At 45.9% G+C, this 286,009-nt stretch overlaps 3 protein-coding genes, 2 long non-coding RNA genes, 1 other non-coding gene and 1 pseudogene across 11 annotated transcripts; 4 read left to right on the top strand and 3 right to left on the bottom strand.

The window, feature by feature from the left end:
• Window positions 1–93,466: 93,466 nt before the first annotated feature.
• Rnf144a (ring finger protein 144A) lies at window positions 93,467–190,475 on the bottom strand. Of its 3 annotated transcripts, XM_063254423.1 has the most exons (10): window positions 190,331–190,475; window positions 173,359–173,554; window positions 127,354–127,429; window positions 124,110–124,255; window positions 115,845–115,949; window positions 115,684–115,744; window positions 109,837–110,044; window positions 107,211–107,358; window positions 100,543–100,632; window positions 93,467–97,724 (listed from the first exon to the last, which is right to left on the bottom strand). In XM_063254423.1, the coding sequence occupies exons 4-10, from the start codon at window positions 124,242–124,244 to the stop codon at window positions 97,593–97,595; spliced, it is 879 nt and encodes a 292-aa protein (XP_063110493.1). In that variant the 5' UTR covers window positions 124,245–124,255; window positions 127,354–127,429; window positions 173,359–173,554; window positions 190,331–190,475; the 3' UTR covers window positions 93,467–97,592. The 3 variants fall into 3 exon arrangements, with proteins under 3 accessions (XP_063110493.1, XP_003464993.1, XP_063110492.1); XM_003464945.5 differs by lacking the exon at window positions 127,354–127,429; XM_063254422.1 differs by lacking the exons at window positions 127,354–127,429; window positions 190,331–190,475 and adding an exon at window positions 176,743–177,165.
• On the top strand, window positions 107,634–107,763 carry LOC111755488 (small nucleolar RNA SNORA71). The gene has a single exon (XR_002790035.1). It is a non-coding gene; the product is annotated as a small nucleolar RNA SNORA71 (small nucleolar RNA).
• LOC111755476 (small ribosomal subunit protein eS8-like) lies at window positions 122,117–123,832 on the top strand (annotated as a pseudogene).
• A 2,365-nt stretch (window positions 190,476–192,840) lies between the features above and the next one.
• Rsad2 (radical S-adenosyl methionine domain containing 2) lies at window positions 192,841–205,523 on the bottom strand. The gene is made up of 6 exons (XM_003464946.5): window positions 205,131–205,523; window positions 203,314–203,475; window positions 200,772–201,001; window positions 199,651–199,800; window positions 196,664–196,696; window positions 192,841–194,955 (listed from the first exon to the last, which is right to left on the bottom strand). The coding sequence occupies exons 1-6, from the start codon at window positions 205,465–205,467 to the stop codon at window positions 194,791–194,793; spliced, it is 1,077 nt and encodes a 358-aa protein (XP_003464994.1). The 5' UTR covers window positions 205,468–205,523; the 3' UTR covers window positions 192,841–194,790.
• An 8,457-nt stretch (window positions 205,524–213,980) lies between these two features.
• Cmpk2 (cytidine/uridine monophosphate kinase 2) lies at window positions 213,981–229,261 on the top strand. Its single transcript, XM_005008665.4, has 5 exons — window positions 213,981–215,029; window positions 217,447–217,561; window positions 219,344–219,545; window positions 225,781–226,014; window positions 227,798–229,261. Exons 1-5 carry the CDS (start codon window positions 214,355–214,357, stop codon window positions 227,913–227,915), a joined length of 1,344 nt encoding a protein of 447 aa, XP_005008722.3. The 5' UTR covers window positions 213,981–214,354; the 3' UTR covers window positions 227,916–229,261.
• A 3,667-nt stretch (window positions 229,262–232,928) lies between these two features.
• Window positions 232,929–263,176, top strand: LOC134477239 (uncharacterized). 4 transcript variants are annotated; one of them, XR_010049150.1, is made up of 4 exons: window positions 232,929–233,074; window positions 253,512–253,665; window positions 254,527–254,600; window positions 259,717–263,176. It is a non-coding gene; the product is annotated as an uncharacterized LOC134477239 (long non-coding RNA). The 4 variants fall into 4 exon arrangements; XR_010049149.1 differs by lacking the exon at window positions 259,717–263,176 and adding an exon at window positions 256,321–256,339; XR_010049147.1 differs by lacking the exon at window positions 259,717–263,176 and having other exon boundaries at window positions 254,527–254,998.
• On the bottom strand, window positions 242,525–253,575 carry LOC134477240 (uncharacterized). Its single transcript, XR_010049151.1, has 3 exons — window positions 253,379–253,575; window positions 246,145–246,277; window positions 242,525–243,511 (listed from the first exon to the last, which is right to left on the bottom strand). It is a non-coding gene; the product is annotated as an uncharacterized LOC134477240 (long non-coding RNA).
• Window positions 263,177–286,009: the final 22,833 nt, after the last annotated feature.

The following is a 286,009-nucleotide window of genomic DNA, read 5'->3' as shown; positions in this document are numbered from 1 at the left end:
TACAGTTCGTCCTGCAGAACAAAGAAGGAAGAAGTCACAAATGTAAGCAATGACATTTTCTGCACAGAGTACACGATTTCAATATTTATTCATTGAGAAATAGCTCATTTTACTCTTCCTCTGTGTGTGTGGGGGGGGCTAGAATAATCAAATGTCATTAAATAAAAACTAATTGGCAAATATTTCTAAAGACATGACAGCCACCAAACGGGTGTCCCACCCCCTGATAGAAAAACAGTGCTTGTAGGATTTTAATCTTTTGATGCTATCCTAACTTTGGGGGGAAGGTTAAATTATTCTGAGAGTGATGAACCATCTACATATTTATTCTTTTTAAAGGTTCTGTGGTGTGTTAGCATCTGTATTGCCAGAAAACAAAATTTTCTTCAGTTATTCTTGGGCAGGCCTGGGACTCAACCCATATGTCTCGCAGTTAGTTTCAACTCAAGGTTTTAATTTACAGAACTTGTTCCAAACGCGTGGAGACTGCAATTTGCTTCGGTGAATTGGTGGCGCCACCTACTGGTCAACCTTCAGAAGTGCACTTTCTTTTATCAAGATAAAATCAAGTATTTCGTTACAATGATGGCTTTTCAGAGTCTTCAAGATTTCAGAATAGATGGGAGAAAAAATAATAAAATATTCTTTGTGTCGATTTGTCTTCTCTATAATAACTGAAGAGGCACATTTTCCCACTTCCCATATACTGGCTGAATCAGTAATAACAAACAAAGAAGTGTTATCTCATCTTCTCTGATCATCTCTTAAAATATTTCCCTTAGCTATCCTGTCTGAGCCAGCCCTGAGGGAGATCAAATTCGCGCCTGTGCAGGAAACTCTTTCAAAAGAACAACATGTCAGCCCAGGAAAAGCTAGTAGCCTTTGACAAAGCAGCAGGCTTTGCTGTTTCCTTTCATCATTTTGCAGAGGTAGATGGCAGGTAAAAGATAAAACTTCCTCGTGTACAGAAGCTGGGGAGAGTTTCACAGTGTGTGATCCTCAGGCAATAAATATCTCTCAAGAAGAGTTTGCCTGCTACTATGGCCTGAGAACTCTGGTGTCTCCCGGAGCCAGCATGGCCATGGGTCAGACACACTCAACCACAGTGAGCATTGAGAAACCTCAAGACATGGAGGGATTGGAGGTTTGTCCATTCATGACTAGAAGAAGGAAATGAAGCAAACAAAACTGCTACTCTCACTGGCATTAAATATCCCGGTCTGCATATTCCTGTGTGTTTTTACAACAGACATCACCGGTGTGGGCATCGCTCTAAACTCCCCAAAATTCATGCACTACATGTATATAGTAGTGCATGTATATATTGATGTATATAACTGTACCTCAATAAAGCTTTTTTTAATCGAGGTTTATGTGGGAGAAAAAATTACATTTAATATCTCTGTTAATCCATCTGCCTATAAGATGATTTTTCCCCTTTTTTTAATCTTCCACATAACAAAGAGCCATTGGACAGTGTTGATGGTAAAACTCAGCAGTCAAATACTTTGTACATTAGAAGCCATAGTTGTAAAAAAAAAAATGGGTTTGTATATCACCACGAGTGGAGAGTGTGACTGCCTTGTAAATTTAATTAAACAGCAGGTGCAAAAATCAGGTCATATGGTTTTGATGTGCCCCCAGTGAGGGTGACAAGAAGACAAGGATTCTAATATGAGGAAATTTGCATACATTTGCATTGGATCGCAGAGAGCACCAGAGCTCTCACCCACTTTCCTATTTTATTTCTAGGAAGTCAAAGAAGATTTGAATGAGCGGTTTCTATTTCAACGCTGCGGGAAAAATCCAAGCAATGCTGCAGCACTAAGGCAGGAGACCGTGTGGACTGAAGCTAGCCTGAAAGGCAGCCACCGGTCCTGGCAAACAGAGAATCCTTCCAAATAGAAAGAAGCTGAGAGGAGGAGGAAGGGGAGGCCGAAAAAGAGATGCCCTGTTTCTGGTTCTCAGATCTTTCAGAGGAGGTGTAACACCACGAGCTTCCTTTGGGGGACCTCACCCAGGGCCGTCCACCGTCACTCTGTCAGCTCTAAAATATGAACACGGAAAGAAGACTTTTCAGATACAGCAGTTAGCATCTTCAGAGTTGCTTTTGCTTGTTCTTTTTTTTTTTTTTTAATGTGTTTTCCTGCCTCACTGAGTAGACCCTTTCTCTGATAAGAGCAAAGCAGATGTTTAGGACAAACAGCTCTTCTCACTGCCAGTGAGCTCTTGCTCAGGTGTTAGTTCCTAGGAGGTAAACACTCACCCAGGACAACCAGCATTTGCCCAAGGCGCTGCTGGTGGAGCCCGGACACCTGGAGTCTGAGCAGGGAGATTTGAGGGCAGTCACCTGGTGACAGGATTCTTCAGTCCCTTCCATGCCACGCACATTTCTTGGTGGATTTGCAGCTCCTCAGCACAAACCCCACTCTTCGCCTCCACCCTGCAGCTGCCAAGGGCCCAGGACTTAGGGCTGTAAGCCTGCATGAGCCCGAGCCCCATTCCATGGCCCCTTCAGACAGTGCTGCTGTTTCCCAGTGTACAGAGCTGCTGTGGAGCTGATGAGGAATCCCGCCGGTTTCCCCGGATGCTGTGAAAGACAGCTCGGTGAAGGCAGGTGGGGGCTGAGAGCTCAGCAAAGTCTGAGTATTAGTTATTGAATCCAAACCTCATCATTATGCAAAGCAGCTATCTCATGAATTGTGACAGTGTATAACTTACTGTCTGTTCTAGTTAACTTGCTAAAAGTTAGTACACGTGGCAAAATCTCTAATACAGTACACGGAGAAAGGAGGAAAACAGAGTGGGGCATGGAGGCACGTGCCTGTTACCCCAGCACTCTGGGAGGCTGAGGCAGGAGGGCTGCGAGAGAAGGGGAAGCATGGGTAACTTGGAGAATTAGTGAGACCCTGTTTCCAGATTTAAAATCAATCAACTAATTACAAAGGCTGGGGATACAGCTTGGTGCAATGGCCCTGAATTCAATCCCTGATACCATCAATCAATCAATTAATCAATCAATGCAAGAAAACTTCTTTAACCTTAAAGTGCATTTTTTTTTCAAATACTCAACTTGCTTAATGAGCCGCGTCTTCTCCACTGGGCTGAGAATGCCATGAGGGTAAGAATGACTTCATTTTGTCACCTAACTTGTCACCCTTTAGTGCAGTCTCTGGTGGATGGTAGGGGTGGACAGATATACTACACTGATAAAAATAATTTTAAAAATTCAGACTTTTATGGTTGGCTCCTCACCTGGGAAAAAAGACATCTACATGAGGTTCTAACAACACGGCAGAAAGTAAGAAATCCAGTTCTGGAGCTTGGGAACTTGAGAGTTCAGCGGGACCTGGGGCACACACAGACAGCAGGAGGGGAGAAACGGAGCTTTGTAGCCGAGAGGGAAAGGGTGGACCCTTAAGGCCCAAGGTGTGAGTCTGTGCTAATCACCAGTGCGGCTTGGGGGGGTTGAGTGTTCCCCTTGTGGCAGGGTGTGGGGGGCGCTCACTTCCAGGTTCATATTGTCAACCATGATCCCAGCACTGCAAAAAGGCCCGACTGTGGTCCAGCCATCTCACACCGCGAAGCCCCGCCCATTTGGGCTTGGTGACCCCCTCCTTCCCTCCTCGACAGTGACAAGGCTGACACCATCTAGGGCTACCCTGAGCTGCAGAGGCCTCACTGCCCACCTCCACTGTGAAGCTGTGGGTCCTGGAGCATCGCTTCTGTCTTTTCCTTGCTAGAATGCTAGCACAGAATGCATGCATCACTCTTGCTGAATGAATACTTAGACTCTTGATAGGAACATAACCTGAAATTGAAGATTTCTGTAGACGCCTAAGCAGAAAATGTGCCCCACGTCTTCCGATACGACCTCCTCTTCTGGGTTCCGGATTGCACCACACACATCTCCACTATTGGGTCATTGCCATCAGCGTCTTTCTGTGCCTGGGTCACCTATTGAACCACAATAGCCTTAAAAAGCAGGTCTGGCTGTTACCTGTCTTTGTGACCTTGCAAGAAATACTTGCAAGATGCTTTATGAATAGTGGTTGAGTTGACCAAACAAACTCAGTGTGAATGACTTAGCAAGTGCATGTGTCTTGTTGCTGTGTTTGACACTCTCAGGAATTCCCACCATGTGCTCGCCATGGCTCAGATGGATTGAAGTTGGATCAGGACACTCAAATACCGGGGCCCATGACGGGCCAAAGAGCCTCATTTGGAGAGGACTCCAGTGTGTGTGTTCTGCCAAGCAAATTCCTGTTCCCCCAGCAGGAGGCACACTCATTTCATTGTCTGTGTCCACCACAGTGGTGGGTCAGGTGGAAAAGCCCTTGAGCTCCTCCCAAGGCCACCAGCAGCAGAGAAATGATGGGCACTCGGTGCTATTCCTTCCCAGGTGACAACGCTCTCTGGGTGGCAGATTCCACAGTATGCAAAGCAGTTGGTTCCTAGGGACTCCAGCCTCTCCTAGGTGCCCAAGGGCCCTCTCCAATCAGGGAGCGGCTACCTAGAAAAACAGAGCCATCTTCAACAAAGGGAGAAGAAGAAGCATCACAAAACTTAAAAGATCTCTTATTTTTTATTTTGTTCTTTAATGTACTTAGACTTTGGATTCCTTATATAAGAGAAACCATGTAGTACTGAAGCTTGTGTATCTTATTTATTTCACCTAACACTAAGATCTCCAGGTGCATCCATTTTCCTAGAAATAACTCCAGTATATCCCTCTTTATGGCAGAGTAGCACTCCACTGTGTGTAAATATCATTTTTTATGCATTCGCTTGTTGATGGACATACACACTGCTTTCAAGACTTAGCTGCTATCAAAAATAGAAAACAGAGAAATAGATCGTTTCTCAAAGGACAGGGGACCAAAAGATGGAGGTAGGAAGGACAGAAGGAAAGAGAAGGGAATGGAAAAGATTTAAGAGGTGTTATGTGCATACTCTAACCTCCCAAGACGAACTCAATGATGAATGCACTACAAACACGAACTGATGAAAACAAACATTTTGAAAAGATTAAATTGAAGAAAATCTTGATCTACTAAGTAGTAGCTTAAGAACCTCAGTTTGATTCTTGAATTTAAAGCAGATGCTGTGCTGTGTATACTAAACTTCTCACTCAACCATGTATTTCTGAAGCATCCACACTGTACTGTAATGGTCTACTATTACTCCTGGTAAGAAACATTGACTTCCTTACCAGTTGAAAACCATTTAATTGAGAAAAAGTCAAATAACACCTTTCTTCTATGAATATCCTGAGTCCTGAGAATTCACAAAAATTTGGCAATTGGGATGCACTGGAACATCAATCTCTTCCAATCTCAAACACGAAGTTGTCAGGAATAAAAGGATACATAAGAATATTGTGGGGAAATACCCAGGCATATGCATGACTTAGCCTTTTGAAAAAATATCCACAGGCAGCATAGTGCCTGTACACAGGTGGTTCAGTGAATGAATGATGGATGGATGGATGGATGGATGGATGGATGGATGATGCATGAATGAGGTTGAATGAGCTTCTACTCTCTGATCCCAGGGTGTGTCCTGACTTCCCACTGGTAACTTAGTTCTTTTTATCTTCCTTTTAGATGGTGGGCCTTGGTGCCATTTGGGTCTCCATCAACCCCTGTTACAGTGCACCTTCAGGGCCAGCCTTCTCAGTCACGGGAGGCCACATGATGGTCCTGAGGCTCTTGGGAGAGGTGACATCTGGAAAGCCCTTGAAGTATTCCATCTGGGTCCTCTTCCTGGTGACAGAAGAGCAGCTATGTATTGTGAGTCTCACACATTGACAACAGATACAGAATTTCTCCGTGGAGGCTCAGGCAATTATGAGTGTCTTTAGGGGGACAGATCCTAGTGATCTGAGAAGCTGCTGGATGTCGAGGGTAGGTGGAGACAGATTTGGAAGACAGAGCCTGATACACTAAGGAATTCTGCACCATTGTTCTCTCAGGCTCTCCTTGTAGTCACTTCGCTTGACAGCTGCGTCACCACGACAAGCCTTACAGAACAGCCGAGCTGGTGCTCAGGGAGCCTTCCTGTCCACTGTGTTTAACACCTCATATGGAAACACATTGCCCACAACCTCATTTCATTGCAGGTGACCGCTAGCCTTCACAGCGTCCTTTGCTCTGGGAACCACACTTTCCGCTTCCTCCTGTGACAATGTCTGACATCGCTCCTCCAGGTGAGCACCTAAACCGTGTTGCCATCCCCTGTCCCTCTGAAATGGCTGGCTCCACTCTCCAAAGTCCACTTGCTGCTTTGAGACCTTTCCAGTGAAATTTGTCCTGTGCAGTCTTTTGTCATATCTTTGTTCAGAAATTCGAGTTCAACAGTGACACATGTGGAAGCCAACTTCTATTCTTTACTTTAACCACTATTTCAATTTATAATTGGTGTTCATTCTCAACATGGATGAGTCGGGTGCAAAGACACCATGGATTAGGAAGACAGATGTGCGTGGAGACAGGAAGACAGGTGTTCAAGAGCTCGATTATTATGAGCAAAACGTCAGAAAGTTAGAGAACAGCCAACGAGGGAAATTACAGCCCATGTGTCTTTCTTCCAATCCCTGTCTCCTCCCTTATTCCTAACACTAGCTTTGCAAAGTTCAAGATGGATTTCTTCTTCATTAGGCCTCTGCCATCCATCATGACTGTTAACAAATTGTAGATTCATTGTCAGCCTAAATGGGGAATTCACATTACTAATTATAAGGGGCCCCAGCTCATAAGAACATGCTGGCAAAAAAGAAAAGGGGGCCCTTGTGTGGTATCGTTGGGGATGTAAATTAATACCGTCATTATGGAAAATAGTGTGGAGTCTCCTCAAAAATTAAAAATAAAATAAGTGTACATCCAGTAATCCCACAGCTGGGTAAAAATCTAAGGGAAGTGAAACTAACATGTCAGAGACATCTGCTCTGCACCATTATAGCAGCCCAGAAGCAGAATCGACCTAAGTTTCCATCAAGGGAAGATGATAAATTAATCAACAAGAATGAGTATCAGAGAGACAAATTGTACAGTGAAACCATAAAGCTAAATGCTCTGGACATTCGAGAAAATGCTGAGGATGCTGTGAAATCCACCCAGCCCAGAGTAAACCAACCTGAAGATTCTACTCTACCTAGAAACATGGTTCTCTATGCAAAGCGGGGTGCACCTGGGCTTCCCAGCAGGGCTGCTCTTGGAGGCACTGTGAAGGGTCTGTACTGCTTCACTTCTTTAGCTGAATCTCTTATCATAGGCAGAGGTACAGAAAGAATCCACCCACGGGGCAGAGAGACACTAAGCTTGGAGGGATGGCAGCTGTGTACACAGTAGTTTCTTGCACAGAAAAGTAGAGCACATTAACCAAGGAGAAGGGAGAAGTATGTGTTCAACTAACCACAGGACCCCAGTAAGCTTAACTCTCCACTCAGGGTCACAACACCAGCCATAATAGGAGATGAGCCCAGTTTAGAGATAAGAGGGCCCCAGGGGAGGTCAGTTGCCGGCTCTTGTGGTCACTGTGCATGTAAGGACACACAGAGGCTGGGCACTGGACAGAGATGTTTTAATCCTGCAGAGCGATGCAGAAAATACAAGAAAGGACGAAGGAAGGAAGACACATGTCCTCTAATAGAGCAGCAGCTTAAAGCGGATAGGGTGTGATGGTGCACACTGCCCTCTGGGAAGATGAGGCAGGAGGGTCACGGGTTCACACCCAGTTTAGGCAACTTCATAACTTAGACAGACCTTGTCTCAAAATTAAAAAGGGATGGAGCTATAGCTCAGGGTAAAGGCTCTGCGTCCAATCTCCAGTACCACAAGAAAAGCAGCACTTTATAAACAAGTGCATTTCTACCTACACATTGAATATTGGAGTAATTTGATCTTGACAGAAAAGAAGTCTTATGAAGATGTAGGAAACACTGGGTGACATTGACGTCACAAAATGATAAGGAATAGAGATGACTTACATTGTACTTCTTAGCAAGGGTGGGACAGTTTGTGCTAAACGTAGCATTACACTTTGTATCTAGATGTCCCCCAAAGCCTCATGTGCTCATAAGTAAGGCTTTGGAGAGGTACTGGATCATGATGTGTGATACTAGATTCATCTACTGATGAGTTTATAGCTGGTGTGATGTTGGGAGATATAGCCTGTGGGCATGACCTGGAAGAGTGTACATCCCTCTGCCTCCCTTGACCTCTCTCTCTCTGATTCCATGTCATGAGCTGTCCCTCCTCTGTAATGCCCCTCCACCATGCTGTCCTGCTTGGAACTAGTAGACTAGGTAATGAAACCTCTGCAAACTTTGAGCTGCAGTAAACTCCTCCTCTTTACAATTGTGGGTGATAGTTCTGAGTTTCAGTGATGAGAAATTAACTAAGTCAGACAGTTTGAAGCCATATTGACCCCTCACCATCTCTCAAGCATGAGATTATGGCATTGTGTACAAGGCACATATACAAAAAATAAAATAGTTTCTGATACAGATAGATAAGCAGTGAATTTAGGAGCATCAAATTTCATTCCTCCTCTAAACTATCAAGGCTCCCATGCATTGCAAACTTCAGCATTCAGTTCATCTGGACTGTGTCTTGCAACCTTAAGTGACAAATGCTTTCATATACAAGCCTCCTTCGATACGACTCTTTTCAACACGGATAGTGAAAGTGTAATCCATATCAAGACCAAACAGAAACAAGTTGCAACACTGAAGTTCATACTCATCCTCACCGAAACTGGCTACAAGGGCCCCTGTGATTAATATGACAGTGGGAACCCTAAACTGGATGTCTAGTCACAGCGGAGTGCCTGGAACAAACCTCGTATGAAATCATAGCACTTCATTTTACACAGACTCACACAGGGAGGCCTTTTGCATTTGGCAAAAGCTGGGAGGAAGCTGGTCCAAGCTCTCCCACCAACAGGGATGAGCCCCTCTCTGGGAGAGATAAAGTGAGTTATGTCATCAGCTCAGTCTTGCTGGGCCATCTTGCATGTCATTTCCCTGATCTTTAACACAGACTCATAAAATGACATTTGTTCCAAGTTCCAGGCAAGGAGGCTGATATTGGAGAAGCCACAGGGCAGAGAGAAATTCAGATCCAGGTCAAAGTTACCCTTAAAATATGTGCATTTTCATGTCACTAAATATGGCATTTACATAACACTATATTATGGTTTAACCTAAAATATGCCCTGAAAGGCTGGTGTTCAGAGGTAGAGCCTGGTTAGACAGGGCAGGTCACTGGGGCATGAGCTGGAAGGGTATGTTCTTTCTTAGCTCCTCCCTTCTCTGTCTGCTTCCTGGCTGCAGTGTGATAGATGTTTTATTCTACTGCAGCTTTCTGCCATGATGCTCCTGCCTTGGCGCTGGCTGACTATGGACTGAGTCCTTTGAAACCACTGCGAAAATGAAGCCTTTTTCTTTTAATGGCAGGTGCCTAGCATTGTGTATGAGTGATGGGAAGGCAGCTAATACACACTGTGTTGGCTCACAAATGCTTTTAGCTACCATCTTGCTTTTTATTTATTTTCAAGGAAAAGAAATCCCAAAACATAAGGCAGCCATGTGCATTGAAAAGAGGACAATTTGAGATGCAGATAATTGTAATACCATCTCCAATATCGTGACCTTTGGCAAGTCACCTAAAGTTTCTATACTTGTTTCTTGATCTGTCCAATAACAAGGAAAGGGAAATCTCTTCCAGCTTCATGGTAAGTTTTCCTACTTAAGTCTACATCAAGGAATGTAAAGTAGTATTAACCCTCCTTGAAATGATATGAACACATGTTTTTCTGTGCAAACAAGAAGCCAAAAATGATCCCAAGACTTGAGTTTCTATAGTCTATTCAAAATCATGCACAGCCCAAATGTTTTCTGATACTCATCTACTTTAAGACTCTGTCTTACATCCAGGGTCAACCCAGTCTCTTTTCAGAGGCCAACCTGATGTCAGCTTTGGTACCAAGTGCTCTTCTCATTCGACTCTCTTGAAGTCTAAAAGAAGACAGCTGAGTTCTTTCTCATATCAAAGCAGCCTCCTGTCACTAAAGTAATTTAGCACTTCAATTTAGCATGTAATTAATCATCAATGCAATATCTCACTGAGAAGCTGAGACCCTCTGGCCTCATGATTTAGACTGCCTGGCCTCAATTCTCCAGCTTCAGAGCTTTTGAAGAAAATCATTCAAATCCTGTCCTGTGTTTTCTGTGAATTCTTAAGCACATGGTGCTCCAGATCACATCTGCCTCCAACCTTTGCTTCTGAAGGGTGACTCCCCTTCTTACCTCACACAGACCAGAAAATACCTGAGCTGATCAATCTGAAAACACTTCTGTGCACACACACACACACACACACACACACACACACACACACACACAGACTCTGGCTGAATTGTGCTCACTGGATTTTGCACGGTATATAGGACCACAGACAGAAATAGAGAGCTGCACGTTCTTCCCCTCCTAGGATCGGTCTGGGCCCCACCCTCTTTCACATCCTTCTCCCCTCTTTTTCTTAGTGTTCCACTCACCCCTTTCCCCACAGCGAGCAACTCCATTCTGTTGTTCTTGTTGCTGTTATTGTTGTTGCAGTCCTGAGGGTTTATCCCAGAGCCTTCACCGTGAGCTACATCCCCAGCCATCTTTAGTTTTGATTTTGAAGCAGTGTCTTGCTAAGTCCCTAAACTGCTCAGGCTGAGCACAAACTTGCAGTCCTCCTGCCTCAGCCTCTCAGAGTGCAGGCACTTGTATGCAGTCCTATGGCTGGTTGCCACTGTACTTTCTTAACCACCATCCCATCTTTCACAGCTCGGACTTGTGGGTGGCTCCTTTCCACTCCTCTAATGGCCCTTCTGCCTGTCCCAGAAGCCTCATCAGGGTCCTCCCTGAAAACTCGTCATCCTCTCACAGGGTCTTGTTGGAAGAGATTTCAGTACAGTGACTCTGGCAGCTTGGGGTGAGCTTCTTAGAAACCCACAAGAGCTGTGCAAGAGCTCATAACTAGCAACAGCGAGAGTTGCTCTAAACCTGAAAGGAATTTGGGAGGATTCTACACCCTGAAAGGTGGCTTGAAAGTAGATGTGGCACTCAGGAGGGTGATATGACCCCCGCCCTCCCAGCTCCCTAGGCATAAACATGAATACCGCTGGTTCCATCTCAGCTCCAGAAGAACCACGCACTAGCAACGCCAGGTTGGCAGGCAGCATCTGAAGCCACCCACCTGAAGGCTCATTGAGTGCTCAATTTTATAGATTTAAGTACGTTGTTAGTGATGTTGCTGTTTTATATATAAATGAGGACCATCAGGTGCACACACACACGTGCACACACTCCCCAAGGTGCGTAAATTCCCTGCAAGTAACATGGCTGTTCAGGGTCAGATCTGGAAACCAAAACCAAACCTGAGTTTCTCCCAGCCATGATTCACATCTCCTCCTGTTTCTCCACACCCTGACACCTGCCTCCCTGCCTGGCCTCGCACATCCTTCAGCACCGCTCTCAGCCTCAGAGATCCTGAAAACCTGATACCCTGCTCCGCCTGCAGACCCACTTGGAGACCTCAACTGTACTTACAGGGCTCTCCACTCTACTTTCTTCCCCAAACTCTGCATCATAGGTTTAGGTGTTAGCTATTAGCTCACTTTCTATGGATAGCAGAATTTTCCTGCGGGATTTGATGGGATTTCTGTCCTTAAGCAAAGCAGAAAAAACTGGGAATGGGGTATAAGAGTATTAATTGTACCAAGTGAATCACTTTCAAAATGTTTGCTTCATCTCTTTAATAAATGGTGTTGGAAAAACTGGTTCTCCTTTTGCCGAAAACTAAAACTAGACCCATGCCTATCACCATGTACTAAATTAAAATCTAAATGGATCAAAAATCTGAATATTAAAACGGAACCACTAAATCTATTGGAAGACAAATTGGGTAGAAACCTAGAAGACATAGGGGTAGGTAGAGAATTCATGAACAGGACTCAAACCGCACGGGAAATACTTCCCAGAATCAATAACTGGGACCACTTCTTATTAAAAAGTTTCTGCATGTCAAAAGAAATCTCCAGCATAGTGAAAAGAAAACCCACAAACTGGGAAAAGATCTTAGTGAACTCCCCCTCAGACAAGGGACTTTCGTCTAAAACATATAAAGAATTTTTTTTTATTTAAAGAAAGGAAACAAAAAAATACATGGAGATTTTAAAAAAGGGTAGAAATAATACAAAATTACAGAAAAACAAACGGTAAGAAATTGCTGGTTGATAAGTTACACATTGTCGTCTTAGAAATAGCTGTTCATGTTATAGAATTAAAGTATTTAGAATGACATTCAAAAAGTGACACTACAAACCGTTCTGCTCTATGATCGAACAAAAGCTCAGTAATATGGTTATCAGTCCTACACATTTGAAAAACATATAAAGAATTAAAAAAAACTCAGACCCCCAAAATTCAAAGATCCAATCCAAAAATGGTCATCTGAGATGAATACACACTTCTCAGATGAAGAAATACAAATGGCAAATAAATACATGAAAAACTGTTCATCATCATGGGTCATTAGAGAAATGCAAATTAAAACCACACTGAGATTGCATCTCACTCCTGAAAGAATGGCCAGGATCAAGAAAACCACCAAGAACAAATGCTGGAGAGGCTGTGGGGAAAAAGGAACTCTCCTACACTGTTGGTGGGAGTGTAGACTGGTACAACCTATCTGGAGGTCAGTCTGGAGATTTCTCAAAAAGCTGGGATTGGAGGTCCCATTTGTTCCAGCTATTCCACTTCTAGGCATATTCCCAGAAGAACTGAAAGCATCATACCACAGTGATATACGTGCACCTATGTGTATAGCAGCACAATTTGTAATTGCCAGATCTTGGAAACAACCCAAGTGTCCATCAACTGAGGAATGGATAACAAAGTTGTGGTATTTCTATACAATGGAATACTACTCAACTATAAAGAAGGATCACATTGAGATATTTATCAATAAATGGGCGCAGCTTGAGACCATACTCATAAGTGAAATAAATCAATCTCGCATGTGTGAATACCGAATAGTTTCCCTATGTAAGAAATGATTCAAATATATAAAAGTATGTGGTAATCATGATTCCCCATTATGTGGCCTTGAAGTCTTATAAAGTTTTCACTTATTAATTGGAATGGCTTTATTCTGGGCTGCTTGATATTGCCTGTGATGAAATGATCAGCTATTTTGAAGAAAACAAGTCATCATAATAGCTAGTGCTGATTTACTATCATCTTGTTTTGAAGCCCCACCAAACTATGGCTCTTCTGTCTCCATTGGTTTTATCATGTTGTATCTTGCTGGATTATATTATATGTGATAGTATAAACAAAAAGTGTTATAGGCAAAGAGATAATATAGAAACCATTGTTCGTTTTCTGTTAACTGGTTCTAAATACCCTACAATGCTTTCATCCACTTGAATGGTTTTACACTGTCTTGATATGTTTGATGCTATAGTATATGAAGTTATATTCAAATATTTCAAGGAAAAAGACACTATGGTAACTACTATTAAGTTGGGTTATTTGGTGGTGAAGCACTAGGTTGCTGAAGTTTCATGCAGGTCGTGCTTTGACCTGCATTGTTATGTTGTTATGTCCTCTTTTATCTCAATCTCTCCCTTATTCATTAAAAAATTATTTAGTTATTTTTTATGATTTTTAATTAAGGGGAAAAAATAAAAAAAATTAGCAGGATATATTATGGTAACTTTTTTGATTCCCTATTACCTTGATTTGAAGTCCTATAATACTCCCACTATCTTGTTTTGACTGAATAGACTCTGTTCCATTCTGTATGATAATATCAAGTTTGAGGGTATAGGCAACTACTTTGAAGGCAATAAGATTCACTATGATGCCCATTCTGGTTTGACTATTATCTTCTTTTGAAGTCCTGTAATGTTTACAATGTTTAGGTTTTATTGGTCTTGTTCTCTACTGTTTTGTTCAATTTTATAATACCTACTGAGATAGACAATTCTTTTTAAGGAAGCAAGAGGCATTATGGTAACCATTGTTGATAACCTTGTACTCTGTTTTTACATCGTGTGCTATGTCTATCCTTGGTTTTGACTGACAGCTTTGTTTTGTCATATTTGACTTTATTCTCTTCCAAAAAAAAGTAATAAGAACTATGGGAGTAATAAAACCCAAAATGTATAAATTTTGTTATAAAAAAGAGAGGAAAAAAAAGTTTTCCAAAGGATACAACTGCAAGTGTGTTTAGGGGTGTTAAATAGATGACCATATTAATGTTTTTGGTTGGATCATTGAACACAACTGTTTGCAGTCTCACTGATGAATGTCCACTGTGTATGCTTTGATCCTGTGACTTGTGCAACTATCTCTAAAATGACGTGTAATCTATTAACTGGTGATTTCTTACTGGTTTTTTTTTTTTTTTTTTTTTTTGCAATTCTGTATTACTTGCACCCTTACACTATTTTGTTTTGTTTTTTCTCTTTTTCCTTAAAAAAAAAAATTTGCTTCATATCCACTAAATAGTTTTCATTCAAGGGAAAGAGCATTCCAGTGGAGATGCGAGGTGTCAGCAGTGGCTTGAATTTGTCCACTCCAAAGTGCAGGTGTTGCCAATGGAGACAGGATTAAGATGTGGGTCCCTAAGAGGGGACTTAGTTACAGAGGTTCCTCTGCCACGAGTGGGACTCGGCCATGATCAGCTTTCTTGCTGTCCACCTTTCTCAGCGAGAACAGCATGTTCCCCACCAGACCTTCAGGCCTCCGTGCCTACTGGTGCCTGGATCTGGGACTTCCTGGCCTCCAGAACTGTAAGGAAATACATTTCTGTTCTTTGTAACTTACCCAGTCTGTGTTATAACAACACAAGTGGACTAAGATGGAAAGTTCATCCAACTGAAAACTGAGATAGCCACAGGCCCTTGCGGGTTGGGCTGATGTGCATAGAGTTCGTGCTGTTGGTTTGGGTATCTGTACTTAGAACTCAGGAGAGGGCAGTTTGCTACTGAATAGTGGTAGGGGGAGGAGGAAATCACTGAAGATAGAGATAAGCCAGGGCTTCAGCTCTACCCTGCAAGTAATGCGCTCCTGTAGAGTGAGTGAGCACAACTTCTGTGTCCAGAACCTCCTGGGATTTGATTTACCCAACAGAAAGCCATGCATAAAGTGTGGTGTGCATGCAGAGAGAGAGAGCATAGAGAAAGTCAGAGCAGAAAGTCCTGAGTGTGGCCATGACCTGAAAACCTAGAATATAACCAAGAATACTGGCCTCTGCTGGATATGGTGGTGCACACCTGTAATCCCCACATTCAGGGGGCTGAGGCAGGAGGATCACAATGTGGAGCAACCTGGGTAACTTAGCAACTAAAGTTGACCCTGTCTCGAAATAAAAGTGATATAAAAGAAAGTCTGGGGAAGTGAGTGGGCTCTATTCTAGGTGTTGATCTCAGCCTGGGCAACCATATGATCTTTAAAGATCCTGTTTTTCCCTTTTCTCCCTTTCAAGTCTGTGTATTTAATGAACTGGAGGCAGGGAAAGGGTAAGATCAAAGGGCCGTGGAAGTCTGAAGGGGGTTATGGAGGTAGAAGCAGCCAGAGGATCATTACAAAAATGGTCTTATCTGCCCATCCCACTACCTAGCAGTGAAAATTAAAATACAGTAAAACACCTCTACCACTGTAATTTTAAAGGAAATGGAATCAGATGTTTGGGTAGATTCTTTTATCCCAATTTAAAAAGACAGTTTGAAATCTTTTTTCTTCAAATTTGTGATGCATCCTAGAATCCTAAGCTCATTTTTGTCTGTTTTTTTAACCTGTGCTGAGAAACTCAGTACTAAAATCTTCCATTTCTAAACAGCTCCAGAAAGAAAGAAAAGGAAAAGAGACTGATGCCAACTGAGAGCTAACATGTGACAGCTATGGTATTTAATCCTTTGTTTTAAGATCTTTTTATTCTCAGGTTTTAGAAGAAAATATTCAGAATTCTTCAGGTGCATGTACAAAAATACATGCAATCAGTAAATTGAGGAGAAAATGCCCAACTCCGTGTGAATAGAATATTTCAGGTAATTTTATTTTGTCTTCTGATCCTAAGTTCAGAATGATTCTGTGGACCATAAAAAAATGTTCCAGTGAAAGTATTCAGCATGACCTACGTCAATCCAACTGAAGCAATTTTGCATATTCATTTCTGTGTCTAAAACCCCTATTCATTTCCATTTAAGGTCACAGCAAGTAGGTTAGGCCCAGAGAAAGACACCAACTACAAAGAATAACGTTTTATATTCTGTAATGGTCAGATCCAAGTAGTACCTAATGAGAGCTATGACATGTTACCTTTATGATGTGAGTACTTTAAAACCCACACAATATTGGATTTCATGTATTGGAAAAAAAATTAAAAAATAAAAAAAAACCCCACACAATGAAGCATAGAGAAAGGGCTGCTGTATTTTGCTCAGTATTAGCAAGAATGAAAAGTAATCATTACATTCCTCAGATAGATGCTGAGAGACAAAGTAAAGTATGTTCTTTGGTAGCATGACCTGATTCAATTCCTGCGCTGTATTCTTGAATGAATTAAACCATCTCTCTGAATATCTGTCTTAATCTGTAAAATGAGTGTGGTAAAACCAAACTCAAGTAAAAATGGTGAAAATGGAACTGGTATTATAATATACATTGATATGTTCACATTTTTATGTGCAATGTTGAGTACATTTGATTGATATTATCAATACCTAGTATTTAGCATGTTGAGATACTTTCGTTCATTTACTTTATTTGCCTTATTTGAAGTTTTGGGGGAAAGAGTTAGCTTCCATTTCCTCTTGTCTTACATACTTTTCTATTATTCCAAGGAAAAAGTGTGAAGCCTCATTTTCAAGACTCTCTTGCAACTAGGTTGCTGGCTATGAGTGGATTCCTGCTGATCACTGACCCCACAGTAGGGCGTGGCAGTTGGAGGAGCTGTGCATACTCCAGCCAGCTGCTGCTCCAATGGTCACTAGCTGTAATGCACACGGAGCCTTGTCAATTTTCCATGGGACTGTTTCAGCATCCAGTCATAAGCTCCAAAGCCTTGAACAGTTACTATGGGGGAGGTGGTTCCAATTGTGTTGCGTTGTGGTCACTGCACTGGAACCCCGGCTTTTAATTCAGCATTTCCAGAAGCAGCCAGCCTCAGGGAATGTTATAAAAGCTTATAGATGACTCACTGACCACAAGAGCTGAGGGTACTGGTATGCTTTGAATGAAGAATCAACACATGCTACTATACTTCCAATTCCGGAGTACATGGCTCTGGAAACTTGGGTGTTGGGAGAGGAATATTTTAGTAATTTAAGGAATGATTCATTCACTCATCACTCTTGGCTGTTCTCCCATGACACTGAGCTGCCATTACCCCGTATGTGTGAGTTCTCATGGAGATCCTCTTGAGGAGGAAGTCACCTATGATGTGAGACCAGAGTGCCAAAAGGGGAGGGTTGCTGTGTAGACTGAGGTGATTGGTACTGATTTACAAGACAGCATCACTGGTACTACAGACTGTCAGCAAGGAAGGAAACCTTTGAAACCCAGAAGATGCTCTAAGATTCCTCCAGGGACCCATATCTAGCTATTGAAGTTCATGGACGATCCCAGGAGCCTGTGGTAAGCAGGACTACCAGGGGTTCAATATTTAATAAAAAGCATAGTGTGTCTCAACTCAACAGGTGAATCGCCCTGTAGAATCAGTAGTGAAAGTTCCATGTGGTGGCAATTTACAACTGTAGTCCCAGCATTCTGGGAGGCTGAGCCAAGAGGATTACAAGTTTAAACCTATTTGGGCAACTTAGTGTCTTGGTGAGACCCAAAATAAAACATTACAAAGACCTGGAACATAGCTCAGTGTGAAGACCATGAATTTAATGCCCAGTGCTGGTAAAATGAAAAAAAAAAAATAGAGGAGAAAGAATATTGTAACTAACAAACATATCCTCATGATCAGGCCTCTCACTTGCACTGCTGAACTCTCCAGGGCCCAGTCACAAGCTTCCTGGGACACAGCCAGGTGTCGGCAGTGATCTTCTAGCTTCTGAGAGGCCTCCTTGAAGCCTAGGGGCCTGGGGGCCCTATATATTCCTCGTTATGATTATGACTACATCCTGGGGGACCTTTTCAGCTGAGGACTGTTGGTTCCGATTTCCCCAGTGTTGAACTGTGTTTTTTACAGCTCCTTCTGACAAAATCCATTCTGTCCTGAGAAGCTGGTGTGATCTTGTTCTCATTGCTTGGCTCTGAGTTCCTTTGGTGGTCTATTAATGAAGGAAGCAGGTGAAAGTTTCCCACGTGCAAGAGTAATATCGCTGGCATTATTAAAACCCGTGGTGCATGGTGACCATCAAAATCAGATTACTTCTCTTTAGTTCCATGAGTATTAGTTTTAGAGTTTCTGCAGACCATACAACCTTGGCCTGCTCAGATGGTCCATTCTCATCACTCTCTCAGTTATAACTCAGACTCTCAAAACCCAAACATTTAATCGCATCAGTTAATTACCAGAGCAGATCCCCAAATCATCTAATCACACTTGGATCTTGTGGGTGCTCCAACTTCCTACAGCCTTAGAGAAATGGATTATCTCTTTTTTGAAATGTTTGGTTAAAAAAAACACAGAAACTGAGAAGAACTGACAGAAAAGAGATGCCAGAGATTGTACGACGAGCCAGGATGAGGGATAATACCCACGTTGGAGGGTTACACCAACAGTTAGGTAGTGCCCAACTGGATAAATGTATCTTCACTGGAATATTAACTCCTTGAAGTCAGGAAGTTTGTTGGGTACATGTTCCATTCCTAGAGAGTAAGAATAACCTAGTGCATGTACAGTAAATATTGAATTTTGTTGATAAAATCTTTCACTGTAAAATAAGAGGTCTCTGCCCTGCCCACATCTGCTATTCAGCTGGAAAAAGCAGGCTTCATGGGAGTTAACACAGCACATTGTAACTCATCTGCCTGGTTGTTCTGTTCTTTTCCTTATTGAGATAACTCAAGGACACTATGTACTGATAATAGAATAATTCAAATAGACATTCACTGAATCTACTCATTAGAATTTAGCAAGTAAGAAAGAACAACAATTGTGAAGTTTGTTCTCCTGCACCAGTCTCAGCGTACCTGAGGTTAAGTTCCTGATCAGCATTGAAAAGTGCTATCAATGAGTCCAAGTTAAAAGCAGGTGCGGCTGAAACATTCCAAGGTAGGAACACAGTGGGACTGGAATCGGGCCTCCGCGTCCTGCCACCTAAACTCTCAAAGTCACTTCAGTGTCAGACAAAGAGCTCCTGGCTTCATGAGTATCTCAGCACAGCTCATGCCCTTCGCAGAAAAGAAGCACTGGGCTCCAGTCTGCATCACCCGTAGCCTATGTATTTATTCCAAAAAGACAAACAATGAGAAAAAGAGACAGGGTGGTTCTCAGGCCCGGAGCAGAGCTAAACATTGAGGCAGTGTCCTGTGGTGTGGAGGGAGTGTCCATTCCTCAGCTGTGACTTTTTTTCCAGCTAGACTTTATAGCACGGAAAAAGCACAAGGTCCAATCTGATAACGAGCTTTTTCTTCCATGCTAGACAAGCTGAAAAGAGATGAAGAGAAAGAGGAAAATAGCAAAACACAATGTATCTGAAAATTGGCCAAAGCCACCTGGGCATTTATTTTAGAAATACACAATATAGGGCATGTACCTGCTGAGTGTTGATCTTGGTACTGAGGACACAGTAAAGAAATAGATGAAAATCCTCACCTTAGTAAGCTTATGTTCTTGAATAAGGAGGCAGAGAAAAAAGCAAATAGGGAAAATGAATTGTATACATGTGAATGATACTCGTCACAGAATAAATACAATGAGGGCAATGGCCCAGTGTGAGAGTGGAGAGATGAGTTCAGTAGCGTAAGGAAGCAGGGTTTGTGGCAAAGTTCGTATTTACAGAAAAGCCTAAACAAAGTATGGAAGCGAGGCATTCAAAGGTCCTGTGGTTAGCATGAACTGTGTAGACTACAAGAAGAAAAAGACAAAAAACAAAACGAACAGTAAAAATACAAATAAATGGTCCTACAAAGATCGAGAGAAGCAGCAAGGTGGTGCCTTCAAGATTTCTGGCTAGAGGAACAAGAATACAATTAGGATTAGATATAAAATGAAGCCTGTCCAGAGAACAGCGTTAGGGGTGAGACAAGGTTGGTTTGGGACGTGGGATCAGGTTCCCAGGAATGTGTAACAAAGTGCTATATGCAGCGTGGTTTGGAGTTGGAGATAACGTTTCACCTCCACTTTTGGAAGCTGGGAGTCAGAAAATAAGATGCCAGCATCATCTTTGAAGGCTCTAGGGAGAAAACCCTTCGCGGCCTCTTCTAGATCCTGGTGGTTGCTGGCGCTCTTGGCCTTAGATCCATCACTGCAGGCTGTGCCTGTATGTTTGTTTTCTTCTTCCTGTGTCTCTGTTTCTCTGCCTTTTCTTCTGAGGCTGCCAATCAAACCGGGGTAAGGCCCTCCCCCCACTCCAGTATGGCCTCATCTTAACTGGCTACAAAGACCTGGTTTCCAAATAAGGGCACATTCACAGAATTTCACCGGATCTTTTTGGACAACATAGTTCATTTGACATTTGAATATGCAAATGTGGAGATTAGAGAGAAATGCAATTAGGAGATATGACTGTGGAGGTCATTGCTAAACAGTGACCACATGAGATCGTGAGGGCAGAGGAAGAGGGCAGAGGAGGTAGCTAAGGAGAGGAAAGGTCCGAGGGTTAAATACGAGCAGTGTAGTGTGTGGAGGTCAGGAAGCTGTGGACAAGCAAGCAAAGCGGATGGTGCAGAGGCATCGGACAGGGAGTCTGAGCCGGGCATGCTGGGGCACACCGGGAACCTCAGCACTCACGGAGGCTGAGGCAAAAGGCTGGCAAGGTCAAGTGCCACCTAAAAAGCTAAGACAGACTCTGATTCAAACTAATCTGCTTACTTAAAAAGTGGGGATATAGGTAAGGGCAAAGACTTTGGGTTCAATTCCCAGCAGTCTCTAGAATCACAGTGAGAGACAGAGACGGAGATGGAGACAGAGACAGAGAAACAGTGGGCCATGGTGTGCTGGAAGCTAAGTGAAGAAAGTGCTTAGAGGACTAAGGAGGAAAGAAACAACATTCAGAACAGAGCGAGATGCGGTAAGGAAGAAACAAGGAGCGGGAGGCATTTCACGCCTTCTAGATAGTTCATTCTAGACAGGAGCAGAGGAGACTGCGGCTCTGAGGGGCGCAGCCCAGCAGTCCGCACCAGAGGCCCTTGCAAAGCGCGCTGCGCATATCATAGTGCGCCAGGGTTCCCCGCCTCCACGCTCCTCCCTGCCATGCTCCTGCCTCCTGCACCTCGGGACGAGCTTGGGTCAGCCGTGCAAGGGTGAATCTAAAACAACCAGCTAGAGAGGAAAAGGCAAAATGTGGGCTCTGAGAGACATTATTCCCAGAAGAAGGGCACGACAAGGCCACCAGTCCACACCATCCCACAGTGGAACAGCTCCTCATAAGCTCCCTGGTGGGAGAAACTTGAAGTCACCACACAGCAATGGAGACCACGTCTGGAGACGGAGCACGCAGAAGGCTTCGGGGGCCTCGCTGGAGATGCACCAGGGTGTGTTGGGAGTCAGAAGAAAGGAGACCTTTGCCGATTTGGTGCATTCTGGTAATAGATTCATGCCAGCAGCAAACAAAGAAAAAGCCTAAGAATTTCCATTTAAACCAGTTGTTTTTAACTAGTCACAGAGTAAAACAAACAAACAAAAAAACAAGATGGACAGTTTCTTTCCCTTTCACTGTATTTTTCATAAGTTTTTAGAGAAAGAAACTGTTCAAAGAAAAATTGTATTGTTTGGTTAATTCTGCATGCCTGTATCTGGTAACCTGAGCTACTGTTTTGAAGAGAACACTATACAATGTAACAACCATTGTTAAATTCCTATCATCCAATTTTGAAATCCTATATCACTACTGTTTTTGTTGATATTGTTAATGTTACTTGGCTTTTGTTGTTCCTTTGTTTGTTTTGTGTGTTTGCTTCATTGTCTTTTGATTTTTCTGTGCTCTTTTGCCCTTTAAAACTAAAAAAAGTGGGGGGTATTTTCCATTTCTTCCAGTGTTTGTCTGTTTCAGGATAGAACTGGAAACCGTTAAATATTAAATCAAAGCAATGATACATTAGCAAATTAAACATAAGTAGCTCATGATACAAAATTAATCTTTTTATCAGTCAGAGTAATTCTGTAGTATATACCTTTTTTTTTTTTTTTAAAAAGGTAATATACTTAAATACTGTGCTTGTGGGAGGCCCTTATTTTTTGTAAAGTATATGAAAATGAGATTCGATCTCTGCAAGCCTCCTTGCACAGTTTTATAATCCTGGTAAACATCCCAGCGCTCAGATGCCTGTGTCAAATAAAACTCTAGGTAAAGAACCGTCAAAGGTCTGATGACAGCACTTACCTTCAGTAGCTTGGGAGCATGCCCAAGATTCTTATAATTCAAGTTTCCCAGACAGCATTTCTCTGCAGGGGACCTGCTGTGCTACACATGGAAGGTCTCCCCTGTATCGCATGGACATGGAGGACACTGGAATGAGCTCCCAGCTACAGTGACGTAGGAGGTGGAGCCTGGATGGAGGTGGTCCCCAAGGGGAGGGGGTCACTTGGAAAGCTTTATCTGCTTTTCCAGCTCCTCCCCTCTCTTCCTCTGTTTCCTGGCCACCCTGATGGAGCAACTTTCCTCCGCCTGCCCCTCCTGCCATGCCTCTCTGCATGGGAGCCAGTCGACCACGGACTGAAGCAGAAAATCAAAGTGCATCTATCCTTGGTTAAATTATGTTGGGTATTTTCCCAGTGCAGAAATGTGACTATGACGTCAATGCACAGACTTTCTACCCTCCACATGGAACTTAGAGGTTTTATTTGTGAAGAACAGATCTAGGTACCTTGCAACAATTGAACACATCCCCTTTTCCTGTGTATACAGAACTCCTAGGAAGGCAGGAAGGGGTAAACGGGTGTCTTCAACCCACCCATGAGGATCAGTAAGCCAGAGCCCCACCTCATGCTGTGTGTGTCAGGAGGAGCCCCAGCCACTGGGACAGCCACATCTGGAGGACGAGGGAGAAGTCCCGGCAGCTTGCAGCGGGGGACCTTAGTGCTATCTGCTCTCACCCTTGCTCCGTGATGCCAGACTGCTGCCTCAGACACGTTTCCATTTCAGGCACAGCAAACATGTGTAAATACTTTATTAGAAAAATTTTAAAGCCCAACACATGAAGTGAAAGCTGTTCCCCCTCTGATTGATTTTTCAAAAGCTCCCTAGGCTGCTTCTGTACAGATGTTTGCAGAATCATTGGATGCAAAGTGGGCTTAACTCATAAAAGCAATAAAACGTTGCTTATTGACTGCACAGATGAACTAGCTGAGGGGGGATAATTTGGAGTGTTCTTATTGGAAATGCTTTGAAGAAACGTAATGATAGGGAAGAGACAGAGCCTTATTAGCTGTGGTAAATATATTTTCCAACAGAATACTTAGGAGGTTTTGAAATAACTAGAAAATAACTCTCAGATTTTTGGTTATGCTGACTCTAATGCTAAACATGTGTAACTTTCTGTCTTGTGCATTCATGTCCAAGGAGTGATCAAAAATTACCGTGAAAGTTCAAATTTTATAATTTTATTACAGTAAAAGGCGGGTTGCTGTGAATTCCCTTCAAAATACTTCCTCTTGACTCAGACATGCATTGTTTTTGCCACTTTCTGAAGTAGTTCTGTAGTTCTCTTTTCTGAACATTTTTGTGAGGTCTGATCAGAAATGTGGTGAATACTGCTGCCAAGTGCTTTGCACTAGAAATGTGGGCTCCTAAAAACATGTCACTGTGTCCTCATCCACCTTATCCACTGGAGCTGGCACTGTGCAATGTCTGGCTCTTCCCCAAAGCCAACTTGACCACGAAAGGGAACATTTTTAATCCTTTCAGAACACAGAAGCAGCCAGAACACTGCAACTAAAGATCCTCCGGAAAGAGGACTCTGGAGCTGCTGTTGAAAGTGGCAATGACGATGGGACATGTGTGTTGGGAGGAAGTTCACAGAATGCATCTTTTACTGCAATACATGTTTCAGCATGTGTTGCAAAAAAATTTGCATACCAATTTTTTTAGCCACACCTTGTATTTCCTGATAGGAAAAATTTTAAATCTGCAAAATGCATTTCTGGTTTAAAGTGAAAGGTCTGGAGCTAGAAATAACCCATCCAGGTGCTGTTGTGTCTCTTTCCTGGTGAGGCAGGGCAACAATTGGTTCAAAGCCGAATTTGCACCATGTTTTCAATTGCAGACCTCAGATGCTGGTGTCGGAACTGAGATGCTCCGAAGACTCTAGTTTTCCCAAAAGTGGGGCATGGGGAAGCCTGGAGAGGAGGGTGGGATCTCTCCCTTGTGCTACAGGAATCGGTTCAGCTTCTTCTAGGCCCAAGGCTACAGAGCGAAACTTGGCTGAAAGAATATGATGCCTTAAACACGTCCGAGGTAATATCTTTTCCTATAAGCAAAGCCTGTTTTACCCCGCATGCTGCCCAATCTTGAGAAATTCATGCTAGATCTGCAGTTCTTTGGGTTATTATTTGAGGTATGAAGAAGCAGATGTGGGCTGAACCCCACAGCCCTTCGCTCTGTTTTGTGGTCTTGGATTCTGTCAATAGCGGCTGATTATTTTGACTCTGGTTTTACACACATGAATTAGCACAAAGTTATGCAGTGGATTTTGCTCAGCAAAGAAAATAATAGATATTGGTAACATGGAATCTACTCCAGAAAAATCCATAGCCTCTTTTCGGCTCCAACTCCCTCTCTGGTTCATTTCCACATCCCCAATCCTCCCTCCGGCCTGCAGTCAGATGGAAAAGTAACAGCAGGAGATCTGACAGGTTCTGTTTTGCTCTGTGCAATACAAAACCTGACTATTTCCCAATGAAAGATTAGAAAGCACAAAGAAAGTAGAAAGAAACAGTCTCTAATATGTAGGCCTATTTCTCCTGAACAAAGAAAGTAAAAACAGGTGGATTTAGGGACAGGCTGTTCAGAGCCATTACTTTAATGATGGAACTGACCTTCGTGCTCACCTATTACTCTATTTGGTTTTCTTATTTTTCATTTTCTCATAACTATGGCCAGTGCAGGGTCATGATTATAAAGCAGCATCTCAAAATTCCAGTCCTAGCGCTGTCACTCTTGAGGAGAATGACTTCAAGTAAATGACATAAATTCTTCATGGCCCTATTTCCTATATTAAAAAGGAAGATAAGATTCCCTAGCTATGAGAAGTTAAGATAAGCTAAAGAATTCTTGCTTCCATAGATCATATCATACAAATGTTAGCTATTATCATTGTAAACAGCTTCCCAATAAGATGAAAGCATTTCACACCTTTTAATGTGTAAAAACACATTTTTACATAGAGTTGGCAAAAATCACCACACCTGAACTTAAAATGGAAAAAAAGCATGTGTTGATTAAACTGCTCAAGGTCCTGGGCATGAGAAGCAATATATAGAGGTGCCTTCCTTTCTCTGCTGGCTTTGGAGACTATAACTAAAGAAAGACACTCTGCAATTAAGTCTGTCTTCTATATAGGCAAGGGCAAAAGTTGATTCAGGTAACAGGATACCAGTTGGTAAACAAAGAAAAATTTTTTCCTATTAAGCCTATAAATGTGACATATAGAAGTGAGATCCTGAAAAACCAAGACAAAAAAAATAGTGAAATTAGACAGAATGCCAAGGTAGATGGACAGAAGAAAAATATGATTAGGTTAGAAGAGGAAATTAAGAAAAATATGCCATATATATATATATGGAATTGAACTCAGGACCTTGTGCTAACCAGGTAGGCACTGTACCATTGAGCTACATTCCCTTTTATTTCTTTGGAATTGTTACAGTGAACTCTCTGGGGTTGGTCCTGAAGTGTCTTTCTCAAAATAGCAATGCACCTTGATGCATCTGGCAAGCAGCAAGGCGACTATGTCCCATGAGGTAAACCAGTCACTCATATCTGATCTTTCTTGTGGATTTCACTGCAGGCTCTCTGCCAGGACAAAGAAGCAGAGCCCTGGTGCAAAGGAGTTTGCAAGGAGCTCATCCTAGCAAATGCAGATCTATTGTGTTTGCAGATTCCTTCTTAAAAGAAAAGAAAAATTTTCACACGTGCCATTTCCCTCCAACAAAGCAGCGAGAATAAAGCACCTTGTGATCCTGTTACCTGTAATAAGACCATTCATCAGAGAGGAGAGTGGAAACACTATGGGGCCGAAGTGGAAAGATTCTAATTCTCTCTCTGCTTCCAGCCAGTCATACAATGCAGAAATGGGGTAACACAGCAGTCAGGGGGGCTGGGCTGTGACATCCTTAAGTTGTCCCCTAGCATCTCTTTCAAGAAGAATCCAACAGTCCAAATCACACTGGCTCCCCTCTGAGCTGGATGCAGCTCTCTCTCTCAAAGATCTTGTATTTATCGATTGAGAGGAGCCAAGAGTACCCTGATTAGTGTCTGGAAAGATGTCCCCAACTCCTTTGAAGCTGAACAAAGGCAGAAGGGTGCCACAGCTCTGAAACTGGGTGTTAGTCACAGCCTGGAAGCATGTGACAGCCCTTCTTCCTCCTGCTCCTCCTCAGTTTTAGAAACGGGAGTTGGTGGTGTTTTTGTGTCTTTTGAAAGTGTTATGCTGCAATTCAGATTGTTCAGAGGTCTCCCTCAGGTCAAGCACCCTTCTGTTAAATTTCACATGGTTATGCTTGTTAAACTATGAATATTCATCTGATTAATATTTCTAGACCCGCAATTTTTAAAAAGCATCTATTCAAACACAATAGACTGTGAGACCGGAGGTAGCATGAGACCCCAGTGGCCTACCCATGGGGCTCTTCTCCTATCTGCTCTCTTGTAAGAGGCTAGAAAGAAAGCAAATTATAGAATCAGAGGTCAGCCTTTCAAAATGCAGCTCCTGGGGCTGCAGTGCCCGCAGCCAGCAGCAGAACAAAGCAGAAAGAATAAAGCAGCTTCTTTGAATAAAGGTGTACGGTGGTGATTTGCGAATACCCTTGTCTCTGAAAGAGAAAATTATTTTCAGAAATGCAGAATCAGACAACTTATGTCAGGTCTAACCACGGGGCTTTAAATTTATATAACTTTTGTAAGTCTTGTTATAAAAATAACCATAGAAAGAGAGAAAGTCTTAAAGGGTTTTATAGATAAGAATTGAGGGATAGGATGAAGAATCAAAGTCAATTCACCTTTCTGAGAAGTATTTTTAAGATTATGTTTATATTAATGTATGTTTATAAATTAATATCTGTAGAGACTGCATAAATTGTGTATATATAAAATATTATAATGCTAGATGATGGGAGTGTGTGTGTATAACTGATTATCCTAAAAGGACAGAAAAATTTAAGTTGAAATTATGAAATTTCTGGGAGTTCAGTGTGGACTGTCTTAAGAATTAAAATCTTTCGGGACACCCAGACAGCTAGGAGGGGTTCAATGAAATTTACCCCTGGGACTCCATGACGTTGTCAGAGGAAGAATGATCTGAGAAAAAATCCTGGGAAAGGGAAAATACTTTTTTCAGCAGTGAGTGGGAGAATTACTAGATGTTGGACTCAGGGCCTTTACCCTAATTCTGCATCACCAGCACCTTTTCTTTCTTAATTTTGAGACAGGGTCCTATTAAGTTGCCTAGGCTGGGCTTGATCTTCCTGCTTCAGCCTCCCAGATTGTTGGGATGACAGGTGTGCACCACCACAATCAGCTATAAAAGACTATTTTTAAATATACCCAGATTGTTCTTCTTCCCTTAACAAAGGGCTGCCCCCAAAAACAAACGTACACCAGAGCCCAGCCTCGAGTATTATATAGCTAGCTGACCTGGGAGACAGGAGAATACCCAAGTCCAGGGGCCTCTGTGTTTCCGTCCTGTGGAAGGGGCAGAGGCTGCGGGCTTGAGAAGCCCCAGTGGAGGGCACAGTGCAGAGGCATGGACTCCTTGAAACATGGAGAGCAGATCAGAATCAAACAGGGTCCTTCTCCTTCCCTCCGATTTCACCCCCACATCGGGCAGTGATCAGTAAATGACAGAACCTGCACTGCATCTCTAGACCCTACTTATGAAGTCTCTATGGAAAGTCAGAAAACTGGGGAGCAAGGAAATTACAGAACATTCCAGCTCCAGAAGCCAGGAGCCACACCAGACCAGAGCCACACCTGCCTGGTGGACAGACAAGCAGGAAGCCTCAGCTGATGGCTCAATTCTCAGTGCCTTGAACTCAGGACATGTTGAATTTTCAATCCCAGGTACTGAGGCATGTTCACAGGCTGAACACACCAAAGCACGCATCACAATGAGATCCAGATGTGGCAAAGCTTTAGAACAGAAAATCACACTGATTAATAGGCCAAAGGTCCTAATGGAAAAACACAGACAACACATAAGAACAGACACGGGTACGTGAACTAATAGATGGAAATGCTGAGAATGAATCAGAAGTAAACATTCAAAACCAGAAACAGAGCCATGGCAAAGAATGCTATCAATGGGCTTATGAGTAAACTGGGTTTGTTCAGAGAAAGAATCGGAAACCTCGAAAATATGACCAGTAAAACTGACTTCCAAAGGTGAAGGAAAAGGAAAGACTTCTTCAGACACACAAAGGAACAAGAGCTTAAGGAACTTGTTAGCTGTAGACCTGGCTTAAAATAAATGTTCAAAGAATGTCTTCAGAGAGAAGGAAAATGATGTAGCTTGGACACTCGGATCACCATGGAAAAGAGAAGAACATTGGATAAATAATATCACTTCATTTTCTCACTTTCTACGAATTCAAATAACAGTTTGCTCAAAATAATAGTAAGGATGTGTTCTGAGGTCACAGTTTATGGACAAATAAAGCAAATGAGGACCGGAGTAAATGAGAGAATGGAGAAAAACTGAGGGTAGTCTGTTCTCAGGCACCAACACCATCCACGAAGCAAGGTATGGAGGCATGTTAAAAGTGTATATTCAAACCCCAGGGCAAACACAAACATTTAAAAGCAAGTGAGTCTGAAAGTAAACAATTTCCTCTCTCTTGGCACTTGGGGTAACAGATACAGGAATCTGTGCCTTGTCCAAAGCCTACAGTCTTGCGCAAGTCACAGTAAACTTTAATGTATGTAATCTAAAAAATAAACATTAAAGCAGATGTCAAAGGGTCTGCATATGGGGTGCTCGATGCCACGTGTACCAAGCCATGCAACAAGCAGGAGACATCACCTCCTGAAGGCAGGAGGAGGAGCTGACCCAGGCTAACGTGGAAAAGTCACCTTGTTTGTTTTGACTAAAGACAAAAGAACTTACCTTGTTGCAATTTTGCTTCTCCTGGTGATAATTCTTAAAATGTTGTTCACAGATAGTGACAATGAATAAAGAAGAAGTGTGGGAAGGTGCTTGATATCAAGTCTTCTTGTTGGAAGGGAAAGTTACAGGTAAGCAAGAGGAGAGGTTGAAATGAGAAGTGCTTGACAAGCCATGCTGGATCTGGGAGGAGGACAACAAAAAGCCAATTCGACCTTCCTGTGAGCTGCAAAACCGTGAGGGGCTCACGAGGAGAAAAGCCAGTTCACCCTTTCTGTGAGCCAACTGACGTGTGAGCTGAGAAGCAAAAAGACTCGGCACACACAGCAACTGGCTGGTTCAGAGGACAGGCTGAGTTGATAGCAACTCAGGCACAAAAACAACTAAATGCTTTGATTGACTTTGTAAGCCTCAGGCTGCTACGTAGTCTGAGCATCTATTTAGAGTATAACAATATGCAGTGTAGCAAATGTGGGGGATTTCCTTCTGTCTTGTTTTGAAATACAATATTGTTCTCACTGTTTTCTTTTGTTCTGATTTATTCTTTTGTTTTGTTTATTGTTTTATTCTATTTTGTTTTATTTCACTATGCCTGATGGTAGGGACAACAATTGTGAAAATAACAAGATATATTGTGGCAGTCATTATTGATTTCTTATTATCCTGTTTTGAAGTTCTGTACCACTTTCACTGTTTTGTTTTGATTGGCTTTATTCTTTTTTATTTTGTTAGGTTTTATTCCCTTTAAAATAAAAAAATTAAAAAATGATATGTGCTTAAGGCTGGATTAGAGTCAAGGCCATTACTATGAACTTTGTGTGTGTGTGTGTGTGTGTGTGTGTGTGTGTACTTGTAAACACTAGCTAGTACACCTGTATGTGTTATTCAACTTTACACACAAAGAACCTGCAGACCTGTATACCAATGAACACAATCAACATCTAGATTTTGATTTCTAAATATTTATCACTTATAAAAGGAACCAGGATTACATGAAGAAACTTTTGACTCTAGGACAGAATTGGAATTTTTCATATAAGAGAAACCATGGGGCATTAAATTTTCATGTCTGATTTATGTCACTTAACATTATGGTTTCAACACGCATCAATTTTCCTACAAGATTTGTCCCTCTTTATGTCAAAGTAGTCCTCCATTGTGTCTAAATACCACATTTGCTTTTCCATTCATCGGTTGGTGGGATTCTCTGAGATTTAGTGGTGCAGCTAGCTGTAAGCATGAGTTTGCATGGATCACTGGAAGACATGCCTTTAACTCTTTTGGGAAGGTGAAGGGGAATGGCTAAGTCAAATGAAATTTCTAGTTTCATTCTCCACAAGAAAAGTAAACACTATGTATTACAAACATAAACTAATCAAAAAAATTTTTAAACTAATAAAGTTCGATGTCAGCAGGTGTCTGAAACACCTGTGAAAAGCACATAGAAGCACTTACAGAATTTTAAAATTCATTTTTGCTCTTCTTCTCAACTTTGCACTTCAGATAAAGCCTGGTAAACATGTGATGGGGTGAAGTGTGTCTTGTTTCTTAGCTGCAGTACAATTTCACAGAATGTGAAAATGAGCAGCAGAAACGAATGGTTAAATCCTCACGTCTGCCCCCCTACTGCCAGCACAAGATTGCTCCCCACAGTCCCTTTTCTGTTGCTTTGTCAATTTTGAAATGGCTCAGGCGAGCCGGTTTCCATCTCCTCCCTCAGGAGACTTTTCGATGGTTTAATGGCCTTCGTTGCTGAAATGACTTTAATGATCCTTTGCTTCATTTTCTTCTGTTTTTCCCAGTTCCACCTCCTTGGTAGTGCAGCTCAGACTCCCCAATACTTAGAGGGAATTATCATCTGCTCCTCATGGAAGGCTGTATTTGAGTTCATTCCGTCTCTCCCTGAGACCCCACACTCATTCCTCCTCCCTGACTTTCTTTACAGATGATTTGCAATCAGTTAGACCAGAGCGATGTCAGGAAAGCATAACTTAATTACCAGAGTAGCTTTGATGCCCAGACTTTACACCTTACATTTGGTATATTCTTGAATTTAAAAACTCGTTTATAATCATTTTAGCAGCAATTTAGCTCTCACAATGTGCTAAACATTGCTCAAAGTACAACTGAAGTCTGCTTTTCCCTGAATTGAGAGCCAAAATTTAAAACATCCCAGGATAACAGACAAGAATAGGGAACCACAACCAGACAACAGATTGGTTTGATTTCAGATCAATCCATTGTTCAATCATGCAGGTACGTCTATGTTTTTCTATGATTATAACGCAAGAGTCCGAGACTTACTATAAACAAACCTTGTGCAGGTCAGGGTTAGAAATTTAAAGCTCATGTACTGATCCTTAAAGTTTACCTTTTGATATTAGAAACTTAAGTAGGATATATATATTCTTTGTACCAGGGAAACTAGGGTCTTTCCCCTTAGCCCTTTGGAAATGAGTGTAAGATCACAGGATTCTATGGAAGAGCATTTACCCTGGGAAGCTTAAGTCCGTGAGTTCCTCAGTTTCATGTCCTGCTCTGCTGAAGGTGATTGGCAATGTTCTCAGGTTTGCAGACCACAACTGGCAAAGGAATGGGGTTTCTCTACAAGCATGTCTTGTCAGTTACCAAAGACCAGCTCAGAAAAACTCAGGGCCTACCTCTCTATTCTACACGTTTACTGTCCTCACTAGTTACAATTTTGTGCTTTTTTTCCTCATGGAAGATTACAAAAAGCTTTGGGTCTTTCACTCTGAATCCGTATTTCCTGAGCTGATCACAAAGTTTCCCCAAAGCATAGTGCCAGCTTTGTTTTTTTTTTTTTTTTTTTTTTGTCTTTTTCATTTTTATCGGTACCGGGGATCGAACTCACGACCGCCTGCTTGCAAGGCAGGTGCTTATGCCGCTGAGCTAAATCCCCAGCCCCTACATAGTGCCAGCTTTGGAGGAAGATGGAGGTTCCAGTTGTCAACTGTAGATGAAAAGAGGTGACCCGCTCTACTCTAGTGCCTCTGCTAAGTGGCTAAATGCAGAATCCCCAAAAATGTACCAAGGAAAGCAACACATGTTCTCTATTCATTCTGGGCTGAATAGTCCTTTTATTCCCTAAATTGTTATAAATTCTGATGTTATGCTATTTTAATTTTAAAAAATCAAAGCCTAAGTGATCTTCCTGGATCAATACTTCCTGAGCCGCACATCCACTTTTTGTTATTGACACACAGGACTCACCATTCATGGGTGGAATTCGGATTCTATGGAACAAACACTGGGAAATATTTTACCATCACATACCAAGTAAACCCAGCCGAGTACACTTTGCTCAGTAGAATTTAAAGCACGTGTTTAATTTTTGATTATTGGTCCTATAAAGAGGTTAAATACCTGATAAATATGTGCATGAAGCTTCTATATGCACGAGTCTCTTTTCTTTGTTTACTAAGCCGCACACCAATGACAGAGACAAAGGGAGGCAGGATTAAGGTCTGTGTCCTTCCAGAACGATTCCATGGGTTTACCCTCAGGCTCAGCCTGGCCTGGAATCTCCTGTCCTTGAGTTGTACTTTCCTACCCAGTATGCACTGGTCAGTCATTCTGCACCCCACCAGGCAATCAATCATGCAACATTACCATCTGCCTTGGGCCTTACCAGAAGTTTCTTGCAGCGCCATCTGGGCTGATGTTACTTCTCCAGATGTGCTTCTTAAGTCTTGCATCAGCAACAGGTTTTCGTGTGAGGACAGCATGCAATCCCTAGGCAACTCCACATGCCACGGAACCACTCACGATTGAGGGAAGGCTTGGATACAAAAACCTTCTCCGGACCCTCTCCTTCCAGAAATGCTCTTTGCTAAAGACCAGTGAGAAAAGAAATAAGCTGTCCTGGAGCATAATGGGACCACAAGGTGTGGGCTAAAGCCAGTGGATCCAAATACTGTCTGCGTGACTTCTTCCAACAGTTCAGGGATACGGGAAGACAGACACATTTTTACTTAGTGCTTGTCTACTTCTCTCAATTTTTTGGAAAAATAGAATTGAAATATCTGACCATAATCATTCGTTAGCCTTTGCCTTGCAATTTCTTCCACTTCTCTACATGTTTTTGAATCATTCTCATTGTAGGAAGGTCAATGACTTTTAAGATTTTTATGCTCTGTTGGGACTTAGGCGGCTGCACAAGAAGGCAATTTGCTCGCCCTCTTGGTAAGCGCCCCTGGTGCTGGGTGGGAGGAGAACCAGTGAGCCGTTCCTGAGAGCCTACCTCAAACATCTCCCCAACACACACACCTGTCAGCAACTGGGGACAGAGTTCTGAGCATCTCTTGGGAAGATGACCAATATAGCAAATAAGGGGGATTTCCTTCTATGTTCTGTTTGAAGGCAAAGGTTATTTTCACTGTTATGTTTTGTAATGATTGTTTTGTTTTATTCAATATTCTCCTTCAATTGGTTTTACAATGTTCTGTTATTGGCTTGATTTCGCTATACCTAATTGACTGGACAACTATTGTGAAGATAACGAGATATATTATAGTACCTATTACTACTATCCCAGTATCCTGCTTTGAAGTTCTGTACCAATGTCACTGCATTGTCTCGACTGGCTTTGTTCTGTCTTGTTCTGTTGTATTTTTACTACATTCTAAATAAAATTTTTTTAAAAAAAGATTGTTATGCTCTCTTGATGGATGAACCTTTATTGTTATGGAACTATCTTCTTTACCCTTCATAATATGTATTCTGTTCTGAAATAGAATTTGAGGGACCACAGACACATTCAAGTTTTCTTTTACAGCTGCTCCTGACCTTGTCATTTGGCTCTGTCCTTGTTTTCCAAGTACACTATGATGATCTAATCTGAGAGTCCCTGCCTGTTAACTGACTGTGTATACCATTTAAACTTAATAGAACCTTTGCTACATTTGTGTTAAAGCATAATGTTGGTATTTATCTTTTCTATTTGTGCCCTCTTTGGTCTTTCTTTTAAATTAGTTGCATTTTTTATTACTTCCTTCAATCTGTGGTTTTTTTCCCAACAGTGGCTAAACCCGTGGTCACCTTCTACATTTTTTTTTGTTTGCTTGTTTTTGTTTTTAAACTTTTGTGAGACAGGATCTCGCTATGCAGTTTAGGCTAGACTTCAGTTCACTTTGTAACCCAGGCTGGTCTCAAACTCACCACGATCATCCTGCTTCAGCTTCCCAAGTGCTGGGATTACAGGTGTGCACCACAACCCCCGGCTATGATCTGCGTTTTAGACTGTAACTTTTAGTATAGTTATTTAAAGACTTTAAATTTATATCTTTTACATATCAGAATCTACCTTTAAGTAATTTATATCACTTCAAGTATACAATGCAAACCATACAAATATATGTCTATTCCTTCTGAACCAGTTTTGATTGTTGAACGTATGATATTCATGTGTTTCATAAACCTTGAATTTATTACAGTCAAAAGTCTTCCAAATATATTTTCAAAAGTAAAAAAATATCATTTTATTTTCCCCAATGTGATTACAATTTCTAGTGTTCTTCCCTCCTATGGATAGTTCTGTATTTCTCCGAGCAGTATTCTCTCTGCCTAGAGAAGAAAGAGAAAATATTTTTACCTTATCTAAAATGCCACGGTGGCAGGTTTTTCTGGCATCTTCACAATGCAATTTTACTCTTTTCCTGTATTTGTTCTGATAAAAGAAATTCTGGTGGCATCCCTGTCTTGTGCTTCTCTGTCCCTCCACTCCATTCTGTTTCTAACATTTTCTCTGTCTCTAGTTCTGGGAAGTTTAATTACATCGTACTTTGGTGTGGCTTTCTTTTTGTATCTTATATTAGTCCTTCACTAAACTTCTTGTATATAATGACTTAGGCTTACATCACAGAACCATTGAAAATAAGTCAAGCTTTAGTATTTGAAATACTCTCCCATGTCACTTCTACCTGTGAAAAACTTAATTCTGCATGTTAGGTCCCTTGAAGTTGTCCTTCAGCCACTGACACTTCATTTTTGCATCTTTTAAATGGAAAGATGCATCTTTGAGACCGTAATGTTAAGTGAAAGAAATCAGACATGAAAGCTCTGATATTGCATCATTTCTCTTCTCTGAGAAACTCAAAGTATATATAAATGAAAGAGAAAATAAAAGATAATAGGAGACTGAGAAGTAGACCTTTTGAAAAAGGGGAGGGGATGAAAAGATGTAAGGAATAAGAGAGGGAAGGGAAAAATAAAAAAAGAATTAAGTCATTACACACATGTACAAACTCCTCATGAGGAATGTAATCATGATATACTGTGAACATGCACTAACAAAAAACTGATTAAAACAATTTTTCTTTGTTTTATTTCCTTTCCTCTGTTTCCATGTTATCAAGATCACTAATCTTTCCCCCTGCTAAACAATCCTGTGTCTTTTTCATCCTACACATCGTAGCTTTCATTTAAAGTCAGATTTCAGATTTTTTCACGTATTTTATGCCATTACAAAAGCACATCCTGGATGTTATAACTATGAAGTATCTTCCTTTTCCCATTCTAACAGCTGAGTTAATTCTGATTGGTTCTGAGTTATTGATTTATCTTATAAATTGCAGTTTCCTGCTCCTTTGCCTGCCTGGTAATTTTCAGTTTGATGCTAAACATCATCACTTGAATTCTTCAGTTATTAGATACATTTCACTTCCTATATGTTTGAGGGAGTTTTGCGGGGGGGGGGGGGGCTGTTTTTCTTTTTCAAGGAGGAAAGGTTTGTTTTGGTTCACAGTTTGGAGAGGTTTCAGTCCATAGTCAGCAGGCAGCAAGGCAGGGCCATTGGAGAGCTGTGTGGCAGAGGCCGCCTGCTCATACCATGGCTGTGGGAAGCAGCCAGGCTTGCTCCTTCTTTCCCTTTTTACTTATTATTTATTTTTTGTACATGTGCACTTTTTACTACTAATCCCTGTTCATCAAAAAGAACAGTTGGTGTTTTCATTGTCTGATTGTTTGATCATATTTTTCATGCCTCAATCTTGTAAAAAAAAAATTTCTGGGCTGCACAGAAGTTATTTGGAAACAGCTAAACATTTTGGAGTCTTTGTTTTAGCATTTGCTAAGAGTAAAAAGAGTAGTATGTAGTCTTGAGATCATTTCTCCCAATGCAGAGACAAAACCGTACTGAGTGCTACACCCGGCAGCCCCGACTTATGGAGCTTCCCCATAGCCAGCGTGGGAACAGCCCGCCGACTACGAGGCTCAAGTTCCACTTGGTCTCTTGTAGCACTGGTATTGCATGCAGTGTACTACAGTAGTGCAGCTCAGCACACGACACGGAGCAGTGTTGACGACTTACTGTGTACAGAAGCTCAGTCTCCAATCCAGGGACCTGCTCTCTGCTCATGCGCAGTTTGGGGGAGGCTTCTCACACAAAAGCTGCGGGCCTTGGTGAAGGAGCCCACGTTCCCTCCTCACCTTCTCCCATCTCTGTATTTCACATCAGTAGTTCCACAGCTTCGCAGCCAACCCTTCCTTGTTGATTGCCAGTGGCACTCTTGGTGAGTCCCTGTGGAGTGACTGTGGGGAAATTAAATGTTTTCATGCTGAGCACAATCTTTCAAAGAAAGTTGTTGCCTGAGAAAAATTTTCTCCAAAGGTTGTACTTAGTAATTTGTTTCCTGTTAATAACTCCACACACATGGATCTCACAGCAGCTGGTGATTATTTGGCACGAAACCCTCTAGATTTATTTTCAATCTAGAAAAAAAGTGCACTGGTATCTGCTTCCTGCTTAGGTATTTCTTTGGGAGGCCACGAATAGCTCCACGAAAATGACCGACGTTCTCAACAGCAAAGCCTCCAGCTTCACTTCCAGGAGAAAAAAAATTTTTTTCTATTCAACTGAATTTCTTCAAGTAGTTCAATACTAAACCATTTATGGCCTCAGTTCAGCTCAGTGAGGCATACACAGCTACCATAGGCATTTGCTTTCAGGAAAAGCTTTTTTTTTTACCTTCACACCACCCTCAGAAAAGGAATCACAGCTCTGTTAAAGCAGGGCTCAGTGGGTTAACGTGGCAACTTCAACTTTAGCAGCCAGAGCCCTGGGTGTACAGGAGACAGATGCCCAAACATTATTTGTTGTGATTTATTAAGCAAACCAAAACATATTTTAAATAAACATTATTATCTCTTGTCAAATATCAAACGTGGACTCAGACTGCTCTAGATATGACATAATTACTTCTTCTCTGAATACAGCTCCATTATTGGTACAATCTATGGAGGACAGTCTGAGTTTGTCATGTGTTCTATCACATTTGAATACACCCAGATCTCCTGCCTGCATATCTTCCTCTAAGGCACCTTTAACAATTTATTCCATCTACCATACCTTCAAATTGGGATTTCCTAGGATAGCTCAGTCCTCCCTTTATTTTCTTGATCTAAAGCCATTAGCATTCTTGGGTTGTTGTTGTATTTTTTTTTTCAGGGTACATCAAATTACTAACAAATACTCAGAGATTGTTCCCAGACAAAAACTTTAATCCCAAATGCAGTATGTTCACTCTTCCCACTATTTGTAGAATGGTTTCCACTTTTGCTTCATTTATCAAAGTTTTGTGTTCTTTCCAGGACCATCTCAAATCCTATATTCTCTGTGAATCATTCACCAACCAGTATAGCAAAAGCAAACACTGCTACTAGGGATGTCATTTGCATTATGTACTTTGGCCAAAGGCGTAATAAGTTGGAGGGAAGTGCTCAGCACTTGGGATGGGAAGACTTAAGTTAGATTCCTAAATATGGCTACTGAACAGTCATGTAGCCCCTCAGAAAAGCCCCCTAAAACATCTTTATATTGCCTCCATCATCAGTCCCAAGGTGACAGTCACACTGTTTGATCCATGTCCCTCATGAGACTCTTAACGAGCCAATAATCGTGGTTTGCAAAGGGCTGTACAACACTTTCATTTCTTATATGCCCAATCCAAGGACTATTTATATTTAGAAGTATCTATTTGCCAATGCAAGTGTTCCTGGAATTTGACAATAATGAGGATCTTTGTATCCTCCGCAGCACTGAATCCTACAAGGATTCTTTGATTCAAAGTTGAACAAAATTGGTGAGCACTGAATGATGAACTTGTTGAGCCAGGGCTCCTGTCCACGATGTGTGGGGTTGTCCCACCTTGATAGCCAGGGCATGGAAGCAGCAGACAAAAATCCACATGGGCATCTGTGCATTGGTGACAGGGACTGGGCACTTTCCAGAGCAAGTAACCTCAACTTCTGTTCTCAAGAGTGAGTGTAGCCTTCAACTTGACAAAACAGACAACAAAGAAGGGCGCATTAGGAATCGAGCTAGAAATCATATGTGGGAAGCCTGAGGATGCCCTGGGCTGATGTCAAGGACTTGCTGAGATGTTCGTCCTGGCCCGAGAGGGTCTTTATTACACAAAGCTCATGAAGGACTGACCAGCAGGGAAGCCCAGGAAGCAAGATCTTGGGACCAGCTTAGGTGTCCTAATATCTTATCTTCCCTTCCTGGACCATTAGCTTGGGCTGCCACCAGTAGATAAGTCCAACTTCCCAGTCAACACTGGATTTCCCACCCTTGCCCTTGATGTGACCTTCAGATTCCTGCCGCTTGAGCTCTTTACCATCTCCTTTCTGCTATGATTGTACATTTCATGTCTTCTTTTCTTAGTAAACCTCATATATTCACACGTCATAAAACCCTACCCAGACCCATGATGACTAGAAAGAGGCACATTCTGGGAGCCTGTGAAGTCTCAGTTTGAAGTTGGCCATTCTCTTCTGGAAGGGTCCAGACACCCAATATTTTAGCCTTTGCAAACCACATGTGGTTTTTGCCGTGTATTCTTCTTCCTTGTTTGACCCCATTTGTTTTTTAACAACTACTTCAAAAATACTTGGCCACTCCTACTACAAGGGCCATAGGCTACATTTTTCCCCCTGACACAGGTGGGGATTTCTGGTTTCCTTAAGACAAAGATACAAACACCTTTCCATGGAGCAGTTGGCACAATTTGAAGAATAACATCAGGTGATCAAATTTGACAATGCTTAATGTGAGTTGTCTTATAATACCGGCAGGAGGTAGAGTTTTCCTGTAGATACATGGAAATAATGTTCCAGGAGGTAGTGGCTGTGACACAGAATGTGACACTGTGAAAGATGGATGGTGAGGAAGCAAAAAGAGTAGAAGAATGAGCCTGAAGACGAGCAGAAGGCTGAGAAGTTCCAAGGACCGAGTCTTAAGACGCTGCCTAATTGCATACCAACATACAGCTCAACATGGCTCAACACACAGCTAAGACTGGGAGCAGCCTATGCACCCATCAGCAAATGAATGGATACAGAAAATGAGATATATACACACCGAAAAATACTACACAACCATCCAGAGATATGAATTTGAGTCATTTATAGGAGAATGGATTGAGATTGTAATGCTAAGGGAAATGAATCAAACACAGAGGGTAAAATATGGCATGGTTTCTCTGATATGAAGAAACTAAAATATAAATAATTTAAAGAGTAAAATAAAGCTAGATGATAGGAAACAAGGGGATAGACCATGGAGAGATGGAAGTGGGATGTGGGGAGTGTGGGATGCAGGAGGTAAGGCATAGGGAGTAAACAGGATCAAGAGTCATCGTCTACATGGACCAGTTTCCCACCATGAACATAGTTATGATGTATCATTTACTAGTTAAAGAGAGAATGTTGTAGCCAGTGTTTGCAAGGGAATAGATTTAATACAATACACATAATGTATAGGTTTACTTTATGATATCCACACAAAAAGTCAAATACAGAAGAGTACAAGCACTCTGTCCATGCACTACAGACTCAAGAACCCAGCTGAGAGCCTGGATCCCACGGCAGCATCCTTCACAAGTCCAGTTGGAGACCTAGAGCCCACGACAAGTCTCTACCAAGGACCTGCACAGGAAAGGTCCAAAGGTCAGTAGTAGAAGCTAGAAAATCTGCACCATCAGGATGAAGGATCTGTGCCAGCAGGCTGAGGGATCTGCACTGGAGCCAGGAAGTGATGCTCAAAGTAAGGACCAGGGCTCCCCCGAAAAGGACCAGAGCCATCCTCAGCAACAGCAAGGACCTAAGCTCCTCTGATGATGAGAACAGCAGAGTTCCTATCAGGAAAGCCAATGAGACAAGCTTCTCCAGGAGAATCAAAAACACATCTTACCTCCAGTTCTCTTTGTGTGCTGCTGGCAACCATCCTCGGGGGACCCTCCACACCCAGCACCTGACTCAGGGTGTAGTTAATCCACCACAGAGAAGAAACTGCACAATTTAGTGGATGGATGGAGGATGAGATGCTTACAGTGAAAAAGAGAAACAGTGGGCAGGGGCTGGAGAAGATCAGGCAGGTTGTATAACAAAAGCCAAAGATTCCTTTTATGTGGTAATTTCTTCTGAAACTGTGATTCAACCTGGATAGCAGCCTTCTGAAAGTTCTGGCTGGAGAGTCTTCCAAATCTTTCTCTTTATTTGATTTTATTTATTTATTTTCTCTTTTTTGAGACAAGGTCTTGCTGTGTAGTTCAGGCCAGTCCTGAGTTTACTATGTAGCCCAAGTTGGCCTCATACTCATAGCTATCCTCCTGCCTCAGCCTCCCAAGTGCTGAAATCACAGGCATGCACCACCATACCCAGCCGAGTCTTTCTTGTACCTGCCTATGTTACAGTTTGAGAAGACAATTCAGTGCATCTTTATTAACCCCAGCGCATATGCTTGTACTCTTTGGTTAAAATGATGCACATGTTTTTTGTTTTTTTGTTTTTTTTGTTTTTTTTTTTTTTTTTTGGTTAAGCAACTTCTCCTCAAAATCAGCTAGAACATTTTGAAGGTCAAATATCACCCAGCTGCTTGTTGTTCCTGTGCAAAATGTGTCAGTCTCTCCTAGGTTCAAATTGTACATGTGCTTTTCTAATATATTTACCAGTATTTTTGTCTCTCTTTTATCTGTTTGGTGCTGGGGATTGAACTCATGACCTCACGCTTTCCAGGCAGGCACTTATGCCCCTGAGCTAAATCCTCAGGCCTATTTGTTTTCTTTTATTGGGTTTTTGCTGTTGCCATAGAGCTGGTAAAATTGCACAGTGTTGTGTACAAGTAAGCTTCTTTCTTTTTAGTGATGCATAATCACAGCATTTGATAGCTTATTAATGAGGCAGGAAGGGGTACAGTTTTGAATTAATGCAACATTGTGATGCAACACTAGCGCATGTAACGTACTTTACATGACAATGCAAAGTCCAGATCCTATTTGCACATGGCTCAGGTTGTCTGTGGAAAGGCAGTTCCTACTTTTTCCTCTTCAAGGTAACTGACAGCTCTGGCTTTTCACATCAGTGTAAGACACAACTTCATTTCATCAACTGTTATTTGAGCCAGAAAGTCTCAACTGCTGCATCCATCAACACAACAGGAAAACATTTGCGATTTCCAAACCTGGTAAAAGATGTAAATTCACAGAGTCACTCAGACAGGGAAAATGCAAGGCAAACGACGGTTAATAAAACTGTGCACACTTTGTCAAATGGTCTGAAAGCCAAATGCAAAAAGAACTTAAAAACACAATGGAAAACATGACCTGATCATTCAAGGGAGCACCCATAAGATTATTCCGGCAGCTGGAAACCAAGAGATGATAGAATTACATCTTGACCATGCAGAGAAATTTAAAGACCCTTAAAATATTATCCTATCCCCGAAAAAGATAAGCTCCAGCAAACAATAGCAAAGTAAAAATCAGAAATAAAGTCACTCAGATAAACATGCTGAGAAAATTTGTTGTCCATCCAGTAATATTGCAAAATTTAACAAAGGGAATTCTCTCAGATCAAGGAAAAGGATTCAGAGATGTAGCCCGAAACTACAGAAAGCGAGGGTGAGCTACCAGAAAAGAAGACTTGAGGTTCGCTGTCTGGTATTCCTTTATAGTTTTGTCTCATTCATTTTTTCTAATACAAATTCATGACTTTAGGTAAATCATTATGGGTGAGAAGATGTCTTTTAAAACCAGAAAACAATAGTAGTTTCAATGCTTTAATGGCAAATAATTACCCAGGAAACATAGTTCAAATTAGTGTGGGCCTAAGTTCCATGACTGTGTCACTGAGAAGCGCAGGACAAGAGCAGGAGTAATGACCACACCTAGCCACCCCTACGCCAGCCACGGCCACCGAGCCCCTGCATGGTTTATTACCGAATTTGTCATATCAAGTCTGTGCCCTGCGCTTGTACATTTTGTTTGAGAATTAGGCTGTGCTTGGTTTCCATGCAATTTTCAAAATTAAGAAATGGTCAACCCAGTGAGCTCCTCCACCTCGGCCCCTGACATTGAAGTAAGCAAGGTGAGGCTTTTGTTTTGGAAGCGGAGAGAGCTGTGGGCAGTGGAAGCTCCGCTGTATTCCACAAAGCAGGTTTCCTAAAGGACTGGGCTATGGGACTCGCTGAGATCTGTAAGGAATCTTTGCATATGACAGTGTGTATGGACAGAATAGGATGGTACAGCAGGAGAACGCTGCCAGCAGGCGCACCTGAGAGGTGGGCAGAAGACAGAGGTGTTTGTTTGCCTTATTATCTCCCTGCGAAAACAATCTCAAGATTCATTTTGTTTTCAAGTGGTATGATGTTGTGTGAGGATATTGAATTTTCCTCTAAACAAACAAACAAAACAAAAGGAACAGAAGGTAAATGCCATAAATATAGTCTGATAAATATAAGCTGGCGAAGCCTGAAGTAAGCAGCCGGTCCTGTTGCCGGGGTCACCCTGCCTCCCTCAGCCTGGGGCTGCTACAGAGGCTACCTGGGGGCCTTTTGATATCCTGGGGCACAACCCTGCTGCAGGCACCATCTCATAAGCAGGGAGGGCTGGACCTGGGGATGAGTGTTTCCCCAGACCCCACGTCCCATCGGGGTGGATCAAATGCTGCTGTGCTATCTTGTGACCCAAGAAGACTTGTCTGTATAACTGGTGCTGGCTCTCTCTCTCTCTCTCTCTCTCTCTCTCTCTCTCTCTCTCTCTCTCTCTTCCTTCCTTCCCTCCCTCCTTTCCTCCATGCCCAGAGTTTTGGGGTACCAGCACTTTGTCCTGCTGCTGGGATCTTCTTAACCTCTAGACTCCATCATCATCTACTTCCTTCTGTCCCAAACTGACTACAACTTGTCCTTTTGTTCCAAATCAGTGAGAGTTTGTGTTTGACACCTTTACGGCAAATGCCAGTTCTCCTTCCCCACCTTTTGGATCAGGTCCCCCCTGGATACAGACCGCAGGGTCAAGCGGGTGTCTCTACTCTCAGCTCAGTCCAGTTTTCATGTCATCTACTAGGTATTGTCATGTTGCCCTGAGCCAGCAGCCAGGTCTGATCATACCACTGTCACACCTGTGTCCCCACTCTGAACCCAGGTATGTAGGACCTCCTTGCCACAAAACCTGGAAGTTTCTAGATGATTCAAAGTGTTGAATGCGTGGCTATGAAGGACAATAGAGTTTGTGACAAAGATGAGAATAGCGACTCCTTCTCTGGAGATAACATTTTGAGTGGGGATTGGAGCAGGAGAAAGTGGAAGATAAACAATCAAAGTGATATAACATGGCCAGGGGTACTGGAGGTCATATCCGATAAAGCAGGGTGGAGAGGAAAGACTTCCAGGGCATGGTGAGGGCAGACCAGAGCAGCAGAATGTGCAAAATATGTCTCTGCACCTAGTGGAGTTGAAGCGGAGGTCAGAGGAGAGCCCTGGGCCTGTCTGGTGACTGAACAACCTCCCTGAAAAGAGGAGGAAGAACTAGAAAGGACAAGAGGGAGGTGAGGAGGACAGCTGGGGAGTTGGCAGGGAATTGGGTCCCAGACTGTGTGTGACAGGGAGCCGCCAGGAGGACAGCAGCACAGGGCTCCCTTTGCAGCCCAGATCAGGGTGGACCGTGAGACCCTGGCCAGAAGAGGCTCTCAGACACAGGGAGGCCGCCCTGAGGACCCACGGAGAGGCTGCCAGCGTCTGGGTTTATCTTGAAGCTGGATCTGATAGCACTTTTCATGAGACAGGTGAGAAAGAGAAATCCCAGGCACAGGGGAAAGGACAGCGATGTATGGCCTGTGGAGGGGTTGGTTTGGACCCAAAGAGTGCTGATTCTTGTTTTATGTCCCAGGAGAGCCTGGGAGCAGATAGACCAACAAGTCTAGAGGTCAGGGTTGGGACACAGAAAGATGTTATTTAAAGAGCGAAGAGGGATGGAAGGGACTGGGTTCGGCACCAGACAGGTGCATCAGAGAGAGAACTGCTTTGCAGTCCAGTGCCTTGGAAGGAGTAAGGTTGGGGAGTGGGTGCTTGTGGATGAACCCCACACTCTGTTGGAAGCCATGTGATAAAGCAGTTCTATGTAGAATAGACCCCAATGCTGGGTTCAATTGCATCTACCCTTCGAATGCTTTACGAGCTTAGACAGCATAGTCAGTCTCTCAGTACCTTGATTTTTCCATCTACAAATTGGAGATAATTACACCACCTTCCCAGCTTGTGGGTCAAGATTAAATGGATTAACTATCTCAGCATGGAATCAGGCTTTAAGTGTTGGACACCATATCGATCTTGTACCTCGAGGTTATAAAAAGGATGCCCTTAGTACAAAGAAGATGACTAGTAAAAGAAGATTATTCATGGAAAAGTGTGCTGTCATTTACAAGAAAAGAAAAAATATTCAATTTGTGTAAATATGCATGAACCTTTGGAGGTAAAAGAGAGGATCTTAATATTAAAACAAAAGGAAACACAAATTGTTAAGGGATTTAATTGTCTCATCCGCAGAATGTTACTATTTGCTTTTTTGCAAGTGGGGAAAATGTAAATTGTTTGTAAATGTATGCAGCACAAGACTGTCCCACTGGCAAAACTCACGGTTAAGTTTCTTTCAGGATAAACCCTAATAAGCATGTAAATGAGCCCAGTCAGAAAACGCTGCTTCTAACTCAGAAAGGCTTTTGTGCAGTAGGACCTACATGCTTGTTACTGCCCTGTTCCTTTTCTGTTGAACAAGGGACGTTTCCACAGTCAAGCTCCATGTGAGTAGAGGCCACTTCTTCCCCTAGGATCAGGGAGCAGGGTGGGGACCTCAGAGCAAACTCACAGCAAAGCAGGCTTTGCTCTCAGTCACAAGCAGAGCAAAACACCAGGTCCAGCCTCTTACATCGGGCTGCTTTAGCTGCTTGACACCGCCACCCCTGCCTGCACCTGTATTCTTCCCTGTTCTGGTCCCCTGTTCACAAAAAAATGCTCCATAGCTGGGAATGGTGCTCATACCTGTGATCCCCGCACTCTGGGAGGCTGAGCCAGGTGGATTGCAAGTGCAAGCCCGGGCTGAGCAATTTAGCGAGACTCAGTAGGAAAATCAAAGTTTAAAAGGCTGGGCATGTAGCTTGGTGTGCAAGCCCTGGGTTCCATGATCCAGTAAAGACACAATGCCAAGTGTGAGAGGCGGGGCAGTAACTCAAGCTCTGTCCCTGGCAGGGGGGTGCACACCAAGAGGCCAACACTGAATACGTCTCCAGCTCAACACTGTCCTTGGTAAAAGCCAATCCAAATTGGGGCTGGCACACAGGCCAATAGGAATAACTCCACTTCCCCCATCAGCAAGTTTGCTTGCCACCAAATCCTTGCTGTTTTTAAGAACAATTGCCTCAACAGCTGTGAAGATAGTGAGATTCATTATGACGCCCATTCTCGTTGACTTTTATCTACTTTTGAAGACCTATAATGTCTCCAATGTTTTGGTTTTGTCAGTTTTGTTCTTTACTGTTTTGTTTAATTTTATTATAACTGATGATATAGGCAATTCTATTAGAGATAGCGGGAGGCATTATGGTAACCATTATTGATCACCTTGTATTATGCTTTTACATTATCTATTATGTCCACCCTTTTGATTTGATTGACTCTGTTCTGTTAGGTCACATTTGGTTCTACTCCCTTCCAAAAAAGTAATAAGAACTGGGAGCAACAAAACCCAAAATGTGTAATTGTCATTGTACAAAAGAGAGGAAAAGAAAGTGCTCTAAACGATATAACTGCATGTATATTTAAGTGTATAAGATAGAAAATGATATCACAGAGTTTTATTGGATCATTGAACAGAACTGTTTGCAGTATCATTGTTGGAATGTCCACTTTACAAGCTTTAATTTTGTGACTTGAACAATTATTTCTAAGATGACAATATGTAATCCATTAACTAGTGATTTCCTACTGTTTATTTTTTTTCTGTAAATCTGTATAACTTGTACCCTTTCTCTGCTTTTTTTTTCTCCTTAAATAAAATTAAAAAAAAAAAAAAGAACAATTGCCTCTGTCTTTGGACCCGTCTCCTGGGAAGATGGGATTGTTCCCAGTCATCATCACGAGTGCAAAGCAGGAATCAAGGGCAGAATCGGCCCCTGTGCCGTTTGGCCTTCTCCAATAATATTTAATGTCATTTCTTATTTTCTTAAGAAAAATCATCCTTTCTATGCCCAGGCATGCCATATGTTTTAATTCACTCAACTCTCTAAGATGGAAAACATTGTTCCCCATTTTCCTGCTCAGCTCAAGTCACCCACTAGCCTGGAATTAGAAATCAAGCCAGAATGACTTAAATTCAGCCATTGGTCCTTTCCAGCACATATCTGCTTCTGAACTCAAGCACGTACTCCTTCTCCTTGGATTCCCTTTATTAAACTTTCTCATTTTCATGTGGAAACTAAGGAAGCCTGAAAATCTCCTGAAAGCACATCTTACTTGATTGAGGTTGGAGGCAGAACCACCTGCAGAATCTCTATGCTATGTAAGAAAATTCAGGTAGAAATTTATATTTGGACAACCTTTGCATCTCAACTTCCTAACAAGCAAATTGTGCTATGTTGGCGGGTGAAACAGCTAATTTTTAAATTGGGGAGGCAAATGCCCACCTGGAAGGGCCCTGTCAAGTACACGGGTACCATGATAAACTTCAAAGCAGAACTCACCAAAGTAGCACATTTGCACAAAACTGCAGAAGCTTGATTTAGTCAGTGAGAATTTCTTTTTCACGCAGATTTTTGTCATCTTGCTCAGCTCCAGGGGCCTTTGTGACAAGTTAGCAAGGTGCTACTGTATTGAAGCTAGGAGACATTTTAACACATTGGCATTCAGCATTGTGACCTGCCTCGCTCCAGACTGCTAATTAATATTTGCACTGGCTACAGAATTAGCTTGTTTTCGAGACTACTTCACATTTGAAGACAGTGTCTCCAAGTAAAGCAGATTTTTATCTGAAAGGCAACTTTCACTTCGTTTTATTAATATGCATGAGGGCTATTACTAAAATATCTAGTTTGCTAGACTAACAGGCCTCTTGCATGTTTTTTATAACCTCAGCTGCCACCATGGACCAAGATATATAATTTCACCTCTGTTTTTCGGTTTAGGAGACTAAGGTTTCAAAGCAGAAGTTGTTTGTCCAACACCCTGTGGGCTGTGATTGAGATTCACATCTTTCATCACAACCCAAGCTGATCTTGAACTGACCTGACCATCCAAGCTAGAGATGGTCCACAAGAAATGGATGCAAAAATCATGTCTAAAGTGCAAGTGAGGGGTTGCTGTTACGCGCTAGGGGTTTGCGTCTCCCACAGATTCACCGATACAAGCCTATATCAGCACTTCTGTGGCAGATAAAGCAGGGCCTTTGGCAGGTAACCAGGTCACAAGAGTGGAACCCAATGAATGGCATTAGGGATCCTATAAGGAAAGACAAAAAAAGATCTCTGTCTGTCTGTCTGTCTGTCTGTCTGTCTCAGTAACTGTGACCTAAAACAAACCTCTCATCCTTTAAGTTAATCTCAGCATTGAAAAGCTGAGAAAAGGAGGAACAATCAAGCCAAACTCTCAGTGGTTTAGCACAAGTGGCGTTGATTTTGCCCCCCATCGTGCGCACAGACGTGCCTTGTTGGGGAGTCTCCTGCACAGCTCTTCCTTGAGACTGTCTCCATGGGGAGCGTCTGGCATCTTCTAAGCATCTTCTGGGCCTCAGGGTTCCCCAGTGGATTCACTGCATCCATTCGGCAGCGAGGGAACAGACACTATGGAAGAAGGGTGTGGGAAGCTGTAAGGTCCCGTCATGTCTCCCCACATTGCACTGTCTAAAATAAGTCATGAGACACGGACTTATCTCATAGGTCTGAAAGGTGTAAGCACCCAGTCTCTGATGCCAGAGCATACGCGGGTTCCGCTGAGGGTGCTGCCAGCAGTCAGAGCATACCCTCTGCTCATGGCAGGAGGCTACTGGATGTTTCCCATTGGGTGAGATGGAGATTTCCACAAGCACTCAACGGAAATAAAAGATTGCTAGTGAGGATATGTGTCTATGAAACAGCTATGTTAAGGAACAGCACAGACAGAAGCCTGTCATACTTAGAGTTGAAACATGGTTTCATACATTGAACCAGGACTGGAATAGGACCCGAAGATCGCTCTGTGGGAACCACCCCCAGACATCAGGTACCTGACCTCCATGGTGACTGGAAGGGACCAAGAACCAAACCTAGGAGCCCCTAGCTCCCTGGAGTTGCCCTCAAGAAGAGCAGTTTTTTTGTGTGTGTGCTTTAATTTTAAGCCTCAGACTTCTTCTCTTCTGTATTTCTTTTCTAAGCAGAGTTTTACTTCCCCAGTGATCTAGGTCAGTACTTGAACAGATGGCAGCTGGCATTTCCAAACTGTAGCCTGGAAAGAATTGGGGAAAATGATTCTAAAGGTCCTAAACTGAGAAGCCTTAAATTTATAAAGAAATAACTTCTAAAATAAAGGTCAATCAAATAACTGTTGATTTTCTGTTTGAAGGAAAATATGTTCAAATTCAGTCTGAAAACTTACGCTTTTTTCAACTACTGATACATATTTTTTTTTTGAAAAATAGGAAACAGAGAGGGGATGAAAGAGAATTATCTTTAATTTTTTCAGAGATAAAGAGAAATTAACAGACACTTGCTTTGACTTACACCAGCACAACAGGGAAGGGTTTTATTTGCTTATAACGTTTGACATTGGCGTCTTTCTATTCCCTGTAGATCTCCAAAGTTCACATGTATATTAGATAAGGAAACCTACCACACACATGATCTATAGTTACCAGGTTTTCATATTAGTCAATGAAGGATCCATTATTTTTTCAGTGGCTGGGTCCTTTCATATCAGGAACTTATTACTATTGTTTGCTACATGGTCTTCTAATATCAAGTTTACATTTGAGTAATTGTGATTGTTATTATTTCTCTCTCTCTCTCTCTCTCTCTCTCTCTCTCTCTCTCTCTCTGTGTGTGTGTGTGTGTGTGTGTGTGTGTGTGTGTGTGTGTGTGTGTGTGTTGTGTTTGAGACAGGGTCTCCATGCAGTCCAGGCTGGCCTTAAGTTCACTTTGTAGGATAGGCTGGTCTCGAACTCACAACGATCCTCCTGCCTCACCTCCTGAATACTGGGATTACAGGCGTGAGCCCGGCTTGGTTGTTATTGTTTCAAAAAACAGTTTGATGACAGTCTTTCATACCCATGTTCTACAGTTGGTTAATGCCCTGAGGATAAATGCTAGAAGCAGGTCCAAATAATGAACGTTTGCAATGCCTTCGATGCATCCTGGAGCTAAGTGAACCATGCTGCTCTTCACACATCGCTGAAAGGGAAGACTTCATGCTGCTGCCTGATTTAGACTCCTCACGTATGCTACACTCCACGTACACAAAGCCCAGCACAGAGCTTTATGACACTTATATTTCATAGTACTTAAACATTTTTCTTTGACAAGTTGTCCAGAATTTGTGTCCGTCTTTCCCCTCCGAATGCCTGGTGTCTCTATTGCAGCTCAAACAGAGCAAGCCTCCTGGCTAGTTCTGCCTCTAAAGTGCAGGCAATGCATGGTTTTCCAGAGTACTAGGCTCTGACGAATGCTGGTATGCTTGATACACTTTGTCAACTTGAGAAGTTTACAAGTTTAAATAATACACTGAATGGGAGTCAGGATCCTTACTTTGTAACCATCTTCATCCCGTGCAAGAGGAGGGCAGGCAGATTTTGTGAGTTCTATGACTATCCTGGAGGGAAGGTGGCCTATGTACAATATAAGGAAGGCAAAGAGGCTTGGTTTTCCCCCGTTTTGCTCTGGCTTCTTTTGCTGGCTGCTGCCTAGAAGTATTGCCCCAGTGGCATGCCACCCTGCCTTGGAGCCAGCTGATTATGGACTGAAACCTCCACAAACTGTAAGCTAAGTAAACCTTTCCTTCCTTCATTTTAGGTGTTGGGTATTTTTTCCCAGTAACTAGAGAAAAATAACCAAGACAAACCCCTCAGAAAGGCAACTCAGGTTCTCCAAACTGAGTAGTCCTCCATTAAGAGCAAGGGTAGTAACTGCCAGCCCTCTGATAGTCCTTTGGCATTGTATGGAACAATTTCCTGCATTTATTTTGATAGTGATTACCCATTTAAAGTTTATCATTGGTGGCCCTGAAAACACTCATTTTTCATAGATAAGATTTGGGGACTGAAGCAGAGAGATGTTTTTTACTTACAATGGGCAGAGTTCCTCCTGGGGAGGATATCCTTGCACAAGGTAGTGTCCTGTGCTCTCTGGAGGATCCCCCCAGTAGGTCCCACAAGACAAGGAGCCAGCCACAGCCTCTGCTGGGACCTTTCTGGGACCTACAAACTGGCAAGATGCCAAGGCATGTGATGCAGGATTTGGGGTGTCCACAGCACATTTCTCCAGTCTGATTCAAGTACACAGAACAAGGAATAGCCAAACCATTCATGCCAAAGTCGGCTACACACAGATATACAAGGGTGAAATACGGAAGCCCTGAAATGCTCAACCGAGGAAGACATACAGTACCCAAGATGATGGGATGGAGACAGTTCTCTTGCCATTTCAGACCCAAATCTGCTCTCTACTTGCCCAACTCTGCTCACCCAAGTCAGCTGAACTGAACAAAGCCACCGGAAGAGAGGAAAGCTGCAGAACACGTCACTGAAAAATGAGGTCTTTTCAGTGATATTTTAGCAATTATAAATCAGATTTCCTAAAAACCACTAAAGGAAAATAATAAGGTAAAATATTCACATGGGACCAGAGTAGGAGCTGATTGGCAGAAATCAGCTCAGAGAGCAAGAAAAATTAAAAGAGGCAGATGCTTAGCTACACTTGGCATAGAAATTAATGCCAGAACCCCCACCAGGCAGGTGGGACTTGTTCTTGAACATGCATACGCTGAATTAAATGTGTGGGTTCACTTCTCTTATTCAGCATGTGGGTTTGACCCTTTTCAAACGATTCTCTCACCATTTTTAGGAGAGCATTGCATCAAAGAAGCTCTTGAATTTGGGCCTAGTTGTGCACACTTGTAATTGCATCATTCTGGGAGGCTGAGCAGGCAGATTGAGAGTTTGAACCCAGTCTTAGTGAGACACTAGCTCAAAATAAAAAACACAAAAAGGGTTGAGGATGTGGATCAGTGTGGAGATGCCGAGTTCAGTCCTAAGTACAGATTAAAAACACAGAAGCCCCTATATTGTTAGACATATACCTATTTGATCTGCTAGAAACTGAATTTGCAGCCACCATGAGATAGCCCGGATCAACCACAGTGGGACAAAAGATGGAGACAAGATGCCCTGGACTCACCACACTGTCACCATTTGTAATATGGCAAGTGGCCTCTCTACCCTGTGCTTCACAACAAACTAGTCACGAAATCCTCTTAAAACAAAAGCAGAATTTTCATACAAAATGAGAAAACTGTTGCCAAGAGAAAGCCTAAGTAAGCTCGCTATTAGTAGACTTAACTATCACTAATCTTGGCGGTCACACAGCCCAGTAACACATTACTGGTTTTCCCCTCACTTTGCTGTAGATACCATCCAGTTACGTAGGTGAGTTTTCAGGGACCTGAGTCCAAATTTGCTGAGAATCCCGCCTCTCCCCTCCAGCCTGTAGATGTGATGGGTGTCTGGATTGGGATGAAGGTCTTCACACTGTCTGTCCCTTTTGCTGCCATAACCTTTGGGTCAGAATCTCCTCCACTCTGCATGCAGATAAACGGATTGCCCATTGGAGCTGAAATGTGTTTTCTCTTTCTTTCTCGTTTCTCTTTTTCTTACTCTCACTTTTGTGCTTTCTCAGCAGCCAATATCACAAGCCATAGACCAACAAGCCTGGGATGTTCTACATGAGATGCTGGTTCCAGCTACAGGGAAATTTAGCAGTCCCTAGAACAAATTGATTGTGACCACTGGTGGCCCAAATCTCCCCTAGAAGAAACATCTGGAGTTCCCATGCTCCTGGTCAGTGCAAACTTCCTGGAATTGAGCCCACCCCACAAGGCAATAAAAATGTGCTGTTCCATTTATTCCCTAACGGGTATGATTGCCCTTTTTGGATCAGCACTAGTTTCCTTCATCTGAAACCCCCTAACAAAGCCTTACCTGTGTATGTGTCTGTCTGTAGTACTTAGCTGGGTCACATTTCTAACATCTCCAGGTCAAAAAATCTCCCCTGATAACAAGTACAATGAAAAGAGAAGACATCAAATATGCAGCCCATATGAAGATTTCTTCCTATTTGAGACGTGGAGCCCTGGTGTTAACTGATTCAGATTATGAATAGTTGTGTTAGGAATGCTTGGTTAGGAATTTTGGGGTTAGTGACTGGTTGAGTTATGAATGATTGGATATTGTTGGTTATGAATGACTGATTTATAAATGACTGGGTTACAGATGGACATACAATGAATGGCTGGGTTATGAATGGTTCAGTTATGAATGGTTGGGTTATGTTGCCATGCTGACTTCAATGCATTTACTCACTAGCCAGGCCCACTGGGCTGTTACATCCTATGATGATTCACCCCATTGAACAACAAGAAGCCTGATGGTCTCCAAAGTAAGTCTGTCCTTCTGTTTGCTTTGGACTAAACGGGCAGTGCTGATTAAACAAGATCATGGTCATTTCTGCCTCTTTTTCTTCTGTCTTTAGTGTTTATCTTATGCTATGCCCCCTGTAAAACATGGTTGTTTAGCCCAAAGAAAGGCTCACGCTGGTCCTGGACCCAAGCCCACACTGCTGTGGGTCAAGGTCAAGGGACACATAGACCAAAGCAGCCGTTCCCCCAGCATCAGGGTGAGTTTCATGGAACCTGTCCAACCACAGTTTCCTTGTGTTCGTTTGGTCTATACACATAGACCAAAGCAGCCGTTCCCCCAGTGTCAGGGTGAGTTTCATGGAACCTGTCCAACCACAGTTTCCTTGTGTTCGTTTGCTGGATGCAGAAAGTTTCCTTGTGTTCGTTTGTTGTGGTCTGTCATGGGAATAAACACCAGAGAGTTACAGAATTTCCAGGCAAGAATTAAGGAACTAAATCTGTGATCCTCCCTTGAAGACTCACAAATCCATTGAAAAATTAGACCAGTGCCACTTTCTTGTGTCTGGCCCTGTGTGACTGCTGAAGAAGTGGTCATCCAGAACTCCCTGGGGCACAGTCACAGGGGGACAGAGAAACTATGAAGTGGACCAGGCATGGAACCAGCATGGCACCAAGGAGGCTCTCACACCCCCTGTCCTCCAGAAGCAAGCCAGTGGCACTAAGTTAGAAGTGACAAGCCTGTGACCCTGTGATCGCACATCTTCCTGTGCTTTTCACAAGCACTGATAATTGAGACCAAAATTCTTTCTGACATAAGTGCAATTGTATTTCAAGATGCCACCCAAAACAACCCTCCAGATAACGCAAAATCTTTCAGTGCCCTGGAAAACGAGACACCCTCATTGGGAGGAACACAACCCAGGCATTTAACAAGCATTAGCCACGAAGTTCTGTGCACCTGGAAGTAGAACCAAGTAATGATTTACATATTTTTCATTGTTACTTACTTGACAGGTGTTCAGCACTGGCTCTCTGTAAAGATGTGTATTCCTTTTTTCCCTGATCCCCTGTACCAGCCCCATTGGGCAGAGGGTGTGGTAAATTCTCTTTCACTGCATGGAAGTTGAGAATTGGAAAGATCACATGACCAACATCAGGAGACACAGCTACCCAGGGCCATGCTGAGTGGTGAAACCCAACCTGTGTGAGTCTAGAGTCTGGGATTCTCACACAAAATTACCACCATCTCCTAGGCAAAATATGTATCTCCTTCCCTCAGAAATCCCACTGGGAATGTTTAGTTAACAGATAGCCTGACTTCTCCTCCCTCGGTAAAAGCGGGCCCAATGTTCTGGGTGTTGTCTGGATGCATTCTGGGGAAGTATGACCTGGGTGCCAACAGGAAGCTATCCGCCAAAGAGCAGATCTCCACCCTCCCCTCAGTACTGGCCTTGCTGAGGACTGAGACACTGCCCAGGAAGAAGACAAAGCATGCCATGTGCCTGTGGGATGCCCATCCTTGGTCTCTCCTGATCTTTCTTTCTTTCTTTCTTTTTTTCTTTCTTTCTTTCTTTCTTTCTTTCTTTCTTTCTTTCTTTCTTTCTTTTATTTCTTCCACTTGTGAAACACACATAGCAAGGTATTTAAATCCTCCAGGTGTGTTAAGATGTACGTCAGCATTTCACAGTGCTGTGCTTAGAGAGGCAGTTTTTCCATCTTCCTAAAGGAATTGCGCACTCTGATTCCTTGTTTATATTTCACAACCTTTGAGCTTTAACCTGATGTCCACATATACAAAGAGCAAAGCCCATTTGAGCATGGAGGCACAGTGGTGAATGTGTAACCATCATCACGCTCTCCAGTGATCCTGGTGGGGAATGCTGGATCACAATGCTGGGCGGAGTCACTGACTGCCTTGCAGTCCAATCTGCAGCTGACAGGTAGCAGAAGGAATTCTGGGGTCTGGCAACAAACAGCATTTAGTTCCCCTCTCCATCAACCCCAGCCTGAGAGTCCCTAGGCAAGTCAGGTAACTGAGAGCTCCATAGCACCTGCTTTTGGCTGGAACTGTATTCAAGAAATCCAGGAGACTCGAGGGTACTTGATCCTGGCCCCTTGCATCACCCCTGGGCATGGACAGCAGGCTGGGCCTGGGGACCAGGACCTGACCAGCACATGTGAGGCTGGCCTTAGCAGTTAAAACTGGTACCGTCCCTCTGCCTCTTCCAGAGCGAAAGGGCTCAGAGCCTGGGGATCCGCTGCGTTTAAAGACCTGCTGTTAATTCACAGTCTTTTATGAGGTTTCACTTTCATTTTGGAATTTCTTCTGCCAAGTTTTTGTCTCACATTGAGCCTTTTCTCCTTGGGGTAAAAATATCTCCTAGCTGGTGAGGCCTTGGAGTCCCCTTCAGCAAGAGTGACACCTGCTGTTGACAATGAAGCTGGCGAATTCTTGGAGGAAATTCTCCGTGGGCTGAGATTGCTTTCCTCACTCCATTCAACACCGTGTATTGGTCCTGCAGGGAGAAAGGACTGCTGCATAGAACAAGCAAAATCAAATGGGATGGAAGAGAGATGGAAAAAAGAAAAGGATGTGTTTGTTTGCTGGCTCATAATCAAAGATTCCCCTGCCAAGAGAGGCTGAACCCGAGGCGACACTTTCCAGCTACAGTGATGGGTAGCCACCTGGGAAACACACAGATCTTAAGAGCCACGGCCACTGAGGGTGACCCTGGTGCGGTAGAATCTGTCCTGGCAGAGGGACTGACCCAGCTACAAGGGGATGTGAAGTCACTTTGTCATGATAGCAGGATGATGGGAAAGGCTCCTTCTTCCTTCCCCATCCTGACACCAAGCACTGCTGGTCACAGGTTCCTCAGAGCTTATGCATGCTGGCAAGAAATTCAAACATACAGTTCCCAGGCTGCTTTAAAACCCTAGCAATTAGGACAGGGACCGTGGACATCAATTGCTGTGTCCCACTGCTTCCTATTCAAGAAATCTATTATTCCTGTTTCAATGCACTTTAAACTTTTAATTAAGGCAGGATTTGAAGTATCTATAACTTATTTGATGCTTCCCTTATAGATTAAAAGCTGACACACTTTTAAACAACGTCCTTTCCAGGTCATAATGTAAATATTTTTGAATGATGATTTTCACAATCCAAAAATATTTGCTCATTTATATGGATGTGCAATTCAGCTTTTATTTTGATTTTCACAGAGAATTATTATTACTGTTGTCACTAATAATTAAGAGGGGGAATTCTTACCTGGAATGCTGTGAAATGCTCCTATAATCCCAGCAGTCTGGGAGCCTGAGGCAGAAAGATTGCATGTTTGACCCCAGCCTGGGCAAGTTAGCAACTTACCAATACCCTGTCTCCAAATAAATTTTTTAAAATGTAAAGGGTTGAGGTTGTAGCTCAGTGTGGAGGCCTCGGTTTCACTCCCTAGAACAGAGAGAGAGAAAGAATCTTAAAGTTAGGAGTGAATAGTAACCAGCATCTGAATGTCCCCAGGGATCTCCTGGATGTCTATATGCATCAAATGAAGAAATCAGTTTTACTTCAAGAGTCTTCAAACTTGAAATCTGTTGAAATATTTTACATATACAGAAATTCTACAGAGAGGTCTAGCTTTAAAACTGGAAAAGGAAAGACCCTACACATTTTCCTCCAACACAGTGACCAAAAGAGATAGGCTGCCCGAGGCCTCCACAGGTCACTTGTGAAGATCTGGCTCTGGGGCATGCTCTCCTCCTGCAAGCTCCAGCACCCCCATGTCTAGATGACTCCACCTGCAGGGAGTCCCCCTCAGAGGTCGCTGTCTCCTGAACACGGCAGCTTCAAGCACAGCACTTCCACATTGGTCTGCCATCATTGTCACACAGAGTTGTAGCTTTGCCCCTGGTTGGGAAGCCAATAATCTGCAGATGCCAGCCTACTGCACAGACCCAAAGCTCTGCCTGCTGCAGTAGATGCATCGAAAAGGCAGGCATTCCCGGGAAGGAGCAGGTGTACCTCGTGATGGGCTGCCCCCCCCAGGGGGGGTCTCCTCCAGGTGTTTCTGGTGTGTTCTGCAGGGCATCTTGACCCAGACATGGGTACTGAGTCAGAATGTGCTAGAACCTCCCAGCAGTGCTCAGAGGATGAGACTGAGAGCCTGCCCCGTGTGTCTCCTGGTTCCTGTTGTCTCACTGACTTCCTTCCTACCCCTTAATACATTTCCCTCATTATCTGCATCTGGCCTGAAGGCTGTGACGCAGGCACTGAAAGACCAAATAAGATTTAGAGAGAGAAAAAAAGAGCAAAACATTCCCATTTCAGATGGAGGAGCAGATGGGACGCTTGGCACTTCACCGGCTTGAAATTGACCCTCTGCACCGAGCTGGGGAAGACAGACTGTCACAGCGAGGAGAAGCCACCAAAGAGACTGGCTTCCCTTCGAATTTACTGTGACATTCTGGACTTCTTTTCTCTGTGCAGTCACTGACAAAAGAAGCCATGAGATTTTTTTTTTGCAACTCTCTTGAGACCTGGAAACACGGGTGTAGGACCCACAGAGCCTGGGTACTTACTGGCTGCTGCCTCTTCCCGTCCAAATTTCTTCCAGTTCTGTACCAGCCCTGTCTATCTCACATTCCCCATTTACCCTGTGAAGACAGGAGTGACACGACCCGTCCCTTGTCACTACTGATACAAGATGAACACATGGAAAGCACTTCAGTGCCATGCACTTAATAAGTGTTCAATAAATTTGGTTCCTCCACCTTTTTTTCACGCTCTCTGCCAAAGATGTGGGTATTTAGAAGCACTGTCTTTACAACTTTCTGTTTCACAGTTGGTAAGGAGAAGGACCAGGTGGACAGCTCTGACCACCCTGTGGGTGACATTTACAAGAGAAGCTCTGTCTATACAGAGGATGTGATCAGCCCTGGAGCCAGAAGGGCCTTATTGTAAACAAGTTCTGAGCTGGATGCAGAACTTAAAAATACGGGAATCTTGGGTAACCTTTAGTCAAATCTGGCAGCTCTTTTCCTGTTTGGTGATTAGATATGCTCCAAATTTCCCCAGTTATCCATCTTCAGTGACCCCAAGCCCTAACTTCTTTTGATTAGTGTGAGTTGTTCATTTTAATAATTTAGGGGAAAAGAAAGACTCTGCTCCAAACATATGAAAATCTTTGTGCTGGGTACTAAACAAAAAATAAATAAATACTTAAAACAGGAATCAGTGGACTGCAGGTGCATTAGGTATTTGTTAAAATGCTGTGAAATCAAAGAAACTATGTCCACTGGGAATTCATGGAGGAGAGAGTTTGCTATCGGGAAGATTGTGACAGGAAAGTGAGAAGCAGAGGTGCAGAGAGGAAAGTGACATCCATGCAGAAGACAGAAGAGTTCGCCATCGCTCTGCTAGATGCTCTTTCTTCCTCTCACGGGCACTTCATTGGCCACAGAAGTGAACCAGCCTCCGGGGGCAGAATGTACCGTTTCCCCGGAAGTGAGACACGACCGGAAGACACTCAGTCCTGCAAACCAGGGCCAGAAGGTGCTTGCCTGTCTTTGCCTTCCCTGCCAAGCAGAGCAGTGAGGCACAACCGTCTGCATGACACTGGTCACCGCCATGGAGGCGGCCAGCTAGGGATTATTTTCCACTTGGGTCTTACTGGGGGAAAACACGGTAGGTATTTTTGTTACCAGAAAGCTGGGTGACACACCTCAATTCTCTGTGTACTTGGGGAAAGATTTCCAGCAAGACATGTAGTTCAGTATGGAGAGTATAGATGGAGTTTATTGCAAAATGGTAGATTTTTCAGCAGAAGAGCAATGGAAGGAGGGGAAGAGGAAGAGAGAGGAGAGAAGAGGAGAGGGGAGGGGAGGGGAGGGGACAGGAAGGGAGGGAAGAGGAGGTGGGGAAGAGAAGGGAAAATGCCTTCAGACCACAATGGTGGCTGCACTGAGTGACATCTCAGGTTACAGTTCCAGGAACTGGGACTGTCCAGGAATATCTTTTCCTTCTGAGGTCATGGTTCTTTTACAGAAAATTTAAAAATCAAAAGGAACTGTGCTGACCTACATCAGAGAGGAGTAGGCCCCTCTTTACTCCAGGTGGATGCCTCTGTTTCATTTGTTTTGAGAATTTGGGGGTTTTCCAATCTCTTGTCTAGGGTTTTGATTCTGTATAGGCCCTGGAGGTCATTACTGGTAGGCTCAAGGGGAGCTACATTGTCTTGTGCTAAAGTTTGAACCAAAACCCTGTGTGAATTTTATTTATAGATAATAATTAAGGAACCGAGAGGCCAGGGATTTAGCTCAGTGGCACAAACACCTGCCTGGCAAGCACAAGGTCGTTGAGTTTGATTCCGGTACCAAAAAAAAAAAAAACCAATAATAATAATAATGATTAAGGAACCTGAGGAGAAAAAAGAATCACATCTTGTCTGCTTACTTTTTTTAAGTCTCTGAAGATGGGAATGAGCAAAAGATCTCAGGATGAGATTATTCCCAGTTATTCAGTTTGATTATTACATGCAGTCATTTGCATATTTGTGTAAGGAGATGGCAATGTGACCAAAGTGACAAAGATCAAAATGCTGTAACTGCAAGCCAAAGGACACCTGGCAGCCCCTGCCCTGGAGCAGAGGGAAGGCCCCAGAGGCCCCAGAGCCTCCTGCCCCAGCTGTCCACACCTTTAATTCAGCACAGCGAGAATGATTGCAGGCCAAGTCCCCTTGAGATCTGCAAGAGACTCAGTTTCTTTGGTTATAGGCCTCCCAGTTTGTGGTGATAGTTTAGAGACACAGAAACCCAAGAAAATGAACTGCTCAGTAAATGAAGAAAAAGAAAGAGAGAGGAGAGAAGAGGAAGCATGCCAGGGTGTCTTCAGGAAATGAGACATAAAGATCACAGACCCAATCTTCCAGAGAAGAAACGATGCCCACAAAGATCAGGACTTGGGTCAGAAATGGATTTATCAAGCATGATAATGTTTTCTCTGCAATACGAAGCAGCAGTATCTGCAAAATGAAAGAGATTTCCAACCGACAATCCAATATCCAACCATGGCAGAACATCAAGCCATGCAATGTCTTGGTAGATTTATCTCCTATTTCTCCAGAAGCCACTGAAGCACAATCTCTAGCAACTGAAGGACAAACAACAGTCGGATTCAGGGCAATGGGGAGGCAGGAGATGTGCAGGGTGAAATGTGTTTCCAGGACACTGGTGGAGGAGGCTCCAGGCTGGAGCTGAACCCAGATGCAGGAGGAGCCAGGTGTCAGCAGGCTGTTGGCAGAAGCCCTGTCTTCTGCTGGGACTTGGGAGGGAGTGGGACCATCAACTTCTCAGAAGAATTTTTTCTAGGTACATTTTAAATCCATTTTTAAGTGAGATGTGTGTATAAGCAATGCCTGATATAACCTCTAAATTCTCACTTTCTACAGAAGCCAACAGAAAATGTCTTCATTTAAAAAAAATAAAAGCATAAACCTATTCCTTAGAAATCAATTTTGTACCAAAATAAAAGATCTTGAAGCCATTCACTTGGCCTGGGAAAGGTCTGATAAGGCTCTATTGTTTTCTTCCTAAATCTTCATTACTCTTTGATTTATTTCTCTTAGCTTCTCAGATCAGACATGATCAGGCACATTCAGAGTGGTATGGCCTGGACTATGAGTTATTTCTAACCATGTGTCTTTGATACTATTGGTTTTTACAAAGCAAGAGGACCTCTCTCTCCATGATTGCTTCTCCATGAGTCTAGATGTAGTCTCTGCATTCTAGTAATTGGGTCAAGTGTTTTCAAATGCATATCAATAATATTGTACCAAAGTATTAAAATATAATTCAAAATACCAATTAAAAGAAAGTTTTGAAAAATCAAACCTGTCATTGTGGCACACACCTGCAATCCCAGCACTTAGGAGCCTGAGACAGGAGGATTGCTGAAAGTTCAAGTCCAACCTGGGCTATAAAGAGAGTTCAAGGCCAGCCTGAACCATACAATGAAACACTGCCCCAAGAAAAGACCAAAAGGAAAAAAAAAAAAGAAAAATCAGACCATATAGTAGCACCCTTTTATCTGCATGGGATACATACATATCTCTAATGAGATACCAGAAACCATGGGTAGCAGAACACTTGGGTTTTATATGCTTTGATTTTCCACCTATATGTAATATATGCTATGTATATGTATCACAAAGTTTAATTCGTAAATTTGACAGAGTAGGAAACTAATAACAGGGAACAATAATAAAAATATACTAATCAAATGTCCATGTGCTTTGGAGTCATTATTAAGTAAACTAGAAATCGCTGAAGTGACCTCTGGGACACCTAGATGCTCCCTCTGACAACAGAGATGGCTGCCAAGTGACTAATGGGCTGGAAATGTTAACAGGGTCAGTGTACTAGTCAGAGGGCTGACTGCTGGCCTGGAAGGGGCAGAGCATCATGGTAGCGTGAGTTTCCACCCAGCCTCCCTGAACAGCGCATGATTTAAAGTGCATGAGTTGCTGATTTCTGGAGTTTTCCATTCAGTAGTTACAGTCTGCAGTTTACTGGATTACTGAAACCAGGAGAATTGAAACCAGAGATGGGGGAACTATGCTGATCCATGATGGACATGCTAGTTAATCTCCATTGTCCACTTGAGTGGATTAGGAGATTCCTGAAGGGGCTGTAGGGTGATAAGTGGGGGCTTCATTCTTCAGTGGATTAACCCACACATGTTTGTTAAAGCATATGCTGTTAGGAGATGGGGCTCAGTTAGAGGTAGGTCACTGGGGATATTCCTGTGGGGGAGCATATATCTCACTGGTGCTTGTCCCTGTGTTCCTCTTCCTGGCCATCATGAGATGAGCAGTTTTCCTCCACTAAGGCCTTCTTCCATGATGTTTCTGCCTTGGAGCCAGAACCATGGACTGAACCCTCTGAAACCACGTTACAAGTGAACCTCTCTTTGTTTATGTTGTGATCTTTAGACACTGCATGTAGCAATGAAAGAGCTGATCATTATGTAGTAGAATAAGAAAGTCCCTGAACCATGACTTTTCTAATGTGGTAGTGCATTGTACTGGTTTAGATTGGATTATACATGTTATTTATCAGTCTACATTTCCTCATCTTCTGCTCCATTTAGCCAAGACAGTCCTTGTTTTTTCTGGATCAGCTCTAACCTTCCCTACACAACAGTAAGATAAGGACCTTTGCAAATATTACCTGTATAGGACTGTTAGCATCCTGTGGGGCTCAGCCCTCCTTCTGTCTTTACAATGGTGTTTTCATCAGCTTTCTTGTTGCTGGAACAGAAATATCTGATATTTGCTACTTAAGGGAGGAGAGGTTTGTTTTGGCTAGTGATTTCAAACATGCAGTCCATGGCCATAAGGCAGCAGTGCCACAGCAGGAAGGTCTGCCTGCTCAACTTACACGGCAGGCAGAAGCAGACAAGAGGCAGAAAGAGCCAGACAGAAAACCTTCAAATAAGACAGTCGGTGACCCAGACCTCCCACTGGGCCCCAGCTCCGAAACAACACATTCCGATATAGACTCATCCAGGGATGAATCCACTGATGAGCACAGCACCCCATGACCCCATCACCTTCCAAAAGCCCCAATCTCAGAACCCATGAAACTTTCTGGGGATATTTGTGATCTAAATAACAACAGATAGGTTCTGAGCTTACCAGGCCAAGCAGAGGTCAAAAGTACCAGATCTTAGCAGGAACTCGAGAAAGCGAATATCTGCCTGGTTGTTTATTCAGGAAAAGAATAAACATGTGTCCATATGTACCCTGCCAGGTGAAGAAAGCAGGGAAGCCAGGCGTGCTATATCCAGCCTCTGCCTTCAGGACCTCTAAGGAATTTCTGCTAAGCATCCCTTACAAAGTACTAAATAGGTAGTTTAGGGTGGAAGTGTCAGAGCTCCAAGGAGAGAAAAAGTCACCTTTGGCTGGTCCTGGAGGGGAGGCTTCCTGGGGAGAGGAGAATTTAATCTGAGCCATCTTGAGTTGGCAGCTCCAGTCCCACCCCTCCATTCTCTCTGTGACATCCTCAGTCACTTTCCAACTCTCTTCCCTGCTGGTCAGTCTGGTCACATCCTCCTTTGCACCCCACAGAGCATCCTCAGACATTAATGCTATTGCCCAAATCATTTCTGCACGTAGCTCTGATTATTGCACTGGGCTTTGATGACTTTCATTTGTGGCTTTATCTAAACCAAAGACTCCAGAGCACTTGGCAATGTTATCATTCACAAAGATTGGGAGGGAGCTGTGGGGCACCTCAGCCAGCTCCTACCAGGGTCTCTGTGTGGTAAAGTGGGCACAAGAGCGACCCTGGGGCTGGATTTCACGGAGGTGGTGCAGCTGGCGGTGAGGGCCCTGCTGTGCGTAGGCCTGAGGGAGCCCAGCTGGACGCTGGATGGACACTTTCGCCATCTGTCACCTCAAGAAATGCTTCTCAAATGAAAACCGACTGTCAGTGGAAACAGAGATGCTGTTTCTCTTTGTACAAAACCAACCCTTTCTCCAGGGACTCCCAGCTCTCCAGAACACCAAGAACTTGAATTGCAGTCTCAGGTTGATGCATTACAGAGACCCAGTCAGGGCCACAGAAAAGAAGCATGGAAGCCCCCGGCCCCAGGCCCTCAACTGCAGCTCCAAGCAGAAGAGCCGTGGTGCATTCCGGCCTATTTGTCTTTGGGAGCGTTTCTCCTGATGTTGGGAAAGAGAAGAGTTTGTTTTTCCACTCCTCCTCACACCAGCTGCCACGAAGCGGCAATAAAGGCTCCAGGCGCAGAGCTCTGGCCGTAGATCACGGAGCGGCCCAGATGCAGATGGGCGCAGCAGCTGGTCCAGAGAGGTGCTGCGGCCGCCCCCCTCCTCCTCCGCCAGGCTCGGGATGCAGGGAGCAACTCAGACTCCCTGGCCTCCCTCCCCAGATTTATGAAGCAGGAAACAGCCGGCCAAAAATGCAAATCAAAAAGGGCCCAACTGCTCCTCTGTTTTTTCTTAAAGTCAACTCACATCTAGCAGTTCACGAGCTATGAGACCAGGGCAAGGATGGGCCTGCACCTCTCTGCAGGTGGGCCCCCAAAGGCTGTGACGCGGTCATTCCCAGGAGGCTCAGGGCCACTGTGCCGCAGTGATCTATGGAAAAGGAGCCGGAAGGCATCACTAAGACGCCAAGATCGTGGCAGTCACACTGTGAGTCAGCTCCAAATGGTCTCTGAGCCCCACGTCACGGGAGCTGGGTATCTGCTCAGAGTGATGCAGCCTGCAGCCTCATCATGAGGGGACAGGGCAGCTGCTGGGAACTGTGACCTTCAGACCTTCCTTTCCAGCCTTCTGGATCTGTCATGTGGCTATTGATGGTTTCTGTCCTTGTTCTCCGAGCCTAGGATGGACTTCCTTTGTGAGCCTAACGCTTTGTGATCTTACACCGTGGCCTGTGTAGAGCTCACAGTCACCCCGAAGGTCTGGCATTGACCCCCTGACTCTTCTGTACACCTGAGAAACTAAATCCCTGGAAGTCCAGACAGCATGGGCCACGTGCACGGTGGCTTTGAAGATGAACAGAGAGCAGAACTCAGCTTTCCTGTGAGAATCCTTACTCTGCATGTAAACATTTCTCCTGAAGTAGACTTGGCTGCCACCCCCAGAAACAGAAGGAGGAGGAGATCAAATGTGCAGCTAAGACCCTCAGATTCACTGCTGCAGTGCTTAGGGCCAAAGGCCGCAGGTTAAAGACCTCCCTCAGCTAACTGTTCACTGCAATGAGTCAGCGAGGCTAATCACCCAGCCCCTAACTGTTAAGTGTAAAGGAATATCACAGAACAAGACTGAGGCTTTAAATGTATTGTGTAAATATCTGGGTGAGCTGGAATAAGGAATAGAAGTTAGGAAGAAGCAAGAAGTATTGGAACACACTCAACCCTGCGTATCTGTGGAATTCTAGCAACCTCGGATGAGAAATATTCAAAAAAAGATATCGAATATGTACTAAACATGTAAAAGATCCTTTTGCTCCTCATTATTCGTTAAAGCACACATGGTAATGATTTCCACAGTGTTTACACTGCATCGGGAATCACAAGGAATCTGATTTAAGAAAATAAGAGGGTGTTGCAGAGATTCGAGGCAGGGCCTGCAATGTGATCTGTAAGGACCTGGGCATCCTTCGATGTTGGCTCCCTCAGGGGATCCTGGAAACGATTTCCTCCAGGTTCTGAGTTTATCAGGAGGAGCAAGGGTCTGATTTCTGTCCAGCACCATTTCCAGAGGTCGGCATTGCATCCATGAGGCGGGAGGCTTCCACTTAGGCCGTCCTACCTGTCCCAAGACTGGTCCCCTTTTAGGGTTGATCTTAATTTAGTGTTTTACAGCCATCTTTTTTCATTTTCAGATCAGCAGGAGGGCGGAGCAGAATGTGGGCAGACAGGAGAAACATCTCCTCCTAATAACTGGTAGACCAGTGCTTCCTAATCACAAGATAAATTGGTGCTGGTATCTGTCACAGGGATGTAGATCATTTTTGAGGTACTGGGGACTGAATCCAGGACCTTCGCTTTGAGCTACGTCCTCAGCCTTTTATCATTTTCTTTTTTTTGAGACAAAATCTTGCTGTATCACTCAAGTTGCTCACGTTACAATCATCCTGCTTCAGCCTCCTGCCATAGACTTTTCTATGAATGCAAAAGTTCTAGCATTAAGGTGTATGAAGGTCTGAATGCAATGGGTTGGAACACACCCGAGAGGCAGTTACAAAGCTGGCCACCCAGTACAAAAAGCAGGGCTGTCAGGGGCTGCTCAGGGTCCTAGACTGGCAGTCCCGGAGGCCAGGGCTCACTGTGCACTGGACAGGCTCTGAGGGACAGTGCTGTTGATGCAGCCAATACCAGAGCCCAGTTCCCTTCATCCCGTGGACTGGCGCCACCCGGTTTCCCAGCTCGCTGGGGTCGGCTCCCTCCCGCTTGCCTGTCTCCGCATCCAGCACCGTGATTCCTAGCACAGAGCCGGGCTTTGCCAGTGGCGTGTGAATAAATGATCGAAGAATAAATATTTAAAGTTGCACATGTGCTATACCAAGTTCAAGGAGCTTTTCTGGCTTGATGCTGAAGATCGAAAGATAATGTTCTGCAGCCAAACCAACCCATTGAAAAATAAATGACTCAGCTGCTTCACAAGGGGGTAAGTTGCTTTCTCTGATGTCACACACCTGTTGTTTCCCCAAACTCCAAACTCTGATCTTTGTGGGGATCATCAGGAGCCAAAAAGAAAACACTGCTGCCCGCACCTGCTCCCCAAAGTTTGTCGTTCATTCTCTGGCTTGCACTCTGGGCTGTGTGAGCCTGAAGGTCAGGAAGTTCTGAGGTCTCAGAGATGAAGAACCACTGAACAGGATGTCTACGTGGCCCTGATTTAAAGACTGGGGTGGGCCAGGCATGTGGACACAGGCCTGTTACCCCAGCACTGTGGGAGGCTGAGGCAGGAGGACTACAAATTTGAGTTCAGCCTGAACAACTTAATGATTTAGCAAAGTCCTGCAATGATTTAGCACACCTGCAATCCCAGGACTCCACTGGGTCCTGCATCCATGTATCCTAGGAACATGGAGAGCATCAAATGGAATTTTCTGCCTCTGATATCAGAGGGAAAAGACCAGGACCACTAAAGTATGAAGTAAAAATCTTAGCAGGAGTTCAGAACCATTTGCAACCCTGAGTGTCCCATTGAGTCTGACTTCACCGGAGTGGTCATAGACACAGCTTGGCAATTATTTATAGGATTGAAACTCAGCAGCAGAGAACCATGAAGTTGGCTGTTGCAATTTCGGCTGTTTCTGGCAGGGGATGGAACTCTGGGCCAGGCCCATGGCAGGGACATGTCCTCCCGCGAGCTCTACCCCCAGCCCGGGACTTCTGAAACTGTGGATCTAGCTTCACATGAAACCCCACAGAAGCACTGTGGCCAGTGCCCAAGCATCCCCAGAGCAATCTCTCTGACACTGCATTGCTCATGGAAACACGGCGAGGTTCCTCCCTACCCAGGCCTTGGTCCAGAAGAATCGAGGAGCAGCTTCCAAAGTTCCCCAGCTTCTCAGCACCAGGAAGCAGATAGCTCCTGTCTGGCATCTCCACCAGTCCAGCTCCAGCACAAATGAGGTCCTCTGTGTCCCAATGGGACGCATCACCATGCAAGAAACATGCAACTCCCCAGGGCCCTGTCCTCTGATCAGTGACCATGATCCTGAAGGGACAGGACAGTAGAAACACTGGGCAAGGGAAGGAAATGGGTATAGTGGGAACCCCTGCCCCTGGCTCTTTGTGGCTTCTTCCCGAGACACCCACATTCTGTTGTTCACCCACTAGATCTGGATGCAGGATTTCAATGCAGGGAGCAGCACTCATCTTCAAAGGCCAGTGTCTATGTGACCTTAACCAATGTCTGAGATGGAAACCTCTCCAAGGGCTGCAGGGCAGATGTTTCTATGGCTTAATAAAGAAGAATCATGCACCATCCATCCTCTGTGCTTGGATGCAGAGCCCAGCTCCCTGCAGGCTGCTCAGAGAAGCTCTGTGGGAATGGCTTCCCACCACCTTTGGTCGGGTCAGGGCTCATGCAGGTCAAGGTCACATGCTCACAAAAGCACACCTGCTTCTCCATATCTGTGCACAATCACCCAGCACCAGGTGCCCTGCTGACAACACTGGAATAAACAAAATCTCCATCAGTGGCCTTCGGAAAGGAGCTAACAGCCAGGCATGGTGGGGCACACCTGCAATCCCAGTGCTCCAGGAAGCTGAGGCAGGAGATTCCAAATTTGATCCCAGTCCTGACAATTTGGAGATTTAGGGAGACTGACTATAAAAAATATTTTAAAAGACTGGGGCTACAGCTCAAGGCAAAGTCCCCAGGTAGTCCCTGTCTGTCATGAGACATCTACACACCATGGCCAGTGATCATATGGATCTCTATAGAGGGATATACATACACCTATCGGAGGGCAGTGCTCACTCTGTGCCTGTGCCTGCATGTGTTTGCACATCAGTCAAAGCAGTCCAACTCTTGTCCCTAACAACTCCTCCAAAGATGCTGCTGTTCTAGCTGGTTCTTGTTGTCACCCTGAACGATGCCTTCTAGTCTGATGCTCAGTCTTTTAGAGCATTTAAGATCAAGGGTTGCTATGTCTGGATATTTCCAAAACATACCCAGCAGCTGGCCAGTTCCTTTTTAGCCATGTGTTGCACTAGTAATCCACCTGACAGTGGTGGGCAGTCTACTGTGTGCTCATTTACACAGCCCTGCAGGCAGTATCTTGTTTAACCAGGTCAAAGTGCCCCGGACAGTCAGGATCACCCCAGGAGAGAAGGAGCAGAGCTGTGTGTGACATCACTGCTGGCTCTGGTCGAGGCTGGATGGGCACAGATGTGGGACTGCTCAGGAGACCCTTAAACGCGTCACTCCCTGGAAACAGCAGACTTGTCAGAGCCCCCAGAACTAATGGAAACCATGTGCAGTTCCTCAAGGCGGGGGAAGTCTCGCTCTGGCCCCGGGAAGCCTGGTGAGAAGCCAGCATCTTGGCCTCAGTTAGGAGATATTAAGTCCTGGAGCTCCGTGAGAGGGCTGCATCTACGCGTGTGTATTTGTAGCTGAGCCGGGAAGCTGCACACGTGAGATGCGGGCATCTGAAGACAGAACATCACCAGCATCCTGACCTGCATCCCTGGCTTCTGGCTCCACGTCAGACGAGAATCAGTGTGGTCTCAGAGTTCCCAGTCCCAGGGAACTCACACTCACTAAAGGGTATGGGTCCACAAAGGGAAACTGAGGCAGGAGCACTGCCTTCTCCCTCTCTCTCCCTCCCTTCCTCAACAGACCAGTTTTGTGATAAAGAAACTGGGATCATATACTTTCCGAAGTTCTCACTGCAACCTAAATGATTTAGGGGCCTTAAAATAGCAAAATTCCCTCTTGAGCCTTTCTAGCTAGATTCTGCTTGCGTGTCTGTGAGTCTGTTGCACTAAACACAACTAAACATCTTCACAGATATTATTAAACAAGACCCAGGAGCCACTCAAAGGTGCTCACCAGAACAGGCAAGTTTATCCTTCAGTAATCTAACTCTGGAAAGCTGCCAAAAAGCAACCCACCTTTTGAACAGTGAGAAAGGGGAAAAACATGAAATCTTTTTTGTAAAAGCAGGAAATGCACTCTGACAACATTTAGATCCCACTCTTAAAATCCCTAATGAAATGGGGATGAGCAGGAGTACACAATTTTTCTCTTGCAGAAAAAAGAAATCTAGACATGTCTCCGACTGGACCAAAGTTCATTGCAGAGCGAGATTCTCCCCACCGTGCTGGGCAGGGTGGTGACACTGGTGGTCAGCTGGGCAGGGTGGTGACACTGGTGTGGCATTAGGCCCACTCTGACCCCTTGACCACTGTAGAGAGGGGACACAGTGCAGACGCCAGTGTCTCACAAATATATTAACCTCATTGTGTCTTGTACGTTATGAGCTGTAAAAGTTAAACACGGTAAGAAGAAAGGATCGTACTCACGAGGGGAATGGTGGCAAACTGTGACCTGAAATGAAATTGTGAGAAAATGGGGCAAAATTCTACAACATTTGTCAAACTGGAAAGTTTGACTTTCATTCGACTCAGAAGAATGAAGAAACCTTAATGTGCAAAGGTACTGAGACCACAGGTCCTAATCAGGAATAAGTGAGGAGACATCACAAGTACCGCCGTGGTGGGAAGTGCACAAAACTACTGCTAAGTCAGAGTTTGGTAGCTGGTAAGACATTCACAACGGTAGTCATGGAGGCAGTAGATGATGACATTCTAGAACGTCTTCATTTGGGAAAAAGAAATCCAGTTGGATGTAGTCCATGAATATATCATTTTTACAACTTTAAAAAGAAACAAGCCTCCTGGCTGGTGGAAATATATCCTTTATAAATGGGCTGCAGCTTTGCTGAGCTGAAGGGGCCTCTGTGCAAGCAACTTGGGGTTTGAGAATGTGCCCCCTCATTAAGGGGCATTAAGTGACCTCCAGTATTGTGGGAGATCTTCAAGCTGCATTCTCCTGAGAAATAAAGCCACTCGTCTTGATGTTTACCTCACTTTTACTCCAGCCCTGTTCACCAAAATATGCAGATCTGTCTGTAGTGGATCAGATGTCCCCTGTTTGGCCAAAAGAATGTGACTGAGTCCAGCTGAGAGACCAATGTGTCTCATCACAGCACATGTGTGATAAATGCTCCCTTGATGATGTCTGAAATGGGAACTCAAGCAAGAGCCTGGGAGATTCCAGGGCTGAGACATGAGATAACATCTCAGCTGAAGCCACGGGACTCAAAAGGAATTACAACTTCCCAGCAGTAAAGGCACCAGCCTTGTGTACACCAAGCTATCCATTGCGTTGCTAATTGGAGAGCCTCTGTGCCAGGTACAAAACTGCTCTGTTTCTCCTTACAACCAATGCCTGTGAAATTTCTGTTCCCTAGCACTGTACCATGATCCTTCCTTCCCTCCCTGATTGAGGCGAGGGAAAGCCATGAGCTTTTAGACTCCGTGGGCCTTTGTTCCATAGAGACATTGGGTCATTTTGGTGCTCTTCAACTGCAGAAGCTTTTTTCTTTCGCATCATGTACCGTAATGCCAGATGGGAGATCTGAACCCTCCACAGGGGTTGCAGTAAATAAATCTTTACAATTAGAGAAGGATTTGCACATCTCCAATCCCCTCTGTCTCACCAATAGCCCTGCATGATGGCTTTGTCCCACTTTAAGAAACTTGATCCATCAACCATGAGTGGATAAAGCATGTATGGGCTTTCTATGCTATGGAGTACTATGCTATCATAAAGAAGGCTGAACTTGAGTCATCTGCAGAAAAATGGATACACCTTGAGACCATAAAGTTAAGGGAGATAAATCAGACACAAGCTTAAATATAGTGTGGCTTCTCTTATATGATGAGCCCAAAGTATAAATATAGAACAAAATAAAAGATTGACCATAGGAAACTGGGAACTTTGCCCTATTAGAAGAAGACCAAGAGCTGGAGGGAGAGGAAAAAGAAAAAGAAAAATAGTAAGATGCATTATGTGTACGGCCCAAGACCCAGGATGAATGTCAACAGTATGCATTGCAAACACAGGCTGATAAAACTTTTTGAAAAGTAAGAGACAAGAATCTCAATGTGCAGCTGCAACGGGGTTAACAGGGCAGACGCTGAGCGTGGCCAGCTCTGTCTTTAGTTCCCGTTGGCAGCAAAACCAAATGCCCAGAGCGCTGTGTGCATGTGAACGGGACTTGGAATAGCTTTCCTGGCTGGGAGAAAGTTCCCAGTTTACAGTAACCACTGGCTTCCCAGTGCCAACTATCATTCTTCTTGCCGGTGAGCAGATTCTGAGCCCTGCTGCTGAATGGAACCTAGCAGCTAGGATGTGCAAAGTGATGAGCAGCTTCACTGAAGTTTAAGTTTTCTTTATTTATCTCTCCTGGAACCCTGCATGTCAGTGCAGACCAGTAATCCCAACACTCTGGGAGGCTGAGGCAGGAAGACTGAAATTTCGAGCCCAACCTGAGCAATCTAGCGATTTACTAACAAGACCCTGTTGCGAAATTTAAAAATTAGAAAAGTAGACTGGTGATGTCACTTAGTGCAAAGGCTGCAGGTTCAATCTGTACTGGAAAAGAAAGAAATAAGAAAGACAACAAAAGGAAAGAAACGAAGGAAAGAGAAGAGAAGGAAAGATTCTGGGGGCTGGGTGGGTATAGGCGGAAGAGACTTGGGCAGACAAAAGAAATGCAACACACACACACACACACACACACACACACACACACACACACACACACACACACACACACACACACACACAAACGCGCAGACAATCAAAACAAACAGTAACAAAATAGGAAGACCACTCAGCTCAGGTCGCAGACACTGCTAAGCGAAGCGTACTCGCGCCACCTGCTGGCTGTCCTCGGTCCCTGCAGGGCTGCTGCCTGCTCCTGCCCTGGCTCCCTGGAGCAAGTTCCTCAGTCTACACCTCCTACAGAATCCTTGGAGGCCTCCTGGGCCCATGGAGGACAACAGAAGCCGACCCTGACCTGTCCGCCAGGCGGCTTCCCCGGGAGGCCACAGTACCCCTTTCTGGGTTCAGCTGAAATTGGCCTGTCTCCTCCTCTGGGAAGAAAGCTCTTCATCTCCGCCCTCCTGCCCTGGTCCCTTTCTGGAGCTCCAGGCCTACAATGTGACCTCCTACTGTGTCCTTGTCCCTGTAGAGCAGGAGCTGCTAGGAAGCACCTGACTGAACCCTCCAACAGAAAGCACTGCGGACGCGGAACCCTCAGAGGTCTGTGGCGTGGACACTGGTCTAACTCCCTGTCTGACAGTATCAACTGGGACTCACTAGGCTCTGGCTCCCTCCTTTCACTGCCTGTCCCCAGTAGTGTCCTGCTCTCCTCCTCCACAGATTTATTTGCTAAAACCTCTTCTCCTCTTTATCCCTTTCAGGGTATTCCTTTGTCATCATGAAATGAATCCCTTGGACACGGACAATTTGCAGATGAGCCTCAGAGTATAAATCCACATTGCTGACCTGAGTGTCTGTCCTGGAGTCTACCTGTCACCAGGTCACCTTCAGCTTTGGATGCCTGCAGGACCTCAGCCCCCGGTCACAGTCCTCCCGCCTGGTGCCTTTCACACAGGTCCTGACCCCAGGTATCCAGCATGATGTGGCATGATGTGGCACGATCACCACTAACCATGGGCCCAGCACCGAAACCAGGACTCCTCACCAGTCATTCTCATGTCCTGCTGACTCGGCCCTCTAGGTATGACCCGGGGGGCTGCCTCACCCTGGACATTCTCGCCTCTTGTGCATGTTCAGTGCTGGCCTTATGCTGAGATACAGATGCCGTGGTCAGAAACCAGTTCAAGCCACTAAATGCAACCTCCCAAACACGCCCCAAGCTCTCCCTACAATTTCCATCTGATAGATGTCTCTTGACTTCAATTGCTCATCTTCTCTGGATTAGCCTTAGGCTTCCCTTGGCATCAGAAAGAATCCATCATTGGTGAATGTTCACATACACATGCACACACACATGAACAGACATGCAGACACACACACTTCAAATGATGCATGGTAAATTAATATCCAAGAAATGGGAACATCAAGGCAGAAGCCCTTCCTCCATCTCCTAACTGTCTCCTCTTCCTCCTTCTCTGCATGCTTCTGGTAAAAACAGAAATTCCCCTCCAGGAATCCTGAGCTAGGGATCCACTTCTGATTTAAATGCATCGACCAGGAGGAGTGTTTCCAAGATGTATAACAGCACTGCACTGAGAAGTGCATTAGCAAAAAGGCATCATATCCATACAGCTACACTCAGGAACCCGGGTGGGGTCTCCCTGTTGAGTGAATGAGGGACAGGGTGATAGATGAGCATCTCTAAGGTCTTTTGCATGGTCCCAAGCAAACAGCAGCATTGATACACATTGATTTTCCCAAAGAAGGGACTCAGGATCTCGGACCATGGCTGCTTCCAGCAGAGATACCCATAGGGTGTGGTGCTGACTACAAACCCCACTCACCATGCTTCCAAACAACACCAAGGCTTGTGCTTCAGCTGCTCATGGAGAAGAGAGTTAAATTCCACCTTATTCTGTTTGTTTATGGCAAACTGAGGCCACCTGCCTATTCATCTATTTTTCACTAATAAAGTTTTTATAAGAACATTTATTTATATATTGTCTATGGCTCGCCTCACAACAGCAGAGTTCAGTAGCTGAAACAGCCTGTGCTGTGTGCAGAGCCTCAAATATTTACTCTCAGGACCTTTGCAGAAATTGATCACACCCTGATCTATGATATCAGACCTTCCTTACAATGCTCTGTAGACCTCTAGGGCCTTGAGGAGCATCAGCACAGTCTCACAGTTCTGCTGTCTGGAAATCCAAAATGAGCATGTGCTCAGGTCAGCTTTCTGGCTGTTGGACAACGTGTCCAGCAGTCACAGTTTAAAGGAGAAGAGGTCTAATTTGGCTCATGGTGTCAGGAGATCCAGTGCATGGTTCACTGGCTCCAGGGACAAAACATCATGGAGAAGAGCATGGTGGACTAAAGCTGCTTAGTTTGTGATGACCAGAACAGAGCAAGGGAGGGGCCAGGGACCAAATCCAGTCCCCCAGGATCACACCTCCATGACCACATAGACCCAATGTGTGCTTTATTAATCTTTTTCATGTGTTTCAATCCAGCTAATTTGACAGCCATAATTAAAATTCACAAGAGGACAGCAAGGTGTCCAGCAAGGCTTCCCCTAGTCAAGATGAGACAACTCTTTAAATTCCTTAAAAGGGCCTTTTAAGCATTCTCATTTTGACAGCCATTTGGATTGTTTCCAGCCTTAGGGCTATTTTGAATCAGTCACAATGAACATCCTTCTATAATCTTTTTGTAAAAATATGTTTGTATGTACCTTGAGTAAATGCTTCGGAAAGAGACCTGAGTGGTTGGATAGGTGCATGTGTAACTGTAAGAAAATGAAATCATTTCCAACAGGGATGTGTCATCCCATATTGTTAACACCAGCCTATGAAAGTTCAAGTGGTTCCCTATCATTTGTAACATTTAGAGATGTCAGTGGTTTTAATTTTAGCCTTTGCAGTGGGTGTGTAAAGGCACACTCAGCTCTGGTATCCATGGCGATTGATTCTAGTATCTCTCTTGGGAACCAAACTTCAAGTCCTCATGCAAAACGGTTCAGCATTTGCATGATATATATGTATATCCTCCCAGAAACTTTAAATCACCTCTTAGATAATTGAAAGGATCGAATTTGATGTGACTGCTACACAAATAGTTGTCACAATGTATCACTGATGAAAAATGACAAGCAAAAGAAACCCTGTGCATGTTGAGCAGAGATGCAATAGTTTTTGCAGTACAACTATTTTGCCAATAGTTGTTTGAAACTGTAGCTAGGTTTAGCCTAAAGATAGCAAAGGGCAACTTTCTGCCATTTGCTTTAAAGCTGCATTTTTCTGATGTTTCTTGGTGTTGGACACCATTTCTTGTGTTTCTTTGCTAATTGAATATTTTCTTTTGTGAACTGTCTATTGGTAGCTTTGGTCTGGCTACCGTTTCTTATTGATTTGTAAGAATTATTTATATATGGAAGATACACGTCCTTTGTGGGATACTATCTTGACAATGAATATTTTCTTCTAATCCATAGTTTATCTCTTCCTTTTCTTAACAACAACCCTGCTTAAGTTTTAATTTTTCCTTGTAATACATGCAGCTGATCCCCTATAGCTGATGATTTTCTGTGTTTTCAGATAAAAACTCTACTTACCCTACGCTTTCTTCCAGCATCTTTGGGTTAAAGCGATGATCAGTTTCAGATTAATTCTGTGTGAGGTAGAGGCATACATCCAGGATCAGAGATTTTTACCATCAAATTGCCTGGCACTTTTGTTTTGTTTTTTACATTTTTTTTATTTAAGGAGAAAAAGAAAGAAAAACAGAAAAAGGGTACAAGTTATAAAGAATTTCAGAAAAAAATAAACAATAGGAAATCACTAGTTAATAGATTACATATTGTTATCTTAGAAATAGTTGTTCAAGTTACAAAATTAAAGCATATAAAAGTGGACTTTCAAACAGTGAGACTGGAAACAGTTTTGTTCAATGATCCAACAAAACTCAGTAATATGGCTATATATCTTATACACTTAAATATATATGCAGTTATATTCTTTAGAGCACTTTCTTTTCCTTTCTTTTGTACAATGACAATTACACATTTTGAGTTTTATTACTCCCGCAGTTCTAATTACTTTTTTTTTGAAGAGAGTAAAACCCAATGTGACATAACAGAACAGAGTCAGTCAAATCAAAAGGATGGACATAATAGATAATGTAAAAACAAAATACTAGGTGATCAACAGTGGTTACCATACTGCCTCTTGCTATCTTAAAAAGAATTGCCTATATCATCAGTTATAATAAAATTGAACAAAACAGTAAAGAATAAAACCAAAACATTGGAGACATTACAGAACTTTAAAGAAGATAATAGTCAACTGGAATGGGCGTCATAATGAATCTTACTGTCTTTACACTTGTTGCCTATACTTTCGAACTTGGTACTATCAAGCAAAGCAGAATAGAGGAAAATTAGTCAAAGCAAGATAGTGAGGGCAATACAGGGTTTCAAGTCAAGTTAAAATGAGTTACTATAATGTAAATCATTAATGGAAATCATTGTAATGGAAATCAAAATGAGTTACTATAATGTATCCTGCTTTTTTATTTTTCCCTTAATTAAAAAGATAAAAATAAAAAAGTAAATAATTTTTAAAAAGGGGACTGAGATAAAAGAGGGCATAACAACAAAACAGCACAGGTCAAAACATAACCATTTAAGCAAAATAGTGTTTCACCACAAGATATCCTGACATAAAAGTAGTTACCATAGTGTCTCTTTCCTTGAAATCTTTGAGTATAACTTCGTATACTGTAGCACCAAACATATCAGGACAATGTAAAACCATTCAAGGGAATGACAGTATTACAGGATATTTAGAACCAACTATCAGAAAATGAACAATGGCTTCTGTATAATCTCCTTGTCTATAAAAGTTTTTGCTTACATTATCACATATAATAAAATACAATAAGATACAACCTGTTAAGACCGATGGAGATAGAAGAATAAAAGCTTGATGGGACTTCAAAGCAAGATGATACTAAATCAGCGCTAGGTATTATGATGTCTTCTTTTCTCCGAAATAGCTGTTCCTACCATCCAATCTTCTCTGCCTCATTTCTGTTGAGCTCTTTTTCTGTCGTTTGTTGTCAGTTTGTCTTCTTCATTTCACTTTCTGCTCCATTCATTGTGGCCTCTCTGCCACTGTTTCTGAAGTCTTGGTATTGTCCTTTAGAATATCCTGCAGTATTCTCTGTAGAGTTGAACTGGTGGTTGCATATTCCCCTAGTTCCTCTTTATCCTGGAAGCACCTTGTTTTTCCATCAATTTCCAGGGATAGTTGTGCAGGATATATCAGTCTTGGCTGGAGGTTGTTGTCTTTCAAAGCTTGAATTATTTCGCCCCACGCTCTTCGTGATTTGATGGTTTGTGCCGAGAAGTCTGCTGTAATTCTGATGGGTGTTCCCTTGTAAGTGATCTGTTCCTTGTCACTGATGGCTTTTAGTATTCTGTTCTTATATTGTATTTCTGGAATTTTGATTATTATATGCCTGGGTGTAGCTCTGTTTGGGTTGTAGGTGGCTGGGCTCCTGTATGCCTCGTACATCTGAGTATCTTTACCTTTTGCTAAATTAGGGAAATTCTCTTGGATTATTTCTGTGAATAGCTTTTGTAATCCATTTGTTTGTGTCCCTACTTCTTATGTTCTTAATTCTTAAGTTATAGATCCTCTTATCATCTTCTAGCCTTTGTATTATTGATGTTTGTTTTCTTGTTATTTTTAAGAAGTTTTTCATTTCATGCTCCCACATTACAAATCTGTCCTCCAGTTCAGATAATCTATCCTTAGTTTCTTTCAAACTGTTATGCCAGCTTTCGATAGAGTTTTTAGTTTCCTGGTAATCACTGTGAACCTGCTTCACGTATTCTATGTTTTTTCTACTTTCTCCACCAAACAATTCTCCCCCTTTTTTTTTCTGTTCTTCTATTCCACCATCTGTTTTTTTCTTGGGCGGTGCTTAGCATTTCTCTAACTATTCTACTTATATCTCGCTTTATTTTGTTAAATGCTTTATTTTTAAACTCGTCTATGAGGCTCTGGAGATAGCGCTTTATGTCTATTGGTGCCGTGTCTGATATTGCATGTTTTTTGTCTTCCTTTGTGTTTCCCTTTCCTGGATCAGTGTTCTCAGGATTGGGGACTGAGGACCCTTTCTTGTTGCTTCCTCTTCCCATACTTTTTGTTCCTTCCATACAAGCAAATGTAGGAGGCCCAATTTTTTCTCTTTGTCGGTTACAGTTTGTTTGAATTGCGCTGGCTATGTATTACCATCCACTGCAATGTACTAGAGAGACACAGACCTGGGCAGCCTCTGCTGGGCCTGCCCCTCCAGGTCAACCTACCGAAAGGCTTCACTCTTAGGGTGTAGCTCCAGGCGCTGGGACTTGGTTTGGGCTAGCCTACTGGGCCTTAGTCAGCAGTGTCACGCAGGAGCCTGGCACTTTTGATGACAGCCAATTTACAGGATTTATGCAGGTCAACTGTGGGGGTTCCCATTCAGTTCTTTTGATCTAATTGTCTGGAGAGTGGAAAATTTTTCATTAATGAATCGGGATAGAAAATATTCAATTTTAGAATCAACTTTTCCATTTGTACATAAAAAATAATCTTATAGAGTGAGTGTGGTGGTGTATGTCTGTAATTTCAGAAGTCTGGAAGGCTAAGGTAGGAGGATCACGTGTTCAAGCCTAGCCTGGCAACTTAGTGACTTAGTTAGGCTCCATCTCAAAATAATTAAACAGAGCTGAGGATGCAGCACATTGTAAAGTCACTGGGTTCGATCCCCAGCACCACAAAAGAGGAAATCACAGGAGGAGAAGGAGGAAGAAGAGGAGGAGGAGCAGGATGTCTGATGGACTTGAGAAAACTTTGAATTTCTAGAGCAATTTTGGGTGAAATGATATCATAGCACAAATCCTTCAGTTCGTAAATATTGCATATCTCTCATTTATTTGCCTTTACCCTCAGGAAAGTATTGGTAGATTGAAAGTAAATATCTTACACCTATTTTTGTTAAATATAACCCTAACAATTTTAATGTTGCTGCTATTGAAATTGATTTTTGAATTAATCTTCTTCATTGATAATATATACACATCAAATGTTATGCACTGATTTTTTTTTTTTTTTTTTTTTTTTGTCTTTTTCCTTTTTATCGGTACCAGGGATCGAACTCACGACTGCCTGCTTGCAAGGCAGGCGCTTATGCCGCTGAGCTAAACCTCCAGCCCCTTATGCATTGATTTTAATCTTACAGCACAGCTTATTTTTTGGTGCTTGATATATTTCTCTGTAGCTCTCTGAGAGTTTTCTACATAAATAATTGTGTAATCCACAGAGAGAATCAGTTTCACTTCCTCTTGTTCAAATTTTATTCCCTGTATTTCTGGTTTCTGCATATTATATATAATGTAAGAGAGAAATGTAAGAGAAAATACTCTGCTTTGTTCCCAGTGTTTTGTGAAAAGCATTCAGTATTCCACTATCACTGTGGAAATTTTTATGGATCTTCGTTAACAAATTCTAGTTGTTTCCTTCCATTCATACTATGCTGAGTTCTTACACAAACGCAAGTTACTTTTCCTCAATTTTTTCATATCTGCTAAGATGATGTAACTTGATTCTGTTATTATGGTGAAATATATTTTTGCATATTTTTAGATCTGAATTGCCAGAGTTAATGAAATAACTGGGTGTCTATCTTCACACAATTTCTTTTACTGTGATTTGTCAAATTGGCGTGACATCAGCATGTGATAATGTGAAATAAAACAGTTACTCTTCACTTATTACTGAATGACTGTGGTTGAGATTTGAATTTTCCCTCTTTTTAAGTACTTGGTAGTTTACCCATGAAACCTTCTTGGCCCTGAGTTGCATTAGTTCTTGGTTGTTTTGTTTTGTACCAGGAAACAAACCCAGGACCTTGCACTTGCCAGGCAGGCTCTCAGGCTGCTGAGCTCCACCACTGGCCCCCTGTGGGTCTGGCTATTTTGTTAAGGAAGCCTCTGGACTGTGCTCAGCCTCAGCGCTGATATTTTTTTTCCTTGTCACCTTAGATCCATTGAGTTTCCCAAGTAGTTCATCTGTCTCATCCGGGCTGTGAAATTCATTGGTGAAATCACTTTCATGGTTTTGCTTTCTGCTTTGTGTCTACAATAGTCACAAAGACTCTACCCCTTTCATTCCCAATACTGGTGACACTGTGCTTTTAGCACCACCTATGTGGAAAGATTGGGGTGCCCACTGGAATGGTATTGAGGCTCTTCTTTATATTTAGGGTCCACCCACAGCACTGGGCAGCTCCCTCGGGAGGATGCGGAACTACGCCTGCTCAGGCGCCCACGACTCTGCCTTCTTTGGTTGTCTGAAGCTTCCAGTAGTTGCTACAGTGCTTACCACACTCCTTTAGTAACAATTATAGTTTATATCTAGAGTCTGGAGCTCTCATGGGTGGCTGTGGGGAGGTGATGGATGTTAGGGTCTTGCGTAGCTGACTTCCGGTTAGGAGGTAAGGTGGAGGGAGGAGCAGACAGGAAAAGCTTCATATGGGATCAGACATCTGAGGTGGGTCACAGAGGAAATCAAGGGTTCTTTCTGATAGGAGGAGAGGGGAGAATCCTGTGCAGCTCTGGAGTCACCTGAAAGAGGGTGAAGGATGCTGGTGCAGTTCGGGAGCCAGATGGAGTCCTACAGGTGAGTACAGCTCCAGAACGATCCGCCAGATTCCCTTCTCTTTCATTTTGGGCTCATCCCTGCTGCTGTCTGTGTGGAAGTTAAATCTGGTTGTCAGCTTCATAGGATTGGGAGTCAGCTGGAGGATCAGGAAAGCATGCTTTCTGGGTGTGTCTGGGTGGGCCATAGAGGCCTGACCTGGAGGCCTACATCTGGTCTTCCACCCCTTCCTCTCTGGCCTTGTTCCCCTGCTTCACTTCCGGCCAGCGTGAACTGGGCAGCTCTGCTCTGCCCCTCCCATCCATTGTGCTGCTCCTGCCTCAGAAACCCTGGGCCCTGGGGCGAATCCTCTAATAACGTGAGTTAAATCAAACCTCTCCTCGTGTAAGTTATGGGGGCTGAACGCTGTGTCCCAGTGGCAGGCAAGACAAGGAGGAAAGACTAAATAGGGTCTCGGGGTATTATCCTGTCTATGTCTTGCAGAAGCTGAAAGAAATACTCAACTTGCAGGTTCCGGTGGAATGTGGCTTCAGGGACACTCATACCCCCTTGAGTGTCCACAGCAGTTTCCTCTGAAGGGCCCCTTTCAGGTCCAGACATCTTTCTGGGAAGTAGCAGTGCATACTTGCTAGAAGCCCTTGTCTTCTAAAGTTCACAGGAAATCTTACAGAGAAGGTTCAAAACACAGGAGAGGAATATAAGAAAGAGAAGACTCCAAAGCAAAAGCGGGGGACACAGTTGGATGATCCAGGCTTAATGCAGCTTCATTTAGAAGATTTCTATTATAAACCTTACTTCAAAACCTCCCCAAATGGGCCATGCCTCAAGATACTCATGTCACCGGCGATAATAATTTAATGTGTCGTTTTCTTGTGATAGCGAGGCAAGCCCTGAGGTAACATGAATCCTTCCATGGGCGCAGCTGTCTAAAACAGTAGGGCGGGACTCTGTTTTTCCTAGCTCTTGCACCTCCTGAATTCAAGAGCAGAGAATAAGCCTGCTGTGGTGGTGCACCCCACCAGTCCAGGACTCAGGGAGGGTGAAATTCCTGTTTCACCCTATTTTCTTTGTGACTTCATGGGCTGTAGGGGAAAGTACTGGACTGTCTAATGCTGGCATTTTTCCTTAGAAATCACAAAGATTCCACAGGACAACCTTGCCCTGGCTGCAGGTACCCAGTTACCCTGGCATTGCTGAGGTTCCTGTCTCCATCTAGTCTCCAGGATCAATGCTGATCATTCTGCATCTTCATCAGAGTCTCCCTTGGAACTGGAAAGCCGATCCCAGACTTCGAGTTCTCTGTGTGTTGATGTAACCCTGTCCAGGGCTGGGACCCAGAAAGCTGTGTGGCCCAAACACAGCATGAAAGTTTTAAGCCTGGAGTCTGCAGTGCTGGAGGCTGTAATGTATTTCTCCCGTGCATGCCTCCTCACCTCCAGCTGGCTGATGAGCACCAGGGGAGAGGGAGCCCCGGCTCAAATCTGGCAGGGAACAGCAGGGCCCTAGGCAGATGGAGGCTCCAGAGAGCTCAGTGCTACACACCGTGCAAGGCAGGCAGGCTGGCTGGAAGTCTCAGGAACACGGGAACATGGTCCAGCTTGCTGTGGGTGCAGATGCTTGAGGCCGGCAGGTGCAGGTGGAAGCCAAGGAAGACATAGCCGGTGGGAAAACCCCGAGAACAGGAACCAAGCAAGCAAGCCAGCTCTGGCCTCCAGGACAGGGGACAGAATCTGCAAAGGCCACTCCTGCACAGCGGGTGGCGCTCAAGGTCCACAACAGGAGCTGCTGGCAGGCTCCAGTAGGAAACCCAAGGTGCAGTGACCTAGCGGAAGTTAAGAGCATGATGTCTGCCTGGGGTGGTGGTGGCATAGGCCTGTAATCCCAGCACTCTGGGAGGCTGAGGCAGGAGGATAAGTTTGAGCCCAGCCTCAGTAACTGGATGGGATCCTTTCCTCAAAAGAAAAATTTTAAAACAGAGCTGGGGATGCCGGCTGATGAAAAGGCCCTGTGGCATGAGGCTGAAGTACCCAGGACAGACACATTTGGCAGTGCCCTCGTACTGTTTAGCAACCTAAACCAAGAGAAATCTGTAAGTGCATCTTCTCAATGTTCTGGAGACACAGCATCCAAAATCGGGGTGCTGGTCTGTTCTGAGCCCTCACCTTCCTTGCTGCATCCTCACGTGTGTGTCCCCAGGGCGTCCTGTGTGTCCACAGCTCCTCTCCTCAGACTGGATTGGAGGCCCTGTCAGCTTCATTGCACTCCCAGGCCTGGCAAAATCCCTTCCCGCTAAAGCAGTCACCACCCAAGGCCCGGAGGTGAGGACTTCTGTGCCTGCATGTGTGAAGAATCACAGCTCAGCCCAAGACAGCTCCAGCAGAGGAGGGAAAGAAACCCTGAGATGTGGGAGTGAGAAACATTGCTTGAAGCCTTGGGATGGAGGGGAAGAATGGGGGGAACAGTGTAAGAAAGGAGGCACAATCAGAGGCCCTGCCATGGGTGAGGAACCCTTGTGATTCCCTCTGGGTTTGGCACAGAAATGCGACTGTCACCATATTGTGAGCTGGGAATGGCCAAGGGAGGCCTCTCTTACCTGGTGGGCACAGTGCTCGGGTTCCCCCAACTTTTAAGGGAACTGAGACCTCAGTGGCTTGCAGACAATGGGTGCTCACAACTCCCACGGAAAGCAAACTGCAAAGGTCCTGAGGAACACTCCGGGGGGTCTATGCCAGGAAGGGATAGCTTTGCTTTCCAGAGGGTTTGGGGAAGTGCGCGGATGAAGAAGGACCTGGGATCTGCGGACCAGTTGCAGAGAATCATGTGAAAATCTTCGGAATTTAAGACTAGAAACTTTCAATCTGGTGAACCCAGTCTCCATGAATAACACCTGCGGAGCCGGGATCCAGGCGTGGGAGTCGGAGTACTCCTGCTGAAGGCATGGCTCACCCAGCGCAACTGCCTCCTATGTGTGAGGCCCTGAGTTCAATCCCCCACGCCTCAAGTAAAAGTTATGAGCACAGTGGGGAGCCCCACAGGAACTGGGTGGTAATGGCTGCCCTGTTGCACAGGAAATCCCCACGCCTCTGCATTTGTCTCTAGTCCTGGGGGTTGGGGGAACCACACAAATCTTTTCAGCCTGGGAGCACATCTTCTGCAAACACTAGGTAGATACTTGCTCAGCTGTGGCTTCTAACTTCGCTGTTATATGTCAGCCAGACGAGAAAATAGCACGGGAGCCAAGGAAAAGTATTTCTCACCAGCTGTGAATATCAGAACTGATTTTTGTAAATTTCACTGAAAACTGGAAAAAGTAGGTTAAGTTTAAACCCATGTGGAACCATTTAAGAAAACTAATTTGCAAGACAGTCTTAGTGCTCTACAGGACAAACAAAAAGAGGGAGGAAATAAATGTCAGAAGGAGACGGGAAGCAAATTTATAACTTGGCTTGCTTGTCGCATACACAGATTGGGTGCGGGAGTGGGGGGTGGGGCTCAGCCTGCTGCGCGCGCACACACACAAGCCCCGCCCCTCTGGAAACCCAAGGCAGACACTAGCCCTGTGCACAGTGTGGTGACCCACTAGCAACTGCTTCAAAAGTGCAAGGCTGGAGACGAGAGAGCCGGAACCCCCCGGGAGCACAGGAGGACACGGACCTGGTGATTCTCTGGGTGCACACCCTGGAAATACTGGCCTCCCTGCACCTGAGCAGCGCAGGGGAAATGAAAAGATGCTGCGGAGAGCAGCATCTGGGGTCTGTAGAACTGCACAGGTCCTGATGGGTTATTTTAACACCAAGCAGGTGAATTCTACCGGGATTTAAATTTTTTATCTATCAAACAGCACAAAATAATCTGTTTCCTCAGGAAGGGTGGCACATACTTAAAAGTCTGGGAGACTGAGGCAAGAGGATCTCAATCTCAAAACCAACCCAGCCATTGTGGCAACTTAGTGAGACTAGATCTCCAAACAAACAAACAAAAAGGCGCTCTGAGGGCGCTGTGTTGAAAATCCAGTGCCACCAATAACCACAGTAATTTCGCCCATTAGAAAATGAGGTGTACCGTGGTACTGCAGCATAGGAAAAAAGAATTGGCTCATTGACATGAACCTTGCAGCTTCGTCCTGGCTGATGACGTCATGGTCCTCATTTCAGAGCAGAGGTGAGGCTTCCTTCTCCTCCCCCTCCGTCTCCCAGGCCCCGTCTCCTGTGCTTGGTGTGTGGGGTACAACACCCCAGGTAAGAAGTTGCCTGTGGGGCTCCCCACTTCTCCTGCCTCTCCTGTGCCAATCCCCTTCCCCTTCTTGTCTCCCGGCCCCATTGTCTTTAGGAAATAACTTTCTTTACCAGTCTGTTATGTGCAGTGTATTCGCACAACTCCTGCCAAATACGTTAAACCATGAACTCCGCAAAATGTTTTGGTTTTGTGTGGAAGAAGGAACTTGGGATTGAACCCAGGACCTTCACACAGACCTATATTCCTAACTGCTTCTCTCTCTCTCTCTCTCTCTCTCTCTCTCTCTCTCTCTCTCTCTCTCTCAAAATGGGATCTTGTTAAGTCACTAAATTGCCCAGACTGGGTTTAAACTTGCGATCTTTTTGCCTCAGCTTCCCAGAGTGCTGGGATTTAGCTGTCGTCCACTACAGATGGACACCACACTGCCAGGCATTTGTGGTCCTCCTGCGGCCTGGTGGGCGAGGCTTGCCCTTTCTCATCCAGACCCCTGCAGCTGCGCCTGCGGAGCTGATCCAGTTTTCTTGCTCTGGAAACTCCTTAGACCCCGGTGCATGCACAAAATCAAAAGCAAACCGATGAAAAACGAAACAAGAACAAAGAAAGGCTCTTGGCTACTAGAGGAGAGGAAAATGGACCAGATAATGTGTTTGCCTCTTTCAATCCTTGCTTAAAAATAACAATCAAAACACAGAGGACCCGCTCCTTTCCTGCCCCAGCTGAAGATTACTGACTTGTGAAAAGTTAAAATAAATGGAAAGACATACCTGAGACCCAGACATGGTGGCACCCACCTGTCATTCCAGCATTCTGAGAGACTGAGGCAGGAAGATTGCAAATTCAAGCTCAGCTTGGGCAACTTAGCAAACTCCTGTCTCAAAATATAAATAAAAGGGGAGGGAATGCTGCTCAGTGTGAAGGCTCTGAGTTCAATCCTCCATACCAAAAAAGTAAAAGAATCCCACCAGGGACCAAGTCTCAGACCAAGGCCACACCAGGCCAGCCTGTCATAGGGGCAGTGCAATCACAGTGCAGCTGAGGGGTCTCTGGGATCTACTCCCAAAGGAAGGGTGAGTCAGGGGCCATAGGACAGTGGACTGAATGGCAGATGCAGCTGGGTATTAGGGGAGCAGAGAAAAGAGTATGTTGGGTCACCCAGGGGATTCAGAAAAGACACCATCAAGGACTCCAAATTAGACCTGGGCTCAGAGGGTGAAACAGGACCGATGGTGCACATCTACAATCCCAGCATTTCAGGAGGCTGAGGCAGATGGGTTACTGTGAGCTCAAGGCTACCCTGGACTACACAGAAAGACCCTGTCTCAAAAAACCAGCCTGAAGCAAGCAAACAAACAAAAGTAGAAGTTGTAAGGAGTTGTAAGGAGGAGCAAGGGAGATGCGATTTTGCATTTTTAGAAAGAGCATAGCAGCAGGTTGGCTTCTGAGTGTGCTCCAGCTGTGTGACCACCACCCTGCCCTTACTACTCCACCCACGTCCCACCTGGGGGATGTGCTATGTCCTACCCTAGGAATCCTGGGTGGCCCTGCCTATGCGGGTCTGGGTCATACCCACCAGGGAAAAGTGTGCTGAAATCTGTGGCTCTTGGGGAGACATCAGGTGACATCAAGTTCTCGAAGGTCATGGTACAGAATTCAGTGCCATCACCCAGTGGACAGAGGATGTGGGCTGGTTTACAGTAGCACCATCTCCTGTGCATGTAGAGTCCAGGAGAGAGGGAGCAGGAAGATGAGCAGGCAGATCCCAGAAGCATCTGCAGACCTGGAACTGGGTGCAAACCCAAGTGAGCTCTAATCCACGAAGAGGGTTGCTTCGAAAACACAACCACAGAGAGGGGACTCAGAGTTGACTAGTTTTTTTGGGTTTTATTTATTTGGTACCATGCATCAAACTCATGATCTCACACTTGCCAGGCAGGCGCTTACACCACTGAGCTAAATCCCCAGCCTGTATATATTTTTGAGACAGGCCTCATGGTGTAGTTCAGGCTGGCCTTGAACTCACCATGTAGTTCAGACATCCCTGGAACTGTCAGCAGTCCTTCTGCATCAGCCTCCTCGGTGCTGGAGTGTGTGATACCATGCCCTAACTGAATATGTTTCCAATAGATTGTCGTGTATTTTTGCCTGGCATTTCCAAAATCTGTCACCTTGGGACTGTTTTTCCCTTTCAGCCTGTGTGGCCTGGCTTCCTGTGTATCCCAGTAGGCATGTTTTGGAGGTGCATTTGGATTGTGTTTCGCAGAACAGAAACTTGCTTTGCTGTAACTCTCCCTCTTCTTTGTCCATCTGCATTGTCTGCCTTTCCTAACTGGTATTGTAATAAATCCCACCTTAGTATCGTCTTCAAGTTTCATTACCACACTGATTGATCCTTTGTCACTAATAAAAGTATTAAATTATGATTTAACATTCCTTGTGTGCCAGCAATGTATTAGAAGTTGTGCAGAATAGAGAAACAGACTCTGCTCTAGCTGGAACCTCATTTTCTGGTCCCTGAAAAATTTTCCCTCAAAGAGTGCAGTTGCATCTTTGTGTTTTCCATCTGTTATGGTCTGTGTCTAGATGGCTCCCCAAAGCTGCATGCAGTTGGGGATTTGGGGAGGTGTCTGAATCTAGTGTGATTAAAAGTGCAAAGCTAGGATTAAGGGTGGGCAATTATGGGATCCAATGATTGGGTCAGCACTGCACTAATCCCAGGAGACTGGATAAAATATAAGGGGCAGGAAGAGATTCTTCCTTTTCTTTCTCTGTCTGTCTGTTTTTCTGTCTGTCTGCCTGTCTCTCTCTCTCTCTCTTTCTCTCTCTCTCTCTCTCTCTCTCTCTCTCTCTCTCTCTCTCTCTCTCTCTTGCTTTTGCTGTCTTCCACTGCCATGATCCATTACTCCTCTGCCATGTGCCACCCTGCCTTAGAGCCAGCTGATTAGGGACTGAAAGCTCCACAAACTGTAAGACTTTCCCTCTTTAACTTTGAGTGTCAGGTATTTTGTCTCAGAAATGAGGAAGTGAAGCATCATCCTTTGAGAATCCCATGGGAGGCAGAATTCAGGGTCTTTCGTGCTGAGTTGCATCAGCAGATTCTCCCAAGTTTCCCTTCCTAATCAGCCATCCCTCATCTATTGTTTTTATGATTGACCAAGAACTTATATCCTGCCAATTTCACCTCATCCTGGGCTTCAATCATATGAATGATCATTTATTTGTTCACCCAAGACATAAACATTGAGGACTGACTGTATCCAGCCACTGTACAATCATCCTGAAAATGCCACTTCTACATACCCATGTTACTAATCTCTTACCCCTTCCTTCATAAGAAATACCAGAGTCTTAAGCTGTCCTGGCAGCCTCAATGTTCTAACTCAATTCAAAGTACTTTCCTTTCATAGTCATTTCGACTTTGGTGTAGGGCTGCAAGTTGCAAGATGCTGGGTCCTGTGAGTGAGGAAAAGCTTGCTGTTCCCAGCCTGTTCTTCCATTGGACGGCCTTTGGTATCCTGAGTGGTGAAGACACTCAGAAAAAGAAGACACCAGGAACTGTTACAGAAAATGGCAAGGATAAAGGGATGAGTGTGTGCAAAGCTGAGGAGGGAGTATTTTAAAGATGATTGACAGTGATGGGTTTTACTGTAATACTTTTTAAAATGCAAACATTCACTGTATATTTTGTCTACCCGTTGTGCTGTTCATTTTGAAGCTCTTAGAGAACAGAGGCAAGGCCACAAGACACACCATGAGTGTAGTAAACTTGCTTCCTGTGAAGTCTAACTTGTTCCAAGAGACCCACCATGAGACCCTGATAAAGTGACAAGAACACCTGCTTCCAAGAAAAATCCTAAATACTCCTTGAGTCTTATTCAATCTGAGCAGAGAAATCACTTAATTTGGAGGTCACACAGCTAGTGACGCATGAGTTTCTCACTAGCAATGACAGCCTGACGCATGGATGGTAATAACCATTTCTGGGTTACTTCCAGGAGACCTGAAGGCCACTTCTACCACAAATATTGGCTCCTCGTGAGCTTAGTAAGAGCTGGTGGGGCTAAAGTGGCACCTCTGTCTTCACACTGTGTGTGCCTCCTCTGCTCTCATAACCCTTGAGGCCCACTCTATTCTTCCCATAGACTTGCTGATTGTTGAAACAGATTTGACCCCAGACTAAGCCACAAGCTTGCAGGCACTACTGCCCACTAGAATAGTAAACATTTTCTTTTCCTCTTACTCTCCCCTCTTTCCTTTCTATTACCTTGTAATTTTTCAGAAGCCAATGGATCTCAAGCACTGGAAGGGTCAAAAGCCACAGGGCTGGGATATTTGGTATAGGACAGTGACAGTGACAGCAGCTACACAGAAACTCAGCAGCCTCCCTCCAGAACAAGTTAACCATGGTTGTTACCAGACTGGGGGTCTCATGCAGGTTCCAGATGTCTTAAACAAGGAATGGAGCAGGATGCCTAAGAGGAGCAGCAGGGGCAATGAACTGTTTTAAAGAGAAAACACAAGATCCTCTCTACGGGATGAGAGAAGCCAGTGATAAGCTCAGGACACCAAGGCCAGTTTAGAGTTGAGGGTTTCGTTCTTTAGGCTTTTGGGTGAGATTGGGGGTTTGGTCTGAGGTTTGACACCTGCCTATGAGCAGCTTAACTCAGCCCCTCTGTCAAGCAGTAGAGTTTGCAATCTTTTATTGCCCTTGGAGGAAATATCATGGTGCCTGAAGTCCAAAGATGGGTCAAATCTGCATAATCAATGACATGGTAATTAGTGTTGGGTCAGTCAAGGGCTGCAGAAGAATACTAGGTACATGCCTGGGGACTTACTGTGTACTAGCTAAGCCAGCTGTTTACCTTTTCTGTTGTGTTTAGCTCTGGGCATCCTGGTCCTGGGCTAATGTTTAACTCAAAGGTAGATCCAGCTCCAGGAAGTAGACTGAAAGGCAAGCCCTCCCTCCTCTTACCAGTCATTTCCTTGGTTACCTGATGCCTAGGATCTTGTAAAGATGCTCCAAAGTAAGCTGATCCTCCTTTTCTCTCCACCCTTTTTCTTAGTCACCTCCTGGCTTGTGATCACCGAAGTGGGTCAAGTCCATCACAAGAAGAGACATCGTTTGAAACTTTACCCTTGGCAGGTGGGGATTACCAGACTTCAGCCCACCCCAGCAAAGCAGCAAAACTTTCCTATACTCCATGTGCAGCCTGATGACTCTGTTGGTCAATTGCTGATTCTGTTCAGCTGAAGCTTGATCTGTACGGAAGCATGTCTTAGCAATGTTTGACCTGGTCTTGTTTCTACCATCTGTGGGTCAAAAGATCCTGCACTGCAGTATGAATCCCTCAACATCTGTTCACTCGGCCCAGGCAGCTTTCCCAGATCCTGCTCCTCCAGCTGTACTTTCCACTCACTCCTCTAATCCCAAAGGCCCACTCTCCAAGCAATCTCATCCAGCAGAGGGACTGTCTACACTGCTACCCCATCTACATCTTGAGCCCTGTAAATCTAGGGGAGAAACACTCTGGGTATCTTTCCAATGCAGAGCCAAAGGCATCCAGTCATTTCCACATTCATACCTAACCTCAGCTTAACTCAATGCCTTTCACAATAGGCTCGATGTGTTTTATCATCATTTATGTCTATGGTTTTCAATTAGATTCTGGCTCATTTTTATAAGAGTTGACTGAAAAATGCCTGGAATGTTTTTTTTTTTTTTTTTTTTTTTTGTCTTTTTCTATCGGTACCGGGGATTGAACTCACGACCACATACCTGCAAGGCAGGTGCTTATGCCACTGAGCTAAACCCCCAGCCCCTGAATGTTTAAATTTTTTAAAAAAGATTACTACAACACACATTGTGAAATGATGTATTAAGTGAGTTCTGGACAAAGGAAAGTATTTTTAAGGGATTAATGGCAACATGTCTTTACTATAGTAAACTAGTTTACTTAAACATTCACTGTATTTTTTGAACACCTCTCATTGATCAAATGTTCACAGCAATTTCTGTCAAATGAAAACATGATGCTGTGCCCTTATTCATCAGATCTAACATCATGCAACTTCCAGCTCTTCCTCAAAGTGAAAATGATCAGGAAAGGGTGACACTTTGAATCCATTCAGGACATGGAGGTAGCCAGGACAGCCGTTAAAGGCCCTCAGGAAAGAGGACTCCAGAGCTGCTGCAGGAAGCAGCAAGGATGATGGGGTGAGTGTGTGCAAAGTAAGAGAGAATATTTTGAGGGGGTTCCATGGCAATGTGTCTCTTATTGCAAGATTTTTAAAAATTAGCATTCATTGTATTTTTCAGTAATACCTCAGTCTATTTCGGATTGTGGAGATTGTCAGTTTCTAAGGCTACCCTTTCTCATGGAGTGCTTTGCTGTCATGGAAACACAGTAGGGAAGATGTTTATGATGTGGTCCAGCACCCCTCTAAGTCCAAGCAAGGCTGCCCCCGCCCAGCCTGTCTGGCACCTTCCTGTAGGAAGGCTCCGCTTAGCACTGTTATCAAGCCCTACTGTGCTATTTGGTGTCTTTGGGAAGTTCGCTAAATCCTGTCTCCCATCCTCTCTCCCTCCTTTCCTGGGCCTGGTAATAGTGCTTGGTCATCTTCCCACTGCGGGAGGAAATAGCTGCATGTTCTGGCCTTCAGTTTCGTGTTAACGAATGAGTTGTCCATTCTTTCATGAAATGTAGATGAGGCAGACAAAAACCAAGGTGAAACATTCCCATCTTTGGCTCACTATGAGAATGGGCAGGCTGTCTTCATCTTTGGGTCTGTGTCAGCAGACCAACCAACTGCAGACTGAAAATATCCAGAAAAAAAAATTCAGTCTTTGAAACGTGGAAAGCCAATTTTTCTTTCTTCCAGTGGGCATGTTTAGCCCTTTTGTCAAATATAAGGTGGCTGAGTGTCATTCTAGTTGTGTTTGCATGTTCTAATCTGTTCCATTTATCCTCAGGTCTGTTTTTCTGCCAGTACTATGCTGATTTTATCACTGTAGCTCTGTAGTATAATTTCAAGTCAGCAATTGAGATGCCTCCTGCCTTGCCTTTGTTGCCCAGGATTGCCTTTGATATACTAGGTTTCTTCTGTTTCCAAATGAATTTTAGGAATGTTTTCCCTAGATCTGTAAGACATGTCAGACTCACATTTATAAATATGTCTCCCTCATGTAAAAAAATAAAATAAAAAACTGAAAGAGTAATAAGGTCCCAAATGTACAAGAGATATTATAATGAAAGGTAAAGAACCTTCAGAAAGAAAGAACTGAGATGTGGGAAAGAAAGGGAGACAGGAAACGCTTCTATGTATGTAGCTGTACATCTAGAACTATGTATATGTGTGTGAGATAGACAACTATATTACTAACTTGTTAATTCATCAAAAAGAAGTTTGTGCTGTTGTCTGATTCTTTGACCATTTTTATGCCTAGATCTTGTAACCTGAACTACTTCTAAGATAACAATATGCAACATATTAACTAATGTTGATTTCTTTTTGAAATTCTGTATTATTTCTATTCTTTTTTGTTTTGATTTTTGAAATAAGTTTTTAAAAATGGGAAAAAATTCAAATTGCTTCTATTCTTTTTTGTTTTGATTTTTAAAATGTTTTTAAAAATGGAAAAAATTCAAATTGCTTCTGTACTGAACATGGAACTTTCTTGTGATTATTCCTAAAATAATAGCAATTATTTATTTAAAAAAAATGAAAGGATAAAGAAGTACAACAAAGTATCTCCAACTGTTTGCACAGAAGTTTAGGATTTCCACTGTACTAGGTTTTATGCATAGTCTACAGACGGCTGAAAGTGTACAGAGGGATGTGTTTGGATTATGTGCCAACACCACACCATTTCAAACCAAGTGCTTGGACATCTGTGGAGTACAGCAGCTGACAGGGATCATGTTTCTTGGTGAATTAGAAGTATCGATAGTTATTCTGCTTTTCTTTTTCCAGGAGGAAAAGATGCTGCCTTGGAGGATGCTGCCGGGCAAAGTTGGCAGGTTGGTCTGGTAGTCATCCTTGTGGATGGAGAAAAAATACTATGCAAGGTGTTCCTGGTGCTGATGACTGGTCAGGCTCCACAGGGAACAATGCAGGTGTTGCTGGAAGTACTCCCTTACTCAAGGACCCTAAACATTTTTGCATCCAACAAGGGAGACCCCTCCTGAGAAAGAAAAAAGCTTCAAAAATAAACTCAGGGTTCCTAGTAGCACAGGGGCTCTCCCTGCTCTCTACCTTCTACCTCCTCCCCCACCTCCAACCCTCACGCACCCAACCTTCACAAAACAGGAGCCGAGGAGGATTTGGAAAGTCACCTGTATTCCAGCCAAAAAAGCTTTAAAAAGAAATCCCTTTGAAAGGGGAACAAACTACGTAAGATACAATACATTTAAAATACGTATTGAAATTACAAACCAGGCGTTTCCATAGGGATTCCAAAGTACAAAATGCAACAGGAAAAAGGCATTCAAACTGAGCTTCCGTACATCACAGTGTCGGTGGCGCAGAACGTACGGACGCTGCAAAGGACACAAAACCGAACTCGTTTGGTTTTTGTTCGACCACCACTCGTCAAATGCATAATGCACACATGTGCATGACTCTCATGCAAATTTTTATACAAGATTAAAATACACTTATAGCCAAGTGGGTAAAGAAGAAAAACAAAGACCAGGCACGCAGCTCCCCTAACGGAAGGCTCCTGAAATCATGGAAGACGAGATTACACAAATTAGAACAGTGATGGAGAATTGTGGGGCTTAAATATAAGACAGCATGCTCCTTACTTGTGATGTCCTAGCAATTACATTTCAGTGCAGGTCACTGCTGCATTGGGAATCTCGATAACAACCCATCAAATCTCTGTTTTATTTAATTTCATAAGGGCTTACGTTAATTATATGAAACAGACTTTGGTATTTTTTTAAGAGACCTTCACGAAGTTGAGTACATGCAAACTATTTTCCCTCAGTAGTCTGTGACTGACATAAGTATATATACAGGTGTGTGGGTTAGTAATAGCCCCAAAGCCCACCCTCGTCCCCTCATTTTGAAAGACTACCCATAGAAAAGTTTTCTAATTGCTAAACAACTTTTTCCTTTTGCAAAGAACGTAGAAAAGATAAAACTCATCTTGCTATCATTTTTTTGTCCCTAGCAAACTCTCCCCACAATAGGCACTGTGTTCTTATCAGGAATTATTGGCCTGGATCCCAAGTCAGGTTTCATTGTTCTTTGTTTGTCCAGTTTTTTTGAGACAAGGTGTTGTTGGGTGGCCCAGGCTGGCCTCCCACTCACGGTGATGTTTCTGCCTCAGCCTCCCGAGTGCTGGGATGCATCACTTTGCCCACCCCAGTCAGTTTTACGGAATAATATTCTCCAACGATGCAGAGGGGGTAGATGCCATCTTCTTGGCCTGAGTCTCTCTTGAACACTCAGGAAGAAGAGCTGACGGGCATAGTAATTCATGTGACATTTAGCTGAATGCCAAGTTGACACTGGCCAGCAAGCATCCATGATGACTCTGTCTTTGAAGGTGGTGGCCCTGGGTTATCTGCAAAGCTCAGATCACCGGGACACAGGATCCAGTATGACCTGGAAATAGGGTCAGTTGCCAAAGGGCCTCGGATAACTGATAGGTCAACCATGTCCTCTGCAGACCCCCAGCTGGTCAGCCCTGAAGCACCCATGGCTATCTGAGGGTCTCTCCCATCCCTGGGACTTGACAGGCTCTACAGGAATGGGCACCAAGTACTTTTGGGCAAAGAAGTGTAAAGTATCTAAAACAAATGAATGTCGCTTTTCACCTGGGAGATACCACGGTAAGTAACAGGAACAAGCCCATGTCGTAAGTACGGAACTCTCTGGGTGCTGTTGGGGGGTGAGAGCAAGACCAAAGCTCTGCCGCCCAACATCTATTTGCATTTTACGGCAAGTGTGACTAAGACCGCATCCCCACAGCAAATGGACAAAGGAGTTCTTCTCTCAGGGAGGCAGAGCAGGGGAACCAAAGGGTGAGCGTATCAGTGTGATCCTGGTGGTTACAGAGGGAAGGGAGAGATTTAATTTTATTACTGAATGATTTGAAGAAGTGGGAGGTGTGTTTGACATGAAAGCCCAGAGCCCTCTGACTGCCCCTGGAACTGCTGTGGTCCCTGCCTGGGTCAAACCCCGTGTTTGCAAACCACAGCAGGTGAAGGCACAAGGAGGGCTGGGGCGACGGATACTCATGAGCAGGCCAGAGACTCCTTGAGATGGGAGGATGGGCTGTCCCCCTAGGAACACGGAACCTAAGATACCATCCTGGAGGTGAACTCGCCCAAAGCTCCCCCACCCCATCCCAAGGACAATGAGTACTGTACAGGTTTGGGTGCTAGATGGGAGGAACTGGGTCTCCTGCTGCCCTGTGGGCCACTGGACACAAGGCCACGGTCTGCAACCTTTGACAGGCCTTTTAAAGGGTGGTAGCTGCATCTATAAACTGCAGACTGAGGTCTTGAGCCACTGAGCAAGGCGTGAAGCTGGTCACCCACGCTGACATCAGCCACACCAACACCCATGGGCAGGCTCCCCGCAGGAAGATGGCCAGAGCCATCCACTCATTTCATTACTGACCCTATACTCTGCAGTCACAGAGAGAACTCTGGAGACATAATTGTGACACAGGCTGGTCTTCTAAATGGCTTTACTTTCATGAAGGAAATCAGGAACTTAGTGGTGAAAAGAAATTCTGCTTTTTTCCTCAGCTGTTCACTGTCAAGAAATAAAGAAGGAATCTCTACACAGAAAAGAAGAGGACCTGAGATGAACACATGGATGTGGAATTAAGCACACACAAGATAACCACGTTTTAAAAATGTGCTTGCAGGTCCCAAGATCTAGCTCAGTCGCACAGTGCCTGCCTGGCAAGCACAGGGTCATGAGTTCTATCCCGGGACCAAAAAATAAAAAATAAAAAGAAAGTGCTTGCAATGAACAAATGAGGGAGATAAAAGGAGTCTTTGTTTTCCTTCTTTTTTTTTTAGGTCACTTAAAAAGCCTTAAGAAATTGCACTGTAATAAATCTGTGACATTTGCCTTTTGCTCACAACAAGCACATTTGGCTTTGGAAGTCAGTTCTTCATGAAGAAAACTTTCTCCACTTTCTAAAGTTGATTAATGGAATAATGCATGTGCTGTTATTGATTGGTCCACTATTGTGTGGAAACAGTCACATACCACCCATCCTGTAAAAGACAAAGTGGTAAAATTTTCATAGCAAAATGACTAAAGGAAAGGGGTGGGTTTTTTTTCTAAGCAAGGGCAAACTGGTCAACTAGAGGATTTGAAACTGTGGGAGACACATGATTTTTCAAAATTACGTAAAGCATTTAAAAAATGTGGGAATCCAGAAAACTCCAGCCTGGTGTCCAAAATTCCCCCAGGCCCTGGCAGGAGGCCCTGTGTCTGAGGATGGATTATGCAATTTTCTTCTTCCTACTTGAAAACTAGGGCAAGAGGCTACACTGGGTAGAACAGCTTCCAAGTAAAACATTTGGCTTGAAGTCATCAATACAAGTGTTTGCTGCTACCTGGGTGAAATGGGATGAGCCCTGTGAGTTGAAACGCCAAAGAAATGAAAGGCAAATCTAGCTGAGATGTTCTTTTACCCATGTCGATATTTTCAGAAAAATGTAACAAACATAGGAACTGTGTTCACAACAGGACACAGCTTACAGCATTCAGAAAGTTACTACAGCAAGTTTCAAGGAAAACTCCGAGTGCGTAAGGCTTTCTGATCACCTGAAAAGTGGTCAAGCCAGAAAAGTCATTTCACTGAACTTCTCAAAACGCACACTTCAAGAAAGGCATAGGATGGTTTGTATGCACCTTGTCGATTTTCACTACTCAGTTGGGAAAAAGAAAGCCTTCTAGAAAGGATTTTACTAAATGCCATTAGTAATAAAAATAGTTGTCATACACAGTTGAGTGCTTTCCTCAAGGTGGAATAACGGAATTCCGTCTGAAGAGAGTTGTAATCCTTGAAAGACTCCTCCGCACGGCATGGCGCCATCTTGGTCCAGAGGTGATGATGGGCAACGCTCAGTTGAGGTCTCCTCCCCCCGCCCCAGATGCTCCTAGTCTATGCCAGGGGAGGAAACTACCTACTGTGCTTCTTGCCACACCAGTGGTCACATCTACAGAGGCTGATTCTGGGACGTGCCCCCCTCCCCGGCCTTGCCTTCCCCATGCCTAAGTGACCTCACCTGGGGCCTTGGAGAATGTCCTGACATTGGTCCCTGAAATCATGGCATCCAGCCTGACACTGTGAAGCTCAGTGGGGCACATAAGGCAAGAAAAATGTTTAGTGGGAGGGGGACAGAAAGGTGAGGGTGGGGGAGCCACGGTTTCTGGAACGACGTCTCCTTCCAGTATTGTCCTTTCCTCTAGGTGGGCAGTGGGTCATCATCACCTTTACTGCACTTGCACTTGCAGCACAGTACAAAGGGGGTGGCCAGGAGTAGAAAGGGAGAAGCCACCAGAAGCAGGAGCCCAAATCCAGCAAAGATGCCCACGACCTGGAAGAAAGGAAACAGAGGAAGGAAGGAGGGAGGGTTTGCAGGATCCGTGACTAAAATATAAACCACACAACCACCCATCACCTCTCCATCAATGCATCCATCCAACCAGGCATTCGACCACCTACTGTCATTAATCTAGCCTTCCACATAAGCATTCATCCACCCAACCATCCATCCATCCATCCATCTACTCTCCCACCATCCATTCACCTATCCATCCATCCATCCACCCACCCATCCATCTATCCATCCTCTAACCTATCCATTCACCCATCTATCTATTCAACCAATCATCTACTCATGGATTCATCTACCTATACACTTACCCATACATCCATCTGTCTACCTATCCATCCATCCATCCATCCATGCATCCATTCATCCACCCATCCATCCATACATCATCCGTATTTCCTTCACTTCACTTTTCCCTCTCTCTTCATTTCCTACATTGTTCCTTCCTTTCTTTTCCCTCCCTCCATCCATCTATGTAACCAATTAACCAAACAGCCCCTGAACACCCCATAGCCAGTCCAACCCAGTCAGGGTAGTAGGTGCATCAAATACAAGGGCACCTGAAATCTTGGTCCAAGGCACATCCCATCTGGTATGGAAACACCAGTATTTAATCAGTCTACAAAGGTACATCTCGCTGACACTGCACGCAAATTCCGGTGCAAAGGGATTCCAAGTGACAGCTGAAACATGTACTAGAGGAAGGAAGGGTTTCCAATGGGAAACGGACGAGATCATAGACATTAGAAGTTTGTATTAACAAACTTATAATAAAGGAAGGAGTCCCCTGGTCTATAAACGCTGAAAGGCATGGGCTTCGAATGCAGAAATGTTCAAAGGAGTGTGGAATCTGCTCTTTGTGTGGCCTTGCCCCTCAGTTACATCCCTATCAGGGGTAAGAGTGCAGAGCTGAGATGGGAACACAGCGCTAAACCACCACCTGGTGTTCAGAGCCATAAGGCCATGGCACAGGACGTGAGATTCTCATTCCACCTCCACTTCTCCTTGTGTCTGTTTTCTCAACTGTAAAATAATCAAAGGAGGCTAAAGATCTGAGGGCCATGATTTGCTCTAACAAAGCTACTGTGTGCTAAAGCATCCCAGATGTGTGAAAGAAAAGTTACCTGGACTTTTGATTTCTCCTGAAAACCAACACATACGTGTGCACGCGCGCATACACACACACACACACACACACACACACACACACACACACGTGCGCGCGCGCGCGCGCACAGCACACAAAGTGTATACACTTACAGTGCTTAATAAACAGTGTCACACTGTACTAATAAACTGTATACTGCTGACACTAAGAACCCACTGCTGCTGCCTGGCTAGAAATCACGAACCCAGTCATACAGAGTGAATGCGATTATGCTCCACAGAAATCTCACGCACATCGTTATGTCTGAATCCACAAGACCACAGTGAGGTCTCATTTGGAAGGCACATTTGAGAATCTCTGCTGCCTGGCCCAGAATGATCGTCTTGAAGAACTGCACATCCTCTGCAGTCAAATCCGTGCCCAGTGCTCTCATTCTTGCCCTTGAGAAGCCATCTTGGTTTCTCTTTTTTGAATCTCACTTTGCATGCTATTTGGCAAGGTGGGTGACCAAGCTGTGACCCAGTGGTGATAAGGAGAGGTATTGCCAGAAAGGCAGTTTATAGGAAATGAGACAGAGGCAAATATCACGAAGCAAAATCAGTCAGCAAGCATGCTGTAAGCATCAGTGCTGGACCCTGTATGTTAGAGCCAGAGTACTGGGTGGGCATCTAGGAGAGTCCGACACGCACAGTGACCTCTGGCTTGGCAAACCCTGAGCTCTATAGAAGTAAACCCCTCACCCTGATTCCTTAAGCTGTACTCAGAGAATAATCAGACCACATGCTTTGTGAGCCATTTCAAGTCTCTGTTCTGCTCGGCACCTCACTTGTAAGAAATGCCCACACAGTGGTCATGGGATGGTCTAGTTGCAGTGAAACTAATCACGCACTGAATGAGTTGGAGAATTCATCTCCCAACTTCATGTTAGTGTTTGGGAAAACCAGAGCTATGTGAAGGAACAGAATACCTGATTCCACTGAAACCTGTATCATAACATATGCAGAGCGGGACATGGACAGGACACACAGATGGACAGATGGTGACAAGGATCAGGTAGCAGTGACAGGAGGGGCCAAGAAGGGAGGAAGGGAGAACACGGGAGCTTTAGTCTGCAAAGGGCAAAGGGGGAAAAGAGGAGAACATGACTGGCAAACCCAGGATTCTCCTGCGGGAGCAAACGGGACCCTGCATAGGGCCTCTGTCAAAGGCTGCTTGCTCTACAGCCTGGTGATGATGGACAAGAGGACTTGGCTTCATGAAGCCTGGACACCATGTCTTGGGTTTCCCAAAGAACCACATACCTGCCTGGAGCCTGGTCTGCGGAGGACATGGGGTCTGTGTCACAGATGTCCATCTCACACAACTCACACAATCAACCATCACCATTCCCCCAGCTATCCATTCCTGGTATCAATCTGCTCATCTAGGAAGCTCGGCACTGGGTGGTGTCCACAGATGAAGGACACACAGCCGAAGTCACGAGAAACCACACAAGCATTAAGTCTGCTGTGACTTCAGCCCAGGAGAAAGCCAGCAAGGGCTACACCCCAGGCTCAGCCTCTCTGTACAGTAGATCTTTGATCAATGCGTCTTCTATCAATGACACATACCAGGCACACACAGTGCACGCCCATGTGGGCACACACATGCACACACCCACCCACGCACCCTCTCCTGAGATCCGCCTCTTACCTGTGTCCGATGCCAGATTACAGAAGCCCGCGAGTGGCCCAGCTTGTTTCGGCAGGGTCCCTTGTCGTAGTGGATCAGGAGGAAGTCATCCTGTGGAGCCGGGAGAGGGCAGTGGTGAGCATCACGACTCTGGTCAGCTCCTTGATGACAGGCACCTGAACTGTGCCTCCTTCTACTGCACAGCTGGCTACTGTTACCCAGAGCAGCTGTAACCTCCAGGGAGCAGCCCCAAAAGCTCAGACTTCTGGCTCTGGTCCACAGCAGGACCCTGGCACTGGGGTTCTGTTCTGGGCTTGCAGGGAACAGCGAATCTCTGCTGCCCACTGAAGGACCAGGTCCATGCCTCCTCCTGGGAGCACCTCTTGGGCTTGGCTGTGTCTCACACCCCAGCTCCATCGCAAAAGGGTCACCCCTGAGCGTGTACCATGGGTTTCACTGGTCTCCCGCCACCACTAACTTCTTCCCTGCAAAGTGCTCCCTCCAACACTGAGATCACCATGAGCTTTTGGCCTCACAGAGCACCTCCAGGGCCTGGCTGTGTCTCACACCCCAGTTCCATTGCAAGAGGGTCACCCCTGAGCGTGCACCAGGGGTTTCACCCTGGTCTCCCACCAACACTAGCTTCTTCCCTGCAAAGTGCTCCCTCCAACACTGAGATCACCATGAGCTTTTGGTTCTGAACTGGCCCAGGGACCACCTTGTCCCCACGACTGTGCCAACTACCCGGATTGAGCCATGTCCTCCTGCTGGGAGCTCACGGGGACAGTTGGCCAGGCTCCCCTGTCCATCTGTGCCCCCAGGACAATCTTTCCCACACCTGCCTCAGTGCAGGTCTGACACCCCCCATTCCTCAGCACTGTCCTGGCTGTTAGAGTGCAATGGCAGGGCCTTCACCAGAGACTGGAACTCCAGCAGCTGCCCCAACTTCCCCTTCTGCCCCAAATCTGCACCCTGGAAAGGCGGGACCGACAGACTGCCAGCCTCTCCGGCCAGACCGCTGCCTCTGACACAGCCATTTCTGGCCCCTTCTGTGTCCCTTGAGCTCTGAATTGCCCTTCTCTGTGCAGACCTTAGCACTCAGACCACCAAGACCACCCACCTCAAGGGCCTTCTGCAGGCCATGCTTCCCAGACTGCCTCGCCACGGCTCTGATGAAGGCACTGTAATCACTTTCTCACACAAGCCAGGCCACGCAGCACCACTGGTTTAAAAGGTTTGAAAAGGGCCTTTCTCTCCGAGATCTGCTACAACCCCCCGAAATGCATCCATGTCTGGGCTATAACCTACACGGCCAATGCAATTTTACAGGTGAGCTTTCTTCCTTTGACTTATTTTTTATTTTTAAATTTTTTAGATGCCCGTTTTTATTATGTTTGCAGTAATGTTCATACTCCACACATGGAGCTGGTGTGGGTGCAGAATGGAGATCCATTTTCTTTCCATCCCCCTCCCTCCCTCTCCCTCTCTTAGTCCTTTTACCACATGCAAAAGACTTCTCTCCCTGTTTCTTATTAACTGTCTTTTGTTTTACTGTTTAGTTTATTGGTGTTCCGCATTTCTCACAGAAGAGAAACCATGTGACAGTTAAGCCCGAGGGTCCAATTTATTTCACTTAAAGTTGTGCTCTCAAGCCGCATCCATTTTCCTACAAACAACTCCTAGTTTTTCCGTTTTTGTTTTTTTTTCTGTTTTTTTGCTTTTTCCCTTTAGAGACAGTGGCTTCCATACACTTCCTCTTCCTTGGGCATAACATGCCTTCTCCACAGAGACCAGATATAGGGACAGAAACACAAGGTCCCTCTGCCCGGGATAGGTAGAGGAGGGGAGGGTTCTGGGAGCTACTTCCTGGGGAGTCTTGAGTTCCTCAGACATCCCGAGGCAAATGGGTCCCTCACCTCCTCTAAGCAGGCTGGGATAAGGCCTTTCTCCTTCTGTTTTCCAAAGTAAAGGGCACCGTTGGGTTTGGTTAAGAAAGCAAGTGCACCGGAGTGGTAACAAACAAGGCCGCGGACACCCTGTGTCCTCCTCCATCCTGTCTAGTCTGTGGTAGTTATTGGTCTTCTGGTGAACCTCAGACTGTCAGAGACCCTGAGACCACGATCTAGGTGGTGCTACTCCAGGGGCTGCCAGTGGGCTACACCCACCCCAAGCAGCTGTGTCCTCTTCCTAGAGATATAGAGGTGTTGCATGTAGTGGGATTTCCGGCCAGGGAGGATCGGCTCTTTCACCTCAAGATCTGTAGATTCAAGACAGGGTCTCACTATATAGTTCAGGATGGCTTTGAATTTGCTTAGGTAGCCCAGGATGGCCTTGAACTTGCAGTGATTTTCCTGTCTCAGCATCGTGAGTGCTGGGATGACAGTCGTGCACCACCACGCCAGGCAAGATCTGTGCATCTGTACTTGTGCCCTCACCACCTAGAGGGAGCTGCCCACACTCAACGTGGTCTCCAGAAAACAAGGAGAGTGTTCAAGACAGGCTTTCTAGCCAGGTCTGAGGCTAGGTGCACACCTGTCATCCCAGCATTCTGTGAGGCTGAGGCAGGAGGATCTCAAGTTCAAGCCTAGGCAACTTTAGGACTTAACAAGACAAGGCTCTGGCAAAAAAAAAAAAAAAAAAAAAAAAGAAGTCGAGGTAGAGTTCAGCATAAAGGCACTGGGTACAATCCTCAGGAACACACACACACAGAGAATAAGTGTGTTTTCTTACCCATGACCAAGGCACTCTCCTACCACCTCAGGACATAAAAGCTTCTAACTGTGGTATCACATTTATTGATGAAGCCCTTGGGCAGAACCTAGCAGGATAATCGGGGCAGGAATCATTTCCCTTGCTATTGTGTGTAACTTCACTGAATCCTGGTGGGACAGAAACAATGGCACAAGGTAGAGAAAGCTACAAGCAGCTTGTACAAAAATAAACCCCTGAGCAGGCCTGTATCCAAGGGTTAATGCATCCCGCCCTCAGTATGAAAGGTCAGAGCCTGCACATTAGGTCCTCCAGCTCACCAATCAGAGCCTTTGAAGAAATGCTGATAAACCCCTCAATTTCCCCTGGAAAATGGGAATAAGAATCTCAAACGCTGGGTGTGGTGGTGCACACCCTTAATCCCAGTGCTCTTGGAGGTTAAGGCAGGAGGATCACAAATTCCAGCCTTACCTGAACAACTCTGCGACTCAGGAAGATACTGTCTAAAAGCAAAAAGTAAAAGAGGGCTAGAGATGAAGCTCAATGCCAAGGCCTGAGCTTTAATTCTCAAGTACAAAAAAAAAATCCCTGTTCAAGGAGAGGCTGCAAGATCTGAATGAAGGTGTGCAGAGAGACGCTGACCTCCACAAGCACTCATTCTCTATTAACCATGAGGAAAAACCGTCGCCTGTGATCGGCAGGTGCTGGGGCAGTGTGGATGGTCAGAAGCAACCAGCATGCACCAGAGGAAGAGTACTGGGGCTTAGGGACCATCAAAGGGGACGGAATGCCGGGAAGGGGCCTGGTGACACCGCACTTGTGCTGGGCATTCACAGCAGGACACACAAGGAGACCCATGGGTAACGCACCTTACAGCACCCAAATGATGGTGCCACACGTCCAATTGAGTCCCAGCAGGGAATGACCTTGGTGAAGCAGCCACACCCACGGTGTGCAGAGACCTCTGAGCTCAGGCACTGAGGCTCAGGCCTGGGGCTCTCGGAATTACATGGAGAACCTGGGGGCAGGGGGTGGGGGGACTTCAGGCTTTTTTCTTTATCTTTGTTTGGTTGTATTTTTCTTTTGTCTGATATTGGGGATTGAACACAGGGTGTCACACTGAGCTCCACCCCCAATCCGTCTTTATTTTTTCTTTTGAGACAGGGTCTTGCTACAGTGTTTAAGTTATCCAGGCTGAGCTCCAACTTGTGATTCTCCTGCCTCAGCCTCTCAAAGTGCTGGAATCACAGGTTAGCAGCATGGCGAAAACATTTTCCACACCTACGAGCTACTCCTTCTCTTTTGTCCTGGCAGCCTCTGACCAGACCTGCTCTTGTTACAGCTCTGACTCCTTTCCCGTTGAGAGTAGAAGTCTGTGTAGAAAGCCTGGGCTATGCCTCTTTTTCTCTAGATGCAGTCTCATTTCCACCATTTCTGGACCTAAGGACAGAACCCTGGTAACCATAGGATGAGGAAGAAGCAGTGAGAGTGATTTACAGCCGTGCATGCCAGTGTGTGCATGGAATTGTGTGCCAGTGGCAATTCTCTTCCTGAAAGGCCCTCCTCACTCCTCCCCCAGATGCATTCCTGGCTGGCTTCCAGCCCTGCAGCTCTGAGCCCAGTGAGAGCCCAGCGAATGTCCTTGACAAACTGCCCACATAGTAACCTCCCCCTCCTCCCAAAACTGCTCTGTGCAAAAACAGGGTCATTTTTCATCAGCTCTTCATTCCAAAGCAAGACAGGAAGCTGTTGGCTGCAAGGAAAGTTTGTTTGATGGAGAAAGAGTACCAGGTGGATCTCCTGGGTCCAGGCAGGGGCTGGATTTTAGGAACAGGGCAGGCCGGAAGTGGCTGCTTCCAGGGCGGCTCGAAGGAGCAAGGGCTTCTTCCTTTCTTCCTTCTCTTCTTCGGGAAGAGCAGCAGAAACTAGGATAACACCAAATACCAAGCACCTTCTCCACCCATTTCTAACATGGCCCCACAAGGTCCTCAAGAGGAGTCTGATAGCAAGGTCAGAAACTGTGCGTCTCACTTCCTTCCCCTTTAGAGAAGATACACCCAGCAGCACAGTGCAAGCCTGATATGGAGACCAAATCATTATTCCATGACCAGCTTTCAAAACACCTGGAATACGGTATAAAACGCACAAAGGACGTTGTAGGCGTCACAGCCCTTTAACTGTCATCACAAGCCTGCCCTTGCCACCACACGAGGTCAGAGAACAGCCTCGGAGTTCTGACTTCAGCACAAGAAAAGGAATCTGGCAACAGATCCAATAAACTTGACCGAGCAGAGGAAACGAAAGTTTGCAAAACAGAATGGAAATATTTCTTCCAGATCTGCACAGCTGTACTACATTCTACGCTACATTCAGTAACAGAACCATGGGCTTTTAAAAGAGCAACTCCCAGTGCAACAGAGATCTAGCTAATTTTTTTTTTTTTAAAACCAAGGACCTATTTCCATATTGCCTATTCCATCTCAACAAGATACTCCTTTCCTTCTTGACTGTTTGTCTGCAGGGTTGCTCTGAGGAGGAGAAGCAAACTTCCTAAAGTTGTTCCACTCTGTTCAACCCGCTGAGCCCCAGGGCAAAGGTGTAACCATTTCTCTATGCTGTTTCTTAACACCCCAGCTAATGAGCTAAGCGAAAGTTCTGACAGTCACTCAGTAACCATCATATTAGACAGTCAAGGTCAGAAAGAACAGAACTTGGAGTGGATGAACTCCACAGGGTATAAAGCAGGGATCCAGACCCTCCTCCATTGGAACGAGATCTCTGGCTTCATGCTGTTGTTGAATGAACTGAACGCAGGCATCCTTGTTGTACAGAAGAGACACCCACGCACACTTCCCAGCACATTTCACTCTGCATGGACAACTGCCCCCCCACTACCCAAAGAAACCATCAGATCCGCTATTTAATCACAGCTTTAAAATATACGTGCATGTGGGCTCTGCTAAACTCAAGTCACAGCATCTCATGGTGGCAGGAAGCCAACCTCTACCAAGGCCTAGAAGGAAAGCTGGAAGTTGAAAAGTATCCCTTGCAGCAGGCCTGGAAGCCCCCGGGAAAGCCTGGGGCTGGGTGTGTGAGGTGCTGCAGGTGTCGGGGTCAGAATAAACCACATGCAACACTATCCATGCCTCCCCACAGGCCCAGTCAAGCCCCGCTATACAGCAGGTGTGGGGCACGTAAGAGGACTTCAGGGGCAGGCCAGGAATATCAGCCTCCTGGATGGCAAGGGTCACAATCACTTCTTGTCGTGCAGGTGCCCACACCCATGCCTCTAAGGGTCCTGGCTATCGATGGAGTATTTCTGTCCTTCCACCAGAATCCTTTTATGGAAGCCCTAAGCTCTAGCGTGTCTGGGTCAGGCAGCTGGATCTTTGCAGCTGATTGGATGGGGTCTTGAGAGGGGCGTCAAAGGACAGGATCTATGTCCCACAAGGAAGAGACCAGAGCTCTGTGTCTCTCTGCCATGGGAGGCCACGAGGAAAAGATGGCTGTCTATACCCAGGCCAGAGTCCACAACAGGAGCCAGCTCTGCAGGCTCCCTTTACCCTGGAGCCCTTCCTGCATCCACAGGGTCTGCTTGTCCCTGTCTAGAGACAAGGTCTAGCTAGGTAGTGCAGGCTGGCCTTGAATCACAGCCTCGGCCTCCCTGGGTGCTGGGTTTCCAGGTCAGCATGCCTGGCTCAGATCTGCAGGGACAGAAGACCCCCAGCCTCCCCTGCCTTAAGAAAAAAACGTCTTTCCTTGAGACCGCCCTGTCTCTGCACAGCACCCAAACCCACGGCATAGGTGCGCCTTACACAGAAGCCTGAGAATAAACAGATCACCCACACAGAAAAGCACCTCCTGGAGCAGCTGTCCTAGGCCCTAGCAATAGCCACTGCTCGCTGCCAGGCACAGCCCCCCCCTGCCCGCCTCCGCCCAAGGCGTGTGCCCCTCCCCTGCGCCCAGTTTGCCCTACTCACGTCCAGTGACTCCAGGCAGTACCAGCAGAAGGCGTGCTTGCAGTTCTTGCACATCATCTGCGCGCAGCCCTCATCCCGCTCAATGTACACCCTGCACTTGGGGCAGCGCTTGATGGGCACGGCGTCCTCGTCCAGCTTCAACCCGGAGCTGTGGAGGAAACTGCGTGAGCCTACGTGCTGGGGCCTGCGCCCTGCTGCATACAGGAGCCAGCCCGTGCGGTGGTGCACTCCCGCAAAATCACCATGGGAGAGGCTGAGGCAGGAGGGGCCCGAGGGGCAGCCCAGCCTGGGCAACTTAGTGACTTAGGGAGATCCTGTCTCAGAGTTTAAAAAGGTCTTGGGGTCTTGGGACAGAGCTCCGTGTGATGCCGTGGGGTGGAATCCCCAAGACAAAAGGAAAAAGAACAGAAATAAAATGGAGAAGCCTGCCTTTAAAATAATCGTGGGATGGCTGTGCCCGGTCACTGACAGGGCAGGGAGAGAAAACTGGAAGAGGTTTTCCCTGTGTTTAGAGGGTTTGCCTGGCCTATCTGAGTCCTGGAGCTTTCCTACACTGCTGCAAAAAATAAAATAAAATCAGAAACATTAAAAAAAACAAAAAAACAAAAAACAAGGAAGGAAAAAGTAAGAACAAAAAGAGAAGCTCTGGCGTGTTGTTTGTATAAACATTTCCACAGAGCAGGTAATGGTTTTTAGACATTTCCAGGATCTGCATGACACTTAAAATTATTATTAATAACAAATTTCGATACAGATTCAAACATATAAAAGCAACTAGGATGCTGCACCAGTTTAACCCCAAACTGTATGTGCTGGGGTCAGAAAGGGTTCAAGGATGTTAATGAGTGACACTGGTCATTTGACAGACAGAAGGACAAAGAGAAGGTTTCACCTCAAAAGTAAACAAAAAGGTGAGGCGTGATGGTGACACCCAACATCCCAGCACTCAGGAAGCTGAGGCAGGAGGACTGCCAGGAGTTTAAGGCCAAGCTGGGCTACTTAGTGAGTTCTAATCCAGCTTGCATTCATAGTGAGACCCTGTCTCAAAACACAAAACAAAACCAAATAAGCATGGCATGGTGTTGCCTGCCTATAATCCTAGCACTCCAGGAGGCTGAGGCAGGAGTTCACACTGTGCCCAGGGTCGCAATCAATGGGCATCTCCAGTGGGAACTCAAGAGACTGTGGCACCCAGCCTGCCTGAGGAGCTGGACTAGGGACAGAAGCCACACGGGCGGCCAGGAGTCCATAGGGAAGGATGACGGTAGAGGAGGGCCATAGCTGGCCCAGGAGTGAGTGTGCAAAGTGCACATGACAACGCCTGGAACACTGCGCAGTGACCTTGTCCTGGACACTGGGGCCTGGGGACTGAGGGCTGGGAAAACGGATAATGGCAGCCAGGATCCGGGGGCTGTCATGCAGTGGAGCTGAACCAGGAGATACTGCACTTGTAGCCAGGAGAAACACCTGGGTGTTACTGGCCTCCTATTGTCCACTCAACTACATTTTAAAGTGCACTGGACAAGGCCGCAAAGTCTACCTGGGCAAGGAGCCGGGCCATCTGCTGTGGGGCTGGCGGAGGCCGAAAACTCAGCAGGGCTTTCCCGCATCCTCCTCCAGACTCCTCCAGGGATTTCAGAGCCACCCGCCTCCTCGGGCTGAGACCGCTACAGACTTGCTTGTTTGGTGATGCTTCTGGTTTCCAAAACCCTTTGCCCTGGGGCCCTTCCTGCATCCACACTCCCAGCTCAGATCACTTTCAACCCATGCAGTCTTAGAGAAAGGGCAGGTGCCCCAGGACTTCAGGCCCCATATGGGGATTCGCACGGTGCCAGACCTGTTAAGTGAGGTGGGTGAGGACCAGTGCGCTGTTCCTATGCACTGCCTTTCTACTGGATGGTGCACAGCAGCAGTGTGCTCCGTATTTTTGATCAAAGTTTGTAAAGACACTCCAGAAAGAGGACTTAGAGCGCTGCTACAGAAAGTGGCATGGAGGATGGGTTGACCATGTTCCAAGTGAGGGGAGAGTCCTACAGGGGATTCATGGCACCGTGTCTTTCACTGTGACACTTTTTCTAAGTCTAAACATCCCCTTGTTCTGGGCAAGGGGAGTGGAGTGCAGCTCTCGGGCACCTTGCTAAGTGCAGGGTCTTCCCCAGTGCTTGGTAAACAGTGCTCAGAATGCACCATCGTGAGGGGTAAGGGCAGGCATAATAAGGGCTGTGAATGTGACCAAAATGCCTGCACACTGTGATGGCGCACACCTCTTAACCCAGCACTTAGGAGGCCGAGACAGAAGGATGCCTTGAGCTGGAGGCCACTCTGGGCTACATAGCAAGACCTCACCTCAAAAACAAAATGAATTTAAATAGGACAGCATGCTGGTGATTGATTGCTTTAGATGGAGGAGCTTCCAGGAGGTTGACAGTAAAGCTCTGTACTTTTAATTATCTACAAAACCAAAGGAAATAGAACAACAAACAGCTTCAGATTGGATTCAGCCCTAGAGAGGCGGAGTGTGTGTGGAGGTTGATAACTCTGTAGCTGCCTGCTCCCCAAGACACTTCCAGGAAGGAAGCAAACCTGCTCCTACCCCTCCTCTTCGCCCAGCCCAGCCTCAGGGTACCTGGTCTCCCCCGGGAGGAAGGTGACAGGCATGGTCTCTGGGCAGCCTTGGCCAGGATGCCAGCGAGCCTTGCAGGCTGAGCAGAACTCCATGTCACATGACTTGCACTGTACCAGCTGAGGCGTTTGCAGCCCCAGGTCCTGGAGCTGGCACACAGCTTGGCAGGTGGATGCCGGGCACCAGGTCCGGCAGGGATCGAAGAGCACCTCTAGAATAAGGAGGGAGAGGGGCATATCAGAGGTGGACAGGTGAGGGGCCCAGCGGCAAGGATCACATCTGGGTAACAAAGGCAGACACAACAGACTTCTTATGATAGTGAGTCTTGTGCCCCTGGCGCTCTGGGATGCCCGGCTTGCCCTGCACACCTCGGGCTCAGCCCTGGATCCTTTCACTCTGCAAAGCTGTGCCTATCTGTATACTGGGCCCTGCGTCCTCTTCTGTCCCAATAATCTGACCAGGTACTCAGCACAGAGGGTGCAACTGGAAAATGTTTGTTAAAACCATGGAAAGGTCCTGGGAGCCTGAGGCAGGAGGATCATAAACTGGAGCCCAGCCTTGACAACAGAGTGAGACTCCTATCTCAGGAAAAAGAAAAAGAAAGAGAAAAACAAACTAAAGAAGGGCTAGGGAGGTCATGCCACGCAAAAGCCCTGGATTCAATTCCTAGTACTGCAAAGTAAGGGGCAGAGGGGGAAAACAGGAAGAAAGTGGCTGAATTAATCTAACCAGGGTTTTCCTGCCTAAGGCTGTCTCCCTCCCAAATGTAGACCTACACCATGAGCTACTGCGTAAAACTAATCCTGCGCCAGCAAACCTGGCCTTTAAATTGGATCCCAGGTTACCAAGGGGCCTCCTGCTGTGGAATTAATAAGTTTCTAAAACCAGGATTCATATTTGCTCACATCCTTGTCCGAAAGTGCCTTTATTGAGATAAGTGGTCCCGAGCTGCGCTTCCCCGACAGCCTGCTGTTCCGGTCACCGTCTGGGTAGTGCAGCAGGTCCTGAACTCTTAGGGGAGGGGAGGGGGCACTAACACCCCACCAAAGCCGCCAGAAGCTGCAAGATCAGTGGCTGCTTTTAAAGGCCTTCCAGAGGCCACTAGCTCCTAGATGGTGGGGCACTCAGCAGGACTGCCCTGGGAAATCATCTAAGGACACCTGAACTGTGCTGAGGAAAACTGGGAGTCCTTGCAAAGTGCGGGTCAGATGGGCTATTTTCTCAGCTTCAAGGACAGGAGCTGTACTATGGGATCCCAAAAGGTTAGGCTGGGGGACCAATAGCACTGGGCAATGGTCACGGGAGACCTTCCGCTCTCCTTCGATGTGATGTCCCAACTGTGCATGGGTGCCTCCCCACACACACACAGGCCCCTCTGCGATCACCACGGGTCCTCATGCACAAGGGAGCTGGACCCAGGGCTCCAGAGTGAGAAAGGTCTTTGTCAGATATGACGTTGGTAACAACAGAGGCCAGAAATGCTGACCAAAATCTTTGAGGACTGTGTGGTTTCTGGGAGCTTGTGGCTTCCCACAGTTTTGCTGTTGCAGTTAAAAGCAGGCAGTGATCTGCAAACAGGGTGCTCTGGGAAACCTGAATCACGGCAGTCCCGGGCTGGCCCCCTGCCAAAGCTAGCCAATCCTGATCCCATAAAACAAACCCTGCATTTTTCATTTTAAAAAAGGTGAATTAACCAACAGCACAGAACTATTACATCAGTAGGGCTGGAAGGACATGGAGAAGAGATTGACCTGGAAGGAACTGCAGAGCTCAAGAGACTGCTTTCCAGTGTCAAAGGCTCCAGGGGCCCTTGGTCCAAGAGAAGGCGCACGTGAGCTCTTGACCGAGTAGCCCATACTTTCAGTATCTGCTTCTCCACAAAGCTTCCCAGTAGTTATATGTGCAGATATGAGATACAATTTTAAGAATACAGTAAGTGTTTAAGTTTTTAAAAATCATGGTAAAAGACATGTTCTTCCTTCTCACTTTGAACACTTTCATCCCACCGTCCTTGCCACTTCCTGCAGCAGCTCTGGAGACCTCTTCTTGAGGGTCTTTAGCTGCGCTGTCCTGGCTGCCTCAATGCCCTGAAATGACTCAAAACATTTCTCAGTGTGACTGGGCAGAACCTGGAGTCAGTCGCACAGCGCAGATCTGGTGGATAAGGTGTATGAGGACACAGCGTCATGTTTTTAAGAGCTGCTTTGCCACTGGATGGCGCTCGGCCACAGCATTCACTGCATTTGTGATCACACCTAGTAAAGACCCTCAGGGAAGAGGACTCCAGAGCTGCTGCAGGAAGCCACCAGGTCGATGGGATGAGTGAGTTGGAATCGAGGGGGAGGATTTTGAGGGGGAATTCCTGGCAGTGGGCCTTTTACTATAATAAAATTTTTATGTTTAAACATTCACCATATAACTTGATCATCCATACATGCAAGCCTATCTACCTATTACAGTGTGTCTAACAGTGACCCTCAACACACTGTATCTTACAGAGTGCACTGTATCTAGTGTTTTCTCTATGTCAGACATGTTCTGAAACAAGCCAAACTATATTTTCTGGAGCAGTAGCAGAAACTACTCATAACAAGACAGATTAGTACCATCACATTGTTGGGGTTTATGTTTAGGAGATTGGAGTTAACATTAGTATCTTGACCTCCTCAGTGAAGTTCCCAAACACCAGTCTCAGGAGCTATGGGTTCTACTCAGGCCCGATTTGGGGGTACATCCTGGTCTGTTGTTTAACCTCCTTGAGCTATACTCTTTGGAAAAAAAAAAAAGTAAAATCTAATAATAAGTGTTGGTGAGGTTGTGGGGAAAAAGAGACTCCCATTGTTGCTAGGAATCTAAAGTCTCTAGAAAACTGTGGGGAGATGCCTCAAGAAAGTACAGCTAGAAATTCCTTTGGAGCAAGGTATTGCCCTCTCAGGTGTCTTCCTGAAAGGGTTAAAGACATCATCTACAGTGATCCACGCAAACCTTTGTCTATAACAGCTACATGTCCTGTATGTTCATCAGCACGTGAGTGGGTAAAGAAAATGTGTTCACACACAATTGAGTATACTCTGCCATAAAGAAGGATAAATGTGGGCCTGGGATTTAGCTCAGTGACTGAGGCGCCTCCCTGGCAAGTGTGAGGTCATGAGTTTGATCCCCTGAACCAAAACACAGGATGAACTCAAGTCAAGTGTAGGAGAATGGCTGCACCCTGAGACCACAATGTTAAGCGAAATAAACCTAGCCCAGCGCTTCCATATTGCCTGGTTCCTCTGATATGAGAGAACCCTTCCCGTCCGCACACTGAGTTAGCCAGTGGCAAGAACAGGTGCTCAGAAGGCAAAGCAGCTTCCTTCCTTGGCTTCCATCTTGCCTAGGGCTTTTGCTGGGAACGCCAGGAGGCTGAAACAGGAGGAGCACAGCAAATTCAAGACCAGCATGAACTACATAGTGAAATGCTGTCTCAAAAAACCTGAAGACATGGGCCGGGGATATAGCTCAGATGCCTGGCAAGTGCAAGGCCATGAGTTTAAAAGGAGGAGTAGAAATGTCTACATTACATCCAATGAGACACACTAAGACTAAATAAAGGCAGACACATTTGGAACTTAAGCTTGCTGCAGGACTTTGTGGTGACTAAATGTTGTCAAAATTCATTTAAATGACTCTCCTGCTCAGCTGCTCTCTGTGGTCTGCATTACAGAGGCATCCAGCAAATCAAAATTTGCTTTCCCATCACATCTCTCGCCCAGCTGGTTCCAGCACCTGGCTGTGATCTGTGGCTATATATATATAATCTGTGGCTATGTATATATGTATATATATATATATATATATATATTTTGTCTTTTTCTTTTTTATTGGTACCGGGGATCGAACTCACGACCGCCTGCTTGCAAGGCAGCTTCTTATGCCGCTGAGCTAAATCCTCAGCCCCCAGATCTATGGCTATATTTTAAGGAACATCCTCACGTGTCATTTGGACAGGTCCTTGGTCATTTTAAAACTAAGTCTTTTTAAAAAAAAGTTTAGCATAATATTAGTTAAATGTTTTCAAGTGAGCAGTTTGAAAGGTATTTTTCTAACCTAAATCAAGTTGGCTTCATTTTTATTCAAGAGACAGAAGTGGGGGGAAAAGCCTTTTAGAGTAAGCCAAAGTACTAAACAAAAAAGTTGAAATTATTAGGTAGGAAAATTTACCCAGCTGCATTTTAAATTAGATTCAATGCCATGGAAAGTTTATATTCCTGTAACCCAAACATCTCCAGGTTTCTGTCGGGATTCTCTCTGGAAAATATTTTTAGAAGAACCTGAAAGTCTTAGGAATACAAATTAATCAACTTTGCAGGTCCTGGATCTGACTCCCATTTCATGACACCACATCTGTGCTAGAAAATGCCCCAAAGCACGTCAGAGATGCCATTTATACAAATGAGCTCTTGAAGACAAATTTCAAAGCTGTGAAAAAAAATCTTGCATTTTCGAAAATGAAGTTGGCTGTGCATTTGTAATCGGTGTACTGTTTTTGAAAAATCTCCAGAGGAAACAGAGTTGGCCTTAGCATTTCTGTTAAAAATTTAAAAACACAAATGAAAATGAACAAACAAAACCCCCTAAATCCCAAAAGCAATTTCCTCTGCTCCAGTCTGCCTGCTGCTCCCACAGCCAGCGATGCCACGTACACCCAGGGTTGCAGCAGACACAGGCAGGAACTCGTCCTGGGACAGCGTGACTGGACCCCAGGGGTGAACAGCTCTGCTCCAGGTCTGGGAACCCGAGAAGTGTCCTTGCAATGAAGCCTCATGGATGAGGCATCTTCTGCCTGTCTTTCCCTCTACCCTCCTGTGATCAGCCTCAGGTCCAGAACATATGTGAACACGAGGCCAGACAGGGTCTGCAGGTCTTATTGTTTCATAGCTGAGCATGTTGGTACACACCTACAGTTTCAGCACTCTGGGAGGCTGAGGCAGGAGGATCAGAAGTTCTAGCTCAGTTTGGGTAACTCAGTAACTCAGTGAGACCCTGTCTCAGAAGTAAAAATAGTAAGGGCTGGGATGCAGCTCAGTGGGAAGGCTCTGGTTTAATCCCCAGTATAACCAAGTAATAATAATAATGATGTTTCAGAAGGCAAATACTGTGTTTCAGTGCTTTGCAGTGTGATTCCCCAAGTCAGAGCTGACATCTCGCTGTGCTCACCAGGGCCAACTCACTCCACACAGGACCCAGAAGGATCCCTGGGTCTGCACTGGGCCAGGCCCAGGAAGTAGGGCTGTGCAGAGCCAGCAGGAGGGGTCAGGACTGCAAACCTGGAGTCTGCTCCTTAACCCCGAGCACAGGTAGAAAGCAGACAGTGGTCAGTGGCTCTAGCGGTCAGCACTGTAGGTACTGATGGGTCTGCCCACTGGCTATGACCCCTCCGGAGACGCAGTGCTCATCTCTCATCAGCACCAGCACCAGTGCATCACCTTTGTTAGCGGTAAGCACACAGGTGCCCAACCTCCTCCTGTGCCTGCTGAGAGCCCAGCCCTGGAGCCATTAGACCACAGCAAAGCTGAAGAACCAGGCCCCATAAAGGTCACATCTCACATCCACCTCCAGGGCCCCCAATCTCTAGGACACATGGTGCTTTCCTGGGCTCCTCCTGCTAGTAACGGGTCACCAGCCAGGACTTGGAAACTCCCAGCCTCTCAGATAACTCAGGAGACCAGCCAACCCCACAAGCTCCATTCCATCAACACGTTCACCTTGGTGTAGCTTTTTCATGCCCATCAAGTGACATCTAGTTGCAACCCCCAGCCTCAACCCCATCCCACTGGATGACAGTTTCCTGGTAAACGGAACACCTACCTCTTTCAAATTGTAGCTTTTTATATCTTTGCATTATTTCCGCCGCGACCATGCATTCGATCTAAAAGAGGAAAAAATAAGGAGTGTAACATACCAGGGACCAAAAGGATAAAGCAACACAGAGCCACACCCCACCAGCCAAGGGCTTAGTCTACACGTGCCTCATTCTCCTGCAGGTGGCCTTGCTTGGGACAGGCAGCATCTGGGCAGCTGATGGCAGTTTCAAGTCCTTCTTTGATCAAGAGCTCCACATACTGCTTCAGGCACTGGAAGGAAAGCAGAGAAGAATCCACAAACATCTCAGTCTCCTACCGCACAGGCCTAGGGACACTCGAGGAAACGGCCAGCCAAGCCTCTCTTCCCAATTTATGCTTTTGCCAGCGAGCTCCTAGTAAACACCAAGTGGTGAGAATGGCAGGTTTGATTCACGTGCCAAGAACTTATGGGGTTTCAACTGACACTAGGATTGCACACTGGGTCCAAGTGCTGGCGGGGCAAGGTTAGCTCTGCGCACACCAGCTAACAGGAGGCCAGTGCTCGGAGGGGCTAGGGCTGGCAAGAGACACTTCACACATACACAAAAGATATCAGATGCCTTACTATAGTCTGTTGTTTCTTTTATTCAAAATATCCTTTTTCTCCTCTTGCAGTACTGCGGATTGAAGCCAGGGTATTTGCACTTAGCCACATCTCTGGCCTATTTTTAATTTTTTATTTTGACACAAGGTCTTGTAAGTTTCTTAGATTCAACTCAATCTTGCAATCCTCCTGCCTCAGCCTCTCAGAATACAAGGTTTACAAGTGTCCAGGCATTGATAGAAGGCACTGATGGGGCATTCAGGGTGGACAAGCCTAGGCCAGGCATTCTCTCCCAGACACCAGATGGCAGCACTGTCCCCAGTGTGAGGATGAGGGAGGGCTGGAGATAGAGGAGAGAGAAGTCACAGTGAGTCCATGAGGCTTGCACCATGGTCCTGCTTGGTTTAGAGGTGAGGTAGGGCTGTCACAGGGGCAGAGAAGTGGGGTGCCCTGTGTAGGATCGTTCAGATCAAAGACAGAGGAAGACTCTTTGAAACTAGGCAGCTAGATGTGCCTCTGGCTCCTCCAACAAGAGGCCATGAACCCAGTGACTCAATACATGTGGCCATCAATTCCTCAGGTCCAAAGTGTGATGCCCACATGGCTGGACCTTGCATTGTACAAAATAAAGCATCCGAGGTGGGCATGGTGGTGCAGCCCTGTAATCCAAGCACATGGAGAATCACTGTGTGTTCCAGGCCAGCTTGGGCTACGCCGTAAGTTCAAGTATAGTCCAAGCTACACAGCAAGACTATGCAGAGAGGGAGAGAGAGAGAGAAACAGAAAGAGAGAAAGAAAAAGAGAGAACCCAAAGGTACTCATGCTTATCAGGATTCCTAGTACCCAGCACTAGCAAAGAAATCAGTGCCTGTTGTTAACTTGTTTGTCCATCTGTGTGATTCACACGGCAAGAGGCATTTTAAAGAAAAACAAAAAACCCACAACCCTTAGCAACAAGCTCATGATTTTATTTTCTGTAATTAAGTTTGCCTGTATTAGGGCTTTGGGGGACACCGGAATGTCTTAAATCTAGGGAATGTGGGAAACTCTAATGACATTGGACAGGGTGGTGGATGACATGATTCCTCCCAAGAAACAAAATACAGCAATTAAAACGGGTGTGCCATGCATGTCCCAGAGCAGAATCCCAGCACTGCTGTTGTTCAGGAGCTTGCAGGGGCCTTAGCAGTGAGTCATGTCTGGCTGACAGTGCCCGAGAGTGGCCTGAATCTGCCCCAGAAGGCCCTTGCTCTCTCTGCATCATGTGTGCAGGGGATCTGTCCATCTGTTTACTACACAAAGACTGGAGAGGGCTGGGTGCTGCATCTGTAACCATCTGAACAGGCCCGTCTCCTACCAGACAGAAAGTGGGTCATGACTCAGCCATGCTTCCCCATCTAACAGCAGAAAGATGTCTTGAAATGAACATAAAAGAAAGGGTAGACAGAGACACATATGCAGCGAGACATGCACAGTCCATGCGCAGACACCTCATCATCATCATCATCATCATCATTATTATTATTATTAGCAGTACTAGGGATTGGACCCAAGTCCTTTTCATTGAGCCACATCCCCAACCCATTTTTAATTTTGAAACAGTTCACAGATGAGGCTGGGATTTGAGATCCTCCTGCCTCTGGTTCCCAGAATGCTGGACAGCAGGTGTGTGCCACCAAACACTTCTGCTGTCACTTTCAGTGCTCAGAGAGCACTGGGCTCTCAGTCCCTCTTTATCTTTATCTAGGCATTGAGCCTAGACAATGTCATCTCACCCTGTTCCAGCTGAGCAGACGGAAGCTTCCCACAGTAAGGAAAGAGTGCCGAACCAGGCTCAGAGGATTACAGACTCTCTGCTAAGTGATCACTGACAAGTGCTTTCTGTGACCTCCAGTTTTTTAGTAGAACAAAGACTGACAGGAAGCTGCTTTCCTTGGTCACACGGATGCTGAAGAAAAGCAACACTGGGCCCTGACATCTAGGGCTCAGACCCTGCTGTGGGAGATGAGGGCACACATGAACTCTGTGCCCAGGGGCCCAGACATGACCAGGGGAGGCTCTGCATGGCCCCCGAAGCAGCAAGGCAGCCTCCTGGCTGGGGTTGGGGAGAAGCCAGGAGACAAACGGGTGGCCCAAGGGATTCCGGGAAGAAGCCTCAGCCGGAGCAGACAAGCAGATCGGGGAGGGGCAACAGAGCCAAAGAATGTTCCAGGCTTCCCATTTTCCACTGTGGCTTCCAATGCTATGAAATCTGACAAGGAGACAGCCCACAGGCCTCCACCACACCAGCAACTTTCTGCCAAGGAGCAGGGGCCACACTGATGACCCTCGGCCTCAGCCCGCACTGTATAATCTGAAGTCTGTTTGTTTCCTCCTCGAAGGCCTGTTGGCTACTGACCATCCTAACAGCAAGAGAAAAGGCCAGGAAACTGGCCTTCAAGAAGCTTGCACAGCTTTAGCATATGAGAAATCAGCGCATCACACCCAGGCAGATGCAAACAGAAGTAGCAGGAACCCAGAAAAGAGCACTGATTTAAAGGGCAGGCCCCTGGAAAGCACAGAGCTGGGCTTGAATACCAGCTCTCCCTCATCACTGCCTGGCAGCCAGGCCAGGTGTTCACGCCTGCCCTGCATCTTGGGGTGCATGCTAAGTATGGAAGGCACAGAGAGGGCAATGTGGGCTGTGGAAGATCGCACAGACCCCCAAGCCTTCTCACAGCCTTTCTGGAGGCCTTGAGGATGGATGACCTTTTATGCTTCTTTGCCTCAATAGGAAGTTGTATGAAAGTGAGAATAGTTTATTATTTTCTTTCTACTCCCCATATCTAATGGTGCTGGGAACTGAAAGTGGTAGGGAGCATGGGATAGATCCAAGCTTCACAGATGCACAGATGGTACGAAGAATGGATGGAAGGATGGATGAATGGATGTTTCAGTGGATGGATGGATGGGTGGATGTTTGGATGGATGGATGGATAGATGGATGAATGAGTGGAGAGAAGGATGAATATATGGAAGGATAGATGGATGAGTAGATGGATGGATGGATTTAGAGAAGGATGGATAAATGGATGGATGGATGGATAAGTGGGTGATGTGCAGAATGACCAGACACCTGCAGAGAACCTTTTCCCTCCATCTCAGAAGGGAACTGAAGACCTGGGACAGAAATCACACTGTATACACACAACTATGGCAGAGCATAGTCATGTGGGGCTCTGCTGGTGGCTCACCCAGCACAGCTGCGCGAGGACACCAGCATGAAGCCCCACAAGTGAATCCTGACTGCTGGCCTTGAGAACCCAGAGCAAACTGTTCCCAAGCCCACAGTGCCAGTTCCAGCAAGAATGATGACCTTGGAGGCTACAGGACGTGACTTTACTCACAAGTCAAGAGTCCAAACTATGAAGACTGCTTCTGTAAAATTACCGCAAGAAAAAACTCCAATGCTTACATGTTAAAAAAATGCTCTCATCTCCCAATCCTCTATGCTGTCTCCCTCATAAGGCCCTCCAGGTGCTGATGAGTGTGCCCTGTGTGCTCTGGGTCTGTGGCCCCTGTGGGACTTTTGACACCTTGTATGGTTTCTAGGATGAAGTCTCTCAAATAAAGATCAAGGAGTAGAGATATCAGGGTACACTCCTAAAATCCTAATGTGCTGGAGGCTGAGGCAGGAGGATCGCAAATTCCAGCCTAAGCAGTGCAACTGATTGAATTATCAAGACTTTGTCTCAAAATAAAATTTTTTAAAAAAGGGTGAAGGCTGTGTAGCTCAGCAAGAGAGGGAGATTTTAATGCAAAAAGCAAGTGTACTGGAATTAAGAGGCACCCAGCAATAGTCTAGAATGAAAGCCAGGTGTGGTGGCACAGTCCTGTAATTCTAGTACTTGGAATGCTCCGGCAGGAGGATTGTTGCAAGTTCAAGCCCAGTCGGGGCTACAAAGTGAGCTCAAGGTCAGCTTGAATTGTACAGTGCAACCCTGTCTCAAAAAGCCAAAAAATAAATAATAAAAAATCCAGAAGATTGCTTCTACCTCCCTGGCATGGGGCGCCCCTTTCTAGGAGGTACAGAATTCTGCCCATTCGAGGGCTTCCTGGAGCAGTGAGAAGGTGCAGAGCACAGGCCTTTGGAGTGGCACGAACCTTTGTCAATTAACAGTGCATCCCCTCAGCTTTTATCAGTAAGGTTTAGAAGCCCCTACACCCCAAGATAAAAGAAAAGGCTGCTAGGTTGCGGCCCTGGGTCACACAGGTCTGGCTGCCATCTGCAAACATGAAGGGGAGAGGGCACAAGACACAGGCCCACCCTGCTGGAAATCAACCTTGCTGTGTCCTTCTCCACAGGGATCCAAGCTGGCCAGTCCTTCCCATTGGTGCACACACCTCCAAGCCCACCAGTAAGGCATGTGCTGGGCACCCTGCCAGCAGGGCCCCTCAGACCTGGACTGCACCCCAGAACCACAGGGACCTCAGCCACCACAACTCTAGTTGCAGAGCAGACAGGAACCAGGGCAGCAGCAAATACCCCCTCGCCTGCCCAGGGTGTGGGGGCCTGAGGCCTGCAGAAGGCAAGGCCAGTGACCCAGAAAGCCGCAGCACCCCCTGCACTGCACATGGCTGCCAGCTGCAGACAGGGGGAACTGTTTTCAGTGCTTTACTTTTTAACAAATAGCTGAGGGGCCAAAAGTCAGCACTGTCTTCTTGCATCTGGGGCTGGGCTGTCACATTCCCAGAGTTAAGCTTTCCTCTGGGAAGAGCCTGCTTATCTGTTTCACTAAGGTTCCCTAAAAGGAGGAAACCAAAAGGCAAACAATCAAATGAAAGTTGGGGAGGGAGGAAGAGCACACAGCACAGCCTCTGGCAGCCTGCAGGTGACAGACAGCAAGTCAGGGAAGTCCCCAAAGGCTTTTGCAGAAAAGGGCGATCTGGCAACTAGTGTAGACTATAAAAAATGTCCCTCCAGATATCAGTGAAGGGTTCTACAGAAAGCTGAGGGTTTCAGGAACCTCGACAAGCTCACCCTCTGGTTCAGCCTCCAGCGAGCACTGAGCACACACCCGCGACAACTGCATAAGGACCCCCTCACTCCCGATCTCCCACATTCCCTCCACCCTCCTCCCGCCACTCTGAACCCATCCATAGCAACTTCCCCTCCTGCACCTTGAAGCTGCTTTAACAGGGCTTTCAGGAAGCACATTTCTCGGATGTGAGCTCTGGCATGGGCCTTAATTCACGTGCTTTCAATCCCTGAGCCCAGATCAATTTGCTATCTCGAGACCTGCACTTAGCAAGGTGTTCTGGGGATGTAGGAGAAGCCAGCTCTTCTGGCCATAAGAAAGCAGCAGCAGCAAAAATTCAGAAGATGGGGGCCTTAAACTCGCATGGCTGGGGCTCCAATCCAGAGCTGGGTGCTGTGCCAAGTCCCAGGGCGATCATGAGGCAGAAATGAACAAAAGTCTGCGAAGCAAAAGCAGGAGTGGCGCCCTTCTCTACACAGACGGGTGGGAGTGACGGAGTGACAGAATCCCACCTCTTCCTTTAAAATATCTACAAGCAATGCCCACACTGGCAAGCTAAGGCAGCAGTTAAATTCAGAGGCCACACCCTTGAACTTTTCTGTTTGCTAGTGTTCAGACACAATCTCTCTATGTAGTGCAGGCTGGCCTTGAACTCACTACGTAGCCCAGCTTGGCCACCAACTTGTGATGATCCTCCTGCCTCAGCCTCTCAAGTGCTAGAATTAGAGGTGTGCACAACCCCACCCAGCAGTGCTCTTCGATTTTTAGAGAAAGTTCTTCTGGGTGCTTAAAAATCATGACTGTGGGCATCTCCTCTTTCCAGCCAGAGGCGAGCGATGAACATCTCTCAGAGCAACTGGCACAAGCACAAGACTGGAGGCAGAAGACTGCCCTACCACAGGAAGCAGGAGTATATGGGTTGGGTCTCCTGCTGCTGACACTGAGATTGGCCTCTGCCGAATACACACAGTCCGAGTCAGGAGGCAACAAGAAGTACAGAGCCCCAAGGCTGGATGTGAGAAACCTCTGGGTGTTGTACCCCAAAAACGAGGGTCATCGGCGTTGTTTACAATACGTCCAGTAAAGAGCTTGTCTGCACCGAGAGCTGCACCGAGGAACCATGTCGAGCTCCTTGACAGTACCCTGCATGGACGCACTACCCTGGGCTGCAGGAAGAGCACCAAGCTGACTCCTGAGGAGCTAGAGATTTTAAACAAAAAACGACCAAAGAAAATTCAAAGGCTAAAGAATGCCAGAAGCAGCAGTGTTAGCGAAGAGCGGTTTCAACCTGCATGGCATCGGCACTGGGCCAGTAAGGTCAAGCAGACTGCTGTGTGCTAGAGGGTGAGGAGCTGGAGCCCCGGAGGGGCAGATTAACCTTCGCTCCTAGCTTCCCTCACATCATAAAGGTGTTTATTATTCTAGATTTAAAAAAAAATCATGATGGTGGCAGTATTTAATTAGGGGGCTTTACTGACATATAACTGACAAATAAAAATTATATATGACTGTAATCCTGGCACTTTAGGAGACTGAGGTTGGAGGATCACAGATTTGATTCCTGTCTGGGCAACTTAGTAAAACCCTGTCTTAAAATAAAAAATAAAAGTGCTGAAGATGTAGCTAAGTGGTACAACCAAAAAGTTTTTACAAATAAAGCGTGTATATGTTAGGGGCACAGCTTGATGCTTTGATGTATTTTAGGCTTTTGTTAGTTTTCGTGAGAACCGTTCATATCTTATAGCAATCTCCCATATAGAACACGGTGCTACCAACCACATTCAGCACCACTCACGTCTCCAGAACTCCAGTGTCCTGCACAGCTGAGGCCTTCCCCTCTGCCCAACACCCCCCAAGGCCCTGGAAACTAACACATCCCTCTCTGCTTTGTGAGTTTACTTTTTCCCCTCCCCCTTGGTAATAAAACCAAGTAAAATCAAACTACAACTAATTGCATTTTCTGATTTTTCACTCAAGCTTCTTTCCTAACACATAAAAAGTCTAGGTTGGAGTCAGACACAAACCCAAAACGTCTTGAGTTGGAGCTCCCTATTTTCATTTAAAACCAGATCATCAGGGATCTACTTTTAGCCCCAGGATGTTGGCTACATCCTAAGGAAAGTTCATTCGAGCCAGAGACCCTGTTACAATCTCAAGCAAGGCATTCAAAATAAATTTAAAATGAGATGCAGGAAAGCTTTTTCCAGTCAGACAAGAACAAATTATCTGATCCATGTCACCAGCCTGCTTTTTGTAACCATCTGATACAGTTTAGCTCCAATTCCCCAAGGGTCTTGGCTTGTGTGGAGGTGACCCGATCACAGGGTGTCATACTTAAATCAGTGGATTCATCTATGGCAGAACCAAGTAGTTTAAATGTGGGGCCTGGTTGGAGACGGTCACAGTGGGGAGGGACCCAGAAGGTACACTGTTGTTCCTAGTTCCTCCCTTCTATCCTTCCTGTTGCCATGAGGTGAGCCGCTCTCCTACGCCAGACCCTCTGCCATCTCACTTCTGCCTTGGGTCCAGCCAACTACAGACTGGAAATATGAACCAAAATCACAGACTATCCTTTCCTGAGAGTTGTGGGTAACAGGCATCTGTGTTGTGGGTAACAAGACAAGAAAGTGATTAAGACATCCAGGTTAGGGCCAAAACCTTCTACTTTGGGCACCTGTTCGACTTATAGACCTCTCTGCCTAAAAAAAAGAAACCACACAAAAGTCTCAACAGAGATTCCATTGCCACACAACAGTGAATCAAAAGCGTTGCTCAGAATGCCTGGTTCCCACAATGGCTTCAGGGGAATGAATGCCACCCAAGACCAACCAAGGTACAGAAGATGCACTGGCACTGGGCAATGGTGGTCATCTGCTCCACTGGGTACTCCCCGAGGCACAGCTTGCAGGATACCAGTGGATCAAGGGCCAAGTCCCAGGTGGGCCGGTAGCGTGCTGTGGTCATTGCAGAGCAGTCTGAAACGAAAGAGACACACACAGTCAGAGCTCTGGGCCGTGGCCTCCAGGGAACCACTTCTGGGTCACAGGGCCTGGCCAAGGATGGGGCCAGGAAATACATAGAAATCATCCTGGTCCTCTGAGCATTCTCAGCCAGGGATCACTGGGTCTGTGAGTAGCTCCTTTACCAGCCTGATAAAACCTTTTTTATTTTTATGAGTTCACTTTTGCAGGACACAGGTGTCATGGGAAGCTGGCACACGTACATAACACATCTAAATTCCACGTTTCACCTAAAGTAAGACCCACAGGGAAAATAAGTTCTGGCTGTTTACAAAGGTGATGGCCAGGGTCATGCACTGCAAAGGGGTCAGCACCTGTCCTCGGGGCCACCCAGTCACTGCCTGTTGATTGCATAACTAAATCCTTCCATCTGAGATCTTAAACTTTCCCTGAGCCCACTTGATTTCAGCCCCTTGCACTTAGTCTGTCCCTGAACTAGTATCATCCCAGCACTCTGGGGGCTGAGGTAGGAGGACTATAAGATCCAGTCCAGCCTGGGAAACTTAGACACTTAGTGAGATCCCAGATCAAAATGTAACACTAAAAGCTAGATGTGATGGCTCATGCCTGTCACCCCAGCACTCTGGAAGGCTGACACAGGAGAACTGCAAATTCCAGCCCAGCTTCTTCCAAAGAATTCAGCCACTAATTGAATCTTTTTTTGTTTCCTTAGCACTGCATTTTGAACCCATAGCCTCTGCACCGAGTTGCCTCCCCAGCCCTTGTTACGTCTTTATCTGGAAACAAAGTCTTATGGAGTCACTAAGACGCTCAGCAAAAACCAAAGCCCTGCAAAGTCCTCTGCCCAGTCCTTAGCAAGGAGCCATGGCCCTAGACAGGACACAGAGAACCCTGTGAATGGTTTCTTGGGAGAGGGGAATCTCTAAATTCCTACCGCCCCTCATCCTGGCAGAGGCGACATCTCCCGAGAAGTTCCCTGCCCTGGGAGCCTCTCCAGCCTCGTGCCTGCTGGCTCCCAAGGTCTTTTTTCCCCAGCTTGGACTTTTCCTGTTTACAAACCCTCCAACGTGACCCAAGGCACAGCGCAGAGCACTTGCTTGCTCTGCCCAGCTTCCTGGCTTTCCGTGTGACCCCCAGACAATGTGACAGTAGTGGAGCCTCTCTTCTGCTCCTGACCCGACCCAACTTATACTTGAAGCAGGTTCAGTTTTCAGAAGAACACAGTGGACATCTGTGTTCTTCTCCCCCCAGAGACCACAGTCTCAGAGCTGTGCTCTAAATCATGATTCCCACATTGGCCACAGAAGGACTTTCTTCTGTCCTAAGTGTACATTGTAGGAAACCATCCCGGGCTTTCCTGTGTGTGGGAAGCCCTCAGTTGGATTCTGCAAACCCTGAACAGCTGCAATTTGCAACAGGAATTTGCTAAGAGAATCACAATGCACCCTACAAGAAAACACAGGCTTTGTTTTCACAATGTGAATGTCAAGGCCTGGGAAACAACAAAGAACATCTGGTCGATTACCCATATTATTCAATTTAAGCAATTTAGAAATGTTTGTAAGGCGAGTAACTTACTAAGCACCACTGAGGTTACGGAAAGAGCAGGGAGGAGTGATGTGAATGGGGTGGATCCAAAGTTTAAATGGATTAAGGAGTGAAATACAAGACAGATGACAGGAGATGGATCTTCCGGCAGAAGGGAAGGGGACCATAAGATGGAAGGAAGAGAAGGGGAGAGAAAAAGAATGAAGGCATGTTACACACACTCTGTGTGATGAGCGTGATCATCACAGACCAGAAATCTCAATGAATACAAATTAAAATTAATAGCCAAGGGGCCCCCACATGACAACAGCCCAAGCAGTGTATAAAGAAAGCAAAGATCAAGGCAATTGGTGGCTACAGCCATCTCCTTTTCCCAGCTGCCGTGTCACCTCCAAGCAAAGTGAAGGAGGAAAAGAAATCCAGCTGGTCGTCCTCCCCCTCTTTCTCTGGAGACTCCTCAGAGGCCTGGCATCCCTACAGGCCGAGTCTCACTCAGGTTTCCTCCCTAACCAACCTCCCACCACTTCTGCAATCCCAGCAGCCCTCCTCGCCACAATCTACCCCAGGGCTCTGTGGAGTCTCCCCACTGCTGCCTGTGGCCTTCCAAAGGTCTCACAGTGTCTGCTGCCAGAGCAGGCAGAATCACCTGAGAGTCCCCAACTGCAGTTTCCTGGGTCCAACTCAGACCAGCTGCAGCAGAAGTCAGGGTAAGGTGTGCATGCACAGTAAGCCATGCATGCGTTCATGACCCTTTCAGGGGACCCCAGTTCGCAACACAGCCCGAGAGCCAGGGGTCTGTGTCCTCCCCTTGGTAGCACTGCTAGTCCTGCTCACCCAACTCCCAAGCCCCTGCAATGCAACATCCAGACCAAGCAGCCCAGGTCAGCATCTGCAAAGCAACCTCCATTCACTCATCCTCAAAACTCTTTCTGGGTCAGTGTGGCCTCCTTGGGGCCAGGACATGTATTAGTCTGTCACCTTCCTCAAGGGGAGGGGATGTTACCTAAAGGGAAGGCGGGGCACAGGCAGATAATCCACAATTACAGAGAATTACTAGGTGACAACATACATGGTAAATGTCTAAGTTAAAAACAATGATTACAGTACAAGACATACTGCCATGACTCTCCCTAAGAACCTTCCCTTCTTGCTTTAAACACGCTCACCCACCACCCCTGCTATTTTCTGCAGCACCCCATGATTTTACTCTGGAGTCCTCTTTCCTGAGGGTCTTTAAGAGTTGTGATCAGAAATATGGTGACTGCTGCTGCCGAGCACCATGCAACACAAAGACAGCTTAGAAACACAGGACGCTGTGTCCCCAGTCACCTTCCTCAGATCTGACACCGTGTGACTCCTGGCTCTTCCCCAAAATCAAAATGACCCTGAAAGGGAGTGGTTTCCAATCCCTCAGCGCATGGAGGCATCAGGGAGAATGCAACTAAAAACACTCCGGTCTCTTTATCTGTAACCATTGAACTAGGGGAGTTTGCTAGGTGTAACCGTTTAATGAGGGTTTTGCTGGGTGACTAACCTATACTCACCCCAGGAAGGGTACTGAGTAGAGCCCAACTAGATGTGGAAATGTCTTCTCTCCTGGGACTTCTCCCTATTAAAGTTCTGCAGGAAAAAGAAAACCTTCTCTAAATTCAGGAGTTGTGGGGAACAGGAAGAGCAGGCACCTGATCCCCAAAGGAGGCCCACAGACCAGAGCGGGGTGTCCATTGCCTGGGCTGCCACAGTGCAAGAGCAGAAGATGACATTTCCACAGGAGGAACTGCCACCACCACGGAAGGAAGCAGAGACACAGACATGCAAAGCCAGTGTAAGTGTACTGGGTACTTATTAGATTTCACCTAACTGGGTACAATGTCAATCACCTGCCTTCCCAGCAGTGGTGTCACAGGCAGCTAAGCTAGTTAGAAGTATTATAGGCAGTCAGACAGGACTAGGCCCTCAAAGAAGCTGGTACAGAGGACCAGCTGTCTCTGACCTTGGAGGGGACACGTACCTCTTGTTGTGGGCCAGATCTCAAAACAAATGCCACCACATCCTTAAATATAACCCCTAGGGATTAGGTACGGATCACCTTGAGAAGCCAGGAGTCACCATGCCAGCCCCACATAGGAACAGCCACTGATCCGTAGAGAATACTCGCTTGCTATGTGACTCCCTTCCCCATTTGTCCCTGATTTGGTTCAATTTTACCTGAATAATTAAAGTTATTGGTTGACCACAGCTCTGTCCCACCTCATGCCCATGTGCCTGGTGAGTTCCTAGTTTTCCCCACTTTAGACCCGTCTCACCCCATGATTTTACTCTATAAAAATCCCTAAAAAATACGGAATCTTTGGCAACTCACCCTGGACCCCTTCTATCTCTCAAACAGAAGCTTTCTTTCTCTCAAGAAATATATTTTGCTCTTAACCTTCGTTGTTCCTAAAACTCATTCTTTGACTTTAGAGAACATGAACTCGTAATAGACATATGGTAGGTAGAGAATTTCGTTCCCCTGTATCAGTGGGAGACTGACGCAGGAACATCACTACAAGTTTGCGGCCAGCCTGGGTTACATAATAGTTCAAGGCCGGCCGGAACTACCTAGCAAGACCCTATCTCAAAAATCCAAAGTTTTAAAAAATAAAAGTACGCACATTCCAACTGTTTATGCCTTTTACTGATGTGTTCTGAAAGAAGCATTTTTCTGTGATGGAACCATGAGCATCTCCATCTGTAGTCTGCACTATGGGTGGGGTGAGCAGAGGTTTCTCAGGTCCTTTTGGGGGACCTCCTGGGATGCATCTAGTGATAGGCACTGTCCACTTTTCCTGTGACCCTGACCAAGTAAGGAAGGGGCAGGTTGGTCGCTGGATGCAGCCCCAAGGTGGAGGAAGGACAGGGACCAGCCCTGGGCTCATGGCCCACACTTCCCTCCATCCCTGGCATCTGTGCCAGCCATAACACAGCAGGCACAGAAAGAGAAGCCGGATCAGGGCCCAGCTCCCTGCCCTGGACTCCCAGGACTCCTGAGATCTAAGAGGGACCCAGCACACAGCACAGAGAGCCTGCTGGGAGAAGCTCTGGAGAAACATCCGGCCTCCAGCCTCAGCTGTGCTGGGCTAAGCCTCTTTCTTCCTCCCCGGGCCTCTGCAGATCTGCAGGACAGGCCAGGCACGGGACTGGCCTGGGAGACAGTTGTGGTCCAGGCTGCCAGCTCACTGTTCTCATCTAGGCCCCACAGGGTGGAAGCCGCCCTCCCCCAGAGCACTGAGAAAACACTGGAACACAGCTTCAGTTTCTTTCTCTGCTTCCCACCCGAGGCCCCAGACTCAGGGCGCTTCTGATCCCAGTCCAAGGATGAAAGGCGGAGGGAGACAGAGAACCCATTATTCCCACTATGATTGATGCATCCAGATAAACAGGATCCTTTGGCTACCGGGGAGCAAGGCTTTAAAAATCAACCATCAACATTCAATTTTAATGTTAAAAGGGGTCTTTTGGAAAGCTCCTCTTTCCAGAGCTGCTTCCTGGCTCTGAAGTGAGGCTTTAAAGATATGCTGAGAAGCCACAGTGCCTGCCTCCACTCGGAGACCTCGAGCTGCTCTCTGACAATGAGAAGCCTTCCTGTCCTACAGCCAATCTGGCTAGGGACTGTCCCTCCTCTGGTTTGGTTTTGTTTGCAGAAAGGGGCTCAAGGAGAAATAGGCACATCCGAAGAGGATAAACCTTGAAGGGCTGGCTGGGGCTGACTTGATTTTCTTCACACTCTGTTATGCAAACAATCCTTTGGGACAAGTGTTTATTTTGGGGGGGGGGTCCTGAGCATCCAGAGATCAGGCTTGTGGCCAGCTTCACAGGGGCAGGATGGCATCTTCCCACAAACCAGGATCCTGTACCTCTTGACACACCTGGGAGGTTGGGGGGTCTGCAGTTTGCCAAGCTCTGGGGCTAACAGGGCAGGGAGTAAGTGATGAGGAGACACAGTGTGGGGAGCAGGTCCGGTGGAAATGTGCTACAAGGGATAAGGACCGGTACAGAGGAGGCAAGGAAAATCTTAATTTAAAATAAAATTTGTACTTTTAGTAAGACTGCAACTTCCTGGCCATTGGGTTACCCAGTGCTTCTCTTTAAGACACACCACACTCCAAATTCCTCAAGGACATTGGAAAGGCCATAAATTAGCTGGTAAAGTAAAAGGCAGAAACCTGATCATAAGATAAAGGAACCAGCTTCGAGAGACTTCAAGTTTTGCTTAATCTATTTTTAAAAAATAAATAAATAAAAGCTGGGCTCATACCTTCACCTGTAAAAGAAGAAACTATCTCTGGGGAGGGCCATTTTTCACCTTTTTTCTTCTTTTTCTCTGTTAGCCATGACCACAACAGAACTCCCTGGAGACTCACAAATTCTCCAGGTGTCTGCTACCTGGAAAGAATTATAATGTTCCCAGTTCTAGAAAACAAGGCACCTCATTCTCTGAACACCTCAGTGTACATTTTGTTTTCCTAAATCAATCTCTTTCATGCCTCTTACACGCTAGTCCTAAAAATTCTTTTTCTGTAACAGGCGTTACTGAATGTTTTCTGTGGTTTTTCCATCTCTGCTTTGGGGAACTCCTGGGATTTTTTCTGGTGACAGAAACAAATCAAAACTCTGGAATTCTCTGGTGTGATGGTTCACAGCTGTAATCCCAGCACCTGGATTACCTTAGGCAGGAGGATTACTGCAAATTTGAACTACATAGCCAGACCATGTCTCGGGGGGAAAAAAAAAAATCTGGCTTTTAACTCAGCTTTGGCAACAGCTGACTGTGCAAGCTGGAGGCTGTCACTACAACTTCATGGACCAGTGGCCTCATCTGTACTGTACCCAGGGATGCTGGCTGGCTTCAGGATTCCAGGAGGCTGGGATGGTCTTTGAGACCTGCCACTCTGGCTGCATGGGCCACCTGAAATCACATGACCAGGCTTATGGAAGGGGGTGGCCAGTAAAGTAAGGTATCCACTGTTCCTCACAGTCACAGCCAGTCAGCACCAGCCAGAGGGAGGGTGCCCACCTATGTCATCCATCCCCACCTCTCTCACCTTCCAAATCCCCCCTCTTCCTGCCTTCATGTGGGCCCTGTTCCTCCTCCCCATCCCTTACCAGAGCTGAGGAAAGGTGTCAGGAACAGGAAGTTCTGAGCTCTACTGTGGCCACGGGACTCCAGGAGCCTCGGGGCTGGGTACCAGCTGCAGAGCTGCTCAAAACCCTTTCCCCAACAAGGCGAGGCGCAGCCTCTTAAGTGTCCAGCACAATGGAAAGGGAGGAAATAGAAGCAGCAGGGCGAGAAGAGACCTGATCCCAGGGCCTTGGGAGACTCAAGTGAAAACACCCTACTCTCCATCAGCTCCTGGTTGCTGTTTCTTACTTATCTACGGCACTTCTGCCAGAAAACGAAGGACACCGCCAGGCCACAAAGACGAAGCCCATTATTCCCATTACCCCATGTTCCAAAGGTCTCCTGTCCAGTCTACCTCACCGCTGTTCTTGCGTTTTACTATCCAGATATGGAATGAAGACCTCACACAGGGAAAAGTTGGTACCATCGACTTCCTAGAGCTGAGACCGAAGTGGAAACAAAAATGGGCTCCGTGATGGGGGGCAAAACAAAGAAGGGAAACTGATCCTACCATAGCCTGCAGGAGCACCTGCAGACCAGGAGCCACCGAGTCACAGAGCTTGGGGACACTCAGGGCGCATGCAACTATGAAACACACAGGCATTGAGGCCCTTGTATTCCAGTCAGTGAGCACAATATGTGAGGATGAGTAAAACATGTCACAATTAGGCCAAGAGGTCCGAGAAGCGAAATATGCTCTCTCAGGCTGGTTTGAACACCACAAGGCATGCACATGTATTGAAGCATCTCACGGCATCCCATAAATACATACAATTATGGGCCAAATAAAAACACACAATGTAACAAGAAACATTATGGGAGCCATTGTTGATTTCCTATTGTCCTGTTTTGAAGTCCTGTATCACGTTCACTGTTTTGTTTTGGTTGGCTTTATTCTGTTTGGTTTGGTTTGGTTTTATTCTTTTTAAAATAAAATTTTAAAAAATATGATGAATAAAGTACCACTTAAAACTAAAACCACTACCACTACAGACAGATTGTCTCCTTCTATGCGTGCAATAAACAGACATCTGGGACCAGGTGTTGCTCTGGTTACTGGAAAAGTTGGCAGAGAATAGAACAGAGTCCCCGGCGGGGAGACAGGAGATGAATATGTCAGACAGACTTGAAAAATCGCTTGTGTGTGCTGCTGGCGGTGTGGGCTTGGAAGAAACATGAAGCCAGGTTAGAGACATCACTCCACTGCGGAGCCCTGACCTAGCGTGAGGGAGGCCCTAGGTTCGAACCCTGGTACTGCCAAAAAGAAAAATGGAGCAGGGAGGGGACACTCAGGAGAAACTGCAGGGAGTGACACAGCCACAAAAGGTCACCTCCTCTGCATGCAATGGGGACGTGTGGCTAAGAGACCCATGGATGTGCCCAGCACCGTGCAGTGACAAACAAGGATGATGGTGATTAGTCACTTGCCAGACACACTGGGAAAGAGGGGCTCCCCAGGCTGCTGGTAGTGTGGGCCTGGGCATGGCAGACAGACAGACAGACAGAGAGACAGACCAGACAGACCAGACAGACAGGGACATCAAGGGCCACGTCGAGACCTCTGATCCACACTGAACTGCCATTCCTGAAGCCCTGGGATGGGAGCCACAGTGTTACCCTCACCTATGAGCCTGGCTTTGGGGATATCTGTGCCCTCTCCTTCCCTGCACCCTTACATGTCACCCACACCAGGCAGGATCTCCCAGACAGACTGGGTCATACCTTATTTTATTTTACTTTATTTTATCTTATCTTACTTTTGATCCAACACTTTCAGTTTTTTTTTTTAACATTTGCATTTGTTTGTTCTGTTTTTGAAGCAAATTCTCTGTATGTTCTCCTGATGGGCATTGAACTCACTACATAGCCCAGGCTGGCCTGGAATTTGAGGTGATCCTCCGGCCTCAGCCACTTGAGTACTGGGATTAAACAAAGAAACAAAACACCACAAGCAAAGGAAAGAAACGGCAGCCACCAGAGCATGGATTTACTTCCAGGCCATGTGGACACATGTTTGCAGACGCTGGTGCAGGCCAGTGTTGTGCGGCTGCTTGGTGCTGGCTTGGGGTTCCTGAAAAAGCTCCTGACCAGCAAAGTTCACCAGGGGCTTGAATCCTAGAAAAGGAAGCCACCTGCATCCTGAAACTACCAATTGGTATTTGCATAAGCATAAGTGGCCACAGCACCGTCCCAGTAATAGGATCAGGAAGAGGAGCTCAGACGTGGGCTGTCTCCCTAAGGATGGCCCCAGGTGCCCTGGACTGCTTAGGGACAGTTTCGGATGCTGCCTGAGGTCCTCAGCACTGAGCTCAGAAGCCCCCAGGGACTGCTCCACAAAGAGCACACAGCAGCTTCCAGACTGGTGCAGGAAAGAAACCTGGAGCCTGGAAATCCTTGTCCTGCCCCTTGGGGCCAGGTGGCAGCTCTCCCTGGGGACAGACACAGTCCCCTCGACAGGTAACCCAGGCTCTTTCCTGCTCACACTGCAATGAATAACACCTGCTGTCCTTCCCAGCCTGAGGATGGGCTCCTTGCCCTGCAAACCAGCAGCATCACAGCAGGAAGCTCCCTCACCCCCTCCAAGCCCTGCTTCCCTCCTGTACCTGTGGCCCCAGCCGGCTTCCAGCTGCTAGCAGTTAGGATCCAAGGTGCCCCAGCGAGGCAGAAGCTACTGCCCTCTATTTCACAGGGCCCCAATTCTTTTCAAGGCAATAAAGGTCTGAAAGGAACTAAAGACTCCTCATAACCAGCAGTGGTGGTGCACATCTGTAATCCCAGCACTTGAGGAAACTGAGGCAGGAGGATTGGACATTCTCAAGCCCAAACTTGATAATTTAGCAACGTGGCAAGGCCCTGACTCAAAGTAAAAACTAAACAAGGGTGAGGGGTGCAGCTCTGTGCAGAAGGCCTCAGGTTCAACTCCCAGTACTGCAGCCAATCAACCCATCAAGCAATAAGCAGACCAACAGCCCTAAATCAAGAACAGCATGGACAGAATCTGTGTCACTTCCACAGCGGGACGCAAGAACAACACTACTAACCCTCTTTAGGTTTTCCCAAGCATGCTGGGCCCACCCTCCATACCATAGCCCACATTTTCAATCATCCAAGCCCTTCCTTAAAATACAGAACACCCCACATCCCTATCCCTTCTCTGTTAGTTCAGTCAGAACCTTTCTCTGATGCACTCAACATATCCATTTCATTTCACTGCTCTGCAAAACACGTCAGTTGTACTGGGGGGTCAGTGTTATCACGTAGCTGTTTAGCAAATCTGTTTAAAGAAATAATCATTGCTGCTTCTTGTTCTTTCTTTTGCTGCCAAGTTCAGTGGAAACAACATCAGCTTCCCCCTGCAACTGTCTGGCAGCCATGGTGCCAGGTGGATGTGAGGGCATGGTCCTCCTGCACACAGAACACAGGCCTCCCATCCCTCATTCTTATCAACAAAGGCACAGGCCACTTAGTTCCAAGTGTTGCAAGACACTTAGAACCAGCTAAACTGGTTTCTAACATCTGTATTCCCATGTGTATTTGGCAACTCACAGTCAGTGCTAGAGAGAGAAGTTAATTCAATTACCTTCTGTTTAACAGAGTGAGAACCAAGGCTTAAGAAGAGTATGTAAAAGCCAGGCATGTGGGTGCAGGCCTGTAATCTGGGTACACTGGGAGACAGAGGTAGGAAGATAGCATGTTCAAGCCTAGCCTCAGACTGAGCTCAAAAAACATTGTTTTAAAAATGCTGGTGATAGAGCTCAGTGTGAAGGCCCAGGGTTCCAGCCCCAGACATCATTACAAAAAGAGGAGGAGGAGGAAGAGAAGGAGGAGGAGGAGGAGAAGGTGGTGGTGAAGGAGAAGAAGTAGGAGGTGAAGGAAAAGGAGAGGGAGAGGGAAAAAAGAAAGAGCAGGAGAGGGAGGAGACACAATTTGCTCAAAGCAACAAGCAGCAAACCTAGGATTTGCACCCAAAGGCTTCCATACTCTCAGTCTACCAAGGAGTGCATAGGTGTTCCCTGCACTGATTTCCTGGACCTTGGAGAGGACCGACCCCAGCAGCGGCTCCTTCCCACACAAGGGTGCAGCTGCTAGGTCAGCTGCTTCGCTTGAGAAATCCCAGGCTGCAGGAAAGGGCATCCAACTCTTTCAGCCTCACACCCTTGAGAATACCTTTTTCAAATAAAGCCTCCAGCTGAACAAAGACAGGAACGGAGCTTTCTTCCTGTCCTGGGGCCAGGATACTGATAGAAACCCAGACTGTGAAGTCCCCGGGCACATGCACAGAGAAATACTGTGCTTCTCCTCATGGGCAACCTGAGCAGATGTCTATCCCCGGACAGGGGTGATCAAAAGATGCAGTGAAACACTGAATATTAAGAGCTTCGTTATAGCTGGGCGTGGTGGCACACACCTGTAAGTCAGCCTTCAGGAGGCCAAGCCTGCCTTTCTGTTGGATGGCGCTTGGCAGGAGCGTTCAGCATGGATATACATATTTCATCACAGCTGGGAAGACACTTAGGAAGGAGGACTTCCAGGAAGGCAGCTGGGAGCTGAAGAAGAATTCAGTGCCAGCCTGGGCTACACACAGTGAAACTCTGTCTCAAATAAATGCATCAATCAACACCAATTTTAAAGTGCTTTACTATAGTAAAAGACACAGTTATTTTAATCCTCCTTAAAACACTCACCCTCACTTTAAACACACCTATCCTATCATCCTTGCCACTTTCTGCGGCAGCTCTGGAGTCCTCTTTCCTGGAATCTTTGAGGTGTGATTAAAAGCTACAGTGAGTACAGCTGCCCAGCCCCATCCAATGTCAAAATCAAGCAAAAAGCATGACGATGTGTCCTCACCTACTTAGTCACTAGACCTGGCATCCTGCAGCTTCTGGCTCTTCCTCAGAGCCAAAATGATCGTGAAAGGGAAACGTTTGCATCAATTCAGGATGTGGAAGTACAGGACACTGCAACCAAAGACACCGAGAAAAGAGGACTCCAGAGCTGCTGCAGGAAGTGGCAGGGACGACGGGATGAGTGTGACCAAAGCACACTGGGGGGAGAGGGGGGGAATTCACGGCAATGTGTCTTTTGGTATAATAAATGTTTCTTTAAGCTTAAACACTAACATACTTTTTTAATCACACCTTATATGTAGTGAGAAACTCTGTTCCCTCCTGTGAATGTCTTTGTCTCCCATGAGTGAGGCTGGGAGACCATGTCCATGGGCCCTTGGGCCCCTGGGCAGGACTAAAAGCCACTGGCCACAGTCTGTGCAGTGCAGGTCCCTGACTCCTGCTGGCTTAGGTTTCCACCACCTGCATTCCAGAGTTCTATTCTGGAGTCCACTGCAGCACATGCACCGGAAATACAGAAGGGTTCTCCGAACTCTTCCATTCTCCAGTCTAGGCTGAGGAGACCCCAAACTCAGCTAAGCTCAGGAGATGAAGACGGAGGTCACAACAGAGACAGGGCCACAGCCTCAGGCAGCTAATAATCCCACCTCCCCACTATGCCATGGATTCCACTACAGAAAATCAAACAGCTTACCCAGGATGATCTCTGACATGCTGGTGGCAATCCCTGGATGAAGAGAGTTTTAAGGTAAAGGGAATATTTGCAAAGAGAGAGGAAAAGCCCCAGGTTGTGAGGCTCAGGACTGCAACTGCAGAACCAGCCAGGGAGTTTCCTTGAGCAGGCAGGCTTTGTGCCTGGCCCAGCCTTGGGAGAATTGGACAGAATCAGAGAAACTGATGCAACTTTCCCTGGAGGGAACTGGCAATGCCAACTTCCAAATATTCCCAAGGAAATCTGGAGGCTGATCTGAGATGATCTTCCAGGCGAGACAGTGCCTGCTGGGAACAGCCAGCCAGGCAAGCACACTTCTCACCTGGGCCAAACCTGGTTCTTACTCTTAGAAGGGCCCAAGGTGGCCTGCGCTCAGAGGCCTGGACCAGGGAGGGGACACGGTGGTGGAGACGATGACAGGTGTCACGGGAGATGTTCTTGAAGACCTGGTGCTCTGGGTTACATAGAGGCATTAGCTTGGCCGGACAGGCACCAGGAGTGCCAGCCCACTGTGCCCAACTGGTGTCGCCTCGGCCATAGAAGGCCAGCAAGGAGCGTCCTGATGTTCTGCAAAGGAACAGTTCTCTGTCCCCAGGGCCTCAGAGAACACAGGTCCCTGTGCCCTGCTGGTCCCCGAGTATCCTCTCCTCCCCTGGCCTGGATGAAGAAGGGGACAGGTGGGAGGCTGGGGTGCAGTCTCCAGGGGCCACACACCTGCCAGTGTCACTACCTCCTGGTTCTGAGGCTCCCCAGCAATGCAAATTCCTGGACGCGGACATACAACACATCCTGTACCCTGCATATTTGCTGCCTGTTTATGTCTCTGCTTGTTTCCTTTTTCTCTTTCCAGGATTAAATATTCTCAGAGGGCAGCACATTTATTACTTGCTCAGCAGGCTACTGCAGCCCACTAGTTTATACCAGCACTCTCTCAGGGTATGCATACCCTAAAACCTGGCCAGTAAGCCAGATGTGCTGGAGCCCAAGGCTGTAATCCCAGCACTCTGGGAGGCTGAGATAGGAAGATCAAAAGTTGGAGCCCTGCTTGGGCAACTTAGGGAGACCCTGTCCCACAATGAAAAAAATAAAAAAGGCTGGGGGCATTGCTCAGTGTGAAGGCCCTGGGTTCAATCCCCAGTCTTGCAAAAATGAACTGAAAAAAAGTAAAATAAAATAAAGTAAGTCAGAAAAATTTATCCAATGCACTTAGAAGTCCCAGCTGCAGGGACTTACCCTGCACAGTCTCGCAGCTTGAGGCTTTTGGCACAAGCACTCATCCCCCACATCACGCCTGCCATCCGGTACAGGCACCGCATGCAGGAAGTCAATATTTACTGGCGGCTGGCTCCATCACTGCTAGCAGCAAGGAGTGATTTTCCTTGCTGTGAAATAAAAATGTTTGTGCACTACAGACCATTGGTGTTTGATGTGGATCTGTGCCCACAGCTTCCTGGAGAAACTGTCCCCTGCGCTGCTGGTGAGGAGGTAGCATGGGACCAGGTCTTGCTTCCTGGGAACATACAGGCCTGGCTCCCAGCCCACGCCCCTCTCTGGATGCCCTGGAGCCTTTGTCAGCTGCGAGCTTTCTACAGCCGCGGAATGGGGCTACCTGACCCAGGCTAGGCTCAAATTTTCTTTCTTTCTTTCTTTCTTTCTTTCTTTCTTTCTTTCTTTCTTTCTTTCTTTTTCTTCCTTCCTTCCTTCCTTCCTTCCTTCCTTCCTTCCTTCCTTTTCTTTCTCTTTATTTCTTCCTTTTTTGGTCATTTCAAAACAAGGTTTCAACACTGTAATTCAGGATGGGCTTGAACTCACAGTGATCCTCCTGCCTCATCCTCCCAAGTAGAAGGACTACAAGCACACACTATCACACCGAGTCAGGCCCAAACTTTCAATCCGCCTGCTCCAGCTTTCCAGTGTGCTGGGATAACAGGTATGCACCACCACACCCACCTGGCTAATCCCACATTTACTTATTTTTGTCTTTTTGAGACAGGGTCTCATTATGCAGTTCAGACTGGTCTTGAGCTCACTTTGTACCCCAGACTGGTCTCGAACTCATTACAATCTTCCTGCCTCAGCCTCCTGAATTCTACTTTTAAACAATGGACAAACTAATATAGTCAAGTCACTCTGATATTGCCTTTAATGCCAAGAGCAGAAGCAGCCCTTGCAGGAGCTGGTGACATGAACTAGCAACATTCACCTCAGGGTGCACCAATCCACTACACCAAGAAGAGAAGAGACCATGTGTATTCAAATGCACAGACCTGCAAAGAGCATTCCATAAGATGAGCAAAGTGTGGAACAGCGTACATCCCAGGCTACACTGCACGCATCTGTACTATGTACTTACAGAAATGGACCAGTCCCTGAGATTAAGACCATTATAATTGAGAGGGAGGGGCTGGACCATGCCAAGAATACAGAGGACTCTCAAAATACACTTTTATGTTATTCTTGTGAATCTGATGAATATTTACAAACACATAGATTTTACTAAACAGAATTGTCATTATCAGAATTTAAAATAAATCCATGACCTCTAGCATTTCTTCCAGCCTTAATTCAATTAGGGAATCCTGTCTACTCGCCTAACATATCTACTTGCTTGTGCAAAGTTTGGAGATGTATTTCAGTGTTGTGTAATTTTTCCCAAAGAAAAATTCCAGATGATTATTATAATACAAGGTTTTACTCTGGGCTAACTCACAGCTTCAAAAATGTTAGCGTCCATCTATCTCCTCCATATCTTCCTAACTTGAAATCCAAAATGTATTGTATTTGCAGAAAGTGTGAAGCCCTGACAGCCCTCCTTGTCAGAACTAAGAAGTCAGACTGGCGTTCACAAGCTCTGAGACTTAGACTTTCCCAGTTTGCAAAAGGGTTTCATTTTTCCCACTGGAAAAAGTGACCATGTTAGTTCAAATCCACATTAAGAAATAGTAATAGCTAGGAGGGAAGAAGAATGCTCATAATGGGAGGGGTAGGTCTGTTTGGGCTGGATTCAAGCCCATTGTCTAGGTGAGAATGCAGGATTGTTTTCTGAAATGACACTGGCGTGCATATGGCACCAGTTCTGAAGATCTCACCATGCTCCACCTAGCAGGGTGAGGACTTTGCTACATTCACCCCTCTTCCTGCTCAGGAAGCCCTAAGTGAGCCTCTCAGCCCATCCTTCTAGAGCTGAAGCTGATGAAGAACTTATCCAAGATCATCCACTGGGCAATGCTCACCGTGCAGCAGTACCTAGGACCACACTTTAACTTGACACTGATGATGTCCACAGCCTTTTTTCTACTGCTGAGCCCATGGATTGTGAAGACCAGGGGCTGGCGAATTGTGTCTGCAGAGGGCTACGAAGGGACTATTTCAGGTTTGGGGGACCATTGAGTAGGGGTCTCTGCAGCCATTGTAGGGCTCTGATATTGCGGCCTGAAAGCAACTTCAGGTACTACCCAAGCCACCAGCATGGTGGCACCAGCAAAACTTGTTCACAGAAACAGGCAGCTGGCCAAGGCAGCCCATGGGTCATGATGCCTGGGAGAGATGCTGATGGTTTTACAGAGGTGGTGAAAATCCATCTGATCACACTCATCTTTCTCCTTCTCTGAACATCATTAAGCGTTGGAACCAATTGGTTTTCCTAAAACTCTATTTCTGCTCCAGATACTGAAGCCTGATGTGAAGATGTTTTGGGGCCTGATTCGTACACACCCATGTGCTACACAACACTGCTCTGGCCCTGTACGTAGACACTTAGCCCGCAACTGTCAAGAGACTGCAATGGTCTAGTCTCCTGGTCTTTGACAGAGCAATTTTCCCCCATCCTGGAGATCAAATCCAGGGGTTTCACACTAAGCTCCATCCCCAGCCCTGTTTTTTATTTTAAGATGGGGTCTCACTGAGTCACTAAATTACTCAGGCTAGCACTGAGCATGAGATCCTCTTGCCTCAGCTTTCGAGTGCTGGGATTATGACAGTACACCACCAGGCCTGTCTCACAAAACTTTAATCTGCAGGTTAGATGGCATCGTGATGAGTGTGGCACGTCAATACAAACTGAGACACTGAGGAAGTACCTGAGATTAAACTGCTAATGTGTGGTTATGAGGTTGGCAATTCTAAGAGCCGAAGTCTCTTAATGCGAGGGCCCGGAGACACCTCACTATAGACAAGGTCCTGTCATGTAAATCACACAGCCTCCCAGGATCAGAGGCTGGTGGGCAGCTCATCACCCAGCTTGGTCACTAATGCACCACTGTAAATCACATGAGTACTCTCCGCCTCATGGATTCCTCTCTGCAAACCAGCGTAGGCGCTTCCACCCAAACATCAAAGGTTTCAACATCCTGAAAATTGCCTGATGTCATGAAACCAATCAATGCCAGAGCCTGACTACAAGCAGAGACAATGGGATCACAGAATACCACTGTCCAGCTCCTGAACTTCAGGGCTCCCCAGGCATGGTGTGAGGATGGCCCTGATGCTGGGAATAGCGGACTTGTCTGGAGATTGCCTGCGTGCACCAGCACCATCTGCCAGAGCCCTTCCTTAGCACCTGGGGAAGCCTTCCCTGTGGGATTCCGCACCTGCTGCAGCCCAGGAGCCCCAAGCCTGCTTCATTAGCACACAGCACCAGCATCCAGGATGCAGCTCGGCTGGAGGTGCAGCTGGCTGCCTTATTAACTGTGAGCCAAGAAACACTGGAAGCAAACAGCAAACCTCTAAGGTAGGACAAGTTAGCTGCTGGAGGCCAGAAAGGGAGGCAGCCAGCAAGGGAAGTGGCTGTCAAGGGGAATCTCCCCGCCCCTCATTCCCACTGCAAGAAACAGCAATTAGAGCAGGGAAGAAGCCACCAGGGGCTGTTTCCCATCAACCCCACCCACCTCCGAAAGGCTTCTAAGAAGGAAAAGCACTTTCTAAACACTCAACCAGTGGGGTTCAAGAGGAGCAGTGGGAGGTGAACATGAGGAGTGGCAGAACCTGGCTCTGGCCCGAGGAAGTTATCTCCTAAAATTGGACAGGTGACCAGGAACACGTGGCAGCTCAGTGTCCCTGGTCCTGTTCTAGAACTGCCACACAGAGCAAGGATAGACACCCACAATTTACTTACAACCTGCCCAGAAGCAAGAAGAGGAGAATGGGGTGGGATAGGAGAGAGAGAAGGAGGAAGAGGAGGAGGAGGAGGAGGAGGAGGAGGAGGAGGAGGAGAAAAATGACAGGGAAGGAGGGGGAGGAGAGGAAGAGGGACAGGGACAGAGAGAGGGAGGGAAGAGAAGGAGAGGAAGGAGGGTTTGTGGAAACCAAGACCTCTCAGCGGCTTCTCTGGCTACCTCTGCAAAAGAAGTGGGGAGTTGGTGGATTTCCTATGGCGCCTGGATGTGGACCCCAGTGTAACCTGAAGAGGAATACTCCTTCCCCTCTCCTGACCTTTCCAAACCCTGAACTCAGGAACCCATCTTCAGTCACTCTGCACACCAGCCAGCAAAGGCCAGAAGGAAAACTACATTGCACACTCAGGGTCCAAACCGGAAGCTAGAAACAGTTGCTCTACACTTTCTTATTCCCCTGCAGAGGAGCAGCCCAGGTACCAGGGAAGGTGGTAAAAATGGGGTCACCTATCCTTGCCAGAAGCAAAGCACGGCATCCTCTGTGCACCCCTCACTGTGTAAGGTCACCAAGGACACAGACGGTGGCAGAACTAAAGGAAGCAATGAGCAAGCTAGGCCGGAAGCAGAGACCAGGCGTGCGCCAGAGAAAGTCAGAAAAACCTCACATTCAGACCACACTGTCTTTCTGCACACCCACTGGAGCTTCCTGTCCTGCTGTGCTGACCTGGCACAGGCTGCACTGCACCTCAGCACTGCAGAGTCCCCATCTTCTGCACCCTGGATAAGCAACATGGGAGTCGCTGTGGCCCCCAGAAGTCACCAGATTCTTGTCCTTTCCTGGTGCACAGTGGCTGCCAGGCTGTCTCTCTCTAGAAAGCAGATGCTGCAGCCAGATTAAATGTGGGCTCAGGAAATGAGGGGAAACCGAGGTTCACTGTACCTTCGGGGCACTGTGGACCTCTCTGGAGTGGCTGAGCACAGGGGACTGGAGATTCTTTGGGAAGAACAAGGCAAGAAGACAGCAGGGACCAGAGCATACAAACAGGAAGATAAAAATCGGGCATGCTGGGGCTGGGGATTTAGCTCAGCGGCATAAGCGCCTGCCTTGCAAGCAAGCAGTCATGAATTCAATCCCTGGTACTGATAAAAAAAAGAAAAAGACAAAAACAAAAACAAAAAAAATCAGGTATGCTGGTGCACAGCTGTAACCACAGAACTCTGGGAGGCCGAGGCAGGAGACCTCGTGTTCAGCTGGGTAACTGAGCAACTTAGTAAGACTGTGTTTTAAATGAAAAAAGTTTTAAAAAATTAAAAAATAACCAGGGATATAGCTCAGATTAAAAACTCTAGTTCAATCTGCAGTGCCTTAAAGAAAAAAAAAAGGAAAATAAAAGAATGGCAACAACTGTTTCTGCCTTCCTTTACTAACCAGAGCCTTCTATACAATAAATATTACACTTCGTAATAAGAGAATAAGTAAGAAAAATGTGGAACCCTCTGAAGGTTAGACTTAAGGATATCCACTTGATTGGCTGAAAGCTGTCCAGGTGGCGCACACTTCCGGGTATGACTATGTGGTCATGCCTTCCTCTCTGGCACTGTTCTCTGCTCTGCTTCTCAGTCATCATGAACTGAGCAGCTTTTGTCCCCCACACCCTTTCTGCCATGATGTTCCTGCCTTGGAGCAGCTGATCATGGACTGTGTGCGCTGAAACCATGAGTCAGAATCAACCTCTCCCCATTTAGGTTATGGACGTCTGGTTGTATTAATCAAGGTTTTACTAGAGAAAACAGATATAATACGATATACAAATGTATAAGAAATGACAAGATTGGCTTAGGATGGTCAGCCACAGAGTCGGATGAGGAAGAGCACAGAGGATATCTACACGCTGGAGGCCGAAGGATTCAATCCAAGGTCTGGAGTTCACCCTAGTATCCAGCCATCAGTAGGCTGATGAGTCTGCAACAGAAGGCTGAAAGGTCTATGATGGAAGCTGAAAAGTCTATGCCAGAAAGCTAAGGAGTCTACACTGGAAGCTAGGAGACGGCGTCCTAATCAAAGGCGAAGACTGGAGCTCCTCCAAAGAATGGAATGCATTTGTCCTTCCTTCTTCCCTTTTATACCTCCAGGTGATGAGCCAGCCTAGGGTGGGTCTTCTATATCCTTGGGTGTAGAATTGCTAAACCCATTTAGTAAAGCTTCTAAATGTCTCAAGTTGACACAACCAATCAGCCACTAACACTAGTATTTTCCAGAAACAGAAAAGTAATTAATGCACCCTCCTTCAAACAAAGAAATATTTGGGGTAGAGAACACCGAGGGTGAGTGAGTCTGGTGCATCAAATCCCTTTCTTGGTTATTTTTCAGTATAATTCTGTACTTTTGCATAGCACATGATTTGGGGCCATGATTCTGGGCTGCAGGAAGAGGGTTAGGACCACACTGTAGCCTCTGCTCTGTGTCTTCTCTGGATCTCAGTTTCATCATTCCTAAAATGGGAAAAAAAAATCGTACTTTCTGTGTTCCCTGGGGCAAAGGGACAGAGATCCTGGGCTCTGGAAGGGGAAGTGAAATCAAGATGTGTGTAGGTAAAGGGCTGCAGGCAGGGTGGGATCCCGGCCTCTTTCCTTGGTTTGGGGATCTGATCCACAGTTGCGTTTTGTGTCTCTGCATAGCATACCGCCTTCCCACCATGTGGCCTCTCTTTCCACATGGCTTCTTTTGTATGGACAAGGATCCCTCTGGCTCAGCAAGGAACTGCACATCCACCTCATGACTGTGATCAGACAGGTCACACTTGGGGAGACTGGGGGTTAGGACCTCAACACAGGAGCTTAGACTGTGGGGCCAGCATTCACCCCCACTCACACCTGTGTCACAGGTCATGGTGAGCAGTGGAAAGTGACAGATGTGGCAGAGTGCTGATGGGTCTGGATTCTGCTGAGGCCCCAGGGAATATACCTGTCACCTTCATTCTCCTCAGCCCCTTCTGCAGGTGATGTGTGCAACCCTGTGGCAGCCGCAGGAGCTGTAGACCATGCAGGAGCCACTCCGAGCACAGCCAAGTCCCGGCAGCGCTGTCACTGTGCCATCCCAGCTGCAGCCACTGCATCCTTGAATTTGGACCTCTCTGCCCAACCCGTCACCCCTGCTCTGTGCACTGAGGAAACACCCCAGTGCTGTCCCCATCCAACATCTCGAGACATCCTCAGACACCCTGTGGCTGTCCCAAAGACGCTCCTGTGTTGTCCCAAAGAAGCGTCCGTTTGTTTTTCCCAATGCTGCGGCTGAATTAATTTGAAAGGAAACGCAGTTACAGGTAATTGCAGGTGCTGCTGTGCAGTGCTGGAGAGAATGAGAGTTTTGTCAACTCCGTGAGTCCCAGGTAGGGGACATAAAGTTGTTGTCTTCACCACTAGACATTGGCTTCGGAGGCAGGGTCTTGTTACTGCAGTGTCCACAAGGGCACATTCAGTGACTGGAGTCCTCGCTGGGTTCCCAAAATAAACGGCCACTTGGCCCAAACTGGGAGGTAAAGTCAGCATCAGCGGGCGCCAGGGCCAACCAGTTGCACTCTGTCCACACCTGGGTCCCCTGCCCTGGCCTTTGACCAAACCACTTGCAAAGAGCTCTGTGCACACATTCTGCGCGTGAGTCATCCTGGGGATGCTCCCACTCTGGATTCTCCAGTGCAAACACGGGAAGCCAGAAAGCTCCAGAGCTTGTCCAGTCTTCGCAGGGTGGCCCAGGGAGTGGACGGGACCCAAAGAAGGATGGACCAGCTAAGGGCAGCTGCAGAACGCATGCCCATGCTGCCCAGCCATGTGGTCCAAGAAGCATTGACTTAATTTGCAACATTCTGTCTTCTCTGCTTTTCTTCTTTGTCCTGTGTCACAGCCATGCCCCCTTTGGGAAGCACAGCCTTCATGCAGAAGGAGCACATAGTTTAACTGCTATGGGCTTACAAATCCTTCCACTAGGGTGCTGTTTCCCCAGGTTCAGTCAATAGCAACCATTCAAGGCACATGAGAACTCATTTTTCTGGAAGCTCCTTGAAAATGCTAATGGTGTCCACCAAGAAGTGGACCCCAAATCCAGTAAGCGAGTGCTTGGAGCTCACAGACACACATCCTGCAATAACCTGATTGTCCCAGTGAGCACGTAGGCTCGCGCTCCTTCTGCACGTAAGAAAACAGAATCTCAGGAAGTGTTTTATCCTGGGTTCTTACACAAGCAGACAGGGAGATGAGTACTTTGATGAAAGCGGTTTGAGAAGTGAGTTTAACAGACGCTCAGGAGGCCAGCATCACACCCTGACTTGGTGTCACCCCTCTAAGATGCAAGGATCTGGGATGCTGACCTATCCTGTTACACACACCACTGGCACTGTGATCTTCCCATCAGCCACAGGGGAAGCCCAAAGGGCCCCTGGAAGAATGTCCTCACATCACCAAAGGGAAATTATAGAGAGCTGAGCCCAGGAAGTTTATATCTGTAATCCCATGGAAAAGTTATTGGAATTCTAGTGAGTTAATTCCAATCCAGTACAACCCATCATGAGAATAAAGACACCAAGGCATATTTATAGTCATGGGGAGCCACAGGGCCTAAGTCCAGGAAGAGTGATGGTTAACTGGAACGAAGGCCTTGACCCAGGGCCTAACCCGGGTTTCATCCAAAGGGAGTGGCTAGGGAATGAGACACTGTGAGAGTGGTGGGAAGTATATGAGAGCTGCGAGCTGAGTGAGGTAGGAGGCCTAAAGTCACCTCTGTAATATGCAGAGGGAGGGGTGTGCAGAAAGAGCCATCAGCATTAACACAACCGGAGGTAGTATCTAATGTCCTGGAGTCAGTGCTTCAGCTCTGATGTGTAATCTTTTACACCTGGGCAGTCATAGCCTTTTCTCTCAAGGCTCGATTGCAAACCACAGTGTAGAGTGTGGCTGTTATTCCAAATGGCTCACACATGTTCTTTGGGACCTATGGGGTGGGAACACTGACCTGTCCCCTGGCTCCTCGGTGACACCAATTTACATTGTTTAGAGCCAATTAAAGGGATAAGGGAACATCCTAGCTGGATCCATACATATCAAAACATAGATATAGGGTCAGGTTTAGCTAAAATGGAGAAAACTGCTCCATTTCAAGGAGAATCCTCCAGATGGTCCTCCACAGCAGAAGCCACAGTGGGGCTGGTGAGCACAAAGGGCTATGCAGTCTGCCACAGGAAGTCCTGACAGACCTGTGCTGTTGTCTGCTGATCCATCCCTCTCCTTACCACTGGGGGTCCCGGGTACCCAGGAAGGTGTCCTGAAAAGGTAAAAACACAGCCCCGTCGCTCTGGGTGAAGAAACACATTTTGCACATCACATTTGCACAGCTCGATGGGTAGTAATCTGTCAGATGAATCAGATCGAAACTGGAGGAAGAGTGACTGAAATACACAGCAAGGGGTGAGAGTTTATTGGAACAGGTGTGAGACCTGATATCTACCTCCATCACACAGTCATGGGGACAAGTGCTGGCACTGTCCCCATGTGGAGATGCTCACGTGGCACAGAAAAGATCAGCCGTGGGAAGGAGTGTGTCTTAGTCATTTCCTCATTGCCAGGTTACAACACCCAACACCCAGGACTGAAAGGAGGCGAGATTTATTTGGATTCACTTTCAGTCCACAGTCAGCTACCTTCAAGAACGAAAGAGCATGGTGTGGTAGACGGGTCTGGCAGAGGAGAGCTGCTTACCTCATGGTGCACAGGAAGCAGAGAGAGAAGGGAGGGGCTGAGTAGAGAAGGGAGGGGCTGACCCTTCCACATCACACTCCCAGGGACCACCTCTTCCAACCTGACCCCTAATCCTCTTCCAACAGCAAGTCAGCGCTGACATCCCCATAATCCACTCTTCTTCTAAAACCATACCTATGAATGCATGAAGCTTTGGGGCAACATCTAGATATAAACCAGAACAGCACAAGGCATCATCAATGCATCCTGCGTGATGACTATGTGAACTCTTGAGGCCACCAACAAAAGCACAAGAGGTAAGAAAGCAGGGCCAGTGGGCAAAGACCTGTGTGTGTGGGGGGCGGGATGGAGACACATTGTTCAAGGACAACAGGGCATCCCAGTGGACCTGGAAGGTACAGCAGGGAGCAGGGCTCCGCCCTGTTTGGAGAGAAACCACCTGGCATACAGATACCACACACCTACCCCGCCTCTCTTCCACTTCACTCTCTTGCAATGACATAGGGATATATGATATAGGGAAGATTTATGAATCTCCAAATAATCCAAGGAAAATGTTGTAACTCCCAGCCAGCTAGATATCTGAAATGCCAAGTTCATGTTCTCTTAAAAGGAATGAATTCTAGAACAAGAGAGGGTAATAGTAGTGTTTTAGTTACTTTTCTCTCATTGCTGAGACAAAATATTCACAAAATTAAGGAAGGAAAGATTTATTTAGCTCACAGTTTGTAGAGGTATCAGCCCATAATCAGCTGGCTCCAAGGCAAGATGGCATGGTTGAGGGGCAACACTTCGAGGCAGTGGAAGATAGCAAAAGCAACAAGAGCAAAAAGGGGTGGGGGAAGCAAGCCTCTTTTCCTCCCTTATATTGTAAGCAGGGTACCTGCCCTAGGGCAAGTATAGCACTTGCACCAGCTCCCTGCCCTCCTCCTGCACAGGCTCAGGATGTTTACAAAGTGAGAATCCTGGCCCCCTGCTGAGTCAGTTAAGCTTCTAAACTTCTCAAGTTGACACAATGTATCATCCATAAGCAGGAGGAAGAATTTATTAAGAAAGATACCTTGTATCTAAGAAAGAGGTAAAGGGCCCGGGAGGTGTTTTACTGAGCAAAACTATGAGGGGAGTCTGCTTCAAAGTGGGACAAAACTATAGCCAACTAGTCAGATTACAAATATAGTCGCTTAGGTAATATTGATCCAATGGGAGATCACGAGGTGGACGTAAAATGGGACAAAATTATGATCAATCAGTAAGATTAAAGTGCACTCACTTAGTTACTCACCAGTAATATTATTACTCACCAGTAATATTGATTAACTGGGAATCAAAATAGGAAGTCAGTCACATAGCAAGTGCACATGGGAAGGACAAGGGCTTTCTTGAAAGGGGTGAGGCAAGGAGGCTTTGATCCCCTACCATGACAGATGTCTAGAATTATCAGTCACTGGTGTTCCTCCTTGGGGAAATATGTGGAAGCAGCCATTCCTCTTTATCTGAAGCCTGGCCTTCAGTGAATGCGCCTCTGGCCTGGCTCTGTCTACCCGTCTGTGATATTTATAGCTAACTTAGCTTCTACAGTACTGGGACTCTGTTCCATGCCACTCTGTGCAAGAAGGCTGAGACAGTGTGCATCACCTCCACGGAGCCTCAACATCGTGCATCTTCCCACACCAATATTTACTGTACTTCCGAAACCCCAGAGAGGCAGCTGCCACTGAAAGAAATTCAGCTCCCATTAACCTCTGCCTTAAAATACATGCTATTATATATAGCAGCAGCTTGGGATATTCTGGTGATTGGAGTTTTTCCACCTGCAATTTATCCTTCATGCAAAACAAACCTCAGGGGGCAAGCTTCCCAGGGTCTGGGGGGACGTGGTGCTTAGATGGCAGACTCTGGTCTTTCCACAGTGGTTGTTTTTGTTTCTGCATCTGAGTTGGAAAGCTCGGGACACAGCCAACACTCGAAGAGGAACTCCAATTTAAAAATATTCTAGAGACGTGCTGGCCCACATTTGTATTCACTGCCAATTTCACCACCACTTTTTCCACTGCTCTACACACAGATTAAGAAATCAGAGAAGGTGCAGGTCGCTGGACAATGCGCCAGGGCCTCGCAGACAGGCCTGCTCCTGACCTGGACCTCTGCAGTGCAGCTCCTCATCACCCAGCGCCCCAGCCACACTCCTGCTCCTCACCTCCTTCTGGCCTCGTGTGTTTGCATGGAAAGCAGGGGTTTCTGAATGCTGCTGTGGTCATTTCAGGCTCGACCATTTGCCATTTTCAAAGGAGCAGCTGGAGAGACAGGCTGAGTTAAAAAGGTGCAGGAAGACAGGCAGAGATGCAGAAAAATTGTCTCAGGAGACAGCAGACTCTCCAGCTACCTGGGGGAAGCGGGCAACAGGGCAAGAGGAAGCAGGGACCTGCCCTCAGGAGGACCTGATGCTGAGATGGAGCTGCCAGGTGGGAACAAGGCTAAGACTTTTAAGTGGTGACACCAACGAGAAGGACCAGGAACCAAACAGTCAACCAACAGTGCATGCCATCTCCATCACAGATCTGTCTCTAGATGCATTAATCTCTAAGGCTGAACCTATAGCAAATACCTTTGCATTCCTTAGCTCTACTCACAGTGCCTGAGCACAACAGGTCCTAATAAAGCTCTGCTCCAGAGCACTTTGCAATCTAAGACAGTAAATGCACTTGTATAGGAATTACATCTGCAGAATAAATGGTCACCAAGGCCATTCATTTGGTCTTCTCAGTCAGACTTTATCGTCCTAACAGCTGCATACAGCCAAGAACAGAAACTATGATCTGACCAGAAATCAAGTATCTATGAAACAACAGATGCCTCTGTGACACAAAAGGAAGCCATCAGAAAACAGTGGCTGACTGAATTCTAGACTTGGGAAAGAAAAGCATTTTATTATTCCTTTTCCAGTAGCCTGAGTATCTCAGGCTGTGCCAAAAAGAAATCACCCGAAAAGGCATGCAGAAGACAAAACCGTAAATCCGTGAACCAAAAGAGACATCCAAGGGATCAGATTTTATTGCAAACACGAAAGCAGATTGTTTAAATAGCTTGCTTTTTGCCCAGCGTGTGTGTGCCTGCAGGCACGCACTCACACGTACAGTTTAAACTGGCACCATTCACAGCCACTCACTGCCAATTTGAAAATCAAGTGCAGGCCAGCGCTTTCTTCTCTCCTTGTCCCCTCCCCGCTCCTTCTGTGCTGAAAGAAGTAAACAGGACCTTCCTGAAGGGGAATGAAGGACAGCAGGGGACACTGCATGTGCCTGCTGTGCCTGGGAAGGAGCAGACTCCTCTCCAACATACAAACCCACAAACCCAGGCATCTCCCAGCGACAATGGAGATGAGGAAGTCCCTCCCAACAACCCAGCATGGCCTCCTGCTTCCACTGAGGAGGAAACTGAGGATCAGCGAGGTGAAACAAATCCCGATCCATGCAGAAAGCAAGTCAGTGCCTTTTCTCCCTCCACTCATCTCTTCTGTGGAATTCTGACTCTGAATTGCCTTCTCCTTGAATTCCAGATGGCAGTCATTTCTTGGGGTTTGTGCTGTGGTCATCGCTTTGCACAGGAATGGCCCAATTGTTTTGCAACCCAGGGAGCTATGACCACTCCTCTGATGAGTCCACAGCTTGCTCCTTCAACAAATGATAATGCAGGCTCTTTCCAAATGCCAGCAAGCTTCCTGGAAATAAGCAAGGAATGCACTTCTAAGAGCTGACCCGAGCCAAGTGTGGTGGAACACACCTGGAATCCCAGCATGAGGAAGCTGAAGCAGTCTGAAGCTAGGCTAGGCTGCACAGTGAGTTCAAGGCCAGCCTGAACCACACAGGGAGATCTGTCTCGAAAAAATTTTTAATAAAAGGAGTTGATCTGGGAACCTCACTGGTTTTGGCTCCGTTAAGATTCTGTCTTAGCTATTTTTCTTGTTACTGAGACAAAATACTCAATATTCAAAGTTAAAGCAGGGAATGTTTATTTTAGTTCACAGTTTGTAGAGGTTCAGTCCAGTCAGCTGGCTCCATGGCCGTGGCATGGCAGAGGGGGCACCCACTTATTCCCCCATGCTACAGGGCTCTGTGCAGTGTGATTCTGAGCTCAGGACTAAGCTGGAGGGGACTTCAAGGAGGACCATTGTGCCCGAGTGTGCCCCACACAATCACATCCTTCTACAAACTTAATAAGGAAATTTTTTAATGCAGCTGTTTCATTTGGCAGACATTCACCACCGAATGCCCTCTAACCCCCAGCACACTCAACCTCCTGCCCACCCAAGGGCTGCCACCGAGCTCGATACCAAGCCTGGCTCAGGCCAGCGACCTGAACCAGAAGAAGCGCACCATTCCCCTCAGGCTGAGCCGGCTGCACATATTGGGTCCAGGGGAGGGGGCATCCTAGCACAGGCCAGACCTTGCAAGCCGAAGTTTGGCTGTGAGGGCCAGGCATCTGCTGCACCCCAGTCCAGATGCACTGGGGACCAAGAGATGATGAGGCTGCAGCTTTGTCTGGAACAGTTTCATGGGGTCAGAAAAGGAGAACAAAGTTTGCCCCGGGGATCTGGGGATTCCCTCAAGCACCAGTGGCAAAGATAGCAGTTAAAACTTCCATGCAGGTGAGGAAGAGCTTGAAAGTGCCCTGCATATTCTCCATAGCACATGGACAAGGTGTGATCAAAGCACAGGACTAATGTTTAAATTCGTTCACTACAGTAACAGACGCATTGCCATGAGTCAGCTTCGCCTCACTTCAAACACTCAACCCCTCATCCTACCCTTCCTGCCACTTTCTGCAGTGGCTCTGAAGTCCATTTACTTGAGTGTCTTTATCAGGTTTGATCAAAAATACAATGACTTTCTCCTGGCTAGTGCCCTGTAATGGAAAGGTGGCCTTATAAACACATGACACTCTCTGTGTGTGCCCTCATCTGCAGTAGGCACCAATGTGGCACCCTGTGACTCCTGGCTCTTCCCCAAAGTCAAAATGACCACAAAAGACAAAGGTATGAAATCACTTCAGGACACATTGGCAGCAAGGACAGCGCAACTAAAGATACCCAGCAAACAGGACTCCAGAGCTGCTGCAGAAAGCGATGAGGGCGACAGGGTGAGTGGATTCTAAGCTGGGGGAGGACAGCTCTTAGAGGGACTCGGGGTCAGGTCTTGGGGTCTTTCACTGTGACTTGTCTCAACACTCACTATATCCACCGGTCACACCTGCTGTATGCCAAAGACCATCAGCGCCCCATGACGTGCAGCACCCTGGACCTCAGCGTGTCCTCCCCCCAGCATCTCTTGGTCACCCTTAGGTGGAAGCTCTTGGCCACTGCAGACAAAACCAGAGCATCTGAGACAGACCTGAGGCTCACGGGACACAGCAGGACACTAAGACACCCCAGGCCCAAGATGCAGCTGCAAATGGTGACCTGGGATTTGGGGCAGTGAGTTGGCTTCAGTTCCCACAGGCTGTCACGGGGATGGAAGAGACAGTCTGCAAAAGGAAGACGCGGAAACAGCAGCACACACATGGGACCACAGAGCCAGGACCAGCAGGGCCCTCTACCCTGGGTACCTCTGATTTCTGAGTTAGCTCTTTCACGATTCTTTCTGGAACAGACCCTGCAAGAGACATCAAGAATGCTAAAGAAGGGGTCTGTCCTCGAGTTTACCAGAACACCCAGTACGGTAGCTTGAGGCTGCAATCCCAGCACTCTGGGAGGCTGAGGCAGGAAGATCCCAAGATCAAGATCAGCCAGAGACATTTCAGTAGTTCAGCAAGGCCTTGTTTTGAAATAAAAAAATACAAAAACAAAGACCAAGGATAGAGGTCAGCATGAGGCCTTGGATTCGATCTCTAATATCTAAAAAAAAAAAAAAAGTTTACCAGAAAATAAAGAACTATTACTAATGCAGACTACTACAGAGCAGCTCTGAGCAGGATTTAAAATTAATCAATTGGCTTTTTATGTGTATCTGTGAGTCTGTCCCAGGTCTAGGCCACTCATCTAGAAATGGGCAGTGGATCCACAGTAACTGAACTTCTGTGAACCCCTGGTACTGGCTGAGGCTTGAGTCACCTGTAATGCCAGTGACACCTCAAAGGACAAGACAAGGCCATGGCTGAGGATGCCCGGCCCCAGTCCCAGTTAACTAAAGACTGCAGCTGCATGGTGTCACTCCTGTGGTGAAGGTCTCGGAGGTAACACACTTCTCCTAACTAGCATAGTCTATTACTTGGAGAAGTCCTTGAACCAGCTCCCAAGGTCCTGTTTGGTTTCCCACATTCTCCACTTTAACCCATTCCTTTGTCTGAAAACCAAGTAAGTATGGACGGCCCAGAGAAGCTCTGTGTCTCAGTCCCCAGGGAATCTGGAATTCTGCTTGAAGGTTTGGAACCTTCTAGAGCCCTAAAATCACACCACTCGTGTCTCTTATTTAAGCCTTTGCCCTCCACTCATTTGAAAGGTTGTGGGCCTGATCAGTCCCTCATATTACCATGCATCTCATCTCAAGGAAAACCAGAAATAAGAAAGGAATTTGCCAAGAAGAACTATGGGAATGAGATGCGATCCTCTGATTCAGTCAACGTCCTGAACACATGGCCAGGGCTATTCTGGAACCCAAATAAGCTCTAAAAAGCTCAGGAAACATCGTCTTATTTTTGAAGGCCCCAGAGGACTCATACCCATGTCATATTTTTATAGCTTCTTTTAGGCCAGGAGCCGTACGGATTTGGTACTTATTCCGAATTTAACTGGTATTTAAGTGTGCCCGTTATAGCTACAAACACACTTCTGGGTTCCAGCGTGTGGTTGGAGAGGTGGACAGCAAAGGAAGCTCTGGAAATTTACAGCCCAGAAATAGCATGTGGTCTGCGTGCTCAAGAAGAAACCAGTCCTTGGTGATGAACAAGGCAGCAGCCAGCAAAAGCCAGCACACAAAAGATAGCAGAAAAAACAGCTCTCTGTCCCACAGGCACCCAGGCTGGTTATTGAACACTGGGTTTCCCCGAAGGGTAGGAGACAGAAGGGGCTCAGGGACGATGACCTTGGAAGACAGACCCAGGGTGCAGTCAATGGGCAGCCATCAAAGCAAAACTCCTAGATAAGACGTTGACTTCCAATCCAGGGCCTTTGCATTGAGTGACATTCCTGGACCTCTTTTATTTTTTATTTTGAGACAGAATCGCACTAAGTCACTAAACTGTCCCCGTTGGCCCCACCTCACCATCCTCCTGCCTCGGCCTCCCAGAGTGCTGGGATCACCAGCATGCAAAAGCATACTCAGCTCAAGATGCGGACTTTAAAGAAAATAACCAAAATTCCTCGCTGGCGTCGCATGAAGCAGCAACTCTACCTGGCCAGAGAAATGAGCCACAGAGGCTCCAAGAGGACCCAGATGGGGCTCCTGAGCTCCGAATGCCAGTCCACCACTCACCTACTGAGACACCCACGGCTGGCATCCCTCCTGTGCTGCAAGGAAGGCGTCCAGAGCCCAGCCTTCCCAGAGACTGCGGGTTCCCTGGCATAGCCTGGTGTGTGTGGGTCGCAAGGTCTTCCAGGTTATTCCCATCGGAGCCTGAGTGGAATTCTGATTTTGCTTAATTTCAAGACATTGGCTCTCTGAAGATTTCCTTGAAAGAGAGAATGCTACAGCACCACACCCAACACAATTTTGGAAAGCCCTGTTCCTAGTGATCTGCCCAATTTCCTCCATGCAGCACATGGACATCGCGGCGATCAGAAGACCAGCCCAGTCCCCAAGACACTTGACACACGTGCTCAGGAATGCAGTCCTGCTGCGCCCCAGAACTTCAAGTTACGGGGTGGGGGTGGGGGGACAAAAGAAGTTTCTATTTTTAAAAATCCACTAGTAAGTCTTTGGAGGCAGAGCTCAGGGCTCTCTCGGGATGCTGGGAGGTAGGAAGAGGGGTCACTTGGAACTGAAAGGGGACCAAGGGATGCAGAGAGGGGAGGGAGGGAGGTGTAGGGATAAGAAAAGAATTAGGAAGTGTGATGCTTCCTAACGGACCAACTCCCCACCATGAGTATGGTCATTATGTACTGAGATGTGGATTAATAAAGCTAAAAATTGAAAAAAAGAAAAAAGAAAGACAGACAATGAGAATAGCATAAAAACCATGAAATAAAGTAAATGCCACTTGCTAATGACTAATTTTATTTTCTGTTTTGTAGCACTATGGATTTAACCCAGAGCCTTTGCACTAAGCTATATCCTCAGCCATTTTTAAAAAAAAAAACAAAAAATTTTATTTGTTACCAAAAGGATTTTTAAAAAAGCACTAAGTTGCCTGGGTTGGACTCAGACTTGAAATCATCCTGCCTCAGCCTTCCGGCATAATTACTGATTTACCACTTGCTAGGTTCATACTGTGTTTGCATTAAAGGTACCACGAAGCTCCACACTTGCCCAGAGGTGTCAGTGACCTACACATGGAACAACATGTGCTTTCTCCATCCTGCCAAGCCGTAGTGCCCACTCTGCTGGCGAGATCCTAACCAAGCTCCAAGCCCCACAGGCCCTCATCTCTGAGTTCCCTTAACACCAAAAGAGGCGCTAAACCAAGGAGCCACAGATATAGGCTGCTGGAAACAGAGATCCCTGCTTCTTGCCCTGCTGTGAAATACACGCTACAAATACGATTAGTACTGAGAAGTAACTAACACCCAGTAAGACACACAGAACTGAAAAATAAGTAAGCATCCCATCTTGTTTTGTTTTGTTTTTTTTTTTTTTTTTGGTGCTGGGGATCGAACTCATGACCTAGCGTTTGCCACGCAGGCGCTTCAGCCACTGAGCCAAATTACCAGCCCAAGAATCCTACCTTGTAAGCCACACAGTGTAAGGCACTTGTGTTTTGGGAAATAAAAGAATTAAGTTTTTAAAAAAAACTTTATGTGCACACAATAAAATTTCTCTGGAAGCACTAGCAACAGAAAATAAACTGCATATCCTTCCAGTTGTAACAGCAAACAATGGAATAAAGACATATAAAAAAAACCAACAGGCAACTGGAAAGAAAAAAAAAAGCAAAAGAAAAGACAACAGTATAAAATCGCTGCAGAAAAAGATCCGCCTATGTTAAAAATCGTAAGAAATAAATGGGTTAAACTTGACAGCCACAGGGAAGAAATGGTAAAAATGTATTTTAAAAAGAGAAACAGATACAAAGCCATGAGGAACTGGAAGGTGAAGACTAATGGAAAAGTGACCCAGGAAAACATCCACCAATGAAACGCCAGGTTCTAATGGAAGCAGCGTAACTAGAGAAAAAGCAGGTAGCGCGTGCTGAGCAGATGCAGTTCATTACTAAGCCTCTCTCATTTTAAATCTGTACACATGAAACAGCTTCAAAACACACATAGCAAACACTGGGAAAGGTCTAACAGCCCCTACCCCAGTGAAGAAATTCACTACGCATTGCTTAACACAGGAGACACAGAAAAGTACCAAAAATACAGGACCTGAAAAGGATCTTGATTTAACAGACACATGTAAAACATAATGCACTGAAAAGGCACACTCCTTTCCAAAATGTATTTATTGGAAGGGAAAAACTGGTACTAAACAGAGCATGAATGCAAACTGAGTACAGTTAAGAGCGACATGGATAATGCAAAGATTCTTCACATTTGAAGAACCTCAAAGCCCCTTATCAATAACTCCTGACTGTGGAAGAACATGTGTGTGATGGCTCATGGCTAGACGTCCCCACAAAGCTTCCTGTAGTCACAGGTGGCGGTTTTCAGAAGTGGCTGGAGCTAGGGACTGGGATGCTGACAATAGGAGAGTGACGCTGGGATTGATTCATGGTGCAATGCTAGCAGTGAGTGTGTGTCACCCCCTTGAAGGGCGGGGAGCTTGGATATAACCTAAGAGACAGAAAGAGAGCGGCTTGTCGTCTGTCACTTGCAGCTTGCCGCCTTCTGCCTGCCTGCTCTGTGATGCCCCTGTGCCGTGCCATGCCATCCTGCGCTGCAGCCAGCCAGCTAAGGATTGAAACCTCTGCAGACTGTGAGTACAGCAAGCCCTCCCTCCCTTCACTTGTAGGTAACTGGGTATTTTTGCCTCAGCAATGAGGAAAGTATCTAAGACAATGTGAAAATTTTAAAAGTATGTGGAAATGAACAATGCAACTATAATTTAACAAAGCCTGTGAGACAGTTAAAGCAATAGTGAGAGAAACTCATACTCTTTAATGCCTGCATTCAAGAAGGAAGGGGTCACATCCTACTGAGCTGTTTCCACCTGAAACAGCAGAAATGGAACTGCAGACTGAACACAAACAAAACAGAAGACTTCCAACAGATGACAAGAGCAGCAAAACATAAACTGTGACACAGAAGGCAAACAAGATCCAGAATATTTTTTTAAAAAATAAGTGACTAGCCTGGTGTGGTGGGGCATGCCTGTCATCCCAGCACTAGGAAGGCTGAGGCAGGAGGATGGTTGAGAGTTTGAGACCAGCCTGGGCTCCCAAGTGAGGTCAAGGCCAGCCTGAACTGCAAAGCAATACCCTGTATCAAAAAGACCCCCTCCCCAAAAAGTGACATATACTCTGCCAGGTTTGTTTCTTTCTATGCTAAATAACTTGAAATACGGAACCCTGAGTGCACTCCAGAAAAGATAATTAAGAAAACTGAAAAAAACAGAAGTGTACATAACTGTATATTCTCTGAAAATATGGTCATATTTTTAGTTGAGTATTGCCAAAATTTCAATAGCCAATAGTTCAATTAATAACATAAAGTTTCATTCTAACAAACTATGATAAACTGTTGGTATAAACGAAACCAATAGGTAAATACATAGAAAATTTTTATAACAATGAAATACGTAACTCAGAGAAGCACTGAAACTTCCCCCTACTTCCTGTTTATCTACTTTGCTCTTTATTTGTATGTGCAAGTGTCCTGCGTTTTCATGTACTTCGTGCAATACTTACAAGGATCTTTTTGGTTTATGTCTTGTACTGAGGAATTTCTTTGAAAATAAGTAATTACTTTGAAAACAGTGTGATGGCTATTGTTATTCTCTGATTATTTGGCTATAAAATTTTATTTTATTTTTCATAAAATAAAAAAAATAATTCAGATCCATTCACAAAATCTAAAAAATATGAAAAAAAGAAAAGAGACAGATGGAGCAAAGAAGAGGGGCGAGAGAGAGAGAGAGGAGATAAAGAAGAGGAAGAAGAGAAGGAGGAGAAGGAAAGAGAAGGAAAGCAAAGGGAGGGGAGAAGGGAAGAGAGAATAGGAGAGGAGGGGGAGAGGAGGGAAGGGCAGAGGAGGAGGGGAAGAGGGGAAAGGAGAGGAGAAGGGAGGAGAGGAGAGAAGGGAGGAGAGAAGAGAGGAGAGGAGACAAGTCTCTCTGAAGTAAGACAAAAGCAGTTAAAGAAAGGAAGACTATAGGCCAAATCCTCTCAGGAGTAAAGAAACAAAAAATTCAAAACAAAACATGAGCAAACAGAAGCCAGGTGTGCCACAAGCATGTATTTAAACAAGCTCATTCTTCCAAGGCATCACGAGAATGTGACATTGCAATAGGAAATAAATCTGCTAAATACAGTAAGAAAAATCCTGGGAACAGAATGTAACCCACTGTGCAGAGCACAGTGGTACAGGCCTGCAATCCCAGCACTCCAGAGGCTGAGGCAAGAGGATCACCACTGGTTCAAGGCCAACCTGAGCTACACAGTGAGCTCAAGCCTAGTCTGAACTACATAGAGAGATCCTATCCAAAAACAAAGAAAAACACAGAGCCGAGCATGATGGCACAGGATGTAATCCCAGCACTTGCAAGGCTGAGGCAGGAGGATTACTGTGAGTTCAACGTCAGCCTGGAGTATATAATTAAGACCATGTCTCAAAAACAAAAAATGGGGACGTGCATTTATGATAAAAACATAAAACAAAATAGAATCATAATAGCCCAATAAAGGGGCCAGGGATTTAGCTCGGCAGCGTAAGTGCGTACCTGGCAAGCACAAGGTTGTGAGTTCAATTCCTACTGCCAAAAAAAAAGCCCAATAAAGGACATTTTGAAAAAAGTGACAGCAAATAGTCTTAATTAAATTACAATGCACTGGGGCTGGGCATTTAGCTCAGTGGCATAAGCACCTGCCTTGCAAGCAGGCGGTAGTGAGTTCGATCCCTGGGACCGATAAAAAGTTTAAAAAGTTAAAAAAAAAAAAAAAAAAAGAAAAAGAAAATTAGAATGTACTTTATAAAAATCAAGCACAAGAAAATATGCTCTAGTGTATTCCATTCAACACTGCATTATAGGTTCTAATGTAAGTAGTAAACAAGGTAAAGTATGAGAACTGAAAAGGAACAAATTTTTTTCTACTCACAGTGACTCTCTATATAGGATGATCTATATACATATACCAAAATATTAAGAATATTAAGGACTTAACTAAAGATGCAAGATCAATATGAAAAGTCAATTGCACTTGTACATTTCAGTAACACAGCATTTCCAAAGTTATCAAAGAGACAAAGGTAACTAGGAACAAATTCGCCAAGTTCTACAAAACTATCCAGAGAAGTAGAAAACCTTAATAGAAAAGAATAAGATATAATTATACAGGCAAAGAAACAATGTTCTTGAATGGGAAGACTCAGTATCACTAAATATACCAAGCATTTTTCCTAGCTGGCCTACATTTAATGCGAGACAAATACATTTTCAACATGGGTTTGCTGCTGTTGTTTGTGGGTATCACTCTCAAAAGCAAACCGTAAAATTCCACAGAAGAGAAAAGACAAACACAAATAAACAAGAACCAGCACCTTCTCTGGGAAAAACAAATATAAGATGTTTTCAAGAGCAGCAAGAACTGAGAAAGTCCACCAAGAGATAAACCAGACAAACACAAGAATACATGGACATTTGACATTGCTTTAGATCAATAGAGAAAAAAAATTGTTCATAAATGACATTACTTTTCCTTAGGGATAAAAATGATATTAGATTCCTATATCACATGGAAAAATAAATACTAAATCATTTCCAAGGGGCTGGGTATTTCACTCAGTGTAATAAGCAAGCTGCCTTGCAAGCGTGCAGTCATGAGTTTGACTACCAGTACCAATAAATAAGTAAATAAATCATTTAAAAACTATTAAAATAAAAGTAAGCAATTTATAGTCACAGAATATAGCAAGACTCTCTTTAATGTAATGCCCATCAAAAAGTCCTTAAAAAGACACTTTACACAAAGTGAATAGATATGACAGGAATGGGAGGTCAAATTTTTAGCACGGGAAACTAACAATAGCCCTCAGAATATATGAAGAATGCTTCCAAATTGATGAGAAACACACAATGCAATGGAAAACTAGGCCAAAGGCACAAATATTGGAGTCGTTTTTTACTAGCCAAGCAAAGCGTCATAAAACTCATGAAGAGAGACAGGACACGGTGGCTATTTTAAATTCAGTTTAGTATTAATTTGTCAAAAATTAAGAAGTCATAGGGGAATAACAAAAGCATGACTTTTAAAAGGAAACTCATAGTGACTGGTGATAACTATCTGAACTGATGGAACTACAGTGTGGAGATCATTATGGTGTTTTCTTGAAAAATACAATCATTAAATTCACCCTTCTTTAGCTCAGCAGCTCTTGTTAGGTTTTTAATCAAGACATTAAGTGCTTTTTTGGACCAAGAACATGTACCAGAATATTATAGCAGCTGCTTTGTGACAGCAAAAACTCCTGAAAATAACCTAAGATCCCCTGCCAAGAGTCTGTATGAATTTCCAACAACATCTGTATCAAATCTGATGTACAACGGAACTAATAAATCTAGACACACTGGACAAGGTGATTAGTTAATGAACATAGAATGATGAGGTCACTCAAACCAAGATACTGTTACTAATGACCCTAAGTAATACAGCTTAAAAACAGAGACAGCCTAAAGTATCAAGGGAAGACTAGTAGGTAGCTCAGAGTAAAGTGGGACTTCAGAGCTGCAACAGGTTGGAGAAGAGTCACATCAGTGCAACAGTATTGATGGTGTTAGGTATTTGAAGAAGTTCTAGGCACTTATTAATTATGCTCTTAAATTCCACACATGAATTATGTACACATCACATCACATCTGTAAAAGCGCTGCTTAGAATAGTAAGGTCTTATGCACATTCCCTACACTGGTAGCCAGTAACCCAATGCCCACAACTTTTAAAGGAGGAAAGGCTTATTTAGGCTCATGGTTTTAGAAGGTTCAGTCCATGGTAAGCTGCCTCAAGACAAATATCACAGCAGAAGAGGATGGAGAAGACTGTTGAGTGTATGGGAGCAGGAAACAAAAAGAGAAGGAAGGAGCTAGGAAAAACAATACACTCTTCCTGGTCACACCCCGGTGACCACCTCCAATTAAGCCTCATTTCCTCACACATTCAGACAGAATACCCTACACCCAAGTTTTACTGTTTGTGTCTAGATGTCTCCCCAGAGCCACAAGCAGTGTGTTATAGATTGAAAACCGGTGGTCAATTTAACGCCAGCTAAATTAAATCAGCATGGTGCCGAGCTTAGATGTTCCACCTGAGGAAAGTTGCCAGCATAAATAGTGATGTGGAGAAGAAGAAGAGAAGCATTGAGGCATTGTGGATTCTCTTATGTATTGCTGTTTGAGCCGTTGATTCTCCTGGAGGAGCTCGTCATGACTAGCTTCCCCAGTGTGAGTTCGACCACTGTCATGGGAGGAGCTTGGGACCTTGTTGGTGAGAGTGGCTGTGGTTCACTTTGGGGGAGCTCTGATCCTCACATTGACCATTGCTTCCTGGTTCCGGAGGGGAAGATGTGTGCCATTTAATCTCAGGATGAACTCAACACACTGGCTTCCTGGCACGCACTCGACTCTGCTTATTGTCAGAGGAGTTCGGGACCTCCGTGTCGCTGAGGATGGCTGTGATGCCTTTCAGAACAGCCCTGGTCTTTGTTATGAGTGTGACTTCTCGGCTCCAGCATAGAACCCTCAACCTATCAGCACAACTCGTTCACTCTGCTGGCATGGACTTTCTGGCTTCCACCACTGACCTTTGGGCCTTCCCAGCATAGATCCGTAAAAGAGACTGGCGTGAGTCTTGTAGGCTCTAGACCTCCAGTTGGACTTGTGGGAGGCACTGTCATGAGCTCTGGGTCTTCATCTGGACTCATGCAGGACATTGCTGTGGGATTCAGGCCCTTGGCTGAATATCCTATACCTTTAGTGTTGTGGATAGATTTCCTGCACTTTCTTGTGTTAACTCTGGGTGACCATCATAAAATACTATAAATTTCATGTCCTGATTCTAATTGTTTTCTGCACAACCCCTGACTACAACACAGTCAGGGAGGTCCTGACAAGTTCGAGGCTTTGGGTAGGAAGCTTTGGAAAGCATCCACACCTCTCCCTCTCTATCACCTTGGCCAGGGCACAATTCTGTGCTGACCTGGAGGTCACCCTTCAACTCCTGCACTCAGAACACAGAAGGACCTTCCCTAGAACGTGGACTTGGAATTTATTCTCCTACTGGATGATTCCTGATTTCCTTGGAATCCACAAGAGATAATCAAGGATCCTGGCAGATACAAGAAAACTTAGATGCTCAAGTCATTCCTATGAAACCTAGACCCCTCCTCCCACATACTTGTGTCATCTCTAGAAACTTCTAATAAATCAAGATGACATAAACACCACAGTAATGATTGTTAGACTGCTCTCTTTGAGAAACAATGACAAGAGAACACTGCAATGCTCACTAGAGACGTAATTTTTTTCAAGTATTTCTGTTGTGCCATTGGTTGAATCCACAAACATAGAACCCATAGACTCAGAGGGCTGTACTGTGAAGACCTGTTGCCCCTCTTCAAGTCCCCTAAAGCAGAATCATCCCTCCCTTCTTTCTGGGACAACTGGTAGACAACACTTCCTGCTTCCCACTCATCCTTACAGTTAGTTCTTATGTATGGCAGAAAGTTTATCCCAGCAGGCTCTTCCATCAGAGGTTTTGAAACTGAGCTTTTATTTTCTTTCTGGGCATAGTGATGGTGGACTGACTCCACCTTTAACCACCATGCTGGACCTGTGTTAGGAAAAAGAAGCCAGGAGAGACTTCTGAAGCACAGCATGGTCACTCTGCATAGCCAATACCTCCACAGATGGCACCCAGAGGCCCTGTCACCTCTCCTCTACCTCTATCAAATTTGTCTACTACTGGACTTTATACAATGTTACCAAACTCCGAAAAGTCATCCATTTGTTCTCAACATGCATGTACCCGCCCACAGAGGGGCAGTCACCAATGGGGCACAGGATCTCTCCTGAAGCACCCAAAGCACCAGCTGACACCACTCAAAGGGGTTTCTCCAAACACACAATCCAGAAACGACCCCATCTCACTCCCAACACCCATGCCTATCTGGATTCTGCAGGGTCTCGCAGTCTTAAATCATTTTCACTCTAAATCAACACAATTTCCAAGATTTCCTAAGCCTCTCTGCTGCCCAGGTCCTGGGAGTCATTCATCAGGTCCAAAGTCATATGAGGCTTGGAGGTCAGGTGTCGAGGGTCTGCTACAACCCCCACGACCAAGCCTCACCACCCTAACAAGCCTCCTCTGGCCACAGCTTGCTCAGCTGGAGGGTAGGGAGCTCTGCACCTCACACAGCCTTGTGTAAACTAATAAAACAACATATAGAAGTCCATTTATGAACTCCAATGGAGACAGAAGTGATAGCCCTAAGCAGAAACCTACCACAAGTTGTTTCTTGTACCCCTAGGCTTTTGGATAGGGGCCAAGTGTGCTTGCCTCTAGGATCCTGGGAATAAAATGAACCTCCTTGTAATGCTGTGATGGAAGACATCCCCTCACTGTACCCCAACTTCCTGCAGCCCTCCAGCATCATCAGAATAATCTCTCTGCAGAGATCAGAGTGCAATGGCCATCGAAGAAGGAGCCTCCTGGCAGCTGAGGAGCAGAACTCTCTGGCACTGGCCTGTCTCCTTTATCGTTTCCAGGGGTGGCACAGCTGCACCAGCCAGGCACACACCAGCCTCACTCAGGCCTCCAGGTGGGGCCATGAGACACCTTTTCATTTGCTTTTAATTTTAGCCTGCAACACCTTGAAGGTGTCTCCTAGAAGTCCACATGCCATAAACCTGCTGCCCAAGAGGATATGCTGGTGGCTCTGGAGAAGATCGTGGGGAGGGGCTAGAAGAAGATGAGGCTACAACAGGGGTGTCTCCAGCATGGTTTGAGCAGGAAGAGACAGTGAGGACCCCGCTTGCCAGCTCCCTCTGCCCCACTGTATGATGCCCTCTGTTGTGTTATGATGGAGCAAGCAGATCTGGCATGTGCCCTTGTACTCCCCACTTCAAGAATCACAAGCTAAGGAAAACTCTAGATTTTCTAATTACCCAGTCTCAGGATGTTGTTATGGTAGTTTAAACCCAAATAAATCTTGGTCTATAATTAACATTCAAGTGACTAATATTTCAGTGCATCCTTCAATCCACCTGACTCTCACTAATGATTTCGGATAGTCTTATTTTACAATGAAAAAGTATAAATTATATAGGATAAAATCTCCTCAAGATCACTCTGGCTCTCAATCTCCACCTCTGTCACTACCTCGTAGGGACCCCCATTTGGCCTCTTCCTTTCCTTCTTTTCCTTCTATCTTGGTTACTTTTCAATTATTGCTAGAACAAAATACTCAACAACCAAAATTAAGAAAGAAAAGGTTGATTTAGCTCACGGTTTGTGGAGATTTCAGTTCACCCTCAGCTGGCTCCAAGGCAGGGTGGCATGACACTGGGCAACCGTTCACGGTGGTCACAAGCAACAAGAGTGAAAAAAGGGCCAAAGAGAAAAGCACACCTCCTTCCCTCCCTTATATTGTATGCCGGCTCTGCCCCTGGGTGGGGTACAGCATTCACATCACCAATACCAGCTCTGGACAACAAACCAATCACAAGTGCTAGATTCAGTTACCTTCAAAAGGACTACCCCACATGACCTCATGACCCAGACACAAACCATAACATTCCACTCCTGGCCTCCCAAAGACTCACACACATCCTTTATGCAAAAGACATTTAGTTCATCTCCAAGCATTGCCAAACTCCTAACAGTTTCAGCACTGCTGAAAAGTTAAGTCCCAAGTCTCCTCCAAGATCTAGGCAAACTCCTAACTGTAAGCCCTGGTACAAATGAAAGCAAAATTAAATACTTCCAACATTCAGTGGCATAAGATAAACATTAATGTTCCAAAGTGTACAAACAGGGATACAAAGGAATTGGACCAAAGGAAAAGCAGGGCAAACATTAAATCCTTGTGCTCCATATTCAGCATCTGAAACAATCTGAACCATGGCACTTCTGATGGTTGTAGCACCCATGGCTTCTCTCTTAGCCTGGTTTTGTTCCATCCTTGCAGGTTTTCTTAGAAAATCCACGCTCCTGGCTTTTCGGGGGTCTCCACTGCACCTCTGGCCTTACACTCACAGCTTCACACACTGCCTCTCAAGGGCACACTTCACACACTGGCCTCCCAGGCCTTCTGACATCAAAATAGAAACCTTTTTAACCTCAGAACTCGTGCATTCTCTATGCACCTAAAACCTGTGCCATGTGGATTATGTCAATGTCTACTGCCAGCTGGAGCGGTAGCCAAGCTTTCCCCTCTCTTGGCTGTAGGGTTGAGTACCTGGATCACTGAAGACTCTAAACCTGATTCTGAGGAACAGAATCTCTATGCCACCGCCATTCTGGAACCTGGTGCAGCCACTCCTATTTTGGAACGTGGCACTCTGCGGCTTTCCCCTCAAAGCAAAGGGTACAAAGAGTGGAGACCCACCACTTCCTGTGGCACCCCAGGCCATTTTTTCTATTCTACTGTTCCTTCTCAGCAATAGAAATCTTAACTCTATCTTTATAGCTTTATTGGAGGTTCCTTTCTGGAACTCACAGAATTTTACACCATCCTGTTGGGCTCTTTGCTCTTGATTCACAACGTAGATCTGGCTAAAATCTCCCAACAACAGCCATGACACCCCCTCAACATTCGACTGCCTTGAAATTTCTTTGGCCAGATCAATTAGTCTACCACCGTTCATCTTAGTCTCAGGCAGTCTCTGGACATGAGCAAAATGCAGACAAACTTTCTGCCAAACCATAACATGCATCAGCTGGAGTCCAACAACCAATACAATCTTTTTTCCCAGGAGAAACTTCCTAAACTTGGTCTTTAGCAGCAGGATTTCTATCAGTCTTCTGAGCTCTGACTAGAATTTCCCATACAGAACAGCCTGAGGCATTCCAGTTCTATTCCTTCAACATCTCTGAACTTTTCCAAACTCTTCCCACAAGCTATTCTGAAAGGCTCTTGCACTACAAGGTCAGGTATAGTCACAACAATGACCCCATTCTTGGTACCAAATTCTGTGTTGGTTATTTTTCTCTCATTGCTGGGACAAAATATCCAACACCCAAAATTAAAAAGGGAAAGGTTTATTTAGCTCACAGTTTGTGGATGTTTCAATCCGTAATCAACTTGCGCCAAGGCAGGGTGGCATGGCACTGGGGCAACCATTTATGGTGGCTATAAGCAACAAGAGAAAAAAAAAAAGGCAGGAGCAAGGATTTAGCTCAGTAGCCTAAGCACCTGCTGGGCAAGCCCAAGGTCATGAGTTTGATTCTCAGTACAAAAAAAAAAAAAAAGGCAAGAGGGATATGCACACTTCCTTCCTTCTTTCCCTTATGTTGTATACCAGCCACCTGCCCTAATCAGGTGCAGCATTCACACCACCAATCTCAGTGCTAAGCAATGAACCAATAACAAATGCTAGATACAGTCACCTTCAAAAGGCCCACTCCCACTATCATTTGAGGCTTAGTGGGGAGGGGACATTTAAACAGAAACCATAACACCTTCCTGTCCTTTTCCTTCCTTTTCTATTTCTTTCTCTCTTCCTTTCTTTCTTTTTCTGTTTTTGGCTTGAGTACAGTTTAAAATAAATCTAAAAAACCACATAGTCCTTTTGTACATTCTACAGCTAATCCTAACCCTAACTCTAGCATATAAATTCCAAATACATAGTTGAAAAATATAACTTCTGGCATCCGGAAAATGTGTTTTTAAAAATAAGTCAACCACAGTTGAAAACAAGGTTAATTTCCAGTATGTCACTTATATTTAGTATGCATAAACTTCTCTGACAGACATTTCATAACATATCTTTGTCTCTGTGAAACCGTATTACCATTCTCATGCTACCAACAAAATTTTTAAATCTACATAATATCAACCTAATTCTTTGTCTATATTTTACTATTGGAAGTTTTAAAATTTTATTTTAAAATTAAAAAGAATACTCTATAAGTTTTTAAAAAATTGTTATATGACTGAGCATAAAAAATTACTGCTCTTATAATTATTATGTTATACAACTGATCAAAACAACATAAATAAAATACAACTTATGTATACTTCTTAGATCTAAAAGGTAAACTTCCACTGAAAATTAAAGAATGGCACAAGCTTTCTTTGCAGTGAACCAAGAAACAGGGCTTATAAAATAAATAAATGAACCCAATGCTGGCAAAAAATGTTTCAAAGGGAGCAAAGGGTAAGAGAAAAAAATCAAAAGAATTGAGGCATCTTATGTACATCTCTCCACAATGAATGCAACCATGTACTACAGACATGTACTAATACTTTTTTTAATTTTAAAGAATCAACTCAAAAATTAAAAACAAGTTGGTTTTTTTTCCTTAAGTTTTGGTGCCCAAGAGATAAGTATTACTGACATTTATAATGAAATCCAATTCAAGATCGCTTTTTCTTTTTTTAGATATGACTTAACTATGTTTTCACATCAATGCATAGACAGAATCGATGATGTACTGTAAAAGGAAAACTCAACTCTGAAGTTTTTCCGTGTATAAGCTCAAAATCCCAGAAGAGCAAACGAGAAACTAATTTTAGTCACCAGCTGACAATCTAATCTGCACATTTCTCCGCAAAAGAAAACCTTTGGAAACCATCAGAGATACACAAGAATTTAATACCAAGACATTATTCATTCAAGGCTTAATTTCTGGGAAACACACCAAAAAGCTGTAGGAAGAGTTTATAAATAACTTAATTATACTCATTACTTGTTCCCTTAGAAGGACCTTGTTTAAGTCAATATACTCAGGAAGAGCTTGGAAACGAAAATCTTAACATGTGATTTTATTATAAAAATGCTTCAGTTTCATGTTTGTCAATCTTATTTGCAGATCTAGGTAATTCCAATAACCTAAGCAGTAAAAGACATTTTCAATCAAACCAAATAGACCAAGCATAGCTACTCTCTACCAGTAAAGTTTGTATCTTTTTTTAAAATTCAAATAAAAGTTTTTATATATGTGCATATATTCTATCTTATAGAGGCGTGCTTTTTGAAACACTGTAATATTCATGTGCTAGAACACAAACCACACACTAAAATCAGGATAAAAATAACAGTGAGGTAACACAATCATGTTATGCACTTGATAACAAATTACCAGAGCAAAACACTAATGGTTTCCTCATTAATATTTACTAAAGTGATGCTAAATGTAGCTAAAATTAGAAATTATTTATGAAGTGGCAAGGGCTGCCTGTCATCTCTTTGGTAAATGTGTGCGCATCTCTAGGGCAATTTCCTGTTAGCCTTTGGAGAACTCCAAGAACAAAACTGGTCAGATATGGTAGTGCATGCCTGTATCCCAGACTCAGGAGGCTGAGGCAGGAGGATTGCTGCAAGTTTGCGGCCATCCTAGGTTACACAGTGAATTCAAGGCGAGCCTGGACTACACAGGAAGACCCTGTCTCAACAACAACAACAACAACAACAAAAACAAAAAAGTGGCAAGCATGAGGTCATGCATTTATTCCCTGGTACCAAGACAGAAACAGAGACAGAGAGAGGCAAGGAGAGAAAGAAAGAAAGAAAGAAAGAGAGAAAAAGAGAAAGAAAGAAAGAAAGAAAGAAAGAGAGAGAGAGAGAGAGAGAGAGAGAGAGAGAGAGAAAGAGAGAAAGAAAGAAAGAAAGAAAGAAAGAAAGAAAGAAAGAAAGAAAGAAAGAAAGAAAGAAATTGAGGAGAAATGCATTTATTTCTGCTAAGGTCCCCCATTTGTCCTTCTGGGTCATCATTCCTTCCAGTTTCTTATATATCCCATAAGCCTATCCGCACAGCCCACCTGCAGCAGCGCTGAGCCCTGTGTGTCTTCTCCTGCAAACTCCTGAGGCTGCTGGGAGCTCAGAGTCCCAGACTGCACCTGGCTTCTGTCTCTGAGCCTCTGCTGCGCCTTCAGCAAGCTCAGGGTCTTGGATGAAAGTGGCACTCACCCTCCTGGCAGTGGGCAGCTGTTTCTTATTGCCCTCCTTAGACAGGTTTAGAGACCCTGCCTGCTAGCACTGCTTAAAGGCAAACACATCTCGACAAGCAGGACACTGCCTGGGGCCTGGGTCTCCTTGCACAGCCCTGCTCTCAGGGTACCTGGACACTGTGGACGCTGTGACTCAAGCTGCAGGATGACTGCGTACCCTTGAGGGACCCACACTTCTGCACATTTCTCCAAGGTCTCCTGCTCCTGGGAAGTGTGTGTGAGTCCCAGGACACACACACAGGGCTAGAGGAGCGGTGCACTCATGCAAATGGCCCAAAGCCTTCCAGGACATCCCAGAAATGATCATAACAGAAAACTGGATCTGAGCTCCCCACCAAGTAACCTTCATGCTGGCAGCCACCATATCTCGAGCAGAACATCCAACATCAGCTTCATTGGGAGCCCAGGGCGCCGGCGCACATGGACGCCGCATTCCTGGCCAGCGGTTTCCAGTGACCTTCACTGGACAGGACGAGCTGCCCAGGCAGCTCTGCCACAGCCAGGGACAAACAGCTGCTGTTCTCTGATTCCCAGCTGTTCCAAGGCCGAACCACGTGAAAGGCCAAGCCAACGTTCCTTTATTTAACCAGTGATGGGAGGAAAAAAAATTATATTTCAAAAACATTCTTTCTGATTCAGCTCTTTCAATCACGGAAGCATGAACGGGGGGGTGTTGAGAGCCAAAGAAAGCTGTTCTGCTTCAATCCTAAACATGTAACCATATTTTTCTTGGTTCTGGAATGCCCATAGCTGGCATGCGGGCCTCTTCCACATGAACCCTTTGTGATTATAGAGCTGTCTCACAGCTCAGGGAATCTGCCCAGGTCAGATACCCAAACACAAAGTCTTGGGCGGGGGTGGGGACACCCAAACACAAAGTCTTGGGTGGGGGTGGGAACACCCCGTGGGCAGACACTGGAAGGAATCTGGACTCCAAGTGCCCCTGCCCTGTGCTTCCCACGGCTCTGACCTCTGCCCTCAGAGCAGCCAAGCACCTGTCTCGGACCCAGGGAACCCTGAAGACAGAGGGCTTCCTTCATGCTGCAAGGTTAAGGTCGAAAGAGATCGAAGGTCACCAAGCAGTGGAAAAGGGAGTAGGACACAGCTTCGAATGGCCCCAGCGTCAGCTTTCCTGACCACATGACTCAGTGGCAGGGAAAAGCCTTGGGGTCACCGCAAGGGTCAGGGAGTAACGTGGGTGTGTAGAATTGGTGTCCAGAAATGAAGAGGCACTACAGTTGCGCCACTGGGGAAGGAACCGTGGAGCCTCCTGCACACTGCATCCCTCTCTGCTCAGCCTTGGACCCACCACGTGCATCCCGCTCCCAGGGTCAGCTCTCGCCTGCAGTGGAGCTGCCATCATGCAGGCTGTGCACCCCACAGAGGAAGCAGGAACCCCAAGGACAGCAGAGTCCCGGCCTGCACCTCACAGGTGGGCCCCAGCAACTGTCCAATCCCAGCCCACCTCTCTCACATTCAGGAGTGACCCTGGCAGCTGCCATCCTCCATGTAGTCACCCCAGTTGCAGACGTCTCCAGCCAGACAGGGCTGGCCTCACACCCACCAGACCCCGCTCCACACTGCACTCCTTTGGCAGCAGAACTTTGCAAGAGTCGCCCTAACTACCTCCAGTGCTTCTCATCTGCCCTGCAGGCACCTCTGAGTCTCCTTGGTTAACCCGTCCTCCCCACTTGTCCTCCTGGTCCTGATCCTTACCTTCCCTCTCCCTGGGATCCCATCCATCTCGCTCACCTTGGACAGAACTGTCCTCCATGGTGTCTCCACCTGGATAATCATCATCAAACACCTGGATCTGACTACACAGACGGACAGATGGATTGGGCGTTGTGGACAGACTTTCCCCCACTTCTCACAGCCACAACCACTCTAACCAGGTGTCTTCTTGTTATTTTTTACTTTTATTTCCTTGTTTCTTTTCAGTCTTGAGGGCTGAGGTCAGGCTCTTTTCCTTGAGTTATACCTCCAGAATTTTTCATTTTTGTTTTGAAACAGAACCTTGCTAAATCACCAAGTTGTTCGAGTTACGCTTGAATTTGTTATACTCTTGCCTCAGCCTCCCAGAGTACTGGGATTATAGACATGTACAAGCATGCCTGGCTATCCGGGTACCTTATGGGCTCTGTCTTCAAAATATACGTAGAAAGCGGCCATATTTCCTTTTGCACCATCCCCCACAAGACACTCTGACTTTGTCCCTCCCCGGTTCCCTGGAGGACAGGTCTCCTCTGCACTACCCTGGTCCTCCATCCCTGCAGTCTTTTCCACCTCAGAGGCCAGAATGGGCCCTGGAGAGGGAATGCAGCTTCCTTCCTCCTGTGCTCTAACTCTGTATGAGCTAGCGATAGTGTCACGCACCTGTCACTTCAACATAGCACTCTAGAGAGACTGAGGCAGGAAGATCTCAAGTCTAAATCCTACCTGAGGAACTGACTGCCCCATTTAAAGCAACAACTGGAGTCTCCTGTGAGGCTGGGTCTACTTTTTCTCTTCTCAACAATAGCCAAGCCTTGCTATGAAACACAAAGGCTTCTTCAAGCCGTGAGTTGTGCACCATGTCTCTGGCCCCTCTGCCCACCTGGCTTCCACATACACCTCCAGCAGCAGCAAAGTCTCCCTCATACCAGGCCCACCTGCAGCTGTGCTCCTAGATGTCCTGACTTAGAATTTCACACAACAGGGTTTAATATGTATGTCCTCAAAAACAGGTGGGTCCTAGATGATGTAACCTCCTGAGCCTGTGTCCTGCCTCCAATACATGGCTAGCAATGCTATCCTTATGCTGAGGACTTGTGGAAATCACAGGAAAGCACTATTCTATGACAAAGAAAATGTGGAACAGATAAGCAGTGGAATACTACACAGTCATCAAGAGTATGTCTGATGGGGGGAATATGTTTGGGGGGAAACAGCTGCATCTTGAGACCATGTTAAGTGAAATAAATCACACACAGACAGTATTTTATATCCTCTTATATGAGGACCCCAAAGTAACAGCAAAAGACACATGACAGGAAAAGGGAAGTAGACTGGGGAGATGGAAAGGAGATCTGAGGCTAGGAGACAAAAAGGAGGGGAGTAGAAGGGGAAATAAAAGGAAACAAGGGGATAGGTATACTACCAAGTCCTCCTAATGGAAATACTGCAAATGGATCCATGTATGTATACAAATGGATGCATGAAGACACAGACACATTTGTAGACTCACAAAAGCAGACATATAAACTTGTAGACCCCTGTGTGGATACATCTGTAGGCTTCCCAAATGGATATATTTTTATAAAAGGAAGAAACAGCATTAACTCCCCAGTAGCTTAATTTATTGAGGATAGCCCTTCAAACTCAGAGAGACCTGCTAAGAAATCACCTTAAAAGCTGAGGCTGAAGAGGAACAGAGCATCTTCATAAGCCAGGTTACAGTCACTGCATTGAGAGGAGACAACAGAAGGTTCCTAGCCCCACTTTCCAAACCCTCCATTACCTGTGGGCGGTCTGGAGCGGGGAAAGGAAGAGTCCTGCGGCCAGGCCTGGTGTCCTGCTCAGCTTCTGTATATTCAAAGATGCTTCCTTCACACAGGGCACAAGCATGGGGCTGGGGAGGTCGCCAGTACCAGGGGCCCCTCCGGACCAGGAACTGGGAGTCTTGGGAGCATCTGACTCAACCGGATGCAAGGTACCTGGGAAGCAAGAGAAGGCAACAGGCAGTCAGAGGACAGAGGCTGGGGGAGGGTGGCAAGGCGATGGTGCCAGAGCCGTGCCCATTGTCACCCTTCTATCTGCCAGCTTGAAGGGAAGGCTCATGATGTAGCTATTAAAAGTCTCACTACACTAAATAGCTGCAGAGCGTAGCATTTCAGGGGAGGGGGACTAAGGTTTACTAAATAAAAGAACAAATCTACCAAGACATTCACAAATAAATCACCAACAGACAGTTCTCAGAACATGAACTATTCCTGATTCGCCTTGCATCTGAGACCACTCAGCTTGGCCTTTATGGGAATCGGTTCAGTCCACAGCAAGGCCCAACTTCCAGGGTGACCACGACAAAAAAAAAAAAAAAAAACCTCCAAAAGATATAATAGAATCAGAAACACAAACTGAATTAAGAAGATATAATAGAAACTAGTGATTTAATAACAACCAAAGAAAGGCAAAGGGAAGAACAGATGGGAAAATCCTAAAAGACCCATAGGATTACTGGGAGGAATAATCAAAAGGCCAAACATAAATTCCACGTTCTCAGTAATTACATTAAATGGCATAAACATTGCCAGCAAGAGGAAGGAATTGGTAGAATGGATAAAAATAAATATATGTTTTTACATGAAACATACTCTAAAACAACACCAAGAACAATAAAATCCTTGGAAACATATTTAACTAAAGTAATGTAAGACTTAAACACTGAAAACCTCAAAAGCATCATTAAAGGACTTAAAGATAACCCACATAAACAGAAAAACATCCCACAGCCATAGAACGACAGGCTTACTATTACTGCAATAGCAATACAATATCGCTTGTTACAATAGCAATAGTCCCAAAATTAGTAGATCATTAATTGATTCAATGTAATTCCCTATGGATTCTTAAGGTCACTTCAAGGGCAGCTGATAGTATTAGAGAAAGAAGGGAGGGTGCTTCCGGGGTTTACCTTGAGCAATTGCATGATTTGGGTCCTTGGCGTCATGCACACAGATGAGGACCAGATGCACAGGGCTTCTAGGTTGCCCTGGCAACAGACAGCATGGGCCCATCAGCATCTACATGGCTATGTCTGGAGCTCACCTGAGCATGGGCATCACAGGCAAAGGATAGCAGTGGTCTACAGAGCCTTGGTCTGTCCAACAGCAGGACACCCAGATGCAGCAAAGGGCATGTGTGGTGGCCAGCAGGACAGGAGGCAACCTGGAAAGCATCTTCTGGTAACCCAGGGGACACAACAGGACCTCAAGACCTCAGGCCACCAATGCAATGTCCAGGAGTCAGGCTGGGTGTCACTTTTAGTCCTACTTAGCTACAGCTTAGGTACAGCTTTCCAGGAAGGGGGACCTGGATTTAGTAAAAGCTGGGTTTGCTCCAGATAATGATGGAGGAAAAAGTACAACATTACAGAAAGAAGAGCTCTGAGGTAGACAGGGCAGGGACAAGGACCCAAGGTCTCCAAGGGGCAGGAATATTTTTAAAGCTCTGGAATAAAAAGTCAGTTTCAAGAACAGGGAATGGGGCTTGAGGAGCAGGATGCTGGGGCAAAGATGTTCAAACCCGTGGATTTAATACGGCAAGGAGGAGCGAGATAGATGCAGGTGGCCAACTAGATTGAGGAGACCCAGGAAAAACTGGTGGTCACAGCTTTAGGAGGACCCGGTGCACAGAGGCACGGAGGCTGCAGGAGGCACCAGCAGGAAGCTCTAGAGCACCTGCAGAGGAGGCCTGGAGTTTGCACATGACTTAGAGGAGGACAGGGACAGTAAGGTCTGGAAGCTTTGCAAGGGCAAAACTGCAGAGCCATGAATCAAATGGACACGGATAGAGACGAACCACGTATTAAACCATGCGGCAGAGAAGAAGCCGGTCCCACATGAGGCCATGTAAAAAGACGTGTGTGATTTACATCCAGAAAGAAATGGCATGAGCAAAAGCAATTTCTAGGAATGCATTTGTGGGCATAACTGAACACACAGAATTTCTCCAGGAGAACTCAAAGAGGAAAAGAAAAGAAAAAACCCACTAATTACTTTGGACTAAAAGGGATGTTTACCCCTCCTTTTATTCCCATTTGGACTTTTCCCCCACTCTGCATTTAGTTTCAGTGGCTAGAGGGCTCTGATATAGCACACGCTGCCCATGATCTCCCAGAGTGAGAGAGAAACACTGTTCTTTTCTCTCATGACGGATCGAATATCCTGAGTATCACACATCAAATTCTGAACCAGCATCCCACAAAAGGCCCCTTCCTGTGCATCCAACAGGTATTGGCTCAGTGTAGACCTCCCAGCTCCTCCTCTCAGACCTGCACTTGTGCTCAGGGAGTGGCATCTCAGCTCCTGTGACACCTGCCTGGCACTGCTGCCCACACCACTGCTCAGAAGGCGGGCTCAATGCTTGCTGGCAAGCAGACAGCAGGAAGCCAAAGGAATCCCTCTGCCTCTCTGCAGGTCTCTCCATCTCTGGAGGAAGCCAGGGCTGTTTTTCAGTGACTGCTGAGTTTGCAAATTAGTATTTCAGCGGACAGAACAGCTCTGTGCCGCCCAGCGCATACGGCGCCGTGAACAGAGGCCTCTGCCTGTGTGAGGGGCTTGGCGTGGACATGAATGGAGGGCTTGTCTGGAGCAATAAAGCACCTCTCTGTTTGCACGCGGCGATACTGCCCGTCCTGTGTGCTGGGAAACACAGGGCTGCAGTCACCCCGGCGAGATGCTCTGCATGCAGTTACTCCACGTTTGCCTCCTCTGGGGGAAAGTAAAGCTCACTCTTTGGCACTGGAGATCATTTGTCAAATCCCAGCTCTGGAGCACAGGCACTGGCTCATTGGTTATCAATTACTTAGATTTTTTCCCCTTACATTCTTGTGATGAAAGGTCTTCGCTAACTCTGCCCTCGTTCCTCATCTGAAGAAATCATGCACGCAAATGATGGTGAGTCCTGGGTCACCAGCTGCCATGACACCAAATCTGGGACAAACTCAGAAGTGCACTGTAACAGAGGCACTACCTCAGAAAATAACAGTTTATTTAGAGCAGTGAGATAAACGGTACCCACTTTAAAGAACTTAGGAAGCAATTCCTTTGACTATTTAATGGGAAAAACAACAAGGTAGATTTATGGTTGCTGATAAAGGCCAAAAAAAAAAATATTCAAGTACCTTCCATAGAATAGTGGCCGCAGTAAGCTCAGGGGGCCGAAGGCCTGTGCAGGAGTTTATGTTGTTAAAATGTTTAGTGGGGTGCAGTGGTGCACGCCTGTAATCCCAGCACTCAGTAGACTGAGACAGGAGGGGATCACTGTGAGTTCGAGGTCAGCCTGGGCTACATAGAGCATTCAGGACCAGCCTGAATTACACAGTGAGATCCTGTCTGAAAAAAAAAGGAGGAGAAGGAGGAAGGAGAAAGAGGAGAAGGAGAAGGAAAAGAAGTTAGAAATTTTAGTTTATTGTGTGCATTTTTTTCCTCACGCTAAAATTCATATACCCTAAGGTTAACTGTTTTTAGCCCAACATAATGTTGCCTGACCTATAATCCCAACCTATAATCCCAACACTCTGCTAGGCTGAGAGACAAGAGGATTGCTAGTTCCAGCCCAGCCTAACTCAAAATTTATAAAACATAACATAGTAAAGGGTTTTGGACATAGCTCCCACAATGGAAAGCCCCTAAATTCAATCACAGTTTAAAAAAAAAAAAAAAAAAACTAAAGAGCAAGTAACATTTCTTGGGAAAAATTTCATCAAAGTCATTGATTCTTTTTCAGACATATTTGGGTGCCTGGGTGCTGTCATGTCCTGCATATGACAGAGGAGGAAGGAGTCCTGCAAAGAAGTACCCAGATAATTAATTCTTATTTATGAGGGAAAACAGTCAGCATGTTTAGTGGTGTGCACCTGTCATCCTAGCACTCTGGCAGGCTGAAGCAGGAGGATCACAAGTTTGAGTCCAGCCTGGGCAACTTAGTGAGGCACTTCTCACAAAAATTTTAAAAAGGAAGGGGGGCCAGGGGCAGCTCCCTGTGAAGGCTCTAGGTCCAGTCCTCAGGACCAGCAAATAAACAAACAGAAAAGCAGAATGTCAACCAGACAATAAAACGTTTCAAATGCCCAACATATGCATGAGTAGCAAGTGTCATTTAGAAGAAAGGGAAAGCCTGGCACCTGGCTCCAAGCTGAATGGGGATTCACGCAGATGGTGGCAGACAGGGCAAGTGGACCCAAAGCCACGGGAGCTCAGAACCAAAGTGCCTGCAGCCGAGAGCCCTCACGGCTCCCAGCCTCACAACCAAAGGCTGACACTCCAAACCCAGGGCCTTCCTAAGCCCATTAGAAAGCCACGTGCCAAGGACAAACCTTGCACTCCAGAATCAGGAAAACAATGCAATCCGGGTCACAGGCACAAGCTGTGGGTGTCTGAGGCATGAGAGGGAGGAATTGGTACTAAGGACTGAACATATGATCTCTGCACTGAGCTGCATTCCTTGCCCTGTCCGTCTGTCAGTCTGTCTGTCTATCTATCATCTGTGGAGAGTATCTCACCCTGTCCCTAATTGCTCTCTGAAAGTAGACTCATCCTGCCATGGTGGCACACATCTGTGATAACCCCAGCACTCAGAGAGGCTGACGCAGGAGGATTGCAAATTCAACCCCTGCCTGAAAAATTTAGCAACTGAGGGAGACCCTGCCTCAAATTTAAAAATTCAAAAAGGCTGGGATGTAGCTCAGTGCAGAGGACCTGGATTCAATCCCCAGCACTGGAAAACAAACAGCCAGTCCTGAGCAAAAAAACTCAGCAAGTGCCAGAGAGATATATAATAATAAAGGAGTCAGTTCTCCAAGAAGACATAAAAACCCCAACTATGAACGCACCCTGATGATATATCAAAGTATCTGAGCCAAAACCACTGCAGACACTGACGCGGCACCCTGGGATCCGGAAGGGCTCATGGGCCTGCAGACCTCACGGGCCTGCAGACCTGACTGCAGACCTGACTGCCAGAACCCACCGCGTCAGCCCCACACACTCCCCTCTCAGAGCATCATGAACTCAACACTCCTTAAAGGTATAGACAGACAGAAGTCGCCCCAGACACACAATTCCTTCAAAGCGTGCTCTCGCTTCACAACAGAAACCAGGGTCAGGCAGACCGAAGGAAAACGTCTGAATGTCTAGCAGTGCAAAGCACACAGCTCGAAGCACAGATGTCTTCACTGTGAACCACAAAACAGCCACCAGAACAGAAGAGCAGTGAAAGAAAGACACGGGGCATTGCTTATTTCACTGAGACTGTTCTACCTTGAGCAGAAAAGCCGTGGCATATTATTAACAGCTTAGATTGGGCTTAATTCTTTCCTTTGTCTGTCTGTCTGTTTTGCAGAGCTGGGGACTGACCCAGTGTCTCCACATATGCTAAGTGCATTCTCAACGGCAGAGCTGTTTTCTAGCCCTTTGTTCTTTCCATGTTTGTAGACAAGAGGATCAATCTTTGGTGGAGGGTGGGGAGGGTACTGGTCACACAGGATCTTTCTATGTAACCCAGGTGGGTCTCAAACTTGCAGGGATGCCTCTGCCTTGGCTTGCCCAGTGCTGGGATCCCAGGCTTGTGCAACCTGCCCAGCAGCAGAGCAATCTCAGTCAGCCAAGGGAGAGTGTGGAGATGGCATCTGAATGTTTGGGGCGGCTCCTGCTCCTCCGGTTCCCAGGGCCCATCTCGTGAAGCTTTGCACAGCTCTCTGCAGCAGTGCTGATAAGCAGGCTCCTGTCCTTAAGGCCTTGGACAGGTTCTTCCTCATTCTGCGTCTCGCTTCAGGCCACTACAGCCAAGCACACCCGTAAAGCACAGGGCTAAGGGACTGAGCGCACGTTTGCAGCTTATGGAACAGTTTGTATGTAGCGAGAGGTCACAATTTACACCAGATATTTAAAAAAACTAAAATGGCATGTTTTACTCTGATATGAGAAATAGATTCCTCAATCACTATCAAGACAGGATGCGTTCAGGCTGCCTGGGTATCAAAATCCACAGGCACTCAAATCCCTTCTATAGAGTTATTAATATTATTGTATAATATCTTATATTTGCATACAACTGATGAATATTGTCTACATGCTTTTAATCACCTCTCTGTTATTTATAATACCTAATACAATGCCAATGCTACATAAATAGTTGTCATGATATAGCTGAATAGCAAGAGAAAAATCAGTACATGGTCCAGACCCTTCCCTGCCCTGAAAAATTCTAAATCTTCCTCCAGGCCCCTAATAATTTCCATCTACGGTTGGACGAATCCACAGACGCACAGGACCAACTATAAAACCACAGTAAAAAATATCGAAGTCAGAAAAAAGTTACAATCCTTGCGAGCTCAGATTCTTTCCCTCAGCATATTTTCCATGTGTGCAAACCACTTCGCACATGCAATCTTGCCTCACAATTATTTTCACTCAGTCATAGACGATAAACATCTTCCCAGACATCTTATCTAATTAAGAGCATGATATTTTCTTAACCACAGTTAGACGTATTCAATTTGGGGCTATTATTTACAAAAAAAAAAAAAAATCACAAAAACATCAAGAGAAGCATATGCACATAAAGCATTTTCTTTTTCTCCACATTTACATCATTTCCTGGAGCGGGGCTGCCCAAACTCTAACTATCTGTGGCAATCATTTCACTGCAAAGAAAAATAACGTGTGTACCCCTCAACCACACTCCACCCTGCCCTGCAGACGCCTAGGAATTCGCTCCTCCTACTAAGCCAGCATGATCAACCCCTCCTCCTTTCTCCAGAGAGGCTGCTGCCTCCCCTTAGAAAATGTTCCCCTCAGTGCTTTTCTCTTTGAAAAACAGAAGTTTTCAGGGATAATAATTTCACATTTACCAAGAAACGTTGTATCTGGTCTCCCTGGTGTTTACCATCACAGAAGTGGTTACCTTGTAACCAAGCGTTGCACATATGCCAGTCCAGCAGAGATTTGAATATAAAAGTCAAATCATGCAAACTGCCAGTATGCGAGCAACCAAAGGGCTATTATTATTGTTATTATTATTATTACTATTATTATTTGGGACAAGTTCTCACTATGGAGCCCAGGGTGGCCTTGAACTTGTGGCTATCCTCCTGCTTTAGCCCTCCAAGGGCTGAGAGTACAGGTATGCGCCACCACGCCCGGTATCCAAAGGATTTTATTTTACTTATTTTGCAGTACCAGTGACAAGACCCAGGCTTCTGTACTGAACTACAACTGTGGCCCTTTCTATTTTTATTTTGAGACAGGGTCTTGCTACCTGACAAAGTCACCCACGCTGGGTTCAAACTTGTGAACCTCCTCCTGCCTCAGCCTCCCACAGTGCCGGTATTACAGGGCTGTGCCACCCTGCCTGCCTGCAAAGGATTCCTGTTGTTAGGATCACATTTGGAGCCAATTCGCAGTTGCAGGGGGTTCTGAAACGCAGCCAGGATGGTGTCTCAAGCAAACACAAACCTCAGGCAAAAATCTCAGTGTCCTTTATTATTTTTTTTTAATGTTCTGAGTTCAGCGCTGAGTTCACACTGAAGTCGGACCCACCAAGTCCTGCACCTGAAATTTGGAAATGTGTGAAACACATGCCCTTCCCAGTTCTGCGAGCGCAGCCCGCTTTCATTCATCCCATAGGTGGGAGTCACAAATCCCAAGGCAGAGCCCATGTCCAGGGTCCAGGAGCTCTGGAAAGCAGACACTGCTCAGTTTAGGGTGTGCTGCCTCTCCAAAGCCTTGCCTTGCTTCTGGCCAACCACTGAAAATTACCCTCAGACAAGTGCACACAATCATAATCCTAGCACTCTGGGAGGCTGAGGCAGGAGGATCACAACTTTGAGCCCAGCCTGGGCAACTCAGTGAATTAGCAAGACCCTGTCTCAGAAAAGAAAACAGAGGACTGAGGATGTAGTTTAATGTGAAGCCTTTGGGATGAATGAAAGAAAGAAAGAAAGAAAGAAAGAAAGAAAGAAAGAAAGAAAGAAAGGAAGGGGAGGAGTAAAGGAAAGGGAAAGACAGGAAACAAGAAAAGGGAACTCATTCTCAGTTAAAGGAAATGTCATTTCTCTTGAATGTGCCTTGAGTTCCACCAACTCAGTGACAGATACATTTCTCTGGCAGAATAAAGCACGCATGTTAAGGTCAATTCTGAAGTTTCTTTTCATTAGCACATGGGAGCTGATGCTTGAAAAACACTGCACACAGCAAATCTCATACATTCTGGTACAGGGCCAGGCAGAGAAGGTATGTAGTGAGGTCCAAAGGGACCACAAAGAGCCCACCGGAAGAGGCAGGAAGTGGGGAGCTGGTTTTCAACCACCCAGGCCGGGGTGCGTCTGGGAGGGGCTGAAGAAGCCCAGGGCCACGTCAGGGGACAGGAGCACCAGGCCCGAGAAAGCTGCAAGCCACAGAGACACAGGAAGGACACAGGCTGCCCGTGACATAGGCACCGTCACCGAGGCAGGCGGGGACAGAGACGTGGCCCAGGGAGCTGGCAGGGAGCCACACACAGGCCAAGTCAGATGGGGCAGAGGTTAGGATGGAGGGAAGACATGGGCGAGGGACAGCCGGGAGGCCACCTGCCTTGACCGTGGATGGCCAGGGGCTGCCAGCGGCAAGCCCCCTTGCATGTGGTGGCTGTGAGAGGGGTGGGGCCAGAGCAAAGAAAAGCCAGGAAAGCAGCAACTAACCTGATGCAAGGGGACAAACTGTCCTGGTGTAGCAGGAAGTACAACACACAAGTCATCACAGCAAAGGACACAGTGCCAGGGTCCTCCCCTCCCACTGGAACATGTATCCTATCGTCCTGGCTGCTTCCTGCAGCAGCTCTGGAGTCCTCTTTCCTGAAGGTCTTTAGATGCGCTGTCCTGGCTGCCTCCATGCCCTGAATGGATTTGAAACTTTTCCCTTTCATGGTCACTGTGACTTTGGGGAGGAGTCAGAAGTCCCACATGCCACACCTGGTGACCGAGGTGGATGAGGACACAGCATCTGTTTTTAGGAGCTGCCTTTCTGCTGGATGGTGCTCAGGAGCAGCAGTCACCATATTTTTGGCTCCATGCTAGACAGTTCCCCTCCTAAACCACCAGTCCCTCCTGCCTCTCAGTGCTCTGGGTCTCCAAGCCCACAGCAGGGGTCCTGCAACCTAGAGAAAGCAGCCCCAAGAAGATAGGTGTGCTGGTGTGCACCTGCCATGCCAGGACTCTGGGAGGCTGAGTCAAGAGGATCTCAAGTTAGAGCCCAGCCTGGGTAACTTTTATAAAAGGGTTGTGGATGGAGCTCAGTGCAAAGGCTGTGCTGCTGCTCCTTAGGACAGCTGGCCCTGCTGCCCACAGCTAAGGACAGAGAGAAAACAAGGTCATACAGAAGGCCCAGGGCCAAAGGGGAAGGCTCACGCTGTGATTAAACCATTAACAGATAAGAACCCCATGCCTCAGCCTGCAGGAATCCACGTCCTTGGGACAGACACTGTCATGGGTCTGCACTGGCACCGTAAGCCCTGAGCGTGTGTGATCAGCTTCTCAGGGACACCAGAGGCGCTGCCCACAGGACACCGCCCACCCCCTCGAGCCATCTCCCCGGCCCCATCCTCACCCCTGCATCCTCCCAGCTCTTCCATCCTCAGCCAACCTCCAGGCCCTCACTGCCACCACAGCCCAAGTGAAAATAAACCGAACTAGCAACCTTTGTGAGGGGTGCACAGCGGGGATATGACGGGAAGAGGCCTGGTCTCAGGGATGGGTCTTCTGCACTGCGTCCTATCTGCAAGCCCTTCCTGCTCCCCTGCACCTCCTCTTCCTGCTGGGTGACAGAAGGAGGGGGCCAGATGTCACAGGAGCCCAAGGCTGTCTACCTTCTGTGCTGCTCACTAAGTTCCCTGGCAGGCTGAGTTTACACTAAGAGATGCACCCTACGTGCCACCCAGCACCGTGTGTTCTGTGTGCAGGTCCTGGAACTGGGTCCCCAAACCATACCCAGGTTACCTGCAGACGTGTCCCCAGGGTGTTCCTGAAAATGCAACCTGGTACATGAACCCCACTAGGGTGCACTCTCTTGCTTGAGGCTGTGGCCCCGGCATGGGAAGAGAAGCAGCACAAAGGCAGAGAAAGAGGAGTCGGCCATGGGGATGCAGACTTGGGACTTTGTTCCTGCCTCTTCCCTGTGGCTTGTGCCATCCAAGCTTTCGAGTTCCCTGCCTGCTTTTATCCCAGGATTCAAAGGAAGTCACTTATCAGATGGACAAAAAAAGGGGCCAAGTGTATAGACACTCCGTGGAGTAATACTCAGCCATCAAAAAGGGAAGGGGTCCCTTAGAGGAAAACAGTCACCTTGAGACCATAATGCTGCATGAAATAAATCAAGACACAAAAGGTCAGACAGCACAGTTTCCCTCAAGTGAGAAAGAAAGCCAATGGGTACATAACTTCAAGACCAAAATACAAGACACAGGCTAGAAAATGAGAGGTGGACCCTGGAGGGATGAGAAGGGATCTGGGGACTGGGAACAGGAGAAGTGGAAATGAGAGCCATGAAGATGCAGTGGGTGGATGCCTCTGCCCACGCTGAGTCATGGGCATGGCGGCCCACGTAATTCCAGGGCTAAGCGGCTGCACCCTCCGCTTGCCCAGGCTGTGTCCGCCCTGCCTGTGCTGATACAGAGTGAAGGAAGTTTCCCCCAGCAAAGGCGTGGAGGGGCCGGCACCCCAGGAAGCAGGCGGGACCTCGCCACAGGGCAGTGGGGCAGAACACTGCCATCACATCTGCTCTACACCCGGCCCCAGGCCTCACCCTGCAGACCCCAGGTCCCAGGGGAGGGAAGGACAGGTGCATAGAGCCCGCTCCGCCCCGCCAGCACCCCACACCTGCTGGAAGCACCTTCTACCCTGTGGCCCCAGACATCACACTACAGTGCCATCCAGGGCCCCTGGGCATCGGGGCTGGTGGGGAAATCAACTCAGGGGACCAGTTCTTTACCCTCCAGGTCACGTCAGAAGCATTGGGTCTCAGAGGCCTCTGTGAATGTGCACACTTATGTCGGCCAGGTCCCCAGGGAAACACGCCCTGTCATGCATTTAGGGGTGCATAGACCAAAGCAGACACAGCGCCTCAGAAAACAGCTGGAGTCAGAGGAGCTGAGGCCTGAAGCTGCTCATCGCCGTCACTGGCTTCTCAAAGGCAACCACAAAAGCCCAAACAAATGGAGCTCTGCGGAGAAGGCTCTACACCTTGATCAGACTCCCATGCCCCGTGCCTGCCACTGCTGGGGTTCACTGGCCAGCTCCTACTCCCCTGATCACCTTCAAGACCAAACACCCTGCCATGTCAGGCTGAAATTCCCTTCCACAGTGCTGGCACCATGTCACACCCCCCTCTGCTAAATGCTGGCCATCCTTGGTGAGGCCTACACCACCAGCACCCAGGCCACAGAAGGCTGGAACAGACCCATCTTGCATCTACACAGCCGCAGTGCACCGCAGTGCACAGGACTCCACTCCACATTGTGGGCCACCAGGCAGCCCGTCACTTTCAAACCAAGGCCCACAGTTCTTCAGTAAGCTCATTTTCCAGAGAGAAAAACTTCACAGCCCCAGGGACTCCCATCCTCCTGAAGCACAGAATTGCCACTTGGAATTTATGTCTTCAGTGACAACCTGCTCCAGCCACACACCCCACCCCACCCTACCCTTCCCCCGCCACAATCAGGTAGTCAATCACTTAACAACAGTTCCCTCAGAGGCAACGTGGTGCGCAGAGGGAACTGGTGTGCAGAGAGAACGTGGTGATGAATAAGTTCCTACCTTCGCAGAGCTCCTAATTTAGTAAAGAAAATAGGAATTACATAAATCACTAAAATTAGATAGATACGTGCAATTAGAGGTTCTGGATAAAAGGTTGCTACAGGAGCACCTGGGAGAGAACAGTTTTCTTCCATCTGAGGGGAACAGGAAGAAGCACATAAGCCCTAGCCAAGGGGCAGCTGGAGCCCGTCTACAGCCCTGTAACTTCCTCCCTACGGGCCTCTGTTTCTCATTTACAAAACACCATCATGGTGGTGGGGTCTCAGCAATCATCCATGCTGGTGATTCTACAGCTGTGAGGAGAACAGGCCGTGTTTGTTACTTTTCTATTCCTGGGCCAAATATCTGAAATTCACACCTTAAAGGAGGAGAGGTTTAATGGGGCTCACAGTCTCAGGAGATTCAGTCCATAGTCAGCTGCTCCAAGACAGGAGCATCAGGGCAGAAGGGCGCGGGGGAAGCAAAGTCACTTAGTTCATGGTGGCCAGGGGGCAGAGCAGGGGGATGCACCACAGAGGAAGCGGCAGCAACCTGACACAGACCCCAAGGTCACCCCTCAGTGACCACCCAGAAATACATTTTGGCTAAGCCCTTGAGTGGCTCCCAAGCAAGTGTAGCTGACATTTAAATTTAAGGTCACAACTGTATAAGACTTCCAGTCTGGGGGTTCCTAATCTTGAGCAGTGGCCACTGTACTCCTGAGAAGCCCCCCAGCTTTCTCAGCCACTCTGAACAGGACAATGGGTTGCTGCTACCTGTAAATGTTCTGAACTTTCCCTGTACTTGTTCCTCCACAAATAGAACCAAGAAGATAGGAAGGGGAAAGGGAAGAAAATGATGAAAATAAAAATGCATTAATGGGCACTCACACAAGACAGAAAAAGCAAAAGCAATTGTGCTACAGGGGGAACTGTGGTTCACAGAGCTCCAGGGACAAGCCGTCACCCCAGAACACGTCACAGTCACACCAGCCAGGTAAGCTCAGCCTCTGGGTTATCTCAGATTCTGGTCTACCCCAGATTATTTCTTGCTGCTCTGAAGCCCTGAATTTGACTCTGATCTTCCAGTTTGCCTGGCTAACTCCGACTCACCCTGCAAGTCCCAGCTAGCAGACCCCCCACTGTCAAAGCCAACTACTTGTGCACCCCTGCACCTTTCTCTGTTTACCTCCACTGCTGCCCTGACCCACTGCTAAAACAATCCCTTAATGACTCTCCTTTGCAAGACCTCTCTGAGGTCATGCAATAGATCATTTCTGCAGGCCTCTGAGTTTGAAGCCAGGCTTTGACGTTGAACACACGTGAGATGTTGGCCGGCATCTCTGCTCTGTGCCTAACCTGTCTCCTCATGTCCATATTTCATGCCAAAAAACTAGAGTTCAGGGCTGGCGCATGGCCAACGAACGCTTCATGAATATTAACTTTTGTCTCCTCTGAATCCAGAGTCAAGCACGTAGCCGATGATCAAATCCCAGCTGACATGCTTCTCCAGGCACTCCAGGAACTGAATTATTTTGTACTCAGCAGCAGCTTATACACTCGCTTCCCAGAAGTCCATCTATCTTCCAGTTCTGTGCAACAGCCAGGAAGTGCATTCTAATCCAGATTTTAGATTCATAACAGGAAGAGATGTGGAGACTCATGTGTACCCCAGCTGGCTCATGGTTTCAGGGGATTCAGTCCATGGTTGGCTGCTCCAAGGCAAGAACATCATGGTGGAAGGGCAAGGGGGAGTAAAGCTGATTAGTTCATGGTGGCCAGCAGAGGAAGGGGACAGCACCAGAGAGGAAAGTGTAGCAATACAAAGCCCAAGGTCACCCCTCCACAAAAGGCTCACTTCTCGACACACTGCCTTGGAGGAAAGTAAAGGATGGAATCAAAAGTCTATCCTTTTGTTTTCTTGCAAAAGCGCTTACAAATGGTTGCATCGGGTGAGTTGTTCTGCAGTACTGATTTTCCAGAAAACCACCTTGGCAACAACATATCCTTACATCTGGATCCAGAGAAATGTGAAGGGCAACACCTTAGGATGACTCTAAAGGAACTGTGCTGCCCAGAGGAATGAGGTTGCTCAAGGTCACAGGGCCGCACAGGAGAAGCTTGTGGATCCAGTGCTGTGCAGCAGTGGCTGGCTGCCTTTTTTCTCCAGTTAAGAGAAGTAACAGAGTCTTGGTTACTTTTCTCTCCTTGCTAAGACAAAATAGCCAGCATCCAAAATTAGGGAAGGGAAGGCTTATTTAGCTCACAGTTTGTGGAGGTTTCAGTCCATCATCAGCTGGTTCCAAGGCAGAGTGACTCATGGCAAAAGCAACCATTCATGGTGGTGGAAAATAGCAAAAGCAACAAAAGCAAAGGGGCAGAACATGGAAAGGAGACTCTTTTTGTCCCTTATATTATGTGTAGGCCACACCCACCTGAGTATAGCACTCATACCCATAATCCCAGCACTGGACCATGAGTCAGTCACAAACTCTACAAGCCTGTATCCATGACTGCATGAGGCTTTGAGGGGACAACCAGACTCAAACCATAACAGTAGCCAAGGGTATCAGCTTGGTGGAAGCAGTGGAGCAAGGAGGAGTCCCTGAAATGTCACCTCACATGACTCTCGAGCCTCAAAGCAAAAGGTCCTTTCCTGAATTTGTGGATCTCAAGGCAGCTGAGGACCCAAAGGCAATAGGAAAACACATCCTCACAGCCAGGAGGACAGGAAACATGTCTGATGTCCTGGCAGGGCTGATGCTTAATATCCCCAGGTAGCAAACACCCCACTGCACTACAGCAGCAGTGAAGGAGAAAGGAGTCAGAACAGAACCGGACAACAGAGACAGGGCTTCCACGTCCCATCAACTGGTGCCACCTGATACTTAGTTCCAGGACAGAGTGTGTGAGGCCTCCCCTCTCCTCTCTTTCCCTCTCCTCTTTCTTCCTTTCTTTCTTTTTCTGCCCTGAGGATTCAACCAGGGCCTTCACACTGAGCTATATCCTCAGCTTCCCCTGTTTATTTTCATTTTTAATTTTAAGACTGTCTTGTTGAGTTGCCCAGTCTGGGTCCCAACTTACAATCCTCCTGCCTCAGCCTCCCAGAGTATTGGGAGAACAGGCATGCAGCACCATGCCCAGCCATGAGGTCCTTTCAAAGCCTGTGACCACAGTGACCTCCGTACATTCTGCAGCTCAGGAAGCAACTGCAAACAAGGCTCAGCAGGCAGCAACCCGAGGGCACCAGAGCCTCAGCACACACGAGGACCAAATGGAGCCCTTCAAGAATTCTCCTAGTGGAACACTGAGCTTGGAATTAGGGCGTCTTCACAGACAGAAGCCACAAGACCAAGCTGTATGGCCAAGCTGTATGAGGTCTGGAAATTGTCCACCCACTGGACCGCTCCAGGATCTCCCATCCTCAACCACACCGAGCCCGGGAAAGGAACATGACGAGGTGGTCCCAACTGGAAAGCCCACAGTACCCTGGGCCTCTCCCTTCCCTCTTCTTTTTCTTTTTTTTTTTTTTTTCTTGTCTTTTTCCTTTTTATCTGCACGGGGGATCGAACTCAGGACTGCCTGCTTGCAAGGCAGGCGCTTAATGCCGCTGAGCTAAATCCCCAGCCCTCTTCATTTTATCACCAGGCTGCTGCACTCAGCCAACCCCTCGCCTCCTCCTGAGCCATCAGGGCTCCCACTGCCAGAGCCCAGCCCAAGGACGTGGCCTGTAATTCCAGATTCAGGCTTTATCCCAGGCTGACTTTTCAAACCCTGTTTCCTTTGCACTCTTTAAAAACTAATAAAAGCAAAACCCGGGAAGGCGCCAGAGGAGCCCAGTGGCCCTGGCATGGGAGAAGAAAATGTGCTCAGCAAATCCTTGTTCTTAAAAGCCACTGGGAGGATTGCGGGGCACACACCTGAGGCTGTGCTGCCCCCACATCCTGCACAGCTGCTACCTTTTAAATGTCCCCTCCACAAAATGGAGCTCCTGCCTCTTTCCTTCCCTGCCCTGGACTTTCCACATCACCTTTCTTAGCTCTGTGCTTTGTTTATAAACACACAAGCTCGCTGGGCGGGTTACATATGCCTGGAATCCCAGCTTTTGGAGGCTGAGTCAGGAGGATCATAACTTCAAATCCGGCCTTAACTATTTACCCACTTGGCCAGATCTTGTCTCAAAATCAAAATAAAAAATAAAGTGGGAGATGCAGCTCAAAGAGAAGGCCCTGGGTTCAATCCCCAGTCCTGCAAAAATCTCCTGGCTAAACTCTCTTCTGGCCCAACTCGCTGGGACCGGTCCTATCCTCTCTATCAGGCCCCACTCCCGAAAACCCTCCTCTCTCCTCAACTCCTTCAATGCAAGATGCAGGCAGGAACTCCTTCTAGGGGGGGTCGGGCCTCTTTCTCCCGGCGGATCCCATGCTCTGGTCTCCTGCCTCACCCAGCCTCTGACCTTGCACAAAGCCACTGTTTGGCGTGCATCTCCTTTTATTCTTTCAAAGGACAGACACAGACCAAACTTTTGGAGACGCCTTCCCGGGAGCCCCGCAGCTGGGGCGGCCGCCCCTCCCCCACGCCTGGAAGGCTCTGTGCCGCGGGGGAGCCACGGCGCGGAGCGCACGGGAGCTCGCGAGGGCACGCGGGACGAGGGGCGCTGCCCGGTTTCTGCCGCCCGCCGAGCCCACCCTGGCCTGCGCGGAGCACATGGGCGACCGGGCCGGACCTCCTGGGGGCAGCACCGCAGCCCTGCTCGCCAGGTCCCCAAAGAGGCGCGGGGGTCGCGCGCCACTCCGAGCCACCAGGGGCAGCAGACGGGAAGCCGGGATAGGCTGGGGTTGGGGTCGCGGTGGGAGTCCCCATCCTCGGGCGCCGCCGCCGTCGCTGCCCTGCAGTGAGGCCTGCTCCGCCGATACCGACACAAAGGGGACGCGCGCGTCACCTACCTGGTCCCTGCGCGCCCCGCGCCGGCCGCGGATGCCGCCGCCCTCCGTCCACCCGTTGCCTCAGTCCCCGCCCTGCGCCTGAGCTGCCCGCGCGGGGAGCGGCGGCGGCGGCGGGGGCGCGCGCGGGGCGCGGGCGCGAGGCACTAGGCCGGGCTGCTCGCAGGCGCCCCCTGCCTGCAAAGCCCAGCCTGGCGGCCTGAGCTCCCGGTATTGAGCAAGGTCACAAGGATCCCCAGAAGGTGGAGAGCCCTGCGGTGACTCCAACCCCAGGCAAACAGGGTATCAGCCGGCCAGACAGCAACGGTGGCTCCAGCTCAGCCGCCCAGCGCGACGCGGTGTCCTCGGCCTGAAAAGTCACAATGACCATGAAAGGAGGCACTCTGAGTCCATTCAGGACCTGGAGGCAGCCAGGACAGCGCAGCTGAAGACCTTCAGGAGAGAGGACTCCAGAGCTGTTGTAGGAAGTGGCTGGACGGTGGGACACATGCGTGCAAAGCCAGGGGGAGGATTTGAGGGGTTCGTGGCAATGTGACTTTTCCTGTAATAATTTGTTTCACATTTAAACGTTCATTGTCCTTTTAAAAAAAAAAATGGGAATTGAACTCACAACCTTGTGCTTGCCAGCAGGCGCTGTGCTACTGAGATACCTGCCCGGGCTCAACTGTTCACTGCCCTCTCAGTCACACCTTATATGTCAAGAACTCTTGGGGAAAAATAAGACAAATAATATCACTGGGAAATGGTAAGGACATCACAGCCCTTGGTATCTTTTGTCACCAGGAGTGGTGGTACATACCTGTAATTCCAGGCCTCAGGAGGCTAAGGCAGGAGGCGCAAGGCCAGCCTAGGCTGCAAAGTGAGTTCAAGGCCATCCTGAATTGCATTGCATGGTGGAACCCTGTCTCAAAAAAATATTAAGTTAAAATTTTAAAACACACACACAGGTCACATTTCTCCAAAGAACAATTAAGGTTGTTTTGTTTTGTTTTGAGACAAGGTCTCACTCTGCAGTTCAGGATGGCCTTGAACTCGAGGTATAAATCCCCATGCCTTGGGGCATGCTGGGTGGGATAGCAGAGACCTTGAGGAGGCCTGACTCAGTCCTGCCCTGCTCTATGTCTCTCTGTGAAGCCCAGGAGCCTCCTGGTGCAGACCACGGAAAGACAGTTGATGGACCAAGGGGGGACAGTAAATGGACCAGGGATCCTGAGAGGAGGCAGGGAAGGGAAGGGGAAGGAAAACAGTTAAGCTGTGGCCCACCCTGTGCCCACTCCTCACAGTGAGTATAACCAGCAGGCCCTGCAGATGCGCACCATGGAGATTTTTGACGAAGAGAGGGGTCTCAGGAACACATGGTGTGGTGCCTATGAATGAGGTCCCAGTCTTGAAGAATGACAAAAAGAGGATTTCATCCTGGGTGCTGAACCTGGCTTTTAGTCACTCCCACATCAGTAATAATGCCATTTTCTCAACTAAAAGAAGAAAAAAGGAGGAAGGAAGGAAGCAAGCAAGCAAGCAAAGAAAGAAAGTGAGCCAGTGCAGGTGGGAAACCAGACAGGCTGCAGAGAGCACCCTGGACCAGGCACAGAGGTATGGAGCTTGTCCCCAGCATGCTGACCTCTTGCTGTCCTTGACCCCATCCATGAGTCTCTGCCACCCAAGGACTCAGCAGACCTCAGCCTCCCTTCCAGCTGCTGACTCTAAGCTCAGAGAGCCAAGGAGCCTGCATCTTTTGGGCTCCTCCCCAGTGTGCAATGGTCCTGACACATGTGACAGTACCCTGAGCCCACTCCTGCACACGATTCTAACCACCTCTGTACACCTGTGACACCTCTGTATGCCTCCTGGCCCATGAGTGCCCCGTAGAGAGTCGGCCAGGAAGTGAGTCCAGAGCCTTGGTGAAGTGCAGTCGGGTACAACCTAGCCATCTGCACGCTTCCTTCGGGCTCCCTGACTGCCATACCATGGTTGAGCTGCTGGTCCATACTTAGTTGTGTTCCCCTCCCATCCCCAAGCCTCACACTCTTGTAAGCAAGGATCTGGGGAAGTGGTTGGATCATGAGGCTTGACGCTCATCTGCAGGTCCACCTACTGCTGAGTTCCCAGCTAAATGTGAGGGTCTGGTTGACCAGACGCCTTGTCTCTTTCCGGCTTTGGACACTGCCCCATTGCACCTGAGCAGTAGCACTACCACCTGGGTGGCTATGCATGGGGCTGTGGTGTCATTCTCAGGCCCCGCTGTGGGAGTGGGCTCTTCTGAGAGCATTGGACCTGGGGGTGTCGGGTCCCCAAGCTGCTGGCTTTTGTTTGAGGACTAGGAAGAGTGTTTCCATCATCTTACCACCTTCTTGCTGCTGGGTGGGCTGGGGAAGCAGGAGGATGGATACAATTACTTTGTTAATAGTTAAAGAGTAGTCACCTCAGACAGCACTCACTGCTCCTAAAAGCAGTCACCATAGATGGACACCAAAGAAAGACCCGCAGCATGAAGACACTAAGAGACACAGCACTGCATTGAAGGACTTTAATAAACTGCAGCATATCCATACATTAGATCAGTGTGTGAGAGCACCACATACAGAAATACAGGCACCCGCCCAAACCATAACCTCGCTACACAAAACAGGCTTCCAAACCCCGCAGCACAACCGTCTTTGTAATCATTGCTCATTGGACAGAGCCCCTTCAGCAAGAGTAGATGTGTGATATCTTAGTGATGAAAGAAACTTTACTGCCTCTCTTAAATTGGGCTTCTTCTCATTACTGTCTTTTCATTTATTTCTTCTTGTTTTCTTTTCCTTCAGAGTTTTCAAGTTGAGCAACATCCTTGGCCCTTTAATTAATTAATTAATATCAAGCCAGAATCAAAGTCACCAAATTGTATAGGCTGGGCTCTGCCTCATGATCTTCCTGCCTCAGCCTCCCAGAAATGCTGGGATTATAGGCATGCACCACCATGCCTGACTGACTGGGATTTTAATCTATGCAACAATTAGACAGCAGTTGCCAGTAAAAACAGACTTGAGTCTTTTTTATTAGATAATTCAGCCAAATAAACTCACTGGAATTCAAACTTGAAAGAAAAGAGGCATCTGTCTTATCACAACAGTGATAATGAGCACTTTCAAGGCCCTTAGCCTACTACCTGTCCTGGGCTTCTAAAGATGAAATTCCTTTCGTGGTGTCACCCTCCAAACTTAAAGCAGTCATTGAAAACACTTGCCCTTAACACACAAGATACAGCAGTTATATTTTTCTTTATTTTCCCAAGAAACAGCGTATTTCACAAAGTTAACACTTGTATTAAAAGTAGAAAAAATAAACCTCAAAACATTGTATAAGCCAAGCTTGGGTTTTCCTGTGATAGGAAAAGTTCCTACTCTTCCCCTCGAAGAAAGAAGGGCACTGAAATATGTTAATCGCAAAATCATTGCAAATCATGACATTGCATAAAACAATACTGTAATAAAAATACACAGCTAGAAAATGTGCTAAAGTAGGTTTTTTCTCAGGTGTGATTTTGTTTAACTTGCATTATATGTACCTTAGGGGAAAGAAAAATAGTTTCCTCCAACTAGAAAAGATGGGGCCCCAGATTTGGATTTGACTTCTGATTGCACTGGGTGAGCACCTGCTATACGCCATGGAATGCCTTTGGTGAGCTGAACACTTTGTTTTATGACCAGTTTGCTCGGGTCCTCTTAAGATCAGTGGGGAGGAGGGACTTTCTGATTCAATGTTCTCTTAAAAAGTCCATAAAGTAGAAAATACAGGATAACCTATCCTGTTTTGAATATGACACACTCATACGTAAATTGAACTATAAAGCCTTAAAACTTGAGGTAGGGATGTTGCGTCCTCCAAAAAAATCACAACTCAGTAATTCAAACATCAATGAGTCCTGAAAACAGATTATGAAGCAGAATTTCTGGAACAAAAGAATGAAACCAAACATCTACGTGCCCTCTTCTGTCAGGCACTGGAATTGCAGATGAATTAAATGCTTTGGCAAACAAAACAAAAAGTAAAATCAATGATTTAGCTTTTTTGAAATAATTACAGGATATGACTGTTTTCTAGGAGTGAGACAGTATGTAGGTTACCTAAGGAAACTACACAATTTCGTATCACCACAAGAAGATTTTGATTATGTGAGCCTCTGGCAGAATTTTTCTTCCAGCTACAAAAAGAAGCGATTGATTTTTCTCACATGGACTCAGACTGCATCCTATTTAAGGGATTCGGAATTCACTGCCTATGTCCCATGGTACAGCGGCTCTGGTGGAATAAACCCAGGTGCAGTCTGCACTCGGGCAGCCCTCTCAGCCCTAGGTTCCCAGGGCTGTCACAGGGCAGGGGATCCAGCCTCGGGCATCGACTCCAGCAAGGATGGATCCACGGAGGATCCACGGGTGCCCATCTGTGGGCAGGAGGGTGGGCATCTTCTCCCACCGTCTGGATCACCAGTCCAGCTTCATGTCTTCCTTGCTCCACACATACTTCCCCCCTCGCTTGAGAAACATCTTCTCATCAAAGCCGCTGAACTTAATCGCCTGCTCCACGCCCACATCCAGGATGGACTTGGAAGGTTCTTTGCGCCCTTGTGTGCAGTTCAGGAAGCGCATCTAGGAAAATCAAGTCAGAAACAGGAGCATGTTCATTTTGTTTGTCCTGTGAGCACCTCCATCTACCCAAAACAAGTTTCCATACTTTGATCACGTTTCAGAGGGTGATGGATACCCATGGCTAAACATGGGGACAGCTTGGGCTCCATGTCCCCAACTCAACCCCTCCTGGACCCAGGAGAGGCTGATGGAAAGGTATGGGATGTCGCCTGAGCCCCTGGACCTCATCAGAGGGACAAACTTCCCCAAAATGCTGGCCTCTGAATTTTGTTTTGAAATTTTACGTTGAGGAGGTGCAGTACAAAAGCACAAAAACAAGGAATGGCACTGTAGCATTGGAAAATTACAAGTAGATTTTTTTCTAGAATGTAGATTACATACAGGTCTGAGTCTAAATCCTCAAAAAGGCTTTCTTTGGGAAAGTGGAGAGACAAGAGGAAGAAATGGACTACTGAGGCAGGCACCTCACTGTTCAATAGCAGGCGACTGTGTCCTGTTCCTGCCAAGCATCTTCCTCCTTATCCAATCTTTGGTTTTTATTCATTATGTCCTGGCCTTTTCTACCTTGTAGCCAGAAATGAGGTCTTCCCATTCTTTATCACATATACCCAGCATTTCGTAGGAGATCAGGTAAAACATGTTGAACCGAGCAGTTATTAATTTAGCAGAAACAAATTTGGTCCAATTATGTTTTTTCCAACTATGGTATAGAGAGGCCGATGAGTTCGTTGAGGAACTTGGGTCCAAATTCCTAGGTGGCCACGACAGCCTGTGCACCAGAAACAATTTTCTTTCCTGTACTTGGGACTCCTACTAATAACCCAAACATTTCTATTACCATTTTTCTCTTTATACCTTCTCAGAAAGCTCACATGGGCAATAAATGAAATTACTTTCAAGCATCATTGACTAACTCTGCAATAGCAAAATAAAAAATTATAATAAACATTTATCCAAAAAAATCCAATCTCAGTATTGTTCTCATGGTTCTCACTGGGGCGTATCTCTTTAAAAACATGTCTTTGAAAGGAATTATTTGTCCTATGTGAGAAATACTAATACTACTAGGAGTTCTAAGTTTAGAACAATAACCAAAAAAAGCAAAAAAAAAAAAAATGTTTTTAAAGGGGAAGTGTTTTTTGTTGTTGTTGCCACTCCAATTCTGAGAAGGGAGGGGTTTTCCCTTTCTGTTCAGATGTGGGAGGGCAGACACAGCAGCGGCCTGTGGAGGTGGCCCACCAGGCTGCCCTGGACACCCTCTAGAGCTGTTCCAGCAAGTTACCAAGAGCCACTGAGATTTGGGCCCCTGATGATTCTGTGACTGCACCATGACGTCATCTGTCTCTGGAGAACCTCCAGCCCCAAACCACAGGACAGAGAACTCTGCCATAATATTGGGTCCCTGGTGATACCCACAATAGTTGGCCACGTGGGAAAAACATGGTGGCGGGGGGAAGACAGGGATAGGGAACTACTGCTAACTAGAGCCTTGGCTCAGGTTAAAATTTGCAGAAATGCCAAGCTCAGGACCTGACCCTGTCCCAACAGGACTTCACCATATTAAAACTTAAAACAAAAAAATCACTCTCAGCCAAGTCATGAAATCCCCCTAAGCAGGAAAAATGGTTGTGTCCATTTTAGCTCAGCTTTGGTCTTGCTGCTGACTTAGTTTACTCAGGGATCATTTTGTAGCTGAAGAAATACTCACATATTCATCCAGAATGAGATAGGAGTCTTTCATCTGCAAAGAAAACATAGGATTCAGATTTAGTTTCAAACACAGGCCTCTGTGGGGCCCAGCTGTCTGTTGTCCGATATTTGTGTTTTTCTATTCGTGCTGGAAGGCTCCAGGGAGAACGGTGACCAGGAAAGTGCATCTGACAAGGACATCCCAGGCCAAGTCTCTATTCCCTCCCGCTGTCACCAGTGAGGCCAGTGACTGTCACTACTATCCAGTAGATTTCCCATTTTTCCAGCGAATTATCCAGAACTCCTTGACTGCTGTGACCTGGCATCCGAAAGGTAGCTTTACCTGGGAATTCTGATACCTACCACTCTCTTGCATCTTAAAAAGCATTATGCATCCTGCAGCCTTAGGAATGCCTTCCCCATCTACTCCTATAGACACAGGCAAAATCCGCTTCCATAGAAGGCCAGTTAGTAAATGCGTCCCACTGTAGAACCCTCAGAACCTCTGTCCCAGCTAACAAACTCCACACTGGAGCCCAAGCGCCACTACCTATAGTATGTAAGGGAATGGGTACTGAATTTTATAATATATTCCTCACTCATAGATATTATTCCTGTTTTGATTTTTTCTCCCTGTACCATGCTCAGCTTGGATCAGATACTCAATCATGCAGCAGGCCAGGTCTGTCTCTCTGGCTGTAGCTGGCACTTCCTGTGCACACTAGGTCTAGGCCCGCTGTGGGGCTTGGGATACGGTGAGGGATGCGGGTGGGAGATGGGGAGACAGCAGCAAGGGCACCCTCAGAGCAGCTCTGAGAACCCAGCCCTGACCCGTGTGTGTGCCTGGACCAGCCCCTGAGTGGTGCCGCTGGGCAGGGGCTTCTGGGCTTGGGAGGAAACCGAACTCCTGAGTTTGCTCCACTTCGGCTCAAATCAGTGATCATGTAAGAGACAGAGGGACACTCAGGCTCCTCATGTGTGAAGCGGGGAAGACAAACTGAGGCCAGGAAGCCCTTATGAACACTCAGATAAACCAAAGGTCTCTCTACACATGGTGACATGTATGATTGCCTACTCTAGGATCTTTGATCTCACATTAACTGCATCATGAAGATGGGGACTGTGCCCATATGTGGGGGGGGGGCATCTTTCCGCTCCTTCCAGCTGCTCTTCGAAGGTCCCCTGGCAGCCTGGGGAGACCTCTCATTCTTGCTCCATTCTGCATGACCTTCCAGACTCTGAGCATTAGCAAGAGCTCCTGCAATCAGGGCCAAACTGTGCTTGGAATTCCCTCTGGGTACGCATTGTGGGGTAGAGGTTTTCCATATGCGTATTTTGTGGTGACAGATTGGAGAGTCCTTTTTTAAAAATATGTTTTTGGATAATGGAACTTATTTTAATTGCTATAAGGTCCTAAAGCTTATAAGAGTAAACAAAAATGACTACTAATTCTGCTCTTCCATGATAATTATTGTAACATTACAGGGGCATTTTGGGGCCCACCAGTACAGGTCTCAGATTAATTTTGCACACTCATTTTCCTTGGTACTTAATACCATGAGAACTTATCCTGCTCATTTAATATTCTTTGCCATTTGCTTTTCAGCCAGAATAAAATTTCATTCTATGAACATGAAAATGTACCTGCTACTGCTATGCTTTAGGCATACCATGTATTCAATTTTTTGCTGTTATTTTCTTTTAATAAAGTCGTAATGTGCCTTTGCATAAATATTTCTCTGATTCTCAGAGTTCCTACCTTTTAAGGTAGAATTTCTAAATTAGCTTGTGCAGACATTTAAAGATTATCATTATAAGTTACCAAGTTTTTGTCTAGGAAATTTGAAGTAATTTGTTCTCTTCCTAGTGCTATGAACTTGTTTTTTTTTTAACCATGACTTCATGCTTTGTATTTTAATTTCTATTTGAATGCTAATGATATCAAAGACCAGTTTATGCACAATTTTTTTTGTGTGTAGGAATTATCTATTTATACTCAAAGCCTGACGTGTTCTTCTGTTAATAGACTCTTTTTGATCTAAAGAATTTTTACCCTATAATACTCTATATTTTACTCTATGTTTTACTCTATAATAAAGGATTATATATATTTGTTATATAAATATATAAGGGTTGCACATTCTACTTTTAATTTTATAACATATGTGGTTATTTATTATTGAGACAGGGTCTCATTATATGGTTCAGACTGGCTTTGAAATTATTATGTAGCTCAGGTTGGCCTCAAATTTGTGGAAATCTTCCTGCCTCAGCCTCCGAAGTGCTGGGATTATAGGCATGTGCCACCAACCCAGCTTTATTTTTTATTTCTATGTGTTCAAATACTTAATCCATAATTGTTTTAAAATATTTATATATTGAATTAGTCAGGAGGTTCCTCCACTCTGGAAAGGAGGATAAATTGTTTTTCTTGTAGCTTTTGAGAACGTGGGGAGCAGTGGCTGTTCGCCTTGGAGTACCCGGAAGCATCACAGTGTAGACCTGCCTGAGCTATAGCTGTTTAATCTGTACATCAAATCTAATAGGAAGCATCAAGTATGCATCCACCTGACACCCAAGGAATCGTCAAGCAGTCTTGCTATTCTGTCCAGCAGTCTTGCTATTCTGTCCAACTTTTACGTTTCCTAGAGATAACTCAAGCCAGCCACGTGACGATGATTACATCAACACCAAGGCTCCCAGCTCCCCCTAGAGTTGGGCACTGTGCAATCCTCCACCTGCCTCTTTCGAAGAGTAAACTAGGACCTTGCAGCAGGACTGCGCATGAGTCTACGCACATAATCACGTGTTTCGGGGTTTCCACTGCACCCACCGCAGGAGAGGGGAAGTGAGACTTCTCATGGGGACCGGGGAGCTGGCAGGTGGCCTGGACCGAATGCCTAGCATGGCAGTGTGACAGTATGCACAGCCTCGAGTGGGAGAGTCCCACCCTTTGGAGGATCTACACTTGCCATCTGACAGAGCCCATGTGCTGAGTGAAATTACCTTCTGGTTGCTCTCAGGCACCAAACAGGGCACCTCTTTGTGACGCTCCAGAAAGGCCTCGAACTCCTCCTCGCTGATGACGAATCTTTCTGCCTCTCTCAGGGCATCTTCCCCACAGTTCTCACCCTCAATCAGGAGGCACTGGAAGACCTGGAATGCAAGCGTGGCCCCGGGTCAGGTCCTTCGTTCCTGTCCCCCTCGCCTGACTCCTTGGTCCAGAGAAAAAGGCGTCTTTCTCAGAGAAAAAGGCGCTCAGAGCCAAGCGACTCCTGTCCCCCTTGGAAATGTTACCCTAGGAACCCAGAAGCAGCCTGGAAATTTAGGAACAAACCCAAATACTCTTAGGAAATAGATTTCCAAACCTGGTTAGAGTACGCTTTAGGTGTGTGATCTAACATTTGCAGACTGTAAAATGATGGATGTTCTTTGAAAGGAACAGGGAATATAAAAAGCCCAAAAAGCAAATCATTTGCAAGCCCCCAAACCATGCAAAAAGTAGTTTGAAAATGCGCTTGCTTTTCCTGACTTTTAATGTATCTTGTCAAGAGTTATAGATTCTGTTTTTCACTCACAGCTAAATACTAATGAGCCATTTACCGTCCAAAACTGCACCTCTGAACACATGAGATTTGGGGGAGAGATTCTGGATCTAAACCATAACAGGCTGGGAGAAGGAGCCGTCCCGAAACATCAAACTTGGAAAGATGACTTTACGTTGCTACAGAGAAGGGATGACTTTACTCAAATAATTCAGTGAAAACTGAGTAGCATCAGAATTTATAAAGAATGCCCATCCATCCATCCATCCATCCATCCATCCATCCTTCAATAAACCAAGAGTTTTAAGAAGAAATTTAGGTTTTATAAGAAGAGATTCTTTATAATATTTCCAAGCACCTAGCATATCTTTTTATCTTCACTATATTCCAGAGGAAAATCAATGCCAGTTTTCAGGAAAGAACACAAGCCAGGGTTGAAACCCTAACGTTACTGAAAGAAAGCCCAAGATCTGGCTGAAGAGATGCAGAGCTCTTGGTACCTAATCGTATTCAGCTTCTTCAAAAAAAAGTCACTTGAGCGTTTCGGGGTTAAAACCAGCAAAAGCAACATTGCACGCTTACCTTCCAGCGCACAGGGTTGAGCGCTTTGATGTGTTCTCTCATGTCTTCATCCACGTTGAATCGATTAATCACAGAGTTGATCTTGAAGGCCACTTTATATTGCTTACACCACTCATTCAGTTTCTGTAATTTTTCCACGTGGTTCTTCTTTCCCTGGCCCCGGCCGATGAGGACATTGACATGTTCATTGAAACTGTCGCAGGAGATAGCAAGAATGTCCAGATAGTCACCTGCACGACAATGAGAATCTCGGGTTACATGGGTGACGGTCAAGCCCTACCCCTCAGTTACCTGTCTTATCATAAAACAGCCTGTTTGCACTTATGCTTCAAACTTTTAAGATGATACTTTTTCTCATATGCACAAAACTTGCTGAGATGTAAATTACACTTGATGCTTGTGTCAAATCATCATTAAAAACCTGTATATGCAGAACAAAATGATGGAGCTGAATGACAGATTTAATCATTCTAGAGCCCTGTACAGGAGATATGGGAACCTTATTAATATATTCAAATTCGAGCTAGCTGCAGTGACACAAGAATGTAATCTCAACACTGTGGAAGGCTGAGACAGGAGGAATCCAAAATTATATGCACATATATATGTGTGTATACATGACATTTACACTACATTTATATATATACGAGCATACCTATGAGATTCTTCATTTATCCTTAAATAGAAATTGCATGTCTATAATGTCAGCATTTAGGGAGGCTGAGACATGAGGATCTTATGTTTGAGCCCAGTTTGGGCAACTTAGGGAATTAGCAAGGCTAATCCCCCCCCCAAAAAAAAAAAAACCAGGGGGCTGCAGATGTGGCTCAGTGGGAAGGCTCTGGTTTTAGTCTCCAATGCCATAAATAAATTAACCTTAAATCTCATGTAAATTTTGAAGAAAACAGATATCCTTGGATGTTTCTGGAAATATCTAGAAGCAGTTGTTTATTTTTTTTCTTTTTAGGCACGGTTATTGATTTGTTTCTCTTTTCCAGTCACATACCTAAGATTGCTTCATATAAGAGCCCTGGTATTTTCTTTTTTGTGAAATTAATTAGCTTTTCCCTCCTTATCTTTATCCACCCACGCACATGGTCCTTATCCACCCAAGCACAGGGACCCAGCCCTTCTAAATTGGAAGGACCAGTCCTTATCCACCCAAGCACAGGGACCCAGCCCTTCTAAATTGGAAGGACCAGATATGCAGGCATGGACATTTTGTTTGTCCCTTGAGCATCTAAAACTATTTCAGATTATTTGCAACTATTTTTAATTGGGAGATTTTAAAAACTACAATGTGGATATTGTTTACATCTTTAATAATTGAAGGATCTGGTAACTTTCCATAGAGCACAAAAAAAACAAAGTGGCTGGCTGCTCACTTGACCACTCCAAAGGGAGCCTGGTGTTCCTTATACCCCAGTCTTCACACTTTCTCCCTGTCCCCCACCAGGGATGCTGGATTTCTTATGCATTTCCAAGGGCACAAGACACACCCTGTTCTCCAGGCCCACATTGCCTCTTACCCTTTCCCTCCCAGGAAAGGGACGGGCTGGAGGAGCTGTCTTGCAGGGTGAATGTGGCTTAGGTGGATGCTCTAAATCCTTCTCACCTAGTCTCTGCTTGTCCTGCTTTCTAGTCCCCTTTTCTGTCCCCAATGCTGACTTCTTAAAAGGGCTTTGAATCTCCAAACTGGTATTCTGTTTTTCCCTGTGTTGACATCCGGCTTCCTCCCTCCCCTGTGGGTTTACCCTCTCTTGGGACTGCGTCCTGTCTTCCTCTTTCCCCTCTGGCACACAGGCTGCTCACACGCACAGCCCATGTCCTTCCCCTGGGAGGAGAATCTGGTCAGAAATCTCTGTTCCTTGTCATCCAAAGATAAAAAGTGCTAGCTTCCCTTCCAATAGTCTCAAGGTCCCAAGAGCCCCGCAAAGCAAGAGAAGAGAATGGAACTGTGGCAGTAAGATCCCAACTAGCTCCAGGAAAAGAATGCACAAAGGTTTTACTAATAGCAAATATTTTTTGGTGTTCCTAAGTACCAACTATTGCTCCACAGACGTTCCATGTAGTGGGTCTATTAGCGAGGGATGTCAGTAGTCACAGAACCCACTGGTCTTCAGTCCTGGTGACACAAAGGATTTCCTTGGGCCCAATTGGCCAAGTCATACACTAGAGACTTCTGATATAGACCAAGTGCCCTCCAGTCTTAGCAGAAAAACCCACTGCATGGTGCAGAATGTGTGAATTTTCCACAGAAGTGGCTGAGCTAGGGCTGTAGGTCCCAATCCTTGCTGATTTGGAAGTAAGTGACAGTCATGACTGCTAACATCACCCCTGTCTAGCTAGCTGTATTTGTTTACCCCAGAGTCACAACAATCCTGATGCCACGCATAGCTTAGAAGGAGGTTCAAACAAGCAAAATTTGTTCCTTTTTTCTGCCAGTTCCCCAGAAGATCTAGCTTAAGGCCCAAGACGAAAGGAAATGCAGGAACCAATCATATTAGCAGCCATGATTAAAACACCCTCTAAGGAAACGTACCGTAGTCCTTGAACCACTTCTCCCGGATCAAGCTGCCGTTACTCACGATGCTGACACTGGGGAGACCCAGCTCCACTTTGCAAAACTTCACCAGCTTGCCCAGGTACTCTCCTCGGTCCTGCAGAAATGGCTCCCCGCCTGAGAAGTTTATCTTCTCCATCCCTGTAGGAGGTGACACAAAGTTTCCCATTTCACACTACTCCATTTTCACCATTCATGCAGTGTTTACAGTGCCTTATACATGCTAGGCAAATGCTTTACCATGAGGCTTCACCCCAAACCCATCTTTTTTGTTCTCTTTCTTTTTAATGACAAAAATAATGCTTCCTCAATGGAAAATAAAAAATGAAATAAAACCCTCATTACCCGCCCCTTCCCTAACTTTAATTCTGAAGGTCAAGCTCACTTTATGGGAATAACTATGTATTTAATTCAGAGTCTAAGTGGAAAGAAAATTGCTCGAAGAGGTTGTTTTTCTTCTCCTTTTCTCCAGTTTAAAATAGATGCACCTGATCATTGGAAATCACTGGAAATTCAGCTCAGGAGATTTCCTCCCCAGCCAGAGGGAACAGGGCGGCAACAGTTTTGCAAAAACAGAGAAACCCCTTCCTGGGCCATGTGCAACAGGGAGCTTCAGGTGGGGCCTATAGTTAATTCTTCCTGCTTTGATTTTTAAGACACTCAAGAGAGTTAGGTATGAGATCAGTTAGAAAGTGACAATGTAGTCTGGAAACGTGGCTTCCCCTGGAAGATTAGAAACAATGGATAAAAGACAAAAGTCCCGGAGAAAAGTGCGGGAGAACTGAAGCTGGACCACAGTGACGACCTAGTGGCCGTCTTCACTGGAGAGCCTGGCAGCAAGCAGAGGGTTGCCAAGGTGTCTGTGACAATACAGCATGACGCAGAGATGCGGGCACACTCGTGGGTGTGCACAAGGCCAGCTAGTGCTGATCTCAGGGACACAGAAGGGTGCAGTACGAGTGGCACCTGGGGTGGTGATGCACCTGACATCGCTTCGTGAGATTGTCAAACTATGCACAGCTGGGGCTGCCCCAGCTAGCCTGAAGCACAAGTCAAGCAGGGCAGGGAGGAATATCAGCTACACTGTTCCCTAGCCACCTGCAGAGGCATTTTAGGAGTGACAGGAAGATGGGCTGGAGGGAAGAGCAGACTTCAAGGGCAAAGTACTGCCTCAGATTTCTTTCCAATCCCTGCAAATCATTAATGTGATGATACACACGGGGGTCAATCTTAAGAACGAAGTCTCTGATCCATTTCATGAAAACCATTTCTGAGGTTATGTCTGTTTCTTTGTTTTGACAGGGTCCAACTATATAACCTAAACTGGTTTCAGATTCCCAGTGATCCTCCTGCCTCAGCCTTCTGATCACTGGGATTACAGGAATTCATCACTACATCTGCATTTTCTAAGTTTACTTTTAATAATTGCATACACACAACCCAACTTAAAAGGCATCAGTGTTACTGTTCTTGCTCCAGAATTTTTGATTTTAGCTTTCCTCACTAAATATTTCTGGAAAAACCAAGTTGCTTCATGATTTGGATAAACTCTGAAAGCAGCAGTCTGTCGCTGCTGGGTGGCGCAGGGCCTCCCTTGGCACACACCAGGGGCCACAGGAAGCAGGGGAAGCTCTTTGAAGCAATGCTGTGATCCAGGACCCTCTGGGCACCCCCCCCCCCCGCACCCACCTTGACCTTTCCCACAGGCCCTCCAAGGCAGAACCACCTCCAGTTCTGCAGGCGCCACCCAGCCTGCACAGCCAATCACTTAATTTCTCTGGGGGACTGGGACTTACCAGCTTGCTTAAGCAAAAGCAGCCCTTTCTTGGCCTCCTCCAGGGGCAGAACGAAGGACGTCTTGGCAGTGTGGAAGCAGAACCCGCACTTATAGTTGCACTGGCGAGTGAAGTGGTAGTTGACACTGGTAGGAACCGTGCTGTCCTCCCCTTTTGCCTCCGGGCTCCCCTGTGGTTCTCCGGCCACCTGCTTGCATCCCTTCTCCTCTGCTGGCCACCAGAGTGCTGCTCTCAGCCAAAAGAGCAGGGAGGCCAGGCTGCCCCAGAGAGAGCCCAGGGACGGCCTGAACGCACTCAGCATCTTCCCAGCCAGAGCCGTGGGTACCAGCATCCCCATGCCTGCTACTCTGGTACCCTGACGCTGTCCCTGTGCCTTTTATGACAGTGCAAAACCAGCCACACCTCCAGGCACCTTGGCCCCGGGGGGGGGGCGGGGAGAGAAGGGAAATACATGCTTCCTTTACTAATGCTCTGCTGAGTTTCGATTTTCTTCTCTCAGAAAATGAAAGTTGGAACACAGCCAAGACCGAAAGCACAAGACCAGGGCCAGGCTTTCTCTGTTTATGTCTGACTCTGCATGAATGACAGTCATTCCTTTGTGATGACATCAAGGACCTTCTCTACCTTTACTTCTGAAGTTTAGAATCCCTTATCCAAAAGGCTTTGGATAAAGATATTTCAGATTTTTTTCAGACTTTGGAACCTTTGCACAGTCTGCTCGGAAAATTTATTTATTTCCATGTTCTTACATGTCCTGTGCACACAGCTGACAATAATGTCTTGAAACATTGCTAGTCACTTTGTGCAAGAAACAAAGTTACACAATGTGTCACATTAGTATCCAAAAAGTTTTGAAGCCCTCACTGTTTCCATGTGACAGCTGGGTCACTATCACCCTTCACGTAGTAGTTACTCAGGGCAAGATAGTTATGAAAGCCAAATTGACACAAGTACCACAGGGTCGAGCAATCTCACTCCTGTCATGTATTCAAAGGAAAGAAAAGGAAATTAGCACATGAAAGAGACAGTGGCACTCCTATGTGTGCTGTAGTGTGTCCATGCTAGTCAGGATATGACAGTATCTTAACTGTTCCTTCACGATGCATAGGTGAGAATAATATTATGCATACGAGATGGAGTACTATTCAGGGAGAAGATGTCATTTACAGTTGCATCAGTGGATCTAGAGGGTGCTGTGTGGAATAAAATCAGCCAGACACAGAACACGCACCAAACAATCTCACTTATATCTGTGGAATCACTAAATGTGCTGTCAACTTGACTGACAAACGTCCAGCTGATGCTTGACTTGTAAGCCACAAACTGAAAATGGAAGACCCACCTAGGATGTGGGCAGCACCAGCCAATAGGCTTGAAGTCTGGAGAGAATAAAAAGGGAAAGGAGAGGGAGGGCTGCCATGGGTGTTTCTCCGGAGGAGTCCAGCTGTTGGCCATCACCGTTGGGCTTTAATCAAAGTCCCTTCCAGCTTCCAGCATAAACTCTGTGGCCTCCAGAGCAGCCCTTTGGCTTTCTGACATGGATTCAGACCTGACTCTGCCGGGGACTCCAGGCCTTTGACCTTGGAAAGCCCTCAAGCTCTGCACCGTGAGCCTTCACTGAGCCTTCTCCAGACCCGATAATCCAGGGATCGTCATAAGCCTTTATACACTGTGCTAATATAGTGCAGCCACTCTTCTAGGGAGCCTTGCCTGCTACACTGTGAAATCTCATCTCTACTCACACGTGTACAAAGCAGTCATAGGGGAAGGGATGGAAGGCGTTCGAAAATGTTAGTCAAAACACAGAAGAGACCTGTCATGTCAAATGAAGACCATGGTCAAAGTCGTGGCAAAAAAAAAAAAAAAAAAAGTTTTTAAAGTCACATAATAAAAGAATGGCTTGAAAAATAAATGACTGAGGATCCGTGAGGATGGGAGTTCCTTCTAGGTGGCAGTAACAGCCTAGGAACGCAGTGGAATTCACATCTTTATCCTGCTTAAGCTACTCCTTGGAACTAGTACGTTGTAGTGGAGGTAAAATGTGATGTTTGAATTTTGCTACATTTGGATCCCAGTCCTGAAACACAGTTTCACCTGGGAGTATCAGGTGCTTTACTAAGCTGCTTTCTAACTGCTAAACCCCACTGCAGCCTGTCATGTTTGGAGGACCCTTGGGAGCACTGCGGACTCTTACACGAAACTCTCCCTCCAAGGCTCTTCAGTTGGGATGAGGGTAGTATGAGTAACCTCGGGCGGCGTCTGGAGCTGAGAGAGAGAGAGAGAGAAAAAAAAAACAATAGTGGCCAAACCTGTGGAGTCACAGACCCAGCTCTGGACTTAGCAGCTGAGAGATCCCCATTTCCTTGTCAGCATAACCATCCCCTGCAATCTCTGCAAAGAGTAAAAAGTATTCTGATTACAAAAGCAAATTCATAGGGCCCTGATGGAAAACTTGCAGTGCAGGGTGAGGGTTGCCTATTGTTTTTGTGAATGGAAACAGAAACTACTCAGGTTCCTGCACTGGGAAACTGAAACTAAAGTGAATCTAAATTCTGCGAAATAGCAGGTGTATGTTTAATTATTGCCAGTCCAGTGATGCACAGGTCCAAGTCCATGGCACTGTGTGAATCAGAGGGAGTTGCATAACCCTGGGTGAAGTTCTTTCCTTATTCATTCTTGCTCGTATGTGCAGGAAATATGGACAATAATTCATGTGGGGTATTTTAAAGATTGAATGACATGATGAAGATCAACCAATGAGGGTTAGTACTTGGCATGGCAAATATTAGAAATATCTGGTGTGGAGGCAAGCAGGGTGTTGCACGCCCATAAACCCAGCATCCTGCAGGCTGAGGCAGGAGAATTGCTGTGAACCCAAGCCTAGCATGGGCTACATAATGAGTTCAAGTTCAACCTGAACTACAGAGCAAGATTCTGTCTCAAAAAATTAAGAAATGAAATCTAGTATGTCTCTGTCATGTTATACTTTTCATGTGCTAATTTATCTTATAACGGATAATGATATAGCCCAGAGTGTAGAAAATGAATTGAAAGGTAAACATTTGCTATACTTCTCAAAAACTGATCATTATTACCCTGTTATCTTATTATTCCTGCCAAATATGCTATTTTCTTTCAATCATTAATTCATCCATTCAGAAATGCTTTCTTTTCTTTCTTTTTCTTTCATCCCTCCTGTAAGCATTTATTAAAAGTCTTCTATTAGATAAAAATATTAATAAATATAAAGTATAAATAGAAGAGTCCAAGTCTATGCTATTGCAGGGCTCACAAAGTTACAGTGGCTTTGCTGCTCCACAATCACAGGCTTACCCCCCACCCCAAAACTTCTCTTTCCCTACACGGTCAGCCCATCCCAGAGTGAGGCTTGGAGCAGACCTTCCCTGTATGTGTGGATTTGTACAAAGCAGACATCAGGCAGCCATGGGTGAGGACTTCAGTCCAAGGAGCTTGCTTTATTTTTTTCCTTCTTCCTTCCTGTCCTTCCTCCTCTTCTGCTTCTCTTCCTCCGCTTGCTTCTCCTCTTTTTCTTCCTTCTCTTCTTCACTACCCTTCTCCTCCTCCTTCATTTTTACAATACTGTGGATTAAACCCAGGGCCTTCACACTGAGCTCTACCCCCAGCCCTTTATAGTTTTATTTACTTATTTATTTTTATTTTGAAACAAGGCCTCACTAAGTTGCCTAGATGCACTCAAACTAGTGATTGACCTCCTGCCTCAGCCTCATAGAGAGCTGAGATTAAGGAATTTTCTTCTCAGCAAACTTCCAGGCCTGCTGATCACTGAGCTGACCCAATTCTTTATATTGCCAACATTGTCTCCCAGGCTGCCTCTCTCCTGTTCCTCTTACAGGGTGACAAATGCAGATTAGATGCAGCCAAGTTCCCTTTGTAACCTGACTGTCCCCAGGCTACTGGTCTTTCCTAAAGCCTCTGGAATTCAGGGAGCAGGAAGCAACCTCCAGGTAAGAGGTCCCGCTGAAGTCATGGCTTACAAAGATGCCTCCAAAATTCGATGTAACCTGGGGTTGAGATCAAGGCTGCCCCTTCTTGCTCTTCACCTCTTGATAGTTGTCACCTTTAAAAAGAATTCAAGTATATCTGAGTAACAGCCAAATGTCACCAATGTGTCTGGATCTGGAAACTTCTCCCCACACACCCGTGCATCTGTGATTCTCTCCATGTGTCCTGATAAGGACCCTGCACTGACAGAGCTGCCCCATGGAGTGGACTCTGGAATCTGTTTCCTTGTTGCAGCCACCCTGTTCTTTCTCTGGGAAAACTTTTCTCGCAGTGCAACACACACATAGAGAGATGTTCCACTGACAAAAAAACAAGGCCTGGTGAATTTTCACAGAGGGAACATGCACTTCCCTGGCCTTTCTAATTAAGAAACAGAACTTTAGCAAAATCTCCATGTTCCTCCCTCAGGCACTGAGCTTCCCTCTGCCAGGAGATACCCTGTCCTGTCTTTTAATGCTGTACTCTAGTTTGAATGGCTGTAGGTCCATACATAGGACCATACAGTGTGCATCTTTCTGTGTCTAGCTTCTGAATGTTATATCATCCACTTTGATGTGTTCAAAGTTTGTCCATTTTTGTAGCTGTAGAGTACCCCATTATATGAGGAGAGCACAATGCATTCATCATTCTGTGAGGATGGAAATTTGGAATTTTCTTGCACAACTTGGGGTCCAAAATCATGCATGCATTTCTGTTGGATGTACAAAAGCCACTTAGTGGAATACAGTCAACACTGGCACCACAAATGGCTTTCAAAAGGGAAAAAAATCAGGACTTAGGCCACTCAAACTTTACCTTTTATTTGCTGTGGTCCTTGTTTTTCATTTTGGTTCACCTTAGCCAGGTGCATAGGGTCATATCACATTCTTGTTTAGATTTTCTAGTTCCCTGCTGAGTTTTGTGGTTAAGCCCTTTGTGTAGGTTTTTCTGAGCTGAGTATTGTTTTGTGATATGCCTGTTCAATCCACTTGCCCATTTTTGTATGGGGTTTTCTGCATTGTATTGTTGATTTATCAGAATTCATTGTATCTTGTGAATTTTGTGGTTTACATGCGTTGCACACATCTTCTTTAGCTCTTTGGCTTTCTTTTTTCTTATTATGTGTGTAAAATTCTGAGAAAAAGAGAGACAGAGAGACAGATACACACACACACACACACACACAGAGAGAGAGAGAGAGAGAGAGAGAGAGAGAGAGAGAGAGAGAGAGAGAGAGAAATGAAATGCCACAGTTCTTTAAAATGCCTGTACTCATTTCTTGTGATGTTTACTTCTTTTCTGTTCTTTGCTGTATTTGGGGTGTGCTTTAAGTCTCAAGACTAGCCTGAAGCTTACTGATTTACTCAAAGACAGCTACTTCTCATGATCCTCCCAGCTAGGGTGGATTCCAGCAGGAGGAAGTAATTCCTGAAGCGGAGACTGCAGAGGTGGGTCTGGGATCGCAGCCCTGCCCTTCCTGGGTGGCACCGGGAGTGTTTTCTTTCTTGAAAGAAACTGCAAGGACAAGTGTGAGACTGCTGGCTGGGAACTATGCTGGAGACTCAAGATCTGGGGTTCCTGGGAGGCCTGGACATGTACACCTGTCTCACTATATCCAGCCATGGTAATCAAACCACAGGATGCAGGAATGAGTGAGGTCTGACGATCCATCTTGGTCCCTGTGCACGGTGACTGGACAGCTTGGTGTGGACCACAGTCTGCAATCATGAGTAGAGAGATGCTTTCAGGGGGATCCTATTCCTAGGGTTTGGACAGGGATCAGTCCTGCCCCCAGGCCCCAGGGAGACAAAGAATGAGTGCAAAGACCTGTTAGGTTGAAATTTCTTCACTGAAAGAATAAATAAATAAATTTCTTAACCGGAAAACCAGCTCCACAGCACACCACATGCCCCCAAACTGGGAACTCACAAAAAAGACAAAGAAACACATAGTTTAATGGAAGAGAGAACCTATCTGCTCCTATATATATATATACTCTCTCACTGCTTTTCAAAGCTCTCACCAACTTCTTTCCTGGAATTTGCTTCTACTTCCTTAATTCATACTTCCTGAGTATCTCACTTAATCTCGTGATGTTCAAATCTGTTTATACAGAAGTGACTGTAATATTATCTGTATAAACTGTAATATTTTGGTGGTCCTTTTCATAAAATTGGTGGTTTTGTGTTCTTGTCTATTCTTAGTATTCTGATTTTCCTTTTTTCCAACTTGACTAGATAACCCAAGACAATCCACTTCAGCAGATTTTCATAAATGAGGCTCTTTTATTTCATTATTAATACATACACACACACACACACATATATAAAATTCTCCCTTTCTGTATGTCTTTTTCTCCCTCTGTCTTACTTTCACATTGCTGTAACAAAATACATAACACCCACAAGTTAAAAGTGGAGAAGTTTATTTTGGCTCAAGTTTGTAGAGAGCTCAGTCCATAATTGGCTAGTTCCGAGGCAGGGTGGCACAGCATGCTAGAGGGGCATCATGGAGTAGAAACAGTCCATGACAGGGCATCAAGAACATGGAGCCATCAAGGAGAGGAGGGCTAGATTCCACTCCAGGCCATGCCCACATTGATTCCCCACCAGGCTTCACCTCCCAACATCATGTCCATCCAGCTCTATACCCATTGGTGGACTAATCCAGCATTATACAGATAAGATCCAGTATCACACACCCATGACCCAGTCACCTCCCCAAAGCCCCAGCTATGAGTGCATGCATGAGGCTTTGGGGGGGACATCCAGATATAAACTGTAACATCCTAGGAGTATACAAGTATGCACAACTATGGCTTTCCTTAAGAATGCCTTCATCCATTCATTCACCTCTTTGAAGCATCTTCCCAGCTCCCAGATACCCTCACTGTAAGGATAGGTTGCTGTGGGAAAGTTTATCTAAACAGTCAGCTGAGACCACTAAAGCCTTCTGTCTCAAGAATTTCAAATCAACACTGAAAAATATGACCATGATTTTTCCCGCCCGAATAAAAGCATTGCATCTTTAATATCACCCACACATATTTTCACATATTGGTGAGTCCAGACATCACAGTAACATTCTAATGTCACATCCCATCTCGGTTCAGAGTGGGAGAAAATGGATAGGAAAATGTAAGAAAAAATACGACTGCCTTTCTCAAATGGTGCCCCAAGCTGTCTTTCTATGGGAGGCTCAGAGACAGGTGCAGGTCAATGGTTTCCTGCTCCGCTTCGAGGTGAGATGATACTGAGACAGAGAGGCTGGTGGGTGAGGAGGAGGAGCAGGGGCCTCTGTCTCAAGATGCCTGTGCATGAGGGACAGGCCACCAACTAGATAATTGAGGAGCCCTAGGCTACTCTGCACCCCCAACCCTTAAGCCCCTGAATGTGAACGTGCTTAGAGTGAAGGCCTCCTGTGAGTTTAAACTGCAACAACCCGTCAGTCTGGGCTTGGACACAACTTGCATTCTAGTTAGAGAAGCTGCATGCAAGACCCTAGGGTTGTGCAAATGAGGGACTGCATGAAGACACAGTGGGAAGGCGGCAGCCCACAGAAGGTCACTGACGAAGCCAACCTGTGGGCACTGTGATCTTGGACCCCTGGCTACGTCTGAGCTGCTCTGCCTGGTATTTTGCTATGGTAGGCATAGTATATTAAGATGTCCAGAGCAGGGGATGGTGTGAGGGAAGACCCAAGACAGGCAAAATACAGTAGGGTGGGATGTGCTTGTAATTCCAGCGCTCTGGGAGGTGAGGCAGGAGGACTGCAAGTTCCAGCTCAGCCTGGGTCACTTAAGGAGACTTTCAGAATAAAATATGTGAGAAATGGTCTGGGAATGTAACTCGGTGTGAAGGCCCTGGATTCAATTCTTACTACTACAAAAAAGACTACAAAGAAGTTAAGAAAGTGCTAGTATCCGCATGTGAAAACATCTCTTCACATTTAAGATCCAAAAAGCCAAATCACCCACAGAGAAAGAGCAAGGGGTGGGGTGGGGGCTGGAACCAATTTTATTCTCAAAAGGCTATCAATGGCTTAAGAGCCTTTATTATTCCCTTCTCCCTCAACCCCCAGATGCAAGATTTCACATCTGTTAAGACATTGTTTTCTCTCAGAATAAGATGTATCCCAAAGTATAACCCAAACTGAGACATAAAAATGTAATTGCTTTCAATTCTCCCTGATCTTTGTTCTCAGTTCCAAAGCTGAGGCTTCCCTCTTAAGATTGTTGCTGTGTGCATGTTTTATTGGAAAGTTCCCAGCGTCATTTATTTATTGTTTATGTATTTGTGGCTGGATGGGGGGATAGAAGCCAGGGCTTCACACAAGCTAATCAAGCACTCCTACCACTGGACTCCTCCAGCAGGACAATCACTTTTATTTCATTTGTTTAATTTATTTACGGAATGCTACCAAACATGGAACCCAGAGCCTACTTATAATCCCACCCCATTTCTAATTTATTTTTTCTTGAGCCAGGGTCCTGCTAAGTTGCTAACTTGCCCAGTCTGGATTTGAACTTGTGATCCTCCTGCCTAAGCCTCCTAGAAGTGCTGGGACAATAGGCATGCACTCCCATGTCAAACGACAAGCCTTTAAGAAGACAGGGAGACTAAGGCCTCACAGGGTCCAGGAAGAGGCCAGGTCGCAGGGACTTTAACTGGGGGTATAAAGGCAGTTTCGAAATGCCCACGGGTGCACCAGTCACCACTTTGAACAAGCAGATGATAGGGGAAGACCATTCCCAGGGGGTGCTTCTGGCGGAGGCAAGGAAAGCAGCCCAGTAGGGCTGGTGGGGGAGGGGAGTAGCCCGGCACAAGCAGTTTAGGGATGGTGTAGAAAGCCCGCGATGGAGTTAAACCTGCGCGAGGAACCCAGACCTCTCTCCCCATCCTACAGCAGCTCACCCCAGCCTACGCATGGGGGCGCCCACAGGGGAGTTCGAAGCGGGGGCGAGGACCACCGGTGGCCCCCAACCCTGAGCGCCGCTGTGCTCCCTCGGCGGCAGCAGAGGCCGGGATGGCGCCTAGGCCAGAGTCCGCCGCCCGGGGGACCCTGCGGGCCCTAGGCGCCCTGAGTCCGCGCAGGCCTGGCGGGAGGCGGGGCAGGGAGGGCGCCCCGCACCCAGGATCGCCGCCTTCCGCGCCTTAGCTTTCGTTTCCCGGCGCGACCGAGGGCGGGGACGCCGGGCGCCCATGGCCTCGCGGATCCGCCCGCTGCTGAGGCGCCTGCAAGGCCCGCGGTGGAGCCGGAGCGGGACCTGCTCCTCGGCCATGGCCCCGCCGCGCTGCTTCGCGCTGGAGCTCCCGGACTGCAGCCTGGCCCACTTCGCCCTGGAGGACCCGGGGGCTGCGGGCGCGCACCAAGACCCGCGCCTGCCCGCGCTGCTGGGGCCCCCGGGGCGCAGCTTCGCGCTGTGCGCTCCAGCGGTCACCGGGGGCGACTGCGGGGCGCGCGTGCAGGCGGCGCGCGTGCAGCAGCAGCTGCAACTCCAGTTGCGCAAGGGGGAGCCTTTCCAGCGGTGCCAGCTGCACAGGCTGCTGGGCTATAGCCCAGGAGAACCAGCCGCCGGTGCCCGGCACGGCTTCTTGCTGCACGACCCCCGCGCGGGTCCCGACACGTGGGGCGCGCTCCTCCAGGTGCTCGGAGCCTGCCCGGAGCCCGCGCGCCCGAACCTCGGCGAGTTCGAGGCGGACGCGAGCGGCGAGCTGTGGCTACGGCTCTGGGCGCTGCACGGGGACGCGCAGCGGCAGGTGAGCTGCGCACGCGTGGTGCCGGTCCCAGCGCCTCCGGTGCACCCCGTGGTACTGGACCTGCCGAGTTCCGCGGTCTTCCCTGACCGGGATGCAGCCCGGGCTGTCCTGGAGGAGGTAAGAGCTCTTTCTAAGCATGGTTTGTGGGCCACCCTCCCTGGACCAGGAAGGGACCGGGCAGTCTGCCCTCTGGCTCGCTGGCCCATGAAAAGCAATCTTGGAGTGAACGGTACTTGCCTGTTTCTGGGAGGCTGAGGCAAGATAACCCCAAACTGGAATCTATTGTGGGCAATGTAGTGAGGTAAGGAAACCCTGTGTCAGCGTAAAAGACAAATTGGCTGCAACTTAATGCACAGGCCCTGGGGCAGGGGCTCTGTTTCTAGAAAACTTACGGAAACATTCTGGGGAATTTTGTTTATCTCTGCGCCAAATCGGAAGGTGAAGGCATCCGGCACTCTGGGTTAGGAATTAGACACTTGGTCCTTTAAGATTCTGGTCTGGGAAGAGCTTCTAGCCTGATGCAGAGGGTGCCCCAACACCAGGCCAAGCCAGAGGGCCAGCTGGAAATACTCAGGGAGAGTCCCAGGCTGCTGGGCAGAGGGGACAGAGACAGCCTGGAGGAGCTCAAGCTATCTGTATCAGAGGTTAGGACACTGAGATTGCAGCTTCCTTGCTGGCCGCAGCTGACACGTGAGGCCTCCACTTTTCCTGCTTTTGTCTGGCTTTGCAGAGATTTTTGGATGATTCATGAAGCCAGTGACTCATCGCAGGTGCTTAGGAAAAGAAACAAAGGCTTTTATTTCCCTTCCTTTTTCTGGCCCCAGGCAAGGGCGGTGGCCTGCAGGCTGGACCTGTGTCCCAGATCTTAGATTTTACAAGCCTGTGCGCCAGCGTGGTGGAGTAGGTCAGAGTGCAACACCAACGACTAGGGCTCCGATTCGCTTTCTTGCGTTAATTGACTGTGTACTTGAGCGAGTTTGCATGACTGTCTCCACCTCATGAGAAAAGGTCTTGCTGAATGGTGCAGCTGGCCTTGAACTCACAGCGATCTTTCTGCCTCAGCCTCTAGAGTGCTGGGATGACCCACAAGCAACCACACGCGTAGCTGTCAGTCCTTCATTTGTCAAATGGGAATAAGAACAGTACCACCCTCTGCTGCTCAGAGATCGCCCCCCTCTTCCGTTGAGTACTTGGGCATAGCCAGGCAGGCTTCCTGGCTTAGAATCCAGGCCTTCATAAATGCTGGTGTGGGCTGCAGCTGGGAGAGCTGTGGGTCTGGGGTGCATGGAGGAGACAGGAACTTTGAATCTCAGGCAGAAGCAGTGCCCCTAGCTTTGCAATGTCCTCAGCGCCTTAGGCGATCAGCAGGGGCCCTAGTGTGAGTCCAGGTTGTGGTGGCGGAAGCCCTCCTTACAGCTGGGTGTGTTGGTGCATATTTATAATCCCAGCATTTCCCGGAGGCTGAGGCAGGAGGACTGCAAGTGGGAGTCCAGCCCAAGCCACTTAGTAACTTAAGGAGACCTAGGCTTAAAAAAAAAAAAAAAAAAAAGACTGGGGATGTCATGCAGTGCAGAGGCCCTTGGTTCATTCCCTGGTACTGAGGTAACCAAATAAATTAACAAATACAGTACAAAACTAATGAATAAAGCCCAGGAGGTAGCGCATTTTCTATACCTGTGACAAACTCTGCTCAGGGCGGGGCCAGAGGCTTATGGTGACGGTGTCTTAGCGCTCTGCTTCCCCCCAGAAGGGGAAGCTGTGTGTGGTGGGATGCAGGTTGTGTGATCCAGATGCCTGCAGCCTTTTTGAGCCTTTGCTACTTGTTATCTAATAAAGGAAAAAGACACTTGAGGTGTTCATAGGTAAAAGGATGCAAGTTAAGTGAAATAATTCATGCACAGAGGTCAGAATATCACATGGTATCTCTCATATGAGGAGCTCAAATATCTACCTATCTATCTGTATATATGATAAATGAGAAATAGTGAGTTCAAGGAATTCTTCAAACTATCTATCCCATAATTTAAAAAATATCTTAATATATATACCATTTTGTTTCATTTATACACTAGCTTTTCCTAGTTTATTGAAAAGAAAGTTTTGTGCTATTATCTGCTGACTTCTTAATAAGAGAGTCATTTTGTGAATGTCGTGTATTCTGAGTAAGATTATAACACACAGTATATTAACTATTGTCACTCTTACTTTGTTACGAAATTTCGTGTTACTTTTTTTTTTTTTTTTTTTTTTTTTTTTTTTTTTTGGTCTTTTTCGTTTTTACCGGTATCAGGGATCAAACTCACGACTGCCTGCTTGCAAGGCAGGCACTTATGCCGCTGAGCTAAATCCCCAGCCCCTTTGTGTTACTTTTTAAAAATAAAATGACAATAACAAAAAGCTTCTGAATCCATACCGAGAAAAGGCTATTGCATGGTGCTTAGTTTATATTGGGCCTTGTTAGCACTGAGCAAGTTAGAGATGTTTTCTGTAAAAGCTCCAGTGCTTTTCTGCTGATGGGGTCCTTCTGGTTTTAGTGCACGCCTTTTATTCCGGAAGCCCAGGCAGTGCTCAACCTGGTTGATCAGTGTCCAAAGCAGCTGCGGAAAGGACAGTTCCCGGTCATCGTCATCGAGGGACTGGATGCCACTGGTAAGAGCGGTTACTTTGTAACCATATTCAATGGCATTAGTGGATGCGCTGCAGAAGTGGGTATGGCTCTGCTACAGCAGAGCTTTATGCCGAGCCTTGGTGGTCTCTGCTGTGTGGCAGCACTCAGCTGGGCAGGTGTTGAGCTGCAGGGGTCAGTGTGGCTTATCCTGCTGAGGTGGCTGAGGTGGAAAGGGCTGAGTCTCCCTCCTCTGCGGGGTTGCAGGAGGGGAACCAAACCTGGCCTCTACAGGGAGGCAGAGCAGGGAGTGTGTGGTGTAAGAGTGGGCAGAGGAGCTGGGATGAGAGGTGGGGCGTGCTCCAAATGGAAGAAATGACATGGGCCACTCTTAGACAAAAGTGTAGAGGGCTTCTTTTGGACAAAACAAAGAGAAAATAGCATGTTCTAGTTTCTTTTCTTTTGCTGAGACAAAATACCTGGCACCTACAATTTAAAAATGAAGAGGTTCATTTTGGTTCATGGTTCTGGAGGATTCAGTCCATGGCTGGTTCCAACTCAGAAACAATATGGCGGCCGGCTCCAGTAGAGGGATGCGGCTCAATTCTTGGCAGCCAGGAAGCACAGAGAGAAGGCAGGAAATGAGGACGAGAATGCACCCCCCCAGGTCACACCCCAGTGACCCCCTCCCAGGTTCCACCTCACAACACCAGAAATTTTTCCATAGGTGAATCCACTGATGAGTCAGTGCCCCATGGTCTGACCACCTTCCAAACACATGAGGTTTTAGAGGTACATTTTAGATCTAAACTATAACATGGAAGGAAAGAACCTTTAAAACTGCCAAAGAGACGTTAGCACACAGCACACTTGGGCTCATGGAGCATACAACACAGTAGACATGCAAGTAGAGAAGCACTGCTCCTAGGCCAGGAGGTGAGGACTAGAAGACCCTTCTTGGTACTGCTTTCTCTGTCAACTTGAAGGGAAAGGCTTTTCTTTCCATCACGTAACAGGCAGTTTCCATTTGGGGCTCTTATGTCACAACATGATAGCCTGAAGCCCAAGCGATGGTAGCATTGGCTTTCTTGGCTGCATTGGAGTGATCAGGTCAGAGAGGAAATATCCTTGAACTTCAGGCCACCAGAAGTTGTCACTGAAATGTTTAAGTTATGCTGTGACCCAGGCCTAGTTATGTTTATAGCCATGAAGAGGATTGTAACAGCATCATTGGGTTTTATTGATCCTTCATTTTGAGTCAGGAGCTAATTTAGATTCTTTGGGCTTACAAAAGGTGGAAACATCTTACTCTAACTGTGTGTAAACATTCCAGGTGCCATGTTTGCACGTGGGTCCAGCCCATCTGCGGGGTGAGCTTGGGTAGATTTATTACCTTTTTTGGTGCTAAATTTCTTCAATGATGATCACTACTGCGCAAGGTCTTGTTGAATGCGTGGTTTGTAGTAGTCGTTCAGACATGGTCCCTGTGGTTTAGGTCCATTGCAATAGCTCTAGAGAAAACAGGAAATGCACTGCTGGTAGCACAGACTTGGCAACTTAATGTGAGAGAATAAAGAAGAGAAGTCAGAAGCTAGCAGAGAGAATGTGAGGGCAGGTTAAATCTTTATCCCCAGTTCTTTTTTGTCCCAAATGTTCTAATACCAAACAGAAGAATCCTAAGTTGCCCTGGGTCTGCAGCTTTCTACTGAGAGTTTTACCACCTAATCATCTCCTGTGAATGGCAGTGTGAAAGCATTTCTTTGCTTTTTCTAAGTTCACACAATTCCTGCCTGCCGTAGACTCACTGTCTTGTGTGTGACCCACAGGTAAGACCACAGTGACGCAGTCCATTTCAGAGGCGCTTGGGGCGGTGCTCTTGCAGTCACCCCCCTCTTGCATTGGCCACTGGAGGAAAATCTTCGATGATGAACCAAATATCATTAGAAGAGCTTTTTACTCTCTGGGCAATTACATTGTGGCTTCTGAAATAGCTGAAGCATCCACCAGATCTCCTGTGATTGTAGACAGGTAAATAAAAAGATGCTTGATCCAGGTATTTTCCAGTTAACATATAAGTGTATGTACCTGCATGTGTGTGTGTGTGTGTGTGTACATAAATATGCAAGTGCAAAATTGTGATTATTCAGTCAAACAATATTATGATAATAACAGGAATATCTGATATTTACCGAATATGTACATTTTGAATTTTATTAATTACTATACTTGGTATTTTGTTGAGAATATTAATGCACTGTGCATTAATATGTCCAAAATAATAACTTGGGTAGGTAAATATTAAAAGTTATCTGGGATTTCCCACAAGAAATATAGACCTTCTAAAGTTGAATAACTTGTCAAAGTGATCACACTTAAAATAACATGCTGTATTGGGGATATTAATGACACGTCTGCCTTGTAAATTTGTATGTTTAGTGGCTCCTCTGTTCACGGGTTCATTTGACAAAGGTTTTTTGGGCACCAAATGTGTGCCAGACACTTCTCGGTTCGGGGAAATCAGTGATTAGTATGGTGGACAATGTTCAGCTTTGGTGGAGCATGATGACCATGCACGGCAGGAGAAGGTAACACTGAATCCATGAGAGGATATCAGAGAAGCATAAACACTCCAGGGCTGCAGAGTGACTGGCATAAGTTGATGCTGTGTTTTCTGGAGGAATGGGAAGAAAAACATGGGGTCCTCAAGCCACACACAGGAGGGAATTATTTTGGGAATGCACTGGGGAGCCATTGCAAGAGTTCAGGTGAGCCACCTAGGAGATACAGCAGCTTGAAGTGCAGCCAGAGTGAGAAAGGGTACAAGAAGTAGGCACCCTGAGATCAAAGTCAGGAGTACAGAAATGAGAACCACAGTGAGATTCCATTTTAACTGAGCTCAAAATCACCATGACTCTGGAGGCAGAAATTACAGTGAGACTGCATTTTGCTTCTGTGAGGTTAAAGAGGACTGATTAGAAGTTCCTAACATCTGGGGTTGGAGATAGTCAGGGTTCACAGGAACTCTCTTGTGGGCTAGTGGGGGCGCTGGCATGGTCTCTTACCGAACAAGGTGAGGACGTGCAGCAAAGAGAAGTTTGCTTCCATTCACCTTGGAAACACGTGCCAAAGTTTATTCCAGCTTTATTTATAGCAGGGACACCTCTGAGGAACCCAAAGCCCATCCACAGCAGGAAAGGAGAATATCGTGTATTTAGAAATAGAATGCAATTCTGTCACTGGGTGGGGGGGTCTTATGGGTCTTCTTTCCAGGTGCTTGGTGTCCTGAGCAAAGAATTGGGCAAGACACACAGAGACACACAGACAGCAAAGGTGTACCTTTATTAAAGGTGGAAAAGTAGGAGGCTCTCCAGGGCAAGAGTGAGCTGGTGAACAGGCCACAGTGGCCCCAAGGGTGAGGAGACAAGAGTCTTTTATATCCAAAATTCTTAGATTGGCTTCTCCCTCATGTACTGAAGGCATCTGAGACAGTCATCCTATCAAAAGCTCACTTGCCCTGGCACCAGGTTTAAACTGCTCTGTGGGAAGACTGCCTACCTGGTAGGCAGATATAAATGAAGGACCAGGATCTGGGGCATTTGATTGGTTGTGTGTCCATATGCAGATTGAGTGATTGAGTATAGCATCTTCCAATTGGCCCTGCCAATAGCGCCACGTTCAAATGAGGGATTGAAGCTACTGCATTCTGATTGGCTCCTGTACAGCACTGGAAACAGGCCTTCCAGTCATCTTGGGTCCTGTGTTTCTTGTGTGTCCTCCATGTTTTTATGACTTGTGACACATTCCACCCTGCCATTTATCCAGCTGATTCAGCCCTGATCTCCTTCCTCAATACTGCAGTTGTATATGAATGACACAACCACCACGTTGAGTGAAATCAGGTTGTAGAAAGCTGTTCAGTAGAATATGCATAAAATAATATGCTCTGCACAGTCTGAGCACCCACTGAGGAAGCCAGAAGGGAGCTTGATAAGGAAATCAGAGGGCTTCACTGCATAGCATCATTTCTTGTGTCATTCAAGTGTCAATTGTGCAAATTTTTCTAAAGGTAAGCAATTGCAGTTAAGTTGGACCTCTGCTCATCTTAAGGCATCTCAAGGAATTTCGGGTGACCACATCCCAGTAACCTGGGCCCTGATGGAGAACGAAGGCCTTGTGCCCCATAAACCAACTCCTCTCTGCCGCTCATCATGTGCTCACCACTGCCGCAGTCAGCACAGCTCAGCTTGGTTGTTTTTGACCTGCCTTTAAATACAGTCGCTCTGTCAGTGCTATTTGAACCCGACTTCTTTCAAAGGACCCTTGTGGCCCGGGATCTCTTTGTGTTGTCCTGCACTTCCTTTTACACTCTCCTGGTACATGTAGGAGGTGGAATCAAGCCATATGGTCGGTGTTTAAATTTCAAAACATTGTAACAGCAAAATATAGGTTGCTGTGAATCTCTCTCAGAATCCTCCTGCACTCTTTAAATAGCTTTGCCACCTCATTTTTGCCCCTTTCTGAAGCAGCTCTGGTTGTCCTCTTTCCAGAGTGAATTTTTGACACACAGTCATTTTTATTTTAAGAAGGGTTAAGCTTTTCCTAGCGTGCTGTGGTTTCCCTGAGGCACATTCAGTGCTAGGCTCTGGATGGAGCCAGGAACTTGTGCTCAGTGCCTTCCAGTGTCAAATGGGGATGTTGGTGATCCCTTCTCTGCCTGCAGTCTAGACATGCGATGTGTATTACATGGGAGGATGTGTAGAAGCAAGCAGAAAATAGCGAGACACTGCCAAAATATAATGCATTACTATGAAAGCTTTGCGTGCCGCGCTGGCAGATTGCACTGGACTCCAACCAGCGCGCTTTCCCTGGTGGCAGGGCTGAGGAGGCTAAGTGGGGAGAGGACGCTGAAACTGGTGGCTGAAGAGTGTGATTATTTGAAAGGAACTTCGGATTTGCCCAAAAGAAAGACAGAGAAAATAGGCACCTGGTTTAACCCTGGCTTTCCTTCTCTGGGCCAGTGAACCATCTGCCATTCGGTGCTGTAAAGAGATGGTAGTTTCTGGCCAGATGAACAGGAAGAGCTGCCCTGTGTTGTCTGGGTGGGTTGGGTTAGTGAAATCCTTGGCATAAAATGCCCTGAGGGAGGGGTACAGCAACTTGTGATGGTAACTGTATTTGGGGGTTGTGATATAATCATCCTATTACCTTTCAATATCTGTTGCTGATGGTTTTTCTACAGTAAAGGAGGCTTAAAGTTACCATATCAGTCTCTGTCTTCATACTAAGTATTTATTTAGTTCAGTGAATGTGGAGTGTAGATAGATGGCGGTTTGTAGTTTTGCTGCTGAGAAAAAGAAAACCTGGACCCTGGTAGATTTACTGAGCTTGGGATATAATATGAGGGGTGACAGAAATATATGGTGAATGTTTAAATTAAAAAAAAAATTGTTAGAGTAAAAGACACATTGCCTTAATCCCACCCTGGAACACACTCATCCCGTTCCTTGTGAATTTCTGCAGCAGCTCTGGAGGCCTCTTTCCTGAGGGTCTTTACCAGGTGTGATCACAAACACAGTGACTGCTGAGCACCATCCCACAGAAAGGCAGCTCCTAAAAACATGACACTGTGTCCTTGCCCCCCTCAGTCACTGGATATGGGACTGTGTGACTTCTGGCTTTTTCCTAAAGTCAAAATAATCATAAAAGGGAGACATTTTGATTGGATTCATAGCAACCAGGACAGTACAGCTGCAGACCCTCAGGAAAGAGAATTCCAGAGCTGCTGCAGGAAGTGGCAAGGATGGTGGGATGAGTATGTTCCACATGAACAGAAAGGACTTGGAGGGGGATAAATAACAATGGGTCTTTTATAATAGTGCATTTAAAAAGAATTTAAACATTCACCTTATTTTCTGATTATGTTTCATACATCTATTAGAGAAGGTGAAAGGACAGGTTTGTAAAACGTGAGCCAGCTGAGTGACCCACAGGAGGGGTCCAGGCTGAACCTGGGAAGTGGCCCTGCAGTGGCCTGCAGTTCTCAGAGCTGACTGGGAGGTGCACAAGGGCTGTGATGACCTGCTCCCAGCTAAGTTTCCATCCTGTTCTTTTCAGTACTGTCTTCCTGGTCTTAGCAGCCTTCCAACGTCACAGCGTTGGTTAAACCAGTGTCCAGTAAGCATTGGGCATTGTCTTATAGTGACATGTGGCCGTTCTTTTTTTTTTCTTTTCTAAAAGCATTGGCCTATTTCTACTACAACTGGAATGAAAACAAAGTTTGCATGATTTCCGGTTTCCTGATGTGGAAGCTGAGACCACATTGACTTAATTGACTTTTACCCTATGTCCACAAAGCCAGTGGGTGGGAGAAGGTAAAACAATCTCTGATTTGTACACCACAGTGAGTTCACTGTGTAGGCACCACTGTGTTTGCTTCACTGTGAAAAGTAGTTCACATTTAGAGTTATTAAGAATTTAGCATCTTAGAGAATTAAAGTAGTCCCTTGAAAATAGCTTTCTCATCAGGATGTTTATAGTTACACCATGAGTATTTGTTACAAGCGGTAGTCCTTTGATATCAGATCTGAAGTTTTTGCATGTAGTCCATTAAAATTGGGTAATGATGTGAGCAGAGGGAGGGTGTAATTGGCCGCAGCAGTAGAGGAAATAGTTTGCATTTGTTCACGATTGATCTGTACATCCAAGGAATCCTTATTGCGTACTGCTTATGCACCAGATGTGGCTTTCAGACATGACTAGAAAGCCTCATCAAGGAGCTGACAGAGGAGACAAAGATGTGACATCCCGAATGGTCTGCTCCAGTGAGGAGATGGGCAGGTCTCACAGTGAGCAGCTCCTCGGTGGTCTCAAGGGGCACGGAGAGCACTTTGGGTCCTGCCCTCCTTGCTGGGAATTCTGCTGTGAGGGAAGAGGACGGGAGTGGCTGGGCAGGCCAGTGGCTCTTGCTGGAGAAGAAGGTGTGAGCTCAGTGCTGCTCTTGGCTGGACGCATCTTCTGCTCCTTCCAAGGAGGCTGCAGCTTTTCCCATGTGCAGCGGAAAAGCCCCGGGTGTCTTGGAATAGTGGCTGGCGTGACTTTGTTTATGGTTGTGATTTTCTTTTCCTGAACTTCTGTTTCCCTGTGCATGAAACCCTACAAAGGGGTCTTCTAGCCATGTTCCTTCCTATGGATGTGGTAGATTGACAACTGGAAGTCAGCTTTACAACCAGCTGAACTGAATCAGTGCAGTGCTGGGTGCAGAGGGCCCACCTGAGGACTGTTGGCAATGACATAAAACGGTATCCTGGAGAGGAAGAAGTGGTGTTGTTGGATCTCCTGTTGCTGTGAGTTCTCCTGGAGGAGCTTGTCGAGCTTCTTTCCTGACATGAACTCAGCTATTCTCATTGTCAGAGGAGCTCGGGACCTTGTTGCTGAGAATGGCTACAGTTACTTTGGGGGAGCTCTGGTCTTTACTGCTTCCTGGCTCCGGGAGGGGAAGATTGTGCTGTTCAGTCTCTAGGAGAAGCTTGTCACGCTGGCTTCCTGATATGAACTCAGCTGTTATCATCATCAGAGGAGCTCAGGGCCTTCTTGTTGCTGAGGATGCCTGGGGTATTTTTCAGAGGAGCTCTGAGTATTGCATACTTTGAGTATTGCTTCCTGGCTTCAGTGCAGCTCCCTCAAACTATGGGCACAGCTCCTTCACCTCACTAGCACAGACTTTCTGGCTTCCACCTTCACCTTTGGGCCTTCCCAGCACAGATCCATGAAACAGATTTACATGAGACATTGCCATGGGTTCTAGGCCTCCATCTGGGCTCTTGCAGGATGATATTGCCATGGGATCCAGACCCTCTGCTGGATTTTTTGGGTCTTTAGTGTATGGACAGATTTCCTACGCTTTCTGTGTTTGATTCTTTGGGTGACCATTATAAAGCAATGCTATAAATTATGTGTCCTGAATTAAATTGTTTTGCTTGCAAACCCCAAATGCAACAGTGGACTTCCTGGGGAAGTCCTGGGTTTTACTCGGCCAAGACCCAGTGTTAAGCCCAAAGCAAGTGCCACACAGATCCGTGACGCCCCTGCCTGCCATTACCTCCCCAAACAGGAAAGTGTTGTTGAAACGGTGCTGGAGTCCAGACTCATGATTTGCAGCAGCTTTGACTGAAAGGCGACTTTGTGTTAAGCCTGCTCATCCCTGCTTATTTTCTCTTTTAAATTGTTCCGGAGAAGAGATTTTATTGCTCCTTTTGTTTTCCAGGTACTGGCACAGCACGGCCACCTATGCCATTGCCACCGAGGTGAGTGGGGGTCTGCAGCACCTACCCCCAGCCCACGACCCCGTGTACCAGTGGCCTCAGGACCTTCTCAGGCCCGACCTGGTGGTGCTGCTCACCGTGAGTCCTGAGGAGAGGGTGAAGCGGCTGCAAGGCCGGGGCCTGGAGAAGACCAGGGAGGAGGCCGAGCTAGAGGCCAACAGCATCTTTCGTCAGAAGTAGGTGTCCCTGGGGGTGAGGTGTCTCCGTGAGCCTGGGTGAGCCCTGGCTTTGGGAAGGGGGAAGAAATGTCCTGGTGTCATTTTGCTAGTGCAGGGCGACATGTCCTGTTGCCACTTCTGCCTGTGTGCTGGTCACCCCTCAGAGCCACAGCAGTGTTATCTGTGAACATGGGCAAGACAGGAAACACTCCTGCTTTAGTCTCCCCGGTCATGATATTCTGGGCACAAAGTGAGCGCCAGGGCACAAGCTCAGAGTCAGCTTTACAGATTAGGTGCTTGCTGTATCTTACACCTTTTATTTATGATGGCACTCTGCCACACTGTTGCAAGGACAACATTGGCCATTTGTTTTTAAAACAGTTTATCAGTTTTTAAAGCAGTTTATCAGTTTATGTAACCAAGGCTTAAAGGGCTGATCTGCTACAGTTTCCAAAGCCATGAAGTAGTAAAACTGGGATTGAAGTCAGCATCTTCCTGACTTCAAAGACTGTGTTTATTTTAATTAGAAATTGGTGACATCATCAGGTCCTGAGTGTCTCTCACTGGAAGAGAGCTTCTTAGCATGTGTGAAGCCCTGGGTTTCACTGGGTTCTACTCCCAGCCCTGAAAAAACAGAACAGAACAAAACAAAACAAAACAAAACAAAACAAAAAAAAAAACAAAAAAAAAAGGAAGAAAGTTACAATGACCAGCTTGGAAAAGTGGCTTGAGGCCCTGTAAGTCTCAGTTGATAGCACAGAATTTTAGAGGCTAAAGCCAAAGTAGTCTGCATAAATAAATACCAATAGAATTTCCATGATATAGTAACGTCATAATACAATGAATAAAAATGAGAACTTTGAGCTTGGCTTGGTAAGGCACCCCTGTACTCCTAGCATTCTGGAAGGCTGAGGCAGACAGACCCAAAGTTCAAGCCTGGCTTGCACAACTTTCAGGAAGACTGTGTCTTAAAATAAAAAAAATTAACTAAGAGCTGCAGTCATAGCTTAATGCAAAAACTAGGAATTCGGTCCCTAGGACCACAAAACCAAACCAAAACCCAAAACCACTTTGCTGTAGAAAAAGATACCAGGATAAGCAATTTATTTGTGTCAGTTAAATTAAGCCTTATTGTACATCCACAAGGAAGGTGCTGTTTCAGCTCTCGATCTGCAGGTGACAAAGGGAGGCAGGTGTCAGAGAGGATAAGGGATGTGACCAGCTCACCTGGCTAGTAGGTAGCAATGCAGGTGACAGCCCCTGGCTTCTGTTTGAGCTACAAGGTCCACCGAGCTTCTGCCTTCCGCTGCCATCTGTGTGTGTAGGGACCAGAGTTAGGCGCTGGCCACAGTGAGGAGCTGAAGGCTTTGGTAAAGAATTACAAGAGGCTGGGGAGGTAATGTCAGCTTCTGGAGAGATCACTGGAGAAGTAGACTGGGGAGAAATTTTCGATTTACCTTTTCTGAGCCTGTCCTGCTTTCTCTACAAAATGTGAAATGGCACCGGGGTCCCTCCTAAGGCTACTTGGAGAATGAGTTAACAAAAATCGGATAGGATAGTAATGCGTGGCAGATCATAGGCATCTGGGAAATGCCAGCCATTAAACACAGGGCATTATTATCATTTAGTGATGAAGCCTGTTAAACATCTCTCATGGGCAAAGTTTGCTGCCAGAGTGTACAGGGGGAGGAGGATGGGGAGCTTGTGCTGTAGGCTGGTTATATCATAACCCAGAAATCAGCTTTGTGGGGACGATGGTGTGGAAAAGGTCAATCAACCTGTGTCCTTCTTCCCACCTCAGGGTGGAGCTGTCCTACCGCAGGATGGAGAACCCAGCCTGCCACGTGGTGGACGCCAGCCCCTCCAGAGAAGAGGTCCTGCAGGCAGTGGCACACTTGATCAGAGCCTCTTGTTATTAGTTTCACCTGATCAACTGGAATGCACGCCCTGTGCTCTGCAGTGTCCCTGAATTTCCATTGCACAAGAATATTTCATGGAGAAAATCAAAGGCACAGGGTGATGTTCACCTTCCTCCTCCAGCTGCGGTCCTCCCTGCTGGCTGCTGGGCCTGGCCGATTTGTGACTGGGCCTGTTCTAGCCGGTGGGTGGCGTTTCTTGGAGTACATTGTGAGCCCCGTTACTACCCACTTCTGAGAGCTTTGTCTTAGCTGTGAAGCATCATGTGTGCAGAAGCTTCCAGCAAGATCCTTGCCCTCAGCAGAAAACCTGCAGCTTGTTCTCCTGGCTACTGACTGCTGAGGGAATCCCACGTGGCCAGAGCTGACTTCTTCTGAGCCTGGTGCACGCCATGGTGAGGGGCTTGCCATGTCTCCTTTAGCTCCCTGCCCTGGCTGTCCAGGACATGACAGGTTCCATTGGCGGGTAAGGGACACTTGCAAAGAATGCATCGACTTCATGTTGCAAGCTCACAGCTTTGTTCACTTGTCTCCTAGTCTAACATATTACATCAAAAGCCATTCAACCCAAGCTGCTCTGCCTGCAAATATACCAACCTTCTGTCATTATATTGGACTTATTTATATTCCCTTCTTCTCTCTAAAATATGGCTGTGAATGTAATGAGCAGTTTGAGCTGAACTGGATTCATTTCACTTAGCCGATCCAGCAATTTATTTATATTGATGTTTACATCATACATTTCCTCGGGGTAGGAGCTATGAGTCACTAATTAAAATTGGAGCCAAGGAGCTAAATGCAATGTTTGTTGCGTATTTTCATTACACAAATTTAATTTATCTCACTCAATAAGCACAGTGGTTCCTGGAATGGAATTTCTTAGTAAATTATCTCTCACGCGAATGTCTTAATGATTGCACATGGAGTCGGCTTTGAGGTCTGGTTGGCTAGAGAAAGAAGTAGCTGAAAAACCAGGCACCTGAAGTGCTATCTGGCCTTGGCTGCTTCATTTCACATTAGTCGTTCTCGTTGCTTAACCTAAAAGGGGATAATAGTTCTTTGTCTTAAGGAGGGGATTGAATTAGATGATCACTTAAAATTCCTTCCCATCCCCAGGTAGATGAATCTGTAAAATACTATGCTTTAATCCTGTCTGCCATTTCTTAAGAAGACTTTGCTGCAAACTAATGAAAAGTTCCTGATCAGGCTTATTCTGTAAATCTTAAAGTCTAATAATGTGTAATGTCGACACTCAATTTTGAAAGGAATTACATATGTATGTCTGTAAATATGTAATTGATTTTGGTTGAAAATATTTTTTAAGCTAATAAAAAGCACTAAGGTTCTAATGTGGTATCTGATTATATCATTGATTTCGTTTACACATGTGGAGAAGCTGAGGCCAACAGCTGAGATCGTTCCCTTCTATCTCATTCTCTGGGCTCCTTGCAAATGAATAAAATTGTGATGTCTTTCTAGACCATGCCGTTATTGCCACAGTTGCACATCGAGTTGCCTGAAAAGTACCCCTGCCTCACATTCTTTCAATATAGCACAACTCTTATATAGGGAAGAATTTGGTGTGGAAATTTGGAGGGTGTGAATTGGCAGCTGTGTGGAATTTGTGGTCAGGGAGCTTTCACAGGGGAAGGAGCCTGGCTGTTGTGTTTTACGCGTCACTTCTGCACTGTACTTAGCAAAAAGATATTTTAAAAAAATAAGCCATTCTTTGTACACGTAACACGAACATGAGCGGCCGCAGCTAGGATAGTTCTTCCCTGCTCACACTGACGACAGGCATGCATTTGACAGGTCTGCTCATTGCGGGGAACTTCGTTCTGTGTCTGAGGGACACTGCTGTCATCCCAAGGATTGATTCTCCCTTTATTCCGTAGCGGAAGCATTTGAGCTCAGCTCTTGGCTGCAGAGGACCCTGCTATGACTCTCTTATGGCTGGATGGTGCCAGCTAGCTGGGTCCCTTCCAACTGCAGAAGGCACGGGGAAGTGACACATGGATGTCAGCCTTTTGTCCCTGATCTTTACCTGCTACCTGCACTCAGAGGTGCTAGTGGGTGCTGTGGGTACCAGAGTATGATACTGAAAGACCTATTCCCTTCCATCTCTAATGGTTTTCCAAATAAAACTGTTAAGGCTTGCTGGTGTTAAATCCGCATTCATTTTTAACATGGTATGGGAAAGTTTGAATTAATTATGTAGAAACAGGAAAGAGAAAAATACAAACATACTCTGATTGGCAGAGTTTTGTTTGCTTCATGGAGGGTTTTTTTTTTTTTTTTTTTTTTGGTCTTTTTGTCTTTTTGAGACAGGGTCTCACTATGCAGTTCAGGCTAACCTTGAGCTCACTTTGTAGCCGAGGCTGGTCTCGCAAGGATCCTCCTGCCTCAGCTCCTGAGTGCTAGGATTACAGGCGTGAGCCACCACGCCCAGCTCTGGAGTTTTATTTTCTAAGTCAGATTCTTTTTCCTCTTCTTTTTGGTGTTTGTACATCATGATACAGCTTACATTAGTCATATGTCAGCTGACATGTTTTCTGCTCAAATGACCCACATTGCTTCTACCTCTGATGTGGCTGAGTAAGCTTGTGTCATATCTGAACTTCTGCATACACCTGTGAGGTCTGGAGGAAATGAAAATGTTATAAAATTTAGTCAGAATCCATAGTCTTTATGTTCCAAAAGGAGGTTACTGTAAAGCCAGGACCATTCTTGCAAAATGACAGCCAACAAGACATATCCTAGATGTCATATCTGCAGTCTGCCCAAGTCTGACTGACCCATGAACCCACACAGATATTCAGGGAGACTCTAGGAAAAGATCAAGTAACTCTGATGATGTTTGAATGGCTACCCATGGGGAGTTTTCAGATGGAGTCTAATGAAGTTAGTTGCCTGCTAACATGAGAAGCGACAACTATCTTTAGGGAAACAATAGGATCCAGCGTTTCTATGACATAACCCTCTCAGGATCCACAACACAAAATGAAATGATACCAGGAAATAGATTATCAAAAGTCAATGGATTGCTTAATGGAGATCAATCCCATAAGGACCCAGGGTGTTAAAAGTTGGCAGACTAGAATTTTAAAGCAACTTTTTTTAGCTATACTCAAGGATGTAAAGGAGCATGTACTTATAAATTTTAAAAACAAAAAGATAAAAATCACAAAGGAATAGAAGCTAGGGTATCTAGTGGAAATTATACAACTAAAACTCACTGTGTCTAAAATTAAAATCACTAGCAGAATAGATAAGAGGAAGAATCTGAAATGCTTGATTAATAAAAACTATCTAGTCTAAATAATCTCCAAAATGTGAGCAAAGCTCAAGTGATCTTAAATGAGGAAAATGGAAAAGAAAAGAAAATATATGTGAAGAAACAATATGTTTCCTGTATGGAGAAGTGTGTCACAGTATGGAGAAACGTAAGTTTACAGATCCAGTGAACTGTCTGCACCCCATTATAAGTGCAAAGAAAAACATGGTTAGGCACATCACAGCTATATAGATAGCACCTTCTTCTTCACGATCTTCCCAGAACCTCAGAAAATGACATTTGGAAACACAGCCTCAATATTTCATCAAGGATATCATCAAGCTACAACAAGAGCATATTGGATATACTGGGCCTCAAGTCAGTATGGCAAGGGTCCTTGTACTGACCAGTTCTTCATTTCTGGGAAAAATATGTACATAAAAGTTGGCAGCTTGAAGAGAGGTTTATTCCGGTTCACAGCTTCAGAGGTTTCAGTCCATATGTAGACAGAACCAACATGATGGAAGGGATGGGTGAAAGAAATTGCTTCATCAGAAGCCGTGAGTAGCAGAGAAAGGAGCCAGAGAGTTAGAAGGAGCCAGGGACCATAGAGAGTCCTCAGGTCACGGCTGTGATCCGCCCACCCGGATACAGCCAGAAGCATGCTTTACAAACCTCCTAGATATTTCTTTCTTAAGCCAATCAAGCTGATAATTAACCCATATAACATCCTTATAAATGGTGAAAGTGAGTCTGAGACACACACAGTAATTCCACATAATGATAAAATACCTTTTTAGAATGATGTGGCTGAAATATGAACCCCCCATAAATGACAGCCATAACCAGAGCTCACAGGGGGCAGAAAAGAGTCTGCCTTGAGTCTCAGAGAGAACCTAGTGCTACTGACACCTTGATTTTGACATTTTAGCTGTCAAAACTGTAAAAGAATAAATTTCTATTTTTTGAAAAGTCACCCAATTGTAGGGAGGTTGTCATGCAAGAATTAGGAAGCTGCACCCACATGACACCCAGCGGTGTTCCAGTCAGTGATGGACGGAATGTGTGCCGATCACGTTAGACAATATGGTCTGACACACTGCGGCCATCTTGGTTTGTGAATGGACAGTCTTCTATTTGCCTGTCTGGTGCTGAATTTCAGAATGAGCTGAATTTAATCATGGTGTCTTTTGGGGTGGGAGTCTTTTCATGCGTTTTTTTTTTTTTTCCTGAACATATGATGGGTCTTTTCAGCTGGAAAACTCATATCTCTGAGTTTTTGGTAGCTTTCATGTACTCTTAACAAATTCTTCTCATCTCTTTCTGTTTTTTTTTCCCGTTGTATATTCTATGGCTCTGATGTTAGATATCCTAAATTAGTTTTCTAATTTCCTTATTTTTCCCCCCACCGCCTTGTGTTTTTACTGTATTTTTGTCAGGTTTATTCAACTTTGTCTGCAAAATTCTCTAAGATTTGTACTTTGGCTATTAAATTTCTAAATTTCAGTCTTTTGCTCTTTTTCCTCCCTTCTCTGCCTCTTTTCTTCCTTCATCTATTCCTTCCCTCCCTGTCCTTCCCTCTCTCCCTCTTTTCTTTCCTTTTTTTTCTCGTTTATTGTAGAGATATTTTTGTTAATGTCTTCTTTTTTATTGGGTGAAATACCTCTAGTTATCTTCAAAATAATTAACTGTTGCTTGTTTACACTTCTTCCTGCACTGTCACTGTGTTTGAAGGTGGACGTGTTTATCTGTGTATTTGCTTCTTCCAGGAAAGATGCTTCTCTCAGATTCTGTCAGACCTTGTCAGCTGCTCAGGCGTCATGGGAAGACTAGGAACTGTACAGAGCTCTTCCGAGGCTGGTCCTTTGGAGCTTTAAGAAGGAGAAAGGTAAGAAGCTCCCTTTGTGGGGAGGCAGACACGGGCACAGGTCCTCCTCCTCCTCCCCCTGTGACCATCATAGATGCATGACAAGATGTCATTAACTTATAACAAAATCACCAAAGTCGCAGGGAGCTGGAATCAGCAGAACATATATGAAATGACTACAGTCCATGGTAAACAGCACTGAAATTGGCATCTCTTGCTGACACGGCCTGTTTTTGAAAATTTTTCTCTTTGCCAGAGCATGGTGGCTTTACGGTATAGTGCTCTCTCATCCCAAGTACTCTCCTGCTTTGGCCCAGTAATTGTCATAATTGAATTGATTTTCACAGGCTTGTGGGCATACATTAGATACAAAACGTCTCATTGGCCTGTGTGTTCTTCTTAGAGATCACACATTGATCTAAATGCATTTTTGTAGGTTTTCATTGTTAATCTTGGATTTCTTCAAGCAAGTGAAAAACTTAAGACATTTCTGGGGAAAGCCTGCATAAAATTGCATTTGACTCACTCTCGATTATGATTTAGTTATGCAAACTCTCTTTCTTTCTTTTTTTCTTTCTTTCTCTCTCCCTCCCTCCCTCCCTCCCTCCCTCCCTCTCTCTGTCTCTGTCTGTCTGTCTGTCTGTCTGTCTGTCTCTCTCTTTCTCTCTCTCTCTCATTTGGTTGGATAAAGACTAAAATCAATTCCATGCAGAGCAAATGTACGGCTTGTCCACTAGGGGGAGGAAGCGCTTGCTTTTCTGAGGGAACCGCTCTTACTCAGATAATCACTTCTCTCATTCCACACAAACTGCGCTGGGAAAAAGCAATAGTGGTCCCTTTCATTTTTACTTAAATGTCTGTTCTAATGGAAAAACAAAAGACAAAACAGGGAACATTTCTAGGTCAAAGTAGCAAATCTTTAAAGTGGCTAATTCCTTGCTTCAAGAATTCTAAACATAGCCCCGGGGTCAGAAAAATATTCAGAGAAAGACCTTCGTGGTCATAGAACTCACTCTCTTTCTTTAATAGTTGTGGAAAACGAGGCCCATAGAAGAAGCTGTCTTGCTCAGGGTCACATAATTTGTAATTAGCCGATGCACTCAGGAAGAGAAATAAGCCCTACAGTTCCTTGTTCCAGGGCCCTTGATAATGCAATCCTGTGTCGGCATATCTGACATCGCATATGTCTGTGTTCGTATATGTTTATGCACATAGATACCCATGCATATATTCTCTTTCTTATGAAGTTCACGATGATTTGGGGCCTAGGATTAAGGAGCGACCTGAAGTTTTTATGTGTCTAACTTCATGTGCTCCTAAACCTCTCACCCCAGCTCCTCTCATTAGATAGCCCCCCATGCAAATGGCCCTGCTTATGGTGAATTCAGCTAATGGATTTTGCAAGGTTCCAGCTCTTGTAACTATGGAGCAGTCATCAAAATAACATGGCTTCGAAAACACATTGCAAACTTTTCCATGATGTTTCCAAGGTTTTTATTAGCATGTGTGATATTAATGGTGGTGGCTGTTTGACCCTAATTGAGGGTGTGTCCCATTTCTCCAGAATAAGAAAGTGTTTAGGGAGCTATCAAATTTCACTTTTGGCTGAACTTGGCTATTAGCTCTTCCAGACCTAATGCATTCTGTGTTTGTCTCCAAGGTTGGAAAGATTGTTTTTTTGTTTTAATTGGGTTGTAGTAAAAAAAAAAAAAAAAAAATCAAGAAATGTGAACTTATTTGAATCCTCTCAAAAATCTTTCTTTCAACATCTAATGTAAGAACTTTCTTAGAGGAATTTTCTCCATGTCTCTGAATATTTCAGCTCACAGTTTTGGGTTATTTTTACTTGAGGGGAGGCTGTGTAGTGAGGATTAAGGAATTTGTAGATGCATTTTGGTGATGAAAGATGGGTAGGGGGAAAAATGGGTAGGAAGCCAGTCACTCTTATAACTGGTGATGATTAATGCTTCTTCTTTTATCAAATGCGAACTGATGAATGAAGAAATTCCTGGTTGAAAGCAATTGGACGTACCATTCCCTGCTAAGTAGAGCTGTGATCGTGGCTAAGTTGTTCCTTGTCTCTGGATTTCATATTGTTGATTTGCAAAATAAGACCAGACTCCAAGAGCACAAAGGGCCTTTTCATACCACGAGCCATGGTTTCAGAGCATAGCCAAGAGAATTCATCCTAGGGCTCTGAGTCTCATGCTTTTTACTGGGATTGTAGCACAGGGTTTATTATGTTTGTGCCTGCATGTGAGGGTTCTGGTAAGCTGGTGGTTGTATCCTTGAAGATATTAAGTAGATGGTCTTTTTATAAAAAGGATTACCTTTCAGTTCCCTGGAGGCATTGAAGTGACCACCACCCCTTTTCGGTTCAGCGCTCTTGACCTCGTTGCAATATTCTCTACCCTGATCCGGCACTCTACTGCCATCTACAGTTTATCCTCTGAATAGCACCACTATGGTCCCTACCGAGCTTCTTCCAGATTAATGTATCCACCCCTCTGTTCTCCACGCTTGGAACTCCACATGGTTCTCTTGTTTAGCCTTTCTCTTAAACTCCCTTTATAGAAAACAATTTAAAATAGTTGCTTTCTCAAATCTCCGTATGAGCTATGGCCCTCATTCAAAACCATTTGTCTCTATCTAGAATTAGTCTGTTAATTTCTATAACAACTCTCCTGCCAGAACCATATCTACATTTACAGTAATATCTACAACTACACCAACACCTGTCCCTATCTGTATGTATGCATTTTCATCCGTGTCTGTATCTGTATTATATGTGTGCCCCAGAGTAGACTCACCATGAAGTAAGAGACTGCCGGACTCACGGTTATAATTTCAGCGTCCAGAACGGTACCCAGGACACACCAGGAACTCAGCAAACATTTGTCAATTAAATGAACAAATTTTTCAAAACATCTGTTGGTCCTGAACTGAGATTCTGAATTTTGGCTCTTGTTTCCACTGTGATTGTGGACAAGTTATTTAACTTCAGTGAGAAAAGTTTCTTCCTTCCTTCCTCCCTTCTGTCTTTCCATTCTTTTTTCCTCTGTCCCTCCATCCTTCTGCCTCCTTCTCCTCTTCCTCCTTCTCCTATTTCTTCTCCCTCCCCTGCTCTGTGGTATTTAGATTTGCACACAGGCTCTCACCTGTGCAGTCCGGATGTACTACCTCAATGAATACCATCCCAGCCTTCCTAATTTCTAACTGGAAACATCATCACTTGCCCCCAAGGTCCGTTTGAGTGTGAACTTAGATGCTGACCTGAAAGGGTGCAGCTGTATCTTAGTCCTAGTGGGAAAAGTCTCTGAGATCAGCTTCCTTCCCGCTGCCCCTCTCTCCTCCTGGGACACATTTGGATCTCCAAGCATTTCCAGCCCCTGAGAGAAGGACAGCTACGAACTTTCATGGCTACGCTGGCCAACTGAGACCTCCCGGTCCCAAATGTGGAACTGAAAAGGAGCGTAGGAACCTCAGGGGTGCATGGCGGTGCCTTTGGAGAACTCCTTGTTTTTCCACAAATGGCTCCTTTATAACCAACGTCATATCGCCTGGTGTGGTACTCGTGCAGCCCTGGGTCACTTGCCAGATGGAGTGAGGCTCCCTGTGCAGGAGGAGCAGAGACCAGACTCTATGTAGTGACAGACTTATTTTATTTCTTTTCACAACAGTAAAACAAAAGAGCTGGGTTGAACCCAGCACCCGACTTAGCTATATGCCCAACATTTTAGTTATTCATTTATGCATTTAATTTTGAGACAAGGTCTTGCTCAACTGCTAAGTTGCCTAGGCTGGAGGTGACCTTGAGATCCCTCTGACTCATCCCCCCAGAGCACTAGAATAACATTAGACACCATACTCAGTTTAGTTTACACTGTGAGAATGTGCAAAGTGTTTTCCATCTACAACCTCTCCAGTACCTGATAGAAAGGTACAGTACCTAGACAAAGGCAGGTAAAAATCTCTACCCTCATGTGGCTTCCCGGACAGACAGTAAACCAGGACGTGTGCAAGATGGCAGCTGGTGGACACACATGGAGATGAAGGGGGAGGGGAAGCAGTCTGGAGACAGCTGTGTTTTACATGGGATACTGCAGGAAGGCTGTCAGGCTCAGAAATCGCCCTGGTTGTTTTCTCATTGCTGACACCCAGGAGAGGTTTATTTGGCTCACAGTTTGCAGAGATTTCAGTCCACAGTTAGCTATCTGCAAGGCAGAGTTTCCTGGTGGAGGAGAAACAGCTCATGGCAAGGTAGAAAGAAAGCAGAGAGAGTGCTCAACGGAGGATGAAGGAGGGAAATCCTTGCAGGCCATGCCCTCAGTGGTCACCTTCTCCAACCAGGCTTCCCCTTCACAGTTAGCTATAAACTCATCAGTTGACCAATCGAGTGTATCACACATCCATGATCCAATCACCTCCTTTCTAGATATAAAACAAGACCTCTGGAAAGTGAGGGAACTTGGCAAGTGGTCATCAGAGCTCCACAGGGACAGTGGAAACTGCAAAGGCTGAGGTGACAGGAATAGCTTGTTTGCTGCAGAGAGCTCCAAGGAGGCCAGCGGGCCTGGGAGGAGGCCTGGGAGGCCTGGCATCTAAGGGAGGAGGACTGGGTCTTTCTTTGTGGGGAGTGGATGAGGATCCTTAAGTTCAGCACTCATTTGGCTTCTGTGTCACATAAAGAAGTTTTAAAAATTAAATAAATAAAAGTGACTCACTTTTATTTACAGATACAAATTATTTGCATAGTCCTATCTATCTGTCTGTCTGTCTATCTTTAAAGAAGTATTATGCCTTCTCAATGGAAGGTGTGCCCTGAATGCAGATGCCCTTTGTCTTGCATGTGACAGCAGTCATGCATGTGGGAGCCAGGTCCCCATCCCAGCTCCAGGAAATGGCTTGGCTCCATGATGTGAAACTGGGTCCTGCTTTTCCTTTAAGACCTGGGCTAAGTGTGCTTTTTACCTTAACATCCCCTTTTTCAACAGTCTAAAATTTTCCTAGCACTTATCACCATTTTTATTGGATTTCCCAGAAGAGCTCAGATTCTTAGGGTCCGTATATGTGAATTATGTATAGTGCAGTTAAATGTCACTGAGTGGAAAAAGCCTTTTTAATTAATAGGATTCATAAGTGCTCACTGCAAGTCAGTGTGATGAAACCCATTTTTTCCCTCTTGACATTTATGTAGCACTTTTTAACATTTAAAATATATTATCTCATTTTATTGTCACAACAAGCCTGGGAAGTACTTGAGTAAGACAGATGCCCCCTCCCCTTTCTCTCTGTCTCCTCTTTACTTTCTCTGTCTCCATCTCCTTTCCTTCCTTCCAAAGAGGAAAGCTAAATAGTATTTGCTATATTTGGAAAGTACTGAAATCCTAGCGACCTGGTTCTAAAAATAACAAGATACTTTTTCTCTCCATCAAAATTAACAAATATTTCAAGAGAACATATTAGCTTGCTGAGAAAAATATCCCTGACAATTACTACTGCCGTGGGAATGTAAATAGATGCAAACAAACCTTATGGAAAGTTATTTGGGAAAATGTATCAAGAATTTTCTAAGTGTGTTTACCTTTTGACATAAAAGTTTTATTTATGAGAAATCTCCCTAAAGACATAATTAGAACTGCAATAAAAAGTTAACAAACCAGGAATTAGTTAGCTGAGCATAATTTATAGGAGCAAACATTTTAATAAAGCTAAATGTTCTACAACAAGGAGATGTTTAAGGAACCTGGAGGCAGAGGTGTGGTGAGAGGTGAGGCCGGGGTGGGAGGGGGCTGAGAGTCCGCTCTCTGGAGCAGAGATAGCTGTGCCTGGCAAGTCTGGTGTGCCACACCATCTCCAGTTGCAGAGGAAGAAGCATGTGACCGGGTCCCCTGCTCGGTACTCTACTGAGTCCATATAGAGAGGTTTCAGTGCTGGGTCAGATTGCTATGACATAGTGAAGTGGAAGGGACCCGAGTTCTACATATTTTGTGGAGACTTCCTTGCTTCTGGGTGCGTGGCCTCTGGAGACCAGGCCCGTCAGTGCCAGCAAGAGAAACACGGAGATGGTGTTCGCCAGGCTCGCCTGCCATCTGCTGTCTGCCAAGGTGGGAATGCAGATGGCTCTTCTACAGAGAGTGTGACCTGGCACTGCATGGTGGGTGTCTACATCTTTAAAAAATGCAACCAAGGACACCTCTCTACGAGCTCCCCTGGACATCCTTCTGCTTGCTTGGAGGGTCCTCGCTCCGATCCTGCCACCTACCTTCTTTCTTTTTCATACCTTTCCCATCCCTCTCTTTCTTAGCCCCCTTCCTTTTTGCAAAAGATCTATCACACTGTGGTGGGTTTTTTTTTTTTTTTCATTTTTCCTTTCCCTCTCTTCCTCTTCCCCCTCCATTTCTTGTTTGAATGAGTCTGGTTACCCATTTATGTCTTTGAGTCTATGTCTTTTTCTGTATTTTCACCAACTCCTATTGAATCTTTGCCATTTGAGAATATCAATTTATAAGACTTCCTTCTGTAAGAATCAGTAAAACATTATATGCACTGTAAATATTTTCCCGGTTTGGTTGAGTGGTATTTTTTCTGGAAGAAGTAACCACAGTTTATGGGTTGAAATGTCTTCACCATTTCCTTAATGGCTTCTGGTTTTCATGCTTTGCCGAGAAAGTTTTCCCAGCTTTAAGACAGCTTTTATCATCTACCATGGTTCCTCTAGCTTGTGCTTTCTTCTTTTAATTGTATTTTATTCTCCACCTGAAATTATTTTAGTGTTAAGATACACATTAGTTTTCTTCATAGGTCTTGTGAAGCTCGTTTGATGGCTAAGCTGTGTTCTGCACTGGAAATACTTTGAAGATACAGTAAAATAGTGGGCGTATGCAGGCAGTAAATACTGATTAGCTGAAATAATACATTTTTGCTTTTATAACTATTCAATGCCTCTAAGAGGTGGGAAGAGCTACTTCCCATTGAGCAACTGTTACATGGCAGGTGAAGAATTAGATACTTTATACATACATACTAACAATGGTGCAAGGTACATATTAAGATCTCTGTATTCTATGTAAAATAAAATAATCTTTTTTTTTCTTCAGGTACTGAGAATCAAGCCCAGAACTTTCACACTGAGCTATATCCCCAACTTCCCTCTTCTTTTAATAAAAATTTTGAAGCAGAGTCTCATCCAGTCGACTAGTCGAGGCTCAAAGTTTCGATCCAGGATGCTGGGATTATAGGTGTCCACCCCTATGCACAGCTAATAACGGATGATCTTGAGATCACATGTCTTAAAAATGGCAGAACTGGGACTTGGAGTCAAGTCAGTGTATTTTCAAAACTGTCTAATTTGCTGCCTCTATTCCTGTCCGCCAGGGTCGGGGCATGGATATCCAGAGTGGCTGCCTTCTGGTCTGCACACTGGAATTTATAGTCCTAGAGGTTCAGGCTTTGCATTAAGTATTTTGTTGAATTAGAATTAAACCTCTCCCCGTTCCCTGAACCCAATGAGGTAAGACTCGTAAATGTCACATGTTGGCTTCTGTCCCAGTGCAAGAAGTATGACACTTTCCAGTGATAATTTTCTCCTAATTGGTTGTAACAAATGCACTGCCATCCTGGAATTTGTTGCTTACCGAAATGTACCTTGGCAAATGAACCGTGTTCTCCATCTAAATGTAAATAGACATGTACTGGAACACAGCTCAGGGAGAGAGGACAGGGGACCAGGAGGCAAGGTGACTCTCTCACGCGGGCTGCCCTCTGACTGGTGTCTCTGGTGAGCAGGGCTGGTGGAAGAACCAGAATTGGCCAGAAAGAGACAGGAGAAGCAGCGCCATGGGCATCTTTCTTTTTCCCAGGTTTACTTCCTCAAGGTGGAAATGAAGAGGGGTGGCTGGATCCCACCACGTGCCAAGCCCTGCTTTGGGGCGATTTGGGGCCAAGGAGAAGGAGTGGAGGGCACCAAGCCCAAGGAGATTCTGGGCGTTCACTCCTACCTCTCTCTCTATCCAGAAAGAGTAACCTGAAAGATGTGGTAAATGGTTATGTTTTTAAAAGTGTGTTACAGTAAAAGACACATGGCCAGGAGTCCCCTCAAAATCCTCCCCTTGGCTTTGCACACAATCATCCCATCATCCTTGCCCGTTCCCGCAGCAGCTCTGGAGTCCTCTTTCCTGAGGGTCTTTAGCTGTGCTGTCCTGGCTGCCTCCATATCCAGAATGGATTAAAAATGTTTCCCTTTCATGGTCACTGTGACTTCAGGATAAGGGCCTGGAGTCCCACAGTGCCAGATCTGGTGACTAAGGCAAATGAGGACAAAATGCTATGTTTTCATGAGCTGCCTTTACATGAGATGGTGCTTACCAGTGGCATTTGCTATGGTTTTGTCATGAATTAAAAAGGCCCCCAGAAAAGAGGACTCCAGAATTGTTTCAGCAGGGGCCAGGGAAGTTGGGATGGTGTCCTCAGAGTGAGAGGCAGGGGCTCTGAAAGGGTTTGAAGGCACTGGCTTTTACTGCAATACATTTTTTAATACGTAGGAGCTCGAGTGGTACAGTCAGTTAGCACACGGTACTGACACATTTTTCAGTGCATACGTTCTGTGTGGTTGGATCACACTTGCATTTCCCATGCTTGGCTTCAGGAATAACCACTCTTTAAACCTAGAAGACATCGCTGGCCCATATCGTCCCTGGCTTGGATACTCAGTGATCTGGCTCTGTGACCCCCCACTCCCAAACCACAGCTCCAGCAGGGCAAGAAGCCTCCAGTGAGCTTGCTCTGATGACCTCTCTCACTGTGCTTCAGGCTGGCCAGCCAGACACAGCAGAGGGGCCTGGGAACCAGCAGGAGCGAGCTAGTCCCTGGTCAGGGCATGACAGGCCAGGGTAGAGGCTGTAGCATGGGGGTCCCTGTGTGTAACATCTGTAGCAGTCAGAGGCTGAGTACTTGGTGTGCAGTGCACACCTGCCCAGCTGGAAAGGCAGGCAGCTGTCCTGGGGCTGGAGCCCTCCACATTCAGGAAAGGCAGGTGAGAGCCTCAAGGGAGCTCCAGATGGTGGTACATGCCTGTGATCCTGGTACTCTGGGAGGCTGAGGCAGGAGGATGGCAAGCTCAAGTCACCCCTGGACAACTTAGTGACTTAGCAAGAGAACAAATTAAAAAGGAGTTGAAGATATAGTTCAGTGTTAAGGTCTTGGGCCCAGCCTCCAGTACCACAAAGAAACAAACCACAAAAGAGAAAACAAACAATGTCCACCAAAAATATCCAAACAGTGACATCCTCTTGGGCTCTCACTGGCTCTGGCTTGAACCCTGCTCCTCGTTTGTCTTTTACTTAGCTGTGATTTTAAATCTTCTAAGTTGAACTTTGTAAGTAGCGTAGGTGCTGGGGTGGATTCTCACTGCTGTGGAGCCACATCAAAGCCACAACCTTGCAAAAGCCACAGTGAGAACTGAAAGTGCAGTGAGAAGAGAAAAAAAAGACAAAATAAGGAAGTTCGTGAGGAGGAGTCTGGCTGTTTTAGAGCTGGTGGGAAATTAGCAAAGTGCTTAAGTGGTCATTTTCCACCTCTGTAATCAGAGTGCTCTAACTGGCTTTAGAGCCTTAAAGCTAATACTATCATCTGCCTTCTGAATTTGTTTTGAGAATCGTTAGATGATTGTCTGACTTCTCTTACATGTCTAAAATATTTGTGCGTAGACCTAGGCAGCTGTTATTTGCAGAGTCTGCATTGGGCCTAATGGCTTTAATTTTGCATTCCATTCCTTCCTGACAGAATCCTCCCTGCACACTCTGTATTTCATCAGCCTGTGATTTTCCTGGACTTGCGGAAAGGTCAGATAACACAGCGTGGAGACAAAGTTAAGAGGGCTATTTAAATCTCACAGGGCGGTTTTCCACAACCTTGAAGCACTTACTTTTTGTCATTCCCTTTTCCACCAAATGTCTAGACTTTCTGGAGAACCTTTGCAAATCATGCAGAAAGTCAGAAGTTCGTGTTGTCTCCAGAAGGAAAATCTGGACACCATCCTCCCTTCTCCCTAATTTTGGGGGCTGTCCTGTCCTTTCCTGGCTATTTCCCTCCCTGAAAGGGTTAGCCTGTTGAATGGAATGATCCTTCTTTTCTAAGGAAGTCTGTGATTCTCTTTTTCTCCCTCTAGAGGCCATGGTTTAGACCCTAAAATTCAGAGATCTACTCCAGGGCAGGCTGGAGGAAACTGGACGTGATAGCTGCGGTTGTACTGGTCAGCAGTGGGGCACTGCCCAGAGTTTCTCTCAGCTGGAGTTCACTTTCCTGATGATGTCTGTGCTGATATGATGCTTGGCCTTTGCTGTTCAGCAGACTTGACACTTCTAATTCACTAAGTTGTCTTGCTCTTGACAGAGTGACATGGCTCTGGCTACATGTTACACTTCACAGTGCTGGCTGGGCCACTTTTGGAGACATGACCTGTGTTAAGTATACAGTTTATTAGTGACAGGCACAGTTCACCCCAGAATTCTTCCTGTTTTGCAAAACTAAAGCTGTGTCTTCATTAAACACTTCCCTCTACCTCCTGTCCAAGCCCTTAGCAACCAATGTTCTGCTTTCCATGTCTACAAACCTGACTATTCTAGACCCATACTGTGTGAGACGTCGTAGAGTCTAATCTTTTGTGTGTTCCTGGCTTATTTTACTTCACACAGTGACTTCATGTTGTAGCATGTATCAAGATTTCCTTTCTCAAAGCATGACTTCAACACCATTGCTGGAAAGGTAAACTAGCACAACCACTTTGGAAATCGGTTATGGAGGTTCCTCAGAAAACTAAAACCAGAGATTGCATTTGAACCATCTCTTCCTCTCCTACGTGTCTGCTTGAAAGAGTTAAAGCCATCCTATTACAGTGATCCATGCACACCCACTTTTATAGCACAACTCCTAATAGTTAAATCTTGGAATCAGCCTACATGTCCATCAGGAGACAAGCAGACAAAGAAAACGTGGTGTGATAGACAATAGAATACTGCTTTTTCATAAAGAAGGATTGGCTTGAGTCATTTGGAAGAAAATAGATGCTCCCTGATCACAGATCATAATGTTAAGTGAAATAAATCAGACACACAGCTTAAAGTATCACATGGTTCTCCCACATGAGAATCCCAAATTATACTTTAAGACCAAAAGAAAAGCTAGATAATAAGAAGCAGGGAGACAGACCTTTTACAAAGGGAAAAGGATCAAGAGATGAAGAAAGAGAAGGAGAGGAGGTAAGGAAATGAAAAGAAGAATTAGGATGTGTTTCGTATGTGTGGCCAGGTGAGAAAGCTAAACTGTGCACTACAATCATATACTAACAAAAACACTGCTTTTTTGGGTTGAGTAATATTCTATTGTTTGGCCAGACCACATTTGTTTATTTTCTCTTTTTAGTAACTACTGAGTAGCTTCTACCATTTGGCTCATTGATGTGAAATACCAACTGTACTTTAAAGAACAATAACAAGAATATAGCTCATTCTGAGCCAAATAAGATTAACGATTGGCCTGGAACATGGATTCAAGTTACTCTGAGTGCTGTCACCATCATGAAAGAGGTCCAAGGATCTTTTCCAGCCAAAGAACAAGGATTACAAAGATCAGCACATTCAGAGCACCCACTGGCAGGGACATCAGGTGTTGGGAGACAGCAGAGGGGAGATCTTTTCCTGTGTTCACAGTAGAAAAATGAAAGGTGGAGACAATGTCACAATGAAAGGTGGACAGTGTCACAATGTTTAATCACCCGAGGCCTGGGAGCTTGCAGGATCTTTGCTGAAGACTTCTTTGGGGAAATTGCCTCTCCACTTGGCTGTGGATTGTGCATCCCTGGCCAGAGATGCTGGCACACATATATAGGCATGCACACATGCATGCACGCATGCATGCAGGTATATGCACATGCACGCATGCACACTCAGTATCTGATCCAGTTTGTGAATGCAACAACTCATTAGCTTCTCTTATATTCATTGCAATACTGGTAATTATCTTTAAAAGTTTTCACTTTTTCTGCTCTTCCCTTCCCTCCTTCCACAGCAGGTGGACTGGTAGCTGCTGCAAAGGTCCAGCAGAGAGCAAGCTGTGGGCCTCAAGCAAAGCTCATCCTGGGAGAGGAAGTGGTCCTGAACCCAGGGCTATGGTCTCAGGTGCTGGTGAGCAGTAGCAGTGATATTGCAGGCTGGCGTGTGGTTCAAACCTGAGGCGTGGGTGCTGTGTTTGAGAGGACTCTGCCTCCATCAGAAGTGTTGCAACACGGACACTTCCAGAAAGCCCAGCCACAAAGGGGCTGCGTTTCCCAAACTCGTGCACACAGACACCAGCGGTCCCTTAGAAAAGACTCAGGAATCCCCTTAAAATGCACATGCAGGGGCAGGATGTGGGAGTCTCTGTGGCCTGGACCAGGAACCAGGGTGAGGCAGCGACCCTGCTCATGGTGATGGACAGAGGCTTGCCCTTTCCCTCTGCTTTCCTTCCTTTTCTTTAGCAGATGCTTCCCAAACACTCCTTGGATGGGATCTAGATACAAATGATTAAAGTGAATGAAACGTAGCCCCAGACCCAGGAACCCTGGAAAGCAAGAAAGCGAATGGACACTCAGAGATGCACAGGGCAGCAGAGTTCTGTGTTGTTTTGGGGAGCTGGCAGTGGAGCCCCAGTTGTATCTGGGAGGAATGGGAAGATGCCAAGAGGGAGTCAGAGCAAAGGAAGCGACCCAGGGTGGGCTGGGCAGAGGGGAGCACTGCAGAGCAGGAAGAGAGGGCCCGCGGTGAGATAGATGGTTCACACCAGATTCTAAAAACCTTTGCAAATCATGCAGAGTTTTCTCCTTGCAGCTACCGAAGAGTTTCGCCAAGGCCCTATAGCAAAGGATGTGCATTTGCATGGAGGTGTGCTCTAGCTAGAGTATGAGTGGTCGACTGGGTGGAGCGGGTGGAAAGCTAAGAGGTCAGAGGTGGGAGCAGATCCCAAAAGGTCCTAGGTAAGTAGGAAAGCTGGGCCACTCGAAGATGGTTATGGTGGATAGTCAGTCTGATTAAAAATAGTGTAACCAAAATACATACTCTTCACTCTATGTTTTGTTCTTCGCTTCGAAATCAGCATGTGTGCCTTGAACATTTTGCCAAAAATAAGGAATACGGCAGTGTCTTGGTGTCTTTTCCCTTTCCATTTGGAAGCCCTTTGGGCTGTAAGCATCTGAGGAAAAAGAGGAGAAACAAAGAGTGGTAACTCTGATACACTGCATGAAATCTCATTAATTTAGAACACAAGGGAGCCGAGAAATAGATTTTGAATTAATTATGTTTGCAGTTGGTGAAGGTATTGTTAAGAGATCCAGGATCCATTCAAGGCTGAGGAATCCCCACTTACCCTATTAACCAAGGCAGTGTCTGAAGTCCACTGACACAGAATGAAGTTTTCTGTAGTTTGGAGCCATGATGGGGGTTTTGGGATTATCCAACCTTTCTGGCTATGTTAACGCCACTCACTGGGTGCTTTCCTATTGTCATATCCATAGGTGGCATCTTGCCACTTGTCAGTTACTGTGCTTTAAAAATATTTCTATTGGGGCTGGGGATTTAGCTCAGTGGCATAAGTGCCTGCCTTACAAGCAGGCAGTCGTGAGTTCGATCCCCGGTACCGATAAAAAGGAAAAAGACAAAAGAAAAAATTTCTATTTCTGTTTTGAACCCTGGCCAATCTGATGGTTCATGAGCTCTATCGTGTGTGTCGCTCTGATTTGTTCTCATTTTTTTTTTTTTTTCATTTCACGATTTTTCATCTGCCCTTGTAGAGACTCGGGCTCATCCAAGACTGCTGGGTCTCTCAGGTGTTTTAAGAACCTCTATGCTTGAGTGCTGTTTCCAGCAGGACGATGTCCTACTACGTTTCCATGAAGCAGCCCCTCTCGGGTGCAGCCTGAAGCTCCCGCAGGACCTCTCTCTCTCCCTCTGTCTGTCACTTTTGGTTGCTGGAGTGTGGTTTGTGGGGTGCGGAGAGGTGCGCAGGCAGTTACCCTGCTTCCTGGCTTGAGTCAGCCTCCCTCAGGGCTCGATGGTGAAGGAGCTGTACGGGGAGCTTCCTCAGTGCGGGCAGGGCAGTGCAGTGCTCCAGAGTGGTGTGGGGGTTGAGAAAGGTCAGAGAGTGCCCTTCAGGTGCCAAGGTGCCCTTCAGTCATCCTCCTGAGCATTGCAAAGGCCCCTACCTCTTCTCGCCCGTCTTTCTGTCTCAGTCACCTCCCTCTCAGCCTGCCTTGTTACCCAGACCTTGGAATGACCCTGGACTGAGGTCTCCCCCATGCACACTCTGCAGGCTTCGCTGGGACTCGCTGGACTCTCTCTATCCACATCCACACAGGCTCCTTCCTCAGATGGCCCATGGCTTCCACTGCTGCCTTGGCTAAGTCACTAGGAGCAGGGCTTGAGCCGTTGAGGTGCTTAGCAGTCCTTGCCCCTCAAAAACTGATGACAAGGTGGGAAGGGGATGGTGCCATCTTGGAAAGCACACTTTGGATCTGCTTGCCTCTAGGTTTTCTTTCCCTTCTGGTCAAGAGCCTCACATATTGGTGATTCAGTGGTGTCAGGCCAGAAGGCAGGGTACACCCCAGTCAGTCGAGTTCCTGTGTCCAGGAAATGTTCCCCATAGAACATTTTCTGGAGACATCTGACTTCTCTGCTGTCTTTAGTACTTTTGGGTTTTCTGTCTTCTGGTTGTCTCTCTAAAATCCAAAGAAAGATGGGGAAGGTGAGAATCAAGACTCCAGGCAGAATTAAAAGTGGTTCAGCTTAGTTAACCAGTGGATTAGGAATGTGGGGAAGACTTTAGGGTCAGAATGTGTTGTATCAGTTCCCTATGATGAATGCATTTTACTATGTGGTATAAACATATGCCAGTTAAAAAAGATTTTTTTAAGTGGTCGGTCTCCCCAGGAAGGCTGCTTCTGTCCACGACAGTTTACTGGGGTTTGCAGAGGTTGGTACTTTAATAACAGGCCGGAAATCCTCCCTGATCTCTGCCACTTTAAGGGGTATTTTTCCCTTTAGGGGATGCACTCCCTCAGAGCAGTGGCTGAGTCAGGAACAAGGAGGACAGATGAGGAGAGCCCAAGCAGGACTGACAGCCCAGTGGCATCTCCTGTCCTTGGAAGACCTGGTGGACGCTGAGGCAAGCTGCCCATCCGTGCTTGGCGGGGGGGGGGGGGGAGGCGGGTAGGTACCGAGGGTAGCAGAGGACATGGTAAAGCTGAACTGTGCCAGCCGTGGACAGTCACAGCCTGCAGAGGACAGTTTCTGTGTTAGCAACACCGAGTCTTTGCGAGGCGCTTTGCTCGAGCATGCGTGGGCCACGCAGAGTCGGCAGAGCTGGGATGGACTCACATCCCAGCTCTGCAGGGGCTGAAGTGTGCATATCTGTCACACTGCCAGTCACCCAGGGCGGGCTCCATTAAGCCAAATCCCTTGAATGGTCCGGATCTTCCTTTCCAGGGACTGTGGTCACTGTCTCAACAAGAAGAAAGCATAGAGACCTCAGCTCCCTCCGCAGCACAGGTACTGATTGACCCCCCACTTTCTTCACCTGGGCTTTCACCTTTGATATTTGTTTCTCGATCTCCTCAGCTATGGGATTCGTACTTTAGTCTTTCTCTCAACCTTCTCCTGCTCAGACTGGAGGCCACAGCCACCCTCTCTGGCCAAATTCTCAATGCTTCCCCTTGGTCTGAGGCCTCTGAGCCTCCTGTGTTCTCTCCCCAAGAGAATCCTGCAATCTCAGGGGCAGTGGGCTGAGGTGGGTTCTTCCCAGAGTATGGAAGAGAGGAAGAAAGTGAGCGGTGGGTGTGGGATGAGGGAGGAGGAGGCCGGAGGACGTCACCCATGTCCCTCCCCTCTCCTTTGCTGTGGCCAGGATGCAGAGACCCTGAAGAAGACAGGACTCAGTTGCTCAGAAGCCATCAGAGCCATTCGGGCTGCAGTGTCCTGTCTTCATCACCTGATTGACTCTCTGTCCTAGTGAGTGGCTGAGGCACTGGTGCCCTTGCTGTGCCCTCGCGGGTGACTGCCCCGGCACTGCCACTCACATTACGAATGGCTCACAGTGAGTGACTCTGACCTCTAAAGTGCTGACTTCAGCTCGTGCAATTTACCCAGGAGAAGCAGGGAAGACTGGCTATTGCAGAATCTGCCAATAAACCTGCTGCTGGGCTTGAAAGAACCCTGGACCTTTTGATTTACACCATTTTCCCAATGTTGTTTGTCAAATGGACTCAGAGGGTCTCCTCGCAAAGTTTCAAGCTGTAAATAAGATAGGCATATCTTCCTGGGAGTACCTGCCTCCAAGCACCCATTTGGATAATTAGTATAGTAAAATCAATATGGTGGGAAGTGAGGCCCTGGTCAGATGAGAAATGGAATGAGAGATCTTTGATTTGACCTTGGTGGATAATAGATGGGAAGAGACCTTTTTTGAAGGCTAGTTGGATTTTGATAGACATTTGTAAATAGTGTATGATTTTTAAAAAGACAACACAGGGAATATGTGTGTTCTCTGTGGCTTCCAGTGGGAAGAACCAAGTCATATTTTTGCAGGAAAATTAAAGGGAAAATTTCAGATCTGTATAACACTCATTCTACCATGAAGAACTCAGATTACAAGTGAAATCTGAGTATCTCATTTGGACCTTTACATAATAAATCTATTTTTGGGCTATTGTTTTTGGATAAAAGCGCCTCAACGGTCACTCTCGATTTTGGTTATTTTTTTTCTAGTAGCATGCAATAGAAAAGCAGATAAAAACAAAAGTATAGAACTGATAAATTCATCATGACGCTAAGGAAACTGGAGAGTCACCATAATCTTATCACAAAGCAATGTCTTGATTTCTTCCTATTCATTTTAAACCTCTGCGTTTCAGGTTGCCTGATTTTTCTCCAGTGCTCATCACAGCATATGGAAGTTTTGGTTAGAATCAGGTATTTGGTTTTGGATTCAGATGTTCAGGAAGGGAATCATTCCTTAGATTTTACTGTCTGAGAAGCAGCAGTCATGGATATCAGAAATGTATGTACATCACAGAAGCTTGCACCCACAGTTATGGATTAATTCCATGTGTCATTTTCCTGTTTGTTTGGTGTCATACTATTTCATTTTCTATAAACTAGGAGGCCCTTAGGTTGGCCTTAGATGCCCTGTGGGACACTGCAGGTGGTGTGCACATTTTTGAAGGAATGTGTGCTCTTCCCTCTGGGGAAGGATCAGAATATTTGTCAGTTTCTGAAAGGTGGCTGTGGCCCTAATCTCTTAAGCACCATGGCTTCCAGAATGAAGCCAGGTCCTCTTGGTAACCTTGACAGCTACACACACACACACATACACACACACACAGAGGGGTTTTTGCTCTAATCTGTTTCATTTCTCACCTCCACTTCCTTCCTACTGGTTTGTCTACAGCCCTGTTAAAGTTCCCTCTATTCCCTCTGAAGGTATTATTTTCAAAAAAAGCAGCTTTCATGCCTGTTAGCACACTATCCTCTAGCCTAAAGCACATGCTTCTCTTCCTGGGATGTGTAGCTTGTCTGGGATTTTAGTCTACAGTGGGGCTACTCCAGCGATTACACAGACAGGAGAATATTTGTAGGAGGGGCAGTGAACTAACTAGATACTCATGGTCCTCTTCTTGTAATTGCTTGTACTGAAATACGCATCTCATATTCTACCTAATACTAAATAAAGTAAACATAGCTTCTGTGCTTGGAATCTGTAATGTCTCCCAAATGTCCTTAGGCTAAAGATTCACTCCACAACTTTACACTACTTTAGGGAGGTGGTAGAAACTTTAAGAGGTGCTCCCTGGTAGGAAGTCTTCTGCTCATACAGGAGTGAGGATTGTGGGACCCAGTTTTTTTTTCTCTTTGTTTCTTTTTTGAAGTACTGGGGATTGAACCAAGGTCTTTGTATATGCTGGGCAAAGGCTCTACCAGTGGTCTACATCTCTAGCCCTAACTCATCACTATATGTAAATTTCAAAAAGATTCTTTGCTCCATCATCTTATGAATCGATGTGCGTTATTTTCCAGGATTCTGCATGTTCTCAATCTGCTTTCTATTTATCATTTGTTCAGATATATCTCACTGATTGGCAGAACTCAAAGCTCTCATCATGCCTGTCTTGAGAAAACCATGTTATATAATATAAGCCTTGGCACAGTTTCATCTGTGTGGAATTTATTTGGGGGGGGTACACTTGTGCTTTGGCATTTACAGAACATTCTCATTTTTTGAAAAAAAAATCTGGCAGAAAGAATTGACATATCTTCTTCATGTCTTCTTGATTCCAGAATTCTCTGGGGAATGGCTTTGAGGAAGAGAAAATGTTTAGGCATGGAGCTTTGCACAGTGTACAAACTGCATCCTTGGAGAAATGGCTGAGATCCCAGAATAAGGCATGCCAAGGGTTTAGTGACCACTTGCGTTGAGTTATGGTGTATGTGAGTGTGTGTGCCTGTAAACACACACATGCACGATCATGATGGGATTGTATGGAAGAGACTCAAAAGGTCAGAATAATAGTGAGTGAATGAAATCAATGACTGATTGCTCTCATTTTCTGGTAGCAACTAGCGATATATCTTATACCTAGTTGTGCATGAGATGTGTTGAATTTATTTTATGGGGTCTGAACAGAATTGGCTGTTGTTAGGAGGAAAATTAAAACTTAAGAATTTGATTGAGGAATGAACACTATGAAAACTCACTTGGTGGGTGATTTTTTTAGCCTCCACTTCCCTGACCATAGACTCCTCTTTCTATATCAGTCCAAATGTCTCTAATTACTTAGCTAGTCTGGGCATTGATAAGCTAGTTAGTCAGATGCTGATATTTGCTGAAGATTCTCATGTGTGCATGGACAAAGAGCCCAGACTCATGATATAACAGCTGATGTTGGATGCATCCGCACTGAATTTATCCACAGCATCATAGCATTTACTTAAGGAAGCCCCTCTTGCATTTGCTTCTCTTCCTCAGAAGTGAGAATGGGTAGGTTCCTCCTTAGTATGATTTGCCAGACAGTTGGAAAGAAAGACAGAAAGATAGCAAGAAACACACACACACTAACACACACACACACACACACACACACACACATACACACACACATACACACACACACACACACAGAGAGAGAGAGAGAGAGAGAGAGAGAGAGAGAGAGAGAGAGAGGCAGACAGACAGACAGACTGACAGAAAGGATCACTGAGGGGCATTGCAGGGCTGATGGAGGAGGCAGCGAGCTGCTGTGTCTTTGCTATCATCAAACATGAGGTTCTTTGGGACACTTCTCTGTTGTCACCATGATGTCCTTTGATGTTAAGGGTTGACAACACACATATCCTGCACACGCTCCCCTCTTCCTCTGTGGACACCCATGAGGCATTGCTTTAGCTCGAGGCATGAATACCAGTGCTGCTTGGAAGTTTGCATGATTTGTTGGATCATTAGAACTACCCCTTAGAGGTGGGGATCGTTCTTAGCATGGTCCATTTTACCCATTTTGGAAATTTATCAGCAAGTTTAATTGGCCCACAGTCACAGATTAAGAAGGAGGAGAAACGACATTTACATTGTGAAATGTCTTCTTGACAAATCAGAGCCCTTTCTACAATCCTACAAAAGTTTCTTGCTTGCCCCTATTTATTAAATTTGCTTGGGTTTTGATAATAGATGGTATTTTTAAGGCCCTCACTCCAGATGCTCACACTATATTCTGCACCTCCTTGAAGATCTGATGGGAGAGGATTTGTAAACGACTCTGCCAAGCCATATTTTACAGATAAGGGAATTACACCTCCGAACAGTCAGACAGCTTTTGCTTAAGGTGACATAGTTAATAAGTGGTCGCGTTAGCATTTGGAGTAAGTAACGGGTCTATCCCTTTAACGACTGTGCCGTCTAATCTCCTTTTCTTTTGATTTTCATCTCAAATCTTTTCAGTCAGGGTGCACCTTGCATCTCCATTGAAAAATTGAAGCAATTATCTGGAGTTTTCTGCCCTGGATTCTTAATAATTCATGCAGAACCCACAGCCTGTTACTGGTTATAACGCATGTGTCACATGGAAAATGAAGTAGGGTCCCATTCTTTAAAAATATGAGCACCAGAAAGCAAGTCCTAAACCCTTTCTTCTTATATTCATCTAGGCAGGACTGGAGACCAGGGAGCCCTTATTTATCAAACTTGTTTAGAGTCCCCTCAGCTTCACTCTGATGGCATCCCCTGGTTGAAAAAACTCCCTGATAGACTTACGTCTCTTTGGTGGCCATTCCTCAAGTCAGAGGGAGACAGCAACAAATCGCATGTGAGCAGTGATTGCAGGGATCCTCATTTCATGTACTTGGGAGGCAGAGATGGACTGATTGGCTCTCTGATTTAATTACAGGATGTAAGGGTGTGTGATATCCAGCATACTGCTGCCAGCTGACAGGCACCTCCACTCTACAACCTTGCTGGCATCTTCTGACATCATCTGACAAATCTCAGAGGGACATTCTGATGTGACAATGGTAAACTGACACTTTTCTTCAAGTGCCAAGGTAAATTACCAGGTAATTTTGGTGGCAGCTTGTGTCAATACAACATGATCTCTCTTCCTGTAGGTCCCCTTTATTTTCCTTAAAAAATTTTTTTTAACCACTTGCATCCCTTTGAGATCATCAGTTTTGTAAGCAGAAAAACTGAGAAGGACAGAAAAGTTTTCTTAGGGGAAGTATACTCTGAATTTCTTTATAATCAGTCATGCTGTGTTTCTGAGTGGGGTGTTGCAGAGTTCTGGTCAACCCTCTGAAGGGTGTGATTGTCAAAACAGCATGGGAACTGTGCCCTGGCCTTACCAACGTAACTTTCTAGTTTGGTAACTGAGTATCTAGAAAATCTGACTCAGAACGGAAATTGAAGTTGTGTTTTGGTCTCCTCCTATCAGCAGACTGCAGGGTTTATTGCAGATCATGGCAAAGAAAGAAAAACTCTCCATTTAAGCCATAGCAACCTTTCCTCCTTCACATCACAGCCCGCTCCTCCTAAAAAATGTTTCCCCAACCAAAAGCTACGCTGGGCTGGGTCCCTGGCCAGATCTTCCTTGCCACACCTGGTCGTGACCCTGATCATGACATTTACTCTGCATGGACTCCACGTGTCTCCTCAGCTGGAGCTGTTATGAATCAGAAGGCTACTAACTGGCGGACCCCATGGACAGTGGTCATGGGGCAAAGTGTCATGGACGCCACCAAGGGGCAGCTGCTGGGATGACATAGAAAATGGACAACTGCAGAGCTGTGCTGTAGCTGCAAATCCCCTGGCTCACTCGCTAGGCTGACTTATTTTGCTTAGCCCGGTTGTCTTCTGTTTGCCACCAAGTTGAGCTGGGAACCTGACTTTGTCCTGCTCTTTGCACATAGGGTTCACCGAGGCTGCTGGTGTGGAACAGTCCTCCAGATGTGGCTGCATCTGCCTGCTCCTGCCAGGTGGTTCTGTGAGTCCACCTCACGTTCTCCAGCCTTTCTGGGCCCTCCCTTTTGCTCACAGCAATGCTGCCCTGAGGTGTGAGATGCAGAAGCATCCTTTGCAATGTGTAGTTCCCTACTGATGAAGCATCATCCACATGTCCTTCAAGAGGAGCTGACAGAAGCTGGTTCTGAAGCCTCAGTTTACCATGTTTACCAATATCGTTTCCTGTGGTTAGAGTCACACATAGCATAGCCTTGTCACCGTTAGTCCCTTTACACATAATCTCACTCAGTTCTTTAAATGCAGTGATAGAGTGCTCACCCGACATGCACAAGGTCATGGGTTTGCTCCCCAGTCTTGCAATAAAAATAGCCCCAATTTACAGAAAATAAAGAGGCAGGCGTAGAACCTCAGTGACTATAACTTTCCTCTGTAGTCTATTTTATTTTCCTTTTTCCTTTTTTTTTTTTTGTACTGGGGATCGAACTCACAACCTCGTGCCTTCTAGGTATTTTTTTAAACATTGAACATTAAACAAGTTCAACTGACATATATTATTGTCATTTCTAAAGTATATGTCACATAGATTGGGGAGAATTCTACCTCCTACCCAGTCTGGCCCCTGAGACTTGTTCTTTCTTGAAAGGGATCTTTCTTGATATTGCAGAAGGCAGTCCAAATTCCTGCACTTCTCAGACAAAGGGGCAAGGTCTTGCATGTTTGGGGTGAGGCTGGGGGTGGAGCTCAGATATCGAGATGACAGAATGGAAACAGTAAAACCACACTTTGTTCTTTCTGTAGCTTGTTTCACTATCTTACCTGACCTAGAGTTGTATTTCTAAAAATACATACAGCTGTACTCACTCACGTTTTGCATCTTGATTTCCAGTTCAGCTTTTCCTGCCTCTGCATATCTATTCCATAGTTCAGTGCTTTAGAAATGGCCTTATCCAAGCTAATGATATGAAAATAAGGAGTAATATATATTCAATTGCACATAATAGGGTTGTAATTCCACCGAGGGATGCATGAGTGCTTTGCTAATGCCAGAAGAAATTCAGCATGGAATTCCAGGCTCCAGTTAGCATGCAGGGGGATCAGATTGGTCTGCGTGTGGGGAGACAAGCTGGCTTCCTTGCAGGATGCTGCTACACCTGGGTCTGCTAGAGAGCTACTCTAGAGGGGAAACCAAGGCCACAGGGGCTGCCCACCCTTCCTGTTGCATTAGGATTTCCTGGTCCTTGTGTAGCCTGCTTCCCTCATTATTCATAACCTGTGTATAATGAATGACTCCCGGGACCTCCCTGGTGTGAAGCGTGCTCCACAGAGAGGGACATTTTCAAATCATAACAATGCATCACTATTTTCAACATGAGTTATTCGCCAAGATTTTTCATGAGCTATCAGTAATCATAAGCAGGGTCGCCCCACCCCAGCAGAACATCTTGCTTTGATTATTCAGCGTTCTCTCTTTTTCTGCCGTAGTTGTACCCTCCCTGCACCCAGGGACTGCTTGATGCCAGAGAGCACGCTGAGTGCCAGTGCATCTGGGGTTGGAAGGGTGCAGAAGCCTTGCTTGGGGGTTGAATGGTGAATGAGTCTGCTGTGACCCTTGGGGACCTTGGCACAAAGAGCTAACAAGAAAGAAAGAAACAGTGACCAGCAGCAGTCGTACTTTACATGTTATCATTTGCAAAGTATTTTCACCTTTAGGATTTCATGTATTTCTTACGAAATTTCATTAGTTTTACTGACAGCATCTTAAATCGCATCATCTACACCACTGTTTCTTCAACTGGGGCCCAGCACTCACTTAAAACTCCAAGTGGACACCAGAGGCAGACCCCTGCAGAGGATAAGAGCCTGGAACACGAGTCCTGGCTATGTGTCTTCATCCTGGCCAGGTGATCCATGTGACCTTGCACAAGTGGTGCAACCTTAACCTCCCTGGTGCCAGAGCTTCATCTTCAGGCTAGAACCTAGCTAGAACTTTCTTCACTGTGCTGTCTGCATAATTAAATGCTTCTAAGACATCGCTGTCACTGGGTACATTTTTCTGGCTATCACTGGGTACATTTTTCTGCACGGGCTACGATTTTTATTCAATTCTGGAAGTCACTTTAACCTTCACCTTCTCTACTCTCCACAAAGTGATGGATCTGGAGGAAGAAATTGAGTGTAGGTGATTAGCTAAGTTGGCCCACTTCCTGAGCAGGTGATGTGAAATGAAAGGGATGGACTGGGGGTGAGGAGTGCACCCCCACGGCCTCCATCACCATGTGCCAGGACAGAGTGAGGTGCTGCCTCTTCTCCTAGGTGATGGTAAGGATGAGTACTTGGAGGGCTGCAGTGCTTGGTGAGGAGCTCAGGTCTCTCCACACAGCCTCCTGTTCACTTCCTCACACATGGAGCTGTGTTCCAGGACCACCTTTGCCTCCCAAGTGAGCAAGGCAGGCTCAGCGCACATGGTGGTTACACTTCCTGTCAACCCAGTTAGCTTAGGAGTGTCCAAGGGACTAGGAAAGCACACTTCTGGGTGTGTCCAGGCAGATCATGAAGGCACGACCTTCACTTCCAAATCTGCTCCTAGGCTTCCTCCTCTAGAGCGCTGCTCCCTGTACATGGTGAACTTAGCAACTTTGTGCTGCTAGGTCCTCTGAAGTGATGCTCCTCCCTTGGAGCAGCAGGCCATGGACTACATCTCTGGAAGCCATGAGCCCAATTAAACCTCTGCTTTCATTTGCAGTTGTCAGGTATTGTGTCCCAGTGATAAAAATTTGACTCATACGGAGAGGAATGATATATGTAACATATGTATCAATCGCATTTTTATTATCCAAGGGTCCATTGCTGGACATCTTAGCTGGTTTCCACACCTTGATTATTATGAATTGTGACTTAAGAAACACAAATACTCAGACATCCCTATAACATTTTGGCTTTAATTCATATACCAAGGAATGGTACAGCTGGGCTGTCTGGTAGTTCCACTTTCAGTATTTTGAGGAATCTCCACACTAATTTCCACAGTGGCTTTTCTACTTTACATCCCCATCAATAGTGTGGAAAGGTTCCTTTGGGATGCATCCTGCCAGCACTTACTACTGTTATATATTCTTTTTTGCTTGTTTGTTTTTTGTTGTTGTTTTTGTGTTCTTGACAACAATTATTCTCAATGGAGTACGATGGAATCACAGTGCAGTTTCAATTTACATTTCCTTAATGGCTAACGATGTTGAACATTTTTCATATATTTATTTGCCATTTGAGAAATGTCTGTTCAATATCTTTGATCATTCATTGATAAGACTTTTCTTGCTGTGAAAGTTTTCATTTTCTTCATGTAGTCTAGCTATTAATTTCTTACCAGAAGAATAACTGGCAAAGATGGCTCCCGTTCTCTTGGTTGTTCCCTTGCTGTTCAGAGACTTTTTGCTTTGCTGTCCCATTTATTATTTCCTGTGCTGCTGGAGTCTTATTCAGGAAGTCTTTGGCTCTACCTATATCTGTGTTTCCTCTACATTTTCTTCTAGCAGTTCCAAAGTTGTAGGTCTTCTGCCGAGCTCTTTGATCCATTTAGTGTTCATTTTTCTATAAGGCGAGATACTGAGGTTTAGTTTTAATCTACATGTGAATTCCAGATTTCCCAGCAAAAAATCTACTGCACTGAGTGGTTGTGAGGGCCTAATGCAGTGCTCAGCGGGGACATCACAGGTCCATGCCACCTACCGCACACTGGCCTGCATCCCTTCTCCTCTCCCCCCTTCCACACTCATCAGCCTCTTCTTGTGTTTGTCGTCTTTCTCTTGCGAGAGGAATAGAGAAGGACTATCAACAGAACAGGAAGCCTGCCACTTCTTACAAGTATAAAACCAGAAATGTAACTTGCATGCTTGTTAGAAATATTGGACTTGTGAGTATGCCACCCGTGTCTAGCCCTTCAACAGCTCATTCAACAGTTTACCTCAGCGCTGTGTCTGTCTTTGAGTACCTTAACTTGTCAGTCAGCATCTTTTGTGGGAAGAGGACAGCACGTAGTCCTGGGGATTGAACACAGGCCTTTGCACTGGGCTATGTCCTCAGCCCTCCCGAATTTTTAGATTTTTGAGACACTCATTTTCCCAGGGAGGGCTAGTACTTGTGATCCTCCTGCTTCAGCCTCCTTCCCAGAAGGCTGGGATTGCAGGCATGCAGCAGGACACATGCTTGACCGGGCAACAGGTTTTGAAGTGTCACTGTGAGGACTTTTCCTTTGCAGTGTGTATGCTGAGATGAGGGACATGTCCAAGGTCAAGCAGTGACATCTCAAGGTCGTGTGGCGAGCAGGGGTTTGCTGATGCTTGCTGTAGGACTATTGTCTCTAGCAGTGTTAATGAGTCTCTCAGTTAGACGTGGCAACTGTGCGGCCCGGCAACCCAGAGAAGCTAAGTGCTCTGTAAAAGCCCGAGTGCCTCCTAAGGAGCTCTCTTTTCATAAAAATGATTTACAACGCGATTTTCATTCTCCAAAGCTGCCAGTGACTGAGTGATGTTTGTAAAATGCTTAACCCCATGGGGATTCTGTCTATCCAGGAAAAGGCGCCATAAATTGTTTCTTTTTTGCTTTTGCAAATGGAAAGGCATGAATTATGCTCTGAGGAGGTGTGCCAAATTAAGTGCAGAGGAAAATGTGCTTTTGTTAAAAATGTTGACTAAAGAAGGCAATTGACCAAAACAGTTTCCATTTCTCTCTCCAAAGCTCTCTGTGGAATCACCATGTAGCGACAGGGAGGAGGCGGAGGCCTTGGCCTGTGGAAAGCCACCGTGGGGGAGAGGAGACCCATACACCCGCCCCCGCCCACCTACACACCTGTGCGCATGCGTGCACACGCTGGGAGGCCTGGGGAGCCTCTCTGACGGCCACACCCTCTCCATCCCACATCACGATCCTTATACAGCCTATGGCTTTCACTCTCTCTGTTCTGTTCTGCTTTGCTTTGCTCTGCTCTGTTCCACTTCCAGTGCAAGTTCTAATCTATTGTTTCTTTCTAACCCATTCCATCCCATCCCATCCCATCCCATCTCATCCCATCCCATCCCATCCCATCCCATCCCATCCCATCCCATCCCATCCCATCCTACCCTCTTCCTATCCTTCCTCAGAAGAAACTGAAACTGAGAGTCGAAACACTATCCTTAAAAGTGTGAAGCCAGTGCCTGCTGCCAGGCGAGAAGAAGTTGCCAACTTGACCAGCAGCCAGCGAGAACATCTGTTTCCCTGGAGGGAAAACCCAGAGAGTGGAAGCAGTGGCTTCCAGGTGTCCCTACCTCTCCTTGAGCAGTCCAGGGATCTGCTTGTGATGGGAGCCACCCCGGTGCTGGCGCTGTGCTATACTGACAGGAAGATCTGGTAGCAAGAGCTCTGTCCCCAAAGCTGTCACACAAGTTCCTCCCAGGAGCTGATTTCATCCCTTTGTCAGTGGACAGAACAGCCACCGCGGGTCACAGCAGAAACAGCGTCAGAGGGACAGAAGATCTTGACTGGTAGAAGTTAGAAGAGAGGGCAGTGGTTTTCTAAAGCCGTTTTTGGGGTCAGTACCCAGGTCGTTGGGGAGTCATGCAGAGTCGCCCTGGGTGGTGTTGATACTGTGCTGCAGAGCCTCATGACCTTCACCAAAGTCCTTGAGAGCTGCATTTCCTGTGTGTCCTGCTGGTGGGACTGTTGGGAAGATTAGCAGACTTGAGGCAGATGCAGCACTTATACATGGATGGCGATTTGTTTTCTTTGCTTCACACACTTTCCCTCCCCACCCTTGCCTCTCTGCTCCATGCCACTCAGCTCAGGAAACTTCCTGGTTCACCAAGCCCAGTGTGAGATGCTTTTTGATGACACGTGATAGAAAAGACCAAAATGCCAGAAGTGAAAGTTTAGAAAATCAGTTCTGAAATTCAGCACAGCAGGCAGCATCAGGCAACAAAACTTACAGAGTTTTGGGGAAAATGGAACAAGGGAAGCATCACCATAAGTCAACGGATGACTTTAAAAATAGCAGCCTAATAAAGATAACATGCAGTGATGTATCCAAGAGGTAACTGAATAATATGATGAATTTTTAAATTTAAAAATTCTTATTATAGTAAAAGACACATTGCCAAAATGGATGGAATATGTATTTAAAGGGAAGATGAGTGTTTTGAGAACTTTGAAAAGGTTAATGACCATGTTTCTTTACTATGATAAATGCAAAGATTCATAGTAATTTTCACTTACTTTTACACACCATATGATTAAAGCATGCAAAAATGCTACCATCGATATGGCAATGTGGGAAAGGGTTAATGTTTCAGGAGGAGGTGGACACTGAAGTTTGCAGCTTATGAGCTTCAGGGAAGTGAGGGCAGCTTCAGGGAAGTGAGTTGCAGCTTATGAGCTTTCAGGAAGGGCAGGATGTTTGGAATATTTGTCTTTTACCAAACTTCACATACTGATCACTGGTTCTTAGGGGCTGTATTAGGTGGAGAGGTTTGGGGGGCTGATTAGGTTATGAGGATTCCACCCTTGTCACAGGGATTAGTGCCTTTACAAAAGAGCGAAGGGGAGCTCATCCACCCTCCTACCATATGAGGACCCAGGAAAGTGCCATCTGTGAAGGACAGTCCCTCATCAGGCAATGAATCCACTGCCGCCTCAGTGTTGGACTTTCTGGCTTCCAGAACTGTACTCAATATATGTGTGTGATTCAACAGCTCCTTGGTCTAAGATAATTTGTTACAGAACTGTAACAGAAGGTGGCTGAAATGGGAGGAAGTTCTAGCAGCAGGTATGGGCAGCTCCTAACACACTGGAGGAGGCTAAGGTATGTGTGTGTGTGCACATGCACGTACATGTGTGCATATTCACTTGTGTCTTCCTAGGCTTTGGTTAGCCTCCTACAGTTCCTTGTGTTCACCTTGTGATTCTTAGGAATGAAATCATGCCTGTGCAAATCCCAAGTTATTCTCAAATTTTCTCTAATTTATCAACCGTGTTAACACAAATGGAGGTGTTATAGCAAGTGTTTGAGCAGAACCGTGTAGTAGCTCGCTTGGAGCTCTGCTTCTGCTTGATGCCAGAGCAAAACATTCACAGTGCACACACGGAATGGGTGTGCACATGACAGGGTGTCAGCAGCAACGCCCCACACCCTCTTGCGCTTTCAGATTCCCGAGCTGGATTCAGTGCATCTGCAGATTATTTTATCCAGTTCTAAATTTCCCAGCCCTCCGAAATGGGTAAGCACCAAAAGTGCTCCTGCACAAAGCTCTGAGTTGCTGTGGATATCAGTGTTGCAAAGATGAGTGGACACAAAGGAGGAATGGAGCCAGGCGCAGACTGTTCTAGGGTGAGTCTCCATGAGCTGGGCTAAAGGGATAAAAATCTACAAAGGTCTGGTGATTGTCCAAGGGAGACTCAGCGTGATGAGAACTACTCGATACACAGATTTCCATCCACCATTGTTAACTGTAAGCCTTCCTCTTCTGCCTCACATTTACCAAGGCAGGTTCTGCTCTCACACAATAAATCATTCCATACTGAGCAGCCAAACCCAAAGCGCTACACATGTCACATTCCTCAATCCTACCCTTTGTAGAATCTCACTAGAATCAATGGCAATTCTTTATCAGTCACCTCATTTTACTAAAAGCAATTTGTGTGTGTGTGTGTGTGTGTGTGTGTGTGTGTGTATTTTGCTAGAGATGGAACCCAGAACCTTGCTCTTGTTAGACAAACCATGTCATTGAGTACATGCAGAAATCTCTTCTGATTTTTTCTCTTTCTGGATAAGGACAATATGTCATATCAATTAATAAAATCCTTTTTCCTCCTGCTTTAATGAAACTGGCTGAAGCAGCGTAGGAAAAGTTACATGGCATGCACAAAATTGTGGAAGTGAATTAAAATATTACTAGCAGAGCATGAAGATGCTGGCCTGCAATATCAGCCAGCTGGAAGGCTGAGACTGGAAGGCTGAGGCAGGAGGAGTCTAAGTAGGAGCCCAGTCTGGACAACTTAGTAATTTAATGAGACCTTGTCTTGAAATAAAAAAGAGATGGAAAGGCTTTGAGTTCAAACCCTAGCATTGCAAAACAAAACAAAACAAAACAAAAACAGAAACAAACAAACAAACAACAACAACAAAAAAACCCCCAAAAAACAAAAAACCCTAAAATTTATGAAGACTGGAAAAGGTAACCTATGAATAAATGACCCTCTCTGGCTAGAGGGTGGTTGGTGTGCGATGCGCCACATCCCAGGTGTCTATGACGTGTCTGGTCTTCAGCACTTGCTTGCTAGGTTGTTTCAATCACAAAACAGGAAGAATAATCTTCGTGATCTGTAAGAAAAAATGGCTCTGAGGCACCATGTTACATAGCAAATAATTCATGTCACAAAGCGATATTTTAGAAGGAAAACTGTGGAAGGGGAACCAGAGTCGCTTTGTCCACTGAACGAGACCAGCATCCACGACAGAGGCCCCGGATGGAGTGCGCTTACCTGGCGCGGTTCCCAGCACGATGTCATTTACCACAGCACCATACTTCCCAGACACAGCGAATACATATGAAAAATCTTTCATGGCACACAGATGTTTGCTGTTTATCGCACTGCACAGTACTTAGAGGAGTTGTCAAACCGAGAAAGGAGTTCAGATCGATGAACAGATGGTATCAGCCAGGGTTTAAACACTGACAAATTAAAATACGTATGCACAGAAATAATGACCTGACGTATATCATTTCAACTCATTGGCGATGTAAAGGTTTGTGTCTAGAAGTCACCGCAGGGCCTGGTGTCCGCATATGCGAGGCTCTTTGGAAGCTGATTGGATGATGGAGGTTTAGAGCTGCCTTGCAACTAGTAGGCGGAGCCTGTTGGAAGGGGCGGCACTGGGGGTGGGGCCTGGAAGCGTTTCCTTCTCTCTAGCGGGTTCCTCCTTTCTCTCGCTGCTTGCTGGGTGCCATTCTCTGAGCAGGTCTCCTCCGCCAGGCCCCTGTGCTATGCCGCCCTACCTTGGAGCAGCAGACCGTGGACCAAAACCTGAGCCAAAATAAATGCCTCTCTTAATTTGTAGCTGTCAGGTATTGTCTCAGCCACAAAAAGTGAGACAGGCGCTCTTAAAATATAGGATGAGAAAGTGATTGCTTACTGAGAGAAACTGGCTTTATAGAGAAAGGGAAGCAATGGGGTGTAAGAGTTAATGCTGGGGAGTTACGTGACCATGATGAGATTCCATCCTTCAAATGCACGTCAGTAACAACAGCAAAACCTCCAATCTGTGCATCATCAAATTGCACAAAATCTATTCAAAAGTTTAAGTTTCATTCAACACTTTCTAAACTCATTACAGTGTCTTGAGCACCTTTCAGAAAATTTCAAAAAAGCCATAATTTTTAATTTACTTGAAGAAGTGACTGACTGCTAATGGGGGAAAACATTTGATAACTGAAGTTTAACAAATGTAGGAAAACCGACAGGTCCTGTTGTACAACTGCTGAATGGCATTGAAACATGAACCTAAAAATCAGGAAGTGCAGCTAACGATTTCCTTCCATGTGGATTTGTGCATTTTCGTGAAGTATATTTGTCAAAGAGGAGAATATTTTTATACTAAAAATAAACTGAACTGAGGCATTTATCTTCATTATTACAGAGTCAGAGCCACATGAAAGACATCTTTAACCAGACTTTATCCAGTAAAACTGTTATAAAATGTTCTTTATGAAAATTCAGATTTTGTTTCAATTCATAAATAAAATTTAATTTAAAACTTTTACCATTTAAAACAATTACTCACCTTCAATCGACCATGAATATAATTCCTGAATGCACACACATGTAGATTTTTCCATGTTCTCAGATTGTTCCCTTAAGGAGATGCAGAATCAGACAAAGAGAATTAAAATGCTCTCTCCTAGGCTATACATCATCAATGGCTACAGCCCCTTGCAGTCTGAGATCAGGGGGCATCTTGAGGGCAACACACGATGAGCAATGGGAAACCCTGGATCAGAGATGGTGAACCATTTAGCAACAAGTACCCAAACTCTGACCCCAAACCCACATGCTTACTGCAGAATGTCAACTGCACACAACCCAAATACTGAAACTGTTGTTTAGAAAAAAGGAGCACATTCATTACAGTAGTTTCCCTTAAAAGAAAAAACAACACACTTGCTTGAGGTTCACCACCATTACCCTAGATTCTTCAGCGTGCTTGCTGGTGTGCCTACCACTGATGAACTGATTATGAAATACATGCAGACACCTGTAAAATAATAATGGGCCAGATGTGCATGGATGAAAGCATTTCTGTGTCCACTTAAGGAGAAAATATTACTACCGTCTCAAGTTCTGACCTTCAGCATTTGTAAAGACTTGTAATTTTTACTTTCTTGTTCTCAACACATTTTAAAAATGAAACTTATTTTTGCTTCTGATGTAGTTTAGAACTAAAATGTTTCTCCAACACCTGAAGTGTTCAGCCGTGGTGCTTTGGAAGGTGACCAGGTCATGGGTGCACCAGGCTCAGCAGAAGATTCACGCACTCAAGAGTTTACAGTCAAATGTGCCGTTCATTTCAGACACAGGCATCCCCTGGAAGTGTGCATCCCCCTCCTTGATTCGCCTCTCCTCTCTGCTTCCTGTCTGCCATGGCATGAGCGGCTGATCTCTGCCAGACGCTTCCTGCCGTGGACTCAGCCAGCTATGCATGGAAGTCTCTGAAAACCATGAACCAAGACAAACTTCTCCTTCTTAGAGTTTGGCTGTTGTATCCCCACCATGAGAAAGTGACTAAGACCCCTTCTTTAAAGACAGACAATATGCGGATAAATATCTCTGAAGCAACAGTCACCCTGCACATCTCCCTCTTGAGGAAGTACAACCGACCGCACTCCCAGCTCCTGAGCTGGACACGGCTAGCTTCTTTGCCCCAGCAGCAGTGCCATCCCCAGGGTGTTCGAGTGTGGACCATATTTCCTGCTTGCGCTGACTGATGCTCTGTTTGCTTTTCATTGTCTACAACCAGACTGAGGTTCAGTGACTGTGTCACACACCACTCTGGGATGTAGAGCAGTCGTGCTGACTAGGTTGGTATCAACAGGACTGACGTGCCGCCCAGTTACCCCTTGTGTCTAGCCTTGTCTCATCCAGCCCACCCCCAAAGTCCCCCTTTCAGAGCTACAGGAGGCCCCGTGAGGTAAAGCCTGGGCATCACTGAGCAGCCCCTCTGGCAAACAAGGACTCAGGAACAGGTCGCTACTTCTGGACAGTTTATGATTGGAAAGGATGGTCGGTTGACATGTTCCTGTCCCACAAGCACAATTTTCTACAGAGATTGTGACCTCATGGTGGCATAAGGATGGGCTCAACACCGGGCAGTCAGTGTACATTGTCTTTATTTAAATTTCTTTTTTAGTTCAAGGCAGAGCACATTCATTTTTAGGGCCACGTCCCTAAAAACACATCTTTGTTCTTCTCCCATCCCCTTCCCTCCTCTTCTTCCATCTCTTGCTTCCCTTCTCACTTGCAAAAGATCTGTCTCCTGGTTTCTAACCGTCTTTTATTTTGCCCTTTAATCTGTGTGGACTTTGGGTTTCTCAAAGGAAGGAGACCGCGCACTATGCAAGTGTCTGATTTACCCCACTCCCCACTGTGCTCTCCTGTGGGCTGTGCTTTTTATGCTCAGTGTGTCACAGCGCTGCGATAATCCACAGGGCTGGGCCAGGGTCCCATCTCCTGCTGCTACAGTGCCGGTGGGTGGCAGACACCGAGTTAGTACCTGTGAGTGGACGGGTGGCTGAACAGCTAAGTGCTGTTCCTGGTTTAATTCTCTGAGCAGAGACATGCGGGTTCCATACTTTATACAGTTCCTCATGACTGATGATTTTTATTTAGCCCAAATCATGAAGATTTTGTGTGGATTAACCCAACAATTTACAGCACTCACTGAATAACTTTTCCTAAGGTTTCTATTTTATTATTCTTTTTTGTTTTGTGTGAGACAGGGTCTCACTATGCAGTTCAGGCTAACATTGAGCTCACTTTGTACCTCAGGCTGGTCTTGAACTTACCACAATCCTCCTGGGTCAGCCTCCCTGCCTCAGCTGGGATTATAGGTATGAGCCACCATGCCTGGCTCCTAAGCTTCGTAAAAATGGCCACAGTCACTGGGTGAAAATTTCTAGAAGACTATATCGTAGCTTTTTATTTTACCTACAAACATAAAAATAATTCCAAAAAAATTCCATCCATCCACAGACGCTATCTAGGCCGTGTAAGTTTATATCCTAGGTAAAAGTTTGCTGTCTTAAAATCCCAGCACTTCTAAGCTGGAAACTAAGGAATTCGGGGCTTTTAAAGCTTGACCGGTGGCCCAGGATCAAAGGGTTGAGAATTTGGGAAGAGAGACAAGCGGGGTGAACCGCACTTCACATTGGGTGTTTCTGTGGGCTGAAGGGACAAGGCTGTCTTCAGGGGTGGGGGGCTGGAGTGGTGCTCCGGGGTGCGCAGAGGGCCACAGGGTCACATCATGAGAGGGACATAGTGGAGTCCCGGCGTCCCATGGGCCGCCTGGACAGGACTCCCCAAGGAGGCCTGATCACAAGGAACCTGCACTTGCTACACCAGGCGAGCACTCCCGCGGCCGACCCATCCTACAGACGAACAAACAGATACAGCCAAAGTCTTCAGCCAGGCATGATGAACAGAAACGCGGGATCCTTACCTATCTGGTCTGTTTCCAACTCAGTTGGTAATTCTATTTTTGTTTCTTTTTGAGGTGAGGGAGGCATAAGCACCTAAATGGAAATTTAATTGATTAGCTTTTTTTGGCGTTAGATTGTGGCATACAGATTCCTATTAATGGAGCTACTAAGTAAATGTATTTAATTTTGTTTTTCCTGGAAAATGTAACCGACCGATAACTGGGCTGCAGGAGGTGGGGGAGGGGACCGCCAAATCCCTAAAAAATTCCTATGTCTGTATTCATTATCGTATATAGGCATGCTCAGATTTTTCCCGTCAAGGTGTCTTGGAATTGAGCTGCAGGCCTCCTTCGTGTGGATAACTATTTAAAGATGTGCTATTCGGGGCGAGGAGCTCCTACCAACTCATTTTCTCCGTGGCGTCTCCCTGGTGGGCGACGCGGCGCGAGGGAGGGGCTGTAATCGCAAGCGGTGACCGCTAGGTGGCACTGTTGCTCCACGAGCGCCGCCCCCGGCTTGGTCCCTAAGGCTCCAGCCGAGCGGCGCCGCAAGTGGATTCCCAAGGCGCGCAAGGTGCCCACGAGTTCCCCGCAGGATCTACCGCCTCCGTGCGGTTCTCCTGCTGCACGCCTGAGGCCGACGTCTGCCTGGGGACTCTGGCTGAGCACCCAAGCTTCGGATGACCCCAGACAGCGCTGCCCAGACCGACGCCCTCAAAGCCCAGAGACCACAGTGTCCCCAGGGCCAGCGTCCTGACGACACCACTTAGGAGGTTAAAAATAAATGCACGCACATGTCGCCTCCAAGGAAGCGCGGCATGGACATCCGCACTGGACATCCGCACTGGTCGATGCATGAGCAGGAAAGAGCCGCCGGCTGATAGGTGGACTCTGGAGAGAGAGAGCCTTTTCGTGCTCACAAACCACTAGTGCTGCCCAAGGAATAATTCCTTTTATTATTTACATATAAAAGCACTTCGCCTCATCTGCCCACTTTCATCATCCTCAGCTTTGATTGGGGGCCGGTAGGAAGCTCAGTCTGTTTTCTGCTCTGGGGGACGGAGGGGCAGAGGAGTCGCTGGGCTGGGGAGGCTGAGGCAGGGCGACCCCCATTTCCCACCCCCCCTGGGCAGTGGGATCAGCTGGGTTCATTAGCCATGACCGTCTGGGAGAAGAGGCCTCCTGCCCAGGGCAGCCTCCATCTGCAGAGGAGGTGGCCCAGACTCTTAGGCTTGGGACTGGTCTTTTGTCTCGCAGGCCCCTCCCCCAGCCGCAGTCACCGGGCTCACATCCTGCCATCAGTCACTTCCTGGCTAATGGGGACTGAGGCCCAATCATTCTCCTTTTTCATGCCTTGTCAGGAGGCCTGAGCACCAGGGGGGGGGGGAGAGAGAGAGAGAGAGAGAGAGAGAGAGGCAGCTTGGGAGGAGGGGCGTGTGGGCAGATGTCCTCATGAAAAATTTAGAAGGAAGAATAATCAGAGGCCGCTGATCTCTACCCCTCCCCCACCTCGGAGCGGGGAGACCCCCTGGGTTGTCACCTGGGTTGATGCTGAGGGAACAGGGGAGCAGCCCCTGCCCCCCCTCTGAGTCCGCAGGCCATGGGGCTGTGTCAGGCTAATGCACCGCCCAGGATACACTTGGCAGCCTCCCGGGACCACCTTGGAAATGCAGTTGGGGTGAAATGGATGAAGTATCAGTTAATCTGAGGCTGACAGCCTGAAGAGGTCACAGCTGTGAGAAGCAGCCAAGCTCTCACAGAGCCAGGGCAGAGAGGAGTCAGAGAGAGCACCGGGCATGGAAAGGAAGCAATTACCTTCCCCTGCTGGGCCTGCTCCGAGTGGAGCTTTCTGCATGGCTGCCATCCCTGACCCTTACCTCTAGGCCTACAGCTGAGGCCTGGTTTGCCCACAGCTCTGCCGCCTCTCCCTGCAGCCCAAGCCCACACCCTGGTGCTGGCTGCTCTGAGGAAGGAAGGGAGAGAGCTGCTGCTCCTAATTGAAACAGGCAGTCAGATCTCCTAATGCAAATTTCCTCTTTTAATTGGCTCTGTGAGTCATGTCTGCTTGTTCCTCCGCTTCCGGCTCCCAGAAGCTTCCTCTAGGTAAGCAGGCTGCTACAGGTGGGTGCCAGGAACCACTCAGCTGAGAGGGTGGCCTGCGTCTGCCGTCTGTCCACTGCAGACCCACAAGGGATATAAACACACATTCATCGTGAGATGTTTTTGGGGTGAAATCCTGGACCCCTAGAACCCTCCCAGGGCCATGCATGGCCTGTTCTCTGTGCTCTGTGCTCATGTGGCTTTAAGCTTAAATGTACAAAAAAATGGGTTTCATGAACTGCACACCTCCAAGGGCTTTGGAAGGAGCAGCCCTGAGTTTGGGCCCCTAAGTTCCTGAGTTTGGAGACAGATTTTATTGCAACCATCTTGTGTAGATGGGAGAACAGAGCAAAGGTGGGGAATGGCTATCTCTGAGGTAGAGGACCTGGGGACCCAGCTTTTCATGCCTCAGTTTCTCCTTTCTTTTAATGATAAGAGTAAATGTTGGACTGAGGATGCAGCTTGGTTGCAGGAGGCTCACCTGCCTGCCCGAGACGCTGGGTTCCATGCCTGGTACCCAGGAGATGGAGGAGGAACAGGGACGATGGTGACAATGAGAAAGGTAAGCATAGCTACACGTGCTCAGCTGTGACAAGCTTGCTTCCCCTGCAAACTTGGGAGGGGTGAGGTGTCGCTGTGGGTTTCTGGTGCCTGTTACTTTTATTCAAAGGAACGGGAAGTTCAGGTTGGGCAAACACAGAGTAAAATCTATCCCTGTTCCTCATGGAATTCCGTCCCCTCTCCATGGGGTGTGTGCAGGGGACCCTGGACATGACAGTGGCCCTTTTCCACATCGGAAAGAGCTGTGAAGGAGTGCGATTCCAGCCAGATGGAAACCACTGTCATTTTCAGTGGGAGATGAGTGTCTGATGATGGGACTTGAAGCGCTTTTCTCCTGAGTTACACGGAAAGTTGTACAAACACAGGGCAGCACTGCCGGGGAGGACTTGTTCTCCGGGACAGCAACTAAGACACCTGGTGCCTGGAACAGGCATGGACCCCCTTGCTGTGCCTGGGGGCTTCACACCACTTTTTCAGAGACACATACTGTCCCCAGCCCCTGGGACCCTGGGGTCCACAGGTCCTGACAGGCTGGCTGAGGTGACACAGGCACATTCCGTGCCCCTGTCCTGGCCCTGCCTTGGCCTGAGGCCTGGTCCTCCTGTGCAGCCCAAGCCCAAGATCCCTGCTGTAGTCTGGTCCAGGGGCCCTGCAGGCAGGCAATGCCAGGGTCTGAGAACCACCTGTTTCCGCTGCCCCAGCAGCAAGGTAAGTAGCTGCTTGTCCATCCCAGAGGATTGCAAAGGTCCCAGGGTTGGAACCCGAGAGATGGTTGCTTGGACCATTTTACAGACTCTTCCTTGGATCATTTTTCAGACTCTTGTAGCACGCAGCCCACCACACACAAGAGCACATGTGCACTCACCAGCTCACACAGTCCCCACATGGGCGCTCGCCCTCCCAATGCATGAGTGAGCATAGAGATGACACCACACATGCAAACTTGCGTGTACCCACAGTGTGCACCACATACATGTGACACACAGCGCACATTGGAACACATGCATGCACATGCAGACGCCATACTCAGCAGCCTGCATATACCTTTTCTGGAACACACATGCACACCACACTTGCAGCACGTACATACATGGACACATGGACACATGTGTAGACACATATGCCACACCCTTCCAAGCTGAGTCCTTTAATAAGTACAGTGCTTTGTCACATGTGATCCACCTTTGTCACAGGGTATTTTATGTGGTCCTCAGCCTGGGCAGCTTGCTGCCTTTGGGACATTTGAAAGAGTTGAGAAGGTTGGACACTTTGGGGTCCTACTTGGGAGGTGCCATCAAGGTCGGGGGACCACTGCTGCTACTCAGCTCTCACGGAACCCAAGGGACTTGCATATCAGTGATTTTCTGTCTCTGAAGCCAGCAGCATAGGGATTGGCAGCCTTGAGATCATTCCTTGCTGAGAAGCAGGACCTAGAGCCAGTGATGTAAAAGGTAGCACCCCCCGCCCCCCGCCCCCGCTCAGGTTTTAGACTTGTAAATGCAAAAGTCAAAGGCTCCTGGCTCCCAGGGAAACAAATAGCTTCAAAATCGAGTTTGCGCGTGAACCCTCTTGCAAATCACCTCAGCCCGTATCACCGGGTTGTATTTGTGTGTGGCAGTTTTAGGGAGCAAGTTTTGAACAAGTGCTCGGTGGTGATGATAAGAATGGAGGTAATCTCTGACTCCTCCAGGTACATAAATCACTGAATGGCCAGGTATTGACATGGCCATCAACCCAATTCCACAATGGATCCATTTACATAACAAAGCCGGGGCAAGATGTCTGATAGTGACACTCTTGTGTGAACTCCTGGAGCAAATAAAAGGAAATACACATGCCTGTGGAGCTGGAGGTATTCTTTTCTGACTCAGAGGTACATGTGTACACATTTTCACCCATGATTATATGAACCGACATGAGTTCTGGCACCCTCCTCTCACTTTATAGTGCATTTTATGCAGTTACAACATTAGCAGTGGTTTACCATTTGGATAGTGATGCGAAATCATTAGCAAAATGTCCAGCGGGCCTCTGGTGGAGTGTCTTAAACTTTATGAAACAATTCCAATGGAAAATAATCTAAAGCATGTCACCTGTACAGGTTCTTTGGTCCCTGCTTTCTCTATCCAGGACTCCCTGAGGGGTGCAGCAGGAGTTCTCCTCACTCTTGCCATGTACCTGAGAGCAGATGAGACAGGAAACGTCCTTGACTGGACAAGCATTTGCTGATGAGGTCCTGCAGTCTCCAGGGCCAGCCTGTGTTCCCATTGCCTGGAAATGAATCCTCTGCCTCTCCTGCCAGTGGCACCTTTTTGGGTGCCTTGCCCACTCTAGAGGTTCAGGCTTGGCTACTTCCTGCTTGTCCTTCCAGCTAAAATAGTTAAGGCAGGAGCAGGTGAGGCAGATTCTGGGAGAAGTGTTTCCATTCCGTGCCCTTCTCTTCCCTGCCCTTCCCTGCCCCGCCCTTCCCTTCCTCACCCCCACCCCCCTTTTTCTTCCTAGTTACTGGGATTGAACTCAGGAGCAGGTGCATACTAGTCAAGGGTTCCTAACCCTTTTTATTTTGAGACAGAGTCTATTTGTCCCGGGTTCCCTGAAACTTGTGATTCTCCTGCCCGTCCTCAGCTGAGACTCCTCATCCTCTCCATGGGTCAGACCTGGGGAGAACAGAGACCCACCTGTGATCATCCTCATCTTCTCCAGCTGCTAGGAGGAGGATAACTGTTGTGTGGTGAGAAATAGCACTGGCTTGTGACAGACCTGCCGCTCAGAGAAGCAGGGAGAGGGCTTGGCTGTGTCACTTGAGCCACAGCCCTGACTGCACCGGTGTTCAACCTCCCCATTCGGCTGAGTGCATGAATGCTTGCTTCCATGTGCTGCCCTGGGTGGAGTCAGGCACCTTTGGGCGCAGAATTCAGAGCCACACGCTGCCCTACAATCTCACTCACCGCTCTCTGTGTTGCATTTATGATACTTGTTCATCAAGTCATCGATTCTGAGCACATGATAGAAATTTATAGAAATCCCTAGCAGTGACCAATAACACCTTCCCCTCACACCTTTCTCTCTCTTTCTCACGGGGAACGTCAGAACCAGAATCTTCTTCCCAACCTGAGCTCAACCACCCACCGTGTTCTCTTATAAAACAGGAGCCCAGCACCACACAGCTTGCTCAGTCTTTCAACTCATGAATTGTATAGGAGCACTTGGGAAATCATGACTGAGAAATCTGGGTGTTCCTGGTGCTGGTTCAAGACATCCCTTCAACGCCTGCAGAGAGACACAGCCCTGGTGCTCGCTGCACAACCCACCCGTGAGACCCCACATAAGGCAGGGAGGGGTGTCTCCCCACTTGATCCTGGCAAGAGCTTTAGAATTGAGCTCCACCTGTTGGTCCCCTTCCTGCTTACAGGTGATGGGGGTGGGGAGCGGCGGGAGGAGAAGGTGCAGCTCCCCACAAGGTCATTGTGCATGGCTGACGTGGACCAAACAGCCAAACAACCAGCGGAAAACAAACCTCTGAACAGAAGCAGAGTAAGCTGGGCAAAACAGTTCAGCAGATAGCATTTTCTTCTCTTTAGAAAGCAATGTTTTAAGGCCAAAATGCTGCTCCTACTCCTGAAGGCATTTTAACTTCGGTTCATGTAACCTATATGTTTCTTAGTTGCTTTTGTTCACTTTTTATGTTCATCAGCCCAGGTTTGCAGTACATGACGATCGCGTGGTAGATCTTTCCTCCTTCAAAGTTGATTGTGTCAGGGATGGAAAACCATCAGCCGAGGGAGAGTCTGCGGCTGGCCAGGGAGGGCCAGGAGGAGGCTGAGGGGGAGACGGAGGGAGGAAGAGTTGTCCCCAGAGACAGACAAGAAGATGCTCCCAGGAAACAGGAAGTAGGGCGGCGAGGAAGAAGACCTGGAAAATCAGGGTGAGTGAAACTGGCACTGGAAATGTGAAGGTGACCCACAGAGAGAGGGAGGGAGAAGGGTTCCCAGTGGTGGGGAGGGAGGCTTTAGGTGCTGCCAGGGTGAGAAGGAAAGGGGCCCACACTGGAGCTCTGAGTCGTGTGTTCTGCTGCTCTGAGACGTGTCATGAGAGGGACAAGATTGGAGGGGTAAGGGGCTGGGGCAACCTGAGCAGATCCAAAACACAGGGACCCCTTTTCCACCAAGCCACCCGGCCACAGCCCTGATGGGATTCTGCTAATCCAGCACATGACTTTAAGAGGAATCCGGTTAGGAATCCCTTATGATCACCTGGGATTCTAGGGTCTTGAGACTTCTTTTAAGAGGCTCAAAGCTCCCAGTCAGCCTCCTGCCACCATAGTGGGAAGATGACACTTGCTAGAAGACCCTCGGGCAATTCCCCAGCATGCCCTGATGTCCTGGGGAATGCCCTGTGGTGAGTTTTCTGGGTAAATGTCACCTCTGGCTCCTAGAACTGAACTTTCACTTGGGTAAAAGAAACACTTGATTTTTACAAAGCTCCTCTACTTCTATGAGCATGGATGCCAAATAAAAAAATTTCAACCTTAGGAAGCAGAAAGACAACATTTCAAACTTTGTGGAGGTTCTTTTCTCCTCTGACTGGTTTTAGAAGTACATGTCCTATCATGAGAAGGAGACCTCAGACCCTCTCATCAGCAATGACTTCTCTGCATATTTTATTTTTCTTCCTTAAGACTCTTTAGATTGAAGGTGTTTCTAATAAGTTGTATTTGATATGAATATTTGGAGGAATCTAGCTGGCTTATGTTCCTCATTATAGTGTAATATATGTGTTCCCTTTTGCATTGCATAAATCAATTTATGCCTTTTCCTGGAGTAATCGATAGGATGAGACCTAAAAAAGCAGAAAAAAAAATTAATTTAAAAGTCTTTTTTCAGCCACTGTCAGCAGATGACTTTTCTTGTGTAAAGAGAAAATTCCCAGAAACACATTTCATTAGTTTCAGACAGTAAATGTATGTATTCTTTTCCAAAGAACATTACCCACCCAAGTCAAGAACAGGGCTGCACCAGGTTATTAAGGGGAACATAAATCTGATTACTGCTCCTTAAGTTATAAAAGCGTGTATACATATGCTAGCATACACGGGCATTGCCTGAAAACTACAATGCTAAGAAGTACCTTTGGTAAGAAATAAATTCAACATCTTCCAAGATTTCAAAAGAAAAAAATGCAAAAGTGGCTGATATTTCAAGGTGAAAGCCCTCTGCTAACTAAAGAGGTTTCCGTTTTTGTTGTAATTGTGGTTATTTGCTCTTCTTATTTTTGTAAACTTTTCCCATCGTGAGCTAATGCACGGATGTATTTATAGCCCAGTTTCACTTAGCTACCCTCATTTGTACCATTCTGTGACTGATTTATTCAAACCTAGATTCCTGGTGTCACTCTTGTATTATTTATATTTCTATAAATTAGAGCCATTATTATCAAAGAGGGCCCCGGAAAATAGGATGCAGTGGTGGGAAATAGCATTTAATATTTTCTTACCCTTGATGAATTCTCTAGAGATTGCAAATGGTGTGGACCAAGAAATCATTCTACGTTGGGCAAAGAGGAGACCTGGAGGGGTAGTAATAATAATAATAATAAGTCACTAATGAAAGAGAAAAATTTCAGGACTATTTGTAGACACTGTTTTTAATCTTCCTAGTGATGGCTCTGACCGATAAAGGAGATAATGCAAGGCTGATAGCACCGTGACACCAGGCGGTCGCCCCTCCCCTTGAGTGAGATTAGCCTCTGGGATAGATTCCCATCATGCCTTTTAAATCTCCCTTTTATCTCTGTGTTGGACAGTGATGTATCCGCCAGGTGATTTTTTAAGCAAAGGCTTTATGACAGATGGGGTCCCTGAGAGCCTCTATCGCCCCAGTACCTATAAAGCAATCAAGCTTAATTAGTTTGTTTGTGACTTTAGGATATCACAAATTAATAATAAGATTTTTAGGGTAAGCATGGAAAAGGGGAAGGGAAAATAGTTATCTCAGACTGCTTGTGAAAATCTCTGGGTTGACTCGATCTAGCTATCAAAGCTGGACAGACAGGGGCCACATCCCATCCTGCTCCCCTCCTGTGGTGCAGTTTGGGTTGGCTTTTAATGTGCAGTAAGCATCCACTTTTCTACCTAGGAAATGGGAAATGTAAAGGGCTCGAATTCCTTAAATTAAATAGACAGGGATTAAATGAGGGCCATTGTGTATGAGTGTCCCAGTTAACCATCTAGCATGTATCAACACAGTGGGCATTTTTAAAGTTAGACTGGTAAGATTTTTTATTTTTATTATTTACTTATTTATTTATTTTTGTCTTTTTGAGATAGGGTCTCACTGTGCAGTTCAGGCTGACTCTGAACTCGCTTTGTAGCCCAGGCTGGTCTCTAGCTTGCAACGATCCTCCTGCCTCAGCCTGCCAAGTGCTGGGACTACAGGCTTGCACACCATGCCTGGCTTGGACATTTTGAAAGTCAGTCAGTAGTGAAACATGGCAACCTGCATGCAGTAGATGTGTAGCACGTTTGCTGTCTGTCTGGAGTACACCAGACCCCTAAGACAGGAATCACTGTCCTAGCTGTATTTTGTCCCACATTGAGGTTAAGCTGTCTGCACAGTGGTTGCACACTGTTGACCACACTCTCTGGTGTAAATGCTGAAAATGTCACCTCCATTAATGAGGACAGAACCTCAGTTTAGCATTTCTTACCGGGTCCCATGATGTTAGATGAGCTTAGGACACAATTTGACGTGAGCCCCGCGGCTCCATTTGCTTTGAGCAGAAAACACAAATACTGATTTGGAAAGGAGAGGAAGGGACCTTGCTTGGTGCTTTGGGGTCTGCAGGCTGTGGCCTGAACCAGATTGTACCTTCCAGGTCTTAACTCAGGGGCAGGGCTCCACTGTTTCAAACCTTGCTTTCCTTATGTTTTGAATAGGGGCCGTCCTCAGTATTGAGAGTACTTTTTTGAGTCCCTGGCTTGGAGCCCCAGGCCTGGGAAGGGGGCTCGCTTTTCTGGGGGTCTTTTCCCCTCCCATAACACAGCACTCTGGGTGGTGCCCCCTGCCAGGTAAGCTCAGCAGTGCCCCCAGAGAGGGGGCGATCAGGAGGGAAGGCAGGCAGCAAGTGACGCCAGTGTGGAGCCCACATGTGCCTGACCCCGCCCCATCCAACGTGTGACCCCAACTCTGTCAACTCTGCCAACTAGGGTGCCCCTAGTTCAGAGTGAGAAGGCATAAAGGTTGTTTAGAACCTCCTGCAGGATTCAGAGAGGTTCGGCACTTTGTGACGAAACGCTCTGTGACCAGACGCCTGGGGGCGGTGGCTCGCGGCTGTGAAGTATTGGGGAGACATCCAGAGATCCCAGGACATCCCACTTTGAGGAGCTCCAGTCGCCCACTCGGGTGAAGCACCCATGCGAAGTAAACGCGTCCTTGGAAATGCTCTCCAAGATTCTCACTTTTTCACTGGGAAGCAGGAACCCCATTTTCACCCTACACCCTGTGCATTCTAAGCGCCCCCTACCGTGTTGAGCACAAGATCTGCTCAGCACTGGAGAAAAAACTCCTGTGCTGAGCGTCAGGTTCCTGGAGAAACATGAGGAGATGCTGTAGGACTTGCATGGATGCACAGACTTTTTTTTTGTGTTAAGTTTATTGGTGCATTTTAAATATACATAATGATCGCATTCATCCTAAGAGCTTTGTACCTGTACACATCTTAATTCTCCCTCATTTCCCTCGTACCCATCTTCTCCTCCTTGTTTACAAAAGCTTTGTTTCCATTGTTTCTTCCTTTCTTGTTTTTTCCCTTTCCTTTCTCGCTTCCCCCTTCCTAGGTCCCTCTTTTATTTGAGCATTCTTTTCCTATTTGATAATATGTATTATACATTTTAGTCCTTATTGACCCTTTTGGATTGTCATGCCAGAGATACAATATTTATGTGTGTGTGTGTGTTCTGTTTATTTAACTTGAGTACGCTCTCAAGGTGTATCCATTTACCTAGAAATGTCTCGAGTTTATCCTTCTTTATGGCAGAGTAGTAGTACTCCATGGCATAAAAAAACTTCTTTTTTTAAATTTTGTAGGTAGAAAAATACAGCAGAACAAGACAGAACAAAGCCAACTGAGACCATGCAGTGAAACTGGTACAGAATTTCAGAGCAGGATACCAGGATAAAAGTAATAGATACTGTCTAGTATATCTTGTTATCTTCACAATAGTTGTCCATTCAATCAGGGATAGCAAAATCAAACCAAAAACAGAACATTGTAAAACCTACTGAGATAGAATATTGAATAGAGCAAAATAGTTCGTCAGAACAAAGCAAAACAGTGAAAACAATATTTGCCTTCAAAGAGAAGATAGAAGGAAATCCCCCATGTTTGCTATATTGCATATGGTCATCCTCCCAAGAGATGCTCAGACCTCTGGCCCCAGTTGCAAATGGTGATGGGGGTGGGATGTTTGATTCTCAGCTCATGCACCAACAGGCTCACGGGAGACGCTGACTGGTTCTGTTCCTGCCTCACCTGCCAGTCATTTGTGGCTGGGCTGCTTACCAGGAAGGAGGGTGTGTTGCTTTCTTGCTCAGTGCCCTAAGTTCCAGCATGGCTGGATCTCAGGAGATGCTAACTGTTTCTCTTCTTGGCTTGCTCACTGCTTCAAAAAAACTTCTTTATCCATTCATCAGTTCATGGACATTCAGGCAGTTTGGAAGATTTAGCTATGACAAACCGTAGTGCTACAAGCATGGGTGTGCATAAGTCTCTGTGGTATGATGTTTTCAAATTTTGGGGGGGGGGGTACCAGGAATTGAACTCCATATTTTATGCTTGCCAGGCAGGCGCTCATATCTCTGAGCTATATCTTTGGCCCAGGGATATTTTCAGTTCTTTTGGGAAGATACCAAGAAGACAAATAGCTGGGTCAAATGGAATCTCTAGCTTTAGTTATTTTAGGATTTTCCACAGTAGTTGCACTCCTACCAACAGTAGAGAAAGGTTCCCTTTTCCCCCAACCTCACCAGTCTTTGTTATTGGTTGACTTCTTCATAATCGTTAAATTTGGAAGGTATGGATTTTTAAAGTTCTTTATATATTCTAGATATTAGTCCTTTGGCTGAGGAACAGCTGGCAAAAATTTTTTCCTGTTTGGTGGGTTTTCTTTGGCTGTGCAAAAGCTTTTTAGTAAGATAAGATCTAAATTGTTGATTGTAATATTTCCCTTGTGATCAGAATTTTGTTCATAAAGTCTTTGCCTGTTGGAGAATGTTGAAGCTGAATACAGATGCAGGGCTGTGGTGAGGTGTGGGCATGGTTGAACTGAGAATGAGGAGACACCTCAGGGGGCAAGATAGGCCACAGCTGAGGCCACCTGGAGACCTTCTGGACAGTTTTCCATTATTAGCATCCTCTGTTGCTCTGAGGGGTCCTTGAACCCCTCCCAAGATCCTGCTCAGGTTTCCTCCATTGTCCACTCAACTGCTTGCTTGTTCTGATTAAATATGGGATGCCTAGCATTGGTCAGCCTGCCGGCTAGCAGAGTTCTGCGGAGGATTTTAGTCCTCCTTTGGCCCTAAAACCATGATTCTCATTCCTTTGAGCCTTTGCCGGGCCCCTAGGTGATGAGGGCCTAGGTATAGACTCCAATATTTGCCTATACCTATGTCTTTTACCTATTCTCTCTTCCATTAGATATAGGGTTTCTCTTTTAATATTTAGATCTTTGATCTACTTTGATTTTAGTTTAGTGTGTGATGAGAGATGTGAATCTAATTTTGAGCCTTTGGCTTGTGGAAAGCTAGTTTTCCAACACCATTTGTTAAAGAGGCTATCTTTCTTCCAGTGCAGGTGTTTGTACAATGGATCCTGTGGAAATTCTAAAGATCATCAATACATACTTTGAGAGTTTTTATTCTATTAGGATGGAAAACACAGAAAAAAGGACAGATTCCTAGATACACATGAATTATCAAAGCTGAATCAAGAAGATATAAAAATTCTAAATAATCCAATATCAGTCAATGAAATTGAGGATGTAATTAAAAACTTATCAACAAAGAAAAGCCAAGTTCTGATGCATTCGCTGATGAATTCTACAAGAAATTTAGAGAAGCTCTAATGCCATTATGCCTTGGACTCTTTAATGATGCTGAAATGGAAGCAGTATTTCCAAAGTCGTGCCTGGAAGCATGTATTACCCTATTACCAAAACCAGAGAAGGATCCAACCAAAAAAAAAAAAAAAATTATAGACCAATCTTGCTAATGAGCATAGGAACAAAAATACTCAGTAAGATATGCAAAGGATGCAAGAATAGTTCTATATTTTGCAAAGCAATAAATGTAGTATACCATATCAACAGAGCCAATGACAAAAATCACATAATTATCTCAATAGATGCAGAAAAAGCTGTTGATAAACTTCGACATTTGTTCATGATAAGAAACCTTAAAATTGGAATAGAAGGTCTTTATCTCAATCTGATAAAAGCCATCTGTTATGGTTGATACATTGTGTCAATCTGAGAAGTTTAGAAGTTTAAATAAGAGACTCAGCAGGGAGCCAGTGTCCGTCCTTTGTAAATATCCTCAGCCTATGCAATAGAAGGGCATGGAGGTTTTGTGAGTGCTAAACCCACCCTGTGGAGCAGGGGTGACTTGCATACAATATAAGGTAGGAAAAGAGGCTTTCTCTTCTCCCCAACCTTTTTGTTCTTATTGCTTTGTTGTTGTTTTCTGCCACCTGGAAGTGTTGCTTCTTGGAGTTGCTCCGCTCTGCCTTGGAGTCACCTGATTATGGACTGAAACCTCCACAAACTAAGCTAAACAAACCTTTTTTGCCTTCATTTTGGGTGTTGGGTAGTTGGTCTCAGCAATGAGAGAAAAGTAAGCAAGACACCATCTATAACAAACCAACAACAAACATTATACTAAATGGCCAAAGACTGAAAACTTTCACTCTAAAATCAGGAAGAAGACAAGGCTGTCTACTATTGTCATTGTTATTCAGTATAGATCCAGAAACACTATCCACAGAAACCAGACAAGAAAGAGAAATAAATATAGAAAAGGAAGAAGTTAAATTATCATTATTTGCTGATGACACAATATTCTAGACAGAAGACCCCAAACCTCCACCAAGAGACTTCTAGATTTAATAACCAAATTGAGTCACATACCTGGCTATGAAGTCAACATTCAAAGATCAGTAACATTCCTGTAGACAAGCAATAAACTAACAGAGAGAAAGTAAAGAAACACTTTTCACAATAGCATTAAAAACAATGAAATACTGAAGAATCAATCTAACAAAGAAAGTAAAAGAACTTTATGTTGAAAACTAAATAATTCTGAAAAAGGAGATCAAAAAGAATATTGGAAAGTGGAAAGTTATACCTTGTTCTTCGGTGGGAAGAACCAACGTTATGAAAAATGGTCATACTTCCAAAATTGTTATGCAGATTTAACTTAATACCAATCAACATAACAATAGCATAACTCACAGAATTTGATAGAAAAATACTAAAATTTATTTGGAATCAAAAGAGAACTAGAATAGCAAAAACAATACTGAACAACAAAAACAAGCCAGGAGATACCACAATACCTGGTTTCAAATCATACTACAAAGCTACTGGATAGAAATAGTATGGTACTGGAAAAAAAAACAGACCCAAGGGTCAGTGGAACAGATTAGAAGATGCAGAAACAACTCCAAACACACTCAGCCACCTTATCTTCAACAAAGTGGCCAAACAACTTCATTAGAAGGGTAGGTTTTAGAAGGATGGATACCCATGAAACTGAATGATGCACCACACATGTGTTTAATAATACCATTCTGTTATATGTGCCTGGTCATTATGTAATACTTTTGCAAGAGAATTTGCTCATCAAAGTAGTTATAGAATCTGCATTGTGAGAACACTCAAGTACTCCTGGATCCTGGTGCATTAACACCAGAGTATCTAGTCAGTGAGGGCTTAGGAGCAAGCCATCTGACTTGTACCAACTTGGCTAAAAATGTGATCTTGCAGAAGATGCACAAGATGGTCTATATGGAGCTACTGGGGGAGGAAACCTGAGATCCAGCACTTGGTACCAGGTGATGTTATGAAACAAATCTGATCACAAGTCCCACTCATCATTGCACAGTCTCTGAATCAGTTCTGTGGCTAAGACTCACCCTTATCCTTGTCAGGCACCAGTGTCTACAGGGACATTTTGAGACTGCTCATAAATCCCAGTGGAGCTCCTCATCTTGCCTCTGTCCTGGTCTGCTCTGTGTTCCTGATCCTGGTCTCTATAGCTTTTGTCTGGATTGGATTTGGAACTTTGTGTCTGTCTGCCCTTAATGTTCCACCATCAGGCCATTTGTGGTGCTACCACCAAATACTTGAGACTAAACAAGTTATAAAGATCAGAGATTTATTTCTCATAGTTCTGGAGGATGGGAAGCCTGAGAAGAAAGTGCTGGGAGGCTTCTGTATCTGCTGAGGACCTGATCACTCTGCTTCCAAGATGGTGGCTTAAATGTCTTTGCATGGTGGAAGGTAGAAAGGCACAAAATCGTGGGCACTATGTGAAGCCTTATCTGCTCATGAGGAGAAAGTCATCATAGCCTAATCATTCAATGGTGGCTCACCTCTTAGTACCTACATTAATATATATATTATATACATTTCAAGATGAATTCTGGAAGAGACACAAATATTGAAACCCTAAGACTGACCAACCAGTTTGGTTTCAATCTGGATGATTAACCATACATGCTTCTTCAAAGGTCCTAATCTCCCAACTTCTGACCTGGCTTCTCCTAACATGCATGGAGAAGTGTGGACCCTGGAAAATGCATTAAGGAACTGAAGCAGATTTCAGTTCTCTTACCAGAACCTTTCTTTAGTGAATATGGTTGCATCAATATTGATGTAGGTTTTCCCAGAACATGTTTGCCAAAGTTGTTGACTCAAATTTTCTGTGGCATCCATATTTCCTTAAAGGAAACTATGTTGGAAGATTGGGAAATGAATAAAATATTTACAATATTACAAATCCCTCCTCAATTTCCCATCACTGTCTTTATTTTCACACAGCCTTATTCTACTTTTTTTCATATCTGGATTGGATGCTACAGATTGAGGGGGAGAAAAAACCAAATCTGAAGAGAAACATGGCTTTAAGTCAATTATGCATACAGTAAAATCAGTGATAAATGTTTAATACAGGTTTAAAGTACGTAATTTTTGCATGCTTAAAATGTAATATCTGTTTTCCTCAGAGTGGAGAATCAAATAAAATAGAGAAAAAGCTTTTGCCCTCAGAGAAATATGCTACACGGTATCCTGAGCTGTTAAGTGTAAGGACTGCATCTGTGCATCCTGTCTGGGGTTGCAGGCTGAGGTGGGGACCCCCACAGAGCTGGCCAAGGGCACCTGTCCTGTGAGCTAGCTCTTCATCCTTGGCCTCCATTTCAAGCTTTCACTGGAATTTCAAGGCAAGCCGTGGCCCTCAGGGTCTTCACCCAGAGCTCCACCTCTATGGATTTTCTATTTTGAGACAAGATTTTGCTAAGTCCCTGAGTTACCCAGGCTGGCCTCCAACCTGGGAACTTCTGAAGAAAATCATGATTGCACTTCCATGGAGGAGTTGCAGAAGCCAGCTGGAGTGGTGCAAGCTTTCTAGGAGGCGGAAACAAGAAGTTCTTAAGACTGATCCCAGCCTAGGCAACTGAGGAACTTAGCAAGACCGTGAGTTCAATCCCCGATTTCACACCAAATAGCTGTGGGAACAGAGTAGAAGATTCTGAGTCTTAAGTGAAGATGTGGGAATCATTTTAGTTTTCAAACCCGTTCAGGTTTGAGGAAACTGAGGTTAAAAAGTCAGCATAATGTGGACCGGTGCGCTCAGGCCCCTGGGCCTGGTCCTTTGCAGCCCACATTGAGTTTCCCCTGCTTATTGAATTCGTGTCTGCTTCCCAAGGAATGGCGCTGCTCACTTCAGTAAGGAGAGTGGAGAGAGGATTCTGGCACACGAATACTCTGTAACATGTGTTTTTTGTTCTTATCTTATTGACTCAACATGCAGCTATCTCTGCCAGAAAAGTCCAATTGCACCTTTGTCTAAGGAAGATTTTATATTGATCTTAATCTAATTAGCCAGTTTGAACTATGGTTTGTGCCGTGATTCCTGTCTGGATCTAATTAGCTACTGGAGCTGCAGTGGCGTGGCTCTGAGGTCATAATTACTGGTGTGCAGAAGCCTTACAACATCAGGGTGCGTGAGTTCTGCAGAGACACTGCTAAGCATTGCAAACCAGCAATAGCTTAAAACTGTGCCTGTGAAACTGGCTCCAAGTTCTTCCAGAAATGCCCCTGGACTGGGAGCCAGAAATGCGCAGGAATTCAGATCTTGGCCAGTCACGTCTGTGTATCCGGAGGCAAGTTAAAGTTCATAGACCTCATTTGCCTTATCTGCAAAATAGGCAGGCTCGGAGGATTAAAGCCTGGTGGCTGGCCGGGCAGTGAGGTAGCGACAAGGGCTGGCTCAGTGCCCGGCACACGTGGTGGGGTTCAGCCCTTATGATTTCCTTCCCTTCTGTGCGTCCTCCTGCCAGCATCGCTGAGAAATCACTTCTTCCCTCCCTGCACGATTTCCTGCATAACACAGAGATTTTATTCCCTCCAGACTTTTGCAGAAATTTGGGTGCTCCCTGCCGTCCTGCCTCCCTCCTGCCTTCTCTTCATCCCTTGCTTCTGTTCTTATCTTTCCCTTTCCTTTTCTCTTACTCCCTCCTTTTCCTTTTTTCTCTTTGCCCTTCCCTACCTTCTCTCTTCTCTTCCTTTTTTCCTGTCTCCTTGCCCCTCTTCCTCTCTGTTTCTTTCCTTTCCTTCCTTTGGTGTTGGATCTCATATGAACTCCTAGGTGTAGACACCAAGCAGGACCAGATGAAGCTCTCCAGGCCTGGGAGCAGTTATGCACTTCCGGGTGGTAGCAGTGGGTTATGCAACAGCCTGCGCAGAACTCAAACAAGGCCACAGAATTCGCTGAAGCCTGGAAGGTGAAACGATAGTGGTGTGATGATTCATTCTGATCTGTCAACTCCACTGGATTAGGCACCTAGAGGATTAGGAAAGCACGCTTCCCGGTGTGGTGTGTCTGTGGGCACACATAAGCCACCTTGTGTAATTGTGTGTGTGTTTTCCACTGATTCCCATCCTCTAGGGAGCACTACCAAATAGTGCAGCCAGATACGGTGGTAGTGCAGGTTCAGCTTAGCATGGAGGAGCCTGGGCAGGATTCCAGGGCAAAGGGAAGAGACCCAGGAAGATAGGTATCTCCACTCTCTCCGAATGGGGACAGACTCCCAGGGGAGGACCTTGATGACTATACTTTCACTAGGTAGACAATTCTGCTTTGCTCCTTCTCATGCATACTGAGCAGTTAGCATACATTCACTTCTTTTTTGTTCTGCCCGTCAGCCCTGGCTGGGAGCCTGTAGTTAATTGATGTTTAGTGTTTTCCTTTGCAGTTCAGACCAGACCTCCAGCATAAACACCTCCATAGAAGTTATTTTCCTTTTCCTTGCCTATACTACTTTATCTTGAAAATAGTAGGTGGCATTTAGTTTCTGTCTCTCTATATTTGGTTCCAGCAATCAAACTCAGGACCTTGTGCTTGCCAGGCAATGCTGTGCTGCTGAGCTATAGCCCTGGCCCCATTTTCTTGCTTTAGAGATCAGGTTTGAGCTGTGGTTTATTTTGGCGTGGAACCCTGAAGATCATAACTCTGAGAAACAAAACCATCTCCTTAAAGAACTGCAGTTCTGAACTGTAGTGAGTTCCTTCACCAGAGCCCAGAGCTATAAACTTCCTGTGGTCCTAGGAAATAGAAGGATGAACTCCCTGACCAGGGAACACTGAGGGTCCAGGAGAAAATATGGGATTTCAGTATCACTGGGTACCACCTGAAAGCTAGCCCCAGGGCACTAACGCTTCTAGCTTTCTGAAAACCCTGGAAGGTCATTTCCTGTGCACAGGTGAGACAATTGAG

This window comes from Cavia porcellus, unplaced genomic scaffold, assembly GCF_034190915.1.
Source record: "Cavia porcellus strain 051 isolate PalLab524CR breed Dunkin Hartley unplaced genomic scaffold, mCavPor4.1 scaffold_8, whole genome shotgun sequence".
NCBI lineage: Eukaryota > Metazoa > Chordata > Mammalia > Rodentia > Caviidae > Cavia > Cavia porcellus.
This window is presented reverse-complemented; position numbering and strand designations above follow the sequence as displayed.

Excerpts from the sequence above, each read along its gene's own strand:
- Rnf144a (XM_063254423.1), bottom strand. The coding sequence starts at position 124,244 with ATGACCACAGCACGCTACCGGCCCACCTGGGACTTGGCCCTTGATCCA. Across the intron at positions 107,359-109,836 it reads TTCCTCCCGGGGGAGACCAG|CTCCGGGTTGAAGCTGGACG; the intron begins GTACCCTGAGGC and ends TTTCCTCCACAG. Across the intron at positions 100,633-107,210 it reads ACTGCCTGGAGTCACTGGAC|GATGACTTCCTCCTGATCCA; the intron begins GTGAGTAGGGCA and ends CCGGCTCCACAG.
- Rsad2 (XM_003464946.5), bottom strand. The coding sequence starts at position 205,467 with ATGGGGATGCTGGTACCCACGGCTCTGGCTGGGAAGATGCTGAGTGCG. Across the intron at positions 203,476-205,130 it reads GCTTTTGCTTAAGCAAGCTG|GGATGGAGAAGATAAACTTC; the intron begins GTAAGTCCCAGT and ends CACCTCCTACAG. Across the intron at positions 201,002-203,313 it reads GAAGTGGTTCAAGGACTACG|GTGACTATCTGGACATTCTT; the intron begins GTACGTTTCCTT and ends ATTGTCGTGCAG.
- Cmpk2 (XM_005008665.4), top strand. The coding sequence starts at position 214,355 with ATGGCCTCGCGGATCCGCCCGCTGCTGAGGCGCCTGCAAGGCCCGCGG. Across the intron at positions 217,562-219,343 it reads CGAGGGACTGGATGCCACTG|GTAAGACCACAGTGACGCAG; the intron begins GTAAGAGCGGTT and ends TGTGACCCACAG. Across the intron at positions 226,015-227,797 it reads AACAGCATCTTTCGTCAGAA|GGTGGAGCTGTCCTACCGCA; the intron begins GTAGGTGTCCCT and ends TTCCCACCTCAG.